The sequence below is a fragment of the Diceros bicornis genome, chromosome 16, assembly GCF_020826845.1.
Source record: "Diceros bicornis minor isolate mBicDic1 chromosome 16, mDicBic1.mat.cur, whole genome shotgun sequence".
Lineage (NCBI taxonomy): Eukaryota > Metazoa > Chordata > Mammalia > Perissodactyla > Rhinocerotidae > Diceros > Diceros bicornis.
In genome coordinates, this window is record NC_080755.1 from 26745326 (window position 1) to 27033683 (window position 288358).

Genomic DNA, 288358 nt, shown 5'->3' on the forward strand with positions numbered 1-288358 from the left:
CCTTTTCTTTCTTAGTTGGAAATGTAGAAAATGTTGTTGCTGGTGTCTCCAACGATGTTGTTGGTCCCCATCAAAACAATCATTAAATAGCCTTAATGAAGGTCAGAACTAAGCCTCAGTTCCAAGAAAGAGTGAGGCAATTTAAAAGAGTTGCTTAGATCCTCACTGTCAGTTTTAGGCTTCCAGATTCTTTCCCCTTGTGGCGTCCCTCATCAGCAGGAAGTAGCCAGAAGATGTCAACGGCCTTATTCCCAAGTACATCACATGATTATGAAATTACAACTGACAGTGGGGACATTGTAACAGCTAGATCTTAAGTTAGCATGAGGGAAGCCATCTTAGGGAAAGCAAGCAATATTGTAACTATGATCCTGACTCACTAGTCTCTGAGAATGCACTCTAGCCTGTGCGTAGCCTAGATGATTAAGCACCTTTCCCTTTTGCAAAATACATGATCTGCTAGTTCTATGACTCGTGCTTATGTATATCTCCCAGCTGTGATAAGACGATAACTTTGTTCTCTGAGTTCTTGAGGAAGATGATGACCTCCAGAAAGAAAAACTCTGCATTGGTACCCAACACGAATGACAGAAGAAAGAGATAATGTGGCGCCTTGAAGTTCATCACACTGGGTGCTAGCCATCCCTAAACCCCATCTTTCCCTGCCCATTTCCCCTATATAATTGCTTCAAGATTCTGTATAATTTTAATATGGTTCTTTAGGACACTAGTCTACCATCTTCTGATTATGCTGGCTAATCGTATAAATTTTCCTTTCTCAACCACTGGCTTCTTTGTGATTGATTGGTACCAGATTGTGGTGAGCAGAATGAGCCCCTTTTTGCTTGGTTACAAGCCCTTGCATGAATGACCTATGGCCTCCTAATTGTTCTCCTCGCGCCCAAGTTTGCTTCCTTTTAACCCATTTTACACCCTGCATTCCTAGTGATCCTATCTGCTCATATCACTCCCCTACTTCCAGTGATAAAGTTTATTGCTTTCAGGGTGAGGACCAGACTCCCTTGCCTGCCTTGCAATGACCTTCATGGAAAGGCCTCTTCCTACCACTTCATTTCTCATCAATGTTCTTTACTCACTACACTCCAGTGTAGTGAACAATTTATGTAAATGATGCTATGCTTTCTCACATCTCCAGGACTGCAAAAATACTCTTTTCTTTCCTCAAATATCCTTCACCTTCTCCTGCCTCCCCTTCATCTTCCTAATTCTTACTTATCCTCCAGGTTCCTGTTTAGATGCCACTTCCATCAGGAGGCCAACTCTGAGCTTCAAGACACAGTGATGTTCTGCCCTATGAGCTCCCAGAGCACCTTGTATGCAGCCCCTCATAAGAGCATGGACACTGGGTCAGAAAGACTTGAGTTTGAATCCAGGATTAGCCACTTACTTGCTATGTGATCTTGGATGAGTTACCCTTTTTATACTCAGTTTCCTCATCTATAAAAATGGGAATAACAGTAGTAGCTACCTCTTTTTACTTCCATGTAAATTAAATGAGATAATGCACATGATTTCCTATGTTCCAATGAATAGAACACAGTAAGTACTCAATAAACGATTTTATTATTGTGCTAACTGTCTATAAACCATCAGCTTGTAGACAGAGAATGTGTCTTATTCACTAGGGCAGCTTTAGCACCCAGGTCTGTGCTGAAAATTTGCTCAAAAAGCACTTGCTGAATGAATGGATGGATAGAAGGGATATGTAAGTTATTCCCACCACTACCTTCTCCATCATTTATCAAAGGGTTTAATTCTATTTCAAAACAGAACTAAGTCTTACTTTGAACTAAGTGGTATGTTAAGAGCTTCACATATACCAACTCATTTAATTTTCATAACCACTCTAAGAGGTGGTTGTCATTACTCCCATTTTATGGGTAAGAAAATAAGGCCATAGTCACACCGATAATAAGGAGCAGAGCTCTGATCCAAATTCAGGTCTAGCTGACTCCAAAGGTGTTAAATTATCACCACTAGAAAACTAAATTCTCCTTCAGGACATACCCTGACAAGGAAGATGGAAGCATGTGTGAGAGTCCAATCGTGGGTGGTATTTCAAAGCTTTCTCTGAGCATTTGTGTAGCTGGGGGTGCAGTTATGAAGAGGTCTGTGGTTCATTATTGGGCCCATTTCCTCACGAGTTAGACTGTGAGCCTCTGAGAGAACATTTGTCAGTAGCATATGTGTGGGTATATGTGTATGTGGGTGTATATGTATGTGTATGTGGGTCGATGTGTATGTGTACATACCTGCTGGACACCTGGGATTATAAAAAAGCACATCTGTAACTCACATTGATGGAGCAGCTGCACACAGAACCTTTACAGTGTGCCGGGGAGAGGAAGGGACAGAGGAGGACAGGAAATGCCTATATGCACACCTCAAGTGGCGCCTGTTTGCAGGAGCAGCTGTCTAGCCAGAGGCCATGTCCAGGAGCTCCAGGTGGTGATGAGTAGCAAGAAGTGACCCTCAGGCCATGGCAGGACTGGGTGCGGTGGCCACGGTTGAGAATCGGAGCATAACTGAGTGTTGGTCAACCTAGGAGCAAATGAGACACACTTTCCCCTAAACACACTGGGAGTGTCTCTTAGGGGCAGGCCAGAGAGTTAGGGGCTGGCTGATAAATATTTTATTGTCACTAAAAGTAATTTCAAATCTGTCTTTAGCATTCATGCATCTAGTATTGAAAGGCAAGTTTTTACTGTTTGGCAATGATGGTAGGCACTTCCCTCAAACTACTTCAATGAATGAACCCATACAACCGCACACAGCCGCCCTTCCTTCTTCCATCTGCCTGTGAGATCAATCCAGTCTCTCCAATGTCGTTTGCCTGCTGGGTCTCTTCGGCTGTGAGTAAGAACATGTTTATGAAAATCAGGTTAGAGAATGTTTAAAGCATCATAATGAGCTAACTGGAGATAGAATGAGAAAGCAAAATAGGAATTCAGGGAAATGTGAAATTTGGGCTGAGTCTGGGTAAAGATCTAAGAAGTTTCAGGGAAAGAGGTGTGAGAAGAAACCCGGAATGGAGCAAGACAGAGTAGATGGGGTCCTTTATTTCAGTAACAATAAGACCTGCAGGGGTCAGTGAAGAGATCAGCTGAGCTAGGTCAGGAGATAAACTTAAGATTCTGGTAGTGGGATAAATCTGCAGCCGGGAACATGGGTGCTGGAATTGCTGAGGGCATGCTGGGTATCAAATCCTCATCTATCAAATCCTCAACCACTGCTGACTTCTCCTTTATAATCCTCCCACACAAAAATAACACCCTGACACTAGGTGACAGTTAGGAGGGGACAAAGCCGATGGATGGAAGATGAATGCTCTAAAAATGGCCAATATTGGCAACATGGTAAGGCAAAAAAATAAACACGTCTCTCAAAGAAGCTGGCATGGGTTAAATAATAGCATTTTTCCCCTAGAGCATTAATTCTGGTGAGATATACTTAATAGTTAACTGAGTAAGAAGAACACGTACTTCATTTTCCCATTCCATATTTCAAACTGTTCTTTTACAGTTATCTATGCAAGATAAGTTAGTTATCTCAACCTTCCAAATAACCAACTATCAATGATTAACTGATTTGTGGATCCTGGTACTTTATAATTTACTGAAATACGGTATCTCCATAGGTCGCCTTTTCCTTCTGCCAGCACAAATAACTTCCACATCTTTCTATCATCCAGGATGATTAATATAGAGAAATTTCACTGCTCCAAAATGTGCCAGATAACTGGTATACACAGCACTGAACCCTTGGTGACAACTTAAGAGCTATTCTCATCATAGGAAAACTAGAAAGAAAATGACGAGTTTCTAGGCCTGAGAAAGAATATGATAGAACATGACCTGTTCACAATTTATCTCCATGGAAGAATAGGTGAACTTTTAAACAAATTGTGATATAACTTACATACCATAAAATTAGGTATGTATAAAATTAGGTATGTATAAAATTACAACTTAAGTTGTAAAATGAGGCAGAGAAGGAAGAACCGAGAACCGTTCAATGTAGGAATGGAATCTTCTACTCTGGGGATCTCTACACACAGGAACAGATCATCACAGTGTATGAGGGTCTTTAAAGTCCTGTCCAGGACTCAGCATTTGAGACCAAGTGGGTTCATGAGTAATCCTGGCTCAAGGGGAGATGAGTCAGACAACCTCTCAAGATTGCATTTGGTGCAATGGTAAAAAGATAATTTACATTGCTAGACTTTTTCAGCTTTAGATGGGGGCAAATAGGATGCATATGGAGAACTGGCATAATTCTACAGTCTTCATGTAGACAAGAAACCAAAAGCGAGGGCCTTCATGTGTAGGACAGAGGTAACATAAAAAGAAACACAAAGCCAGGATCACCAACTGTTTTACAATGTGAAGAGCAGTGTTTCTGTGACCTGTGGTCCCCTCTCAGAACAGTCTCATTTTTCCATGATCCTTATTCACCAATCACTGAAATGTGATAAAAGATGAGCAGGGTTTCATGAAAACTTTAATTGGCAATTATACTGTTTCAAGATGGCAACCTAAACTAAATTATTAACTGAAATTAGTGGCAGTTTATTAGATTTGTAAAATCAGGCATCTTCTTAAAACTTGAATTGAAAAATATACTTCCTTTACTTTGTTAATAACTGCACATCTGAGAGGAATAAGAAGCATAGAAAATGAAGCAAAAACATATTTATGCAAAAACTGAAGTTTGACATTCTCTTTGTTAGTTAGGGTTTATCTTTTCTTTGTTCTTCCTTCCAGGATCAATTTGGTAGGTTTGTGGTTTGTGTTAAGGTGAAGGAAGATTGAAGGAGATGTACTGTCTCAAGACTAACTTGAAGGCCAGCTTTAGTGTAATGATACTTGATAGATTTTGTTTCTGGTTGAGGGTTTTGTTGCTCAAAACCAAACAATGGAATAAAAAAAAAATGAAGTACACCATTTTTTATTCAAGAGCTTCTGATTTGCATTATTCACTTTCAAAATTCCAGAGACTCAGAACCAAGAAGGGGCAAGGCATCTGACAGGTCAATTTTGCACATTGAAACTCCCTCATCCGGCTTGAAAAACTGTGCCCCGCTTTCAAATTTCTTATCTTTTTTGAGCCACTTCTGTTTATTCATTTCCATAACTTTAGGAGTCTAATGCCTTTGGCTACCTAAGGAAGTGGAAAAGTGACTGATGGGAAGATCGAGACCCCTAATATGGCTGGACTTGAAATTTTACTCAGCCTTTACTCACCATTGTCCTCCATCAAAGAGTTGATTGGCCTAAGCCTTGGCAGTCATTAGCTGGTTGGAAAAGCCCGACACCCTGTGGCCGTGTTTAGTACTACAGCTCCTTCTCCACCTAGGTGACCCTGTTTGTACCCTGGATACAGTGGGATGAAAGGCGTGTGTGCTCTGTGAAGTTTTCAGTTTTTCATCTTACACCAGTCTGACTTAGTATCTCTACTGAGTGGGTCATCTCTTATGATCAAAAAGCAGGAGACATGCTCAGAGCTTCCATTTTATAGGCAGCAGAGATTTCTCTTGATTTCCAGCTAGCGCTGACTGGGGAGCATCCATTCAAGATTGTCTCCTATTCTTTAGCTTTAGAAGAAAGAGAAGTTGGAGAACCAGAGTAGGGAATTAAATGCGCTAAAAAACCATTGAATGGGGCCGGCCCCGTGGCTTAGCAGTTAAGAGCGCGCGCTCTGCTACTGGCAGCCCAGGTTCGGATCCCGGGTGTGCACCGACGCACCGCTTCTCCGGCCATGCTGAGGCCACGTCCCACATACAGCAACTAGAAGGATGTGCAACTATGACATGCAGCTATCTACTGGGGCGTTGGGGAAAAAAAAAGGAGGATTGGCAATAGATGTTAGCTCAGAGCCGGTCTTCCTCAGCAAAAAGAGGAGGATTGGCATGGATGTTAGCTCAGGGCTGATCTTCCTCACACACACAAAAAAGGAAAAAACAAAAACAAAAACCATTAAATGTTATTTTAGGAAGTTAAATGTCGAGGAAATTGGGAGACAATGTTGTAATGGAATAAGTATAAAATGGGGAACCAGGAGACTTTATTTCTAGCTCTGGTTGTGTCACAAACCGTATGTGGCCTGGGGGAAGTCATTTACCCTTCATGGTTTCATTCTCATAAAGTTAAGAGGTTGGGCCAGATCATTTCCAAGGTTTCCTCTGGCTCTAACCTTCTGTGATCTGCCCACCAATAGAATTTCCTATGCCCTTCGCAACATCTCTGGGCCATTGTGCTTGTGAGCACCCAGAAACTGTTTATCTATCTTCACCCATCACTGCCTCTGGTCCTGAGATCACTCCTAGCTGAGGTCATGCAACCACATCGACTACCCTTCAATTGCCTGTGTCTTTTAGAGCCAATATTTGAGTCAATCTATGGGAACACGCTGTTCTTTTTTACTTCGTTTTATATCCACTAAACAATTGAAGTCACTGGCTTAATTAAACTGTAAGAAGAAAAATTTATTCGTTGGCAGGTGATACAAACTCAATCTGGGATCTCTAAACAAGTTCCTATCTTGCTCTCTTTTAGTCTACTCAGAAATTTTATGATGTTCAAGTTTCATTTATGTCATTTGTTTGACTTTATTTCCTTTTGATGTTATGAGACTACAGTCTTGATCTTGATGACAAAAAGACTGGTCGCCATCTGGAATGTGAAGGCGTTCATTCTGTCACTCAATAGAAGCTCAACTAGCATCTACTTTTGAAGATATAACACTGAAGAGGTAAGTCCCAACATCTTACAAAGGGTCAGAGATATGCACAGGATGCTGTCAGCACAGATGAGTGAAACCTAATCAACTCGGGGGGATGAGACTTGGTGAATCCTGAAGGATGTGTATGAGTTAGCTAAGCAAGGAGAGGCTGAAGTAGAGAAGAGGGCATCTTAAGGAAAAATTGCTTCAGTGAAATAAGAATTTACCCAGCACTTACTCATTGTTTTCAATGATTTGGCTTTTTCTAACCTCAGATATGTAGGATTTGGAGGATTTTATTCTAATCCAACTTATTTCTAAACTCAAATTTCCTTTGCAATATCGAATTTGGGGGAGTCAAATGTCTTGATGTATTTCTGATGTAAGTACTCCTGGGACCTTGAGGTAGATCCTTGGACATTTTAGCCAACCCACATCAATCTTATAAGTTCTTCCAGTGCACATTCCTGAAATCCAGGTAAGTGGCCACCTATGGGTTTAGTCACAAGTTTTATCCCCGTGAAATAGGACAGAAGGGTTGAATGCTTAAGTACAAGAAGGAATGAACGATGTAGGGATGCTTTGTCTAGTAAAATAAGACAGGAAGACTTTTTGGGGACTGTGAATCTGGGGAGATCCTGGCTGGGATCTGGCCAAGTACATCTGATCTCATTGTGCTCCCAGCCCTTGATCCTCCCCCAAATTCCATCAATGAAATGGTTTGAGCAAAAAAAAAAAAAAAAAAAAAAGACAGGAAGATTTAGGTCACAAAATGTTGGGAAGCTATTTCATGCTATTTGGAGTACAATAAAAGCTCCCTTAACCAACATCCACTTTGCCAACTTCTCTGATGGATGCCACAGATGCTGGATGCTCATGACTTTCTCTAGTACCTCCAGCCATTTCTGCTGTTTATGCTAGTTGTTATTATATAAGTTAAACTGTATATAAGCCAAAGAGATATGAATTTGTATTATCTTTCTTTTCCTCATATGAACATAAACTTTTTTTTTTTTTTTAAAGATCACCACTTCATCTATATTTGTCTTTTGTTCTCACTCCTGTCCACACAGGTACTGGATTCTCTTCGAATGCCATCAGGTTACCTGGTTCCCGGCTTCTTCTATGTACAACAGCCAGTCCTCAAGCTCGTAATATGGAATGGGCTTGCAGCATTAAGAAGCCCTTCAGACAAGTTCCCTTCTCCTTAGTGAGGGCGGAGAAGAGAGGTTCTAGAAAACTATGCACTAGGTCCGACTCACCGAGGAACAACTGCAAGAAGGGAAACGTTTAAAATTTCTTTATTTATAGACATTTCAGAACCATATAAATCAACAACGAATTTTTTAAACGTCACATACCATGTTTATCTTGAGGTACACATTGGGCCCGTTAGATAATGCTCTGGACACTAATGTAATTGTCAACTGGTAGTTAACAATCCAGGTTTTCCAAGCAAAAAAACTGCAAAGATGGTTACAAAATTTTTTGAAAAGAATATACCATTTCCATGTAAGTCAAGGAAAACTTCCCAAATTTTTAACTGAGTTCAATTTTTAGGCTTAGCTTAAACAATATTTTAAATGGAATTTAACGTGAAAATGGGAGAAAAGGTTTACAGCTAAGAAATTATCTGAGCCCTACTACATGAGATTGTAAACAAAGGAAATTCATAATCTGATAAGCTCATTACAAAATTCATAGCCTAAAAATTAGAGCAGCAAAATTACAGAAGATATTTATATATAGTTTTAACTGAAATCATGTTTACCCCCGTTTCTGGCCTTCACAATGAGATAAATTTTAAAACACCAAGTTTTGAAGACTACACAATGTGATTTGACAAGAAGTGGCCATAAGAATTCCACAATATCATAACCCCACACTATAAAAGTCCTACTTTCCATCATTTGCACTCTGGGCATTTTAAGCTTCTTGTCCTAGCAGCCTGGTGCCTTTATATTACTAGAAAAATAGTGGGAATTGATATAATGGACATAGTTTCTGAAAGTCTTGTGTGTCCAACAGATTTAACTCTTCTGGTGGACTGAAGTTGGAATTTTCTTTGAACAGTTCACCAGGTTCTTTGGAGAACTGTTTTGTTTTCCAGTTTGTTATTCAAAGTGTTAATCTTATACTCTGTAGGCATGATGAGTAGTGACTTGTTATACAAAGTGTTTGGAAAATGAAGGACCCTCTCTATCCATCCACACCCATCCCCCGAACTTCTCGAGGAGCTGTATGGATGATGTGCAGGTGGTTCTGGAATGTGAGCAGAGGGTGTTTATGTACATGTCTGAAAACGGTTGGAATGGACTGTCACAACATTTTTCCATGAGACTGTTGTTTTATTTCTACATGAGACAAGAATAAACACTGCAATTTAGCCGAATGGGCAGCTCGCAGCTTGCTGTCTATGTGGGTTGAAAGAGTATAAACGTAAATTTCACAGTTCATAAAGTTGAGCAGCTCACCTTAAAAAGAGAATTTGCAGGCGTGTATAAGATTCTGAGAAGGAATTGATCTGTGAGCGTTTGAGTTCTCTCTCTCAACATGAGTCAGGTCCACATTTTACATTTCGCTGCTTGGTTTGGTTTATTGCTGATTTTCTTTTCTGATGGGGGCCATGATGATTTTAGCCATGAATTTAAGGACCCCCAAAAAGAGTCCTGTTTGGACAGACATCTTCCCCCAAGCACCATGGTCACTGGACAGACTGCAGGGAACCTGCCAGAAGATGTACTCAGTCTTGACCTGGTTGGTTAGTGAAAGTTCTGCTTGTGGGAATCTCCATACATCGCTTTTCACTGCAAAATCGCAGTTCTCAGATGAGAAGAGCTGTTTCCTTCCTACCCCTGCTCTGCGGTTCTTCTCATGATTCTCTCTGGCTATGCATGCCTTGTCTAGTCAGGGGGCCAAGGTCCTCTACAGACAAGTGTTCAGTTTAGGAACAGCAATTACATATATCTGTGGCTTTAGAGATGCCAGAAGATACTTATTACAATTAAAAAAAATTCCACATCTGTTAAAGAGACTAGCTAATGGGAGTCAGAGATACTTTCTGCCTCCAATGTATTCCAAGTTTTAATGGTCTTGTGGTGTTTATTTTATACCCCTTTAATAGAGGCTGCCATTTCTTCAATCTGCAGATTCTTCACAGACAGGGCACACTTAACTCTCTGTACATCTAACTGCCAGAGGATTTCATGTCTCTCTTACCCACACATAACGCAGTCTCAACAACTGTGATTTTAAATATAAATATTATGAGTTCCAAGAGGGTAGGAGCCATGTCATGTTTTTTCAGCTTTGTCGCTTCATACCAGCACAGTGCCCGGCTCACACAAGGAGTTCAATGAATCTGAATACAAGAATCAAAGGCCATAATCCCCGCCCTCAAGGAGTCTCCACACTGGCATCAATATAAACTCAGGACAAATATGCCAAGACAAAAACCAGAAACTATTTTGTGTAGAGATTTTGCAAAAGGAAAAACAAAAAGAAAAGGAAAAAGATAAAAGGAGTCAGTTGTTTATGTGGGGCAACCTTCATAGTAGACCCAAACCCACCCTGTTCCTCTCTCCTGAATTTGAGAACTGTGTCTAACGGCTAAGTGTTTTAAAACAGATTCTGCAAGGGTTTGCCAAGGAAAACCTGCAGCTTTTCAATTGCATCCTGTTTTTATTTTAAAGGAAAGTTCTGAGAGGTTAACTTTACTAAGGGAGTTGCCCCACACACAGAAGGATGTTTTCTAAACATGCAAGTAATTGAGGGGTCTCATGTCATGTGAGTGCAGTACTGGAAACTTCTACATAGATTTGTCAGTTACTTTGGAAGAGGTGCTCCAGTTTGACAAGTTTTACAGGGTACTCTCTTTATGGGGTACTTGTTACCTCGAGTATAGTATTTACATTTTGGGAGACGTGTTATGGGGAAAAACGCTGGTTTTTTTTTTTTTTAAAGGAGATTTAAGATGGAAAATGAGAAGAGGTATCAATTCACCTCAACTCTAAACCATGAGATAGATTAAAAATATCTTTTTAATGCCAAGAAATAAACCCACATTGGACAGGTCTGCAAAACTAGACTGGTGGGTCTTGTCTTTACATTTGTTTGTTTATTTTGGTGAGCAGGAAGAGCAGATAATAAAATATAAGCCAATCCTGCAAGTCATGCTGACATCTGGGTGGCTAACCTCTGTCACAGCCTGTCTGTACATCTAGAATCAGACTCCGGCGGGAGGCACGGCTACAGATACGATGGCTTGCTTAGAGAACTAAAACTTTTCTAAGATTTATATTCCTTCAATAATGATGATGAGGTCATTATATTTTGGATTATTTAATCACATTTGGCAAAAATTGTCAGAATAATGTCCCGGAATTCTTGGAATAAAAATATGGTAATAATCTTTCTTTGGAAGAGAGGAAAGAAGAGATTTATGAACTAAACAAGCACACTTATTGATACTTGTAAGAATTACTCAACAGATGTAGCACATATAATAACAGAGATGGTATGTCTGATTTCCAAGCTCTCCTAAAGCACAAAGCACGTTGAGAACACCGAACACACTCTCAGAAATGCCCTTCAGAGCGCTCACTGTCAGACGCCAGGAAAATAAGACCCTCAAACAAGAGAATTATCATTTGACAGAAATTGTCATTTCCCCAGACATCAGCACGGGAGTATTATATGCAAAATCCAGCCCCACAATGGGCTTAAAATCAAATTTAATTCTTCAATACAGACTCTCTATTGATTTGTTCCAAGTTTTCAGGGATGAAGCCTAATAAGACTGAGCCTTGAGTGACAGGGTTCTGAGAATCTTTGGAATCATTCTGTCCACTATTCCTAGGAGAGTCAGGCCCCAAACCTCAATGGATATTTGCTAGTGAACAGATGTTATCTAAAATATCAGACTCATAATGATGTTTAAAACATATACATTTATATTGTGTATACACATATATACACATATATGTATATATTGTTTTTTTTCTCTGCTTAATAAAATTAGCAGCAGTTATAGATAAATTATTGTGGTCGTGATTTGTATTATTTCTAAGGATGTCTTATATGCTCTATCTACACGACTTTTGGAAAACGCCTTTCGATGAAAAGATCCCCACCAAGCATATAACATTAAAGTGTCATTTCATATCACTAACATTTTCAGGCACAAGAGTAAAACAATTAGCATTAAGCAATCCAAACAACAGAGCACAGAAGAGAGTTAATTGTCTAAAGTCGATTCCCGCCAAAGGAGGGAACTGTTGTTCAAAGTATTTTTTTTGTTTTTTTTAAGATTCTTATGTCTTTCAGCTTTGGCTATTTTGTAATAAATATCATACCTTCTCACATACACCTACTTGGATAAGAAGTATTTCTCTGAACATGCCTTTTGTCTTTTAGCAGCTGTTGAGTGTTGAGGGACGTACAAGGCACACCTGTAAGTGTTCTGTACAGCATTTTTATTCATGTACAAAATAGCCTGTTCACCATTCAAAAACGTAATCTGCATAGTAAGAGTTTCTCTTATCCCTATTTACAGAGAAGGATTTTAGTGCAAAAAAAACATGAACTTGTGTCCCAGCCCACCCCTTCTAGCACACACATGTATCAGTTTTGTTCAATACTAGCTGGGGTCATTTGGTTATATTTTGGGCCTCCAGCCATTAATGAATTGCATGATTTTCTTCACCTGCAGTTTGCTCAATTTGAAATCCTCTGACAGGATTTCTTCTGTTAGTTGAACAAGCAAATTCCCATCAATCTTTTCAGTAACAAAGAACGATATGACATCTTCAGACAAACCAATAAACCGTAACGACTTGGACACTTCTTCTATAGAGAGTCCCGACAGGTCGGCAGGGGGCTGCCATGGGGAGCCATCGCCGCAGGACCTGGGGGCCAGCTGGAGGTGGAGCGGAGACGAGAAAGGGTAGGAGACGGAGAAGATGTCCTGCATGCCCTTTTTAACAAAGTACTGGTCCTCAGAGAGGTCTGGTGACCCAGCCTTGGGGTCTTCCTCAGCACCATCGATTTTCAGAGGCAAAGGAGAAGGTTCGGAGGTCGCTTTCTCTTCCACTAGTTTTGGGGCCCTGGGGGGTAAGGCAGGGCACGAGACACTCTGCTTTGTTGTGCCAGCTGCAAGAGTTTTCTCATCCGTGCTCTCCAGAGAGTAGCTGGCTGACTTGGGACAACCAGAGACGCTGCTACTGAATTCTGCAGTGACTGAGCCAGGCGGGCTGGCTGAGAGCTCACAGCCATCAACATCAAACGGTGCTGGGCAGTTTCTCTTTGGTGTGCCTGGCGTCTTTTGTCTGGGATAACTGAAACTCCTGCTTGGGTCCAGCAGGAAGTCACTCCTGGTCTGGCTCTCCGACACTCCCGAATAATGGTTAGGCCATGAGAGCCTGGAGGAGAGAGCTTCAGCAGAAGGACTTCCGAACGGGGACTTCAGGTCCACAGAATCAGTCTTCACTCGGTTACACGGATAGCAGGAAACAGGAGCACTTTCAGAAGGACTTGTGTCACTTTTAGTAACGCTGCTTAAAAGCAAACACAGGAAGGGAGATTAGTAAAACAATAAAAGCCAAACCCCAGGCCTTTCCTTATCCCATAGATGTTACTTCTGAGTAGAAAAATGTAGGAAAAATTGAGGAAAAAAAATATTTCTTATTATGGAGTCAATAAAGTACCTGCTAAGCTCGTTAGTTTTTTTTTTAAAAAAGAGTCTTTAAATGACTAAAATACATTGGTAATTACGGATATGAACATAATGATTTAAAATACTACAGTGGCGATGGCAAATATATAATTTTTTTTTTTTTAACTACGAAGAAAATCATTGTTAGTGCGTGCCTGGATCTTTATGATGAGAAAAATTCATAAGCCATGTTTGGGCTTATCATCAACAGGTGTTGTGATTGATTAGTGATGTCTGCAGCAGGCAGCGGAGGAGTGAGAGAGCAGTAAATGGGTGCCTCATGCTGCCATCCTTGTGCTACAGTGACGTGACCACCTCATCACCATCTGTGACTCTATTTCCATTCAACAGTCTGAGGTAGGAAGAAATGCTTCAAATAAAATGCTTACGCTTGCCTTGGTTTCTGTACAATTGAATAACATTACATAAGGATTTAAATGTCCAGAGGACAAAAAAATACCTACAAAGAAGAGCTATTTTCAACTATAAAGATGACACGTGGAGTAGCACTTCAGCTCTGGGGCCTTATTTTAAGAGTGACAGTGAAACCAGAGTGTGCTCAGGGGTGGGTGACCAGGCTGACGAGGGACCAGTGATGTCAGGGGAAACAGCTGATGGAACCGAGGCTGTCTCTTTTGGAGAAGAGACTTAGATCATAGCTGACTTCACATTTTTCACAGGCTGATAAAGAGAAGCAGGGTGGACCTAGATTGGTTTTTCTAGACATAAGAAATAGTTGAAAGTTACATGGAGATAGATTTCAACTTGATACAATGAAAGATTTCAAAAAAAAGTTACTGGCGTTTGCCAATGACAGAATGAGCCGCACTGCAAGAGAACGGCTCCCAGCACTGAAAGAATCCAGACAGAGGTGATGGCTACCTGACAGTGACGGTCAAGAGGGATTCCTGTCCTGGGTGGAAATGCAGATAGAGAGCCAATAGGACCCTTTCAATTCCAGGTCCTAGTTGAAGGTGCTGTCTGCTTGCGTTGAAGTCAAAGCGGAAAGAACTAGATGCTAGCCCTTATCACTGAATTTCTCACAGATTCTGTGTCTTCCCAGGTCACTGGCTCTTCCGTCCTAGCTCAACACCAACAGGGCCCCATCGTGCTCTTCCAGTAAATTTTTCTTTTTAATGTTGAAAAAGAACACTTCCTCTCCCACCACCTGCCTAGGTTACGGCTACTCTGAAACTGTCCTCAAGAAACCGTGACCTGGCTGATGAGAGGAATTGTGTTGAAGGGGGCCCTGGCGTTAAGACTTACATGTCGTGCAGCCCTGAAGAATAGTAGGACAAGGTGGGGCTGGGAGAGCGAGTCTGCTGCCGCGCTGGCTTGACTGTGCGAGGAGGGATGGAGGGACTTGTGGACAAAGGCTTTGCGCTTCGGGGCGGAACAGGTGGGGCGTTCAGGAGCCGGCATTCTTCCCTGACCTGGCGCAGAAAAGAACACTCTGGGTTAGCAACAGACTGACAATGCCACGGGGGGCCAGCTGGATTCTGTGGGGTCAAGTCGCTACTCTTAAAACGGTAACAGCAGGGATGTAAGGAAGGGAGAGAGAAGACTGGAGCAGACAAGAGTGATGGGAAACACAGAGGATGCCAGAGATAAAAACGACAAATGTTGCCTACTTGCTGGGATAGACTTATTTTGAAAGAAACTGCTTGGCAAATGCCAGTTGCTGCTGAAATACAGCAAGTAATGTGAAATACAGCAAGTTAAAGAGCTAGTGATATGTGAGGATGTATAAAACAGGAGTATTAAGAAAATAAGGGCGATCACATAAGAGGATTAAACTCTCCTATTGAGTTGTTTCTTTACTGCTCAAATTGAGTTCAATTTGATCCAAACCTTAAGGAAGGGTGGACCTTCTCCAGTGTTAAAGCTCCTTCTGAGTTATATTCAGGGCCTCTCACATGTAAATGTGCACATGAATCGCCTGGGGATCTTGTTGAAATGCAGATTCTGTCTCAGTATCACCTGAGACAAGCTCTCAAGTGATACTGATGCTTCTGGACCACGGACCATACCCTGAGAAAACAAGGCTGCAGATGGAGTAATGAGGCAGCAGCCCTAATCCAAAAAAAGAGTACTTTTTGTAAGAGTTGCCTCTACTTCTCTCATCCTCCCTTCACCTTCACATTGGAGAGGAGCTAGGTGACCTGTGACATTGCAGCTTCCTTGAGTCTGCCTGCCATCACCCCAGTTTGTTTTCCATTCACTGTGAGCATCAGAATACAATTGGTTTTAATGAAGCAGACATATTTTTATGTACTTCTCTGTGTCAGGCAGCAGGGGGCAGTTTCTCCTTGGTTCTGCTACATAGGTAAAAAAGAACCAATTCTGACTTTGTCAAATTTGCCCTCGCCTGATTTTAGGCCACGTCCCCACCAATTTTTCCACCTTTGCCTTCCACTCCTTCCTGTCCTAGCAGCTCTGGGGGAATAAAGACAATGAAACAGCAAGCATCCATTAGCTTTAGTATTGAGTTTGCTTAAGACCAAATGAAATGGGTTCATGTTACGTTGTGTCTTCTACCACCTACACTGAACTCCAGGCCTCTAACTGGCTTCCTAGCCCTGATTCACACGCCAGAGAAAGCTAGTCAGTAAGAAAAGTCACGTGACCAAGGGTGACCTAGCAAACCTCAATTCTAAGTGAAATGGAAGCAATTTAAAAAGTCTCACCCCTTGCGTTACTTCCTGGGGCTGGGGATCATTGCTCCCATGGGGAGGACCCACAGCCCTGGTTATTGGGACCCACTGGATGCAGTGTTTCACCTGGAGAAGCTCTTGAGGCTAAAACAAAATATTCAGAGCAGCCGATTTTCCTCTCCAACAGCTGCAGGCTTTCCTCTTTTGACTTCTTAAAAAGGTGGTGGATGACTGCAGAAAGAAAATCTGGGAGGAAATGAGGTTTGGACAAGGAAGAGAGAGGATCGTCCAGCTGGCCCAGGAGGACTCTTGACCACTTTGGGGTCTTTTTTTCTTAAAAAGCTGAGAACTAACTATAGACATTGAAGCTCTGGTAGGGTCACCCACTTCCTAGCCTTTGGGGGTATATACTGGTTACAGAATAAGTAACCAATATATTGTGTCATCTTCCTTCTATCTTAGTGAATTGTACAGTAGCCAATTGTGTTTCTTTCCTTTCTCAGGGAACGTCTAGAATCTAGGGTGGATGGATATAACTTTATTATACATGTGCTTGATTCTGTTTATGTTTATAGTAATAGGAATTCATGGAAAATGTGAGAAGATAAGGAGTCTGTCAGTTCACTTCTTAATTTTCAAAATAAACACTTAGTCACTTCTCAACATTGGGTTAGAAAGGAACAAGAGGAAAACATGGTTAATATTGAATTTGACTTAGAATTTTCTAAATTTTGATATTAGTCATTAAATATGACATTTTATTAGGGGCTGCTTACCTAGATGTCAATTATAACACGCATTTTAATTTCAAGTAATCAGCTGACCTGGGTCTTAGAACCCAGAAGAGAAGCCACTTGTAGTTGAATTTGACCTGTTGGAAGTCTTCTTTTCCTGTTTTTATAACCAACCCCAGGCACTCAAGGTCATTTAGAGGTGGTTCTGCCACTTCCTTCCATAACTGGGCCGTTCCAATGAGCTTTCCAATAGGTCTCCCACATGGCGGGGGGAGTAGTGAGAAGAAGCATTTGTAGGTCACAGGGCCTGTGAGGTGAGCCGTGGCTAACTGGGAGCATTTACAACTGAACTCCCCAGCATTTGAGATATAGAAAGCTTTCTGGGTGGCCACATGATTCCTGAAAAAAGTTAAAGAACCAATGCATGCACGAGAGAGTGTGTATGCATGTGTGCAAGTGTGTATGTGTGTGTGATCTTACTCTTGGGAGATGGGATGTGGTCAGCAAAGAGATATGAACATAGGGCCAAGAGAGATTTCCTTCCATTGTGATGAGAGGGTAGTTTGGGTATAATCATGTGAATTCAAAGGGAAAGAACTAGGCTTATTTGAAGCTTGTTTTGGAGAAAAAGTAGTTTAAAAACAAGACAAAAAATGACTTTAAAGGGACCCTGTCCATGACAAGAGTTCAGCTGTAATTTTTTCGAGGCACAAATGAGTGGCTTGTGCTACACCAGGCAGGTGCTCGAGGGCGGCCCTCAGTGGGCGGGCACAGCTGACCCTGCTACACATCTCCACGTGTTACTGTCAACTTGTGGCTGCAGATGTGGTTCCTCAAATGAAGTCATATTTCACTGCACTTTATGGGAAAATTATATGCTTTGGTGGAACGTATACATTTGGGGATTCGGAAGTAACAAATAGTGAGGGTTTACTGTGCCATCTGACTTCCTATCTCTTACACCCTTGTAACAGTCATCATTCCACTTTTCTTCGCCTCTTGATTTGATTCAACATGGGACATTTTTATCCAAGAAGAATGTAGCTGTGCTTGAAATGAATTTTATCTGACAATAAAAGGCAATTTACAAGACTGGATGGCCAATCACCCTATTTCCAGTTTCCCCTCATATTCAATTTCACTGTTAAGTGATACATTTTCAACACATTCCTTCTAAAAGTCTCAGCATGTGGCTTTCATCATGTTACTTCCCATCTCCCGTGGCCTCCTCTGATTACTGGCTAAAGTCCAGCCTCTCCTGCTTTCCACTGAGGCCCTCTGTAGTCTTTCTAGCTGGAAGAAACTATTCCATCTTTCTAGTTATTTCTCCCACGCCTCCTCTATATGAACACACAAGTTCACGCAGTGTGGTGGATTCAGTGTCACCTAAACACGCCTTGTGCTTTCCTGTCCTTCTCTCTGCTTCAGTTCTCACTGCTATCCCACCTAAATGCCAAGCCCTAAGGCCCAGCCCCCAACGTTACATGCTGCTCTGGGACCATCATAAACAGCCACCAGAACTGGTCACTGCTTCTGAACTGTACTAACATGCTGTTTATATTTACTTACTTTTCATGTACATTCAATTAGCCTGAAAGTAAAACTGGTAAGGACTGTCATCATTGTTATTACTGCCCTGTGGATGGCAGAGTGTGGGGATCTGTCACCTCTGGCACAAATATGTCACACAGAATGCCAGGTAGAAGTTAACAGATGTCACAAAAAATACAAGAAAAAGGCAGTTTCATTTTTAAGCCAATACCATCAGAATGCCTTTTATATTTTTATGTGGAAATTGTTATTGAAAGGTCATTTGGGCTGGATGTTAATTTTTTTGTGTCCTCCTATTAGTGCCAATCTAGGGAAAACAGGTGCCAGCAGATCTGGCACATAGGACCACCATCAACTCCACCATCGTCACATTTGACATAGTATCAGATTGAAAATGACAATGATGGTATTTCTAAATTGGGAAATGTCGTGGCTCTCATTATTAGCAACCAGGTAACTACTATTCTAAAATGAGGATAAAATAGAATACATTGTGCCTGGTGGACGAGAGCCCTTCTCTTCCTTTCCAAGGCAGCATTTAAGACTGAACTTCAACTGGCAGCATAAGGAGGGAAAGGGACCTGGATTACGAGGAATAAACCTCCAACACTGGCACTAAGTGAGGGGCGGGCATTCTGTTTTGAGGCAGGTGTTACCACCCATCACAGGTTATGGGTGACCTTTGCCTGCTGGTAAGTAATTTCCGGTTATGAGTAGCTTGGGTGTTCACAGAGAAGCACTTGGCATCTATGGTTTATGACAATGAGCACAACATGGACTCAGGTGGCAGCAGGGAGAGCTGACTCTATCCCTACCCAGAGCCTTGCTACACGAGCAGTTCTCTGGTCTACAGCTTTTCTTTCTAGCAGTTACACTTTCAACACAATTCTCTCATCCTTGCTCCTTCACAACAAAGTCTTTCCCTCTTCTAAATGCTCAGTGTTTCAATTCTTATCAAATATAAGATACTTAGGATTAAAACAACTATCTTCAGTATTCAGTAGATTGCTAATCCAGGGCCAAATATAAAGCTAATTTATTGAAAGGCGGAAGTGGCGAGTTCTGCTCTTTCTAGAATTGTCACTTTTTTTTAGTCTACGAGGCATATTCTTAGGGAGGCATATTCAAGCAACTGCCCTCTAACACACTGAAATAATCTAATAGTGGCGGTTTGAAGTAAGCTGTAAAGTGTCTGTCCTGGGGGCTAACAGCCAGCCAGGATCATAGGCACCATACTTCCACTGTCCTTAAAAGTCTGAAGAACATGGCTATCCCTTTCCCTTTCCCTACATACTACATGATAATTCCATTTTGCTATTTATTTGTTCAAATATATGCTAAGCACCTATCACAAGCTCACTGAGCTAGTGTTGAGTATACAAAGATGAGTAACTCATGGAATTAGTTGTGAGGGAGGGAGACAAACACATAATGGAGAATTGACAGTATAATAATAGAAGTACAAGCAAGGCTTAGCAAGGGCACCACAAATTCATTCAAGGTGGCAGGAGAAGAACAAATTCATAGGGAATTTTACTGAGAGTCTTGAGGAAGAAGGAATTATGAGTGCACAATAGGTACAGAGGCATGACAAAACCACCAGAGCGATCCTCTGGTTGGGGGCTTGGATGACGAGACCAATACTGGTGCCATTTATCAGACAGATACAGAAGGATGGACAGGGCTTGGGAGAAACCAAGGAGTTCAGTTTTGAAAATACTGATTTTGAGCTTGATGTTCTACTGATGGATAGAATCTGAAGTCATGGTGGCATTGAGACCTCAGATGAGAAACGAAGAAGGTTGAGCCTCTAAGGGATGGGCAGAAGAGGAGGCAAAGAAGGAGAGACACAAGTGGCAGCATCTTACCGCTCCCAGAGCAGAAGCATGTCCAAATGGTGTCAAAGAAGCCAAGGGTGGGGAGGATGGCAGGAGAACGACAGTGTAAAGATGGAAGGACGTCAGGAAGTTAGGAAAGGTCTGGAAGATATGTGATAGTTAGCAGATCACTGGGGATCTTAGCAAACGAAGCTTGAGTCAAGTGAGGGGAGCAGAAGCCAGATTCTAGTGAATCAAAGCCAGAACAGGAGATGAGGGGGGAGTTGTAGAGGGCAGATCACTCTTCTCAAGAATACTGGTTGGAAAGGAAGAGGGAGGCAGTTATTAGAAAGGGATACTAGGATGAAGGAAGCATGGCATTTTTTCCTCTAAGTTTGAAAGAAACTGGAAAAATGTGCTTAGGTATGTCCACGCACGATGTAACCTGGAGGGTGAGTGCACCCTGACTCCTGGGAGCTGTGCTCTCCTTTCATTTAAGAAGATGGAAAGGAGGACACACATTTTTCCATCGCTCTCTGCCTTCACCATCACTGGCCATGTGAAGCTAGAAAAGTAATCAATGGTAGCTTATAATCTAACAGCTAAAGCAAAGAAGGAACACACCCAATAGGATTAATGACTTTGGGAAGCTTCATGTTTCTAAGTGAAGGTGGTCAACAAAGTCAAAACCCAACTCCAATCTGTGGTCAAAATCATGTAATGGGGTTATTTTCTTTATTTTCAGAATACTGTCCAGAAAGTTGAACTTGATTTCCTGACTCCCGGAATAGGCACTTAAACGTCCTTTCCCTTCTCCACTCCCCACAGCTCTAACTCTGCTTAGCTAGGAGGGAACTGAGCACAGGATAAAGGACCAATAATCTGTGATAGATGGAAAACAAGGTCTTCTCCCTAAATAGCCACATGTTAAAAACAATGCATGAGAATCTGTTCAAAATATAAAGCTCTTCATTGCATGCTTAGAAAACAAGGTTACACGTAGATGTTTGGAGGACAAAAATTCAAACATTACATACAATTGGAGTATTTTATACACATTACACATGAACTACTTTCTTTCTCCTGTGACATTATCTTTCTCTGACACTTCCTAGGGATTAAAAGAATACAAGAAACAAAAGACACACTCAGTGTTTATGAAATAGCATAGTGTGGGAATAGGGGCTTTTTGGCATGATAATGTTTCTTGGAAAGTCTTTGTTTCTTGGAATTCCCTATGAGTCTTCTATGAAAGAAATGACACCTTCACACCCCTTCACTAACTGGACCAAAGAGACGGCTTAAGAAAAGTAAATGGAACATTTACTATGACATGTTCTTTGCTTAACTGTCTTTTTTTGGGGGGGGGGAATCAATTTCATAGCAGTGGTTACTCAGCTTTTGAATACAAGGCAGTAGGTCTGGAGACACCTCCTCAAGGCCACATGCTTCCTTGTCTACAGTCTAAAATCTATCATCACATGACTGTGGGTGAAAATCTCCTCTGTCTCAAAGATCATGCTGCTTGGAATTGTGGGCCGTCATTAAAGAGATTTTGGCACACTTAGGTGGGGTAAGGATCACTTGGTCAGTATGTTGACAATGATTCAGAAAATATATATGCTATAGGTGAGCTTGATCCAAAATTGGACTCACCTTTACTACGAGTTTTCTTCTCTAAAAAGCCGGCTTCAGGATAATGTGAGCAATCCAAAGAAAGGAGTTTTGTAACCATGCTTCCTTGAACTTTGTAACTTTGCCTTCGCCACATGCCCTCTGCTCTGTATTTTACATTTCTTCCCACACTCCCTCTCCCAGATAACAAAATCATTACAGCCTTAAGAAATCTTATTTATAAAGAGGCTTTTATACAAAGAGTTCACAACCCTGTCACATACTCATCAGGGATATTTTCAGCCAAACAGAAATTAAAGTTTTATAATGACAAAATGGCAACAAATGAAACTCTATTTGATTAATTACGCAAGGGCAGATGTGATTACAGTCAAAATGCTGATTCTCAGATGCATACGTTTCTTTTTCCAGTTTTACACACTGAGACAAGGAACTAAGACAGACCTGGGTCTGAAATGGCCTCCATCTCCAAGCCTTGGGCGAGGGAGGCAAGGCGGAGGGCGCAGGAGGCCGCTCACTGGGAGACAAGAAGGGCAAGTGGTTCTGAAAAGAATACTTGTTTAAATTCTAGGGTGCTTCCATGGACTCAGAAGAAAGAATACGCCATTGGGGCAGAGAATAAAGACCTTTTCTGAGCAAGGAGTATAATACATGATAGATATATTTAAATAGTATATAACCTTCCTCTTAACGTGGTTTTGTGCAAATGGTACGTAAGAGTGCAGATCTGAAACAAAATCTATCCAGCAGATTATAATTTCTTTATTTCATCATTCTAATCATTAAGACTTTCAAGGGACACAGGAGAAAAAAGTTTCCTGGCCTAGAAGATTTCATTTAAGAACAAATAACCTACATGAAATTGAAGGTGATTAGCTTCAAAATTACCAAAACGCAATAGTAATAATTTAGTCCTTATTTCAATTAACAAATAGGAATGTAGGTATGGCTTACTTACAGAGTAGTCCTCAAAAGTTGAAATTAAAATTAATTAAATGTCAAATGCCTTAGGAGGCCTCATTAATTAGTGGAATCCTGAGTGAATCTTTCTGTAATTATTTTGAAAAGTAAATAATCACTTGCAGATTAATGTTTTTAGTACCTCAACTTGAATATTAACACATCAGGTTTATTTAAGAAAGTCTGTCCTTTAATGCCTTTTCTAATATTAACATTTGATAGAAGGAAAAAGCCCAAAGATAAAATAAGATAAAAATTCAGAGTAGAATCAATTTTCATAGCTGTTCCTCTCAGCTTATATATGAACATATTTTTATAGCTTTTTCCTTAACTTTGGTAGTCCCATGAGGCCCCTTAGGGTGGACACAACCAGGGTTGTGACATCTGGTGGCACTATGACCACGCCTGAGGAATGGAATCAAACAAGGCAACCTTTTAGCTTTAAATTTCTATGTAGGGTTGCCTGGGAATTTCAGCTTCTTGACATGTGTTTGCAGCCTTAGAGCCACATGCAGCTTTTTCACAGGCATTATAGTTCTTCAAAACCCCCAATTCCCCCCTTAAAGGATTATATGTTATTGGGATCCACAGGACGCCGAGCATTTCTGTAGCTTTTTTTTGTGGTTTATGATGATTACAAATTTGGCTCCACAGCTGGGTAACTAGAACATAACACCTAGCTTATCAAGTAGACATTTTCCAAGTCAGATGAAAAGAATGTTTTGTTATTTTTAAACCCAATTAGGTTTTTCTAGTATCTTAGAGACCTAGCAAAATGAAACTATCACACACACTTTTGGAATGTGGAGACAACTGCCTCCTGCCTGGGTGCCAGGGCTCTCTGCTGGCCTGGCTGTGGAGGTAGATGCGCCATCCCCACCAGCCTCCATGACTCTTTGGAGAAGTCTATACCCTAGTTAAGGAAGGATGGAGGAAAAAAACCTCCCCAAAAATTCACTTTCTATCTGACCCTAACTTGAATCCTTCCATCCCATATTCAGTTACTGCTACTATTTATTGAATGCTTACTATGTACCAGGGAAAAGTGCCAAGTGCTCTGTACAACACAATAACGCGATGAAGAAGTTGTTATCATCTCCACAGGAACTGACTCTGGGAGGTTAAATATTTTGCCCACGGTACAAAGCTACTAAGCAGTGGAGTGAGGATTCAAACTCATGTGTGGCTCTTGGACGTGATAATACGTGCCTCTAATTATTTATCACTCAGTGTGGTAGATCACTGCTCTCCCTGCTTCCAGTTAAATTCCACCGAGAGGGGAAATGAAGACTCCCAGGATGTTTCAGATTTTCTTCCCTCTTCTCATCAGTTGTTCAGCCTGTCTAAGGCAGATTCAGACACTCCAACTCACTTCTATAGAGCTCGGTTAGTTTTTTCAAGCACCTATGGACTAGGTCCAGTCAATCTGGCATTAAACTCACGCTTTTGTGATGAGAAAACAGCTATTTTGAGTTGCTGCTTAGGCATTTTACAGTATGACAACACTACTGGACATTTCGATAAGGACCTGAACTTACGATTCCTGCACAAGCCCTTGCTTTGCTTTTTCTGGGGCATCCTTTTGCTCAGAGGTGAGCCCAGGAAAAGTTAGTGACATTGGCCCCAACCATCTGATAAGTAATAGATTCTTGCTACCCTGCTCTCTCTCTCTCACTTATGACCTGCGACAGAGGACGGCCCTTCTCCCGGCTCACTGCATGCCCCCCACCCCATTTCTGGGATCTGTAAGTAACAAATCTTGTGACTTTACTTTCATGGTGTGAGTGTATTGAAACTGCACCTTCAATGAAAATGACCCAGGGGTTTTCACTTCCCCAAAGTAGGAGCTCAGATGCTGAGGGAGCTACCTGCCAACCCCACATGGGTGGCTTGTGCCTCCTCATTCACCAGGTCATAATCTGCATATTCTTAATTTAATACACTAGCTACAGGTCCACAACACACCTTTAAGTCTTATTTTTCTCAAATACCAACAACATGGTGTGCTCTTTTACAGGAATTTTATTTACAATGACTTTCAGTCTTATAATAATGAATATAGTCTACCCATCCATCTTAGAACTCAATCCCTACAGCCTGTTTCTCACAGGCTGTGGGCCTCCCTGTCTATCACAAAGGTTAACACATTCTTCATCAATGTTGCAGTAAAACTTGGTTTAAACCAGTGGTTCACAACCTAGAGCTTCTTTTATGATTTTTCCCTTCATGAATCTCAATTGTTGTAATGTTAACAACTAACCAAGAGTGAATACACTTTTTTCTGTTACTAAAGAAGATGGAGGATATTAACCCCTGGATCCTGCGGTCCCCAAGTTGGATACTGCTGCATACATGGTTTTAGAAGAGTTGTGATCCTGTAGTTTTGATAGCGATTTGTAATTCACTGCACAGACCAGAGCAGTCTGGGAGTCAAACATCTTATTTATAGAATTTCATGCAATATAAAGTCTTCCCATCATTGCTCTCCAAAATGGCATCTTCTAAAGAGGAAAAAAAAAAAAAAAAAGACAGCTCTTGAAGACTGTCACTTGTAGAGTGTATCTGAGTAAATATCTTAGACATAGCAGGCAATACCCAGAAAATTAAAATAATGGATAGAGGCCCACAATGTTATGAAATAAGAGGACATGTTTAGAATAAACGTATGAACCAACAAAGATAATCCACTTAAAGAGAGACTGTCAGGTCATTCTGATTTGAGGGCACTTTGCACAGTTTTAAAAAGTGAAAATGTCACCATTCAGTGAGCTAGGCACGCGTGCTCCCTCAGCTTGAGCCCACGTGCAACAATTCTAAGGGATACAAGTAGGCGCATCCTTCAACACCTGGAACCAGGAACTGTTTATTTTTCCCTGGGACATTCCCATTAGGAAAGGAATAGCCTCTTATACTTGGGAGACATAAGTGGTTGGTTTTGTGTAAAAAAAACTGTATTAAACAATTTTTACAAAGATATATAAGGACTAGAACATAATTCTAAATAGCCTCATCAAGTACAAAATACATTAACAAGGCTAAACCGACTATTCCTCCACTGAGGATTTTCTGTTTGGCCCCACAACCTAGTTTTGCCCCTTAGCATATGGATAGGAAAGTGCTGACAAGCATAACTCAGATGACATCAGAACCGCGGCACAACGCAGGAAACACAGTCGGTATCAGCGTTGAAGGGGAAAGATTTATTCTCGCTTTTCCAGAAAGAAACAAAGACCATCAAAATTTGCTGGAGAGGGAGCACAACTATGTGTTACAACTTAGGACACTGAATCAGGAAGTCAAGAATAGAAGAACTAGAAGAAAATGAACAGGCCGACATACATAGCAATGGAGCCACTATACTCTAGATCTTAATGGGACTGGGTCATGGACTGTGGCAAAACAGAGTTCATTCGCCAATTACCAACTTTGTCTCCCTTACCATGCAAGACACGCTTTCTTTGACTCTGTTCCATTGCTCCAGCTCCTTTCATTCCCAAAGACCTTGTGGGAGCTGTCACCTTCTCAGATAAAGTTTCACTTGACAGTGGCCTCACTTGAAAGCTTATGGCCATCTTTAATTATCGGGTGGGACAGTTGTTAGCTATACGGCTTGTCTCTCTCCCAGGACTCACTCTACTGTAACTATCCAAAAAAAGTTTATTTAATTCTGTGGGAGCACTTGAATTTATGTCCCATTAAAGTTCCCTTTTGAAAATTACAAGCTGAAGCCACATCTAACAATTATGACGTCCTCTGGATCCCACGCACATCCTAAAAATGGAAAATTCATTTCATGGTTACAGAACCAATAAAAAATATGACCTTATTCAAAATGCCTAATTTTTTCCATTTTTTAGGTAAAATAAATGATTTCAGGTGTTTATAAAAAAAATCATTATGATTACAGCATTCTATAAATGTTGGACATGCTATGAAAAGATTCTCTTATGTCATAAGAAATTACAGCTTAGACTGGAGGCCAAAATCTTTTCTTCTCCTATGCGATTTGCTTTTACTTTCAAATTTAACTCTAGCATTTTTCTTCTAGTACTCAGGTCAAGATAAGGCTTCTTAGTATTTACGTTCTTACTCATCTTTCATTAGCCACAGAAAAAACAAGCAGCGCTAGTTTCCCACCTCTAGACTTGGTTTTGTAAATGACTCTGGGTGTGACCATGTTGGATGAGTCAATCAGTCAGCCAACAAACGTGAGTCCCCACTAGGTTGCCAGGTAGGATCAAAGTTCTATAGGAAAAGTTCATGTGGTCACATTCCTGTTGAAGATCAGGGCTTCCACCTTTAAGTAATATCAAATACACAGCTGAATTGAGACATCCCTAAAATTGCCTAGAGGACTTGCCAGGAGGAGTGTCATCTTACTTTTTACCTCGTTTTTGGGGAACACCCTCCGACATGAATAAAAGGACCAGGGACTCTGACTCCACCAAGACTTCCCTCAAATATTCCAAGACCCTAACTGGGTACAGGGATTTCTGGGCATGTGCCTTAAGGTCCCTGGAAGATCCTGTAAGGAGCAGGGCAAAGGCCAGACCTGCAGTTTCTGGGGAGTTCTTATGTCCTGGAACAAACAGCCAGAGGTGGGTCCTCTCTGGGGAAAGCTTTGCAGCAACAAGGGGTCTGCACAGACAGCTAAGCATGATGCCTGGCACAAAGTGCTGCCTGACGTTCAGGGCTGTCCACGACCTGGCTCCAGCCTTTCAGCCACCACTGCCCTTCATATACCCTATTCAACCCTATTCCACTGGCCCAACAAAACTTCTTCTTTCCCCTCACCCGTCCCAGCTTCCACACCTTTGCTCACACTATTTTGTCTGGAATGCCCTTCTTTCTCATCTCTCGGCTCTTCCAATTCCTATATATTCTCTCAGCTCATTAAAACTGTCATAACCTCCATGAAGGCTTCTCTCATTTATCATCCAACTAGAAGTTTCTTTCTCCTTTGAATTCCCACAAACATTATCTATGTATCTCTCTCTTCTATTGCTTATCACATTTTAACTTGTATGATAGTCATCTCTTTCATCTGTTACCTTCCCTATAAAACTGAAAGGTACTAGAGCCCAGAGTCCAGGTCTTATAGATGGTCATATTTCTAGCATCTCACCCAGTAATTCCATGGTTTTAATACTGGGTTCTGCACAGCCCGAGGGTTCCAGAGAGGCATCCTGAGACCACCCAGTGCAGGCAGAGAGGGGACAAGGGCACATAGAGACCCCCCCTCCCTCCAATCTGTGCTTTAGTCTGATGGGTTTCGATTTCAATTCTTCTATTTATTGTGATTCACATAAGTTTTGTTTTTTTTTTTTTAAGGATTCTGCTAGAGATAGAAAAAAAGAAAATAGATATTGCTGCAATAGATATTGTCAAATAAATGAACAGAATTACACTCAAGGCCTCTAGTGCTTTCTCCTCTCAGATATAATGAAATCCAATGATCAAAAATGAGTAGCAAATGTTCAGAGTGACTGTCAATCAAAGAACACGGTCAAAACAGAGGGCCCTTCCTCCTGTCCTGTATTCACCTTTTTGCATTAAAATTTGATAGAAGCCCTCTAAAGCTCTGAATGAGTTATGTCTAAGGTGCTAAATAAAACCACCCTGGCACCTGGTTCTGCTCTGAGGGGGGGGCGTGTGCATGTGGGTGTGTGTGTGTGGGTGTGTGCGTGCATGTGTACCCAAGCACATCCACTATTCTTTGATCTCAATGTAACTTCAGGGATATAGGAAAGAGTTACAAGGGACGCTGATGGCTCTCAACCGCCCACTCCCCCCAAATAAATCTACTCCCTCTTTTGTCTTCCCCATCACTGTAAATGGCATTAATATCCACTCTGTTGCTCAGGCTAAAAACCCAGGAGTTTTCCTTGATTTCTCTGTTTCCTTCACTACCCACATCCAATTTATCAGTAAATACTGTTGGGTCTACCTCTAAAACATGTTCCAAAGCAGATCATTTCTCCCTGCCATCCACCGCTACCAACTGCTGTGGTTCAGGGCATCATCATTTCATACCTCTGTTACTGAAATCGCCTCTTCTCTGGTCTCCTGGCTTCTGCTCTCTCCTCCCTATTATCCGTTCTCTAGGCGGCAGTGAAAGTCATGCTTAAACTTTTCCTATTAAAAACTCTCAAAGAGTTTCTCATCAAACATAGAGTAAAACTATACTTCCTAACTGGCAATAATCTAGCAACCATTTATATTTCACTCCAAATTAAGCAAATTTGCTTATTCTGATAATCTTTCACTGGGGAGTTTTCCTTGCTTTAGGAAAGAAAATAAATTAGTGGATGACTGAGCAGAGAGACAGAACGACTGGCACATCACTCAAAAATAGAAATGACTTACGGCTTCAGATTTGGGAGGCACTGGAGGTGGAGGTAGGGCAATTTCTGAAGACTTCATTGCTGCTCCCAGAGTTCCGGGGACAGGAAGAGGAGAAGTTGCACATTTGGACCGGACAGAACCTCTAAACTGATCACACCTGCTCTTCTCGCTCAGGGAACGAGTGAGAGGCTGATGGCTGGGCTTGCCTTCCTCCAGCCACAGCTCTTCATAAGGAAGTTCTGACTTCCCTGGGATGCCCGCTAGTTCTTCATTAGCTTCTGGGAACAGGTAGTCGCTCCCACTATCACCCGAGTCCTGATAGGGCAGGATGTCATGAGGAAAGGGAGCCCACTCTCCCCCCAGGTCCCTGCAGCCATGGAGGTTCACCTCGCTGTTGCCATGGAGATTGTTGCCATACACACAGACCGAGAGCCGGTGGAAGGACTGGGTGAGCTCATCACGAGCATAGCTAAGGGAATTGGGCACATGGTTGTGGCCAGAGCATCGGCCCTTCTTGGGGCTCTTGCAGTCCTCATTCCAGTCAGTTTTCACATCGCGGACAGCCCGTGAATACTCATCAATGTCGAACTGTTCTTGGCAGATACCCAGCCAGTGATGGACCAGGGTTTCCGGCCATACTTCCCCCTTCACCAGGTGTTCTGGGAGGCTAAACTTGGGGACAGTCAAGTGCAAAGGGAAGTGCATGGGGAGGATCTTGTTGTTCCGCAGCACACAGCAAACCACCACTGTCTTGGTCTGGATGTTCACAAACTTGTAGCGGTGACCCTCGCGGATGAAGTGGAGGTCGTATGGGTTCCTTGGTGGAGGGCTGGGCACAGTCACATTCACAGGAAGCCTGGTTTTCTCCACAATGTTGCGGATGGTGTGTTCGCCCTCCTGCATCTGAAGTTCCAGGGGACTTCGGGTGCTAAATCGGCCCTTGCACTGGAATGGAAGGCTAATGCTTTCATTGGTCCGGTGATTCATGCAAATGAGACACGGCATTTTGCCTTTTCCCAGCTTGCTGATGGAATTGAGTTTCCCAATCTTCTTGAAGATTGTGTTGAGTCGTGACTTTTCCTTGAAAGTCTTTGCGTAAAGGATTTCTGCCTGTCCCATTAGAGTGAGTTCATCCCCGGTACACAGGGTGATGTTGTAAACTTCCGTGTCTTCATTGCATTCACCTGAAGCAACCTACAACAGAATAAATCAAATTTTAGGTTAGTTTCCTTTAGTCTATTCACACAAATAAGTAGAGAACTTGCTATCACGACATGTATGTGCACACACAAAAGAAAACGCTGTTTTTTTTTTGTTTTTTTTTTTTTTTTTGTGAGGAAGATCAGCCCTGTGCTAACATCTGCCAATCCTCCTCTTTTTTTGCTGAGGAAGACTGGCTCTGGGCTAACATCCATGCCCATCTTCCTCCACTTTATATGGGACGCTGCCACAGCATGGCTTGACAAGTGGTGCCTCGGTGCACACCCGGGATCCAAACCAGGGAACCCCGGACCGCCGTGGCAGTTCACCGCATGCGCCACCAGGCCAGCCCCTGTGTTTTGCTTTAATACTAAATTTAGCCACTCCATTTCTTTTATAGTATTTATGTGGCTAAAAATAACAAGATGATATTGGTTTAGATTTTTAAAAACATGTTTTTTCCTGAAGAAAAAAGTAATCTGTTCATTAGTAAAAATTTGGGAAATACAGAGGGAAAATACACATGAAAAATAACACTCGGGAGCCTGATTCAGAGATAGCCATGGTTAACGTTTTGATAAATATCCTGCTGGTTTCTTTTCCTCTGTAGAGTAGCCTATCAAATGGATAATTATTTTGGGACATCAGTATTATTATCATTATATCTTTTTCAGTTATTAAAAAAATGCTTTTATGAACACCACTGTAGAAAATTCCTTACTTTTTTAACTAATAAAATTTTACTAAATTTTCTAAAATTGGAATTGAGATAAAGGATTTAGAAATGTTTTATTTCTCCCTATTCTTTTATTTTATTATACAAACTATTCATGTTCATTGGAAAAAAATTAGAAAATACAGATATGAAAATGAATAAATTCTACATAATCTTACCACTAAAGCTAATCTATGTTAACAATTTTATATATAAAGAAAAAAATGAAATGTATCAGTCTCAGAAATATATAAATACACACACAATTTTGTTGCTGAGTTTCTCACTATAAGGTATCCATTTTCCCACGTATGTGCTCCATCAGTTGTAACACTGACCTAATGTATTTCATTATATATGCATAAGCCTTAATTTATTTGACCAGTTTCTTACTGTTAGATGATAGGTTTTCCTAAGGTTTAACAAATATAAATAGTACTGCAACGAACTTTTTTACAGTTCAATTATTTCCTTAGGATAAAGGCCCAGAAGTAGAATTGCACGGATAAAGCTACATATATGTTTGAAAGATCTAACATGTACTGCCCATTGTGCTTCATCAGTATTATCCTTATTTATACTTCTTCCACTTTATGAAACTGTCTCCCCATACTCATGAAGAACTTTAATGTCTACCAATATTAAAGGCAAAGTATGCATCCTGCATTTATTTATTCATGTTTTATTTTGAATATTTTTGACTATTAGTTATAGTGAATATTTTTTGGTATTTATATATCTGTATATTTAGATATCTTCCTTTGTGAATCATCTGTGTCCTTCATCCATTTTTCTATTGGGATGGTCATCTTACTGATTACTTTTTATGTAATGTGAATGTCATTTATGCTATACATTTTTCATTTTCAAAATTTTCCTCTGTGATTTTAGTCTTGGGTGTTATGCTACTACTAGTTGAGACGATGTAGATCAGCGATTCTGAACTAGGGGTGACTTTATCCCCACCCCTCAACCCCTGGGGATATTTGACAATGTCTGGAGACATTTTTGATTGCCACAACCGGAAAGGAGCTACTTATATCTAGTAGGTAGAGGCCAGGGATGCTGCTAAACATGCTACAATGCACAGGACAGCCCCCACAGCAAAGAACTATCCAGTCCAAATTTCAGTAGTGCTGAGGTTGAGAAATGCTGATATAATTAACTAATATTTTCTTCTAGTCTTTTTTTTTTTTTTTTGGTGAGGAAGACCAGCCCTGAGCTAACATCCAATGCCAATCTTCCTCTGTTTTGCTGAGGAAGACTGGCCCTGGGCTAATATCCATGCCCATCTTCCTTTACTTTATATGGGATGGCACCACAGCATGGCTTAACAAGCGGTGCGTTGGTGCGTGCCTGGGATCCGAACTGGCGAACCCTGGGCCGCTGCAGCGGAGCGTGTGCACTTAACCTCTTGCGCCACTGGGCCGGCCCCTCTTCTAGTCTTCTGATAGTTTCATTTATTAACTACTTAACTTATTTAAAAATTTTTGGGTGGATTATTTAAGGTAGGGATCTAACTTTAGTTTTTAAACAGTTAACGAATTGCCCAGTACACTTCCTAAATAACAATCCCTTTCATCAGTGATTTGAAGGGTCACTTTTATCATACATTAAATTTATAAAACATATACACTCACATGTATACATATATTTGTATCTAAAAAGGCCATTTTATCCTAATGACCTTTCCGCCTATCTTACCATCATAACTATACTGTTTTAATTTCTGTATCTTTATCTTACATTTTCAGATCTGGTAGCAACAGCCTTCACTTGTAGTTATTCTGACTCAAAAACTTTTCAGATGGCAAGAAACAAAAGGAGCAAAGTCAAAAGTCAAGTAACAGACTGAGCAAATACTCCTAATAAAGAAGCAGCATTTAAAAAATGACCAAAAATCCTCCAGAAAAAGGGGCAAAAGTCATAAAAAAAAAATTCACTAAAAAGATGCACAAAGGCCTTCAAATCTATGGAAAGATGTTCACCTTCTCTTATAATAAGAGAGATGTAAATTAAAATATACTGGGATACCATTTCTTATCTAGAACACACTGACAAAAATTCAAAAGCTTGACTTCGCACTCAATTGGTGAGGCTATGGGGAAACAGGACTTCTTGTTCACAGCTGGTGGAAATGCAAAATGATACAAGCCCCGTGGCGGGAAATTTGGCAATATCTAATCAAACTACATGTGCATTTATCCCTCCACCTAGCAATTCTACTTCTAAGAATTTACCTTGAAGACTATCCTCCAACACTATGAAAATACACATGTACAAGGTTATTCATCATAGCATTATTTGTATTTGCAAAATACTGGAACCAATTTAATAAATGCACAAACATAGGAGACTGATTGACTAAACTACGGTACACACAAGAAATGGTATTATGCAAAAAAGAATCAGGATGATTGACTTCAATGAATTGATAAGAAATGACTTCCAGGATATATTGTTAAGTAAAAAAAAAGTGCATAAAATTTTATACAGTATACTAACTCTTTGTTAAGAAAGAAGGAAAAATTAGTATATATGTTTTCTGCTTATTTTTATTAAAAAAGAACACAAGAAAAATAAAACAGAAAACAATGAGATTGTTTACTTACAGGAGGTAGGGGAGGAAGGAATCTGGTGTTAGGGACATAGGAGGGAGTGATGCCTCTGTGAGCATACCTTGCTATAGTTTTGACTTTTAGGAAGTATGCTAATGTTCCACATATTCAAAAAATGAAATTAAGTCAACAAGAATTTAAAAAAAACCTTAAAGCTGAATGCAAGTGGAAACAGATGAATCCAACCATATTTCAAATGAATAAACTAATCACACAGGGGACAGAGACAGAGAAATAATCCAAGTAACTTTGGAATGCTGTCTTTGACTATATATTGCCAGTAGGGAAAAAAGACCAACAAATATTATGTTCTTTTTAGTGGATTTATTTTGCATATGTGTATGGGTACAGATTCTGAAACAACTTTATGTGTTTTGTAGGATTGAACAAATGAGTAAATGTATTGATATTTTGGAAGCCAGAGTTCTCACTATGAAAGGAGAGATAGAAATACGGAATTGGGAAAGGCAAGAAAGAACCCCATGGGGTTGGAATGGAATTAGAGGTATCAGTACCAACTCATAATTTTAAAAAACCATACACACACACACATACACACACATTTTCTTAGCTTTGTCCTTTCCAAGGGACTAGACGCAAATGCTTCCACTACTACCAAATATATCTAGTGCCTAAACCATTCCCCACTAAAAGGAACCAGGGCTCCTTGGAAAAAAGACCTATTCTAGGGCTTGGGCAGGAAAGGTACAAGATGAGCCTGAAACATTTTATTGCACCAGAAAGGAAAGAAATGCTCATATCTGGGGGCATGGAGAACGATAAAAACAAATGTAGCAAAGTGTTAAAAGTTCCTGAACCTGGCTAAAGTGTTTAGGAAGATCTTATATTATTCTTACAATAATTCTTTAAGACTAAAATTATTTCAAAATAAAAAGTTTAAAAAAACATGACATTAGGAAAATTTTAGATATTTTTGCCTACCTATTTTCTAGATGAACTTTAGAATGATTTTGTCCATGGTTTGTATCAGTAATTTTACTGGAAGTGCATCTACATGGCATTTGGCAAGAAATGACATCATTATAATGGTATTTCCAAATAGGCACATGATAATTCTTATCATTTATTCAGATCTTTTATTTCCCTTATTAACATTTAAATTTGCCTTCGTTATCAATCCCTGAACACTGCTGTTCATTTGTAGTTGAGTATGGTTTGTTGCTATTCTGGATGTCTTGTAATCTTACCGTAATAGTTTTTTTCCCAGTTGATTCTCTTGGGATTCCTAGGTAATGATATCTTAAGCAACTGATGAAAATTTTATCTCCATCTTTTTAGTTTTCATCCCTTCTCCCCTCAACAGAGGGATGATGATGAGTGTTGTTCCAGATTTTAATGTGAATATCATCTGTTTTAATATCAACTGCGAGAAATTTGTTGGTTTGAGACGGATTTTTTTTATCATATTAGTAATGTGTCTTTCCAATGCTAGTTTTCTAAAAGTTTCTAAAAAGAAATTTAAAAATTTTTTATTAAATGCTGTTTCTGTGTCCAATAAGATAGTCATATGTTTACTTTTAATTTTGATGTATTAATTTTATATGATAAAACAGTAGATTCTCAAATATTAAAACAACGCTATATGCCTGAAATAATCTCTACAGGATCAGAGTGCACTTAAAACTATATTGCATGATTCTCTTTGACAGTATTTGATCGATGATTTATGTATCTCAGTCACAGGTGAGAATAGTTTTCAGTAATATTATGTCATCTTTATCAGGTATTGTTATCGGGCTTACATTAAGCCTGAGATTGATTTTTTTCTTTTATGTTAATAAAAAGCATCTGAGTAAACTGACTGACAATGTTCATACCACTTACTAAGAGTAATCATCAGTACGTCTTTAGAAAACTAGGTAGTAACAATCTTTGTAAATAATTTCTTACCCACTATTCCGAGGCATCTCTATAATTTTACCCTTTGGAACAAGCAATATGTCAATCAACATTAACACTGTAAAAAACAAGTGGCTCTGTTGTCTCTAAAGTGAAGTGAATTTCTCTGTAGGAGGCATTATCAGTACATAAATGGCAGCACAAGATTGTTTTAAAGGCAGTTCAGGCTCCTAAGATGTAAAGTCCATTTTAGGTGGACTAATATAAGGTGGACTTTACATTTAGGTGGACTCAGATAAGAGTTATTATTATTTTTTTAACAAGACCTCAACTTAACTATGCTTACTTCCAGACTCAGTATTCACTTGGGCTTCTACATTGGAGTCAGTTTAGGAATTCAAATAAATAAATTAATAATAAATATATAAATAAATTTTAACTTTTTATTTGGAATAATTTCAGATTTGCAGAAAAGTTGCAATGGTGGTACAGAGAGTTCCTTTATCTCCTTCACTTAGCTTCTCCTGTTGACATTTTCCACAACCATGGCACATTACCAAAACTAAGACATTAACATTGATAGAATACAATTAACTAAATGATAAGCTTTGTTTGGATTTCACTAATTTTTTCCACTAATGTCCTTTTTCTGTTCCAGGATCAAACCAGGATACTATATTGCATCCAGTCCTATGATCTGCGAGTTTCTTGGTCTTTCCTCGGTTTTATGATCTTGACAGTTTTGAAGAATATAGATTAGGGTTTTTTTTTTTAAAGCTCGTAAGTCATTTGTAAATGACAGTATTTGGCACATATGAGGCTGACTTTCTTTTTCTACAGGACCTATAGCTTCAAGGTTCCGGTTATTTTATTCTCTTGACTTTGGTCACCAAGAGTCCTTATACAGATTCATTTGATATTAATTCTAACTTTTGGGTTATCCCTGTATATCAGAGGTCAGCAAACTATTGCCCACAGTCCGAATCTGGCCCACCACTTGACTTTGTAAATAAAGTTTTATTAGGACACTGCTGTGCTCATTCATTTATGCAGAGTCTCTGGCTGCTTTCACTCTACAATGGCAACGCTGAGTAGCTGCAACTGACTGTATGGTCTACAAACTCTAAAGTATTTACTCTGTCCCTTTATAGAAAAAGTTTGCTGACCCCTGGCATAAATGAATGAGAACCATGTCCTTTGGAAATTAATTGGTACAATACTATTAACTGAACTACAAGCTGAGCCTGAATCTTGCCTTTATTGTTAGATGACCTCACATGTAGTACTTTACTTCTTTGAGCCTCAGTTTCCTGATCTATAAAATGGGAACACTACCATCTACTTTGCAGGCTAAATCAATGTATACAAACAACTTCACACAGTGCTTGGCATATGGTAGGCTCTCAGTAAATAGAGATCATCATTATTATTCCTTTTATTAACAATAAAAACATTTTAATTCTATTTATTTATTTATTTATTTATTTATTTATTTATTTATTTATTTATTTAGAGTGTGTGTGTGTGTGTGTGTGTGTGTGTGTGTGAGGAAGATCAGCCCTGAGCTAACATCCATGCCAATCCTCCTCTTTTTGCTGAAGAAGACTGGCCCTGAGCTAACATCTGTGCCCAGCCTCCTCCACAACATGGTCTGACAAGCAGCGTATCGGTGCACACCCGGGATCTGAACCTGGGCCGCCAACAGCGGAGTGCGCACACGTAACCGCTATGCCACGGGGCCGGCCCCCATTTTAATTCTTATAATTCTATTTCACATTGTCTTTCATATCTCTGTATTTACACAGTTTGTTTCTATTTCTATCCAGTACTGTTCAAGCCCAAACCACTATTTCTAAGCATTATCCTTCCTTCTGTACTGAAGAATTGCTCAAGTTTTCATTGAATGTGTTATCCCAGAATAAAACTTAATGTCAGAATAGAGCCTGAAATATCAATACAGTTATATCCCAAAGGAAGTGAACATATTAAAATGATTCAAAATCTACCATTTTAGGATAGACTAGTCTCCAAAATGCTCAGCTGCATTGCTATACTTCCTTTTTACTGGAACTTTGTAAAAAACTTGGCAGTTCGTCCACTTGGATCAGGATGGAGACAGGGATGTTGAGAGAAAGAGTTCTCATGAGATTTGAGAAACACACACGTTCACTCATACAACAAACTATTTCCCGTTAACCTATAGGGAGCCAACAGTGCTTCTCAAATGTGAAGGAATAACAAAGCGTATGTTTCTTTCTAGCTCTTTAAATTGGTGTTTACTATATTTTTTTCCTAATTTACCTTTATAAACATACACGTTCCAGAATAAAGAAATATAGGTCTAGTGAGTACTGCATATCAAACAAAATGAAAGAGAATGTCCACGCAGCTTGCGAGACAAGAATCAGACAGCACACGTACAGATTAAACAGATCAGAATTATCCTTGCTAAATGTCACTCTCTGGGCACATTCAACAGTTTAGTCTACATTTTCACGTATGTGTTTACGTCTAAAAAAAGTTACTCCTACTCCCACACATAAAAATGCATAACATATGTGAGTACAATCTGTAATTACATGCTCCCAACTCTGATGTCATCATTAATGCTAGCAATTAGCTCGGCATCAATTATGAGACTAACGTATGGACCAATCTGTGGTCACTGTCAGGGAAAGATGAAGAATCTCATAAATAAATGCTCTTCCTTTGGCAGCTGAACCAAACAGTCTCCTCTGGTTTCTACAGATGTGATTTATTTGCATAATTTCTTTCCTTTTTTATTTTTTTAATAGCAAAAGAAACAATGCATTCTGTCTAAGTGCTTCGGTATGCGTGCCTGGTTAACATTTCCAGTTTCAATGTTTCCTGAGAGGAAGTAATTCAAAGTGTGTTATCTAAACAACTCTAATAGGTCTAATCCAGGAAACTATCAGGGTTTTATTGCTCATAATACCATTCAGAATTAATATCCCATGGTGAAGCAATATTTTAAAACACTGATGTAAAATTTTACACACACACATACTCGCTCTTTTTCTCTCTCTCTCTCTCTCACACACACACACACACACACACACACACACCCCGATGGCTCTTGCAACAGGCAATCTGTTCTCTAAGAACAGTTGTTCTAAAGATCAAATATGTAACGTTAAGGTTAAAACATCAACTCTTGAAAAACAATCAGGATTGATCTGATTGATATATAAATAGACAATATTTGATTAATATTGGATCATTCCCCCCAAAACTTCAAATTTTATAACACTTTCCTTTGGGAAAGTGGCAGAAAATGAGAAAGAAAGGCCATGAAGAATTAAGATAAAGGTCAATCCTAAGGGTCCTTTTTTTTAAACCAGGAACTAGGGGAAGGATGACAAGCACAATGGCAACGATTTAATTTGTGACAGTGCAGTAGAGGGCTTGCCAACTGGTAGTTTTTCAGAGGAGGTCTCAAAACTTCAGTTAACAAAGGACAACAACAACAGCAACAAACACTGGGCTGTCTTCAAACAACAACAATTAACCTTGCAATTGTATCCAATTTATCATTCTGAATGAGTCTTGAAAATAAATGACATCTGACTCATTGTAAGGAAAACATGCAATTTTTAAAAACTGGAAAGTAAAAATAAAAATTGGCTACCTCTAAATACATTCACTCTTCATTTTTAAAATTCATTCTTACACCTGACAAGATTCAGGTTGCATAGTAATGGATAATTTCTGATCTCTATGGAATATAGGCAAGAACAAGGCGGCGAGCTAAAGGCCTCTGAGCAGCCAAAAAGATGTGAATGTTGTTGATGCTGGGCTTCTAGAAAAGCCTTTAAGGACCTTACCTCAGCATACTTACTCCTATCTAATCAAAACTCTATTCAACTTGGTTACCAGTTTCTAGCCCGCAGAGGAATAGAAGTAGAAATTAAAACTAGAAATATAGACTGTTAAGGCAGGTATTCTAAGAAATACAAGAGGCAACAAGCAAACAAAAAATTTAAATGAGACCATAAAACACCAAATTCTCAGGGTTGTGGGACTCTCCATATAAAGGCAAAAAGTCATACACATCTCAGGAGATGAGGACAAGTTTAAGTTTTGTTTAAGCACTTCTCTTTAAGATGGCAGAAAAGTGCAATATATTTTAAGAAACTGAAAGGAAATGACAGTCATTTTGGACAGAATTTTTGTTAGAATTCACAGCTACCCCCAAAGCTGGCTACCTAGAATTACTCATGCTCTAAAGGCTCCAGAGGAGGTAGAAAATGCCAGAGCACATGATCCCTCTCCATTTTGAAAAAAGTCACAGGAAAAACCCGCCTCTCTGATATTATTATAAACTTACAACATGAGGAGGAGATTCTGAATTGTCAAGACAGAAATTAGGAACGGCATTTTAAACTAGGAATGCTGGTTATGACTGAACAACACTCCTTTTCTTTTTTTTAGTTTGTATTAGAGTTGACAACTGTAACTTTTTTTTTCTTTTTTTAATTTTTTGTTTATTGCAGTAACATTGGTTCACAACACTGTTCAAATCTCAGGTGCACATCACTACACTTCCACCCCTGCATAGACCACATCATGTCCACCACCCAAACACCAACTACAACCCATCACCACACACATGTGCTGAATTATCCCTTTCGCCCTCCCCCCTCCCCGCTTCCCCTCTGGTAACCACCAATCCAGTCTCTGTCTCTATGTGTTTGTTTATTGTTGAACAGCACTCTTAAAATAAAACAAAACAACAAGAAAACTCCCCAAAGAACACAAATGTTTCAGCACCACTGTTTTGTACTCCTTTGCAGGACCAACCATAGGATGGCCGACATATGCAGAACCAAGTCTACCAATAAGCTTTTTTCGTCTTTTAAAAGACAAATATGACCATAGAGTAAAATAATTACAAGAGTAGAATCATGGGCAGCCAAAAACCTCTCCATTAATGTGTTTTCAACCTTGTCTGTAGTTTGTTCTGTTAAAATGAGTAAAGCAAGTAACATGACATATGGTTTATTTGTTAACTATGTATGGAAATAAGATACAGTCTAACTAGTTCGCAGAAGGGGAAGATTATTTCTTCAGCAGTTTTTCAGATGGCAACTTTAAAAAGGGTAACTAACATGTTAAGATAAAAGGCACATGGATTGCTTCAAATCTATGACTTCAGGAAAAAACTGGCTGATTCTCAGCATCTTGGAAGCCTTGGAAAAAATCCAAAGTTCAGCCTCAAGTTGCACAAATCACATTAAACTTTAGAACTCTTGCTTATTTATTCAGCAATGCACTTTAGCCACTTCACTGTATCTTTAACACTGTTTCAAGCAACAACGCAAGAACTCAACTCTAGTTGTTTCTCTGTTAATACTTGAAAAATTCTGGGTTAATACTTTACAGTGGCACTTTTGAAGGGGTTCTTTTTGACACATGCTGTCTAATTAGACACTGTACTGATACTGACAGAGAGAAAATATCAACTTGTAGGATTTTATTTTTAAAATATTGGCATCATACTCTGGTATGAAATAAGATCTAAAAATCTGCATGTATCACATTCATAAAAGCTGCCAAATCCCTTGTGTCAGACCATAAGCATTTCAGAAATATGAGAGAGAGAAGGATCTGGCTAGGTAATAATTATTGAACACGTTTATTTAGATTTTTAAAAAAGAAAATGAATTAACTGTGCAAGCTATTGTGTCACTGTGAAATGATATTCTAATCACAATTGTGAGCCTTATCTCAAATCCACAAATAGAAGTGGAGGGAGCAGAAAGATGACTGGACTGCATTAGAAGACCTGCATTTGCTGCTAAGTTGTTTTGTGGCTTCGTATGAATCAATGAAGTCAGCTAACATGTTTCTTAGTTTTCCCATCTGTTAAAAGAAGTAGGGCTAGGCAATGTATAAGGGCCTTTACACATCTAAAATTTGATAATTATAAAAACTCCAAATCTGTAAACTTTCTAGTCCTGCTGGATTATTTATATTTTATGATTTTAATCTTGGTCATGTTTCTCAGTATTGAGAAGCTCAGCTATCGCTTAAGTTCTCTGAATCTTATATGACTTTTTTTACTATTAAAAAAAGACAACCCTGAAATCTTTGCCCCACCACTATGCCAACTCTGCCACTAGACACTGACACCCCTGCCAAAAACAGGTGCCAAACCCAGTAATCAGGAGCTGATATGCAGGTGACAGGACTGTCAGCTCAGCTCCTGCCCCAGACCACATGGTAATGTTCTTAGGAGGTCTGTGCAAGCTGAGGTGGTGACTATGCTCCACATCTGACTGAAATCTCACAGTTCCCAAGTGGGGCACTTTCCCCTGTTGAGACAATGCAAACTTGTTATTTTGCCTCTGGGGAAATCTAGGCTAGAACAGCTGAAAGCTTGAACCTCACTAGCTGGAATGAAAATAGCAACATTATAGCAACCATACTAGGGTATTTGGGCTCTCTCAGATTTGAGAGCAGTAATTTGACTGTAGAAAGCTTCTGGGCGACAGCAGTGAAGTGGGGATGCCTCTTACCCACTTAAAGAGAGCTGCACGCTACCCAATGTCAAATCGAAGGCTGCCCTTTCTTCCCTTTCTCTCCACAAATGTCACAGAACTTAAATTAAGACTAAACTTGTTAGTCATTATTTTGATGGCAGAAAATATATGTGTGGGAAAATTTCTCATCATTACTGGGCTATGTCTGAAAGACATTTGAAATAATTCACTAAGTACTGGTGTGATAAGTTTCCAAAAAAGTATTTGAAATGAAGGGGTGTTTTGAAACAACAAGAAACAGCTACTATGTACTGAGTTCTTCACATGAAGACACTGGGTATAAAGTACTAAATAAAAAGTAAGTGAAATAATCTGTGGTGGGAAATTTTTTAAAAATGTGAAACTTAATTTAGTGTAATGTTATGTTTTGAATCAGGGGTTGGTGAATGTTTTCTTTCAGGGCCAGATAGAAGTAATTTTAGGCTTTGTGGGCCATATGGTCTCTGTTGCAACTACTCAATTCTGCTGTCACATCATGGAAGTAGCCACAGACAACACTAAACATATGTGGGTGGCTGTGTTCCAATAAAACTTTATTTGCAAAAACAGGTGGCTTGCCCCAAGGCCATAGTTTGCCTACCCCTATACTTAGACACTTGCAAAGCACTGGGGCGCATTACTTCATTTAATTCTCATGACAAATCTATGTGGTGGGTAGTATCACCCGCATTTTACAGGTGAAGCCATCTGGGCTCAAGGGGTCATGTGACCTGCCCATGGTCACAGTCAAAGCTTGGAGCTGGGGTCTGAACTCAGCTCTGAATTCAGAACCTGAGCTACCCTACACAGTCCAATGTGCTCTTTAGATCACGGCTGCTTGTTCAAAGAGAGATGTAGCCTGAAAATGGTTGGTGTGGCTATTTTTCTTATTAAAGGTAGAAGAATGAGCCTCTAGTTGGGATGGCCAACTCAGAAATAGGACATCTTCTGACTTTGGAAGTAAACATGAGAATAGAGATGTGGTTGATGAAAAAATTGAAAGTGGTAATTAAGAAAATGCCTATTACAGTTAAGAACAAATATGTAGGAAAACAAAAACAAAATTCTCACCATGGAAACCAAAAACTGTACAGATAAAGAAACAAAATGTGAAAGAGGCGGTGACTGCTGTTCTAAAAATATGGCATGCCATCAGCTTTGGAGTGATCGGGGGAAATGTACACAAATAATCAGAGGCAGAGGTTACCTGCCATGTATTCTTTCATTTTCTTGACATTCTCATCTCCCATTTTCTGTTCCTGTCACCTCAGTTGCCCATTCAAATGGACTGACTTAGATTTGAAAAAACAGCTACTCCTGTCATTTCCTTTATTAATGCCTAAAGTTCAATTTCAAGCATTTCATACTCTACCACCACTCCTATTTTGCACCTCACTTTCTTCAACATAACCACTTTAGAAGTTCCTTAACTCCACCAGGGTCTCCAGTTCTCAACGGGGTTACACTTCTTGTATTCACACTTCCTTACTCAGTGAGGAGTCTGTGGTTCATCACTACCTGTCACTCTAGGGCATACTTCATCCAGACCTTTGCTTATCTCTGTCACGCTCATCTGGTAGAACCCCAACTCTGATTAAACCCAACTCTGTCTGCTCTGTACCTGTATCCAGGTGGCTGAAGATGGCTGGAAGAAAAAAAGGTTGGTGTTGAGTAATCTCCCTGGAAATTTACCTTGACAAAGCTCTGGGACCACCCTTCTGTACTTCCCTAGTAAACTTACTTTCCTGGTCTTTCAGCTGATTATTATTTCCTTCCTGTCAAGGCTACCACAGGCCGCCATTTTCCTAAGTCTAATGGTTAGTTCCCAGTCCTCATCTAATTCAATCACTAACTAGCATTTGACACAGTTGGCCATTCCTCTTTGAAACGCTTTTGTCATTTGGCTTCTGGGACACCGCATGCTCTGGCTGTCTCTCTATCTCACTGCTATTCCTTTCAATCTCCTCTTCTAGACTCCAATGCTCCATGTTCCAAGAAAGATCTCTTCTCTTCTTTATCCAGACTCTAGGTTAGGGTTTCTCAGCCTCAGCACTATTGACATTTTGGGCCACATCATTCTTTGATGTGGGGGCTGTCCTGTGCATTGCAGGATGTTTAGCAGCATCCCTGTCCTCTTCCCACTAGATGCCAGTAGCAACTGCCTGTCCACCAAACTGTGGCAATCAAAATTGTGCCCAGACATTGTCAAATGTCCCCCGAGGGGAAAAAAAACCCTACTTGAAAACCACTGATATAGGTAAACTCAACTACTCCTGTGGCTTCAAATGCCATCTAGGAGCTAATGAACCCCAATATACACCCCGAGCCCAGACCATGTCCCAAGCTCCAGACCTGTGTATCAACTGTCTCCTCATTATCTTGATTTAGAAGTAGTATCTGTACTTGTTTATTTTTCTGCAATAGACTGTAATCTCCAAGCAGGTAGAGATTTGCATATCACTATTTACCCCCAGTGCCCAGAAGCCTGCAGGACATAGAGGAGGTGCTCAAAATATATCTGCTGCTTGAAGAATTAAACACTTAACAGATGCTCTTATCATGCTTCATCTCAATTTGAACTTGTAAATATATATGTGAATATATACACAGACCTATATTTCTTTGTTTCAAATTATAATTATGCCTTTTGACTATCATAATTCCAGTTAGCTGCCAATTCTTAACTGCGAGTCATCAAATGTTTACTGTCTTGGTCTAATTTATGCTGTATCTGAAGTGGAGATTAGAGGATGAAGTTTTTCAAGGAGGCTTAAATTCTGCTATCTTTTAAAAAATTGCCTCCTGGATAATAGCCATATTTATAGTATATTTAATATTATATAGTATTTAATAACATTTATAATAGCTATATTTATGAACAAGTTGTATTGTTTTTCACTTTTTTCTCTCTCTCCAGGGGAACTAATAACCAAGCATACCATTTCTTTACACCATTTAGCTCTCACAGTAAGCACTGCATTTAAGTATATGCACACTATCATCAATTTTTAAAGAAAACCATGACTTTCAACATTGTTTTTTGGGTCCAGGTAGTTTCCAGACATCTTTTCCATAAATCTCCTCAGTTTATTTATTTACTTGCATGTTTACTCACTAAGCACACAGACTTTTGTGTACTTCTTTATGCAAATTTTCTGAGGTTCCTTTATCAATACTTCTTTGAATAGAATTGAACGGTATCTTAATGATTAGTGCAAGCTGAATGTGATGGCATCTTAAAATTTTATAGGTAATACACTAGAGCCAGCCCTGGTGGTCTAGTGGTTAAGATTTGGGGCTCTCACCACCAAGGTCCAGGTTCCTTGCTAGTCAGGGAACTACATTACCCATCCATTGGCTGTCATACTGTGGTGGCTGCATGTTGCTGTGATGCTGAAAGCTATGCCACCAGTATTTCAAATACTAGCAGGGTTACCCATGGTGGACAGGTTTCAGCGGAGCTTCCAGACTAGACAGACTAGGAAGAAGGACCTGGCACCCACTTCGGAAAAAATTGGCCATGAAAACCCTGTGAATAGCAGCAGAGCACTGTCTGATATAGTGCCACAAGGTGAGAGGATGGCACAAAAAGACTGGGCAGGGTTCCGCTCTGCTGTACACAGGGGCACCAGGAGTCAGAATCTACTTGACAGCACTAACGACAAAATAGACTAGAGATATTAAATATTTATGTAGGCATGGTACAGGAACTCAACTCAAATCCAGTCAGCTCTATGGCTGCTATAAGCTTGTACTCCATAGACTTATCTGTACTTTTGAACTCTTTTTTTTTAAAAAAACTGTGGTAAAATACACATAAAATTTGCCATCTTAACCAGTTTTAAGTGTACAGGTCAGCAGTGTTAAGTATCTTCACATTGTTGTGCTTAACTTTTAAATGATATCTCTAGTATATACATTTTAATCAATAGTCAATCATGATATTCTGTTTAAAAAAACTATCAAAATGTATTGTTTCAGACTTATTCTTTCAATTATTGATGATTTAATACAAATTCACAAAAATAGCTGCTAGAGGCATCTTTTACATGAACAATATGCCACAAAAGACTGAATGTTACATTTTAATACTTGAGGAAATCTTAAAAATCATAAAAAAATTTTTATGCTTGATTTCTCATCATTTATCAGTAAATAAAATGTTTTCAGAAAAGAGTTTCTGGTGAATGAATCTTGCTGAGTTCAAAAATGAACATGTTCTCTGGGGCCAGCCCAGCAGCGTAGTGGTTAAGTTCTTGTGCTCTGCTTCAGCAGCCCGGGGTGCGCAGGGTCGGATCCCGTGCGAGGACCGACACACTGCTTGTCAAGCCATGTGGTCGCAGGCGTCCCACATAAAATAGAGGAAGATGGGCACAGATGTTAGCTCAGGGCTAATTTTCCTCAGCAAAAAGAGGAGGATTGGCAATAGATGTTAGCTTAAGGCCAGTCTTCCTCATGAAAAAAAAAAAAAGAATATGTTCTCACAAACCTTCAACGTAAATGAATACAAGTTGTCTTGAAGACTCATAGACTGGACCACAGAGGAGTTACAATTATACATATTTTTGAATATAAGCATAATTTGGTTAAGAAAGAATTTTATAAAACACAAAATCTCACCCATTTTAATAACAAAACCAAAGAATGTAGATTATAGCAGCTGTATTTTAGAACTGGAAGAATGACTTAGCTTAGCCAATCAAATGGGCAGAACCACTGATCTAATCAGGAGGCTGTCGTGGGCCTTCTCCCCTTTCTTGAGGCGTGTGGGTGGAGTGACTCACCCACCAAGACACTGTTGCATTCTTGGGCTAAGATACCACATAGTCTGTTTTTCACATAGAGTGGATTTCTAAGAAACAGGCATCTTGCCCCCTAAATCTTGAAATGTTCAGAGAACATGACTTAGTTGGACTTTCTGCTGACATGAGGTGAAGCAGAAAATCCTTTCAGGGCCTGCTCTGGAAGTCACTCTTTCTTTAAATAAGTGTTTCGTATTGGATTCATTGTATGCCTTTTGCTTGCTCCTATAAGAGGAGCATCCAGCCTCACAGAAGATCTGGCCAAACAACTGTTACCTATTAGGGAATAAAGGCCAAATTAAAAAAAAAAAAAAACATCTTTTGAGCTGCCTTAACAGTTATGCTAGCAACAGATAATGCTAAATAAGTAAACTAACCTGCCGGGGAGTCAGGTCAGCCACAGCACATGCAGTTCTTAAAAGACCAGTTTTGGCCACTGACATTACTGACCCATTAGGAAGAAGGAACTCTCCTCTGAGGCACAGATGGGCACTTACTGTGCACACAGCGCCCTGAAAGTTAACTTATTTTAGTGAGGATAAATATTTGGTTCTTCCAGAGCTACCTTCACGTTGAATGTTATTTCCTCCATGACGTACACGCGTTCGGGAAATGCTTTAGCCACCTCCTCCACGCTGTTGAAATATTGCACTGGCTCCTTTATATCTCGGTCTTGTTCCAGCAGCTTGAATTGCCCTAAAATACATGATAAACGGAAGAGATGTGAGATGTTTACGCTGGACAGCTGTCACCGTGGCGACAGCATCCCCCTTCCTCACTGCCACTCTGTGTCAAAGGCTTCCGATCATTACCATTTTAAAAAAAGTTACCACGGCAGAAGGTTTCCTTAAACTAGAATATATATTTAAAAATCACTTAAAAATGAAAACAAACGTGTTTTTTTTTTCTTTTTCTTTTTTGCTTACATTTAGGGTTTATTTGTAGAGGACCAAAATGAAACTGAAGGGATGCTTGCTTGTAATTTGATCTCAAAGTGAAAACTTACTGTTATAAATGGTTGCTCATTTTGTCTTTAACAGTAAGTCACCTGGTCGTTTAGTTGTAATAACGCCCACACATATTACATTCTAAAACCAAGGCTGAGTGGCCTGGGCAACTAATTTTTTTTTTTTTTTTTTTGTGAGGAGATCAGCCCTGAGCTAACATCCGCCAATCCTCCTCTTTTTTTTTTTTTGCTGAGGAAGACGGCCCTGGGCTAACATCAGTGCCCATCTTCCTCCACTTTATATGGGACGCCGCCACAGCATGGCTTACCAAGCAGTGCGTCGGTGCGCGCCCGGGATCCGAACCAGCGAACCCTGGGCCGCCGCAGCGGAGCGCGCGCACTTAACCGCTTGCGCCACCGGGCCGGCCCCAAGGCAACTAATTTTTTAAAATTAGTATTTTAAAAATTTGCAAAGAGAATAAACTAATATAGTGGACCCTTGGCTTTCACAGATATCCTTGGTTTCAACAGTACGTGGGCGATGCTGAGGGCTCACGAGCTGCTATAATTTGTGATGTCCCTGTGGCACAAGAGTGCAGCCTGAGCACAGAGAGAGAGGCTGGGCTAGGGGCGGGCCGGGGTGGGGTTGATGAGCCTCCTTCCGATGAATGAGCCGCTGGGTATCTGGAGCAACATGTGGCTTCCTTCTCTCCTTACTGCTGTCTATGAAATGCACGAGAGTAGAATATACTATTACGGTATCCATAATTTGGGGAGTTTTTGAAGAACTTTGAACATATTCCTAAAAATGTCAAGGATCTATTATGTTGTTTATACATTTTCAATATTTATACCACTGCTACATTCTAAAGGAGTTGTCAGTTTAGAATAAAAGACTATATATAATCAAATCAATGATATAGTGTTTCTTAGTAGTCATTTTCTGAATGATGTTTACAATATAGCACTTGAGAAACTTGAAAAGGAATTAAAAGCTATTATGAGGCGGATTTCTCAGCATGTATCCATGAGGCATCAGGCAGAAACAGGAAACTTTCATTCATACTCTGAACATAATTTTTTTTTAGCATCTCTTAGGTGGAGGCATTATTCTAGATGCTGGAGATAAATCAATAAATAGACCAGATAAAAAATCTGTGTCCTCCTGAAGCTTACACTGTAGCGGGAGACAGATGGTAACACAATAAATGAGTCGGGTTTATGTTAGAAGGTGAGAAGTGTTATTAAAAACAGGGCAGGGTGAGGGGACGGAGAGTGCAGGGTGGCCAGAGTGGGTATGGCTGAGGAGGTGACCTTTGACATAGGGGAGGGAGTGACGTGTTTGGTACCTGGGAGTTGAGTTGTTAGAATTCTAAACGTAGGCAACAGCCTATGCAAAGACCCTCAGGTGTATGGGAGGGTGCCTGCCTGGCATGCTGCCAGTGTGGCTGGAGTGGGACGAGTAAAATGTTAAGAGGAAGAGAAAGAAAGGCAGAGAAATAACAGGTGGTCAGATTGTGTACAGCTTTGAAGAACTGTAGCTTTCCACCTGAATGGGATGGGGAGCCACTGGGGGTGTGAGTGGAGAAGAGGTGGTCTAACCAATGTTACAGAAGGATCCCTCTAGCTGCTGTGTTGAGAACAGACTATAAAGGTGCAAGGTGCAGAGGGACAGACACCAGTTAGAGGGTCCTGCAATAACCCAGGTATGAGATGGCAGCGGTTTGGAAGAGGTGAGAAGGTGTTAGGAGTCAGGCCTGAGCAGATGGAAAAACAAGAGCTGCCATTAACCGAGATGGGCAGGTTTGGGGGGGAAGGGGTCGAATCAGGAGTTCAGTCTGGTTATCATGGTTGAGTCTGAAATGTCTATTAGACATGCAAATAGAGATATCTCCAAACCTCTCAGATGGCCATATAAGTGTGGAGGTCAGGAGAAAGGTCTGACCGGAAATCATAAATCTGGGAGTCGTCAGCACACAGATGATATTTAAAGCCATGACACTTTAATGATGATGACCTCGGGCTTAAGTGTAGACTGAGAAGAGGTCGAAGGTTTGAGTCCTGGGAGACTGAGAAGGACTGGCCAGAGGAGTAAGAGAAAAATCCAGAAGGGGCGCATTCTAGAAGTCTGGTGATTCGAGTGCTTCAAGGAGAAGGAGTGACAGTGATGTCAAATGCTGCTGACGAGACTGTGAATCGAGGACTGAGAACTGTTGGATTTAGCAGCTTGTATTTAATTGGAGACTTTGATACGGGCAGTGACACAGTGACACTGTGCCAAAAGCCTGACCGAACTGGATTTAAGAGAGAATGAGACAGCAGCGCTGGGAATAACAAGAATGGATACCAGATGGTGTTTTGGGGAGTTCTGCTACAAAGGGGAACAAAGAGATGGAGTGGCAGGTGAAGGGTGGAATGGGATCTGGGAATGTTTTTGTTTTCCTTAATATGATGGGAGAAGTACCAGCATATTTGGATGCTGATGGAATGACCAACAGATGATGAGAGGAATATCGTTGAGCAGGCAGGGGGGACCTCGGAGTGGAGGAGCTGGCCTTCAACAGCAGTTCATCTGTGAGGAGTTCATCTGTGATGAGTTCAGTGGGAGCTGGTGGAAACTCCCTTTTATTGTTTCAATTTTTCCAGCAAAAGTCAGAAGAAAGGCATCAGTTGAGAACAAGGTTGAGAGAGGAGGTGTTGGAGAGTTAAGAAAAGATGAGAAGACTGTAAAAAGCCCAGTGAGAGTGAATGACATAAGATGACTGCTGGGCAGCCGTTAGTTCCCACTTGAGGCTCATGGTCATGAATTAAAAGGGAAACCAAACAGTACAGTTGTGTTTCTCTCCAGCCAATGTCTGACGCACAGGTGCAGGCACAAAGTGGGCAGAGATTTGGACTCAGCCAGAGTTGTGGAATTGCCCAGTGGGTATGAGACGTGAAAGAGGGGCAGAGGAGTCAGGATGCATGCAAGGGAATGAATATGACAACTGTCCATGGAACTTGAGGTGGACTCAACATCTTGGGAGGGAGAGAAGAGGATGGAAAAAGTAGAGATCAATGGATAGAAGGCTCGGATGGAGTTGATTTCTCAACCCTGGAGGGAGTGAGCTCAAGAGCCAGGCAGAGGAGTGTGGTCAGAGAGTGGCATAAATGCAATTGAGATAATGGAGGGATGCAGTTAATGATGATGACACCCTCTAGGGGGCAACAACGGGCGGTAAAGGCTGAGGTGGCCAGACGCTAAAGGAACTGAGAGGGCAGGGGTATTAGGAGGATTGTATATGTACGTATTGAAATCCCCAAGAATGAAGAGAGAGCATTGCTGGCGAGAATGGCAGTGAGCCAGGAGTGAGAATGATGGAGAAATGAGGGAGGAATCCTAGGCTTGTTACCCCACTGTAACAACAATGGGGTAGCAGGTGATACAGTCTGATAACAAGAGATTTAAAGCTGAGAGTTTTTAGGGAGGAGTGAAGTGGAAGGGTCAAGGTAGCAAGGAAGAGCATAGAGACTACTTAATCTCCTCAACTTTGGGGCACAAAATACAGAGCGGCCATCCGAGAGGGCCTCAGGGGAGTAGCGTTTTCAGGGCATATCCAGGTTTCCGTTAACAAGATAAAAAGTAATTTCAGAGAAGAGTTTAAGAATATAGGGATTTTGCTGGTGAGGTCTTTGATGCAAGAGTTTTCAGGAGTTAAGGGGTAGGTGATAAAGACAAAAAATGCACCTAGACATGATATAACAGCTCATATACGTTTTAGAAGTGCATAGGAGTATAAATAACACATTCGAAAATACGGTCTTGGGGCCGGCCCGGTGGCGCCAGTGGTTGAGTGCTCGAGCTCCGCTGCGGTGGCCCGGGGTTTGCCGGGTTCGGATCCCGGGCACGCACCGACGCACCACTTGGCAAGCCATGCTGTGGCGGCGTCCCATATAAAGTAGAGGAAGATGGCATAGATGTTAGCCCAGAGCCAATCTTCCTCAGCAAAAAAAGAGGGGGATTGGCAGATGTTAGCACAGAGCTGATCTTCCTCACCAAAAAAAAAAAAAAAAAACACGTTCAAAATATGTTAGATTATATCCTTTTCACAAAAAACAAAGAATTTTTAAAAAATCAAAAAGACCATGGCAATTTCAATACTACTTAAACAAATTCTGCCACCATAACAAATTAAAACTTCTCATGTCTTTATTCTACTTAGTCCAGGTATAAATTCTTAATAATTATAGTGAATCTATAGTTTGATGCTCTGTTCCTTCCTACATGTTCCCACATGACCACACTTGCAATGTTTGCATAGCATTTCATAACGGATTTAACTATTTTTCTATTCTTACACAATTGGTCTGAGTTAGGCAGATGCCTAATTTAAGTTCAAACTCTGCCCCTTGCAAGTTTTCTGATACCGGCAAATTACTAATCCGTCTGAGCCTTGTCTCCTTGCCTGTAAAGTGGGGACACTTCAAAAGGCTGCTGGGAGGATTAACTGAGACGATGAATTTAAAGTACTGAGCACAAGCAATCATTTAGAAACTCTCAGCTCCCTTTCCTCTTCTCGAGATGCACAGAGAAGTTCTTTCCTCTTTTTGGCTCACGTTTTTGGGATAAACTTTCTAGAGTGGGATTATTAAATCAAAGGGAATCACACAATTCTTTGTGTTTGACATGCATGGCTATATTGCTTTCCAAAATATGTAAACCAATTTGTATTTCTACCAATTTGTATTTCTACCAGTAGCCTATGTGCATCCTAGTTGGACCACAATCTTGCCAGCACTGAGTATTTTTTAAATTAGATCATTCAATGGGTATTAAAAAGCATCTCTTTCCTGTATTAATTTGCATTTCTTTGAAGATCCGTGAAGTTAGACATTTGAATTTTTCTTGGGCAAATAACTGTATAAATGTATAATAAATACATTTGATAAAGTCTAAATTTCTCTTAACTTCTAGAGAAATATATCTAAAAGTCTATTGGATATTTATACTTGCAAATCCCATTAGCACCAAATTCAGCATGTCTAAACTCAGGAACCACCATGCCTCATGTGCAATAGGTACTTAGTAAATGTTTACTGAATCAAAGACAGAAAATTACTTTAGTTCTGGGACTGGTAAACAATGAAGCGATGCATTACTAACTGCAGGGTTTCAAGGTTATAAATAAAAGGTGAACTACATTTCTATATACAAGGTTTGTTTCTGATGATTAGATGAATGTTTTTACTCATCAGAGAAAGAAAGGAATAGTGCATTATTGATCCACTTAAAAATTATCATCTGAATACTTCAAGAAATACTTTTCAGGACAAATCCAACCAAAGAATAGATCAGATAAGCAGCTAAAATTATCTTCCAGGATGAAGCAGATAATCTTTCAGAATTGGGATGTGATGTACAAGGGGATAAAAGGAGTCATCAGCGAGAGCTCACATTTATAGGTCTATTTGGTTGGAATATCCAGAACCATCTGACAGAGACAGCAGATATTTGCCAACATTTCCAATTATCTCTAATCGTGATTTATATTTTCTAATTTGTTAGAAGAGTAAGAAAAGAGAAACTGTAGATTTGGAACCTGAACACAATTCAAGCTATTGTTAAGCCAGATACAGTTCATGAAAACTTGCAAATGATGTCATCTTTCTATGATTATGAAATAGTTTAATTTATTTTAAATTTGTGATCAATGTTTTAGAGAAATTTTCCTAAGACAGGGGGATCTGTATGTATGCCATACACTCAATAAGTGGTCTGCAGATGTTCAATCTCTGAGCTAAGAGATTAGCTGAAAGCCACATGCCTAAATTCCATTCTGTCCCTTCAGAAATGCATTCAGAGGCCAAGGATGTGTCACTGCACCCTGACACTTCTGTATCAAATGAGACATTACCCCACAGAATAGTGCTGCCTAAGAGAAATACAATGCAAGCCACATATATAATTATATATTTTCTAGTGGCCATATTAAAAAAGGAATGAGGTGAAAATTAATTTTAATAATGTTTTATTTAAACAAATGTTTATTTAAATAATGTTTTATTTAAATAAATGTTTATTTAAACCATCTAAATTCAATATAAGAATCATTAATGAGATATTTTACATTCTTTTTTTCCACATTAAGCCTTTTAATTCCTGTGTATGTTTCACACTTGTGGCACACCTCAGCTCACACTAGCCACACTGCAGGCGCTCAATAGCCACACATAGCTAGTGGTTGCTGTATTAGACAGTGCAGGTCTAGAATCTGTGTTCCCTTAAAAGTGTGATTGCAGGTACCATTCAAGTCCTTAAATAACGATCACGGGATGGAGTCCTTTTAGGGAAAAAAATGTATCTTCTGGCAAAATAGGATGTTTCTTCTCATGAAAGAGCTTTAGAATGCTTATACTTGCTTTTTCTTGCCCTGCTTGTCAGGACGCTGATATTTTGCTTCATGTAATAGAGCCTGGGTTTCTTGATAGAACTACCTCATCCCTTTAACACCTTTTTTCTTCTCTCCCAATTTGGGGGCTTGTTTTTTACACATTCTTTAGTTATTTTCTACTGTATTTGTGCTCTTATACTGTTAGCCTCAAATATATTTTGGCTTATGGACCAAATGAATAATCATATTTGGTATGGCTGTGGCATCAATATTAAGCTGTATAAATTCTAAACTTCTAGCCTCACCTATGTTTGTCATTGACCAGGAAGACTTCAGAATCACTTACATATGGGAGCACTTAGAAGGAGCTATTCTGAGAACGAGTAACATACACAGATCCAAGTATACAAATAAAGAATAAAAATAAAGTTAACAGCTAAATACGACCAAATGTTACAAGTTGTAACATTTGAACATATTGTACATCAGAAAAATAGATTCCTTTCATTCATTCTTTTAACTGTTTATTGAATATCCAATACAGTTAACTTCTCTCTCGTGTTTTCCACAGTTTCTTCAGATTGTCCTGGAAAATTTTAGTTTATGTTTCTTTGTGTACATATATTATTATTTTAAACATTTTTCTGTCATATGTTTAATTATCTAAAACCAAATCATTACTTTACATTTCTTACACCCCCACAAATACCTTTAAAATCTAAATATATCAAATGTCTTAATGCAATGTTTTAAACACTGGGTCACAATACATATGCAACTTCCTATTGCAGGGGTTGGAAGACTTGTTCTGTAAATATTTTAGTCTTCATGGGCTAAACGGTCTCTGTAGCAACTATTCAACTCTGGCGATGGATCTTGAAAGCCGCCATCGACAATACGTAAACAAATTAGAGCAGCTGTGTTCCAATCAAATTTTATTTACAAAAACAGGCAGCAGGTCAGATTTGGCCCTCAGCCCACAGTTTGCTGACCTCGGTCCTGCTGGAAGAAATGGAAAGTACAGACTGGGGTAGTGGCAAGAACACAAGACATTATAAGTGAAACGATCAGTCCTTACATTCCAACACTCCCCAACAGTTAGACGGAGGTCTCCTGTAAGGTACTTGAAACAACGTCGTAAGCTGACCCATGTTCCTCTTAGAATGGCTGTTTTTCCTTTAAATAGGAGTCTAAAATCGAGATGTGTAAGCTGCAGAAGTGGATTGTATTAGGAGAATAATGCAAATAACTGGCAAACATGAATGCCCACATTCTCTCACTGTACTTTACGAGACCAAATTCCTATGAACTTTTACTTAGCTTCTATTCTATTCTTTTACAAAAGATTATGACACTTTCAGATGAGTCAACTTAAAATACTCTTCTACAGTGTATGCTGTAGCTTGAAGTTGGAACTTGTCCGAGTTAGACCTTGCAGACAATCTAAAGAGTTAAGAGTCAGTTCCCTGCCAAAATGTGAAATCAATTTACATAACACATATTCCCACAACCCCCACACGGAGGAACTAATTTTTTAACAGACCATTTCATGAATAACAGAGGCTTTGTGCCACCAAATAAAAACATTTGGAGATCGTCAAAACATCTGTTCTGAGATGTTACTGTCAAACTCTGTTCTCAGAGAGGGAGGAAACTGCATTGTCTTTCAACAGCTTTGATGGTTTCATAAAAAAAGTCTCCATTGTGAGAGCTGTTCCATCTGCAGGACCCTGAAACTCCCAGGAACTAATTCACCACCAATGACATGCTCATTGATTACAGTTTAAATAAATTTAAGGTAATATATAAAAAGCAAAGATTGGTACTATACTGTACCTCTTTCATGATGTGTTTCTGAAACTCTATTACCTAACTAGTATGTTGACAAGAAAAAACGTCATCCAGAAAACATCCATTTTTGTGCGTCTCAAAATAATTACAGTGATTTACCTCAAAATGGATGACACATTAAGCATAGCTAAGAGGCCTGCAGTCCTGCCTGAGGTGTCTGTTTCCAGCACCTGTACAATGCTGAAAGGGCTGCACCACACTCTCTCCTTCACTTAGAGGGAAAGAGTCACTTGTCAGAAGTGAAAAATGGAAACAAATTTTGCTAATTAGAAGAGAGAGCAGCAATGCTGAAATGCATAAAAATAACAGGGAGTGCTAGAGGTGGTCAAATTCAGGTCTGTCACGTCTGTTATCGGCAGGGAAGTTATGGTCCATGGTCAGTGGAAATAAGTTCCATGGTGAAGATGGGGCTCCCCGTGATTCGTGCTTCCCTGGTCCCCATCACTACGAGTAATGAGCACGGTCTGTGGTAAATCTTCTTTTACAGCTATGGTTTTACTATTTGCCATCCCCTTCAGCACAGTGGTCGACTTCATGTGTGTAAATAAAAAGAAATGGAATGAGAGCTGGGGCCTCTAGTATCCATCTGTGGGCCCATAACTCAAGTGAACAACAACATTCCATGGCATTTCCCTCATTGCTGGGAGCAGAAAAATGTTGCATAAACCAGAATAGAAAAGAAAGCAACAGCAACAAAAATGGCACCAGAACACCACAGCAACCCAAGAATGGCTAAAATGAGCAAAAATGGTTAAGAAAAAGGAACCCTGGAATGCTGAAAATGCCACGACCATGTCTGTGTTCTTCAGTGTGGTACTGCCAGCATTGTACCAAACATGGCATAAAGTAGCAGCTTATTAAATAGTGAATGAATGAATAAAATCTTCTCACACCTCTTTCAGAGACAGGCCACCAACATTAAGTTGGACAGTTTCTAGTCAGTTGTGTAAATGAAATACATTTTACATGGTTCAAATAACCAGACCTTAAAACCACTGGGCCATTTCCAAATGTGAAGAAATGAGCAATACTCAAGTGACAGAAGCAACAAACCAGTTGTCATTTTTCAAGAAGTAAATAAACCCGGGCAGGAATCTGCACTATACTCAAGATTTAACCTAAAACATACTCTTGTATTTTATCTTTATGCACGTAGGCAGGCTGGAGTTTCTATAGAGTTGAAATGTAAAAGTAGGATTGCCAAGTAAAAGACAGGCATCTTGTTATTTTGAACTGCACCAACCAATATATTGCCTTTTAAAGTTTATGTAGGGGCCAGCCTGATGGCGTAGTGGTTAAGTTCACACGCTCCACTTCGGCAGCCCAGGGTTCGCAGGTTCAGATCCCAGGCGTGGACCTACGCACCGCTTATCAAGCCATGCTGTGGCAGGCGTCCCACATATAAAATAGAGGTAGATGGGCACAGCTGTTAGCTCAGGGCCAAACTTCCTCAAAAAAAAAAAAAAAAAAGTTTATGTAAATATCCACCTCCACCAACAATATATGAAACTTCATTTACCTAAACCCTTTACCAGTACTGTTGGTGAATGACTTAAGATTCCCTCTTCTTGAGTAATGTGAAGAATTTTAAAGTTACTTAATATATGTAATTGCCAAAAAATTCAAATAGTACCAGGGGGTATAGGGTGAAAAGTAAGCCTCCCTCCTAATCTTATCCTCAGATCTCCTCGCAGAGGCAGTGCTATCAGTTTCTTGCACACCCATCCAGAGAAGCTGATACAGTTTATCTGCAGACGTAATGCCACTCTTTTCAAAACAAACGTAACATTCTGTACAGTTCTTTCATCATTCCATAAAAATCTGTCTCCTTCTTGTTAAGAGCTGCACGGTATTCCACCCCATGCAAACACCATAACTAATTTACCCAGTCCCCTACTGACGGGCATTCAGATTTATTCCAATCTTTCACAGCCACAGTGATGCTGAAGTTAATATCCTTGTACCAAGGGCTTTGCGTACTTAATGCAAGTACATTGGTAGAAAAATGCCTATATGTGGCATTGCTGGGCCAAAGGGTAAGTGCATTTTTATTTTTGATAGATATTGCCAAACTAACCTTCACAGAGTTTGTGCCCACTTATACTCCCACCACCAATATATTTCCTCATACCTTTCCTAAGTTTATTGCCAAACTTTATTATCATTGCCATTCTGATAAGTGAAAAATAGTATCTCACTGAGATCTTCACTGCATTTTTCTTACTATAAAGGTGGATTCAATTATTTTTATAATTCAGCAACTTATATTTCATATTTTGAATTTTATTATTACTAATTTTTGAAATTTCCACCATCTTAAGCATAATTTTAAAAATAAAACACAAACTTGAAATACTACAACAGCAATTCCTATTCGAAAATTTGACTCCCTACATCGCTTCTAGTTAATTACTCAAATTATGATTTGGGGGGGTGGGCAGGGGAGAGTGGAAGTGGAATTGGGGGGGAAAAAGGTAAAGAACGAATCTCTGCAGAAAGGCTCAAGACATATAAGCACAGAGATTAGGAATTAAAGCCAAAGAACAGAAAGAAATCATCAACCAAAAACTGATGAATTTCATCATAAATCATCTGTGGGCATTTCTATTTATTTCTCCATTTGAGATTACATAAAACAAGTAGTCAGACCATTACTTTCTTTTTTTTTTTTTTTAATTTTTTGTTTATTGCAGTAACATTGGTTTACAACATTGTAAAAATTTCAGGTGTACATCACTACACCTCCACTTCTGCACAGATTACATCATGTTCACCACCAAAACACCAACTACAACCCATCACCACACACATGTACCGAACCATCCCCTTCACCCCCCTCCCTCCCACCTCCCCCCCCAGCAACCACCAATCCAATCTCTGTCCCTATGTGTTTGTTTATTGTTGTTATTATCTACTACTTAATGAAGGAAATCATACGGTATTTGACCTTCTCCCTCTGACTTATTTCACTTTGCATCCATGTTGTCACAAATGGCTGGATTTCATCGTTTCTTACGGTTGAGTAGTATTCCATTGTGTATATATACCACAGCTTCTTTATCCATTCGTCTCTTGATGGGCACTTAGGTTGCTTCCAAGTCTTGGCTATTGTGAATAACGCTGTAATGAACACAGGGGTGCATGTACCTTTACAAATTGGTGTTTTCAAGTTCTTTGGATAAATACCCAACAGTGGAATAGCTGGGTCATATGGTAGTTCTAACCTTGATTTTTTGAGGAATCTCCATACAGTTTTCCATAGTGGCTGCACCAGTTTGCACTCCCACCAGCAGTGTATGAGAGTTCCCGTCTCTCCACATCCTCTCCAACACATGTTGTTTCCTGTCTTGTTAATTATAGCCATTCTGACGGGCGTGAGGTGATATCTCATTGTAGTTTTGATTTGCATTTCCCTGATAGTTAGTAATTTTGAACATCTTTTCATGTGTCTGTTGGCCATCTGTATATCTTCTTTGGAGAAATGTCTGTTCAGATCTTTTGCCCATTTTTTAATTGGGTTGGTAGTTTTTTTGTTGTTGAGATGCATGAGTTCTTTATATATTTTGGAGATTAAGCCCTTATCAGATGTATGGTTTGCAAATATCTTCTCCCAATTGTTAGGTTGTCTTTTCATTTTGTTGATGGTTTCCTTTGCTGTGCAGAAGCTTTTTAGTTTGATGTAGTCCCATTTGTTTATTTTTTCTATTGTTTCTCTTGCGCGGTCACCCGTGGTGTTTGAAAAGATGTTGCTAAGACCGATGTCGAAGAGCGTACTGCCTATGTTTTCTTCTAGAAGTTTCACAGTTTCAGGTCTTACATTCAAGTCTTTAATCCATTTGGAGTTAATTTTTGTGTATGGTGTAAGGTAAGGGTCTACTTTCATTTTTTTGCATGTGGCTATCCAGTTTTCCCAACACCATTTGTTGAAGAGACTTTCTTTTCCCCATTGTATATTCTTGGATCCTTTGTCGAAGATTAGCTGTCCGTAGATGTGTGGGTTTATTTCTGGGCTTTCGATTCTATTCCATTGATCTGGGTGTCTCTTTTTGTGCCAGTACCATGCTGTTTTGGTTACTATAGCTTTGTAGTATATTTTGAAATCAGGGAGTGTGATACCTCCAGCTTTGTTCTTTTTTCTTAGGATTCCTTTAGCTATTCGGGGTCTTTTGTTGCTCCATATAAATTTTAGGATTCTTTGTTCTATTTCTGTGAAAAATGTTGTTGGAACTTTGATAGGGATTGCATTGAATCTACAGATGGCTTTAGGAAGTATGGACATCTTAACTATGTTAATTCTTCCAATCCAAGAGCACGGAATATCTTTCCATTTCTTTGTGTCTTCTTCAATTTCTTTCAGCAATGTTTTATAGTTTTCGGTGTACAGATCTTTCACCTCTTTGGTTAAGTTTATTCCTAGGTATTTATTCTTTTTGTTGCAATTATAAATGGGATGGTATTCTTAATTTCTCTTTCTGCTACTTCGTTGTTAGTGCAGACCATTACTTTCAATTCTAAAACTCCCACCCTTGAATTTAACTTAAAGATCTGGATTCAAAACTGAATCATTCTGGGACACATTTTAACCAGCCAAGCTATTTCACACCATGCAAATGGTTTCCCTATGTTTTGAAAATGGGAACACTACATTTTTCATTGCATCTAATTGGTCAGTTCCTTCTTCAGAATTATCAGAAATTTTCTGCGGCACAATTATCGTAAACATGATGGAACCTAAAAAGGTCTGAGATTTGAAAATGGATGCTTATAGGTTATGGTGGGAATCTCAGGGTCATCTTCATCTTTCTTCTCCTGCATTCATTTTTCTCTCTCCTTGAAATCTCTTTGTCCTCAGCACTCACTGCTGTTATTCTGGTTTTGATCCTCATCACTTCATAACCATATTGCTGCTTCAGATTTTAAGCCCATCCCCATCTCTGCCCTCTATCATCACTTTACTCATCTTAAAACACAACCTGAGTGGATTTTATCTCACTCAAGAACCTAAGTGTTCAATACACACCTGTAGAATAAATGAATAAATAAATGAGCATATAATAGCTATTTAATTTCTAACCCAAGCCCAGGCTCCGCTGCCTTAGCTTTAACAAGTCCCTCCATGATCTGGCTCCACTCAGGTTCTGCAAACATTTCCCCGCCACCTGTGCAATCAATACTAATTCTCTCCCCTTTGCCTTTGCTCATGCTCTTTTCTCAGTCTGTGCAAAACTTGGGATCCTTTTAGGGCCATTCTAAGTTCTGTGCATGACCATCTTCCTTCTCCCACTCTCTCAGCTCTCCTGGGGGACCTCCTCTATCATTTTGGCTTCAAGGATCACTATAAGCTGACAACATACCAGCCTTCCCTCCAGCCAGATCTCTCCTGAATTCCACATGGTCTACCCAATACCTGGTGCGTATGTCCATTGGCTCTCCCACAAAGATCTCAAAATCAACACATGCAAAACTGAACTCATCTTTTTACTTTTTGAATCAAGCAACCACACAAATCAGAAACCTGGGTGGTCACCCTTGACTCCTCCCTTTCCCTAATCTCTCACATCCAACTGGTGTCAATTCAACTCCATCCCTTTCCCATAACAATCAATTCCTTTCTATCTCCACTACTACTGCATATTCCAACCACACCATCTCTCACTTTGGCCAGTTTTCCTAGTTGATTGCCTTGCCCCTTGACTTCCTTTCCAGGAAATCATCCTTTACACTACTGCTTAAAATTAAAATCTAATCATATTTTTAATGAAAATGATTTACAGAGGATTTATTTACAACAGGGGACTATTGATAATGATGTGGGTGGGCTGCAGGAGAAGTACAGAGAAGATGTCACCACCATATGCCTGAAGGGAAACGGGGAGGGACTAGTTACTGGAAGGAGACAGTCATGTAGATAAGGTCACCTTGAGAAGGGGCGTTACAGCTGTTCCCAGGTGATCTTTTAAGGGAGGAAGCCAGGAGAAAAAAGACCTTGACCTCACTCTCTTTCTGCCCATCTCCTGCTGGGGCTATTTACCCATTGGCTGAACCTTCCTGGAATTCAAAGGCCATGAGAGTCTGCTGGTGTAGCCCTACAGGTCAGCCTCTGGGGTGGAGAAGGGTGGAGGCAGTTGAGAATGGACTGGGGGATGGGGGGCAACACAGGAGACGTGTCGTCCTCTCGCCCCTCATCTTCTGATTAAAAGACTTTGGTGGCTCTCCACCTCCTATAAAATTTAACTTCTGAGTGAATACATAGGCCTTCCAAGATCTGACCCTCACCTTCCTCTCATAATGATAAAACCCACCTAGATCCATCCACAGTGAACCATGCCTGTTCTCATACTGAACTAGTGATCTGGAATGCCTTTCCTCTGTTCCCAGCTTTGGTCAATCTATTTATCCAAAACCAATTTACTCATCACTGACTCTATAAAAAAAACTTCTTATCTCAGGTACATAATTGACCACACTCTTTTGTGATCTCATTACCTATCTCTAGATATTTATCCAAGCATATAGAATATTTTATTTTCCTTATTTGTTTACATGTCTATCTTTGTAAACTAAATAGCAAACTCTCTAAAGAAAGCAGGAGAAGTATCAAGCATCTTTTTATCCCCAGTGCCCAATACTGTTCAAGGCACATAGTAGGTACTTAATAAGTGATGGTTGAATGAGGGAATGAATTTAAGCATCAGCTCAAGTCCAACGTCATCTGTGAAGCTTTCCCTGACAACCGCAGCCTGTGCTGATCTTCATTCATATTTATTACCAGAGTTTAATGTTTAATGATTCCCTACTTATTTCACCTGTTTTTGTATTGTTCTCTTAGATCACAGGCCTGTGACAGCAGTAATTGTGTCTTTTGCTTCTCTGATAGCACACTTTGAGTCCACACTAAAAACAAATGCTTGCTTTGAAGGGTAAGTGTTGAGAGCAGGAGAAATATGTATTTTTTGGAGTCTCAAAATCAAATACTTAAGTGACCAGAAAAGCCTTGTAAATTGGTAAAATTGACAAAAAGGTAGAGGTGGCAACCTCATAGCTCCAGCACCTGATTTCCAGAGGCAAGAAATCTAGGTTTTTATGTAACCGGTCCAATTGTTAATGGTTGGCTCAAATACAAAATCTCATCTAACCCAGGGACCACTCTGCATTTCTAAGAGAGACGAGGGCGTAGCTGTGGTTTGACCAAGGATTTATAACATCACTGATCTAGGTGATCCTATATGTAAGTGGTTGAATACTGGTCAGGAAATGTTCAAGAAATTTAGGCGGGAAGTCTAGGCTCTTGGAGTGCTTCATTCTCCCTTAAATTGAAACGATGACCTTAAGTAGGAGGCCTCTGTTTACAGACTTTAGCATAAGCCTTATGACCAAGCTCATTTAAGACCTAGACTGTTGACGACAGCTCTCTGTCTGGACGTATCCTGAGCTCCTTCTTCTTCTGGCCTACCAAATATATTCATCCTAAAATATGGTAATAAAGGATGGCAGGTCCTGCCTGATTCTGACTGTCCGAATATGTTAAATGCCAACATTGACAAAGAATTAGAAAAGAGAATCACATACCAACTAACCAACTTCTTAAGAAAGAGACTTGAGTGGATGTGTAAAGACAAAATAGAAAAAAAAGAGGACTCTGAGCCTCTGGACCAGAGCCATCTCAGGAAGATTCTTCACAGCCACCCTGCTCTCACTTGAACGGCGTTCACACACATTACCTCACTCAACAATCCACGGCAATGGGCAGGGATTATTACAGACTTTACCTATGAGGAAACTGAAGCCAGCAGAGATTAAGGAATGCACCTTTGGTCACAGAGAGTCGGTAGGAAATCCAGTATTGTAACCCACGTGTTCTGACCTCAAGTCCACCTTTATTAGGCTGCTTCCCCAAACCACAAGTACCTCCTTCCTTAGGATAAGGTCAACAGTGTGAGGAGCTGGCTATGCCTTGTCTGCTACTGAAAAAATATCCAAAAATTAGTAGGAAGAAGGGTCATTTACTCTATATATACACACGCAATGAGTTCTTCTTCGATAGAGTTTGAAGGGCTATTCAAATAGACTGTTTCGTTTAATCCCCCAAATGACCCTAGCAATTGGTTAAATGATAAAACATACCTTAATTAAGTGTAACTTAGGATGACTAAAGCATGGAAGGTACACGGTGTTACTGAGAATTACCCATTCTGTGGAATCAGAAACCAGCTACGTTTTTTTTTTTTTTGGTGAGGAAATTAGCCCTGAGCTACCATCTGTTGCCCATCCTCCTCTTTTTGCTGAGGAAAATTGGCCCTGAGCTAACATCTGTGCCCATCTTCCTCTATTTTATGTGGGATGCCTGCCACAGCATGGCTTGATAAGTGGTGCGTAGTTCCACGCCCGGGATCCAAACCTGCAAACCCCAGGCCACCGAAGTGGAGTGCGTGAACTTAACCACTATGCCACAGGGCCGGCCCACCAGCTACCCTTTTTAATGTCTGGCATGGTAGCTAGTCACCAGGATGAACAGCTGCTTCTATTAAGGATCAAAAACCTACATTAAAAAAAAAAAATCAAGGTCCTAATATGTACAAAGCAATTTTATTTGAGGTAGGATCCTTTTGGAGAAATATAAAATGATCTATTTATCTACATAAAAAATTAAGAACTGCAAAAATAAATTTTTACTTGTAGAATTTTAAATCATATATTTTGAAAAGTGAAGAGGAAAACAAAGGGAAACAGAACATGAGAAGCAGGAAGAGAAAATGAGGAGTAAGGGAAATATGGAAACAGATTAAAAAAGAAAATGAGACAGAAATCTGCAGGGGAAAAAACATTACGCACAGATAAACACAATTTCAACCCAGACAAAGGAAAGGAGGATGCCAACGCAGATGGACAAAATATGGATGTACACCACACAGACAGACTTGAAAGCTATGTTGTCATTATACAACTTCAGGCAAAAATGAAGGCATACTGTATAGAACCAACATTGAGGGCTAGGAGTTTTCAAACTATGGTTCTTATGATATATACTTCTCTCCTATGCCTTATGGAAGTATTTAAAAAGAAAAAAGAGAGCCAAACAGCATGTCCAAAGTGTGGGGAGGGTGAGGAAAACACTCAAGGATTTTAACATCCCACCATTATTTCTCTATTGAAACATGACCCCACTCTTGGCTTATCTGCTCCCTTTTCCACAGCCCAACAGTAAACTCCCACACACCAGAGGGACCACAGAGGAGAGACAATAATATAAGCAGCTGCTCAAGCTGTGGTTTTCATTAGGGAAAAAAAGTGCCTTGATTATAAGGGATTTAGTTTTTAACCTTTGAGCCAAGACTAAAGTGATTAAAACTCCATGTAGAGAAACACGAATGGTTTCTTAAACGTATGAGGTAGAACATACTAAGTATTATCAAAGAGGGATGAAGAACAGAGCCCAAATTTTAATGCCCACCTTGGCTTAGTGCAAGACGTGGATACGGGAAAGCTAGCAAAGACACAAAATAAAAACATACTGTATGGGTCCTAAACTGCATTTCTGTAAAGGTTAGGGATACATCTCACCAAATCCTTTAGCTACAAAAAGCAAGGCAATCAAGTCATAAAAGACATGGAGGACACGTGAATGCATATTACTGAGGGAAACAAGCCAATCTGAAAAGGCTACATACTGTATGGATTCCAACTATATGACATCCTGGAAAAGGCAGAACGATGGAGACAGAAAAAAAGATCAGTGGTTTCCAGGGATTAGTGGAAAGGGAGGGATGAATAGAGGATTTTTAGGGCAGCAAAAATACTCTGTATGGTATTATAATGGTAGATACATGTCATTATACATTTGTCCAAACCCACAGGATGCACAATACCCAGAGTGAACCCTAATGTAAACTATGGACTTTGGGTGATGATGATGTATCAATGTAGGCTCATTGATTGTAATAAATGGAACACTCTGGTGGGGGATGTTGAAAACGGGGAGGCATGTCTGGGGGCAGGGGTTCTCTGTACCTATGGGGGAAATCTCTGTACCTTCCCCTCAATTTAGCTGTGGACCTAAAACTGCTCTAAAAAATAAAGCAAGGCAACTCCTTAAAGGCTTGCATTTGATACAAGAGCAGAGCCAAGGTATGACACACCCAGAGCCAGGCACGTTCTGTTCTCATGGCTCAGCACAAGGGTTGTGACTCCCGATTCGACATGTACTCAGTGGTTATGATTTTGCTTCCACATCTTTGCACAGCAGTTAAGCACATGAACTTCTGGAGTTGAAATCCTGGCTCTCCCTCCTACTGTGCAACTGTGCAAATGGTTAAGTCATAACCTTCTACACCTCCATCTGTCTCCTAGTTCTATAATACAAGGGCAATAAAACCAACATCAGTTACTGGGACGATTAAATATATATAAAGGGCTTAACACAGTGAGCGGCACATAAGGGCTCAATGAGCATTCATATCAGAGAGAAGTCAAATGCAACAAAGGTGTATACTTGTCATGAATGAAAAGCAGTGTAATCACGAATTTATTCTGATTTTCTTACTGTTTATGAGAAGGACATTAGCTCCTTCTTACATTAATCCTGGAAAAAATCCTCCAGAAGATGAAACATCAAAAAGTACTCTAAATTTGACATAGATAAAGAAGTGGCACAACTAGTAGTTGAGTGGATGGGAAGAAGAGAGGAGGGAGAAATGCAGAAGACAGGAATTTGGGGAGGCAGACTGCCACCTGGTTGGAGACTCTGGTTCTGGAAAAGATAGGGAACGGGAGATAACAAATGTTATCTTTTCTATGACAAGCTACCTACTGAACCCTTTGCTTAATGAAGAGTAATTCCAATTAAAATGCCTCATTCTTAAAATATAATTAATATATCTGTGACCACAATGACTGTGGATGAGAGTCCTACGCTTATTAGGAATCAGTCAAAATTGCAGTAAAAACCGGAAACTCCAGTAAAATGAAAAGGCCCTACATGACAGACAGCCCCTCATTCTTGTCAAATCTTTTTTTTTTTTTAATTAAAAAATGGAGAAGCAATAGCCATGCTGTTGCTCTGAGACTTGGGGCTCCATTTTTGTGAAAGTGTCTAATGAATGAGCATGCTTTCAAACAGTAAACACGTACCTTTGTCCTACACTCCCGAACCAGGGAATGGTTTTCCCCTCCACCCCCTCATCAAAGAACTACTCTCTCTTCTTTTGTTTTCTTTAGTCTTTGCTGACAAAACGCCCCTGCTCTCGCTCCCTTCTTCCAATACTTTATTTTCATCTAAGTGCCTCCACTTTTCTTCACCACAGATCTAGCTTATTGAGCGTTCTCTACTGCCTTTCAGGTTTTGTCCCTAATCCATGTTAAACAGGCTGTGGTGCAAGTGTAGGACTGCTCTCAGGAAAATATTCCGTCCAACAAGGGCGGTTATGTAAACAGGGCTGCTTCTGGCAGGAATATCTGATGGGATAAACAAGGCTGGAGAGAGAACGTACTCAGAGCAGTGACTTTGTCAGGGCACACAGATACATTTCAAATAAAAATACTCTTGTTTCTAATGTAAGATCAGGCTTTTAATAAACGTAAGTTACTGGGGAAAATTTAGAAAGAATAATTAGGACTGAGTCAGCAACTATGATTTCTGCAACTGTACTCAGGGGACTTTTTCATTTTCTGGTTTTAGAATTTTATTTATTTAAAAATAAACATTTTTAAATGCCAAAAACATTTAAAGTGCCAGGGATAGTAGAAGGCTACTTGAAGAATTTATAACATTTAAGAACCTATATAGATGCTGGATGGAAATTATGGCTAATAATCTATCAATTAAATAAGACACCTAATCATCAGAGGATTGGTACATTGTACCCATGTTGATGTTTAGTGTGGACACAGAGGTTTAACACTGTCTTCATTAATATTTGGTCCAGGGCCAGCCCCGTGGCTTAGCGGTTAAGTGCTTGCACTCCGCTACTGGCGGCCCGGGTTCGGATCCACGACGTACCACTTCTCCCGCCATGCTGAGGCCGCGTCCCACATACAGCAACTAGAAGGATGTGCAACTATGACATACAACTATCTACTGGGGCTTTGGGGAGAAGAAAGGAGGATTGGCAATAGATGTTAGCTCAGAGCTGGTCTTCCTCAGCAAAAAGAGGAGGGTTAGCGTGGATGTTAGCTCAGAGCTGATCTTCCTCACAAAAACAAAAGGTCCATAGGAAGAGTGACGAAAATGCAGTATTTTGCCTTGCAAACAAGAGTCTAGATAGAAAATTCACTATAATAAAGTGATGATAGCTCATAATGAAGAAAACAGGGTTCATTAAATCAAACAGATATTGCAACACCTGAAACTGGATGTCAGCTAATATGTCTGACAAGGAAAGAATGACTAGAAAGTTAATGTTTTTTTAAAAAGTTTTACTGTAAAACATAGGAGCAGTGTGTACTCGACTAATAGTAAGATGATTAATATTTTTTTATCAGGATTCAATAAGAGAATTAAAAATAAAGGCCAAATTAATTTTTCCTCCCTATTCTAACTATTAGTTAAAATAATATAAAGATTCAAAGAAAATTTACTTATATACTTACTACTCTGTTCAAGGTAGTGTGCAAAGTGCCAAGGATATTTCTGGTACACAGACATTATTGAGCAGAAAAATACTTAGAAATCTGTGTTTCTCCTTTATTTACATACAAGTTTGAATTTTTTCAACGCCTATCCAATTTTTAAGACATGAAATGATTTAGGCTAGCATGTTTATTTTGCATGTCCTGTAAATAATTCATAAATCCAAAATAATTAGATACTTGATAAACTGAACCACTATAGGATATAATCGGATGGGAACTGAATTTATGCTGGCTATTATGGTTGACACCCTGTCGGCAGAACAGACAATGTCAACAAATAATAGTTTCTTTCAGCAATTACAGTTTCCACCTAGCATCTAGCTGAAATTTTCCGAGGCCAGCCAGGGTAAGGGTGTGTTGACGTTGTTTTCATGAGTGTGATTCGTACTAGTCATCGAGAGGCAGCTTATTCTTCTATCTTCTGAGTCATTTCAACTTATATACACATTTTTATGGAATGAATGAAGTTAGAGAGGATAAGGGAAATTAAAAAAATCTTTATATGATAAAGACAACTGGAAAAGACTATTTAGTCTTTGGTATTGGTAAAACTGGTTCACTATGTAGAGAAAAACTAAAAATGAATCCCTACCAGACACCACCTACAGGCAGCAAAGGCTTTCAGAAGGAGAAACTATAAGGCAAAACCACGATTACATTAAAATTAAGGATTTCTGTTCAATGAAGGATATTACGGGAAAAGTTGACAGGTGATAGAACAGATGAAGCTTGCAAAGCCTAAAACTGAAAAGAGATTGATATCTGAAATAGTCAATGAAATCCTACAAATCACCAAAAAAGACACCATTACCAATACAACGATGGGCAAACAACAGGAACAGACAATTTACTAAGGAAGCCATCCTTAAAGAGTAGCAAGCATGTGAAGAGAAGCTGACTAGTCAAATAAATGCAAATTAAGAGGTATTACTTCACAGCTATTAGACTGCAAAACTGTAAATTCCTGATGTGGCTAAGGAATCTCACTGGACTGTGGTGGGAGTGAGGCTAGGGCAGCCATTCTGAACAGCAATCTGGCACCATTTAGTCAAATTATCTTTACATATCTCTAAGACCCAGCAGTTCCACTCCTGTGTATATATCCCAAAGAAATGTTCACATAAGACCACAAGGGAAATGCATGAAGATGCTCACTACAGCATGATTTCTACTGCCCACCTTTGTTGTTGTTATTATTATTATTATTTTTGTGTGAGGAAGATCAGCCTTGAGCTAACATCCATGCTAATCCTCCTCTTTTTGCTGAGGAAGACCAGCTCTGAGGTAACATCTATTGCCAATCCTCCTCCTTTTTTTCCCTCAAAGCCCCAGTAGATAGTTGTATGTCATAGTTGCACACCCGTCTAGTTGCTGTATGTGGGATGCCGCCTCAGTATGGCCGGACAAGCGGTGCGTTGGTGTGCACCGGGGATCTGACCCCAGGCCGCCAGTAGCGGAGCGTGCACACTTAACCACTAAGCCATGGGGCCGGCCCCCCATCTGCTGCCCACCTTTGAAGACCATGTGAACACATAAAAACAAGAGTGGATTTTTAAAATTTATTTATTTATTCAATTAATTTAATTGTTTTTGAGGAAGATTGGCCTCGGGCTAACATCTGTTGTTGCTAATCTTTCTCTTTTTTTTTTTTCTTTTTTCTCCCCCAAACCCCAGTACATAGTTGCATATCATAGTTGTAGAGTTGTACCTCTTGTATGTGGGACGCTGCTTCAGCATGGCTTGATGAGCCATGAGTAGGTCTGTCCCCAGGACCTGAACTGGTGAAGCCCGGGCCACCAAAGTGGAATGCGCTAACTTAACCACTACGCCACTGGGCGGGCCCAAGAATGGATTTTAAAAACAGTGGATCTTTAAAATATGAGATTTAAAACACCTTACAACTTATGTAAATTTAAAATATTTGCACACAAACCATTGCACTTTTGTAAAAACACATCCAAACAAAAAAGGCACAAGAAATACATTTAAATGGTTGCATATGGAAGGGTGGGAAGGTAATGTACTATCAGGATGAAACAGAACAAAATAAAATCTTCCCCTATACTTTTATTTCTAGAGGAAACTCTATGACTAGTATTTTTAACACTTAAGCCTTCTCACACTCTCTTCAAAATTCCATACAGGCCTCGAGAGATATATTCTGACATAACCATACCTGAGCCTTTGAAGTGATTGGGAAATACCTCCCAACCTAACCAAATGCTTCAGCTCACAAAAAATCTGTTCCTCCTTTTATCATTTCCACCAAATTGATGTCATTCAGAAAACTAGGTTTTTTCCCCCTTCTTCAATCCTATTACCATTCATTTGTGGAGTAGCAAAAATCGAATTATTGCAAGAAAATTTCTCCCCTGCATTTATAAAACCCACAGAGAATGGCTCTGGAGTAATAACTGTTCCTGTGTTATAATGCACTCCATATCAATAAGAACTTCTCAACTGGTTTCAGAAGTTGTGAAGAATTTAACATTGTTCTACATATACCATGGATTCCTAAGCAGATCAAGATGAAATTACTAGTCATAAGAAAGTAGGCGAAAACTGATTGGAACAGCTTTCAGCGATGTATCCAAATGTACATTAAACCATTATATGTAACCGTGTAAAAACATGAATGGCAAAAAAAGTGGACTTATAATCTCCTTGTGGAAGCAAAGTGTTAATATACGAAATAAGAAAATAAGGCAACACAATTAAATTTTAAAGGAGTCACATAAACCAGTGGTTCTCAAACTGGCGTGCATTGACCTCACCTGGAGGGCTTGTTAAACCAGACTGCTGGGCCCCACACCAGCATCTGATTCAGTAGACTTCAGCAGGCATGAGGTGGGGACCAAGACTCTGCATTTCTAACAAGTTTCTAGGTAACAATGCTACATTTTGAGAACTCCGTAACAATTCATAACAGAACGGCCATAAACTATTAGGGGGGAGATAGTTCATTACAGCATTGTTGGGACAGAGGAGAAACCGGGGCACTAGAGAGACCGTAAAGGTGGGCTGGGCTTCGGGTAACGAGAGAATGTGGAGATAGAAGAGTGAAGAGAAAAAAATGGAGGTGGTGAGACTACCTGAGCACAGGTAGAGCTGTGGCTGGGAATGACAAGCAGCAGGGACAGCCTGATGGGCTTGGTGACAGATGGGAAGACGGGTGGGTGGACTCGATCTAAGGCAATGTTGTGAGCGGAGGACTGACATGAACAAACTGCTGCCCTGGACAGCTCTCCTGTCCACTGGGTATGCACCGTGTCCAGCTGCCACCCTGCACTTACGACTCCTCGCATATAAAGCTGGGAGACAGCACAGTTAAGAACTCCCACCATGGGCCGGCCCCGTGGCTTAGCGGTTAAGTGCGCGCGCTCTGCTACTGGCGGCCCGGGTTCGGATCCCGGGCGCACACCGACGCACCACTTCTCTGGCCATGCTGAGGCTGTGTCCCACATACAGCAACTAGAAGGATGTGCAGCTATGACATACAACTATCTACTAAGGCTTTGGGGGGAAAAAATAAAGAAATAAAATCTTTAAAAAAAAAAAAAAAAAGAACCCCCACGAATGAGGCTGTACTTTTGTAGCACTTATCACAATTCCAACGAAACAGTAACGACAAATGAGTTGTATAAAATGTATATCTTTACATATACGTGAGAGCTGGGGCTATATTTCTAGCATGTTGCCCAGCACTCCTCTGCATAACAAATACATACTGAATGAATGAGTGCCGGCGGGCAGGACTTCAGACCCAAGCTGGTCGGTAGGTCAGAGCACAACGAACTCCTGGCTCCCTCAATCGCTTTTTCAGAACCTAGTGCCAAAGTCTACGCTAAGCCGTGTATTTCTCACTCCTCCCCCGGGCAGAGCCAAAGGTGAATCGCGCAAGGAAGGCACACAGAACCAAGTCCACCACTCCAAAAACGGAGAAGAAAAACGGGAGGGAAGGCATTCGAGTCACCAGCCACAAAATCCCCAAGGGAGTTGCCCTCACGTGGCAACCTAGATTGAGAATCCATTCACTCTTCCTGTTCTCAAGTAGGCAGGCAGTCCTGCGATGTCCGGAGAGGAGGAGGGGAGAGAGTGATGATGCCTGTCCCATCTCTGGGTAGAACACGGTCCCTCGTATTCACCATCTGACAGGAAGCTGTGAGGACCAAACGGAATAAGCCTGGAAAAGAGTTTAGTGCAGTGCTTAGCACGTAGTACTTCATACACGGAAACTACTGCTTCTAAGCCCTTAATGCTGGCCCCTCATATGTGTGCCCTGGAACTCTGCTTGAGCCCTTCCTGGGAAGACAGACACAAAGGAGAAAGAGTATGAGTGATCAACATGGTGGTCTAGGACACAGACTGAAACAGACACAGCAGGAGGAAGATCCAGTGTAGACGGTGGAAAAATTTTTTTTTTCTTTAGATAAGTTGAGGCTGAGATGATGATAAAATAAGAAAGTAGAGGTGTATTCAATAGGCAGCTGAACTTTGGAATGAGAAAAGTCAAGGTCAAAGAGTCAAAACTATAGGAGGTGACAGTGGAAGCTGTGAGGGTTAGGTTTTCTGTGGAGATGGAGGGAGGGAGACATGAGGAGGGCAGAGAGAGAAAAAAACAGGTACCAAGTCCTAAGGTCAACATAGGCGGGATGAACCAAAGAAGGAATCGAGAAGATGGAGGGCAGCCAGGAGAGTGCACCATCAGGGAGAGAGGGAAGACAGGTTTCAAGGACAGTTCCCACTAGTGTCTGGTGTTACAGAGAGTGAAGGAGCAGAAATGGACAACCACGGCTCTGACTATCATAAGTCATTATGACTTCAAGAGCCAAGTTTCAAGGGAGGAGTGACAGCTGAGAAAACCAAGGCCTCTACAGGCATTGTTGGGATCCAGTTCTCCAAGTCAGAACTTCAAGAGTTCTTGAGTAACTTACATTCCTTCTCGAGAGCTAGGTATACAAACTCCAATAAAGTAGAAACCTATTTACTCTTGTTCATTCAAGAGAGACCCAAATACTGCCAGTCTGTGTGATTTCCTGTGAAGAGGCAGCTGGCTCATGGCAACAGATCTCATCCTCTGCACATTAGCTGTTCCAGATACTCTTCCTGAGCTGACAATGGTGCTTAACCTGGTGTTGATTTTTTTATTTTGAAAATTTTCTCTAGGTGTTCATCATTGGTGTAATAAAGGGGGTGGGGGAGCAGCTGTGACTAGTTTGGAGAAAAGACTCAGATCTCTATCTGGTGTGCGATCTGTAGAGAGAAGAGCCAAGTCTATTTCTGTTCCACCTAAGCATGAAAGCCATAACCACACAGGCCAACCCCTGCAGTGCTCGGCAGGATGATTCAGGGCAGGATTCATCAGGGATGCTAAGGACCATATTGCGCACTGAGCAGTTAAGAACATTCTGAAATTATAGTCAGAAAGAAGCAGGTGTCTGGAGAGAGGAAGAAAAGCAAAAACCCACACAAACTGTAACTGAGCCAAATACTTCAATTGCCAATCTAATTTAGCCACTTCCCCATCAGAAAAATCTATAAGAGAAGAGAGAGCTTTATAGAAGGCTTAGTCAGTCAGACCCTGAGGGGTGCAAATTTCCGAGGTGGCTCTGACGCGCGATCAGAAAGCCCAGTGGTATATTTAGACTCCGCTGGGAACAGCTTTGAGACGGATGACACCCCAAGATGTCAGAATTGTTATTTCTGTGGAAATAAAATCTGTAGCCAAGTTTTTATTTACCAAAACTTCTCACCGTAAAAGAAAAATAAATAGAAAAGTGCAAATACTCTAAAACAGTTACATATTGGGAAGAGGATGGAAAAGCGAAAGCAAGGATGCCCTCAATACTTTTCAAGCCCAGTTAACATACGCAGAAGAAAGCTCCAACTTTCTGTGGCAGAAGACAGTTTCCCGAGTTGGGTTCCAGTTGGGAAAAGGGAGACCAAGGAGGTAGGAGATGGTAAAAGATGGAGTGGTTTTCAAGGGCACAGGCTGTCCTGACATGGCATAACCTATCACTCATATATTTGCTGGTTTTTTGGTCTCTTTTCAATGTAACTTTGACAAAACTAAGGATATCCCAATCTTGTCTTCTTCCCTTATAAAATCTCTCTTGAGATAAACAGGGAAATACGACGCCCATTGGATTATCACTTCTCTGCCCCTTCTCAGTGAAAATCCTATAATTCTGTTTCACTCTTTTTGGTAGAAGTGGAAAACAGTTTTGGGTAGAAGATGTGTGGGAACGATCAGGAGAGCTGACAGAAATAATGGAGACCCCTGCAACAGAAGGGGGTAGCTGATATCAGTCTGTCTTTGCCAGCTAATGCCCACTCAGGCTGGGCGGCTTTTAGGAACACTCTTTCCGCCCACTCCTTCCTTCCTCCTCAAATATAGCCGCCTTCCCCCACTGCCAATTTTCAAATCAGCACAATGATTAATGACCCAGGCAAGAACTTAATTTCCTGTCCAGTAGTACACGGCTGATTTCCAATAAAAGAACTCACTCAGGACGACCATTTCCTCTCCACAGCTTCTAATCTTTTATTCAATTGTGGGCATTCTTCCCTCTCAGTGTGAAAGCAGAATCAATTTTTGAACTTCCATTTGTTGAATATTCCAAAGAATCACAGAATGCGAAGGCTGGAAGGGACCTTAAAGGCAATGTAATTCGACCTCCTCCTTTCTTGCAATTAAAGTAGGACTTAAGATGAAGGCTTTGCCTCACACGGTTCTCTGTGCACATGGTCAAGTGAAAAGCGAAGAGGGAATTACTGTCATTAAAGCCCACAGCTTGGGTCCTCATTGGTCTCATTATAGAGTTACCTTTAATGAAAGAGTCTATTTTAAATTGGGAACTAATCACCATGAGAGAATATTTCTGCAATTATGGGCTCAGGCAAAACACAAACAAAACAAGTGTCAGTGAAACCCCTCAGATACAGCAACACAATTATCATGTTCAGTTACCTCAGGACTCCTTAAATACTCATTGCGGATGTAACGAGTTGTCCTGGTTTGAACTACATGTATCCATCTCTTGTCTTCATTTCTCAGAAATGTTTGATAGATAACTCCATTGCTTTCTGTGAAATTAATTCTGAAAAGCAGAGGTTCCTAAACAAGATGCTAATGACTGCATAATATAGTACCTTCTTTAGATGCATGATTTCCCATAGACAATTCTAACTACAATTCAGGAAATGCTTTCTGGATTGATGCCCAAATTATTAGAAATTCACAAGTGAGGGTATGCAAATAGCAAGGAATGGGTTGGGCTGATGGTGAGCTGAGGGACAGCAGTGACCACAGTAGCAACAGAGCCCGCTGTAAGCAGTGAACATTGACATTGGAGAAAGAGTAACGGACATAAAATTAAAGACCCCAGTGCATATCCAGCTCTACTTATTAGCTGTGTGCCCTTCCCCACATATTTTATTCTTTCTGAGGCTCAGTTTCCTTACCTGTAAACAAGCAATAATTAAGGCCTGCTGGAATGGTGTAAAAATCCTATTAAATAGTATGTATGAAAGCACCAATCACAGCACCCAGCAAATACTGTTACTCTATAAATACTTGGTGAATTTAAATATCTTAATCCCCTCATTATGCTTCCTTCTTAGTTGAAACATCTTGATTGGCATAAAAAATGCAAATGTAGGGCTTTATCGCATTTCATTATTAAAGTTAGCACGTGGCAAAGATAGGATCCAACAAGTCAATTTGCATTGGCTCTGACCTATTCCCCACTCAAATGCTGATGAACTAAAAATCAAATATAGGTCATAAATGGCCACAGAACTTAACGATATCAATCTGAACACTGTAATGAGGCAAAACTTGAAGACCAGATAAGCTCTGCTGACCAGCAGCAAGACTTTGGATAGATTATTTAACTTCCCTGAAACTTACCTTCATCACCTATAAAGTGAGGCTGTTACAAGGATTAAATAATATTAGCAGATGTATGTAACACAGCCAGCTAGAATCAGTTCCCTGATTCAAAGTGGGTGACTGAAAATGGTAATTGCTAAAAATACGCAGTCCAGGGGTCTTTAGGTGAATGCTATTCCTCTGTTTCCACTTATTTTATAAAACAGTAATGACATCAGCGGTTCTATCTACTGCACAGATTTTCTACGAAAAGCCAATGAGATAATCTAGGGAGAAGTTCAAGACTATAAAGAATCAGATATCGTCTGTATATTTAAGGAAAAAGTATATTATATTTTAGTATTGTTTTTGGGAAATCAATCCCTGGAAAACATGTTTTGTTTTTAACAGTCTGCTTTTAGTGCCAAAAAGGTCAAAAAGATTCTAGAATTGGGACTAATGAAGCCATATGTAATTTTCTTGTGCAAGACCAAATGGAGCTCTGGCTATAAACTTAAACTTCATCCACAAAAACCAAGGCAGATGATGTACACGTGAAAACGTTTTGAGAAGTTACAATGTGTATGTAAGCATGGCCAATTAATATCCACTGTGCTCTACAATTCAGTGTACGGTACACAAGCTTGAAAGTGGTAACTCAGGAGAATCCTGCAGCTCTGTGTGCTGACACTCAGCTTATCCACTTCCACTTATGAGTGAGATTGTTGCCTGAGGCTCACTGCTTCCCATCCACATCAGTCATAGGAAAGAGGGACAACTTTTCGCTTTCATGACCTTTGAGAGCTAGACGGTCTAAGGTAGAAAGTCACATTTTCAAAAATGAAGTCTTTACCACACTTAATAGGATAATGAGTGGGGATCTGAACCTTCAAAATGGCAAAGAGCTACAGAGCCAGAAGATATTTCCAAGGGCTACCAAACGTCTTAGCGGGACCTTATTTTCTATTGAAAACTCAATTTGTGCTCCAAGCTTTCCCAGCCTAAAATTAGTGGGTGGTTTGCTCAATCATCACCCAGAGAATTCAGCCTGTCTGCCACTCGTAAGTTGGACAGCACTTCTACCCTAGCTGGCTCTCTCAGAGACAGTATTTTGAACTTCCTTGGTTGAATGCAAAACACATTAGCTAACTAACCAAACAAACTGGAAGGAGGCATAACGCAAGACCCAAACCTGGTGGACTCGATGACTGTGAAAACACTCTTAAATGCTATGGGCAGTGGGGAGGGTGACCCACAGAGGGAAGAAGGTGGTTTCTTTAAAGTTTCAATCCTTATTTGTCCACAAATATAGTCACCAAAAATGCAGAACTAGAAAGGAATGGATTGCAAAGCTAAATTCCTCCAACTTGAAATACCCACAATGCCAGAGGGATCAAGTAAGGTATATAATCTGGTAAAATTTTTTATTTCTCCTATCCTGAATTCAGGTAGGAGTTCTGTAAGTATTCATTCTCCTATTCATCCATATTCTCTCTCTCTCCCCCTTCCTCCTCCTTTAGAAATAAGGTGTTTTGGGGCAGGGGAGAGCGAAAGAGGGCAAAGTCTCAATTTAAGGTGTGAACACCTAGGTTCAACCCAGCCACTTAATGGCCATCAATTTGGCATGGAACCTGATGTTGCCAGCCTCAGTTTCCTCTTCCATAAAATGGAAAAGAACTGTGAAATGCTGATTTCTGCGTATGAATGCATGCATGTTGCTTTTCAAAGGCAATGTAAACTGCAAAACAAAACAAGGAAACCATGATGCTTAATTTAAATACCTCTAAAGCAAGAGCAAAGCTCCTGAACTAGAATAAGTAAGTAAGAAAGGCCTCTGGCTCATTACGGATCTCAAAATTTTGAATGTTTTGGGCACTTCACATTTAAGCTCTAGATGATCAGACTAAAACTTGAACCTCACACACAAGCCATCTTTTATAGACCTGCAGCATTCCAGAGCTTTTCTGGAGCCGGCCATGAGGCATAGGCAAGGGCAGCTTACTGGGTGTGATGGTTAATTTTCTGTCAATTTGACTCAGCTATCATTCCCAGATATTTGGTCAAACACTATTCTAGATATTTCTGTGAAGTTATTTTTTTTGTAATGGAATTAACATCTAAATCAGTAGACTTTGAGTAAAGCAGATTGCCCTCCATAATGTGGGTGGGGCTCATCCAATCAGTTGAGGGCCTTAAGAAAAAGACTGAGGTTCCCTGAGGAAGGGGGGATTCTGCCAACAGACTGCCTTTAGACTCAAACTGCAACTCTTCCCTGTATCTTCAGTGTGCTGGCGTATTCTGAGAGTTTTGAACTTGCCAGCCTCCAGAAATACATGAGCCAATTCCTTAAAATCAATCAACCAACCAACCAATCTCTCTCTCCCTCTCTCTCTATATATGTATGTATGTATGTATGTATACACACACACATCCTATTGCTGTTTCTCTGAAGAAGGCTAATACACTGAGTTTCACCCTTCTTAATTTTCTTTAGCACTAAACCATGAAAATTTATTTCACATTGTTCTTTGCTTCTACTCCAGTTGCTGATGTGAATGCTAGTCCTGTGGCCCATGATGAATGGCTGAAGAAGCATACCTACTATGATTCCTGCACATCTACTATGCGAAAACATTGTTCTAGTGTGCAGGTAGATCTCTGAGGGCAGAAACAACATTTCTATGTCATATTTTAAATGAAAAGAATTATATTTCATATAATAGCTTCTCTGCAGACCTCTAAGAAAAACTTCTAAAATAAAACAGTGCTCGAGGAGCTATCTTTTAGGACAAATAAAACTTACAACATATATCTATAGCCCAAGTTAGTATTTTCTAAGCTATACAACTGTGTAGCTTAGGCAAAACAGGCAGAAGAACTGGAATCCCCGTGGATTGAAATTTTCTTTACAGAAGACAGTGGGCTTCGGCTGGGCCTATGGGAAGGGTTGCTGCCTGGACCACCCTCCACAGCTTCAGCGTCCACCTCGTACAGACCGCATCTCCTAAATCTCTCTCTCGAGCCCAGTCCGCTGTAAGCCTCCATTGGACAATTCTTCCAGGGTGCCACACAGGCATTTAACATATACAAATCTCATCTCATAGTATTTCTCTCTAAATCTGATCTTTATCCTCTGTTTCTTAACTTCCTAAATGAAAGTTGCAATCCATAAAGTAACACAAACCAGAAACCTGGAAGTCATCTTCATCATCACAACATGGCTCCACATCCACTCCATCATACAGTATTATTAGTTGTTCCATCTGAATATTTCTTGAAGCTGTTCCCTTTGCTCCATCCCTGCTACCTAAGTCCTGGTCCTCGACAATTTTCATCTCTGCACTGACTGCAGTCTGTCTCCAAACTCCACCCATCCATCCACCACACTGGTGCTTGCGTGACCTCTCTAAAATGCAACCGAACCCTATAATCATGGCCCTGGCTAAAATCCTTCACCAGCCTCTCGAAGATATCTGGATACAACTCAAAATCCTTGGCAGAAATGACAATATCCTTCAAAATGTAGCAGATCCCCTCCTCTCCAGCGTCACTTCTGCCAGGTCCTCAAAGAGCCTGCGGTTTCTCCTCCACGCTGACCTGCACTCTTGATTCTGTGGAACACTCCCTTCCTTCTCAGTTTGGCAATCTGCTATGCTAGGCCCTAGGGAGAGAATCGTGAGTGACACAGACAGTCTTGGCCTCTTAGAAGTTCTAGTCCAGTGATGAGGGTGGACAGGGTGTCAGTTACTAAGCAATCACTAAAAGAAATATGTAATTACCACTGGGATAAATGCTGTAAAGAAAAAGAGCTATGAATCAGGGGGATCTGACCTTGCCTCAGGGACCCAGGAAAGGGCTTCCTGAGGAAGTCACTCTGACCTGAGACCTGAGACCTGAGACCTGAAAACTGAGCAGAGGTCAGGCTGCAGCAAATGCGAAGAGTGAGGTGACTGGGGTTCAGAAGAGCAAAGGGAAGAAAAGCAGCACAAGATGAAGTTACGAATAGGCAGGGGCTTATCAAAGGAGCCTTGTAGGCAGTGATAAGAATTTCCTTCAGGTATCCTTGAACCTCTTTGTTCTACTTTTCTTTTAAATTTTTAAATGTGTTGTAAAAGTAAAGCATATTTATTGTAACAACTCAACAATAGAGAGGAAAATAAATAACAGCAGTAAACACACAGTACTTACTAGGTGCTACGTTTTCATGCTCTTATTATCCCTACCAAGGCACAAACAGGTTAAGTCGAACCTGCCCAAGGCTACATACTTAGCAAGTGAGGGCTGGATGTGGACTCAAGCAGTCTAGTCTTAGAGTTGGACTCTTAGCCACCATGCTAAGGCCACCAATTGGCCAGCCTCCAGTCTCACCCCCTTAAGGACTGATATAAAGTGTTTCACATATTCTTGTATAGGTTTCTCTGTGCTCAATTACACAAAATTAACTAGATAAAAAAGACTCAGCATATATTGGACTTTTCCTACAAAAGGGAAATTTTGATATTTAACTTAAGAGCAATGGGAGCCACCTGAGTTTGTTTTTTTAACATGGTAGTAAGGCGATCAGATTTGTGTTTTAAGAAGATCTTCACACTGTGTTTTCCAAATGGAGAATCGGTTGAGATGGGGTGGGGCAGGGAGAAGTGGAGGCGAGAAGCAATGTGTTAGGAGCCTACCACAATCCTCTGGGCCTATTATTGCATAGTGCAGGGTTTCTTTCTTTTTAAAGGCTGAATAGTATTTCATTTATATACATATATCTCACATTTTCTTTATCCATTCATTTGTTGATGGACATTTAGGTTGTTTCCACCAGGGGCCTACTGCGAATAACGTTGCAATGAATACTGCAGTGCTATTATCTCTTCGAGATCCTGATTTCAATTCTTTTGGATAAATACCCAGAAATGAGATTCCTGGATCATATGGTAGTTCTTTTTTTTGTGCTGAGGAAGAGTCACCGTGAGCTAACATCTGTTGCCAATCTTCCTCTATTTTTTTTTTAATATGTGGGTCACCACCATAGCATGGCCGCTGACTGTAGGTCAACGCCCGAGAACCGAACCCAGGCCACCGAAGTGGAGCGTGCCAAACTTAACCACTAGGCCATGGGGCTGGCCTCTATTTTTAAATTTTTGAGGAACTTTTGTACTGTTTTCCACAGTGGCTGCACTATTTTGCATTCCCACCAACAGTGTACAAAGGTTCCAATTTCTCTACATCCTCTCCAACACTTGTTGTCTACTGTTTTTTAGATCATGCCACCCTGACAGGTCTGAGGTGATTTCTCATTACGGTTTTGATTTGCATTTCTCTGATGATGAGTGACATTGAGTATCTTTTCAGATAACTGTAGGATATTTGTATGTCTCCTTTGGAGAAATGCCTATTCAAGTCTTTAGCCCACTTTTTAATCAAGTCTTTTGCTATTGAGTTGTAAGAGTTCCTTATATATTTTGGAAATTAATCCCTTTTCTCATATATGGTTTGCAAATATTTTCTCCCATTCTGTAGGTTGCTTTCTCACTTTGTTGATGGTTTCCTTTGCTATGCACAAGCTTTTTAATTTGATGTAGTCCCAAACGTCTATTTTTGTCTTTGTTGTCTGTGCTTTTGGTGTCATACCCATGAAATCACTGCCAAGACCAATGTCAAGAGGCTTTTCTTCTATGTTTTTTTCTAGGAGTTTTACAGTTTCAGGTCTTATGTTTAAGTCTTTAACCCATTTCGAGTTGAGTTTTGTGTATGGTGTAATATAAGAGTTTTGTGTATGGTGTAATATAAGGGTCCAATTTCATTCTTCTGCATGGGGATATCTAGCTTTCCCAGCACAATTTATTGAACAGACTATCCTTTCCCCATTGTATATTCTTGGCACCCTGGTCAAAGATCAACTGATTGTATATTTGTGTGGGTTTATTTCCAGGCTTTCTATTCTGTCCCATTCGTCTATATGTCTGTCTTCATGCCAGTGCCATCCTCTTTTATTTACTGTAGTTTTGTAATATATTTTGAAATCAGGATGTGTGATGCCTCTAGCTTTGTTCTTCCTTGTCAAGACTGATTTGGCTTTTCACGGTCCTTTGTGGTTCCATAAAAATTTTAGAATTTTTCACAAGAGCACTTTAAACCAAGCTAGTTAAAACCAAACCAAACCAAACTTGTACTTCATACAATTAATCTCATGTATTTTAGATTATTACATATTTTAGCATGACATATTACTACTTGTCTAACATGCATTTACATCATCTTCATAGGAAACAGTGGTTGCCATCTTGAGCACTGTCTAGATCCATCTCAGCAGTTAGAATGCACATCCATATGTCAGAAAGTCACCCACCGCCCGGCAGCCTGCTGAAGGGAGCAGCCCAGGATATTCACAGGCACCTCCCACTCCCAGATCTTCTGCCCAATGCCTGAATACAGAAGGCTGCTGCCTGCTTCCCTTCCATCCCAAGCACTGAAACCGGGGGTGTTTCTCCAATCTCCTCCTGGGCACACTGGCAGTCTCTGGATCATTTCCTGCTCTGTTTCTGCCAAGCCTCAGATCTCCAGAGGCCTGTGTGCATCCTGCTCTGGTCTTCTCACATCCTACCCTGGAGGAAGTCTTGGAAATGCACAGCTTGGTAACTGGTTATTAATAGCACCTCTGCATTGTATTCACATAGCTGTGCTGCCTCTTCTGTCCACCTCCAGACCTCATCTGTCAGACTGTTTCTGTTGGATTTGATCTCTTTTTGGACCCAGATATCCAAGTGGACTTAGACTGAATAGGCTACATTCTTGTTGAAACCTGGTCTTGCCCTGCTGGCTTCTTCACAGAAATTATCAATAATTACATCTAATCATGCTAAATGGGAAAAAAAAGTAACTACTCTGCTAAGTAAACAGCAATTTACTATATCTAGAAATGCCTAATTAATTGAATAATTTTTTGGAAATTAAATTATATGGGTAAAAAATTAAACTTAAGCATTTCTGATACAAAAACCATTTTCAAAATAAAACACTACCAAATGATAAAACACATGCATACACTTACTTAAATTTATAATAATGAAGTGACAGGTCAGAGAGCTGGTGAATAGTCTATAATAAAGCAGTCTATGGTCTATAAGCAAACCAGGAAAGTAAAATGTACGAGCGAATCAAATATTTGCACAGAGTACAGTTAACTCTTGATTATCTACAGAGTAATTGCAAAGTCAGGGCCTTTGTGAAAAGGTTAAACTGACCACAAATCAGTGAAACGTCTGCGGACTAGAAGACCACTGTTAGGAATCCAATATTACTACCTAGCATGAAAAGCCTTTTCCAGCAGTCATAGTTCACTTAATTAAATTGTTGAAATCTAAACCAAACCTAAAATTTGACAAAAATTTTTAATTGATAATTACAAATGTCATTAAATAATAAATTAGTAGAACAAAAAAATTATATGAAAAAAGATAAAAGACTAATTCCATTTAATATATACTGAGTTCTTCAAGTATATTAAAAAATAGGACAACCTTTAGGAAGTCTTCTCACTACAAGCTTGATAAGGTAATGCTAATTTGGTTAAAGTGTCAATGAGCAAAGGAAATGGCAGTTTCTGGTTAAATTTGCTCAAACAAGCAAATACTTATTTGACTCTCAGGATGAAAAGTAACTGATGATTCACATTGCCAATTTGATGAAAATGACACTGGGGGCAACTTGACCTGGGTCTCAGAATCAGGCAATGATGGCACCAATGACATAGGTAGTCAGAGGAAGGGTCCAGCCAGCCAAAAGCAGATCATGTGTGGTGCAGCAGGTAATCATCTCAGTGGTCTAAATATTGGATGTGGCTTTCCCTAAGATTATATTAAGCCTACTTTATACTATACTCTGGGCTAGTTTTATTTTAACCCAGACTTCGGTTGAAGTCTGGGAGTCCCCACATAAATTGCCATGTTTGTTGAAAGTTGACAAGAATATCAACATCAACATATTGCTTAATTTAAACATAACTGAAAAAGAAGCAAAGTCAAGCAAGTATAGAATTTTAAATCTAACAATTAGATACAAACATTTAGGGGGTACCCTCACACAAAATAAAATTATTGACCTTAACGGGCTTAGATCTACCAATACAAACTCCCAATACAACTGGACCATCCTTTTATGAGAATTCCTTCAAGTATTCTGCAAACGTTTCATCAATAGAAAGCAAATTCTCTAATAAAGTGATAGATATTGTTAGAGGTAACTTGCTATACGAAAACTGTGTCCAAGCCCTGGCTGATGGTTCTTTTGTTTTACACCACATATAAAAATAAAATTCTAATACAACCAAAGGATTTGGGCTGTCCTTTGGTAACAAGAGAACAAATGGTTTATTGTTCTGCTTATATTTTTTAGTGTATTAATGTTATGAGAATCAGAAAATTGATCGACTTATTACTCCTAGTTGTGTTTCAGACACTGAAAAGTGAAAGGACGTGGAATCATTAGATTTTGGAGAACTTAACAGCATCTGACTCAAGAGCTCTTAATAAGGTTCCCAAGACACAACTTAACATTAGAACATTTATAAAGCAGAGTTGAACTGCAGGAGAGAAAAAGCCATGCAGAAGGCAGCAGATCTGAAAAGAACTTCTCACGAAAGAGAATGAGGTCGTCACCAGGGTTAAAGAGAAGGGAGGAGACACGGTGTCGGCACCATCTCAGTTCAATTCAATCTTCAGTCTTGGCTTTGTTCACACTCCATTTCTGTTTGGAAACAGAACTTGGAGAAGTTTGAATGTAAGCCCACCCTAAGAGAGCCAGGTTTGAGGCTTTTAATTTATGGAAATATGCATACATTGTATCCCCAACTACTAGCCCCCCAACTACTAGCCGTGTGCATACAACGATTAAAAAAAGGACTGATTTTAAGATAGGGATAATGAGAGAATAAAAGATTAAAGTTTAGTAACAAGAATATTAAAAACAAACAAACACAGTTACAACTCTGGTCTATGGAAAGCACTGCTCTGCAGCCAAGGGAATTAGCCTTTTGTCCCTGTTGAGCAAAGACCCTCTCAGTACTCTAGTTGGCTGCTTGTGAACCAAGGGAAAGAAAGGGAGCTCATACTGGGAATAAGGAGACAAGAGAAACACTAAATGGAACCAAATTTAGAAAAACAATCTTTTCAAAGGTAAACTGAGGGGGAACTGTACTAATCGGATAATAGAGAATCAGTGTGGTCAATTTGGAGACTTCCTGAGGAAGAAAGGGAATCTTCCTTCTTTAGGAAATGCCCATAGGATGCACAGAACAAACAACGACAACTACTTTAACTCAAAATCAGAGAAAGACCAAATCACTGTCAATTAAAAAAATATTTATGTATTTTGTACAATGTATAAAAGTGGAAAAAAGGAGTATAACGGTTTATAAGACAGTTTCTGTCCACAGAGAGACAAGTAATACGTAAAACAATACAAAAGATGTGTGGCTTAGCAGACACTTATCTCGGCTCTCCTTCCACGCCAGGTAACGGTCTCGTTTGCTTGAAGACCTCTATGGTATTCCATTATGTAAATATACCTTAAGCAATTCACTAATTTTGATCTGTCTGTCATGAATTAATTTCAGGAAGGGTAGGAACCAGATGTATGACATGGTTGGACTTCAGGGCCCTTTCTAGCTCTGCAAATTCACTCTTCAAATTCCAGAGAACGTGGTGAGGAGATCTAAGACAGGAATGAAACATTGGTTGAGGCCTCCTTGCTAATTTGAAAACTACTTTTGGAATCTGCAATTATTTCTTAAAATAGAGATTTAAAAATCTCTGTATTCAAACTAGATTTTAATTTGCCTAGTTTAAACTTGTTTTGAAACTTTTGCAAAAAGCCACAAAGAACACTCTAGAAATTATCAAAAGGATACATTATGCCACTCAATGAGAACAAAGGCCACTCAATGAGAAGGCGGCCAGGGTTCTGCCTATGATTAACAATACTCGTCTTAGCTTTGGCTAGTGTATCTGTCTCAAGAAGTTCCATTATTTTGAATGAATCAAAACTTGCTAATTAAAAGAAAACTATTTATACCTCACATTATCATAAGAAAAATGAAAAGTAGGCGATATCCAACATCAGCCTAGAAAGTCAAGCAGAGCTCAATTTAAACATTTATATTAAAGAAAATCCCACTTTCCCACATTGTAAATATGTAATTGACTAACTCAAATGAGAGGATATAAAACAAATCACATATATCTACAATATAAGTAACTATTAACTGGTATTTTATTTTTTAGGTTAATTAGGTCATTAATGTACATTAACTGAGAGAAATCCATGAAAAACAACTCACCTGTTTGATATTTACAAAGAATTTGTATTCTTTGTAAATATTTCACAGAATTTATCATATTTAGTCCAATTTACCTAACATGCAGTTAAGCTGTCCAGAATCGTTCAGTTATTTAGGTCTTACCTGTAAAATTTTAGTCAGACTATCTGTTCTTTAAAGATCACTTCAGAACTAAAACACACATTGCTTTGGATTACATGGGATAACTAGATCAAATGCAGCAGATATAAAATAGAACAGGTTTATTTTAAAAGTTTGTTCTCTGAAAGTCCATAAAATTGAACTTATACTCATTTGAAATGCTGGAAGGACTGAACTTTTCATGGTCCTCATAACTTCTCCATAAAGGATTAGTCCGTTAAGTTTACCAGGATAGGTATATACAAAATTAAACTACTCCCTTCAACTGTAGCCATTTCTCTAAATAATCTTTAAGAACTTTCAGGATTTTCTAATGTTTATGGCTTACAGGTTAAAATCACTTATTAAATAATTAGAAATAATTAAACTACAGAACAGTGGTTTCCAATTAGCTAGCCAAGAACTAAGAAATATCGCAAGATATCTGAGAATTCTGTACACCGAGTAACATCTCCTACATGTAAGTATTCTTTCCAAAAATATAGATGCCAGGGTGCCGGCCCGGTGGCACAAGCGGTTAAGTGCTCGCACTCCGCTGTGGCGGCCCAGAGTTTGCAGGTTCGGATCCCGTGCATGCACCGACGCACCGCTTGTCAAGCCATGCTGTGGCAGGCATCCCATATAAAGTAGAGGAAGATGGGCACAGATGTTAGCTCAGGGCCAATCTTCCTCAGCAAAAAAAAAAAAAAAGAAGAAGAAGAAGAAGAGGAGGAGGACTGGCATCGGATGTTAGCTCAGGGCTGATCTTCCTCACACACACAAAAAATATATATAGATGCCATTGTTATTTGTAAAAATTTTTAAATCAATAATACATTATAAATATAGATATAAAATAAAATAAATACTTACCAGATGAGGGAATACTAAATTAATAAAATTTCAATTTATTTGACTAGCAAATCTTACTGGTTTCACCACCTGATAAACTTTTGGTCAGTCTGTATTTCCTTTATCAACAAATATAAAATGTACCATGTGGGCTTGTAAACGGTCATGCTGTTAAAAATGGATCCTTGATTTTGAAAAGGTAGCACAAAGTACTGAAAACAAGGCTTGCTTTTTTAATCCAACTCAAAACTTCAATGAGCTCTGAAAGGATATTTGCTCGAGTCCAGGGAATGTGGAACACAGCATGAGAAATGTGAACATTCTTGGTAAACTGACATCATCATGACAACTACTGGCAGGGCTCCAAGCGTCTGAAGCAGAACGGAGTCTTGTTTATGAAGTGGGAGAAAGAAACTTGGGCTTTCTGATTTACACCTTGGCAACAAGCAGAGATAGCTAAAAGAAAGGAAACGCTTTTCATGTACAGTAACTGGCAAGTTTCAGTGAAGAAATGGGAAGACGAGAAAAGAAAGCTATTTGAAAAGTTAAAAACTGCCCCCCCTCTTCTCAGAATGAGTCATTCAGAGTCTCTCTCCTCTCTAAATATATATGCACATGAGACATAAAAAAGTCCATTTATAAAAGCAATATAACCACTTTACAGTTTGGAAAGTAAGACATAAAATAACCCATCACAGCTCAACTTCAGTAATTGATTAGGATTTACTGATACAAAATACTGATTAGGATTTTTGGCTAATATTAGTACATTCTTGCCCCAACTCCTTTAAAAATAGAGCCTGGGCCTTTTAAGATATTAAATACGGACCCAAAGACATTTAAATTAGATATAACGAAGGATAAACATTTCTACTCAAACTTGTGGATGTCAATATTTCCTACTATACGTGTGGTCTAGCTGATACTGCTTCAAACTAAGACAAGACCCCTTCTCTCTAGGAAATCTGAAAACAGCTTTTAAATGTAGTTTTAAAAATAGCTTTACATGTCATATCAACTTTTATAGGTTGTGAATCACTTTTTAAAGTTCTTATTTGGATGTCTGTCCTTCTCTACTTAGCAACTATAAATTGAAAAGTTTTCATTTCTACTGATAATGTGAGTTGTAAAAACATCCAAGTTCATACTGTAGAAACAAACCAAGTGATGGCCTTCTGGTTTCAAAATACACATGAAACCCAACTGGTCAAGCTTTTACATTTCTGTTCCACGTTAAGTTTTATGGCATATCAGGAATGCAAAGCATGATGTTTTAATAAAATTGCAATTTATTAGACAAGTTCCTACTTTTTGATAAATGTATTATGTTTTTGAATGGTACGTCTATTTTTAACCGGAAAGAGAGCAAACGTTAGCAAAATAGTTTGTGAGAAAAGTTGACCCAAACATTTATCTAGGAAACTGTATCTTAAATTAATTTCTTAGTCCTTTGGTTAAACTTCTGATACTTCTGTCTTCTCGACTGTTCACTTCTACGGTGCATTGTTGTATTTCCTTACATCATTAAAAAAAGTTTAAAGTAATCAATGATGCTACATTAACGTAACTAGGAAGCGATTTTCATTCCATTGGGTTAAACTGGAAAGAAGCACCCATGCACCATATGAAGGCATTGAGTGGCTTAGTCACGTATGCTTTTTTATCACAATTACACAGTCACTTCCTTGGCTCTCCAATGGTTTTAAAAGATTATCTTTAGATTTATTACTCATTAATCTGACTCAAATTTATTAGTAGAGAAGACATGTAAAACTATTGATGCAAGCAGATGTAATTGTTAACAAAAATTATAGTTCTTGGCCCGAATTTAACTCAGATATAAATAATACATTAATAAAGGTTCAGATGTTTTCCATGAAAAGCTTTACAGTGTGGATTAAAGGGCCTGCAAGACACAGGTTTCACACAATTCAACGAAGTTCATGAATATACACTCCATTTAGCAGAGTTTAACCAAGAGAAGTGTGGAGACAATTAGTTCAAGGATGATCTTAAACATTCAATGTCCTGGAAATCTGGTTAATACATATTCCAAGTAATACCTTGAAAAATGAAAATGTAAGTACTTCTAAAGCAATACTTTCACTTTTTTTCAGGCCTCTTACTCGAACAGAAAATATCACTAACACAAAAAATACCCAAATTTTGCTCGGCATGACTCGATATCACAGTTTAAATCTAACCAGCTATTCTACATTAAAATTCTCAGTACATTCTTTGAAAAGATGGATTAAAATATTAGTTTCCATGCCATGAAGAAATGTCTGTGAAAAGGAATCTTTTCTTCAGTGTAGGTACACAGCTGTTGATATGTCGATTTATGGAATTATATGTATCAGAAATACATGTTTTTCTGTGCAAATGCATTATGTCTAAAATGCCTAAATTGAAATGGAAAAATAATATAAATTAAAATGATTTAAAAGTGCTTTTAGAGCCAAAAATTCTCAACGTTAAAACAAAAACAACCCCCTTCTTCCCTGTCAACCCCCACCCCAAACAAAGCCCCTTTGAGCAGCTGCAGGATCCACTCTTATCAGAAAACAGGCAGCCACCAATTTACAAATGTATGGTATTCCAGAAGTTCATTTATTAGTCAGTTCTTCAAGACTTTAATATTTTCCCAGGGAAACAAGATTACGATTGGGGATTAAGTTGCTAGATCAGCACACAAAACCTGATTCAGAACATAGTAATACTAAACCAGGGCCAACAGTTCTACAGAGCACTGGGAAAATGCATTACAGGCCAACCCCACGTGGGGTGGCAGGAACCCATCTTCTTGCACTGCCAGGCTGGCCTGCGAGTGGGGAATCCTGTCCTTCTCACTGCAAACCCAGAACCCTTTCACTGCCACTCACTGCTGGAGGATTTGGGGATGTATGCACCATAAGGCAGGGCTGGGGAGGGGCCTCTTAGAGGGCCACAGCTTCAGGAGAGGAGGGGCAGAGCCAGGAGTTTTGAGATGACAACCTGAAGGCGAACACGGCGGGGGGGGGGGGGGGGTCGGTGAGATGGAGTAGAAAGTGCAATACAAGGAAGAGAGGAGGTGGGCTCTAGGGGTTGGTTAGTGAGAACTGGTGAGAGCGCAAGTTTACCTCCTTCCTGCTTTCTGTGGATCACCTTTCTTTCCTCAGGATCAGATTAAAAAGACCAGACCTGTGAACATCTGTGCCTATGAGGGAAAGCAAGAATTTCATGGAAGAAGGGTTGGGAAGGATGGAGGTGGAGGAGAGAGAATTGCAGGCTGACCTAGGGTCTTATAGACGAAGAAACTCCCCAGCTGTAGCCATGGGATAGGGAAGGTCCCACTACCTCCCTTCTGGAGCTGCTACTAATAAGTAAGTGGTATAAATTGAGAATACAAAGGGAATTAGAACATAAATAACAAAACAAAGGAATTCAATTAATTTTTTCTCTTTTTTTTGTGAGGAAGATCGGCCCTGAGCTAACATCTGCCAATGCTCCTCTTTTATTTTGCTGAGGAAGACTGGCCCTGGGCTAACATCCATGTCCATCCTCCTCCACTTTATATGGGATGCCGCCACAGCATGACTTGACAAGTGGTGCGTCGGTGCGCGCCCGGGATCCGAAATAACGAACCCCGGGCCACCACAGCAGAGCGCATGCACTTAACCGCTTGTGCCACCAGGCTGGCCCCTAATTTTTTTTCTTAATAAGAGACCAACTCACACTAAATCTTTCAATTATAATTTTCCATATGCCAACTAGATCATGGGTTGCTTTTATTTATTATTTTTTATGGGTTGCTTTTGATAAGAGTACTGAGGTTTTTAGAACAGTTAGATGTTAATATGAAAATAAAAGTTACAGTGATTTTCTATTTAGAATGAGAACCTATATCTTTTTTCACTGACTTTTATTCCCTTTTATGTTAAATTAATATTTTTAAATGTCCTCACATAAAGATATGTACAAAAAAGTTCTAATCAGATGCTAATGAAGTCAGAAGCACTATTTTTTTCAACAAATACCTTTTGAGGGCCTCTTGCATACCAGGTATTTTCTCTGTGTAGAGGATATAGCAGTGTTTGGTCACAGAAGTCCTAAATGCTACTTTTATTTCTTAATGACAATCCTGCCACATAAAGGAGGTATCTCTTCAACTTCTAGCTGGCCTTTGAGCACCACTATTTATTTATATAATAGCTATTTCATTAGTGTATGGCCAACTTTTTTGACCTTGTCCCAACTATAAGGGTTAAAAGAATTTGTTACACTTTGATAAGTTCTCAAGTAACTTCATAACTTATTGAATTTCTTGCTTTGATTATATCAAGATCTTCTTAAACTATAGGCTTTAACTTCTGAGTTACATTAGGTAAAAGCACATTAGAAATAACAAAGTTTAAACAGATTAAGGATAAGAAGACACAGATGAGTCGTGGAGGGAGGAAATGACTATTTATCAATTTGACTACACTGAAATCACATTACCTTTGGGAAGTGGATTCTAAGATGCCTTCTGATTGTGAAACGATTCTATGCTGTTCTATGAGTTTGTGAAAATACTGGCCAATGGAACCTAGACCTTCATCATTTAGAACCGTTAGGTGGCTTACCATCAACTGTTAGATGGTACGATATAATGTAAGATGGTAACTTACATTACTGTTAGAAGTTAACACAGGGAAGAAGGGGAAGTAGTGGAAATTGTGAATGGAAAAAGGAGAGGGGAAGAGAGGGGAATAAGGGAGAACTAATTCTTGAAAGTCAAGAAAACAAAGTTTTGTCCTTAGAGAGATTATAAAATCTTTTATTAATAAATCGACTAGGTTTGATTACTAATAAAACATGTCCGGTACGGGTCTATGTTATGAAATTGATGAATATTAGTGAAGTCAAAGGAACCACAGATAACATATGTGAGGTGTAAATCATATTGATAATCTAAACTGACAAATTAATTAGCATTATAAAGTTGCAGTAAAAATGCAAAAATAATTTAGTCCCAGAGGTTGTGCCTTTTCTGCTCCATGTTTATCTTTTGTGTCCTCTATATTGAATTCCTATTAGTGGTGAAAATATTATTTAACAATATAAGCAAAACAAAATTAGCAAATGATTATGTGAATGAGTTTCACAGATTTTGTGTGCACTCCTAAATATTAATAGCTTAGTTGGAAAGTATGAAAAAAGTCATTAAAATACATAGATTTGCCAAATTTAAGACAACTGTTATACAATACATTCTATTTCAGTGCCTAAAAGAGTGCCTGGTACCCGGCACATTAGGTCAATAAATATGAATGCTAAGACAAAGGAAGAGAGCTTTGGCTAGAAGAACTGCAGTTTTAATCTGGGAGAGTCCAAAATTAACTCTAATTGCCACCAGCACTATCTCTACATGAAACCTTGTTTCTTTTCTATCTACAATGAAAATTTAAAACTTTAATAACACATTGTAGCTACGAGAAAAACAAGCTGTAATTCTCTCTAAACCTCCACAAAAGCAGGATTGACAATTTGATCATCCCAGAATGGGTTAGAAGAGACCTCAGAGATAGCCAAGTCCAACTGCCTCAATTCACTGGTTAAACTTGGCCCAGAGAGGTTAAATGATTTGCTTGAGGTCACACAGCAGAGCAGCAATTAGAATTCTAGTCCTATGACCTCCCTCCAGTGTTTTATTCTTTATTGTGTTTAAATAAATGTTTTCTAAGAAACCACAAGTCACGGGCAAGATATGTGAAGCGGGAGTGACAGAAGAAGCTACTGTGTTTGCCTGATGATAAATTTACCACAGACATCATTGTGTCAATGGACTGTTCCAAAAAACTCCACAAACAAAATTGTCTTTATAGGCCAGTAAAAGAATGAAAATTTGGAGTCAGAGACGGAAGAAAAAACTTTTAAAGAGAAAATAGTCTCAGGATCATCATGGATATTGATGAGCTCATGTATAATTATGGTATTCTAAGTTTTTTTCCAAAACCATCTACAGTTGTATAATTGTACATATTTACATCTAATTCCTTTTAAAAAACACCTCTCGAAACAAGAAGCCTATGATGAAGAACAAAATAATGCCACCTAGAATTGTATCTTTGGATAAATAAATAAAAAATTTTATTTTGCATCTTTGGAATAGACAAATTTTATTTATTTTTATTTATTTATTTTTTTTGTGAGGAAGATCGGCCCGGAGCTAACATCTGCCAATCCTCCTCTTTTTGCTGAGGAAGACTGGCCCTGGGCTAACAGCCGTACCCATCTTCCTCCACTTTATATGGGACTCCGCCACAGCATGGCCCGACAAGCAGTGCGTCGGAGCGCACCCGGGATCCAAACAGCGAACCTGGGGCCGCCGCAGCGGAGCACGCGCACTTAACCACTTGCGCCACTGGGCCGGCCCTGGAATAGACAAATTTTAGATATGGCTGTTTTATATGGATTTCTGTTTATGATAATTATTCATAAATTTCACTTTAAGAAATCAAGAACAGAGAGGAAAGTGGTCAAAATTACTAGCTTTACATTCATGATTCAGTCACAAACAACAGTTAGGAGGAAAAAATTCAACAAACATACAAACATATTAGAAATTTCTTATTTCGTTTCTATCTTTTTAAAGAATGACAACTAAAAATTACCGGTTTTATCCTGATATTTATAAATATGGGGGAACTAAGGACTTCTTTCCTAGTATCTTGATACCCTTAAATTTGACTTAAATTTATAGAAAGAACAAAGAAGAATGTGTTAACAGGTAAAAAAAAATATTTTATAAAAGAAATGAAGGGTTTTTAAGCAAACAGAAGTAATCAAAAGGTTATAAGCCTCCCAAACTGAGTATGATTAATGTCCACACAATTGTTGAAAAAAAGAATACTCAGTAGAGTGAACAGGAAAATTCCACGCACACTTACTATTAGAGAAGGCCTATTTTAGAATATGAATATATGTCTAGGGCTCTTCGTTGCTATGAGCAACATTCTTACAACCACATTCTATTGCCTGAATCAGGTCACGATTACCCCTAAACAGACCTTGTCATTCCAGAGAAGCATTTTTTCTTTCATTCAGGATTTCTAAGGGCACGGCTTTCATCTTAGGCAACGTTTTAAACATCTGGCTTCTTGGTTTGTTTTAAGCAGCAAAATGGGAAATGAATGAATCACCAGCAAGCAGGTCAGGTTAGCAATTTTTTCCTATTTCAAAAAAAAAGTTATAGGTTCCAAAACCTTTTCCTTCAGAAAATGAGTAATTCAAAATGCACTGATAATTACCTATCAGGGATTTTCGTCATATGTCTAATGACCATTCACACTAATCTCCCATGTTTGCTTTCTAAACTCTTACATACAAGCTGTTTAACTATATAATTCCACAAAGTAAAAATGCCCAGGAGGAAAAGGAGTGAAACTATTCAAGTTCTACTGCTAGGCTTTCTGAGTCTTCCCATTACAAAGACAATTAAATAAATCTAATTTTTTGGGCTCCTCTCTTTGATTCTTGGAACAAACTCTTCTATTTATCCCTTTCCTATTTAATGACCAGATAGTTTAATTATTTATTACTCTCCTCCTCTGCCCACTTACACTTGTTTAAATTCCCCAAATACATAATAACAACAACAACAACAAAGATGACTACTACTATTCTCACCACCACCAGATATTGAGAGCTTTCTAGAGTGCCTTATTCATGTCCTTCATCTCCATTACGTGTACAGTATTATCATGCCAATTTTACAAGAAACAGGCTCATTGGATTAAGCCATTTGTCCCAGGCTAGCAAAGAGCAAAACCAGGATCTGAATCCAAGTTTATCTAAGCCAAAAATCTCCAATAAGATGTGAAATCTCCCTCCTCAGAGAACCATCAAGGGCCGGTCCCATGGCTTAGCGGTTAAGTGAGCGCGCTCCGCTGCTGGCGGCCCGGGTTCGGATCCCGGGCGCGCACCGATGCACTGCTTCTCCGGTCATGCTGAGGCCGCGTCCCACATACAGCAACTAGAAGGCTGTGCAACTATGACATACAACTATCTACTGGGGCTTTGGGGGAAAAAAAATAAATTAAAAAAAAAAAAAAAGAGAACCATCAATATGATGATATTTCAAGATCCAAGACTTCTAGTTTTGCTGTTTAAATTGTGTCATATCCCACCCCTCCCTGCCCCCAAATCAACGGCTTCCCATTATATATACCATTTTTAAATGAACACCTTGATGGAGTTCTCAGTCCTGGCTGTGGGGCCCCTGCCCGCCTTCACAGTTCAATCTTGTGCCACTCCACTCCTTCCTCTCTGGGCTCCAGAGACAGGGACCCTCTGTGGATTCCTTTCATACAAAGAGCTTGTACTTGCTTCACGTCCTTCACACACTCTGTTCCCTGCGCTGCCAATACTCTTTCTCCTAACTCATCATTCAGGTTTCAGCTTACTAGTCATTTCCTCAAAAAGGTTTTTCCTGAACCCAACCTAAATTAGCTCTTCCTTTTCAACTCTCAAGATATCTTGAACTTTTCATTTATAGCCTCTATCGCATGTGTAACTGATCAGCGTCTCTCCCTCCCTGGACTGTGAGCTCCCTGATGACAGAGACTGACTTGATCTTGTTCTACCTTCCACCTCCAATGTCAGGCACGTGACCTGAACGGATATCAAGAAGAGCCCCTAGAGCCCAGGAAAAAGGCAGGCCTCCACTTGTTTCATCAGCTTCCCCAGCACTCGAAGGAATGCCTGAATTAACGTCAGCTTCGTGGGAACTTTCACCCCCCCGCCCCTCCCCCCCCGCCCCCTTACAAAACTGTTTATCCAAAATGTAAAGAAAAAAAATTTCATCTAAGCCATGAATCACACATATTTCTTTATACTAAACACAGCTATCTCTGGAACATTGTAATTTTAAGTAATAAATAAGATATAGCTATAAATAACTTCTTTTACTAAATACAGCAGAACACAAGTATCCAAATTAGTTGAATCTTTTAAATGCATCATTCTGGGGGCTGTGCAATGATTACCGTGACACTATTATTGCTCTAGACATTTTTAAGGCTCCTTTCTGGTAACTGCCTTTAAAATCAATTTACTAACCAAACAAGAAAACCTGCCTCCTCACTTTATGGTGACAAGCCATTATCCCTTAGTTGTCATTGTGTGTCCCCTCCCTCTGTATACACGTGACACACTCAGCTTAGCCCCCGCCCTTAGCTTGAATGACACCTCAACCCCATGCATAGGCCTTTGTCTGGCTGGGAGCATAAAGATTTGCAGAAGAAAGGCTACAGGTTCAGTCAGCCCACAGAGGAAGGGGACAGAGGAAACCCTCCCAGAGAGCAAACCAAACTTGTGTGCTTCCCCAAACTGGTCTTCCCAGTCACACAGGTATGTGACTAGCCAGGAAATGAGAACTGTCTGCAGAGGGCGTTGCTCATTACAAGGAGCCAAGTGAGGCCTTCAAGTTGGCCACAAGGGGCCTGATTTTAGTCCTCTTTGTGTCTCCTTGCTTGAGGGAGGAGGGTCCTTTCACACCTCAGGGTCACCATAAACTTCCTCCTCTCAAAATGGGGCTGCAAGCTTAGCTTTCCACTTCTCTGTTGTGGAGCACTGATATTCTTTCCTACGAAAACCATTCAACTTAGTACGTAGTTCAGAATTAAAAATAACCAGGGGTGGGGCAGAGAGGGAAGGATAGGCAGAGCACAGAGGATTCTTAGGCTCTGAAGTGAAACTGCTAGTGGTGAAACTACTCTTTGTGATATTATAATGATGGATACACGTCATTATAAAGTTGCCCAAACCCAAAGAATGTACAACACTGCTATAGACTGAATGTGTGTGTCCCCCCCAAATTCATATGTTGGAACCTAATCTCCAATGTGATGGTATCTGGAGGTGGGGCCTCTGGGAGGTGATTAGGTCATAAGGGTGAAGCCCTCATGAATGGGATTAGTGCCCATTTGAAAGAAAGCCTAGAGAGCTCCCTCATCCCTTCAGACATGTGAGGACACAGGCCAGTGCCTTGATCTTGGACTTCTCAACCTCCAGAATTACGAGAAATAGATTTCTTCTGTACCATAGACCACCCAGTCTATGGTATTGTTACAGCAGCCAGAATGGACTAACATAAACACCTAAGAGTTAACCCTAACGTAAACTATGGACTCTGGGTGATAACGATGTGTTGATGTAGGTTCATCAACTGTAACAAATGTACCACTCCAGCGGGGGATGTTGATAATGGGGGAGGCCACGCATATATGCTGGGGCAGAGAGTATACGGGAAATCTCTGTACCTTCCCCTCAATTTTGCAGTGAATCTAAAACCGCTCTAAAAAACAAAGTTTATTAAAAAAAAAAAAAAAAACTAACATCTTTTTGTGTCAAATGTCTTCTTTAAAAGGACAGAGAGTCAATTAACAAATAAAAGATACCAGAAGAGTTTTCTGGGATGTCATATAATAAATGACTTCTGAATTCTCTTGTAAGGAACGTCAGTTTACTCCAACCCTTGTGGCCATAGGGATGTCTGGGTGGAGAAAACAACAGGCCACTAGAAGGTCAGGGTCAAAGGAAGTAGTAACAACCTCAGTCAGGCCAGGATCCAAACAATGTATCTTATTAGAAGCAGGTCTGGCTACATAATTTGCAGGGCCCAGTGCAAAAGGAAAATGTGGGGCCTTTTGTTCCCAAATTATTAAGAATTTCAAAAGAGCAACGGCAGAGCATTAAACCAAGAGTGGGGCCAGTGTGACTGCACAGGATGCAAGCCCGTGAAGCCAGATCTGAGGAAAAGAACCAGACAGCCATCCCCAAACTGCCCAGCTGTGCGTTCAGTTCACATCCCTCCCACTGTGTGATTCATATGCTGTTTCGAAACTGTATGTGGCAGGCTTTGGAAAAAAAACTTTGCCTCCTGCTTTAATTTTTTAACCAAAGTAAAACATGCCATAGTTTTAGTAGATAGTACTAAGTGTCTTATAATGAAAGAAAGAAAAACAGTAGCCCCTGCCCCACACCTCCCAACCCGATGCCTGCACCCCGGAGGTGTACATTTTTAACTCTCAGCAGTTGCTTCTGATATTTGTCTCCATGTTTCTAAATATATATGACTTGTATAAATCATCTATTGATTTCCTGTTATGTAGAAGGCTTCTTGCCCCACCTACATTCACTCTACACTCTCCTGCCTCACTCTTCCCCATTTGGTTGCATGACAATTTAATTTGGGGATTAAAATCAATATTCAACGTTTATAACATACAGTTCACAGTGGAACCAAAGGGATTACATATCCTCTCCTGTGCAACATTTAATATTTTTCCCCTGGGGTAAATAATTGCCTTACAGTTGCTTTGTTTTTTTAAGTAACTATCACTAATTCCTGTTAGTCCAAAGCATAAAAACCATCTTGATATGGTCAAACACACCAGGTAATCTACTTGTTCTCTTTAAAAAAAAAAAAAAAATTGTGCTGACCATCACCTCCATCCACTCCTAGAACATCTGTTATTCAAATGTTGAGCCTTTTGGAGACATTCTCTAATATGTTTCTTTTCTTTCCCATCTTAGGATATATCCTCTCCTTTAGAAAATTTTACTTTCTGGGAAAGTTCTTCATCTTTAGCTATCTAATCATTCCACTGAATTTTTTTATTTCTGCAATATTTTTAATTTCCAACAGAAGAGCTTGCTTATTCTCACTGCTTCTTAAAAAAAAAAAATCCTGTTTTTGTTTAATAAATATCCTCTGATCTCTTTCAGGCAATTAAGGAACTTTTCTTCTGATTCCTGGATGGCATTTCTAATAAGGTTCTTTCTTCTTGACAGTCATGTTGCAGACATTCCTCATAGTCTGAGGCTCCTTTTTGCCAGTTCTTATTTAAGAGGGAAGCACTGAGACTCAGATGGAAAGTTTTATGTGCATGAAAGGGCTGAAGTGGTTAATTTCACTGACAGGTTATCAACTGGGGAGCCTACTATTTCATTAGCGGACCCTCGAATGTTAATATCTATAGACCCTTTTTGGGCGGATCACTTTTCCAAAAAAGAATCCTCTCATGTGGAGGAGTTACACCTGGCCAGCAAACACCCCAAAGCCAAGTGGGGGAGGGTGCTGGGGGGTCATACTGGGTGTTTTGACTTCCACATAACTCCTGTTTTTAGTACTTGTATCTCATCCTCACTATGGCTCCATTCTGCTGAAAATTCGATACATTCTGGGTGAAATTTCCATAATTTATTCTAGAGATTTGTTAATATCTTTCATTCTGTCATCTCCTCTCTTCTGTTTGTTCTTTATGGGTCTATCCCTATTTGTTTCCTCACTTCATTTTCCCGGGTTTTGGGAGAGAGAAAATACTAAACACGCTGAATCTGCACCTTTGATCAAAGTTCCCCCTTTGCTTCAGACTTTAAATAGAAATATTGTTATAATGGCAGCATTTCCATTAGGTAGAAATATATTTCTACTTAATATTCTATTTAAAATACTAAAATTCTCACAGAATGACCGACTTCTGATTTTTTATGTAATTGTTAGATCATGCCATGTAACCCTAAGAAAACAAAGCACAGCCCCATCAGGGCTTCTTAGGCAGGTGTCACGACTCTGATATTACTACCACCACTTTCATAACCCCACACAGAAACACGTACATACTTAGATGATCTACTTCAGAGATCACCTACAGATAATCCTGAAATCTCAGACTGGCTCCTTACCTCCCACATCCCCACAACAACAGACACCTGACCTAGTTCCTCATTCTCTTTTTGTTGGCATGAGCCTAAGGACTCGGGCTATTTTTAATGTTAGAACCAGTCAAGCATAGTGAGAAAGACAAATCTATTGTAAAAACCAATCAAAAATATAATAATATCCCCAAATTAAATTACAATATTTTTTGATATTTGTTTCCCCTCAATGAATTTAAGAAAGAAGAATCAACTAAAATATTCCTTCTGAACAAGCGGATCTTATTAACTCTAATAATATGATTAACCACAGATTCATTTGGGTGCAAAGGCCAACTCTCTTTAAGTTTTGATTTTAGATAGGAAATTATTTTCAAACAAAAGTGTTTGAAAATTTGATGCCCCCATCGGCTGTAAAACTAACAGGAAATGGAATTAAGACATTCTATGAAAGATTTTACATCAGTATTTCATAATTTCCCAATATCCTGTTTAGCCAATTATTTTAGAAGAATTTGTAAACCGGTTGTATTTCCTAGTAGAGTTTATAAAATGTACTACCATTATCTCATATAAAATAAACATCAAGAATCAACAGGTAGAAACTGGTATGGAATCCATTCATTCAACTATCTTTTGAAGACATACGTGCCAGATTAATAATTAAAATGTTGAGTACAGTGCATATCTTTACATCAGTGTATGTCTCCATTTTAAGCATAATCATCTATATGTATCGCTTAACAATGACTACTTTCAAGCAATGATACAAAAACAAAAGTTTATAAACCATTTCTGCCACCTTCAATAGCTACTAGAAACTACCACAGTTGGTCTAGCAAGGAGAGTGGGAAGGCAGAAGAAAAGGTACAATTACTAGACATGCAAACCTCAATATTTGGACCAAGTAGCTATGATCTTCAGTATTTCCCATACCAGATGTTCTAGCTCCAAGAATTCCCATTCCAAGAATACAGTCTATTGTTCACTCATCTTTGCATCCATCTTCATTATTCACACTTTTTTTCCATTCTGGTACACTAACTCTTAGGGTACCCAAAGGATCTTTCTGGAACGTGTCATTTTCTAGGATAAGACCTTTTCATGTCCTTGGTAAAAACCTTTCTAAGAATTTTAGTGTGTCACTCATCTAACTCCTACTGTATTCCTAAATTAAATGGACTTTAAATTGCAAATAATATTTAAAATTATAATAGTACTTCGGTTGCTAAGTATATGTAGCTAATCAGTAATGGACAAATGGAATGTGTGATTTTCTCAGTTTCTCATATATCAGTTTTAAAGGCAAATTACAGAAAAGAGAGAGAATTTGTTGGGAAGCATGAAAACTTCAACCATAAAATGTCTGAAAGAGACAAATTTATATGGTTTAACCAAATGATGACTAAGCTAGAGTTTCCTGGGATAAAACTACTGATGCTGTGCAAGACATCAAAGAGAACCCTAACCATCTATTTATACTGCAATCTGCCCTTCCAGTTTGTTTCAAAAGAGCAAAATCTGAGCTATTTTAACTATCAAAACATAAGACCATAGATTAATAAGGAAGGAAGAGATGTTTATCAGCAGTTTGCATTTTTAAAACTGTAATATCCTACTAATTATATACTTAGCATTTGCACCATTATATACTTACTATTGCACCTCTTCACAAAACTGTAAATCTGCATCTATATTGAAACATTTTATATTGACTAGCTAAGATGGCTCTTCCAAGAAATCCTATGGCAAATATGTCAAGTATATAATCATTTAATTTACATGCCTTTATATCTGGATTCATATATCAAATTTGCTTAAATTGGGGTAAACTGGAACTGTAGCTTATAAGTATTCAGCTTTGTCAATAAAATATATAGGAGGCTTGGTTTTGAGTCCAAATTGATGGGCTTGTCTTAACAAAAACAGAAATATTCCTGAAAAACCGGATACACCACAATTTTCTTCATGATTATTACAAAAGTCTACCCACGTTTCTTTTTTTTTTTTTTTTTGTGAGGAAGATCAGCCCTGAGCTAACATCCATGCTAATCCTCCTCTTCTTGCTGAGGAAGACCGGCTCTGAGCTAACATCTATTGCCAATCCTCCTCCTTTTTTTCCCCCAAAGCCCCAGCAGACAGTTGTATGTCATAGCTGCACATCCTTCTAGTTGCTGTATGTGGGACGCGGCCTCAGCATGGCCAGAGAAGCGGTGCGTTGATGCGCTGCCGGGATCGAACCCGGCCGCCAGTAGCGGAGCGCGCCCACTTAACCCCTAAGCCACGGGGCCGCCCTCTTTTTTTTTTTTAACAGTTTATTATTTATTTATTTTTTTGTGAGGAAGATCAGCCCTGAGCTAACATCCGCGCCAATCCTCCTCTTTTTGCTGAGGAAGACCGGCCCTGAGCTACATCGTGCCGATCTTCCTCCACTTTATGTGGGACACTGGCACAGCATGGCCTGACAAGCGGTGCGCCGGTGCACGCCAGGGATCCGAACCCCGGCTGCCAGCAGCAGAGCACATGCACTTAACTGCTACGCGCCACGGGCCCGGCCCCTACCCGTATTTCGTAAAGGAAAAATATTTTCCTTCTCAGGGCAAAAAAATTTTTTTTACTTAAGAACACAGTAAACCTTTAAAACAACAATGATTTTAAAGAAATTAAAAACAACTGCCCAGTTAACCTTAATCCAGGGGTCCATCCCTTTCCAAGGTAAATGTTACTTTTTGGACATTACCTTGCCACTGTTTCTTTTTTGTGTGTGTGAGGAAGATTGTCCCTGAGCTAACATCTGTGCCAATATTCCTCTATTTTTTGTATGTGGGACGCCCCCATAGCATGGTTTGATGAGTGATGTGTAGGTCTGCACCTGGAATCTGAACCTGTGAACCCCGGGCCGCCAAAGCAGAGCTTGCAAACTTAACCACTACACCACTGGGCTGGCCCCTCCACTGTTTCTTTATAAAATGAATATGGTGTCATAATTATATCGTTAACCATCCTGGTTAGGATTATCGTTGATCATCATAGTAGGTAAAACTGAAATAAGTAAAACTTCTTTAGGATTTCCCCGATTCTATAACATTTCCAACTCTTGGTGGGAGATGCTTTTTGATCCAGGCACTGAAAACCTAGGTCTCAGTCTTTATTCTTAATAAATCGGGCTTCAATAAAGGATCTGAAAATTTTGCAAATTTTCAAATGCAAATGTTAGAAAAGGCTTAATGAGTTAACTTAATCCCTCCTACCCTACTCTAGGAACAACTGGAGCATTCTGAACTTTCAAAAGAGACAAAGCTTTACAGTCTGTGGATTTTCAGTCATCAACATGTAGAAGGCAGGGTCCTTTTGAAGAGGCTCAGGTGATCTTCCTGGAACTTTCTGAAATACCACAGAAGCCCTTGCCAAATCTGACAAGCCTTTCTGGTACCATGGAAAGAATAATTTCAATATCTCACTTCCATAAGTATTCACCCCTGCCCTGCCCTCCCCCACACAGAGCATGCAACACAGAAACACTAAGTGTGGTAGAAAAGCAGAATCCAAAGCACAAGAACTATATTTATTGATTTTATAAAAGTCTGGTGTGCTAGTGTTAACAAAACACTTTATATCTCATGAATACCTTTATGTTAGTAAAGTACATTTACAAAATTCTCTAACGTAGCTCATAGGACTGATATATAGAAAATTACTTTACAAACATAAGGCAAATGCTAACAGCAGTAGAAAAATGTGGAAAAAAATATGAGATGAAGATAATCAGATCAAAGTTTTTAAATATAAGAATATACCATGTGCCAGGCACAAAAAGAGCACAAGAAAACCTCAAACCCTTTACATATATTAATCTCTGACGACTTCTTGATATATTATTTTTGAAATAAATTGAGGAGGAAACTGATCGCCAGAGTGTTAACTTATCACAGAGTAGTGAGTGGCAAAGCAAGAACTCACACCCAAGACTGCTTAAAACCCATGCCCTTAGTCATGTGTAGGAATTTTAAAAAACAAGCTAAGGACAGTGAGATGGAACTGTTTTCACTCCTAGCCTTCAGGAAGAACAGTGGTTCAGAACAATAATTTAAAATATAATCAGAACCTTCATATACAGAATTAATTTTTATTTTTATTGGGAAACAGTAAACATCATGCCAATTGGCTTTAACTTTGATGTTTTACTATTCTGGCAATAATAGATATTTTAGCTTATTCAACAGAAAAAAAAAATACTTGCCATTCACATCCTCATGAAATACTGTCATTGCACACCCACAGCTTACACTAAAGCAACAGAAAACCACCTTGATTTCAAATATTCTGTTCACTATACAAACATAGCATGGAAATTTCCTGTAAATCCAATATTTAAGGGTCCAAATATTTCACAGGAAGAGGTATAAAAATCTTTTATGGGATCATGGTTTCAATTTTTGGTTCAAAAAATATGGACACTATAGGTAAACATCCTTTATATATTATGATGGGGGAATGGCAAGTGGAAATGATGAGGTAGGTTGACCAAAACTCTAAGGAGGGTGACAATGTACTTCCCAACTTTCCCACTCCCACTGGCCTGCCTCATCCCACCCCAGTCTCACTTCAGGATTCCCCCTGCTTCACACTCCAATTATTTTTTGGTTATCTACCATCTCGGCCACCAGCACCTCATCAAAAGGCCTTCCTCTGAGCACTAATCCTAACTCCCTCAGGCTCACCTCGGAAGGAAAGCAATATCATTAGAATAATGCAAAATAAGTGTGATTATTTTCAGTATGAGTTAAATCTCTGAAGGTAATACATTTGATAAGCAAATGTTAAATGAGGAGTTCCACTGTTAGGTAGGGGAGGATTTACAGAGGCGAAGGAAGATTTCCAGAACCCCTTTAAATAATACTCCTTAGATGTTGCTTCAATTCTTTAGTAATCATATACGGTCCTCCAGATCTGATCCCTGTTTACCAATTCAGCACAACTCTCCATTTTCCTTTCTTCAAGTTGTTGGCTCCAGTAGTTTCAAAGGTATAATTTATTTCATTGAAATATACTGCTATCTCTCCCTGCCTGTAACACTTCTCTCCTCCCCTCCATCCCACCTTACCCACCCCCATGACCCAGTAAGAGCACCACCTTGTAGTTCCGCCAACACTACTCTAGTCTAGTTAGGAGCCTTTTCTAGGCAGTCCTGTAGCACTTGTGTTTCCCTCTACAGTACTACTTATTACCTTATATTGTAACAGTAAGTAAGCCTCTTTCAGGCAGGCTTATGATTCCCTTGTGCTTCAGTGACTAGTACAGTGCTTGGCATAAAAGAGTCCTCAACGAACATCTGCTGCATGAATTTATAAATAAAGTTATGGCAAGGGCCACCCCAGGAGAAGGCGAGAAAGAAAAGTCTTTAAAGTGTAGTACATTTATATATATTTATAGGAAGAGACCTGCACATAATAGAGAAACATTCTTGTTCACTGAGATCCATCCATTCAAAAACCTAAAGGGTTAGTAGACTAGAATGCTGTGACAATGCAGTTTTTAATCATCTTCCTCATGCATTTTTACAAGACAAGCTAACTACTACGTTGTAATACGAGATAAACTGGTTAAAACCATTAACTAAAACTAAGTACCACAGTCAATCGGTCAACCAGCAGTTATGTAACAAAGAAGAATGATTTAAATTATATTTTGCTTCCGGCTAGCTGGGAGGTCTACATACCAAAACTGGGCTGGCAGCACTTAGTTGCTGAGAAACTCTTACAAATATTCTGGAAAAACCAGTGGGTGGAATTTAGGTCCTCAATAATAAGCTTCTACTGTCAACAGGTGAAATGCAGGGTTGAGAAACCAAGTATGTATCATCATATCAGGGTCATGCGCTTCACACTGTACACCCTACATATCAAAAAAAAAAAAAAACACTGAATGCTAATAGCTCTTTTTATTTAAAATTTTTTTAAAAGAGAGAGGAGTTATTGATGCTAGGCCATTGATGTAGCGACATGGGCAAGCTGGGAATCCATTTATACAACATCTTAATCCCCCTTAAGCCCTTCCCTGCTTCTATAGCCATCTAGCAGTGCTAATGTTCTTAACTTATAAACCTGAATTTCAGATTTTCAAATTGATTTATGTCAAACAAAACCAACAACAATAACAACAAAAGCCCACAGAAAATAAGAACAGTAAATATTTCATTTTCTTTTAATATATATCCCTGTAAATATCTTCACTTTCTACAAAATCCAAGAAAGTAGTCTCTATTTAAATAAAACTGATCAACTACTGTTTTCAAACAGTATTTTTTAAAAAAACAAAACATTTAATTAATAGCAATAATGCTTAGGGTTTACATCAGATACTGATTTCTGACTGGTAGAAGAACAGTGCTTAGTAGATATGGATATGCATGTAATAACAGCTGATTTGGGTAAGAGCCTGCTTTTCTTTACTATAAATTCAGAGGCAATAAACTGGTTGTCCAAGACTAAGATTACACTTTGAGTCTAAAACTCAGACTAAGCCTTTTTCTTCTCGGAAGATATTTAGTTTTATAACATCTAGGGATAACCCAAATTCCATCGATTTACAGAAAGTATACTCCTTTGAGAAATTTCTTACACTTCATCTAGTTTTGACATTACCTCCCTGATAAAAAACACAAGAAGAACAATCTCTCAATAAGTTACTCATTGCCAAAGTCCAAATTTTATTTTATTTTGTTTTATTTTATTACATTTCCAAGCTGGGTACTCTCCCAGGTTTTAGGGATACAAGGATGATGAACTGGGCCCAGTCACAATTCTGAGCAAGCCAGTGAGACACACATGAAATGTAATAACCTTATGAAGCAAAAGGCTACATGGAAGCAAGATGAGTGAGCTCCTTTACAGGAGGGATGACTAACTGCCTAGTGGAGCCACGTGAGGTTTCCCATGGGAGGTGACATTAATCTGGGGCTTGAGGGATGGACAGGGAGAAAGGCATTCCTGGCAGACAAGGCAGAGCCATAAAGACTACGACATGTTGGAGATGTTCACTCCTAGAATAATCTTCTACCCTAGGCAAATCCATCTACTTACTTTTTTAAAAGACTTTATTTTTTTAGAGCAGTTTTAAGGTTCACAGCAAACCTGAGAAGAAGGTACAGAGATTTCCCACATACAACCTGCCCCCACCCAAGCATAGCTTCCCCCATTATCAACATCCCCCACCAGAGTGGCACTTTTGTTACAGCTAATTGACACACTGACAATATCACCCAAAGTCCACAGTATACATTAGGGTTCACTCTTGGTATTGTACATTCTATGGGTTTAGACAAATGTATAATGACCTGTATCCACCATTATAGTGTCATACAGAGTAGTTTCACTGCCTGTCATCCTGTTCCTTGTATCACCAGTGCTTGGCTCTCCACAGGGAAAACTGCTTAATAAATGTCTGCTGCCAATGAGGACCAGTGATTACAAATGAGCTATTTATTATTTCAAAACTTGACCAAACTTCGGGGCCGGCCCGGTGGCGCAAGTGGTTAAGTGCGCGCGCTCCGCTGCGGCGGCCCGGGGTTCGCTGGTTCGGATCCCGGGCGCGCACCGACGCACTGCTTGGTAGGCCATGCTGTGGCGGCGTCCCATATAAAGTGGAGGAAGATAGGCACAGATGTTAGCCCAGGGCCGTCTTCCTCAGCAAAAAAAGAGGAGGATTGGCTGATGTTAGCTCAGGGCTGATCTCCTCACAAAAAAAAAAAAAAAAAAAACTTGACCAAACTTCTATGAACCTGTGGATCTTCACATCTGTTAGCAGTGTGTCACAGTTGGTGACAGTCAAGTAATTTTCATGGAATATCAGGCAAAAATGCTGCCTAGTAGAATCCAAAGAGAAGTCGCAGTATTTCTTCAGTTGGTAAAAACACCATTTCCTTTTTCTACTCTGAGTCATTGTTCCCACTGCCTTATTGATAATCCCTAGATTGCAGGAACTCTATCTTTTATATATTAGGGTCATAAAGTCTCCACAGACCCTGGTGCTAAGTACCAAGTAGTTGAATTATTAATTTTAATGAATGGAAATGGATTTGTGAAGACCCTTCACAACCTAGCCCTAGTTACTCTTCTAGTTCATTCGTGACCACCCTTTCTCCCTCTTTTACATACTTCTTTCCTCTTCCCCTTCTCCTTCTCTCTCCCCATCCCCTGCTCACATGCACACACAATATGAATGTGGCTTTTCAAAAGTAGGCGTTGCACTTTGATCAGAAATCTGAGAAACCTAGTTCCCTGGCAATAATAACAGTGAAATTAAACAAACAAAAGGCATTGCCTGGTACTTTCGTTTAAATATAGCCAACCAAGAAAAATCTGCTTTGGGAATTTAACAAAAAATGTAATAACTGTCCTTTTAGAAGGTGGACAATTAGTCTGCATTTGACCAGAATGGTACACCTATACCCTTGTTTCTAGGGAAGATAGATCAGAACAGCATGGCATACCAACGTTACTTTTATTGTACTGCCTTTCCCACAATAAGCTCTAAGGATGACTCTATTCTGGCACAATTGCATGTTATCAGACATTCAGAGAATGAGTGAGTGAAAGGCAAAACTAATTCCGAATGTCTTTTCACATTTCAGGGCCCATATGCTTCTTTAAAAGGTGTAGAAATGATTTTCACATCATGAATTTGGACAATGATCCAAATTACTTAAAGTCTGCATATGTTACATTTCTTTGTATGCTTTAGACAAGAGATAGAAATTAGCCATGTAGAGAGTTTCTTTTAAAGTCTACCAGTTTACCAATCTCAAACTCTTTCTTTCTACTTTTAGCATTAACAAAGACAGAGACACTTTGTTGATGACGTTATTTGTTGCAGGTTAAATATATACACATACACAAATATCTCAAGCCCCCCTAGAGCCCTTTTAAATGAGAAAGTGATAATTTTACGGTTGCTAATAAACAATACTTTTAGTTGAAAACATCAAGGATTTTTTTTTTTTTGGTAGAGGTTGGGTCACATATCATTGAAAGCAAAGACTTCTTATTTAATTTCTTCCTTATCATTTAAACCACAGCACCGGGCACCTTGTAAATAAAGAAGAAACCAAATATAACGTCAGTGAATTCTTCCAACATCACTCTGACACAATCATCATTTTGGCGGCTTTCTCCCTGAAAGAGAGAATGATGAGCAGAAGCCTGTGCAAACAGTGGCCTGCCTGCTAGTCCTGGGTCTACCACTAACTGCATATGTGTCTTTTGTTTCCTTCAACTGTGAAATTTGGGGGATGAACAAGATAACCCTTCCCTTTGAGCTTAAGAAAGTACTCAAGATAAAATTTTATTTATATAGGTTCTAGATGAAGAAAACTACAAAAGTTTCCACTGTCTGATAGTTTACACACTACTTCATGGCAAATTTAGAGTAAATGTGACCAAATAGATTATACCAACACGCTTATAAAAGTGTAAAATTAATTTTTACCATAGGTATAACTCCCAACATTTACAACCATGTTTTGTGAAATTACTTAAGCCAATGTTCCTAAATTCATATGCTACAATCTTTTGATTTTTAAATTTCTATTTCCTTTGTATTTAAAATTTCAAGATAAATTAACTACTGTATAGTTCATTAACAAGGGAAGTTTAAATATTGAGTGTGCCACTTCAAACTGCTTATGCTCAATTCTCCTTACTTTCACCACTTAGGTTGGCTATCCATGATAGAAGCCAAGGTAATACTAAGATTATGTTCCAACCACTTGCTGTTTACAATCTTTATATATTCTAATTCTTATCAGCAATTCAAACTACATAAACACATCATTAATCCAAAGACTTATTGGCTTATTAATGCCAGATCCCCTGACAGGCACTAGAGATACACAGGGAAATCTGTACTTGTCCTCAAAGAACTTGATCTACTAGGGAAAAAGACAATCATAAATGCGGACATGCAACAGCAGAGTGTTACAGGAACAGCAGGGAAGATTCAGAAGAGGCTTCCTAGATGATGGATGACCATTCTAGGGGGAGAGGAGAGCATGGGCAAAGGAAGGACACAGCTTGTGTAGGGAACTGCACCAAATGTGGCAGAGATGTACAGGCAGGACCTAGATCACAGAGTGTCTTGCTCTGTCATACTGACTTTCTCTTGTTGGCCTGGGGATCCATGAAAGGATTTAAAGCAAAGGTGTAAGGTGGATAAGTTAAAAATACTGGTGTTTTAAATACGGAGTACCTTTCTGACTACCATGTGGGTAGCAAATTCTAGGGGAACAAAGCTGGAGACAGTTCAAAGGCCATTGTAAGTGAAAAATGAAAAGGGTTTGAATGACGGCAGCAGAAATATGTTTTTTAAAAAGAACATATTTGATATGCAGTGAAGATAGAATCAGTGGGACTTTTAATCACAGGATGTGGGGGATGAAGTCGTAGGAAGACTCCCAGATTTCTGGCTTAGGTGGTGATGCCACCAAACAGGATACAGGAAGAAGAGCAGGTTTAAGGGTGGGTGGTAAGTTTAGAGTGAGCTATACTGAGTTTAGTGGGACACTCCTAATGACATATCTTAGGGAGGGAGAGGAGTGGGCCAAGGATGGCACTCTGGGCGACACCAAGTACCCAGGGGCAGGCAACACTGAGAATGAGAGAGCTTGGAGAGGAACCAGGAGCATGCGGCAATGTCCTGGCAGCCTAGAGGTTCAGAATGTCAAGGAGAAAAACACAAACAATAGTCTCAAATGTGGTAGAAAGGTCCAGCAAGGAAAGGACTGGAAAATGTCCACTATGTAGAAAGTAGGATGCACTAAGGACCTTAGTAAAAGCTGTTTCAGTAAAGTTATGAGAACAAAAGTCAGACTACAATGACTTATGAGGTAAATGAGAGGTAAGGAGCAAAGACGTTTGGTTGAAGAGCTGTTAGATGTAGAAATAGGGTTAAAGGTAGGGTTTGGGTGATTTGTTTTTTAAGTCAGTTGAAATCTCACCATCTAGAGATAGCCAACATTAATACTTTGGTGACCATCCTTTCATACATTCTTCTGTGCATATATACATATACACACACACATAATAATGCTCAGACACAAAGAACAACATTTATTGTTGACAAGATTATTATGTACTAGTAAAGCGAATTCTATCTTTACACCTAAACCACCCTTTATCAGAATCACAAACACACATAAAAGGAAGTATAGTCTCTCTTCTAAATCAAGACCCAAGCCCTCTATGTGACGTACACTACCCTCTGACAAAATAAATGTTTCTTCTGAGAAATATAACATAGAACAGTCAGCCTAGGAAACGGACACACCCAATTCTATTGATTTTTAGAAGGTAGAGAGCAATTACCCAGTTGGAATGTTTCCAGGGGTTTAAACACACAATCTTATGAGTAGAGCCCCAGGAGCTATAACTCTGAGGGCAAACAACCTCCCAGCAAGGGGGGTACTGACAATATACACCCAAAGAGTGGCACCCAGTGAGTCACCAGAGAGGGGCAAGTTCCACCCTGTGAAGCTTCCACACCTGCCTTCTGTCTCACCACCACAAAAAAGAACAGCACACAAAGCTCTCTGGTGTGGTGTTGCAATGTCAACAAAGCTGGGAATACTGGTTAAACTGGCCTAGTTAGCTGAATGGCCACTGATTTGGCTTGGGTTCACTCTATCAGGAAATGGGGCAAGAGGTCAGAATTTTAACATAGAAATGGTAGCCCCCAAGGACTTCCAGAGAAGAGAGCAGGACATGGTCATTATTGCAGAAAACTGGGTGTTGTGTCATTTTTGTAGTAGAAGGACAGTTTCCAAGCAGCTTCATTTGGGTTATAGCTCTCTCTCTTCTCACTCTCAATGCTCTTATGCCAATTTCCCTTCCATAGAAGAAGCTATCCCAGCAGTTATCAGAAGAAACCTGTTTGATAAAGCTTTTCTGTATTAATCACTCTCCCTAGACTGTATACAGTAGAAAGATTTAAAAGCATTAATGTTTATATCTCTATATATACTAGATAAATATCTGCATCTTTATTTTTAACTAGAGAATGAAAAACTAAACAAACAGCCTAGCTGGAGGGGACACACAAAATTGCTATATCAACTTGGAAGATAATCTTGTTTCTTGTTTATAATGTCAAAACTCAACTCTTTCTGGACATGTTTTAATAAAAGGAAACATTATCTACTTAGGTAAAAACTAAGTTCCATTTGGAGGGAGGGGATTTCTTTCTACCACTATGGAACAGACACATTATAAAGTCAATGGGACCCTGGGATACAGTAAACAAGACTGTGCGGAACTCAATGTTCAAGGCAACGTGTTCTTTAGGGGGATGACTCAAAGGGGATGATAACGGGTGCTTCCTGCTGCACGGATTGCTTCCTATTCTCCTTGGCTGGGTTCTCCAGGGAAGAACAGAACACAGAGGCGCCCATGGTCCCTCATCCGCTTCCACTCACAGAAACAAGTGGAAAATGGTGTAGAACATAAAAAGGGCTTTCTCTTTTTGGGTAACAACCTACTTAATATCATCTTCTGGTTTGGTCAAGTTATAAAAAGAAAAGAAAAAGACCTATATCTTTTCTTCCTTCACATTTTCCCAAGAAGACTCTGACAAGAAACAGCGAAAACAAGTAAATTTTTCAGGTTTTCAGGGTATAGCTTTATAAACAAAGCCACCTGAAAATAAGGCTTCTGGAAGATGATGCCAAAATGGGACAGCTGTCACACAATACACTCTTGCTGCCCACAAGGATTTCCATAAGAAGATCACCAGGTTGGTCACTATGTGCTGTCCTGATTGTTTTTCAACCTTCAGAGAAGCTAGTAATTTTCCATCATCTGCTTTGCAGTGCACCAGATTTACTGTCAGTAGTGTCCATTTACAGGAATCTCTCATAATTATTTTTGTAAATTTCAAGGCCTTATAAAACTACCGATAAGAATTTCTAGCAAAATGAACACATTGACATCCACCCTAAATGAACTATGAAAACATAGCGTTCATTATTGATGGAGAATATGCTTACAGATTTCATTTGCCAATACACTGATTTGGAGTTTTGATGCTTAAAACTTAGTATGTGATTTCAGTAGCTTTCATAAACAACAGTGATAAGACTGGGCTGAGTTCTCAGATGTGAAATGCTTTAGCTTCCACTGAAGAATATGAACCCAATGTTTACACCATGCATTTTCTATCAGATGTTTCATGCCTGGTCTTCAAAGACATGAGGAACATTCAAGTAGATGTTAGACAGGCAACACTCTGTTGAAGGGAAAATGAGGTCACATAGTCATAAATTCCTTTTCTAGGCAGTTAGCCAATTTTGTACATTGTGTTCAGTCATTACATACCACCCCACTTTTTGCTCTGTACAATAATTAAAGTGCTTCCTTCAATTTGCAGGTTGGTTTTCTAGATACTAGTTTATGTGTTCTTGGATCAACGACTTAATTCCCCACCCCCCTGCAAGTGACATTCTCCTTGTTGGCATGTGTTCATATGATAATGTTCTACCTCTAGCATAAACCAAACTGATACCAATAATCACTTACTCACCTTATGCTAGACCCTTTCTTACATTCAAGCAAAACAATATAGCTCCAACAAAAGTAAACTTTGCATTAGCTTTAAGCAGTACCTCTGGAGAAATATATATATAAATTGTATATCAAGATGATCAGGGAAGGTAGAAAAGTAGAAGATGAAAGCCGAGAGGAAAAATCCCTAGGCAGCCGGCCCTGAGGCATAGTGGTTGGGTTCCACGGGTTCGGATCCTGGGCACGGACCTACACCACTCATCAGCCACCTGTGGCAGCAACCCACGTATATAAAGTAGAGAAAGACTGGCACAGATGTTAGCTCAGGGCTAATCTTCCTCAAGCAGAAAAGGAGGAAGATTGGCAACGGATGTTAGCTCAGGGTGAGTCTTCCACAGCAAAAAAAAAAGAAAAAAAAAAAAAGCCTGAATGATTCTAAAATTAAAAACTGTTCTGTACAGAGCCAGCCCTGATGGCCTAGTAGTTAAAGTTCAGTGCTCTCACTGCTTTGGCAGCCCCGGTTCATTTCCCTGTCACGGAACCACACCACCTGTCTGTCAGCTGCCATACTGTGGTGGCAGCTCACACAGAAGAACTAGAAGGACTTACAACTAGGATATACAACTATGTACTGGGGCTTTGGGGAGAAAAAAAACAAAAGAGGAAGACTGGCAACAGATGTTAGCTCAGGATGAATCTTTCTCTGCAAAAAAAAAAAAAACCTGTTCTGTATAATATGTGCCTTTGAGAACAACTTTAAATGGTAAATAAGACGTGTAGTAATCTATTACTTGTTCACATATTCAGTTGTTCAACCACTGAAGCATCTACTATGTACCTGGCACACTGCAAGGTACTGTAAAGAATGCAAAGATAAATGAAATACTATATTCAAGAGCTTACAATAAAGTAGCAGATATAAGTAAAAGGCACTTTATATACTGAAGTGCCAGACATGGTTTCAATAAAGTGCTATGAAACTTACAAGAAGAAAAAGTCCTTCCAACAGCAGGATTTAAGGTGAGGACATTTAGAATGGCTTGAAGATCAGGTACCATTTATTCTAAGCACAAAAGACACCCACTTGTTCCTAAAGAAGGTGCTAAGTATATGAAGGACAAAGAAAATCTACATCTACTAAAAGTAATGCTTTGCAAAAGGATAGTTCATCATAGTCTACAAAGCTTCTATACTCAATATATTTAATAATCACTAATATTATTATCACTATTTAAAAATTGGGGAACTGAGAAAGGATAAATGTACTTTTTGAGGTTACAGAGCTGGTAATGTAAACTGCAGAGACAAGCACTAGAATATATGACTTCTGACCCCAAGTCTAAAATCCATTCCAACCCACACAGCCACCCGAGAGTCTGCACACGTGAAAGAGCAATTCTAAACACTGGTGGGACTGCCAATCCCAAGCTATGTGGGTTTTTTCACAGGTTCGGCTGAGTTTGGAGGACCTCTGCGTTTTACTCATTCAGACCAACTCAACGGAGTCAAGAATCACTTGAGAAACCCAATCCACTCAAAAGCTGCCAACTGGAGTGATCTTTTCCTTGAATTAGGTCTCATGTAGATACAGCATTGTCATGCTAGATATCTTGTTCACCCTACAGGCAGTCAAACTGGAAATCATTTGATTAAGGGCAACGGTTGGAAGCTAGATCCAGTGATTTGGAATTGATTCCAATATTGAATAGATTTTAAAAAGACAATGGTACACGCCTGGCTCTTCAATCCAATTTACATCTACTTTGTCTGGAAAGTGATCAAACAGATTTTGTCGAGATTCAGTAATGACTTCATATGGCCATCCCAGAGCACGAACTGCCACAATCAACGCTGTGCAGCCACACATGCATTGCCAGGTACCCTAATTTCTAACAGGGGATCTGCATGGAATTAGCTGAATTTGAAAAAAATCTGGACAGTGCTCTTGAGAAGACTGTCTCATCATACCTCCTGCCATGTTCAGACAAATAGCTGAATTAAAAGTATGGTACAAACTAATTAGGATATTTCAAAATAGATTTTTGGAGGCTATCTGTAAATAAGATCCTCCACGTAGAGACGGGAGGAACATTTTAAATATTAAAACAAATCTATATATAACATTTAACATGTTTTCACATGCCAACACAGAATCACTTGTCTCAGTGAATAATAGATATGTTGACATCTCAAGGCTTAACTGTCTTCCTTTAGATCAAGTGAAGGTCTTTGTAAGGGAAGCAAGAACATGTTCTGGATGCTGCTCTGTACTACTTTGTAAAAATTACATTTTCCACCTGGTTACTTCTAGTATTAGAAACATTATTGATTTTTATAATCTAATCTTACATCTGACCACTAAATTCTGATATTAATTATAATCTTTGGTTCAGTTGATTTACTTGGATTTTCTAATGAGACAATCATATAATATTTTTCTCTTCCTTTCTAATGTCTGAAACCTCATTTCCTTTTTTGTCTTACTACATCAATGACAAAATAACAGCAACAGCAGCAGAGAACACTTACATGGTACTCAGTATTTACCAGCTCTTCTAAGTATATTAGTTATAAGCTCATTTCAGCCTCAACGACAAGTATATGAGATAAGTATTATTATCGCCATTTTATCAATAGTGAAATTGAGGCACAGAAAGCTTAAGCAATATATATAAAAGATCACATAGTCCCTAAGGGGTTGAGACAGGTCAAGGAACTTCCTCTCTACATTGTCATTTTGGTATGGTAGGTATTCTATTTGGGAAGAAAAATTCAAGTTGCTAGGCCACTGCAATGGACTGAATGTCTCCCCCCCGCAAAATTCATATGTTGAAATCCTAAATCCCAATGTGATAGCATTAGGAGGGGGGGCCTTTGGGAGGTGCTTAGGTCAGGAGGGTAGAGCCCTCATGAATGGGATTAGTGCTCTTATAAGAGAGACCCCAGAGAGCTCCCTAGCCCCTTCCACCATGTGAGGACACAGTGAGAAATCAGCTCTTTGCCAACTGGAAGAGAGCCTTCACAGAATGCAACTATGCTGGCACCTTAATCTTGGACTTCCAGCTTCCAGATCTGTGAGAAATAAATTTCTGTTGTTTATATGCCACCCAGCGTGTGGTATTCTATTATAGCGGCCCAAATGGACTCAGACAGCCACAGAAGAGCAGAGGTGAAAGTGGGAACTCTCATCTTGTTCCTGACTCTATGTTGCTGTTGTTAGTTTTTGCCATAAGGAAGGAGGCAATGAACTTGAGGCTGCCAGGAATCACAGAGCTGACCCAAGGTGGTTCCTGCTACCTCAACATCATGCAGCCCGTATCATTCAAGGTCTAGCAATACTGCTGGGCCAGTGTGGCACTGTCTGGCTGGTCAAGCATGAAGACAGTGGTCCAGGGATGAGCGGATACCAGCAGCACTAGTGGACATCACCCCTCTACACAGCAACGTGCTCCATGGTTGCCACATGGAAACTCCCCAGAACCACAATATCACAGAGAAGATAATTTCTTAATGGCTCCTGCAACAGGTAAAATGTGTCATCTGAATTTCCTTCTACCATCTCACAAGAAAGACCCGTGTTTCGCTATATATAACAATGTGTGTGCGTGCACGTGTGTGGGTGTGTGTGTATATTCATAAGGAGAGCAGGGCTGAGGTGCAGTGAAGATATATACGCCAGGAATTCTGTAGTTCAGTTTAAATGTCTTTATTCTTTAAGTTTCCATAGTTTTCTGCCCTGTTAATCCAGACCTGAATTTTTTGCATAAATAAAAGGACTGCTCTGAGGCCAGCCTGGTGGCATAGTGGTTAAGCTCACACGCTCCGCTTCTGCGGCCTAGGGGTTCCCAGGTTCGGATCCCAGGCGCAGACCTACACACCGCTCCTCAAGCCATGCTGTGGCGCCATCTCATACACAAATAATAGAGGAAGATGGGCAGAGATGTTAGCTCAGGGCCAATCTTCCCCAGCAAAAAGAGGAAGCTTGGCAACAGATGTGAGCTCAGGGCCAGTCTTCCTCACCAAGTAAATAAAATAAAATTAAATTAAATTAAGTAAAAAAATAAAATTAAATTAATAAAATAAAATAAAATGACTGCCCATTTACACCTTGGGAACACATAGAAGACCTTTCTACATGGTGCTCCTGTGGGAGAGAAGAGGAACACAAAGCCCTCAAATTTATGAGCTTTTCCTGCTAAACGAGCAGGACGATGAGAGCTGGATGAGTAGAAGGACACTACGTAGGTCTATTGTCTGACAAGAAGGTTAAAAGAGGTAAAGGAAAGATGGAAGAACAAAAAGAACAATTATAGACGCAATCAAACTGCTTTCTCATACCTGAGATTACATCCTTCTCTTCATGATTCACCCAGCCTGCCCCTGAGAGACTTGGGAGCAGTCTCAAGGAACAATGGAACGTACTATTTGCCACTTCCACCATACTTGTGCAATTTGCTAGTCACAAGGGGCCACCTCCACCTGTTGCCAAAGAGTTATCTCTCTCTAAAACACAGAAAAAATATCATGGGAGTGAGCTCACTGACGACAGGATACAATGCAAACCCAGGAGGTTCATAAGAACTCTATGATCTGGCCACTGTGGCAAGCTGTAGGTCGAGTGCTCAGGCTTCACAGTTAGACAGCTCTGGGTTTGAATCTCGACTTCACCATCTACTGACAGACGTCCCAAAGCCTTGGTTTCCTCATCTAGAACAGGATAGTTTCTACTGTTAAGTGAGATCATGGCTCTGTGTGATGCACCTGAGTTCTCACTGTTGTGAGTCTTATGTGCTACCACGCCCTCCTCTCCAGTTGCTCCCCCACCTCTATCACTGCCCAGCGTCTAGTAGGTATTCAACCTTTCAATCAATATCTGAATATACCTGCAGACCCGCAGCAGCATTGCTTCAGTGCATTCTCTCCTTCTTAGCTTTAGACTCTCTATGCAGTTGCCCAAGGTTAAAAAAAAAAAAAATGCTGTTGTTAAAATGTTGGTAAGGAAGAAGAATTAGCAGTAGAAGAGAAATGGTGATACATTTTTATTTTGGGGAGAGAGGATGGGGAGGGGGATCTCAGATCTTAACCCCACACAGATACAACACGTTGAATTTTTAATTTCAATAGCATTTTAAGAACCACATGTTATGTAGATGTGTACTGCAATCTGAAGAAGGTAAGCCAGGTTTTACAATGTTTTTTTAATTCATTTAAAATCTGTTTATTCTAGGCATTTTCAGATACACCCTTTTTTAATATCAAGGGAGAAGAAAAGAGCCAGGATAGTTCTGGAAGATAAACAAAGTTTTGCAACTAAAGGGATTGGTTCTTTGCTGCCCTCTGAATTTTTCTGCCATGACACACACGGTTGCCGTCAGTCTCACACAGTATGTGCAGAAAGTAATATCTATTCACAAACCGTTTAACATTTTTTTTCTCAGCCTGGACAACGGCTTGTTATGTTTTAGAAATCAACTCTGACACAGGTTTTCTAGACAATGTCTGCCTGGCAGCCTCTGTCCAAAAAAGTGAGAATTTTTGATAAAGCAGCATAAGATAAAACTGATTACCAACAATAAAGATAACAATAATAATAATAAATATCTGGGTTTCTTTCTCTCAGCACCACTGATATTTTGGGGCAGATAACTCTTCACTGGGATGGTTGTCCTGTGCACTGTAGGATGTTCAGCAGCATCCTTAGTTTCTACCTACCAGATTGCAGTGGCTCCCCTCCTCTTGCTGTGACAACCAAAAATGTCTCTAGACATTGCCAAATGTCCCAGGGATGGGGAGGTGGGTGCAAACTCTCAACTTGGTTAACTAACTTGCTTGCTCAAACTTGGTTGAGAACCACTTGTCTATGTTAAAGAAAGAAAATAACCATTCTTTGTCTTAAGGAAGTAACAGAATCATAAAGAATTGTGGCGAATTCTGTAAAAGAAGTTTTGATCATAACAAGTCAACTTACAATACACATATTCTCCTTCACAGAGGGATCTCTTTATCATAGTACTGAAAATATATGACCAGACTATTTCATTCAATTTATCCAACTTTCCTAGACTTTGACATACAGAACAAAGAATCCCTATTTGATGTAGGAAATAAGTAATTGCCAAATACAGGCAAACCTATTAAATCTTTATGGTATCAATCTTTTAGAGCTTGAGATTTTTGTACATCTTTTTTCATTATCTGATCCCTTACTCCAAACACACTTTTCTGTGGAACTCCTATCTCTGACATACCTGGCAGGCCCAAGAACTGAAAGGATAAGAGCATTCTTGCCAATCTAAAAGTCTAGTACCTGAGACAACGGGAAACTTCTAGAAGGATCTGAGTGTCCCAAAAGATCACAAAGGGGTTTTAAAAGAAATCTGAATCTTTACTTTCTCACTCATTTTTTTAGGAAGAACTTGAAAGATTTTATCTTGTTGACAAAATTTATTTTAAGGTTAAAGAGTTTTAGCAAAAAAGAAAACAGTAAAAACAAATTAAAGCCATTAGGCAAAGTGTGCATGAGCAAACGCCTATGCCTGGGAGGTTAAAAAAAAAAAATCTGTTTCCATAGAAACTGGACCAAAAAAAAAAAAACACCTCAGAATTATCCTTCTCTCCTTGTTCCTTGTTCCCTGCATCTAGATATCAACTTTTATCTCATAAGCACTTCTCCCAGCCTAGTTCAGGTCTTTATTATCTTTCATCAGGTCTATTTTAACAACTTCCTTCCAGTTTCTCTCACCCTCTGCTCATCCTCCACTCCAGACCAGTGGGGGAGGTGATGAGGATTGGGGGGTGGGGTGGTGGCCTCATGTAATCTTTTTAAAACACAGATTATGCAAGGGACCCCCTCCAGCCCCCCGCCCCCGCCCAAGGCCCAGAGATTACAGTTCCCATTATTCATCCTGGAATTCAAATCCCTTCCCCATTCATTCCAGGGTAGCTTTCTAAATTTATTTCCTAAATACTCCTTCCCCCTCTACCCTACAAACCATTTCAATTATCATGACTATCACCCACAATCCAAATCGTTATGCCAGCTGGTCCTCTGTCTAGAATGCCCTTTCACCCCATTTTCATTTGAAGACCCTCACCTCCCACTTCTAGACAGAATGGCTCTCTTATTCAACTGTCCTCGGCGTTTGTTTATGCCTCTATTAGAGCACTCGTGTATCATCTTCTCCCACTATCCATGTAGGGGTTTACAGCTGTCTCTGCCTACTTCAAGGGAATAAGAGACCAGACTTGTTCTCCAGGCAGTTTTCAAGCATCTTTGTAAATATACTAAAAAAGTTTGTCCTTTAAAGGTGAATCCATTTTAGTTAGATCAAAAATATTTAGTGAGCCCTTCAAGTATTCAAGCCTGTGTTGTGAGAGAGAGGACTGCCCTCAATGAGCCTTTAAGAGAGAGAATAAGAGCAAGACATAAGCACTCTTGGGCACAAATTGTTATAGAGATTCCAAAGTGGAAGGAAGGAGAAGGACCTTATCTATATACATGGTGTGGAAAATGAAGACAAGCTTCTTGAGGAAGGTGATGTTTGAGGTAGGATTTCACAACTGGGTGGTGACTCTGATGTGTGAGCCCTCCAAGTACTAGAAACAGCAAGGAGTAGGGCATGGCGGGTGGGGCCCGAGGAACAACAAACAGCCCAGCGGAATTGGCACCCAGTGGGTTGTCTACTGGACGTCAGGCCTCAGAAGGGCCCTGCGTTAGACAAGAGTCTGTTCTATCTCGGGCGCCTCTGAAAAGTCCTGGCCAGTGGTCAAACAACAGAGGCGTAGTTGAGAAAAAAATAACCTGATAACAGCACAGAAGACTAACTGGAGGAGGAGAGGAGACACTTGGGTCTTTGGAGCAGGTGGGACCCAGTTAGAGTAGCTGGAGAAGGGGAACAGCTTTGAAAAAAACTGTGGAGATACCATCACCAAGACTCGGCACACAATTACTTTAGGGGCAAAGAGGAAAGGACACGAGGTAGACAGAGGACTAAAATTCCCATCCAAGGTGACTGGCTTCATTACTGGAAGCAAGAAAGCCAAGATGATGAAATGGTGTGAAGGGGTGTCAAGGAAAACACAATTGCCACTGAGTATGAAACTCAAGGACTGCAAAGACATGAGGGGAGAAATGGAATATTTCATGTGTCTATGTGCTCACTGCATTTCATTTACCTGCAATGATTTTTAATGTCTAGAAAATAAAAGCTCTGTTTATTTTGCATGTCTCAGGCTCACTCACTAGGGACAAACCCTATGACGTTCTTTAAACCAGTTCTAACAAGCTGGAGGCTCTGGGAATGTATATCTTACTAAAAATGCACATGGAAGTGTCTGAACCATCTCTCTTCCTGCCCTAAATGTCAGACAAGTTCGCATGGTCCACATGGTTCGTGGCTGTTCTGTGTACAGGGACACCTGACAACTACCCAGATGAGTAAGTGGTTTAACAGGAGGCCAGCATACGACTTCACTGGAAGGTGAGTCATAAAGGTGGGTGACTCCAATTCTAAGAAATGGAGTGGAGTGGCTTCAGGAAGTTTTACCAGCGTTGCAATCTGTTTTGGAATGCATTTTTAAGTCTGTTTTCCACAAAGAAAAAAAAAAGTAATTCCTAAAAGCTGAAAGGGAGCCTTTGAAAAGGTCACCCTATTTCTTAGAGGTACAAATCCAACATGGAAATCAAATTATGAAGTGAGACAAGCCCATCCTCACCCATGCTATAAACACCCCATTAACAGTGTGGTTACAGGCAGCTTGTTCAAACTTTCCACCTGATGTTCATCATATTATCTCATATGTTACATTATACTTGAACTGGAGTTATCCCTTTAGCACCCACAGACAAGTAGAAAAGAAATAGAAAACAGCACCTTAGGAGTTTTGAACCCCAAACGCCACCTCTGTTTTGTGCCAGAGTTTTTGCTGTATTTTTTTGATCCTAGATTTTCTGTTTGCAGATTAAGTTTAGGATTTGCAAGGATTCTGAGAGTAAACAGGCTGAAATGTGAAAACCGCAATCAAGGGATTCTCAAATTTTTATCAAAGTTATTTCACTAGCATTTATAGATCAAGAAAAGCCACATAGTGTGACACCAAATAACTTCTTATTTTAAAAAGAAACTAATAAAAAGAATTTCCTTTCTTCCCAAGTCTCACACACACACACACACCTCTTTTTCCCCTTATACTGAAATCGCTACCACCAACTGGGTCGGCCCCTGGAAACTAGCCTAAGCTGTGAGCAGGCAAGTCTCCAGAGGCAACCACTAGCTGGAACGGTCCCACCACACGGAAAACAGAACCACTTCTTCCTGAGTTCACCTTCCATTGGGTTGTTTCCACACACACACTTAACAGAGGAACCGAACAAGCCAGCGAAAGGTGAACTTTCACTCCTACAGAAATTACTTCAGACTATAAATAGGATTCAAGGATGGAGGCAGAGTGGTTTTCATAAGAATACCATTTAAGAGTTCTCACTTCGCCACCGGCTGCTCTGCCAGAGTCAATTTTTTCCTTTTTATTACAAAAATTTTCAAACGTATAGAAATTAGGGTAATGAACACTCATCTACCCTTCATCTAGATTTAACAACTTTAACAGCTTGTTATATATTCATCTATTTTTATCTGATTGTTTTTAGTGAAGTATTTGATAAATTAGAATCACATTTCTTCCCTAAAAAATTCAGTGTCTCTAAAAAACAAGGATATTTTCCTTTGTAACTATAATACTAGTATCACATCTAACAAAATCAAAATAATTCCCTAATATCATCTCATCATGAACATCATTGAAATTCAAATTTCACTGGGTAATTTTTCTCCCTTTCCTTCCCTTTTGTAATCTAATTTCCTCCCTTTTATTTGTTGAGGTTGACTTTTTGAAGATATTCAATTTTCTTAGTCAACTTAAAAGACCCTTTCCCCAGGCCTCCCTGCACCAACACACTGCCCTCTCCATCGTCCCATGGGGCTCTCCTGGAAGCTCTTCTGTTTTTGCTTCTTCCTGGTAAATTACTCAGAGATGGGAATGTCACCTACATGCAGATGACTTATAAATCTGGAAAAGGTCAAGAAAAATATATTTTACTTAATTTTCCCCTAAACTCAGAATATAAGTATGTGTGTGAAAGGAGAGAAAAGTGCAAGATTTATTCAACTTACTGGCTAATTCTAACCGATCTCTCTTCTCTAGGATGGTTAGAAAACCTTCCATGTGGAAAATGCCTTCTAGCACTTTCCAAGGGATAGTGTGAAGGAAGTTGGCTCTGGAACCACATATCCTGGGTTCAGATCATACTTATTAGCTGTGTAATATTACAAGATAATTAACATCTCTAAACCTCAGTTTGTACTTGTGAAAAATGCAGAAAATAACAGAACCCACCTCGTGGGTCTGTTGTGCAAGTTACGTAAAGAAATAAAAGTAAAACGCTGAGTTAACAAAGTGCCTAGAAAATAGCAAGCACTAAATAAATTTTAGTTATTGCTAATTGTGACCTAAAGATTCAATTATGAAAAATGGTTATTTCTTAGATATCTAATACTTATTACCGGCAGAACTGGCTAGGATAATGTTCCTTGGCATACTATAATTGTTCTTAGGACTTTTTAAAAGAAAGTTTGGTTCCTTTCCATTTTATCACATAAGCTTAATCCCATATAATACAGAAAGTACAAAAAGTGTTGTTCAACACTAGTAGTTACTTTTGTAAACGGATGATTCATGCTAATTAAAGTTGCAACCCAGGAGAATAAAATTAGCTTGTTTCCACATTTCCTTTCGTTTGGTAATTACAATTCAAGGTTATGTTAGATACCACGTTACTATAATTTTGCCGGAGAGACAGACACTGCACGTGCCACATTTTCAAAAACAGGCACTGCTGATATAAATCCAGGTGCTTGCTGAATAAAGGTCTTGAAGACTTCACAAGCAATACTTACCAACCTTGTGCTCAAGTGTCACTCATTTCTGTGCATTCTGTAGCTAGGAAGGAAGTACTGAGATCATGTTAGCTTGTCACAGATTCACTGGATTTGCAGGAGGATGAGAATTTAAAAATAGAAGCCAAACGTGGCTGCAGTTTATCTCAGATGCTTATGTTCAAGTAGTGATCTGTTCATCCATGATGACAGCAAGCATTCCATCGGATGATTTAAATTTTCATAAACTCAGTCAGAATTCCACTACTTCTCGGGGGCCGGCCAGGTGGCGCAAGCAGTTAGATGCTTGCGCTCTGCTGCGGCGGCCTGGGGTTCGCCGGTTCGGATCCCGGGCGCGCACCGACGCACCGCTTGTTAAGTCATGCTGTGGCAGGGTCCGATATAAAGTGGAGGAAGATGGGCATGGATGTTGGCCCAGGGCCAGTCTTCCTCAGCAAAAAAGAGGAGGATTGGCATTGGATGCTAGCTCAGGGCTGGTCTTCCTCACAAAAAAAAAAAAAAAAAAGAATTCCACTACTTGTCAACCTGGTGGACCACGGATATACAGACACCTCACATTCTGATCCGTTTGGTTTCAAAGTGATGTCTCTGTAGAGAGCTTTTTTTGGCTGTTGTTCATGAGAGGTGACAATGAGGAGGTAACATTTATTCAGTACTCATCATGTGCCCGGCACAGTGTTGAGTCATTTACACAAATTAGATCTCAGAGAATCTTCACATTTTTCTAAGGTTAATCTCCATTTTATAGCTTGGAAACTTGGAGCTTAGAAGGGCAAATAAAATTCCAGAGGCAATGGCATATCCAGGTTTTTGTGGAGCCTGAACTTTACATTAGTTTTAAAGGAAAGAATGTTAAATTGTGAATGCTAAATTAGGTTCAAGGCCCTAGAAGGGGTTAGAATAAATAAGGGGCCCTGAGACATGAGCTTCAGTGGTAACCAATTTGTGTCTGCTTGACTGACCACGCTGAGCTACAGAGACAAAGGAATTTGACGAATAGAAACGTGAACTGTAAGGTGAAAATCATTCATTTTTAGAAACTCTTGGCTATAATTAAGTTGCACTAGGGTTTTTTTTAATTTTTAAAAAGATTTTTTTTGTTTGTTTAATATGTCAGGATAAATGGGGGGGCGGTGAGTCATCAGTCTCTGATGAAGCACTAGGCAGTAATTTAGATGGTCTGAGTATGCAGAATGCAGAAAAATTCTGAGTTCTGTCTTGTACATACCTTAGAAAATCTTTGCCCTTTTGTGAGCAATGAGAAGTTAGAAAGTTTAGATAAAATTTATCTGTGATGCCTTTTGAATAAAACTTGTGTGAAAGTGGCAATCGCTTTTCTAAACACTGTGCCAATTTTTCTTGAATGGTTTCTCCACTGTTAGCAAAATATGTGATGCTGACTGAACACATTCTCTCCCTTGGAATCAATCGTTTGTTCTACCAAGAAAACTCCTTCTATCCAAAATGAAAAATTTATCTTGCCAGAATGAGGGAAGTCTTAATTTATTTCCCCAAAGCAAATCTAATAATTTCAGAATTCAGCAAAGGTAATTCTTATTACCACCATATCAGAATGTAGTTCTAGTAAGAACTTCAAATCATATTTATCTTTTCTCAAAGTTTTATGAAATTATTTCTTCTCACATGAGGAATTTCATGAAAATCTCTGACAAAGAATATGGGAAAGGTACTCTGAATTGTGATTTCCTGAAAATGTTGAGTTTTACTACTTCCCAGAATATATGTGAATAGAGCTACATATGGCTGCCCAGGCTGCCCAGTGCACAACTCCAAGGGACACCATTTAGAGAGACCACAGAGTAAGAAGCGTTGCCTGGAACAGGACAGTCCAGTAGCCCTGACAGAAACAGTATACTGGCTGAAAAGAATGGTTGCTATCTATCTCAGAAAATAAGGACGTGCCTGAAAAAATGAAGGGGGCATGTCATAGAGAAACATGGGCCAGCTTGTACCCAAATGGCTAAATTTGGGACAATCTGAGCATCAACATAAATATGGACAGGAATACATTTTAACCCACTGAAGGAAGTAAGAATCCATAATTCCATGCTGATAATAATAGGTAAGTAAATAAATAAATGAGAGAGAAGGAAAAGCTCTTCTTTACAGTAGAATGGCAACTAACAAATGTAGAAGGAACAATGGAGTTAAGTTAGAAATGCATGTTTTTGCCACTTTCATAGGAAAAACTGAATCAGACAGAAATCATCAATAGCTGCTCAATAAGGGAGGGAGGGACTTAGAGAAGAAACAGGACACTGACAGAATCTCAAAGTATCTCCTTTCAAATTTCCCAGTAATCACAAAGTAAATGGTAATTGTATAGCAGAGAAATCAGACAACACCTTAACCAAGTGATCAAAGTTAATGTCACCATAAGGGGCAAAGGGACATCTCGTGCCTCCAGACTGATTCCCTGAGAAGGACACAGCACATACATAGCAATCCAGCCAAAAATGCATAATCTGAATCTAAACACACAGAGACCATGAAACCCAAATTGAAGGCTATTCTAGAAACAACTTGCCTACAGTCTTCAGAAATGTCATGAAACATAAAGACGGCTAAGGAATTGTTTCAAATTAAAGGAGACTAAAGAGATAGGATAGTGAAATACAATAAGTGGTCCTGGACTCGACACTGTCCTGGAGGGAAAAAATGCAATAAAGGGCATTATTGGGACAAAACTGAAACATGGACTGTAGATTAGATAAAAGAATTAAACATCCTGAATTTGCTAACAGTACTGTGGTTACATAAGACAATATCTTTCTTCTTAGGAAATACATAAAGAAGTATTGGGGGTGTATGCTGTCTACTCTCAAATGATTCAGAATAAATAGATAATACATGCAGTATCTTTCTCTGTGTGTAGAGGGAAGGAGGGAAAGAATGATAAAACAAACACAGTAAAATGATGTTAGAAATGGGTAAAACTGGGTAAATGGCATAATACATTATACTATTGCAGTCTCAAATAAAGTCAAAAGCAAAAACAAAAAACAGCACAAAAAACAATTTTGAGGAGCAGCAGAGTTCAGCCTGCTTTAATGAGCAGAAAAGTAATTCAACTTGTAATTGGCAATGCAAAATAAGAGTTAAATCTTTAGAAACACTCTGTTGCCATCATTATCATAATCACCACCATTACCATTTTGGGCACACTTACTAAGTGGTAAGCACCCTGAGAGATGTTTCACTTGCATTACCGAAAATTTTTCAAGCCCCTAGATGTCTCCTAAACTCCTAGAACAGTGCTGGCACATAGGATACATTCTAAGAAATAATGCATTGTTACTTCGTTGCTGTGTGGACATCATAGAGTGTACACAAACCTAGATGGTATAGCCTACTACACACCTAGGCTATATGGTACTAATCTTATGGGACTACCATTGTATACACAGTCTGTTGTTGACCAAAACGTCGTTATGCAGCTCACGACTGTACTTTTAAACCAGACCACAATGCTCATTTTTCAAATGGCATCTTGTGAAATCATGACATCAAAGTCATTGACAAAAGCAACATTCAAGTTGTGCCCAGGGTTATTCAGAGACATGGGAGCTCAGAGGTTGCCTACACATATTGACTGTCATCCCAAGACTACAGAGACATTCTTTGTGTTTGCAAAATTTTCATTTATTATAAATATCTAATTAGAATCTGCATCCAACTACATGCATTAATTAGAAATAACTATGACAAAATGAATCTGAGCTTTCACTGATAGATAAAATAACCGCACACAAGTGTTTGATTCTTCTTTTTCTAAGTCATTATACTCTCTAGTTTATAGACAATTCCTATTTTCTCACTGTGGAGGAAAAAATATATTCAAGTCCCCTTCCTCTGCCTTTGTTTGCCCTTTGTGAGGGGTTTTACCTGCATAATGTACCGGAATCTCTATCTTTGGCCCAATGACGTAGTGCCCCTCCTCCAAGCTATGGGCAGTGATGGTGGTCCACTGACGGCACGAATGGATCAGAAGGTAGTCATTTTCCCGCAGCCCTTCTATGCATTCCCCTAGAAAATACAATTTTATATAAAAAACTTAGAATTACCATCTGCTTACTTCATACTCTGCAATAAAATTTCATTAGTTAAAACGTCACTAAAGCAGAATTGATAGCTGATCCCAAGAGGAGATAAAGCTCACTTCTGAATTAGCAATAAAAAAGGCAGTCCATACTAAGTTGACAAGTGTACACAGGATTCCATAAAAATGTTTCCCACTTATTTGCAAACAGATTTTCAAATACCTCATTTTCTCTAAATGATTATATTTCAATGATAATATTTAATAAATGCCAACAATACATTAGGCACTACTTATGTGTTTTGCATATATTATTTCATGTAATACAGTAACATTATGAGGTAAGTATTGTTCCTTCTTTACATGTGAGAAAAATCAAAGTTCAGAATGTTAAGTAACAAGGGTAAGCTCACAGATTTAACAAGCAGAAAAGTGGGGATTCAGGCTGAGGTCAGATTGATTTCAAAGCTGATGCTCTTAATCACTACAATATAACTACCAAAAATAAATACATAAACTTATCTCTCTGTTGAAACAGTACTTGAAATTAAATGCCTATATCTCCTTTTAAATTTTATGTTTTGCCAGTTCTCTCTGGCCTCCTATCAAACTTCCCAATCGATTAAAAATAGTGAAGCTTTATAGCATACAAATGAAACTATTTTTCATTTCAATATTTTCTGAAGTAGCTTTTCAGCATTTGAACAGATGATAAACTATTTCAAAAGAGAAATCCATTCCCTGAAACTTAAAAGATATTTTTTCAGATGTCGAAATAATCTACCCCATTAATCCTAGCTTAGTAATTTTAAATGATCAAAGGAAATACCTGAAAAGGCTAATTCCTTTAGAAAACAATTAGCCTTCCTTATTTTTGACATTTATTATATTGCAATAATTAAAAGAGTTATTAGTGATTTAACTGTGTGTTTTGAAATGGCATTTACAGATCCCTTAAAAATTCTTAAAAGTGTCTATACTTTTTCAAAAAAGTAGAAGATGTACTGATCATCCTCTACTGATCACCTTGGTCGTACAACCATAAATCATTTAATTTGTTTCCAAAGCAACATGCCAACAATCTTTAAAATAGTCTTAATGCAAGAATACTTCATCTGGGCCGGCCCCGTGGTTTAGCGGTTAGGTGAACGCACTCCGCTGCTGGCGGCCCTGGTGGCTCAGGTTCGGATCCTGGGCGCGCACCAAGGCACCGCTTCTCCGGCCATGCTGAGGCCGAGTCCCACATACAGCAACTAGAAGGATGTGCAGCTATGACATACAACTATCTACTGGGGCTTTGGGGGGAAAAAAATAAACAAATAAAATCTTTAAAAAAAAAAAAAAGAATACTTCATCTTCGTCACAGGAAATACAAGGAGTTAAGAGATTCTAGGGGGAGGGAGTAGGATGGGGGAGAAAGAAACAGGCCTGGAAGTGGAGGTACCATAGCAGGAGAGGAAGGTCTGACTCCCCAAGAGGGCTTTTTTTCAAACCAGACTCCCCTGCCCTTCATGCTTTGGGAGGACCAGGTTCATAAAGACACCTCTCTGGGGCCGGCCCCCTGGCTTAGTGGTTAAGTGCTCACGCTCCGCTACTGGCGCCCTGGGTTCGGATCCTGGGCGCGCACCAACGCACTGCTTCTCTGGCCATGCTGAGGTCGCGTCCCACATACAGCAACTAGAAGGATGTGCAACTATGACATACAACTATCTACTGGGGCTTTGGGGAAAAAAAAAAGGAGGAGGATTGGCAATGGATGTTAGCTCAGAGCTGGTCTTCCTCAGCAAAAAGAGGAGGATTAGCATGGATGTTATTAGCTCAGGGCTGATCTTCCTCACAAAAAAAAAAAAAAAAAGGACACCTCACTGGAAGGCCACTGGTACTCACGAGCCCTCTGCATCCCTCAAGCATGTTAGCGCAGGAACCACTGCCCCAAAGGAGAAATCACAGGCCCTACGGCCCCCCTCGGAGCTCCTACTGAGGAGGCAGGAGGGTGGGAAGGGGACATACACAGCAGATGGGATTACAAGCACCTGCTCTGAAGTCTAGCAGACCTGGTCTAGTCAAAGCTCTGCCCCCACCACTGTGTGGTCCTGGGCAGGAACCTTCTCCTTTTCACTTGTGAGATGAGGCACCAACAGTCCCTGCTTTACAGAGTGGTTGTGAAGATACACGGCGACAGCGATGGAAAGTGTGTAGCACCAAGTCTGTCATATTACATTGAGAGCGATCAGCTATTAATTCTATGTATTGTAAGCTTTTTCTCCCTAAAATTTAATCCTTATATAAACATTATAATTTAGGTCATATTATCCTTTTATCGGTGAGGAAGTCACCTTCAGAGCAGGCCAGCAACTTGCCCAAAGCTGCACAGCTAGTAAGTGGCAGAAACCGACTTAGGAGTCTCTCTCTGTCTCTTTCCTGCCCTTCCAACACCACACTGCCCGTCACCTTGAAAACTGCTGACAATGATCCAAAAACAGGCAGAAGCTGATCTTCAGCCTCAAGTCCCACTCATTTACTCAACCAATGTGACAAGCACTATTGCCAGCGCTTGAGATACATCACTGAACAAAACACAGATCCCTGCCCCAGGGTGGTACTACAACAGGAAGGAGACAGAAGGTACCCCTAATAAACCTGAATAATTAAGTTATGAATTCATCAGAAAGTGAAAGGTGCTATGGGTAAATGGTAAGCAGATCCGGGTATACCATGAGAAAGGAGAGCAGTTTGCAAGTTTGTCATGTTAAGATATTCCTCATTCATTTATCCAACAATATTTAGCCTTTTAAAAAAACAGCTTTATAGGGGCCGGCCCGGTGGTGTAGTGGTTAAGTTCTCGCACTCTGCTTCGGCGGCCTGGGGTTCGCAGGTTCGGATCCCAGGCACAGACCTACGCACCGCTTATCAAGCCATGCTGTGGCAGGCGTCCCACATACAAAGTAGAGGAAGATAGGCATGATGTTAGCCCTGGGCCAGTCTTCCTCAGCAAAAAGAGGAGGATTGGCAACAGAGGTTAACTCAGGGCTAATATTACTCACCAAGAAACAAAAAAAAAAAACAAAAAACCCCCCAAAAACCCCCACCTCTATTGATGTATAATTGATATACAAAGAAATGCACATATTTAATGTGTAAAATTTGAAGACCAACAAACACTTTGAGTATCTTTTATGCACAAAGCAATGGGGGAGTGGGCAAAAATAGAAAGACAACTTGATCCCTGCATTCAAGACGTGGACATTTTCATGGGTGAGACAGATTCATATGTAATTTTATGTAAGGTAGGACATGATGAGTGCTATGCAAGACGCAGAAGAAATCTAGAGTAGAGATGGAGACTTAGCAGAGAAGACCAAGAAAATGTTAACAGGAATATATATACCATTGGGGCTGGTCCTTCTTTGATGGATGAGTTGGGCTTCGAGGAGAGGAAGGCAATGGGAAGGGACAGAAGAGTTCTGGATAAGAGAATGGCCAGAACTCTGCTTTTGGAAAATTAATCTGGCAGTACTACAAAAGATGGATGGGAGAAAGGAGAAACCAGAGCCATGGGGTGTTTGCAGGCAACTCAGAGGGAAAACACAGTGCCATTCAGGGAAAAAAGAAAAATGTCATTTTCTGCAACTAAATTGTTATAACATAAAGACTGTTTTAATTTTATTCCACAGTGGGCTCTAAAGAGGCGGCTAAGAAACAATTGCAGTCAAGTTAATCAAAATAAAAATTTAATGTTGAATCCTACTGCTAGCTAATGTACTCTATCAAGAGGATTCAGGATAATTTTCGGAACCATAAAGTAGTAAGAGACCAATGCCTATTTTTGAGCTTATGTCTTTTTTATTTTTTTAAACAACTGAACCACGTGCCTGCTTTAGGCAAAATAAGTTTCGCAAAAATTGTCTAGAAATAAAACTTAACATAATCACTTAAAATATCGTAGGGTAGACAACCCATAGAGACATTACATGAATTCACAAAGTAAACAGTTTTTTTTGATATAATTATCCTGTTGTTTAACTACTATGTATAACATACTAAAACTTAAATTTAGCTCAATGATGTAGCAACAAGAAGTCTAAAATAACTGTGTGTTAAATTTCAAAATATTAGGTAATGCCATCCAGAAATTTCCCCACATCTAGCATGCTTCTGGGATATACTTTACTTGCCTGGTTTGAGACCTTGACCCCCTCAACATTAAGTCTTACATATGTGTTGAAATCGTTTTTAATGCTAGGAGAACTAGAATCCATCAATCCTTCAAAGTAAGTCTGCTTAAAAAAAGAATCAATCTCCAAACTTAAAACATATTTATAACCTGGACATGCACAAATTCTGCTCCTTTGGTTGCTGGGCCAATCTAATTTCCTGATTCACCTTTCTAATTTCTCCCTTTTTTTTTTTTTTTTTTTTTGTGAGGAGATCAGCCCTGAGCCAACATCCGCCAATCCTCCTCTTTTTTTGCTGAGGAAGACGGCCCTGGGCCAACATCGGCGCCCATCTTCCTCCACTCCACATGGGACGCCGCCACAGCATGGCCTACCAAGCAGTGCGTCGGTGCGCGCCCGGGATCCGAACCAGCGAACCCCGGGCCGCCGCAGCGGAGCGCGCGCACCCAACCGCTTGCGCCACCGGGCCGGCCCCTAATTTCTCCCTTTTACATTAGCTGTAACTGTAGGAGTTAATCAAGGCTCCACCCTTAGCCTGTTCACCTGTTCTCTCTCATTTACAATCTTATACACCTCTCAAGGGTTCAGTTAGTTATGGACAACTCTCAAACCCAGGCTACCAGTTACTAACTTCTATTCTGAGCTCATAGTCCAGACTTTATCTACTACACATTTCTATCTGTGTGACCCCTTGCCATTCATTCAAGCATCACACACTCATTCATTCAACAAACACTTATTGAGGACCAGCCATGTTCTAGGACCTAGCAATATGCTAGGGAACCAAGTACCTGCTCTCATGGATCTGACCTCTTGGCAGAGTTTTCAATCTCCTGTTCTTCACTCTTTCAATTTATTTAAATATTGCTGCAGATAAAACTTTTAAGAATGTAGCACTGCTCAGTTTATTCTTCTGCTCACATCTGCCTTAAGTGGTTCTCATTCATACAGAATGAGGCCTTAATTCCTTGGCCCAATACTCAAGAGCCCCACGATCTGGTTCCAAATCTGGTTTATGACCTTATGTCCCCCATACCATTCAGTAGAGCCCAAAGAACACACTCTCTGTTCCACATACATGCTGCACTCACACACATCTGTGCCCTCTCCTCACTTTTCCTCATTTGCCAGAACCTTTAGCTCCCAATCCCTAATTACCCAGTACTCATCCTATTCACTCTTGAAAGAACAGCTCAAAGGCCACCTTCATAAATGTCTTCCTCATACAAATCCTCACATTTTTCACTTAAACTGCATTTATTTTGCAGGTTTGCTTATATTTATATAAGAACTTATAAACTTCTCTCAGTGCTATGAGCACAAGGAAATCAGATTGACTTTTTAATGTTTATATATATTTAAATAACATTATAATAAAAATAATTTAATACTGTGGGAATTACAAGCATTTATTTTTTCCTTTTAAAACTGGTGTAGGGGGCCGGCCCGGTGGCTTGGTGGTTAAGTGCATGCGCTCCGCTACTGGCGGCCTGGGTTTCAGATCCCGGGCGCGCACCAATGCACCGCTTCTCCGGCCATGCTGAGGCTGCGTCCCACATACAGCAACTAGAAGGATGTGTAACTATGACATACAACTATCCATTGGGGCTTTGGGGAAAAAAAGGAGGATTGGCAATAGATGTTAGCTCAGAGCCGGTCTTCCTCAGCAAAAAGAGGATTAGCACGATGTTAGCTCAGGGCTGATCTCCCTCACATAAAAATAAATAAATAAGTAAGTAAGTAAGTAAGTAAGTAAGTAAGACTGGTCTAGGGGCAGCCCTGTGGCGCAGCGGTTAAATGTGTGCGCTCCGCTGCTGGCGACCCAAGTTTGGATCCCAGGTTCGCACTGACACACCGCTTGTCAAGCCATGCTGTGTTGGCGTCCCAAAGAAAGTGGAGGAAGACAGGCACGGATGTTAGCCCAGGGCCAGTCTTCCTCAGCAAAAAAAGAGGAGGATTGGCATGGATGTTAGCTCAGGGCTGATCTTTCTCACAAAACAAACAAACAAACAAAAAAAAACCTGGTCTATATATTCGGCAAGTTTGAGAAACATGGTTATAGAGGTTAAGGAACAAAGATATCCAGGACCATAAATGTTGCTGGATGAGATCCTCTTTAAGCCATCTCATCTTACCAGCAGCCACAGCGGTGCAAAGGAACACCCTGACTCACTGCCTCAGGGTTTTGCTTGTTCAATCTTCTAACATAACACATTTAGACTATTTTCCCTGGATATTGAATCTTATGTTTTTTATGCTGTTTGTACCTATTTTAGCTTTGTCTGAACTGTAATTAAATTCATTTCAGTTGACTGTATCTGAGTTAGTGCATAACTGTAGTGCCTTTATATATGAACTACTTAGGATGTGTCTGAATCAGTTCATGTAGTTATAAAAGTCTGTCGCAGCAAAATCCAAATCTCTATTAAATGTTTGTTTTTTTAATTTTTAAATGTGCAAAGTATGAACCTACAGATGACAATTTATAATGTCTTGATATTAAACCTGTTAACTTTCTGCTGATGAGTTTTCTATTAGGGTTGGGCCGAATCCAGAGAACAAAACAGACACATACACATTTTGGTTTGGGTTTTTTTTTTTTTTTTGCCATTCTCATGTCACACAGAACAAATGTGTGATTTTACACATTTTTCTAAGTTGTTTTGTGATTTTAGCACCTAGTAAATTAAAATGTTTTTGCTTTTCCACATTTGTGTCTCTTAGTTCCTGGTGTTGTATTTCACAGAGTGACAGGCTCAGTCAACAATTTAGGGCAGTGTCTCCACAGAAGGCATAGGCTTTTAATCCTTTCAACTGCTAGAATACCTGACTTGCCACTTCCCATATAGCAAATATATAATCTTATCATGCTGATTTATTTATTTTTTTTAAGTATGCTTTTACCCCCCGATTAGCTTGGTTTCTTCTTAGCACACGGGTAGAACCCTGTCTACGGTGGATACTTACATACTTGTTGACTGACTAATAAGGCCACATTGAAATCATTTGATTTGTTAATATACGTGCAACAAGAATCAGATTTACTGAACTCAGTATTATTTTTATCTGTTATGGACATAAACTGTTCCTCATGTCATAGCTAAATCTATTAACAATGGGTAAATTAATAGATTCTATGATATCTGTGTTGCTACTTACCACAAATCTAATTTAACAGTTGTGCATTGTTTTATTTTACCAATGTTAAAAGGAAAGCCGGTCAAGTGATAACATTGTACTCGTACTTCCTCATTGTTAATAAATAGCGTTGCTTAATTTTAATTATGTGTTTACTTGACCTTACAATCCTTTTCACGGAGACAGGAATCTTACTGAGTCAGTTAAATACTCAAATCACTGCATTTCTCTCACAACTTGAATGTTTTTTACAATATATTCAATGGCAGGGGCTGATCACTGGACAGGACTCCTCTTCCTCCGACTCCCCTGCAGTAATGGTGCCATGCCCCCAAGTTCTAGCCAATGGTGTACGAGCAGAGATAACACTTCCCACTTCCTGTCCTGGCCTTACACATGAAAACTGTCCACAAGCCATCCTCTATGCTCTTTCCTCAGCCAAGGGCTGAATATTGATTCCCAGGAAGACCTTGGAACAAGCTGAAGATAGCACAGCTGCCAGCAGTCTGGGTTCCTTAATTAATACATAGTGGAACAAACCACCAGCCGGTGCCCTGAGCACACACTGAGCTGTGACGTGAGAAATACACTTCAATTGTAATAGTGTGCCAGTAATGTGTTGCAGTTTTCCCTTTTTGTTTCAGTAGTTAGACTATCTTAACTAAAACATCTATACACATAACCTTCAACATCAGCCATCTCCTGATTATAACGATCACAAAGATTTTGTTACAGAGGTTATTCTTTCTAACTAGTCTGTATAAATAAAAACTTACCGTGAATTTGCAATGGGTTAAGTCTAAGTTTATCTTAGTCTAAAAATTCCTTCCTCATTCTTTTAGTTACATTTCATCCCATAAACTGAAGGATATAATTAAATGTTATTTAATTAGCATCCTCAAACATTTTCAATGTATGAGGTCCTAGTTGTTTTAATGTCTCCCAAACAAACAAGAAATATTTTCTGGGAGAACAGAACATGGCACTATGATAATATTTCTTTGTCCCAAAGGACTACAATCCAAATGACATGGTGAATAAAGAAAGGGTACGTTGAGAGGAGGAGATTAAGGAGGTAAAGAGACCAAGTCATAGCAAATTGCTCTAAGACAGTGAAAGAGCATCATGAAATTAAAACGTTATCTGCAATGAAAAGCAGTCAAGTGTTCCAAAAAATAAGTATTAGAAGGGGAGAAAAATCCTGAAAGAAATGACTAATTAGCAACTAACTAATTAAGAGGGAGAAATTATAAAGGGATCAGGCAGGATGTGGTTACAGGAAATCATTAACGCACAGGTAATAATTTTGAAATCAGTGGAAACCGGAAAACCAACATTTCTTCAGTGGAAAAATCTAGGAATAAGAAGAAATTGCTTTTAGCCTAATGGTTGAGGTATTATAAGAAAGTGTAGGACTGAAGAGGAAGGATTAGACACAAGTACCAATCAAACGAAGGTATCTGAAGCAACTGGATGACAAGAGCATCTCAAAAAGCATAGTAAGGGGTAAAAAAACATAAAGCCTCTGGCACAGACACCATGAATGCAAAGCGAAATGAGTGTCCTAAACCGGGGCACACACAATGAATAATTTTAGCATCCGAAAGTCACCTATAACACTCCTCTATTCCAAATGTCAAACGACAGAACAAGCCTCCAATGATGTGCGTGCACCTGCATTTCTACATTCATCTACTTCAAGAGGACAGTCCATTTCTAGGGGCTGTCCATTAATGAACACTAAGACATATATTATGGTATGGAGAAAGGGCTCTGGGGGAAAAAACAACTATGAACAACAGCGTTGAGGTAGCTGCTGCCCAGTTCTAAAAATGAAAACATACCGGCTCAGTCCCACTCTTCCTTCAAGGACTGATCATCCCTCACGTGTGAGGGGAGGAACCTGCAGCCCTAAGGAAAAACGGTTCTGACCCCAGGCTACACGGTCACTGTCATTGTCTGGGGACTTGTAAAAACTCCAACTGGTGGGGGGGGAGTAGGGTTAGGTCCCATGACAGACAAATGAAATCCGAATTTTCGGGAGTGGGGCCCAGGAACCTGCATGTTCTGAAATCTCCTCAGGCGTCCTAATGTGTAGCCAGGGTTCAGAGAACAACTGAAGCAGTTAGCACAGGCCCTGGAGAGACTTCACCCCACCGGGTGACCCAGTTCTTGCATGTGTTATGAGAAGGGAGCAAGATAATAATCAAGTGGGTACTTTGAAAGTATCAGCCACATATTAAGCTTTCCAAAAGTGTTATTACTATTACTGTCTTCAAATACTCAGGTCACAGGATTCTCTCAGGCAATTACACTTGCATAGCATTTTTTGTCCGCTTTTTCTCATTTTGTAGTAATTATAAATTACCCTGTTATTTAACATTTCATGCAAATAGATTATATTTCTCCAATTAGACTGCAATATTCTTGAGAGCCAGGGACTTTTCTTGTCCTCTTTCCAGACCAGAGTCAATCACCCAGCTGGTCTCAATAAACCATGGATGATAATTCAACATGGTCATTTTTTACTATTTAATTCTCACAAACAGATACATTTAAGTATCAGATGAAATGAAAGATATTTTCCTCCTTTTCTGTCTTCTATTTTGCTGTAAAAAATAACAGCAATTCTATTTTCTCAGACCTCTCTTTGTTTTTAAACCTTTTTTTTAAACAGGTTATTATTTCAGGTTAATAGGAAGATTTTCATCAAGAATGACTGTTGACTTAACCACAATAACTTGTAGCAGTTTTTTTATGATTCACTTTTAACTAGACGGTGGCAGAGGTTACTAGATGTCCACCAATATCTCACTCACTCCTTGTCCTCAGTAATCGTCCCCTTTATTAGCTGGGCACCTGGCTGCCCAGAATACAGAATACTGTTCCCAGCACCCATAGCAATCAGGTATAACAATGTAACTAAGTTATAGCCAACGGGATGTAGTGGAAGTAGTATGTGCAACTTGCAAGATTTTTTTTAAAAAAAATATCTTTAATATACCAGAAAATTCAGTGATTGAAGTTTACAATTCAACTGTTTTAGTATATTCGCAGAGTTATGCAATCATCACTATAATCTAATTATAGAACATTTCTATCACCCCAAAAGAAACCTTATACCCATTAACAATCATTCCCTGCTCCCCACTCCAGCCTTAGGCAACCACTAATCTACTTTCTGTATCTGTAAATTTGCCTATTCTGGACATTTATATAAATGGAATTATAAAATATGTGACCTTTTGTGTCTGGCTTCTTTCACTTAGCATGTTTTCACCATTCATCTATGTTGTAGCATATATCAGTACTTCATTCCTTTTTATCGCCAAATAACATTCAATTGTATGAATATACCACGTTTTATTTATCCATTCATCAGATGATGGACAGTTGGACTGTTTACAGTTTTGGCAGTTATTGAATACTGCTGATATGAACGTGTGTGTACAAGTTTTTGTGTTGACATATGTTTTCATTTCTCTTGGATATATACCTAGGAGTGGAACAGCTGGGTCACATGGTAATGCTCTATTTAATTTTTTGAGAACTCCCAGACTATCTTCCCAATTGGCTGCACCATTTTACATTCCCACCAGCAATGAAAGAAGGTTCCAATTTCTCCACATACTCTCCAATACTTGTTGTTATCCATCTTTTTAATTATAGCCATCTTAGCGGGTGTGAAGTGAGTCTCACTGTGGTTTTGATTTGTATTTACCTAATTAGTGATGCTGAGCATCTTTTCATGTGCTTATTGGCCATTCATATATCTTTTTCAAACAAATGTTTATTCAAATCCTTTACCCAATTTTAAATTTGGTTATTTGCTTTTATTGTTGATTTGTAAGAGGTATATATATATTCTAGATACAAGATCCTTATCAGATGTATGACTTGCAAATATTTTCTCTCACTACATGAACCATTCTTTCACTTTCTTGATAGATTCCTTTGTACCAGAAAAGTTTTTAATTTTGATGAAGTCAAATTTATTTTTTCTTTTGTTGTTCGTGCTTTTAGTGTCATATGTAAAAAACTGTTACCTAACCCAAGGTCATGAAGATTTATGCCTACATTTTGTAGTTTCTAGCTCTTACATTTAGGTTTGTGACCCATTTTGCATTAATTTTTGTGTATGTTGTTAATAGGGGTCCAACTTCATTCTTTTGCATGTGAATATCCAATTGTCTAAGTACCAGTTGAAAAGATTACCCTTTCTTCATTGAATTGTCTTGCCTCCCTGTCGAAAATAACTGACCATAAATGTAAGAGCTTATTTCCTGTCTCTTAATACTATTCCATTGTTCTATACATCTATCCTTATGCCAGTATCATACTGTCTTAATTACCATAGCTTTGTAATAAGTTTGGAAGTTGGGAAATGTGAGTCTTCCAACTTTGTTCTTTAAGATTGTCATGTAGGGCCGGCCCCATGGCTTAGTGGTTAAGTGCGCATGCTCCACTGCTGGCGGCCTGGGTTCGGATCCTGGGCGCACACCAACGCACCGTTTCTCCGACCATGCTGAGGCCACGTCCCACATACAGCAACTAGAAGGATGTGCAACTATGACATACAAATATCTACTGGGGCTTTGGGGGAAAAAATAAATAAATAAAATTATTAAAAAAAAAAAAAAAAAAAAGGATTGTCATGTATATTCTGGGTTCCTTGTATTTCCATATGTATTTTAGGATCAGCTTGTCAGTTTTTGCCCCAAAAAAAGCAAGGTGGGATTTTGATAGTGATTGTGTTCAATCTGTAGATCAACTTGGGGAGAAGTGTCATTTTAACAATATTAACTCTTCTGATCCATGAACGTGGGATGTCTTTCTGTTTATTTAGATCTTTATTTCAACGACATTTTGTAGTTTTTGGTGTGCAAGTCTTGAACTTCTTTTGCTAAATTTATTCCTAAGTATTTTATTCTTTTTGATGGACTTGCAAATAAAATTGTTTTTTAAATTTCATTTTGGGAGTTCTCACTCCTAGTGTAGAGAAACACAACTGATTTTTGTATACGCATCTTATATCCTGAAATCTTGCTGAACTTGTTTGTTAGTTCTAATAGGTTGTTTTTTTTTTGTAGATTCCTTAGGGTTTTCTATATACAAGTTCATGTCATCTGCATATAGAGATAGTTTTACTTCTTCCTTTCCAATCTGGATGCCATATTTTTTTATTTTTCTTGCCTAATAGCCCTGGCTAGTATCTCCAGTACAATGCTGAACATAAGTAGCAACCAAGACGTATCTTTGGAGAGGATGTGCCTTTCTTTTCCCTCTTTATTCTTCCTGATAGATGGAATGTAGACTTGATTATTGGACTGAAATGGTAGTGACCATCTCAAACCTTGAGGGGAACTTAGGACTAGAATTGAGTCCAGGACACAGCAACAACTGAGAAGAAACCTGGGTCCCTGTCACCTTGGGCAACACACTAAGCTGGACTTTTTGTCTTTGAGTCTCTGTGACTTACAGCCAAACTCCAGCCTAAATCAACAGAGCAGTATTGGAATAAAGTAAGAATTGTGGTGCCTGCATTATTCAATTGAAATATATGGACTAGTTTCAAAACAGAAAAGAATTTTTGCTTATTATTCTTTTAAAAAACAATTTTATTAAAGGTGCTCATCTAAGGAAGTACCATCTAAGCCTGCTCCTGATTGTAAAATCTGAACAATGTCTGATATCTAATTTTTTTTACTTAAAAATAATTCCACAGAGTTTACAGAAAAGAGCATACATCAATATTACACTTTTGATAATTTCTCTCAAGCTTCCTAACTAGTTTGTGATTGTAAGAGGCTGCATTACTTCTACTAACTCAAGTTTACTTCATAAAGACCAGAATATTACTCAAAAATCACTAAAAATATTCTGTCACACATTTAATAGGATGCTTTACTTCTATCTAATTACAGATAAGAGTTATATGCTAACTCACATTTGGGTGGTTAAATTCACATATATTATGATCTTTGGTTCTAGGTTATTTACGAAACCCAGTTAGGGGCAAGGCTCTAAACGGCGTGATATCAAGTATCCCTAATACAGAGAGAAAAATACGTGTTTTTATATTAATGGCAAAAAAATCATGAGGAATATAGATGAAACAACTTTCCCAGAATTTACTGTCAATTGAATTTAATGTCAGTGTTAAGTACCTCAGTGATATTACATGGTGAGTACCATAGAAAGGAAAAGTCACTCCGCAGCCCATGGGTTATGCATCCATTTGAATGCTAGTAAGAATAAAGACCCAGTAACTAAGTCTCAACTCCTCCCCTTGTATCTCACTTTAGTCATGAACCTGGAACACAGAAATTCTAGTGTAACCCATGAGGAGGAGCTTCTTGTTTTCTGAAAACGTGTAAGATTGTAAAAGAAAGCAAACCTAATTCTTTGCAGCAGAATTTATAATATCATGTCAACCTAATTAGGAAGGTTTTTCCTTTGTAGCCTCCAGGATATTTAAATTCTTGGAAAAGATTCTGATTAAGTTAAGTGAGATCGCTATCTGCTGTCATAGCATGTTGACTAATCTAAAAGTGATTTCCAGTCCTTTTTTTGACTAAAAGTATCAAAAGTTTAGAAAGATAAAATAAATGCAAAGCAAGTATTTAAATCCCCAGAGCACCTATCTTTACTTTCAGTGCATACACATGAAACAACTAGGAACCCTCATCTCCCCAACTAGATCATCAGCTCTTTAGGCCCAACGTCATCTTTCTTCTCTGTTTGCATTCCACAAGACTGCTGGGCATAGAATAGATACATAACAAACGCTGTCTGAATGAACAATCTTGGGTTGAAATTGGTGAGCATTCACATTAAATAAGTCTAAGAATAAATTAAGCACTCAGGTCTTATTTAACATTTAAGCCCCTCAAGGAAAGCAGACTATTTAGAAAAGGCTATTTTTTTCAAGTATCTTCTATTGATCTCTTCCTAACCTAAACAAACATCCACAAATCTACCTTGTCTAAGACCCCTTCTTTAGATGAATACTCTATTGAAAGGCCCAAAGACTGTAATCTTGGGTTCTAAGTAAGTGAAAGAGTTGTTGTGTTTTTACATTTTATGGTTTACTGTGAAATCCCAACAAGAAGAGAAGGAAATAGAGATTAATTTAGACAAAGCATTAAGCGCTAATGAAGTCAAAGAACTTCACGGTGAAATCTAAGCAAAAAGGAATGTATGAAAAAAAAGAAAGATGTTTAAAAGAGCAAGAGAGATTAGGGATATATTATTACCTCTTTTCAAATGAATTCTTGGACAAAGGACTCCTTTTTCAACAGTAGATTTACCAGGAATAATAGAGTCTTGCTATATGAAACAGAAGTATACCTACTTAAGTCAAATCTGAAATTTTATACTCTGAAATACTGAACTGTACCTAATATTGAAAAGATAAGAATTCTATGCCCAGTGATTTTTAGAAAAACAGCTGAGCAACTGTAGTGTCAGGATTTCTACAAATATTCAAAATATACTAAATCTCCTAGCACAGTGCCTGGCACATACCACGGAATCACATTTCTGGCAGGTGGGGGTGTGTGTATGTGTGTGTCAGATTTATATAGGAAAATTTCTTTTTGGAAACACAGTATACAGACATTCCTTTCTCAACTGTCTGATACATCCTGTGGGTCCTCCAGTGTTGGAGAGTGAACGTAAGATGATGCATTTGGTTGGTGTGATGTGTGTATTTATCACACCATGTGAAACGTTCACACCATTAAAGGCATGCAGAGACCGAGAGCAACTGAGAAGACCACAGAAACAGGCAGGCATCCTCTCAGGCTCCTCCAGACAGCAAGCTCTGAGAAAAGACAGCAGGCAAAGGCCAGGTCACCAGGCGCATTTCCAGGATCTTCCCCTCCCTGCCCCCAGCTCTCTGCCTCCACTAATTTAAATGACTATATGATGACTCCATATGTTAGGTGAGAAGCAGTGTGGGATCTCAGAAATAGTGTAGGAGTTGGGGTCAGATTTAGGTTTGAATTGAGATTCTAATATTTATTAACTATACGACTGCAGGCAAATTATTTAACTTCTCCGATCCTCAGTGTTCTCACGTTTAAAATGATAGCAGGGCTGGCCCGGTGGCTTAGCGGTTAAGTGCGCGCTCTGCTGCTGGCGGCCCGGGTTCGGATCCCGGGCGCGCACTGACGCACTGCTTCTCCGGCCATCCTGAGGCCGTGTCCCACATACAGCAACTAGAAGGATGTGCAGCTGTGACATGCAACTATCTACTGGGGCTTTGGGGGAAAAATAAATTTAAAAAAAAAAAGTGATTTAAAATGATAGCAATAATATTGTAAGGAAGTTGGCACCACTGATGAAAATAAATATAAAGGAGTCAGGAGTTGGGAGCGCACTCTGTAGATAGAAGGCTAGTAAAAAATGACTTTGGTTTTATTTTCTTCCTCAATTATTTCCCTTTCCTTCATTAGCCTGGCTCAGGTACACAATACAATTTGTTTATCTGATGAGAAAATGCTCTTCTAATGTGCAACGATTTGCACTTTATGCTTCAACTAATAAAATAAAGGGGGGGGGTGATTTTCAACAGGTATAAATGTTACGTTAAATCCAACAACTTTTTTTCAAGAGGATAAACTGAGCAACAATTCAAACTTATGGGATTTTCATTGTCATTTTTAGTTTCAAATTTGATTTAGATTCCCTTGAACTTTATTACGTGACAAATAAAACAAACATAAAATACTAAAGAATCAAACTAAAAAACATGATTCACTGCCATAGAAGTTACACCATAAGATATATTTTTAAGAAAAATATCTGAATTACATATTTGACAGTTTTTAGAATTTTCTCACATTAAGCAGATTTCCAAAAATCCTGCCTAATCTTAAAAATGAAACCAAACAAGATTTTGAAAAAAAGAAACAAAGACACATATATGCCAATGTTGAAAATCTAATGATGTTTCTAGTGGTAACACATAAATCACTGATTTTTAATATTCTCTGTACACACAAAAGAGGGTTAATAAGAAAAATGCAGATGCCAAATAATACCTGAAGTTTTAAATTTTCCAGGTAGGTTGCCCTGAAGGGAGAAGCTAGACAATGCTTTACCTCTATGACTTCAAAACAGATACAATAAAAAAGTTCAACATGAAAAAACACTATATTAAAATATTAAAAATAGTGAAAAACTTAAAAAAAATCAGATCACCAAATTTTATAGATAGGTCTATAAAGATATAGTAGGCCTAAAAGAAGCACAGAGTGTCTCCAATAAGTACAGTGTAACTTAAGAATTGGAAAACAAAATAAAAACCATCCGTTCCATCTAAAAATCTAAAAAAAACAAAACCCAAAACCCAGGAGTTTACAGATGTTGACTGAAAGACATAACCAATTAAATTGGTACTGTGGTTAGTTACATCCCCTAAGCAACTCATTGCTTACAGATAAATTATTAGTACAGTTTTCTGAGGCAAAATTTAACAAGAAAAAAAATCACTTTGACTTTTAATCCTCTGTACACAAGCCCATTTCCTAAATGTGGAATCTGAGAAATGGAATATTTAACTTGCCTCGAGGAGAGGCAAGACACAGTTGTGAGAGTTCTCAAGTATATTATGTGTACATATACTTTTTTAAATAAAAAAATCTACTTTAATGAATCAAAATTATGTTGGTAATTATAGATAAAAGGTCACTATTTGCAAAATTTAAATTATGTTAAATTTAAATAACATTTTAAAGGTCTTCATAGATATTGACAAATAAGGGCTAGTACAGCCTGACTCAGTATCTGGGGGCTCCCCCCCACCAAGATCCGTCAGTGAGTCACTATGTGAATGTGATCAAATGACTCAGGGTGTTCTAAGCTTGCCCAGATAGATAGACAGACAGACAGATAGTTGGAATCTAGTTAAGCATACATAAATATATTCGATTTTTTTCACACAAGGGCAAACCTAATTAAAGAAGTTTACCTCAATAACATGGATACGTTCAAAACGAATATGGAAAACTTTCCAACCCATCCCATCTCCCTTCCAGGTCTAAGAAATAAAGAAATCATTTTACAAGTTATCCAGTGGACCAGAGTTCAGAACCTAATAAAAGGAGAGAAAGAATATTTTCTTCCATTTCACCATTTTTTTTCCTAGATGCAAGAGAAACACTAGACAGAGGGTCCAAATCAAACCAAGGAGACTAAGATAGAACAATCACACTCATATAACAGAACTAACAACCCGCACTGTTTTCCCCCAACTGAGACAGTCACAACGAGATACTTTCTTCTTGGCATGCTTACAGATTTCACTGGTGGGACTCCCACCTCCATGTCAGGTCAACTGTTGCTTGTTGCTGTGTACTATAAACACTCGCCAGCCCATCCCACACATCTCTTCTGTTCTAGGTCCCAATCCCACCTCTGCTATGGGACAGCCACATACTGCTCTCTTGCTTGGTTTTTTGCATGTGAAATGGGATTAACAGACCACTCCAATGGATAACGTGAGAAATATCTTCTTTAGCATGATGTAACATTGCCAAGAATTAAGTCAGGAAAGTGAAAAGGAACAGAAACCTACATTTTCAAATCATTTTAAGCACGATGATACTTTAACAATACAAACATAGAGAGATTAAGGCCTTCCCTACCTGCCCCCAGAGGCTGGAACCTATACCAAGCATCACAATAAGATAGAACCAATAAGAGGGGGCTTAGGGTTTTAAAAGAGAAAACGGGAAAAGAAATGAGTCTCCTTAATTTAACGCAATGGGAAAAGAAATAAGAATCTCCTTAATTCAACGCAATAGTAGCTATTAAGGCAACAGATGGAAACATAACTGTAAGCTCAGGAGATGCTAACACTGCAATTCTGAAGACCAATAATCAGCACTGATAGAAATGGAGTGAGGGACAATGTATTAATTTTCTATTGCTGCATAACAAATGATCACAAATTTAGCAGCTTATATGTAGGTCAGAAATCTGGCAGGGCATGGCTGGGTTCTCTGCTCAGGCTGAAATCAAGATATTGGTTGGCTGGGTTCTCAATCTGGAGCTCAAAGTCCTCTTCTAAACTCATTCTTGTTGTTGGCAAAATTCAGTTGCAGTCGTAAAACTGAAGTCCTTGTTTCTTGCTGGCTATTGACTGGAGACTGCTCTCGACTCCTAAAGGCTGCTCACAGTCCTTGCCCTGTGGTCCCCGCTCTATCTCAGCAACCTGTCTCATGTAGAATCTCTCTCACACTTTGAATATCTCTGACTTCCTCTTCCATGACTGGCCAGAGAAAACTCTTGATTTTAAAGGGCTTGCCTGATTAGGTTGGGCCCAAGGATGATCTCCCTGTCTTAAAGCCAACTGATTAGGGACTTGAATTATATCTGCAAAACCCCCACCGCCATATAAGGTAACATAATCTAATATAACATCAGAGGATGGAGATCAAGGGGGCCATTTTAGAGTTCTGCCTACTATAGACAGTAATACAGGACGGGAGCCAGTTATTCCAACACAGAGCAGAGACAGAACTTAAGTCAAGAGTATTATGGGTAAACTTTGTGTTTATACAGAAACTTCCAAAGAGACTTTATAGGTAAAAGCAATCAAAATCAATTTATACTTTGAGATATTAGGAAATGAAAAATAGTTGTTACCTTGCCCAAGGTGAGTGGAAAAGCCAAATAAGAGTGCAACTTTGCTTTATTTTTAACATCTCAAGTAGGCCAAAAGAACATAGTTCACATAGACTGGAGAAAAACAGAATCTTACGATCAGATAAATTTAATTGGGAAATGAATACAGCCAAAACTTATTAGTCTATTTTAAGAATAAAGTTTTAAATAATTTCCAACATTTCACTTGGCTTTTTAAAGTTAATTAACTATAATTATCATAGCTTTAAATGGTTTCAAAATTATTACTCTATACACGATGCTTGGGTCTCAAAACTTCTTTGCTATGCTCCTTTGACTGTACTTTTCAACCCCAGATTGGAGCAGGAACAAAGAGAGGAAAGTCCTTTTCTCTGAAAAGAAAGTGCTATTCACTGACATGGGGGGAAACATGCACTACCATTTAAACTTCCACGCATCTCTACCTCCTGGGATGCATCCTACCACTGCTGGGCACTCGCTCCCGCTGACTCCTCTGCCCTTTGGATTCCACATTCCTGAACCGCCACCCTGGCTGGGATTAAACCCACCACCTCGCTCATCCATTCAAAGGACCACCAGGAAACCACACATCTTTTGGGAGGTTTATAAAGAACATTTCCATTTAAATTGTAAAGAATGGAATCCAAAGCTGGATGCAAGAGAGCTGCATAGTACTCAATCCCATCGGTTTCATAAACATGAACGTTACATGCTGCTGAGCTGTCTTCATTACAAAGAATCCAGCAATCTTGGGGTCCCCCAGACTATTCCCACTTATGCTGACACTGGTGTTCCCTTTATGCTGCATGTACCTATGTAGAGAAATATTTATAAATACTTCTGGGGAGATACAGAAAGGGTACAAAGTAAAGTTCCACCCAGAGTCCTTCGGATACAGGGGAATTACGAAAAGGTGACTAAAACCATATTCAGCTTTGTCAATTTGTTAGTTTGTCCCGGTATCAGTTGTACTTAGAGTGATACATGACTGTCAAGCACAGGCCCATCTGAGCTCCAGGTCTATATATCCAGGCCTTCTTGATTTCACCAGCTGAACACCCCACAAGAAACTGAAAAATTGATATATCCCAGAATTATTATCTTTCCCCCAAAAGCCCCTGCTCCTCCTCTCTCAATGAGTGACAGCTCCACCCTCCCAGTCAACCAAGCAGACATCGTCAACAGCTCTTCTTTCTTCATCATCTATACCCAACTCCTCCCCAAGTCTTACAGATACCTATTGATTCAGAGGCAAAAGAATGCAGTAAAATTAAGAATGTGGACTCTAGAAATAGATTTCCTCAGTTCACATCCCCAAACTGTCACTTACTGGCTGTGTAGCTCAGTAAGTTATTTAATGTCTCTGTGCCTCAGTTCTCTCATCTTTAAAATGTAGATAATAAAGATAGTAAATAAAGCACTTACAGCAGGCACCTGGTACTTAGTAAGCACTCAATAAATCTTAGCTAATATTATTGTTGTCATTATTCTAACTCAATATCTCTTTGCTCCATCCCCCTCTCTACATCTCTTCTGCTCTTGGCTTAATACAGGCTCCCAACACCTCTTAGTGAGAATATGTGAGGGTGTCCCTGTCTAGATTCTCACCCCTCTCTAACCTAGCTTCCATGTTGCTGCAATTAGAGTCTTCCAACAGCAAATCTGCTCTCATTATAACCCTGCTTGGAAACCTTCAATGGCTCTTCACCGCTAAGAGAAAAAAGTCCAAACTTCATGGAGTGCAGTATGAAACCGTTCCTGACCTGGCTACAGCAATTACACTGGGAAAGTCTGAGGGATGAGAGGGCCAAAGAAGAGCCTACAGATGGAGATAGCACAGCCCCATGTGCTATCTATCTCGGGTCTCCACGATTTTTTCTCAAGCTTATTCTGTTGCCTGGAATGCCCCTGTCCCTATAGTTGTTCAAGCTAGAAATTTCAGAGTCTAACACTGCCTCTTCTGTCATCTTTGCAAGAGATCTGTTCTTTACCTTCTTAAACTCTCGTTAATGCCTAGGATGGTCTCAAGTCCATATAAGACTTTCCCAAGCCAGAGGCAGGTTACCTTTCCAACATGTCATCCTTCAGGATATGATACAAACAGAGCTACCTGAGGTTCTCTGAAGTGGCCTCCTTAAGGCCTCTGCTCCTCTGTACCTGATTCTTTCTGCCTAGAATCCTTTCTTCATCTGGTAAAACCCCATTCTTGGTGAAGCCTTTTGCTGGTGCATCCCTTCTATTTTCCATCCCACAGATGGAACTGTTTCCTCTCTTGGCACTCTGTACACATCTCCCAGGATCCTTTGAATCATAGTGACACTTCATATTTGTGCGTTTGCCTTCCACGCCAGGCTGGGAGCTCAAGGTCTTGGCAGCCCAAGTACTTAATACTGATGCTCAATTTACGTTTGCTGAATGAACTTCTGTGTAAGTGGCATTCTGCTGTCATTTTCCACTCGTCAAATTCAGGATGAGTCTCACCATGTGATACTATTTCTTACAGAACAGAATTTGGTATAAGAAAAGTTTTCTCAGAATCACCACAAAGGGATTTTGTTACTACACTATCCAAAACCCAAACTTATCAATTCCTGGCACAGACTGTTAGGAGAAACTTAATGTAAAATTTGGGCTAGTCATATGAGGCAAACAATGTTTTTACAGCAACAATTCTGAATGGAACAGTAATAATTAAATTTGGAATCACAGAATTTTAGAATAAGAAGGAAGCTTGGAGAGCCAACTGACTTCATTTTATAATTGAGGAAATTTATACAAGGTCCCCAGTCAGCTAGTGGCAACAGAAGACTAGAATCCAACTTCTTGCTTCTTAGTCTTAAACCACTCTATCCAATTATGCCAGATGAAAAGGAAAACTAAATCACCTATTCTGTAAATGAGATACTCAGATTTCACACAAACACCTACACAGTTCACCTAAACTGTATATCTCAATGTAGTTTCAAAGCAAACCTAGTCCAGGAGAATACTGTGAAGAACAGACAGTCAGACAGCTGGTTTTGAAGTCTAAGTGCAGAGCGTGAATTCCGGCTTGACACTAGCTGTGCGATCCTAGTTAAGTCAGAATAATCTTGGCAGCAGTTTTCTTACTGAAATGTGAAGAACAGTACCTCTTTCATAAATTGTTGTGAGGATTAAATGAGAACGTCGATGAGCATATTCTGTGAATCATAAAGGCCACACAATTGACAGATGTGAATAAAATAAAAGGTAAGGTATTAGTTTACACTGTATTTTTTTTTTTAGTATTGAAAACTAGTCACTAGTTAATTGTTCTGTTTGTCCTTATCTCTCTCTCTTTTCTCACGATGGCACTTGTTCAGCTCTTCAGAATTGCACTAGCTCCCAAGTAAGGAAAAGAAAGTAAAGGTAGGTATAATTTACCTGAATAGGCAAAAATTTAGGTTTTCCTTAGGCTCCATCGCCAGTGACAAAATATAAATATCTCTTTAAAATAAGGCTATGAGTATATTATCAGCCTACAACTATATAACACATATTGCTACTTACCCACATATTCAGACAGACTACAGATCTTACACAAGCTCAATGCCAGAAGCACAGAATCTTCAAGTGCGACGGGCATTAGGGCTCATCTAAATCATATCATATTTAAGTGAGAAGCCTAGCTAGAAAAAAAACTCAAACTATACTATTTTATACTTCAACACACAAGTTGATTATTTCATAGGCTGTACCTGACTATGGATTATAGATGTCTATGAATAGAACTGTTTGAATGTCCCATGGAAGTACTTTCATATGCTAAAATCTATGATGAATTAAATTTGAGATAAATACTTAGCTTCTGATACTGAAATATAAATAGAAGTATTATAAAAATTTTTGAGTTATTTCTCCCTTTGGACATTAAATCTCACTAACCTTTATTATATACTATACATAAACATATGAAAACACAGTATAATTTCCACTTGGAATTCCATTTTTAGGAAAGAACCATAGTTACTTACGATTATAAACTAAGATACTAAGATAAAGTTGAGAAAAAGGAATTAATCGTGGATGTGTCCCACATTACAAATCAGTATTGCACAAATTTTGGTTAACATAAATCAATTTACCAGGGCCTGATACATTTCAAACCACCAAGGCAAAAAATTGGACCCTGAAATAGCATTAACTATACAATTATACAGTATATATTTGGAACCAGATAAAACCATTTTTTCTCAGCATACATATTCATATGTATTGAATAAAATTTTAAAAATAAAGGTTTAAGCATAGCTTTATACTGCTATCAACTTACACATAAATAGAAGTTATAAACATCAGATGTTTTACCCTCTTTTCTTTGTGAAACATCCTTATAACATTCTCTTAATTCAGCATGTTGTCAAATAGTACGTATTAAGCACTATTCTCAGTAAATGAAACAGAACAGTCCCTTGTTCTGTGTTGTGATTTGGCACAGACAACGTCCACACAGGCCAGCCTTCCAAAGAGTATATCAGAACTGTTCTAAAGAAAGATTGTAACAGTAAGGCCCAAGAAAAAGGCACTTAAAATTCTGTACCAGTCCCAATTTCGTGTTTGTGATTGAGTAAAGTGTCAACTGAATGATCACTCGGCTCCCTCCCACCACTATTTCTACCGCAAGGGGTTGGCATACATTAATTAGTTCCCACTCACTTATATATTCCACCATAAATGTGCTTAGGATTTTCTATATATTTTGCTTTTAAACTCTATTAACTCAGCAGCTCCCACTTAAAAAAAAAGAATCTTTTCCATATTTAGTGACAAGAAATATAGTTACTTAACCAATTAACTAAAATATCATTATGGGACAAAATTCTATTTTGGGAACTTTTCCCTTAACAACTGTGAAAATTTCCTTAGAAAAAGAGTTTCTATTTTTAAATGTAATTTACTACTCTTTGAGCTAAATAGTGATTCCAAGTATACTGATAAACATCATGCGGGTAAGTCTCCCCCCATAGTCTGCTAACTGATCAGGAGCAAGAACATCTCCTAGTGGCTGCAAGAATTCATTTTGTGCTCTGTACTAACTTGTAATTTGGAGCAGAGAAAGTGGGGAGTTGGAGAAGGAAAAGGGAGAGACTAACATGCATGAAAGAACTAAGAAGTACAAGATGGTACAAGATGAAGTGCTACTTTTGTGGCTGAAATTTTAAGTCAATAGATGTCTAGTGAAGGCATGTAGCTGACCTCTTAGGAACACAGCCAAACATTAAGGATGCAGGGCTGTCTAGTCCAGTCAAAGATACCTGGAACAGCAAGTGTGACTGTAGACTTCATGCCTTGCTCTCTTTTACAAGAAGTCTTTCTTTTTATCTAACCTAAGTCTCTCTCAACCATTTCCCTTTCTTCAGTTCTTAGTGAGAAAGGAAACAACTGCTCAGCATCTTTCTCATGACAACCTTTCACATATTCGAAGACAGTTATTAAGTGGCCTCTTGAACTTCTCTTCAAACGAAAGACTCACAACTCCTTTCCCCTTTCCCCATGGGCCTCATTTTTTATAATCCTTTTGGTCTCTTCTACTGCTCTTCTCTGGATCCTTTCCAGTTTTCTTTCTTTAATTCTAGAGTCCAAAAGAGAAAATAAAATATTCTACTAATGGCCTGGCCAACAATGGGCAAAGTAGGATTATTTTACTGTTCTTAAAAATTGTACTCTTTTGGGCCGCCCCGGTGGCTTAGCGGTTAAGTGCGCGCCCTCCGCTGCTGGCGGCCAGGGTTTGGATCCCGGGCGCGCAACAACGCACCGCTTCTCCGGCCTCATGGCCGCGTCCCACATACAGCAACTAGAAGGATATACAACTATCTACTGGGGCTTTGGGGGAAGAAAAAAAAAATTGTACTCTTTTATTGATATTAAAAGGTGAATTCCAGGATCTAAGGTAAAATATGCATATGATAGCAATTCTCACTTCAACCTGTACTTCACTTTACTGTACACAGGTTTGTTCTTTCAGTTTCCATCTTCTACTTCAGGTATGTGAGTATGAGTCTTTAAACGCATCACTACTACTTTTTTATTCTATAGAAATTCACCTTTTAATTTTACTTAGAGCTTCCACAATTTAATCAACTCAACCAATTTAATATTACCTGAACAGCTAATGACCTCGCCACTGATTTCATCAGTTCACTCCTAAGTTTGTATTACCCTCGTTGCCCCAACAACCCATGATAGCTTCTGGGAGCTCCAAGTTTTGGAGAGCCATATACAGTTGTGACTGCAAAACAACAAAAGAGATATCAAATTAATCAGGATAGGAGCTTTTCATTGGTGATGCTACATTTCACAAGAAACACATCATTTACTAAAAATTAATAGTTGCTACCATTTAGTGAACAGTGATTATTTTCCAGGAACTGTGTTAAGTATTGTTTCTTTTCCCCTCCCCAAAGCCCCAGTGTACATCCTAGTTGTAAGTCCTTCTAGTTCTTCTGTGTGAGCCGCTGCCACAGCATGGCCATTGACAGATGGGTGGTGTGGTTCCAGACCGGGAAACGAACCCCTGCCAAAGCAATGAAAGCACTGAACTTTAATGACTAGGCTATCAGGGCTGGCTTGAGTATTGTTTTTAACTGTCAATAGCTCCATAAAGCTCTTTCCCTCAAAGGTACAGATGAGAAAAACTGAAGGTCAAAGAGGTGAAATAATTAGCCCAAAGTCTCTCTGTTAATAAATAAAGAGTTGGAGAAAGAATCAGGAATATCTGCCTCCCTTTGGTGGATGCGGACATCGAGAGCTCAGTTCTCAAGTGGTGATATGAAGGTAGCTATGGTCTGAGTACAACACTATTGCCATCAGAGGCACGAACAGAAAAATTGATAGAAGCAACATGCTTACCACCCACAATGGCACATGAAAATTTCCACTCCAAAGGAGTGTATTATTATATTCTGTCATGTCACAAAAATTAAAATCAGGCAGATGGAGATAAGTGATACTCTGCGTTTAAATTAAGCATCTCACCTTGGAGAGAAAAACTGGCATTACACTCCCTCAGACAACCAAAATGACTCACAAATATTTCCGATTTTCCTTCCAACCATAAAAAATGTGACCTTTCAAAAATGCCACATCACTTACTGATATATTAAAGCTATATTTTTAAATTTGAAAGTTAAATTTCTTAGGTCTCAAAAAAGTTCCAACACATAACAGCATGAGGAAAGGGAAGGAAAGGGGTCCAGTGCAATTTAAGTAAAACTGCATAAAAGAGGATGACTATATATGGAGGAAAAGCGTATAATAGAGAGTTCTAAAAATGGTGATGGATTATGTAAAAGGAAAGAGAAGTCATCCCTTTTAAAAAATATAATACCATTAGAAATGCAGTGATTGGGCCGGCCCCGTCGCTTAGCGGTTAAGTGCACGCGCTCCGCTACTGGCGGCCCGGGTTTGGATCCCGGGCGCACACCGACGCAGCGCTTCTCCGGTCATGCTGAGGCTGCGTCCCACATACAGCAACTAGAAGGATGTGCAACTATGACATACAGTTATCTACTGAGGCTTTGCGGAAAAAAAAAAAGGAGCAGGACTGGCAATAGATGTTAGCTCAGAGCCGGTCTTCCTCAGCAAAAAGAGGAGGATTAGCATGGATGTTAGCTCAGGGCTGATCTTCCTCACAAAAAAAAAAAGAAATGCAGTGATCTTTGTGATATAGAGCAGCCACCTGGAGGAAAACTGTTAGAGAACAGTATGACAGCTTGTGAATGAAAACGGTTGAAAAACTTATTTTACTTGCAAGTTTGATAAATGTTGTAACCTTCCTAAAGACCACACACCATTAGAGTCTTTAATTATAATAAGCTGGCAAATTTAAACATGGTATTATAATAGATAACTTTTGGGGGTTCTGTCTAGTTTAACCCTTCACCATTAAATGTCACTCTTCCCCCACAGAGGAGGAACCCCAGATAGAACATTTGGACCACATGCTCAACTTCCCGGACACAGCTGATTGGCTCAAGGGTGGATACATGACCCTCGATGAGGCAATCAGACCATCCTCCATCTTTTCAGTTCCTTGTTTTAGCTCTTTGATGCATTCTTGCTTTTGGATTCCATGACACTCCTGTATTCTCCTTTTCTGATAAAGCAGCTCGAGTTTGTTTTTACCATTTGCAAAGCCCTAGCAAAAGATTACATTTTCAAAAGCATTTATAGAATGAATTTTACGTTTCTTTGTGTACTGTCCCTTCCCCTGAAAACAATAACTCTATAAAAACGAAGACTGCAATGATCACTTCTTTTTATTAGTGGGGGGGATAAAAGGACACGCTCAATTTTGGAGATCTCTGATCCACTGCCCATATTACCATTTACTATCTCCATCAAAGAATAAAGGGAAATGCCCCATTTCAAATTCGTCTTCACTGTTAGGGTTTTTGTATACCAGTAAACAATCAAGTTAATTAAAACTATATATCATTCTACATTAGTAATTAGAAACGTGTTCCTCTTAGTTGTCCCCAGTGATATTCCAAATAATTTATAGTGACTTTGGCGCCAATGAGCTACCACTTAGGATTATTTCTATCATGAGAATCAAATATAAATAGTTCATAAAACAACTTGAGCATTCTGGATAATAATACCCACCTCCCAGAATCACTGTCATCGGCACTCAATAATCAAGCCTAAACTTTTTCCCCCAACAAAACAAATCCTTTCTTCAAAGGTAGCCATAGTCACCTCAAAAGGAGAGGCTGCCTGCCATTCTGAATTCTGGTGCTGCCACGATATTTTTGAACCTCACAGCACAGCACTGTCAAATTCTAAAAGTGAATTCAAGCTGTGAAGATATGAGTTGAGAGAAGCCAGAGAGTGCTTCAGTTTGCTGGCTGTGTTTCCGGCCTGGGTTCTTGGAGATATTTTAATCTATGCTGATAAAGAATACTTCACTTCTTTAATGAAAAGCACTGATCCAACTACAGGTGAACTTTAATTCCAAACAAACAGCCTTCCCAGCTCACCCCTTCCTGGTGCAGGGAGGAATGACATTCTTTAATCTTTATTGCTGTTGGCCTACAGTATGCATGTAAAAAAGCAAAAGACAGATAAATACGTGGGCACTTTCTGCACTAGAAAGATTGGTTAACATGTTCAAAGAAGACCAGAAATTATAGTTTGTCATGAATAATCCAGTAACATGAAATGAAGCGACATGATACAGTAACAATTTGGTTTTAAACACCATGTCACAGTATTATATCTTCATTTGAATTCTAAAACACAACGGATGTCATATGAATTTTTAAAAAGCCTTGTCCTTTTCTGTTAGCAAACATATTATAGGTCAAACGTCATGGCAAAATCATCAATCAAGTCCTAGAATACTATTTACATACCAGTGTTATAGTACTGCGATGAGAATGGACAACAGTTGTTGCTGAGTGAAATCAAAGGGAGAGGAGGGTGGTAAATGGAAGAAACAATTAACATTGAAGTACAACTTCACATACTTTCAGATCCAGGAAACAGACCACAGACAGACAGTTACGTCAGAGCGTGCTAGCGGTTCAGGGTATCTTAAACATGTGAAATCCAACCTTTAAAATGCTGTCTTACCAAATGAATCTATATTACAAATGAATGGCATACATAAACACACTGAAAAAGATGGAAGGAGATGACCCTAGTAGCTTTGGAAACTGTTTTTGACTTGATATTTTAATGTTAAAGAAAAAAAGGCCTGTACACAAACACTGTACTCCAGTTGCTATATTTGTTTCTCACAGGGGTGTGGGTTGAGAATCAGAATCAGTATCTCTTTCTCTCCACACACACACACAAAGGTTGAACAAACAAGCAAATATATTGAAAGCAAAGGGTCCTCAGCCCACTAGGACTCTCAGGAGAGCACTGGTCTTTCTAGATTCTTTTGAGATTCCAGATAAGATAGAGTAAGAAATGCCACTTTTGTCTCTCCACTGAACGCAATTACAAACCCTGGACAGAATGCGTGGAGAACTGTGAGGACTTTGAAAAGTCAGCGGGAGTAGGTAGACTGAGGAAGTGAATAGGAATCTGGCATAGCAAAAAACACCTGAGTCTTCAAGTAGTCCAGTGGCAGTGGCGGCAGGAGCTGGGTCGGTCCCTAAAGCTCTGAGGAGAGGAATCCTCTCTGACCAGAGAAGTGGTGGTCTCAAGAGGATGGGCAAATCATTGTTGCTGTTCTGTCTCTCTGTCCTCTTGCCATGAGGTCCTGGACACAGATGCAACTGAGAGAAGTATAGAGCAGAGAGGAAAAACTAAAGTTTTGACTTTTTTTTTGGCCAGTGGACTGGGAAGGGTGCCCAAGGAGCCAGAAAATGCCAGAGAGTTTACAGAGAGGAGAGAGCTCAAGATAGCAATTCCACAAAGTCGTGTACGAACTCCTGGGCTCACTTCTGAGCTGCGCATGCATAGATCTGACCTTCAAAATCTACCAAACGCCTTGGGAACTGAACTACAGCGTAGACCACTGCCCTGACACAGACTGGCTACTGGGTGGGGCACTGGAAAGGCAGCGAAAATTAAATTGCGGTTGGAACCACAGCCTGCAAAAGCAGGTTGAAACTTGTAACCTCAACCTAACCTGTTGAATGCCTGCTAACAGAAAATAAAGCAAAACAAAAATCAATCTTCTGCTTAAAATTTAAACGAGACTGAGTTTCAGACCAAAACATTCAAAATGTCCAGATTAAAAGTCAAAATTATTCAACTTAAAAATAACCAGGAAAATCTCAACTTGAAAGGGAAAAGACAGTCAACAGACACCAACCCCAACATTGGAATTATGAGACAGACTTTACAGCAGCTGTTAAAACCATGGCTTAAGAAGTAACAGTGAATGCTCATGAAATAAATAGATAAAAAGTCTCTGCAAAGAAACTATAAAGAAGGAGCAAATGGAAACTTTAGAACCGAAAATAATGCAATAAGTGAAATGAAACATTAACTGATGGATTCTATAGCAGAGTGGAGATGATAAACAGAAAAGTCAATAAATGTGAAGATAAATCAATAGAAATTACACAACAGAAAGAAAAAGGACTGAAAAACAAATGAACTGGTCCTAAGGATCCTGTAGGACAATACCAACAAGTCTAATATTTGTGTCATTAGAGTCCCAGAAAGTGCGGTGCTAAAGAAATGTTTGAAGAAATAATGGCTGAAAACTTTTGAAATCTGGTAGATATAAACTTACAGATGCAAAAATGTCAGCAAACACCACACAGAATAAGCACAAAGAAATCCATGCCCTGACACACAATCAAACTCCTGATCATTGACGACAAAGACAAAAATCCTGAAAGCAGCCCAATTAGCATGACATACTACCTAGGAAAATAATGATTCAAATGACTGCTGACTTTTCATCAGAAATCATGGAGGCCAGAAAGAGTATAATAACATTTTTCAAGTCCTGAAAGAAAAGAACTGTCATCCAGTGAATTCCACATGCAGTGAAAATATCCTTGACAAATGAAGGTGAAATAAAGACATTCTCAAATGAAGAAAAACTAAGAGAAAAACTGTTACCAGCAGATCTACTCTAAAAAAATGCTAAAGAAAGTTCTTCATACAGAAGGGAAATGGTAACAGAAGGACACCTAGAACAGCAGAATGAAGAACAACAGAAATGGTAAATATCTGGGTAAATAGAATACACTATTTTTCTCTTAATTTCTATAAAATATGTAAGATGGTTAAAAACAAAAATTATAACAATGTCTTTTGGGATTTTCAATGTATGTAGGATGCAACTAAAGCAGTGATTAGAAAGATTTTATGACGTTAAATTAAATTAAATTGCTTGTATTGTAAAAGTAGAAAGGTCTCAAATAAATCTAAGCTTCCACCTTAAGAAACTAGAAAAAGCAGAGTGAGATAAAGCCAAAGCCATCAGAAGGAAGAAAATAAGAGCAGAAACAACAAAAAAAAATGTTACCAAGAGGAAAGAAATGAGAGCAGAAATCAATGAAATGAAAAAGAAAAAAACAATAGAGAAAAAAATCAATCAAACCTAAAGCTAGTTCTTTGACAAGATCAATAAAATTGATAAACTTCTAACCAGGCTGACAAGAACAAAAGAGAAAAGACAAAAATTATCAATATCAGAAAAGAGGGGATATCAATACAAATCCAGCAAGCACGAGGATAACAAAGTAATCATATGTAAGTTCAACAACAGAGATGAAATGGACCAATTCTCGAAAAGCACTAACTACCAAAACACAGTGAAGAAAAAATAGATAACCTAATTAGTCATCTATTAAAAAAACTAAATTTTTAGTTAGAAAATTTTCCCCAAAAAGAAATCACAAAGCCCTGTTGGTTTCATCGGCAAATTCTACCAAATATTTAAAGAAAAAATAACACCAACTCTACAATCTCTTTTAGAAAGTAGAAGAGAATACTTTCTAACTCATTCTATGGGGCCAGAATGACTGTGATACCAGAATGAGACAAAATCAGTACAGGAAAAGAAAATTACATCAATATCTCTCATAAAGCTAGAGGTAAAAATCCTCAACAAAATATTAACAATAATATACCACTTCCTACTGGAGTTTATCCTGGGAATTTATGGCCAGATCAAAATTTGAAGCCAATTAATGTAAGTTACATTAATAAACTAAAAAAAAAAAAAAAAACCTGCACATGATCATTTCAACTGATAGAAAAAGTATTTCACAAAATTCAATACTCATTCATGATAAAACTTTCAGCAAACTAGGAAGAGAAGAGAATCTTTCTAACCGGATAAAGGACACCTAAAAAAACCTCCATAGTTAACATCGTACTTTATGGTGAAAGAATGAATGTTTTCCCCCTAAGATTAAGAACAAGGTAAGGATATCCATTCTTACTACTTTTATTCAACATAATACTGGAAGTCAAGTCAATTAAGTCAAGAAAAGAAATGAAAAAGCATACAGATTGGAAATGCAGAAATAGAATTGTCCTTATGGGCAGAAAACCTGAATATCTACATAGAAAATCCTAAAGAATCTACAAAAGTTCTTAGAGCTAATAAGTAAGGTTAAAGAATAGCAAGTTAACTCACAAATGTCAATCACATTTCTGTATTGTAGCAATGAACAACTGGAAACAGAATTTTAAAACATAATACTACTTACAATAGTTCCCAAAAAAGAAATACTTCAGGATAAATCCAACAAAACATGTACAGGATCTGTATGCTAAAAACTACAAAGCCTTTGAAGGAAACCAAAAGAAGATGTAAACAAACAGAGAGAGACAGCATATTCCCAGATTGGAAGACTCATTATAGTTAAGAATATCAATTCCCTCCAAAATGATTTATAGATTTAATGCAATTACAATCAAAATCCCGGCAGGAGTTTTTTTTTTGTAAATATTGACAAGCTGATTCTAACATTTATAGGGAAAGGCAAAGGAACTAGAATAGTCAAAACTATTTTGAGTAAGAAGAATAAAATTGGAGGACTCACACTACCTGATTTTAAGCCTTACTATAATCAAGACTGTGTGGTGTTAGTGAACAAATAGACACAAAGATCAATGCAAGAGAATAGAGAATCCAAAAATAGATCCACACAAATATGGTCAATTGGTTTTTGATAACGAAAGCCAGGTTCTCACTGCTGGAAAAAGAAGTTACAAATAAGCAAAGGAGAAATGTTAAAATGATCCTTGTTACTAGGTATGAATCAGAGGTTACACAGTATGAACACCTGAGTTGATATACAGACAGATGGATATAGAAATATATATAGATATGTGTGTGTATACATTTGTTAGTTTACATACATATATTTTCTAACTCTGCCTGCTGGGAGGCCTAGAAGCAGTGACACTCCAGTAGCAATAAACATACCTTCATTAAAAGGAATCAGGGCTCCATAGAGAAGTGGTTGAGTCTTAGGCTGAGGAAGGGAAAAGAGGAAATGAGCCCGGAGCATCTTGTGTTGTCAGAAAGTAAGAAAGAGCTTTAAAAAAAAAGACAGAGGCATGCCAAAGGACACAGAAGCCAACATGAGCATTCCCTATGGCCAAAGCTAGAAAAATCTGAGCAACAAAGAAAATAGCGATAATATTGGATTATAACCCAAAGAATAAAATAAATATCCATGAGTCCATGCTGATATAAATTAATGATAATAAATAAATGTGAGAGAAGACAAATGATCCTTATAGAAGAATTCCAATCCATAAATGTAGAAGGGATGAGGGAAATAGAAAATCACCATTAGGGCCGGACCTGTGGCTTAGTGGTTAAGTACGCGTGCTCCGCTACTGGCGGCCAGGGTTCGGATCCCGGGCACGCACTGACGCACCGCTTGTCCGGCCATGCTGAGGCCGCATCCCACATACAGCAACTAGAAGGATGTGCAACTATGACATACAACTATCTACTGGGGCTTTGGGGGAAAAAAAAGGAGGAGGACTGGCAATAGATGTTAGCTCAGAGCCGGTCTTCCTCAGCAAAAAGAGGAGGATTAGCATGGATGTTAGCTCAGGGCTGATCTTCCTCACACACACAAAAAACAATAATAAAAAAATATATATTAAAAAAAAAATTAAAAAAAAAAAAAAAAGGAAATCACCATTAGAACAGCGTAACATTGCCGGGGGCAGGATCCACAGATGAATGCTAAAATGAGTGGGCAAAAGTTTAAGGAGAAACAGGAGATATGCCCAGTCTCAAAGTATCTCCCCCCAAATATTATTAATTACGAAGAGAACAGCAGTAACTTTATAATGAATGGAGAAACCTGGCTGCGACCACCTCACCCGAGAGATCAAGGTTAGTATCACCTGTAATAACCTATATTGACATCACACATTGAGAAGACAACGTGGTATCACCTTTGTGGTTTCCTTCCCAATAATGTACAACCTCAATCTAATCAAGAGAAAACATCAGACAAACCCAAATTGAGGAGCATTCTACAAAATAAATGAGCAATACTCTTAAAAAGTGTCAAGATCATGAAAGACAAGAAGAGACCAAGGAACTGTCACAAGCTGCAAAAGCCTAAGGGGACAACTGAATGCAATGTGGGATTCTGGATTAAATCTTGGAATAGAAGGACAGTAGTGGAAAAACTGGTGAAATCTAAATAAAGTCTATAGTTTTAACAGTACTAAACCAACATTAATTTCATAGTTTTGATAACTGTACTACAGTTACGAGGGGAAGACCTGTCAAGGGTGTATGGGAACTTGTACTGTTTTCATAATTCTTGTTAAGTCTAAAACTATTTCAAAATACAAAGTTAAAAAAGAAAGCACAAGTTTTCTTTCTTACATTTATTATTAAATTGGCTGTCTGAATAGTGGATCATTGTTGTCTGCAGAAACATTATACATGATGGTAAGGTTTACAGGATACCCCACAAAAGTCTATTTAACCAATAATGGGATTTTTTTTTATAATGGGAGAACTCAGTGTAGTTATAATGATAGTAATTAAAAATAATTATGCCATAGGATAAAAATTAGGTTTAAAAATCTTGTTATATAATGAAAAGCAGTACATTAGGGAGAAAGATGTTGCTATACATGTAAAATTTCATGATATTGCTGAAGAGTTACTATGCCTAATTTCACAACGGAACCTGCAAGGGGGTGAATGACTGGTGTGAGTAGTACTCGTGTTTCAATTTTTAGAGTGTGCCAGGCACAGGTTTAGGTGTTTTTCATGTACGATCTCAGCTAATCTTTCTGATTACCTTGTAAGGGAGGTATTACTAGCTCTGTTTTACAAGTAAAGAAAGTTCTCACGGCTAGATAAGTGGTAGAATTGAGTTTCAATCTCAGATCTGACTAATTTCAATATCTCTTCCTCTGTATTTATTGCAGAAAACTGAGAGTAATTTTCCTTAAAGGGCACAACTTCAGAGGCTGAGAGGAAGAGTGAAAGGCACCAAAGGAGCTGAGTATAATAAGAGAATAAAGAAGGTGGGGGCCAGTCCTGTGGCGTAGTGGTTAAGCTCGGCACGGTCCACTTTGGTGGCCCAGATTCGCGGGTTCGGATCCTGGGTGCGGACCTAGACCACGCATCAACCACGCTGTGGCAGTGAGCCACATAAAAGTAAAAGAAGACTGGCACAGATGTTAGCTCAGGGCGAATCTTCCCCAGCAAGAAAAAAAAAAGAAGGTAGAACTAATCAAATGATAAAGGAAAGATGCTGGTGGAAGAGGTTTTAGTGTTCTCCACACAAGAACTTCAGGGTTGGTAGGGATGGGAAGGGATGTAAGAGATGCGGCACAGAACCAGCCTATATAAGATCTGTTTTCTCGAGAACCTCTGAAGGTCAAGTTAAGTAGAACACCACAGAACGATAGAGCCATTACAGCTTTACACTCTTGCAATTACTGTGGCTCTGCTTTACTGCTCATTTAGATGTGTGTGTAAAACTTTCAATGTTTTAAATCTAATGATTTGCAAGTAAGAAAAATAACTATTACAATGAGAAGAGGACGTATATTTATCTATATCTTTCTAACCTAAAAGAAACACTTTAAATTAACAGCTGGAACATAAATTCTGAGTAAAAGGTTTACAAAATTAAAAACAAGGCCTCAGGCCGGCCCCGTGGCTTAGCAGTTAAGTGCTCGCACTCCACGGCTGGCTGCCCAGGTTCGGATCCCGGGCGTGCACCGATGCACCGCTTCTCCGGCCATGCTGAGGCGGCGTCCCACATACAGGAACTAGAAGGATGTGCAACTATAACATACAACTATCTCCTGGGGCTTTGGGGAAAAAAAGGAGGAGGACTGGCAACAGATGTTAGCTCAGAGCCGGTCTTCCTCAGCAAAAAGAGGAGGATTACCATGGATGTAAGCTCAGGGCTGATCTTCCTCACACACACAAAAAAAGCCCTATTTTTATAGCCAAATATCAATGTCCTTTCTTATCCAACTAATTAACCTGATGAAGCAGCTAAAGTCAGGTCATTTCTGTATCGTCATTATTTCTGTAACGTCAAACAGCTTCATTATTAGGATTATTTAAATGCATCCCCCCCATTCATTCCAACAGTTCCCCTTGAATTTTATTTCTAAATTAAAGTAAAGCAGGATAATAGTTTAAGAAAAAATGCTTTATTTTGATCAGACATTTTCTGATTTAAAATTGATAAAATCTCAAGTGTGAGAGGTTAATTTATTCTGAATATGTAACTGTGAGGTAGCGAGAGGGCAGAGCTTTGGAAGACAAAGAAACAGTTTCAAATCCTAGCTCCCTCACTTACTAGCTGTGGGCCCTTAAGCAAAACATCTTTTGAGCCACCGGATGTGAAAACCTACTTTAAAAGTTATAATGGAATTAACCGAGAAATGCTGTGTCTATCTCCCAACCCTGCATCTCCACACGGTGAGCCGGTTGAGAGAAAGTAACTGTATCACATCGTTCTTCATTTCACACATGGACTTTAAACCATTATAATGAATATAATCATTAAAATGACAAAAGTGACAGCTGGGCAACAAACAAGTTTAACCAACCAAAGCAACGTGTTACAGTTAAAATAGCTCTAGACAGAGGCAGGAGACAGGGGCTTTAGCTATATTTTGACTGTTACTCAGCTATGACCTCGAGGAGGGTACGTAACCTCTTCTTCTGCCTCTTCCAACACATGAAGGGGACAAGGTGGGACTGTCTTGGTGCGTCCTTCTAGCTCCAACGTTCTGACAGCCAGAATGGTGTACTGCACTGGGGGCTTGAGAAAAAGTGTAAAGGGATAGAAACTGACTGACACTCAGTTCTGTATGGAAAGGAAGAAGGAGAAGGCAACTTGCCCGTCTACAAGCGTTTGACAGGTTATCCCAAGCTCTTTGGTGTCCAAACACCACAATCAGAGATGCTGGTGGAAACAGACTTCCTAGAGTGATTAGAGGTAAGGAAGAAAGTGAGCAGTGGGGATGATGAACATCAAGGATGACGGTTATACCTCGACAAAGGCTGCCAAGCTGAACGTCCCTGAAAAGTCAAGGCCATCCCACTGTCGGATGTGGGGACAGATTTACCTACAGACACACAGCAAACTAGGGGGCTTTCAAACACAAGAAAATAGGAGAAAGGAGACTTTAGTCACTGTATCTACTTCCTTCTTAAACATCCAATACAAATAATTCAAACAGACGTTTTAAAGAATGTTTGTTTTAAAATATTTGGAAATGTGTTTTTATTCAGTTCCTGTGCTCTTCACATTCTTAAACGAGGCAAACTGAGCTTACCTTTATGCAGTTTATGTCCTTCACGATGTTTCATCTAAAAACAACTGGATGGGTCTCTCTAAAATAGTAAACTAGGGGCCGGCCCCGTGGCTTTGAGGTTAAGTGCACGCGCTCCGCTACTGGCGGCCCGGGTTCGGATCCCGGGCGCGAACCGACGCACTGCTTCTCCGGCCATGCTGAGGCGGCGTCCCACATACAGCAACTAGAAGGATGTGCAACCACGACATACAACTATCTACTGGGGCTTTGGGGAAAAAGAGGAGGAGGATTGGCAATAGATGTCAGCTCAGAGCCGGTCTTCCTCAGCAAAAAGAGGAGGATTAGCATGGATGTTAGCTCGGGGCTGATCTTCCTCACAAAAAAATAAAATAAAAAAAATAAAAAAATAGTAAACTAATGTCTGTTAGATCAAAATAGCCAAAATCCAGCACTATTAAAGCATAGGAAAAAAACAATTTACTGAACAAACTACTGCTCCCACCAAAAGTAGGAGGAACTAAACCTGTACAACAATCCCCCCATTTCTGTGTTCCTTCTGTCTTACTGGGAAAGGAATGAACTTCAGCTGCCATTTCAGCTCTCAGCAAAAAGTAAGGAAGGGAGACGGTCTCTAATACGCAACAAAATAAGAGACAAAAATAAACACACTTTATCTGGCAGAGAAAGTCTGTTTGCTGTGGTCTAAACGCAGGTTCACATGCAAGCTAGCAGTCTTGGGATGGCCACCAGCCCTGTGAATTTATGGCTTCAATCCACGAACTTCCTTCCACAAGGTCTTGCTAAGCCCTCACACTCTCCTCACCTTGGCCGACTGCCTGGCTCCCGTGATGACAGCCAGCGCTGCTCCTCTATGTGGGCCCTCTGCCCTAGAGGCAGCTGAACCCTTATCAAGCCGACTCTTCCCCTCAGGGAGCCGTGAATCACACAAACTGTACCGAGAAAGGGGGGTCAGAAACAATGACACCCTCCATTCTGTCCTGACCCTGAAACAAAAGACTGTCAAGAACAAAAGCGTGTCAAATCCTCACCCTGACAAATTATACTGAAACTTGAAAACAAGGAACTGACTTTGGCTGATTTATAAGTTTCTAATGGAACTTATCTTTTACTTTTATCTTTGGGCAATTACCTAACTGCTGAATCTCAGTTTTCTTATCTCTAAAACGAAAACTATAACAATACTACCTTCCAAGTTTGCCTTCAAGAAATATGTGGCTACCAATAAAGATTTTAAAGTAATTATCACTGAAATAAGTGTTAAGCTTCTCAAGATGACTAATTTGGAAGTATGGTGTCCCCCAAGCAAGAGCTTCAGGGTTGGAGGATGGAAAGGGAAGCAGCACAGCTTTGACTGATGTCCCCCCACCCCCCACATACTCCCAAGAGTAACAGTGGCTCATTTCAGTAAAGACTCTTGGTGGGGTGGGTGGGGGGGAGTATATATTGTTTGGAAAAGGCTCCCAACTGATCTCCAGTCCCCCCCTCACCCCTGCTTTAGACAAAGGTGGGATGTCTAATTGTGACCAAGTTTTACTGACTATTCAGCTGGCACTATTATTTGCAAAACCAAGAGCTTAAGGTACGAGATTGCAGAGGATTCTCACAATAGCTCTCTGGAGTAAACACCAGTATCCCTATTTGAGACAACAAAACTGCAGCTTGAAGCCTTGCCAGATACTGGAAGGCAGGTCTACAGAATTCTAACGACCATTTTCTTCGCCCTATAGTTACAATTTCTGTTATTTAACATGAGGAGCTGTGGAAAAGTGAAAGTTGAGTTCTTCTCCCAAAAGAACAAGGAGGAAGAAGGTAGAATTATGTGAGAATAGAGCCTTGGTTTGGCCCTAGGCTGACTGTTAGATAAGCATGGAATTGGCTCAAAGATCCAGAACCCAAAGCAGGAAAACTGTAAAAGGAGAAACTCCGTAATTGCTTAGGTAAACTGACTTCTGATAAGGTGATGCTTCAGCAGGTTTCTCCAGTCCTATAAAACCTCTCCCACCCAAGAGGGCCCAGTAGATTTACAACCCTGTGGGTTGGGCTTTATCCTATAGGGGTCATTTCTGGACCAAATGATATTCAGGAAGCAGTTAAAATGCTTTGGTTGCAAAGTCACAGAATGACCAAGCTATCTTTAATTTGAAAAAAAAGAAAAACTTTAAAATGTAGGGTTACTTTTGGTAGAATACTCCAGGTCAGTGGTGGAGACAGTTGACGCAGGGTGGAGAACTTGAGCACCGATTCGCCCCCCTATTGTCCATCAGCCACCAACTTCCATTCTGACACACACACACAAAAGACCTTTATTTACAATCAGGGAAAGTGCTGTGTCAACTAAGGTGTAAGACCTGCCTCCCACTCCCCAGCCCACAGCCCCCAGCCCCACCATGGGATTCTCATTGTTGGGCTCCTCCAGTAGGGAAGGAGGCCCTCACCTCCAGCACCGGCTCTCTCCTGCAGCTTCTGCACATCTGCTCCATTCTCCTCTCTCTGTTGGCTGGCCTCTGCTTACACCTCGTTCCCTTCTTCCTGAACACAATAGCACTTACTAGTATATATGGCAGTGTTTTAAAGGCGCTACAGAAATTAACTTATTAAATCAAAAAACTCTGAGCTGGAAACTATCATCTTTATTTTTTTTTTAGATGAACAAAAAAAATGGGCCACAGAGAAGTTGAGTAATTTGCTTAAGACCACACAGCTTCCACAAGGCTATAATGGGCTTCTGGTACCTCTCTACATCATATTTTAGTTTCAGATCCCAGGACTGTTGATATTTCCTACTTCAAATTCTCAAGAGTGAATTAATACTGTAAATAGTACATTGCCTGTATTCTTGTTATCATTACTAATAATTCGCGCAAGCACATTCAAGAGATGAAATGATAAGCCCCACTGAAAGTGACAAAGGTAAGAAATCTGGGCTTTTGATTTTGTTTCTTCCTCTAGTATTACAATACTGTATTTTGATTCTACGATGAATCTCCAAAATTGGGTTGCATCTCACAATCACTGCTGGCCAGGTGGTGGTTGTGATGTATCCTCATTTCCTGTGCATACTATGAAAATTAATAAAGGGAAACCTCATTTAAAATGGAGTCAGGAGGTTGGAAGGGGGAGCCCCCACGAAGTACCACTTGAGGGAAGACAGTCTATTACAGACCCCAACAGAAGTTATCAACAGGAATCATCAATTACAGGAAGAAATGTACACTGCATCCCAGAGAGAAATGACAGCCACTCAGCCAGTGAGAAGCCATGACCATCCCGAACTCTTGCTTTTCTCCATGGACTTTTGATCAAAACAGCCCCTCTCAATTTCCTCCTTTTTCTCTATAAAATAACGTTCCTCTCCCTTGTTTGTTGGATTTGCATATGGTCTGCCATAGCACGCACATCCCAAATTGCAATTCTTTGGCTATTCCCAAATAAACTTGTTTTGTTGGTAAAATAACTCGCTGTTTTATTTTTAAGGTTGATAATACCCATTAGAACTTGCAGTTTGGAAGAAAATCCTGAAGACAACAGTAGAGTATTCCTAAGAAATACTCTTATGTCTCAACAATGCTCTTGATGGCACAGAGGACCATACTGTGTGGAAAAAAATGGACGTCTACAGTTGAGTGGAAAAATAATACAGAAGACTTCCACTTGGAATGTAAAGAAGACTTAGAAATACCTTAATTTATTTCACATATATTTTCTTGTTTATATGGCCCAAGAGTGAAAATTTTTGTCTAAGTCAGTCTCAAAGAGTTCATTTAACAAGTATAAAATAAAATTTAGGTGATAAAAAGCACTGTTATAGCTTATTTGGCATGTTTTCTTTGTCTTAGCTATATATAAAATAATAGTGCCTCTTAGGACTGATGCTTTTCTAAGATTTAATAAAATACAGAACTCTAATCATAAGCAGCAGACGCTGTCTCAGAGACGTAAGGGACATCAGGACCTCAGTTCCTATATTTTCTTTGAAAGGGAAAAAGATTCTCTGAGGAAGCCTAGAGGTGCAGAAACAAGTTCTCAGATAATATGCATTTAAATACATGGAAAGCAATATCTATTGTAACTAAGAATACTTAAAATTTTTCCCAAAGTTCACGGAAAGACTTTGGGCTGTGGCAGCCCAACTCCAGGGACAACTTTTATTCCCCATTCCCCTCTGTAAGATGAGGATAACAGCAGTGCTTAACTCCGTGCTGCTACTGCGAGGATCAAATAATCTCTCTAAAGACAGCACACCACTTGGTCCAGAGTAAACACTCCATAATGTTAGCCACTCCTAGTAGCCACCAATCGAGAAAATACAGCTTTTCAAAAACATGGAAGAAGCAAAGAGGGAAAGCTGCTACCTGCTGTATTTATGCACATGACTTAGACTTCTTCCGTGATCATGTTCTCTAGTTAATCACTGCTCATCCAGACACAAGCAATTTTTAAACAGACAGAAGCCTTCCCTTACACCCAGAAACAAAAGCAGCCCCCACTGCAGTTTTATTTTTCCGTATCTGTAATCAGATCCGAATCTGAAAGGGTTCCTTCTTCGGACACAAGCCAACCCACACGGCAAATCTCTCCATACACAGCCCACCCTCCCGACCCCGGACAGAAAGAAAAGTGCTCTTCAAGTCATCTGGAGAGACAATGTGCCAATATTTTTGCTTGCATTCCAAAATACAGCAAACTTCCTGTCCCTGGTGCAGCCTACCAAGTTCCTTGGAAAGGTCACTGTGACAGCACTTGAAGCAATTCACAACAAGCCCCAGAATGCAACCCCATGCGACTGAAGGCTGCTTCTATCCATATTCAAGTCAGGTGCAAACTGTAATTTCTTTTTGCAGGACAAAGCCCTCTGAAGTAGTTAGAAGCAGCTTTGCCAAATACCAAACTAAATTACTGAACCACTACAAAAAAATCATTATTGATCTATCATTTAAAGATAAAAATCAGTATTGAAAATTTGTTGTTGTATTTAATACTGCTCAGTAAACTATTTTATGGGTTTATATAATGCCCATTGCCCTTTATATGACAACTATGACAGTATTTATCAGATTAATTCTCAATGTTTATATCCACTACCATAAAGTGTGAAACTAAGCTATTTATAACAAAATATTTTTTTAACAACCCAAAAAGCTAAGTGTGCCAAAATAATAACTAAGAATAGAAACTAATTTATATGAATTCAGTGCAAAAATCCCATTTCAGCTTTTAATTCAATGTGTGATATTTCAGGGTAGCTGAAGCTCTTTGAAATATAAAGTACTTTTTCAGAGACAGTGACATTTTAAATTTAAAACATGCTATTTACAAAAAGAGCAATATCACTGAATGTTGAATTAAGTATATTAAAGAACTAAAAAAAAAATCCTGTTTTAATGAAGAATAAAAATAATAGATGACTTATAAGAAAACTTTGCAGCATATTATTTGAGGAGTAGAACAGACTGTGAAGTTTCCCAAACTCAACTTTGGTACGGACGTAAACTTTCAGCACTTACAGCATACGGGATGGCGCAGTTTCCAAGTCACCTGCATGTCTTCAGCTTTTGCCCTCTACTCAGTAGCTTTTGTTCATTGTGCAGATAAGAGGCTGATGGGAAGAGAGATGCTTTCATTGAAAGATCCCAAACAAATGTTCTCAGAAAATGAAGATATTGTTCTAGAACAGAGACCAACTGTTCAGGTTAACAGAGCAAGAGTCTTCAGTACTACACTGACTTGTATTTGCTACTGTAAAAGAGAACATGTGTATTCTTCAGCTCACAATAGCATTAGGTTAAAAAAAAGGAAATTAATCACTGTATGTCAGTAAGTAGATCCCCCCAAATGACCAAACATAAGATACAGAAGAGTGAAAAATGGAGTTTTTCTTAAAACTTTTCATGTAATTTCATGTGGATTCAAAGACCAGAAATACATTAAAGATAAAACAGCTGGAAAACACAGATAAGCCATCATTAAAAAGCAATCTATACAAAACCAACTCAAAATGTATAAAAGACCTGAAGAACCTTAGAAGAACACATAGGAGTAAATCTTTGTGACCTTCGATTAAGCAATGGTTTCTTATATATGACACCAAAAGCACCAATGACAAAATAAAAGACAAACTGGAAATCATGAAAATTTAAAACTTTTGTGCTTCAAAGGACACCATCAAGAAAGTGAAAAGACAACCTACAGAAGGGGAGAAAATATGTGCAAAACATATATCTGATAAAGGGCATGTATCCAGAATACACAAGGAACTCGTGTGTGTGTGTGTGTGTGTGTGTGTGTGTGTGTGTGTGTATGTGTGTGACGAAGATCGGCCCCGAGCTAACATCTGCCAATCCTCCTCTTTTTGCTGAGGCAGACTGGCCCTGGGCTAACATCCATGCCTATCTTCCTCCACTTTATATGGAAGGTCGCCACAGCATGGCTTGACAAGTGGCGCGGCGGTGTGTGCCCGGGATCCCAACCGGCGAACCCCGGGCCGCCGCAGCGGAGCGCACGCACTTAACTGCTTGCGCCACCAGGCCGGTCCCCACAAGGAACTCTTACAATTCAACAATAAAAAGACAAATAACCCAATTAAAAAATGGGCAAAAAATCTGACTAAACATTTCTCTAAAGATATACAAATAGCCAAAAAGCACATGAAAAGATGCTCAACATCATTATAGTCATTAGGGAAATGCAAATCAAAACCACAATGAGATAGCACTTCACATTCCTTAGAATGGCTACAATCAAAAAGACAGACAATAAAGAAATGCAGAAATTAGAACCTTCATACGTTGTTGATGGGAATGTAAAATGGTGCAGACATTTTGGAAAAGAGTCTGGTAGCTCCTCAAACAATTAAATAGAGTTACCATATGACCCTGCAATTCTACTCCTAGGCATATATCCAAGAGAAATGAAAACATATGTCCACACAAAAAGATGTACATGAATGTTCACATCAGCAATATTCATAAGAGCCAAAGTGGAAAAAACCCAAATATCCATCAACTGATGAATGGATAAACAAAATGTGATAGATCCATACAGTGGACTATTAGCCATACAAAGGAATGAAGTACTGATATATGCTACAACATGGACGAACCTTGAAAGCATGATGCTATGTGAAAGAAGCCAGTCACAAAGGCCACATATGGTATGATTCCATTCATACAAAATGTCTAGGATAGGCAAATCCATATAGACAGAAAGTAGACTGCTAGTTCCCAGGGGCTAGGGAGAGGGAGGAGTGAGAATTGACTGTTAATGGGTACGAAGTTTCTTTGGGTAGTGATAAAAATGTTCTGGAATTAGATAGTGGCGATGGTTGTACAACTCCACGAATATACTAAAAACCATTGAATTGTACACCCTAAAAGAGTGAATTACATGGTTTGTGAATTATTCCTCAATAAAGCTATTAGTAAATTTTTAAAAAGTTATCTACTCTGTGCAAATAGCATGGGGCTCAGAGGTAGGGGTCTCATTTTGTTCTGCTTATGTCCCCAGGCTTGGTAAATGTTAGTGGCTCTTTGAGTCTTAGTTTCCACGTGTGTCAACTGCTTGGCCTGGGCTCTAGGATAGAAGGCCCTCTCTGGCTTCAACGAGGTGATTCTACGCTCACGGCAGAATTCAGAACATAGCAACAATCCCATCGCATACTTGGGAGTCACTAGAAATTTCATATTCTACCTCGGTTAGGGTGCAGTCATCACATGAGGGACAATAATTCCAAAAACAAAAAGGATCACAGTAAAACCAGCTGAACCAAGCCATCCCTGCAAACCCCAACCACTCAACAGTGCCAGACTGCACCACAGTTCTTTCCAACCTGCCCTGATGGATTAAGCCAGCACTGCCAAGGGAAAAACTCTATATATCCCTTTTCCTAGATGGACTGGTTCAGAAAATTCTATATTGAATGCATACGTTCTTATGGCACAAACATTTAAAAGGGTATAACTTTCAAAGATTAATAGAAGGCTAACTAACATCCACGTAAGAGGTGTTTGAGAGAGAGAGGAAAACAGAGAAGCCCTCTTCAGGTGGCTAATTCTTATCTGTCCTTCAAGACTCAGCACAGGCAAAAATTCTTCCTGGAAGCTTATCCCGCCTCCCTTCCCAACCATCAATCTGGATTCATTGCTTGTACGAGATCCCAGAACACCCGTACTGATGGAGCAAGCAACTGGCTGGGGAACATTTCCACCTGGACATCCCACCAACAACTCAAGCTCAGCACGTGTAAACCCTGACCTCATCATCTGAGCTCCCCACTCCCACCCCACACCTGCTCTTTTATTCCTCATTTTGGAGAAGGGCATCACTATCCATACAGACTAATAAATGCAGGTGGAAAAAGCCACACACATTAGTAAAAAGAGTGAATTAAAGAATTTTTAAAAAACACATATAGCTTTCATTCAGGATCACACACACAAAAAGGTCAAAGAACTATTATATATATATCTTTCTGAGCATCTTTAGAAGAATTTATTCAAAACTAGCATACTTAGGATCTATGTGTAAAGTAGTTTATCGGAAGTGCTGCTGCTGTCTGCTCCTCAAATGGAGGTATATATTCCTCCAGAGCACCACTCACGTTGCTATTCGAAAAAAAAAAAAAAAAGAAAGGAAAAATAAATGATATAAATAAAAAGTCTTGTCAAAATTATTGCTTACAGTAATATTTAGAATTCATGAATTAATAATTTCTTGCCTCTGAATATAAACCAGAAATCTTCTGATGAAAGATGACTAAGTCAAGCTGAATGGCTGAAGCTAAGATTCCTAGTTTAAATAGCCAAAGTTCTACGTATAAATATAGTTTAGTTCGTTTTGTAGGATTCTAATGCATAATTAATTATCTTACCTAGCATAACAAATTATTTCCACCTCCTAAAAATAGTTTAAAAGCCCTACAGTAAATCTCAAATATTTAATTAGCATATATAACAATCCCAGAATCAAATTATATATTAAACTAGATTCATTTTTCTAGCAAAAAATATAAGTTAAGATCATAGCAGCATGACAGAAATTACTCTCACAAATTATCATTTCAGTAGCAAAACCATGTTATCCCAGGAAATGTAACGTTGAGGTAAATTGCATGTTGCTCATCAAAAGAATTGCTCTAAATTTTAAATGATGCTCTGCCACAAGGGTACCACAGCCTTCAAATTAATTCAAATAACAGATGGGAACATTAAAACAATGATACACAGGGCTGTGCAGTAGAATCTCTAATGATATAAATACAGTAGTAATTATTCCTTTCAAAATAGACAGTGTTGATTACCAATACACAGTAAGTAAATGGTCACCAAAATATTCTCTCCAGTACTCAGACTTCATAGTATGTACATATGTACATATATACATGCACATATACAATAAAATTGTTCACCCTCTTATAGAATTTAAGGTCATCTACTGTAACAAAATTTTTATTTTTCTAAACCAAAAGAATCACACTGTTCATTTTCACATGATTTCATTTAATCATCACAGATCACAAGTATAGGAGGGAGGTATTATCTCCACTTCACCTACAAACAGGATGTTCATATAATGTACTGTCCAAACCAGGACACTCCCGAGAGTGGAGGAGGGCACTATGAATAATTACACTAGGACAAGAAGTGCAAAGTGGGACTATCCTGGGCAAACCAGGATCCTCCAGGTAAGAAAACAAATTCAGAAAAGTTCCTTAATTTCCCAAATTCACATATAGGGTCAAGAGGGAACTGGGGTTGAAATCCATGTCTACTGGGGTCCAAAAGAATAACAATTTAAAAAAAATCAGCAGGAAGAAGTCAACAAATATAGTACCAGTGCTTCTCTTTTTTTATTGCGAGCTCATCAACATAACTTGTACGAGGCTTCTCGAGCTGATTATTGCTTCCACCAACGCCTTCTCAAATCCCTTTGCAATTCCTATAATTATGCTAGATAAACACACGTGAGAATTAAATTTTTAAGACACTGGGAAGATCAAACTCTACAAAGCGCAGAACGAAAACAGAAAAATCTAGCCCTGGTGCTACCAAGCACAATCTCCCAACAGTAACTGGGCAGTAGTGTCTTATTAAGGGACATTTACTGTATACATCATCCCAACAGGTTCAACTGCCACAAGCCATCAATGGCCCTCATTGTACTGTATACACAGCACTAAGCCCATGCAACTTTGCTGCTTTTAAAACTATATACGCTGCCCCTATTATAAGCATGCACAAACAGCAGCCACAACTATTGCACACAGATTAACAGCATCCATCACCGTCTCACTCACATTCAGTAGGAAGCTGTGAGTGGGTTTCTGATAATTCATTTACATTTACTACACAAATTATTCCTCTACTTTTTTTTTTTTTTTTTTTTTGCTGAGGAAGACCAGCTCTGAGCTAACCTCTATTGCCAATTCTCCTCCCTTTTTTCCCCAAAGCCCCAGTAGATAGTTGTATGTCATAGTTGCACATCCTTCTAGTTGCTGTATGTGGGACGCAGCCTCAGCATGGCCGGAGAAGCAGCGCGTCGGTGCGCGCCCGGATCCGAACCCAGGCCACCAGTAGCGAAAGGCACGCACTTAACAGCTAAGCCACAGGGCCAGCCCTATTCCTCCACATTTTAAGCCAAAGAATCTCTGATATGTATTACCAAATTTAAGACAAGTTCTATTTTTCTGGTTGGAATTTAAAATGTATAGCTATCATAAAAATCAGTTAACTTAGCTGTATATCAAAAGATTCAACTAAATTCTCTATTTTCAAATTTCATTTTTGCATATTTAAAAGCTTATTAAATAAAACCATTCACCAAATAAATTTCTAAGTCAGAGTCCTACTGGTATTATGATATACACTCCTCTCCATATTATAAAAACTTTCTTTGGCTTTAGAGAAAAGTAAACTTTAAAAGATGAAACATAGACACATTAATGCAACTTTTTCTTATATTATGGGAGTGGTGAAGTCTAGAAAACTACATTTGTTTTACAGGAAAGCAATAAATGATTAATAATTACCTCTCAGGACTGGTATAGATTCAGTTCTCTTTCCTAACTCTTTCAAATCTACTGGAATAGTTGTAAAAATGATATAACCCTAGTACTAAAAGATAAAGTCCTAACTCTTAACTTTCTTGATGGCCTCAAGGGCCTTCTACTTGTTTTTCTTTCCATTTGCTTTACATATCACAGGCATGTTCCTAAAAGTGCTATTTTTATTTCTATAGACAGTTCTTACTGACATTAATGAAAGCAGGTACTACGGATAATCCAAGAGACCACATAATCTAGAAGTTATGTTGTTGCAATTACTGTGTGTAATTACTGAGGTGGCTTTGCCTTCCTGATTCTATGCTATGTAGTGTTACACTAAACAATTTAGTTTGTACTGACTAAGTATACTCTGAGAGGGCAGTGGACAACCTGGTCTAGGGTGAAAATTAAGCCATTTGACAAAAAGATAAGGACACAAATAATAAAGAATCACTATATTGTATTTCTAAAGGGGTTTATTTTGGGATCTCTCTTGCCCCATTTTCAAAGAGATATCTGCCATTTATTAAACGACTGTTAAATGAGTGTACAGGAGACTGGCCCACGTCCACATTATAGTTAGTGTTCCAGAATCTACAGACCTCTCTACTTTTGTTTATGTAAACAAACACTGATCTCAAAGAAAACTGGGTAAGAATAGATGGCTCAGGACAAGGGTTGGTGCACTTGTTCTGTCAAGTGCCCGAGAGTAAAAATTTTAGGCTTTGTGGGCTATATCATCTGCGCCACAACTATTCAACTCTGCTGCTGAAGTGCAGAAGCAGTCCAAGACAGTACGCGAACACATGGGTGTGACAGCCTTCTAATAAAGCTGCATTTACTCAAATAGGCAGCAGGCCATATCTGGCCCACAGGCCGCACTTTGCCAATCCCTGATGAGGTAAACTCATCAGATTTGCGTGAAGAGCACGTATTTCCATTTTTGAGGCACTTTCTCTACCACTTCCCACTCCAGGGCACTGCCACCTCCCCCACTCCAACACTGATAAAATCCTGACCTGGTGAAAGCTATCTAGTGAACTGAAGATTTTAAGATAAAATAATCAAATACTATGATGGGGTGTGCCTTTCCACTCCTAATGACACCAGTGATTGTACTCTGCTGCGTGGCTATTTGCCCCACAGCGAGGCGGTGTCCTCGTATTATGTAGTGACACAACGCACTAGCTGAGGGTTCTGAATCCTTGGCTTTAGGCGAGGGGTGGGGTAGGCAATAAACACTTCAAAATTATGTGAAAAACTTTGTGTTTAGGCATTTGACTATTTGCAGCTTTCATCAGATCTCCAAAAAGTTAACAGAGAATCATTGCTAAAGTTGTTCTAATCAATACACAGTGTAAAAATATTGCCCAGTACAGATGTGCCCTGAGGAGAAGGGGACTGTCTGCTGCTGTCAGAGCCTAAGTGTGGTCATACGCCCTGATGGTGTCTCTTGTGTTCTTTCTGATCACTTTGGATGGCACCAGCCTATCTTGGCTTCCATAGTGTTTGCCTGGAGTCCACGGCGTTTGCTATTTCACTTAGTAATCGTAAAATACACTACTCCTCAGCTAAGGGAAAGGATATGACTACACATGTGGGCTTTGTGACTGATGTAGGACAGAGCCTCTCTGGAAAGAAGACTGGAGTCTTGCCAAGTCTCACCCCGAGGTAAGTGAAGGATAATATGAGTTTATGTACAGAAATATTATATATATGTCTGTACCACTGAAGGCAATTAGGGAATAAGCATTTTAAATGCCAAGAAGGGAAAATGAAGACAGTTCTTATTTTGCTTTTACATGTCACCTTTCTTACATGTCAAGACTTTCTTGTTGGGGAGGATAGGGTAGGAAGAAAACAAATACTTAAAATAGAAAACCTACCTCAGTTAGAAACTCCCAGTGTCCAGTTTAGTTCCCATCCTCTATTAACAGTTCTGTGAGGCCCTTGTGGTTTTCTTCACTTGAATTAGTGCAATCAGGCCTGTCCCTGGTACCTTGCCTATTAGTGGTTCAATTTTTAATAAAGATGATTGACAAAAGATTCTCTCATTCTGTAATATGCAATACGAATGGGAAAAAATTCTTTATTGGTCTGAGAATTGGGAGAGGCATGAGAGAGGAGTGGTTTAAGGCAGGGCTCTAGAACTGGCTGGCTGCTGGCTTCTCCACTTTCCAGCTGTACAACCTTGAGCAAATTATTCCCTTTCTTTCAGACTCTGCTCCTTGTAGATAGCCTTATGTCAGAGTTATTGTGAGAATTAAATGAGATAATGTATATAAAGTGTTTTACAATAACCAGCACCATAATTAGTCCTCAATAAATGTTAATTATAATTATCACCCAGGAGTAAACACCAATGGCTTTGTTTATTTGGGGAATAGAGAACAGTTACTTTTAACAGCTTTACGTGTCTGTGTCCGAAGCTATAGCTTCCTTCTTTTTTACTTTTTAATCATTCAAGTATAGTGCTACCAAAAAGTAGAAGTTCAAAGAATACTTGTTCACTTTGACTATGAAGACCAGAATTATCATTTTTACCATCACTACTATTGTAATTCTGCAAAATTTCCTTCAAAGAAATAATGGCGACATGCATTAAACCAGGTTTGTTTTTTCACTTCCTTGATAAGTGCATAATCTTGAAGGGAGGAGAGTTTATTTTGGGTAATCACATATGTCTACATGAAAAGTTTAAAAAACAGTGAGTACAGTCATGCACAGCGCAACAACAGGGACACATTCTGAGAAATGCGTCATTAGGCGATTTCATCATTGTGCGAACATCACAGAGTATACTTACACAAACCTAGATGGTATAGCCTAGCACACACCTAAGCTATATGGTACTAATCTTATGGGACCACCATCATATATGCAGGCCATTATTGACCAAACTGCCATTTCGTGGTGTAGGACTGTAATTTAGGTGCAGACCCCTACAGAGGTCAGGCAGGCAAAAGCACAAGAACCTTTTAAGAGAGTGGAGAATAGAAAAAGCATGTCTCCTTACTTACGTACACTGGCCAACGGGGAAAAGTGCTATTAACTATCTCCCTTTGCCAGTAATTGGAGCTATAAAAAGGATATCATTACAGCAAGGTTAAACTCATATCTTTCTGTCTGAGGCACAACCAGTCAGAAAATTTTATAAGGTATTCTAATTTTCTGAATACTCGGCAATCTTAGCATCAATCAACTTATAACTGATTTTCAGTTCAAACTATAATGGCTATCCTTTGCAATACTTTTTCTTCCCTGCTGGGTCAGAAAACTGGCTGGAATCCTACTGCAAAATCTAAAAGCACCTTTTAAATTACTAAATGCAAGCCTGCGATTTTGGAGTCCAGAAAACCTAAATTCCGTTTAAGTGATTAATTCAACCCTTATGCCAAAAGTTACTTAAAATTATTTAAAAGTTATAACAAGCTGCTAAAAAAAAATACAGCTTAGGGGTTGCAATATTTGTAACCACAAACTTACTAACCTTGATCTTTTATCATCATTAGCACAGGTTCTATTCCCTCCTGATCGATGTCCTTCACTCCTGTGGCTTGTTTTATGACCACTGCATTGAAATCTTCCAACACTATTTCTCTAGCCCTGATGCAAGACGCAAGCCCAAATTTCCAATTCTCTTCTGAACTGAATTTCCCTTAAATACCTCAAGCTCAAGATACCCACAAATTGGCATGCTGCCTTCCCACACCTCGCACAATAGTCATTGGAGTCAAATTCCCGGCACAGGAAAAAGGGCATGTCTCCACTCTCTTAAAAGTGAGGTATGGCCATGGGATTTGCCACTAACAATGAAATGTGAGAGAGACAAGAGGTGCATCATTTCTGGGCAGAAGCTTTAAGCGGCCAGTGTGTGATCTGCTATATTCTCTCTCCTGCCTCAACAAGGCCGGAGTGTTGCAGTGCGGATGATGACATAGAGCAGAGCCTCCAGCCAACTCGTGATAAACACCTGGCACAAGGGAGAAACAAACCTCTGCTGTTTTAATCTACTGACATTTTGGAGTTGCTGTTACCACAGCCTAACCTCGCCTGCCCTAACTAATGCACCCACCTGTTTCTCCATCTGTGTTCTTATCTCTGAGAAGGGCATTAGCACCCACACCAGTAATCTCAGGACTACTGAATGCTCTCTTCCTCATATCCCAGATCCTATCATTGGCTCTGGTAACCTTACCTTCAAAACATTTCCAGGGTATTCACCCCCTGCCTCCTCTATAGTCCCACTCAACTAGTTTTGGCTTTGAGGCCATCTTTCTCCTTGATTATAGCCCTATAGCTTTCAAATATTGTCATTCTCTAATTCCAGATTTTTCCTGCTCTCAATGATCTTCTAAAATGACACCAGAACAATCCTTCTAAAAACTAAATCTGACTGGACCTTTCCCATACTTACAGCCCTTCAACATTTCCCCACTGCTCATATTAACAAGCATCCGAGGAGCACTTTTGTAAGCAGGCGTTGTGCTAGGTGCCACAGGAACAAAGATGAGTCATTCGTCTACACACTAATCTTCAGCCGTGATGTGGTGACACAGCTGGATGCAGAATGTGTTGCTCAATACTAGTATGTAAAAAAATATAAAGTTTGTGAGATAATTTATTCTTAAAATAAAAACTGGCATGGATTCAAATTTCTCTATGGAAACTTGACTCACACTCAAAGTCTAATATGTTTACTTGAGAGAGACAGAAAGGGATGGAGTTTATCATTAGCAGGGCAAGGAAGAGCACATGGCCCAAGATTTTACAGTGAGCCTCTCTGGAAACTGTAGATAGTAGTAGCTTACATGTTATTAGAACACCTATCATTGTAGTTCATTATTTACTAACTTTTATATTGGAGTTCATCAAAATTTGAGACCCTTTTTTTTTTTTTGGGTGAGGAAGATTGGCCCTGAGCTAATATCTGTTGCCAATTTTCCTCTTTCTGCTTGAGGAAGAATGTCACTGAGCTAACATCTGTGCCAATCTTCCTCTATTTTGTATGTGAGACGCCTCCACAGCATGGCTTGATGAGCAGTGTGTAGGTCTGAGCCCAGGATCCAAATCCGTGAACCCTGGACCACCAGAGCGGAGCATGTGAACTTAACCACTACACCACCAGGCCAGCTCCAATGAACTTCATTTTGAAAATCCAGAAAAGAGGGTTATATATTTATAGCCTCTGATTAAAAAAGTTATCTGGCATTTTCTTTAACTGCAGACAAGTATAACATGTGTGTGTGTTTACATGTGTGTGCTTCCATCCATGTGTGTCTATATGTATGTGTAGTAGTTTCCTATGGCTGCCACAACAAATTTCCACAAACTGAGTGGCTTAAAACAACAGAAATTTATTCTCTCACAGTTGTGGAGGCCAAAAGTCCAAAATCAAGCTGTGGGATCAGGTAAACCTTTGGCTTGTGGCTGTATCACTCCAATCTCTGCTTCCTCCTCTTCTATCTCAAATCTCCCTCCTCCTTTCTCCTCTTGGAACAACACTTGTCATTGGATTTAGAGCCCACTCAGGTAATCCAGGATGATCTTATCTCAAAACTGTTAACTTAATTACATCTGCAAAGACCTGTTTTTCAGATATGGTAACAAACAGGTTCCAGTGATTTGGACATAGACTTATCTTTTTGGGAGTCACCATTCAACCCACTACAATGCGGATGTGTGTGTGGGGATGTGTTTGTGCGTTGTATATTATGTCAAAGCAGAGTCCTTAAATAAGATTCTACTGAACACCTATATGTTGCCAAGGCAACACAGTTTGGAAACTGTTGGGTGCTGGGAACACAATGATGAACATGAAAGACTGGGTCCCTGCTCTCATGGAAGTCAGAGTCTATTGGCAGATAGAGAAATCAAATTATTCGCTAAAGCTGGAAAATGTAGTATGAGGGAAAATTATACCACAGTTGTTTACAACAGGGAAATGCACCTTATCTGTTGTTAAATGTTAAATGTAGCCCTGATATTTTTTCAATTAGTGATGGATAGTTCAGATTACCTCCCACCCTGTGTTGCAACATCCACTAAAAGTCCTTGCTTCCCACGTGTGCTTTGCACTTTAAATTATCTGACTCAAAGATACTCCACGGAACTACCATGGTTCATGTAATTTAGGATGCCATCACTTGTAATCCAATCATTATTTTACAATAACCAAGAAAGAATAAATGCAGTCAATTAAACTATGACATGCCATTAATTATAAGATGCATCCCAATTTCAGAGATATTAAAATGTGCACCTTAGAATCAGTGAAACATGTTCATTTCCCTTTTGAAAAATATTCTCACAACATATCAAGACAAATTAAACAGCTTTTGATTAAACAGTACAGCTAAAACTCAATACTCTACCAGCAAAATTTTAATGTTGAGTTGGCTTCACTTAGCCTCAATATTTTTCACCTTCTTTCCATGAGGTTAATATATGTAAATATAGTTCAGTAAGTCCTAAAATAAGACATATACTCATATATTGGGTCTCTTCTAGGTTTGAGATAATTTGAGAAGTCAGAGATTGGGAAAGAACTCTAAAACCCTTGAGCTGAAGCAGAAAGGAGTGGCTGCAGGAATTATCACTTCTTTCCTTGCCCAGAACTTGCTAAAAGGTCAGAAGGTGAAGAATGGAGTGTGTGCACCTGTGTGTGTACGGGGGCAGAGGTTGGAGAGTCCGAGAACCCTGGAGTGTTCCAAGAACCCTGTAGCACAGTCATTCAGACAAGATTTCTGATACACCGGGTGGACACTGGTGGACATCCAGTGGTCCTACTAGACCCTGTGAAATGCACAAAGAAAAGAGAAGACAGAATGCTGTTCCTGGATGGCTTAGAAAGACATGTCTAAAGAGAGAAGTGATAAAACTTTTACATATATGCAACTCCAATCTAATAACGTTCCTCATGGAATGCAGGATTGAAATTTTGTTGTAGTTTTACACAAAGGTCATGTAGTAGAAAAAGTCTCAGAGAACAATCTGTTTTAAGTTCTCTTCTCATACTTATTTCTTCTTTATTTATACAGACAGTCTGGGTTTTGACATTGAGATATAAGGTCCAAATTGCCCTACGTTTTTCCTAAAAAGATTTAATTTTGGTCCTTGCATGTGAAATTAAGAGGAATCAGGAAGGCAATGCCACCAGAGATTTTGGGGGAGGTAAGGAAAACATAAGAGAAATTTACTTTAAGTCTTTAAAAATGAACAGACGTGAGTCATTATGGAATTTTCAAGCAACAGGCACATATACACAGTAAGAATAGCGTGTGAAAGTGTGTCCCTCATCCAAAAAATAATAGGGGAAATAAACTTTAATTAAGTAGTCTAAAGTGGAACGCAACTTGCAAATGCGTCTTAAATTCTGAATGGCATATACTCTCTCTTACACATACACAGATGAACAGCAGCTTAGTAAAGTATCATTTTAAAACAAATTCTTCCCTGGAGAAAACTTATTGCCAAAGCATCTGGACTATGCTTCTAGAAAGCACTTAACAAGTTACTATCATTTCCCAGACTCACCAGGGTAGCACTGGCTTTAAAATGAATTAAAATTTTCTTTAGAAAAACAAATCTCAGGCCTCCCACAGCCACTGGAAAAGAAGAGTAAGTCAAGATTAGGTACAGCTCTAGCCACAGTTTCTCTTCTTTGGGGAATAAAGGATTGTTTTCAGATTTCATTAACCGTCTGTGTTCTTAGATCACAGCCCAAGGCATTCCCTGACAGACAAGTGCGGCTGAAGTGTGTTTTTTCTATTGCTAAAGAGCACAATAAATTTGACAAAGACAGTTCAATTCAGTAAGCATACTTCTGAATAAATGGGCTGGCACAACAACAATCTGGAAGAAAATAAAAACCTTACGTCATATGCAAAAATTAATTCCAGATGGACTAAAGACTTAAACAAAAAAATTTTTTTAAATCTTCCTAGAATATCTAAGAGACTACATGCAGAGGGATCAGGGAGCTCTTTCTTAGCCAAGTGCGAAAACACAGGAAAAAGAGACTTATCTGTCCATGCAAAAATTAAAAGCTCTTAAATGGATAAATATAAACAAAATCAATAGACAAATGTAAATAAGGAAAACTATCTCTATAATATATAATTAGCATCTAGAAATTGGCAAGAATAAGCCAACAATAAACAGCAAGAAGAGCAAGTCTAAGTGATAAAAAGATATACAAAAACGGCACAAAATCACTAATGGTCAGAGAAATGCAAATTAACATAGCAATAAGATCTCATTTTGTACCCATCAGGCTGGCAGATATTTTTTTACAACTTTATAATACCTAATGTCACAGATTCGGAGAAATGGTATTCTCATACATCAATGATGGAAATAAGAATTGTTACGGACTTTTTGCATAGCATTTTGCCAACATTTACTAAATCAATTCCACTTCTGTGAATTGGGTTTTGAAACTCGGAGAAGACCCACTTTCCCTACATTTTTTTAAAAAAAGATTTAATTTCGGTCTTTGCATGTGAGATTAAGAGAATCAGGAAGACAATGCTATCAAATGTTTTGGGCGAGAAGGGCAAGATATGAGACAGAAACCATAGACTTCTATAGAAACAATGAACAAATTAATGACATTAAGTACATGAAGGTTTAATGAAGTATAATTCAGAGAGGCCCCAATGACTAGAACCTGAACACCAATCAACAGAAGATGAGTACTTTCACACCATGCAATATTGTGCAGCTGTTAAAAAAGAATGAATTTGTTTTATACCAGGTGATTCAGAAAGATTCCCATGAGTGATATTAAGAGGTCAAAAAGTATGCACAATATAAAAGTATGTATAATATAATCCCATTTTTATAAAGCAGTGACAGAACTCTGTTTCAGTATATGTCTTTGTATGTATATCTAATGTCGATGTAGAAAGATTACATGAGTATGGGGAAAATATGAAGGATATGCACTGGATTATTTAAGTGGATTTTATGGATGGGCAGGGTTGGGTTGGAATAATGGGGGTTGATGTCAAGGGAGAAGGTTAAAAAAAAGGCAGCTAAAATATCTCATTTATGTAAAATTGTAAGAGTGCGTGCGTGCGTGTGTGAGTGAACAGAGTACGCACAAAAGTACAGTCACCAAAATGTTGATGGTGCTTATGTGCTGGGACTTCAGGTTACCTTTAGTTTTTAAATATTTTTATTTATTCAAATTCTTCATCATGAATACATTATGTTTATATCAGGGGAAATGAAGTTTTGTCTCATTGTAACAATTTAAAAAACTAGACAGACTATAAATGGTATTAATACTTAGTTCATATATTTCCCTTCTTCCTTCCGCTTCTAGTCGCCACTTATGAATGAAACTTCTCTGATATCTACCGTACAGTACTCAATTGTATACAACCTACTCAGATCAATATCTTCCCAACTGAGTCAAGAAAAAAAAGAGACTGAGGGGAGGGGTAAGTACAATTCATCAACTATCTGATCTACTGTAAAGTTAATTTGAGACTTCTTTGGCACTAAAAGATTCTCTTCAAGTCATCTTGTACTTCACTTTCAGCAACTGTCACCTCAACCCTCTGATAAATGCGACTATTTACAGAGTCCTCAGGTGCCAAGTTGGCAACGGGATATGTATTTTACTCCCCCATCCATCACTGCCTGTTCGCAGAGAGAGAACTAAACCGGGCTTTCCTTCTCCTATCTCCGGTTCCCTTCTTTAGCCACTACATTGAAGTCGACATTTGCACAGATATTCAACAGAAGAATAAAATGACATTCAAACTATCATATTTACTTCTCTCCCTGTATCAAAGTTATCTGTGAATCTCTATTTATTCTCTTGCATCAGCACTCAAATTCTAAGCTTCAACGGGCTCTCAGTGGCCAGTCAGAGCTCTTACAAGAGGGAGACTTGGGACGGGCACAGAAAACTCTAACTGCCTGAAATGTAGCACTTCAGGGTTCGTTAGGGATAACATGGGAAAGAATGAAATATTTTTATAAACTTGTCAATTTATTCTTAGTCTTTAAACCCAAATAGTGACAAGCCTAGTTTGTCATGTTAGTTTCACGCAATGCACAGGAATTCATCAACAATGAAGTATCTGTGGGGAACTCTTCCTGACTTGAACTCAAACATAATTATAGCTGTAAATACATAACATGGTTTTAGCAAGATTTTCACAAGATTATTTTATTTTATACAGTGGAAGAGGATTCTTTCTTTCAGAGGACTGGCCACAATGCAACAATGAACAAAACATTTAAATCCAATATCCAGGTTGATAAAGAAAAGTAAATTAATCAATTATTCTGTTTCAGAAACAGAAGTAATATCTACTTATGAACATTAACTGAAGAAAAATAGAAAGGAAGTTTAAACAGTGATTAAACGCACATGAAACCTGGAAATTACTTATAAACATCCTGCAGAAAACCAAGAATAAAAGACACTAGAATTTTATTTTACTACAAGAGCTTTGCAAAAAAAAACTCTACCAAAAAATTGAACTAAGGACTCAGAAAATTCACACAAAAAAGATAAAATTATTGAACTAATTCTACTAGTAGTCAAAGCAATACAAATTAGAAGTTCCAATTTTTTAATTATTTAAATTAGCAAAGACTGAAAAACACCTATGATATTCAATGATATATAATGATATTACTCATTCATTGCTAATGGTTCAAACTTCCCTGGATACAATTTAGCAACACACATCAACAGTCTAAAAATAATAAATTTTGAATAACAATCTCATTTCCAAGAACCCAAAATAATGACATGATGTAAAACTGATAAATTTAAGTACAAAGATAGCCTCAAACACATGACACTCAAAACAACTAAATGTCTCACAACTGGAAAATGGTCAAAAAAACAATGGTTTATTGGTAATAACAGATCACATTCAGTCATGACAATTTTATTTTCAAAGAATATTAATAATGAAGGAAAATGCTCATGATCTAATGTAAAATTTAAAAAGCAGGGGTTTTTTTTGGTCTGACTTTTAGATATAGTCTCCATTTACATGCCATGCCTGCACAATAGGAAAATGTTAATAATGATTATATAACAAGTTATATAACCTCTGGAATTAAAACTGATACTCATTTTTATCATTTTTTGTCTATATGTTCCAAATTCTCTATACTAATGATATCTGAGGGAAAACAGTAAATACTTTTTTAAAATACACAACCACCAAGGGGCCAGCCCGGTGGCACAAGCAGTTAAGCGCACGTGCTCCGCTGCAGCGGCCCGGGGTTCACCAGTTTGGATCCCAGGCGCGCACCGACGCACTCCTTGTAGAGCCATGCTGTGGCGGCGTCCCATATGAAGTAGAGGAAGATAGACACAGATGTTAGCTCAGGGCCAGTCTTCCTCAGCAAAAAGAGGAGTATTGGCATCAGATGTTAGCTCAGTGCTGATCTTCCTCACCAAAACAAAACAAAACAAAAAAAATACACAACCACCAAGCCTCTCCAGTAAAAGGAGGAGAGCAGGAAAAAAAGCACCTTAAAAAAATTGGACAACTATCCCCATTGTGTGTAGCAGATCAGAGACAAAATCTGAAAAGTTTGCAAGCCAAAAAAGAATGTGAGAGTGCCTTATAACAACAATTTCTTACAAGTACACGACTTCTCATGGCTTACTTATAAAGTACTTTCACCTGTAATAAAGAGCCTCTTAAATAGAACTATTTTAAGGTTTTAGCTCATGCTCAAGGATGAAGCAAGAAAAGGAAGTCAGGGCAACAAGTTTATACTATCTTAGCTGAGTGAGAATCTGAACAAGGAGATATCAAGGAAATCAGGACCCAACGCATGGCTATTTTAGTAAGTTTTGAGTAGGAGAAAACAAGTGAAGAAAAGGCATCAATGCAAAAATCTGAGTGGCAGAGGCTTCTAGGTGGCTCCCAATATCCAATGCTCCCCTCTCTTGCAGTAAGAACCCCTGGGCATTGTGCCCAGTTAAGACTACAGTTCCTTGCCTTCCTGCCCATATAGGAGTGTGTAAGTCCTGTCCAATGAGATGTAAGTACAGTGCAGTGTAGGCCTGGTGGTAAGGCATACCCTTTTGCCCCTCCTGCTATCTGGGATACAGATCTGATGGCTAGGGCTCCAGCAGCCACTAAGGACTATGAAGTGAAAACTACCTGCTGAGGACGACAGAGCAAAAAGACATGACGCACCTGGGTCCTTGACACCGTGGATCTGCCATATCAGTCCTGGACTATGTACCTTCAGACTTCTTTTATATGAAAAAGAAAGAAATCTCCATATTGCATAAGCCACTATTTTTGTCATTGTTGGTCTGTTATGCACAACTGAAATTAACCTTAACTGATGTACCTGACCACGATGAGCTTGTGAAAATTTCTTCAGATCCTGTCTACTCTCAGTGGATCCCTCCCTCTTAACTGACCAAAATATGGGACCAAAATAAACAGGAAAAAAATAACAGCAGAATAATTGTATAAAGCTTTATGTTACTTATTTTTAAGTAGATAATCTGAACCTTCTAGAGCCCTCTCTCTTTAGACATAACTAATTAAATTGTTTTTAACTTGGGTCTGGTGCTTGATTGTTTTTGTGTGTCAGTGATCCAAGGGAAAAAGGGTTTCAACAGACTAAAATTGAAGATCTCAGAGACTAAGCTACTCAGGACCAGGAATGACAATGGAATAGATGTTAGTTCTTTGATTCTAATCATTGCTTGCTTGCCCATTTCTACTAAAGGAAGAGAGAGGAAATTCAAAGTGAATATCACGGAATACAGCGTCTACACAGAAGGATGTCTTGGAGTTATTCAAGTGGGCTTCTTCAGGCATTTCTCTAACCTTTCTTTGAATGAGTGACAGAATGTGTTATAACCAGTGCTTCCTAATTACCTACAATGTAACAGATATATTTAAAAATAGAGGGGCCAGCCCGGGTGGCATAGTGGTTAAGTTCGCATGCTCTGCTTCAGCCGTCTAGGGTTCGCTAGTTCGGATCCCAGACGCGGACCTGCACACTGCACATCAAGCCATACTGTGGCAGTGTCCCACATACAAAATAGAGGAAGACTGGCACAGATGTTAGCTCAGGGACAATCTTCCTCACCAAAAAAAAAACAGAAAGAATGGGGCCGGCCTGGTGGCGTAGTGGTTGAGTTCACCTGCTCCACTTCAGTGGCCTGGGGTTCATGAGTTCAGATCCAGGGCGCGGACCTACGCACCACTTATCAAGCCATGCTGCGGCAGGTGTCCCACACATAAAGTAGAGAAAGATGGACACGTATGTGTTAGCCCATGGCCAACCTTCCTCAGCAAAAAGAGGAGGACTGGCAACACATGTTAGCTTAGGACTAATCTTCCTCACCAAAATAAAAAAAAAAGAAAAGTAAACATTTACCCTTTTCTGGTTACTTTTAGATATTTGAATCTAGTTCCCTGCTAGGAGAAAAGTATTGTCAACGTGAACTAATTACCAAGAGCAAATTTTCATTTCTAACATCTTAAAGTCTGGTATTGAGAAAACTGTCATCTTTAAAAAAAAAAATGATCATAGAAATTTTTCTCTACTGAGTGGAGAAAAAGAACAGAACATAACTTATTTTACACCTTCACAGGGGTACATACATGGGCAGTGCTCACACACAATAACATTCCCTTCTAAGCTGTAACCAGGCCTAATCAAAATAACTTACTGTAGATGTTAAATATTAACCTGAATAACAAATACCTTCATAACTATAAGACTTCATATTGCATTTGAAATTCAATAACTTGGTATTTATTAGACAACCAGTAAGCCATCAAAACTCAAGTGGTATTTAAATACTTCAAACTAGGCTTAAGAATTAGCAGAATCAATTAAAATGACTTGCCCCATAATTATAAAGAAATTCATCCACAGAACTGGAAAGGGGCTCAGAACATTGTTTTTTCCTTCTTTTACCACGATGTAATACTCCTGCAGTGGCATAAAAAGAAACTCATTGTCTGGGATTAAGACACTATGGTTTCAAGTCAATCTTGGGGCTATTCTAGGAAGACGACAACTGTACCAAATTAGCAGTGGTAGTCTTGTAATAACACTATTTAAACAAAGTGGCTTGCTTTGCTTAGAAGTAAAATCCCTGGTGTCCTGAGAAGATGAGACAATGGATAGTTAAATGGTTACATGACTATCCAATCAGGCCTTTTCTTTATTGTAGTAAGAGTTGACTAGTTCCAAAGCTTTATGGCATTCTAGTCCATATAAGATTAAAAATTCAATGACATAGCTACATATAATATATAAAGGAGGTATCTTAATTTCAGAATGAAAGAAGTAGCAAGAAAGCAAAAAATCTAAAAATGAGCTGCAATTTCTAGAAATAATTTATTCAAAATATTGATAAATAATGATCCTAAGAATCATTATTTCATCATGATGATCCACTAGTTTCTATATTACCTACTGCTAATTTTAGGACCTATCATCTTAGTTTCAATTTGTATATTTAAGAATACAATGTCTACCTGAATTGAAACAAAAAATGAACTTCTATTTCAGACTTCAGAGGTCTCAGATAGCTTTAGTAATATGGATATTTTGGACCCTCAAATTTATTTTAATTTTATTTTTTTTCCCTCAAAGCCCCAGTAGATAGTTGTATGTCATAGCTGCACATCCTTCTAGTTGCTGTACGTGGGACACGGCCTCAGCATGGCCAGAGAAGCGGTGTGTCGGTGCGCACCCAGGATCCGAACCCAGGCCGCCAGCAGCGGAGCACGTGCACTTAACTGCTAAGCCACGGGGCTGGTCCTGGACCCTCAAATTTTTAATACTGAGATTTGCTCATTCATTTATTAAATACTTATCCAGTTCTTCCTACTTGCACTGTGCTAGGATCTGGGAAATAGTAAAAATAATTTTAGACATCTTTAACCTGAAATTTAAGTCAACATTCTCGTGAAACTGGGAGTAGGAGTGGGAGTTGAGACGTAGGGGAGCATCTTCATGTGGAAATGTCTTCTAAAAGAAGAATTAATCCCATGTGATTTAAAATATTTTAACAGGTTTTATATTTTGTCAAGTATGACAAAATAATACATAAACCAACATTAAAAGTTATTTTTCAAGTTGCATATAATAGCTGGTATTCTTAAGACTGATAATCCTGCTGAAGACCAGAGGGAGTCTGAGTCTTCCTAGAACTGCTGCTCAGTAAGTGAAAAGACAGATACTTCAGGAATCTCAAACAAAAATAAACGAGTTTACAAGCTGGTCTACCAGAACTTGCTATTTCAATAAGGCAGCCAAAAGAGCAAAAGAGACTAAAATACTCTCTTTAAACTATGATGTAGTCAATCACAATGGTCAAACCAGTTTTCCTTTTACAGATGAACGGAGTGTCTTAAGACTGGCCATGGGGATACTCATTTAAGACTTTCAAAACAACCATCTTACTTGAAAAGCAAGAGCACTGAAGGAGCTATGTCCAAATCTTGTCTTGTGGGTCTAAATGTTTCTCACCATCTGCTGTCCCCTACAAGGTCCTCTCCTATTCTTTCTTCATAATTTTCAGGCGTGGCCAATTAAAACAGGTGATAACTAGGGCGGCCTAGTGGTTAAGTTCAGCACGCTCCGCTTCAGGGGCCTCGGTTCAGTTCTGGGGCGTGGACCTACACCACTTCTCCAGCCATGCTGAGGCGGGACCCACATACAAAATAGAGGAAAACTGGCACAGATGTTAGCTCAGGGAGAATCTTCCTCAGCAAAAACTAAATAAAAAATAAAATAAAAAAATAAAACAGGAGATAACTAGAGGAAAGTAAAAGTATACAGTGTATAAAAGAACACCTTTTAAGACTTTCTTCATCATCCACTTCGTGTATAACGTTATACCAGGCACTTCTTTCCTGCTAACAATTACATAACTACAGGTGCTCAGAAAGTCACCATCCACCCAGTAAAAGTAGCGATGGATACATGCTAAAAAAAAAAGATTCAAGTGTCTTGGTAGCATCTGGTCAGACTCACACGTGAATCTGGATTAAGTCAAAAGTTCCTTTCCTAACTTCCTACTCTGGTCTCTCCCAAGCCCAATCTTGGGTTAAATTAGTTCATAACACTTTCTCTCTGACAAAGACCTTACACCACCTTTTTATAACCTGTGGATTACTTGATCAATAACCTGGAATAGCCAGAAGGAAATAGGCTAAAGTGTCACTCAGCATTTCCCTCAGTTTCTTTACCTGTGCAAGGATAATAAAATCTACTTATTATTCAGTGGACTTCTGTTGCCTAAATGATACACTCTGAAGCCTCCCCACTCAACTGGTCTGCACCTCCACTATACCAATCTTATATATGTATATTGTTTTGCAATACATGTGTATTTCACATGTTTTTTTTTTTAAAGATTTTATTTATTTATTTTTCCCCCAAAGCCCCAGTACATAGTTGTCTGTCATAGCTGCACATCCTTCTAGTTGCTGTATGTGGGACGCGGCCTCAGCATGGCTGGAGGAGTGGTGCCTCGGTGCGCACCCGGGGCCGCTGGCAGCGGAGCGCACGCACTTAACCGCTAAGCCACGGGGCCGGCCCTCACATATATTATTGTATTTAATTATCACAGTAAGTAGCTACACAAGAATGCAGGCTGCATGAGGACAGAGATTTTTGTCTGATTTGTTCAGTGCTATTGTCCCAATACCTATAACAGGGCTTGACATATAGCAGGGGATTAATAAATATTAGCTGATTGAACAAATTAATGGATAACCGTGAGACAGATGGGCAAGTATAATGTTCATTTTTTCTGCACTAGAAAACTACAAATCAAAGGGTTCAAGGGACCTGATCAGGATCACGTGGCTATGAAATGGCAACACCTATATCCGAACGGAGGTTTCCAGGCTCCAAATCCAGATCCTTTCAACTACTGTCTCTCTCACCCTGGGCATATGTACCCTCTTCTGATACAGAATGAGAGGGGAAATGAAGCCACAGAGAAGCATAACACATCTTCCTAGAATAAGACTTACATTAAGTTTCTTTAGAAAAAAAATTTTTTAAATAAATATATTAAAGTAATATCAACCATGGAGATTTTGAGAACTTACATTAATTTCAAGGATAAAAAAGAGATCTAGAAACACCTTTGACATTTGCAAGCAGCCACTTGGAGCCTCTCTTTGATCTGAGGCTCCATGTTTCTGCTCCTTCGGCCCTCCAGACACTTAAATGGTAAAATTAGAGAAGCGCCTCAGCACAAAGCAAGGACCAAAGTTCCCACAGTCCCAACACATCTGGGGCTTAGAATCAGCTCCGACTCCTCCACCCAGCTAGGAAGGAGATCTATCTGCTGATCTATCTGCACAGCTGCCTCCAACTCCTACCACCTTTTTTTCTCTCAATCCATGCAGCCTTGGTCTTCCTCTTCCTTTCAACAAACACCATCAATTCCTCTTTCACTGCTCTAGACCAGCATTCTTCGAACTGGGGTACATGTCTGAAGCAAAGCCAACACTTCCCGATGGGTTCACCATCACAGCTGTCAAGGAATCAATTCCCAGACCCCCAACTTCCAAATATTCTCTTGTCTAAAAATGGATCTGCCTGGGACCAAGACTGTGATGGAGGGACATCCACCCAGTGATGAATGGAAGCTGTTCTTCACCCACTTTACAAAAGTAATGTATTTGCATTACCTTCCCCAGATCTTTCTAAACGGCATTACCCCAGGGTGTAAAGACCTCAGCTCGACTAACAAAAGAACAAATAAAAACGCTAATGCAGGTTGAGGAGTGAAAGGCTCCAGCATTTGGGTAACACCCTCCTTTTCTAAGTCAGGTAATTTCCAATTCTTTGTTTAAACAACCTGAAATATTTAAATACAAAGATCCTTATGGCCAAAAGAATTACAAAATACTGGGTTTCAATTTATATACTTTTTTGTTACAGAAAGGAAGACAGAGTGATCAATAAGACACTTTCAAGCATAAAAATATATTACTTCGGGATAGAATTTTATAGGAGAAGGGAAACGGAAATATGAATTTAAGGACAAAAAGACAAGGTTTAAAAATTTTAACGGTTTAAGAACTTATTTATGCATTTTTAAAAATGAATGATACTCGGAAGAAAATACAGATCCTACCAGTGCTTTTTAAATGATGTAACAATTTAAAACACCAATATTTACAATATGCTGAAAAATGAAATCTTTTGCAACTACTTAAACTTAGGATGAAAAGTTTTAGCAATTAGCTTAAAAATGTGTGCAGGGTACAGAGTTTTACAGAATCTTTTAGGAGCTACAGGAGCAGAAAAGTTAGAAGCACACTGCTATAGACCAACCTGTCGGAGCCCTTCCAAGACAAAATACTGGAGACAGAGAATGAACAATGTCCCACCTACCTAGTTTTGAGTGAAGATGGGCTGGAGAAGGGGAGGGTATCAGCATTTTCCCCACCCTCCTCTTAGTCATAAACACACTTGTTGAACCTGGTTCTACAGCCAACAGTTTCTAAGATTGATGATCAAGTTTAATATCCAATCTTAACTGCATTGCTGACTTAGCCCTTGGCTGAGGAGATGTATCTCACTAAGGAGAATCACTACAGTACTCTTCTTTGAGTTCTCCAGAAAGACTCATGAGGCAATACCATAAAGGCTCACTAATTTTGTATCTATCTTATTATACGATGACCAATTTCACCACCAGGGATGTAATATGGAATGCGTCTATCTGACTGGCATTTCAAGACTGACACGCATAATGCAAAGAACTGGAGAGTTCTTTACTTATTGTGTAGTTAATATTTTAAGTAAGGCAAGTGTACTGAGCAGTAACCTCAGATACATCTCCATACCCTAAGCCCTCACACTCCACCTTCTTCCTTCTTTCTCTGATTCCGTACTCTTCTTCCCCACTGCCCCTCCCTCTTTCAGCCACTCCTTTGGGAAGGAGAAAGTCATCTAAATATGATGGATGAGACCAGCACTTAATTCGGTGTCTACACTGTTTTAAAAATACTGACTTTCTGGTCCTCGAGCTCTTGGAGAGACAGTGAGGCTATTTAGAGCAGACATTAGACCTACTCTAAACCTACTCCCATTTAGTATGAGGAGGCAGTACAGTTTGAGATAAAAGGTCTGTCTTGAGAGTCAGAAACTCGGCTGGAGATCCCACTCCCCCATTTACTAGGTATGTCATTCAAATTCTCTGAATCTCAGGTTCCCAAAGACCTTAAAACGGGGTGCTGGGGATTTGAGACAACACACATCAAGCACCTAGAAATGTACCAGCACATAATAGGTATTTGGTAATCATCAGTTATGAAATTAGATGTTAATATAATATTCTTTAACGATTGCTTAAAATCAGCCATTAGTTTTCTCCTGGCATAATATCAACCAGTGGCATGTTTTTCAATTTCTTTCTAGTCTCTTTGAAAACAAGTGATTTGGAAAATGACTACCTTTTATGTCTAAGTACAGGGTGTCCGTGTGTAAAATGTACCTGCAGTACTAAAACCACCAAAAAACAGACACAGGATGAGGACCACACGAAACCTGAGATTTCACATAGAGCACTGGCATGGCCTTAACATGTTCTAAGCACTGCTGTGAAACATGTTGAAAAATAAGCATGGAGGGGCCGGCCCGGCGGCGTAGTGGTTAAGTTCATCCGCTCCACTTAGGCAGCCCCCGGGGTTCGCAGGTTCGGATCCCGGGTGGCAAGCATCCCACATAAAATAGAGAAAGATGGGCACAGATGTTAGCTCAGTGCCCATCTTCCTCACAAAAAAATAAATAAATTTCAAAAAAGCATGGAAATCTATGATCGACTCTTTTAAAGTCTCTCCAAATTTAACTGGTAAGCTAACACTTTCCCCCCATCAAATTAGCAAAGGTTTTTTTTGGAAGATATTCAATATTGTAAGGCTGAGGGGAGAGTGCTACTTCCACACTTCTGATAGTGTAAACGAGTATCACCGTTAGTCTCTAAAGCAATCTGACAACATATATCCAGGACTAAAAAAGGATTAACATGCTTATTCAGCAAATGCAGGAATATAGCCTAACTCAAACAAACAGACTTATGTACAAGAATGTTCCTTATACCACAACTTATAATCGTAAAAAATAAAGTAGCTTGATGTCCACCATACAGGACTAGATCATATAGCCATCCCATGGAATGTTATGCAGCTATTTAAAAATACATATTTAAATAAGATACCATTGTTAACTGAAAGTAGCAAGGTATAAAGCAGTATTTGGCTATGATTCCAAATTCGTGTGTGCCACTGTGATTCTCAAGTGGGAACAAGAGAAAATTTACAATAAAGAATTGGAATTACACACAGTGATCAAAATCCATTCCACAGCTTGAAAGGACACAGTGTTAAGACTTGCTACCCACATCCCAGTTTTAAAAAGAAGTGTGGGAGGACTACACTGCTGATTCAGATCCTTTTTATGAATGGCAAGGATATAGAAAGTGGCTAATAAAGCTAAAAGTTATGTCTGCAACTGATATTTAGCCTCTTTAAACTTTCAGTTTAATGAAGCTTTTGGGTGACTTTTACACCACATGTACCAGTGTTCTCCGCTTAGCTAAGTTTTGGCGGAGTGTGCCGAGATAAGAGAAGGTCAGAAAAGGTCAGGACTCATAACCTTCCAATATATACAATTTTGCACAGTGGAAGAGGAAATGAAACACTGTAAACACACATTCTCTCCTTCTTTCTCTCTGATTCAGATCTGCAGATATATTTAAAGCATAAAACACTTCCCTGCCCCCTACTCTAAGCAGAAATGCCTCAACACACCACTTGTCCCTCCTTGGATTCATATGCACTTCATTACTAGTTTTAAAACTCCTAATTTATTCCCAATGCTCACCACTACCACCACCAACCAAACAAGGCTAGCAAGCATGCCAAGATTGTTTTCCAGCTTTCACGAACTTTCCTGCATTTTTCACATCAGTACTTCAAATGTCTAACCCCACAGATAAGAAACGGAATAAAATGCCTTTGGACATTTATACATCTCACATTACCCGCTCTTGTACTCCAGAAGAGGAGGAGTAACTCAACTCCTTGTGACTTGAAAAGACATCTTTCTGTTCAGGGCTCTTCTGACGTGGCCTGTGTGACCCCAGGTCTATCTGTTTGCCTGCCAACCTGGGCCCAGGTGCTTCCAGCAGCCCCACAGCAGAGCAAGCTGGTTTCTGCAAACAGTCTGAAATCGCCTGAAGCCAAAAATCAACTGAAGTTATTGTGAAAACACAAGAGAAGACAAAACACACCTAAATTGCCACCTTACATGTCAAACTCTCCAACTGAAAGGTGTCTACTTGCTTGCCAGTATGCACATCTACTTGTTTGCAGATGTCACAGTGCAGAACAAACAGCTGGGGGATGTTTGGTTGGTTTCTGGCGGTGAGTTTCAGGAAATCCAAGCATTTCTTAGTTCTGAGCTCAGGTTGCAAGTCAATATAGGTTTTGACGACTTAAATTTTTTCCAGGCTGGAAATGCGCTAAGCTAATAATTAACCTTAAGCATACCATCACTTCTGCTAAAAACATTTTCTACACACAGCCCTAAATTACTTTCAGTTCGGTTAAACAAAACAGACAAGCTGTAATAAAAGGTCTCCGAGAAACGTGATCCCTTTCATTGGTCACCCAGGAGCTTTTGCTCTGAAATCGGCTGCTTCTTGTGGGGGAAGGCGGAGGACAGCATCCAAAGTAAAGATGCCACTCCAAGCACAATTATTTTGTGAGAAAGTTGCCTAAGATAACTCTTCAGGGTTTCCTAGGTTGAATAATTCTTGCAGGCGGGTGGGGAGAGACAGCTCGCCTCCAAGATTACTATCTGCAGAGGCTTCCCCAAGGTTGATTTTTTTTTTTTAGGCGTCCTTTTAAATTATACTGCAAGGGCTCTGATTTTCACATCTCTAACTGCTGCTGGGGGGAGTTGAGAGCAACGCGCCAGAGCTGCGGCAGCCGCTCCGGCCAACTCCGGGGGTTGGGGGGAGCCCACTCCCACCCTCCCGAGCCCCCGCGCGCGCACACCCGCGCGGAGACTGCGGTCCGCGCCCGTCTGCCCTGCGCCGGCGGCCCGGCCGGGACTCACCGCTGTCCAGCCGCGCGATCTGGGGCAGCCGGTAAGTGCTGACCAGCAGGTCGAGCGGAACGGCCACCGAGCTCCACTTCACATCCTTGAGGCTGCAGCCCAGAGAGGGCGCCGGGTCCATCTTCCCCGCCTCCTGCTGCCCCGCGCTCCCGCCGCCGCCGGCACCACCCGCGCCTCGGCGGCCGCCGCTGCTCGCGCTCGCGGTCTGGGACGCGCGGGAGGCGCCGGGCACTCCGGGGGCGCGGCGGCTGGGAGGGAGGGAGGGAGGGGGCCCGCGCCCGGCTCAGCTGCCGCTGCGGGGCATGGCTGGGGCGCCCAGCGCCCTCAAGCCCCGAGAGGACTCGCAGCAGCCCTGTGGCTGCGGGCGGCCCGGGTGGCTGCGGCGGCTCCCGCTCCGCCTCCTCCTCTGGCCCCGGGTCTGCAGCTGCGGCGGCCGCCCGCTCGCCTCCTCCTCCTCTTACCCCTCCTTCCCTCCGCCTCGAGCGTGTGAGGAGGAGCCGCGGGTCTGAGAAACGCCATAGCAGCGCTCCCAGCACTGACTAATCAACAAGGTGCGAGCAACGCCTGCGCAGCTCGCGGAGACACCGCCTCCGCCCCCGCCTCCCCGGCGCCGCCCGCTCCGCCTCCCGCGCGGCCTCCTCCTCCCGCGGCCCGGCGGGCTCGGCGCGGCGTCGGCGTCCCGGCTGCGGCGGCCGGCGCCAGCAGCACGGCGCGCTCCGCAAGCTTTAGCTCTCGCTCCCCCGTCCGACCGCTCGGGCGCCCTGCAGCCTCGGTGGGCGCCGCTGCGCGCCCAGCCTCCTTCCCTGCCCGAGGCCGTTCCCGGAGCCCGGAGGAGCAGAGCGTGCTCAGGAATCTTTCTCTTAGTCGCAGTGTTGGGCACCCTCCCCTCATCCTTCCCGCCTTGGCTCTGGAGTTGCTAAGACGGGGCACAAAGGAGACCTATTTGGTACTCATCTCTTGCGAGTGCCACAGGCATTTCTCCCCAACCCTACAGTTCTACAAACCGAGCTGGAAGTTAATGCCACCAGTCTAGACTTTGGCTGCTAGGCAGAATGAAAAAGGCCCAAGCACCGAGAAGGAGAAAGATGATGAATGATCGGTACCTACATAAGGGAAGGTGACGGTGGGGTTTAGTACTTTCATTGTATGACCAAGCTGCTGGGAACCGCGAAGGATGAGGCCACCAACCGCCCTAGACATGCCAAGGGACAGGGCACCAAGGGACAGGGCAAACTAGATTACTGGGAGCCTACTGGCGCCAGCGGTCCCCCCCCCCCCCCCCCCCCCCCCCCCCCCCCGCAAAGCCCCAGTAGATAGTTGTATGTCATAGTTGCACATCCTTCTAGTTGTATGTGGGACATGGCCTCAGCATGGCGCGAGAAGCGGTGCACCGGGTTCACCAGCAGCAGAGCGCGAGCACTTAACCTCTAAGCCATGGGGCTGGCCCTGGGGCAGCTGTTTTCACATGCTTTCCCCAATTCTCTTTCAATCTTAAAGGCTGGGATAGTCCCTGTTTTCTAGATTAGGTAATTAGGCAAGGTTACACAACTTGTAGATGGTGGTGCTAGTATTCAAGCCCACAGTTCGCTTTCCCTGATAAATCATTTTTCCCCCCAATATTGAGCATGGCCTGCTCACTGCGGACAGAGCTCAGAATGTAAAGGTGGCTGTGAGATACGTTTCTGTAGGCATATCCTGACTTTTGTGTGCTAATCTTTTTTTAGCATTATTTTATACTAGCAGAGGTGAGTGGTTGCCAGGTGAAAGGGTTGCATATCAACTCTTTCTGTTTTTCAACACGTATTCAGTGTTCAGTGCATGACAAGGCAGAACAAGCACCGGCTTCACCCGCGCAAGGGGACTTAAAAACATCCTGCTTGTCTTTCAGTGGGCTGACTTAGGTCTGTGCCAATGAATAAACACCTCCATTAGCAATTGAAGAAAAACAGATCCTTCTACACCCACCTTCCTTATCCTATCGCTTTGAAGCATTGGTGATAATTTTCACAAAATTCTTTTGCTGAAAGTTTTGACCTTTGTGTCATTCACGTTAATATTTCAAAAAATTCTTGGAAAAAAACGGGAAACATTTTAGTATATATTTTACTCAGAATCACAGGTCTATGGAGTTCTAAGATTTGCTAATATAAAGAAGAATTTTAAAAGAACCATGAGGAGCTAAGTGCCAGCTATGTCTTTTCTATTTAAATAATTAATCATTTCTGGAACTAAAGCTCAGACTCTAAAAACGATATAGGAAACATTTAAGAATGGGCAGGGTCAGGGGTCCTTCAACCAGTAGGTAGATCCTAAAACCTTATTGTAGATTGATTTTTAAAAAATAACTTTCTGCTGCTATTACATCCTCTTTAAAAGCTTCAGGGAATAGAAGTAGTTCCCTCTCATGGAAGGGTTGGTGACTTATGACCTAAAGACAAGATAAAAAGTACAAAGATTAATGCGGTCACCTTGTTTTTTAATCAATAAAGGACTTGCATTAGATTTGCTCTTATTGCTGACCTTGAAGACAAGGTTTCTTTTTAATTTTGAGTATTAAAGGGAAGACATTTCAATGAGCTACAAATTCTTATGTAAGTCTCCTGTCCTGGTGGAACTCTTAGAAAAGATCTTATTTATAAGACACAGAGTTTTGGTTAAACTGTAAGAAACATCACCTAAGACGGGTAATCTGGGCCGTGCCTCGTGGCTTAGCTGTTAAGTGCGCACACTCCGCTGCTGGCAGCCTGAGTTTGGATCCTGGGCGCGCACCGTTGCACTGCTTCCCAGGGCATGCTGAGGCCGCGTCCCACATACAGCAACTAGAAGGATGTGCAACTATGACATACAACTATCTACTGGGGCTATGGGGAGAAAAAGGGAAAAAAAAAAGGAGGAGGATTGGCAATAGATGTTAGCTCAGGGCCAGTCTTCCTCAGCAAAAAGAGGAGGATTGGCATGGATGTTAGCTCAGGGCTGATCTTCCTCACAAAAAAAAAAAAAAAAAAAAAAGAAGAGTAATCTTTCAATCTGGCTGAACTGCACTTCCAAACATGGTATGAGGGGGTGTGTTTCTGAAGATTGTTGGACCAATGCAAACCATGTATATAAAAGAATACCAACTGGATGTGGGGGCAAAACTTATAGGATTTTGTAGTTTATTAAAAGAGAATATCCAAGAAAAGTTGTCTATAAAGCAAAATTGCATGTACCAGTCCCTTGTTCCTACTGGGTACCTTTTTAAATTGAGATTTGTGGGAGGCAGCACATTATGGTGATTAAAAATATCAACTCCGGAGCCAGATGGCCTGGGTTTGATTAGTGCCTCTGCTACTATTTAGGGTCTTGGGCAACGTGCTATTTCCTCCTCTGAAAAATGAGGATAATTGCTATAGACTGAATGTTTGTGTCCCCCGAAAATTCTTATGTTGAAACTGTCAACCTTAAAAGTAAAACATCTAGTTGTTTTACCAACAAAAGAAGTTTATTTAGGAATAGCCAAAGAATTGCAATTCACAATGCACATGCTATGGCAGAACATAGGCAGAGCCAACAAACGGGGGAGAGAAACATTATTTTATAGAGAAAAAGGAGGAAATTGGGAGGGATTGTTTGGAACAAAAGTCCATTGAAGAAAAGCAAGAGTTCGGGGTGGGTGATGGTTCTCATTGGCTGAGTTGCTGGGGTAGTCATTCCTGTTTGTGATGCAGTGTATATTTCTTCCTGTAATAAATGATTCTCGTTGATGACTTCTGTTAGGGTCTGTAATTGACTATCTTTCCTGTAATTGACCTGGAATGATACTGAGTGGGAGCTCCTCCTTCTGGCCTCCTGACTCCATTTTAAATGAAATTTCCCTTTATTAGTTTTCACAAAACCTAATCCCCAAAGTGATGGTATTTGGAGGTGGGATCTTTGGGAGATGATTAGGTCTATGAACCAGGAAGTTGCTCTCACTAGACACAGAGTCTACCAGCACCATGATCTTGGACTTCCCAGCCTCCAGAACAGTGAGAAATAAATTTCTGTTGCTAATAAGCCACCCAGTCTATGGTATTCTGTTATAGCAGTGGGAATAGACCAGGATAATAATAATAGTTCTCACTTCATAGGGTTGATATAAGAATTTAATCATTTAATATATGTCGAGCATTTAAAATAGCCCCTGACACATAGAAAGTGCTATGGAACTATTTACTAGTATTATTAAAAGGAGTATTGGCTTTGAAGGGGCAAAATTTAGAGAAAAGATGAAGAGACAAATGGAGCTGTGAGGAAATGATTAGATTTTAGAGGAATACTTATATCAGGCAAGGAGTAGAGGAATATTCCTCAAATGGGAAACCCAGGTGTCTGCTCCCTGCTGTGAGATCTCATGCCCCAAATCTAGAGTCTGCAGGGTTAAATTATTCCACAGTGAGCCAGCCCTGCTACCCAGCAGATCTGGGCAGTGAACATGGTGACTCTTCATATGCTGATCTAATGATGTTGATAAGTCCAAGGTGAATCAGGCGTATGATACCATAGGACTCCTATGAGGGCTGCTTCACAGGTTCCTAACTGTGAAACTACTGTTTATATATACATAACTTGTTGATTCTTTGCATTATCAGCTTTGTGAGATAAAAATATTACATGTTGGTTTTCTTCATATCAGAGTGTCCTGAGCCACATAATATGCTAGTGGTCAAGTGTGATAGCCAAGTTCACAGCCCCGGTGGTTTTCTAAGTCTCTAAGCTCTTTTCCTTTTCAATTAATTTCCACGCTGTCGCCAGAGTTACTTAAAAGTCACTCCCTGGCTAAAACCTTGTACAGCATCTGTATCCTCATTGTCTGTGGAATAAAGTGTAAAGCCCTCTGCGTGATATAAAAAGTTCTTCCCTTATGTGGCTCGGTCTGCCTCGCCAGCCTCATTTCGGTTGACTACCCTCTGACACCCCAGAATCTCGTAGTAGTACCTTCTTGTAGTTGCTCAAATGTGCCATTGCTAATAATGCGTGCTCTTGAGGTGGTTCCCTCACCTTGGAATGACTTTCTGCCTTTCTCTTCCTGGGAAACTCTTATTCCAGCTCCTGCTGGTCCCTGTATTCTGTGAAGTGCTGTGTCTCCTCTAAGGCGCTGACCACTCCTTTTCCTGTGTCACCATTGTACCTGGCATACCCCCTTTTAATTGTGTTAATTGCACTATGACTTATTATCTGTTTTTATGTTAGCTTTCCCTACTAGACAGCAATTGTGTGGCCGCTGAAAGTGTATTTTATTCCCTTTGTTTCTCTGGCTCCTGTTACCATGCCTGGCACATGGAAAGTGCTCCATCAATGTTTGTTGAATTAAGTAGTCAATGGGCTGAGTCATCTTCACACTCTATATTATTTCGTAGGTCACTGCATCTCTTGATGATAAACAATTAATATTCGTCATGTCTAGAAATTTTCAAGATTTTTGAGGTTCCGATCCCATACAACAGTGCTTGCTATTAGATTGGCTACCAATTCTTTTCATTCATCTGAAAATTTGAATTTCGTTGAAATCCAGTCCTGCACTTCTGTCACTGAACTGGAGATATACCTCTAGACTATCAGCTACAACACTTATTAAAACTGTTAGCATATTGTTAGTTTATTGTTTGTTAGCTTATTTGTAGTCTCCCTTAAAGTTCTAACTTTACCCTCAGAGGGGCTTGTTTTATTCTTTGTATGCCCAGCACCTAGAAGGTTCTATCTCAATTTCTATTTATCTACCTCTATACAGATAGATAAAGAGAGAGAACAGATAAATGAAGTGCCATAAAGAAGCATATACCGTAGGGCTACTTTCAGGAAGGCTTTAAAAACATGTTCAGAAATTTACTTTGTTGTCTCTTGCTTTCTCGTTTTTGATATAGGAAGTGCCTTTCTTAAGCAGATCATCAGATAATACAAAAACTACAGTGCCAATATAGGAATATTAAGGAAAAATATTCCAGGTTGCAAATTAGATTTCATGGGGCATGTTTGCTTTTCAAAACAGTACACAACATATCCCCACTGAAAAATACGTATCACATTGCGACCCAGTACACACACACGTGTGTAACTGAAACAAAAGTTTTACAAAATAGTACTTATTTGTGTACTTCTAACGTATACTGCATCCTGATCTTTTAATCTATTCTTTTATGTTTAATTTTTTTAACGTTAGTCATGACCCACTAATTTTATTTCACAGTCTATAATACAACCTGCAGTGTTAAAACCACTATTTTAAATAATAGTTCCTTTTGTGCATCAAGTATTTACAATTCAGCAGAACAGGGAATATTATGGCTGAAGTTGTAGGATCTTCTAAAATTTAAGAATAATCAGAAATAAAAAAGCAAATGATAACCATTGAATTTACCAAAATCATGATCATATATATATGTGTGTGTATGTGTATGCATAACTATACAGGTTTTAGATTTGGGTTTATAAAGAAGCTAGCTCTTTGTAGATGGTGTTTTTCCTCCCAACCAAGTGCAAATTCTCAGTTTGAGAAGCTATTGGTAATGAGTAGTGGTCCTGGGTCTGGTGTGGTTTCATAAATCATGTGCAAGGCTTTCCAAACGAGTAATTAAATGAATCATAGGTTAGCTACACAATTCTGCAATTTCAAGAAATCCTTTACTAAAATAAAGCACAATTACTAACTAATCACTAATTATTCATTTTGCATAAATTAGTAAATTGTTTTAATAATACATTTGAAGTACTGGTTAAAGAAATAGATAGCTTAATTGGCTATATCACTTATGATAAGTAGATAAGCTAAGGTTCTTTCCACCTAGACGAGTCTATGGTTCATGTCAGAATTTAGATTTTTCTTAATAAATTTATTTAATGTGATAAAGCACAGGTAGAAAACCTTTTATTTTGTTTTTATTAGTGCCAAAATAATAATTAATATTATTAAATATTTATTAGTGCCAAAAATCTTCACAGGATGTATCCAAGTTTGTTGTTGTCATTCTGATGATTTGAAGCTTCAAAGGAGTTTTAGTGTCAGAGGTAGTTATAGATAGCTTCCATTTTTAAGCCTCTCCCTAGAAAGATAATGAGATTTTAGCTCCCTGCTGACAAATCCTCTAAAGAAAGGCCATCATATATGTGTCCACCCCTTTTTTGTAGTAAGCAGTGAAAAGAGAAAGACAGGGAGATTGTGGTTATGCTGGGCACCTCTCCTGGACGCCTGACTACCCTGGGCCAGACTGGATGTGTTTTTTCTCCCTGACCATTCTCATTATTCAGGTTCCTGGTCTATGAAGGCTAGAGTGGGTCATGTTAATATACTTAGAATGCTTAAGATTATACTTAACTTCTCTAGTAGCTTTGCTATTCTACTATCTACTTCTTAAAGAGTTTATGCCTTTCTCCCACCTCAGAAACAAATTAAAAAATTTCCCAAAATGGCGTCTAAAAATGTCTGTTTTAGGGCTGGCCCCCTGGCTTAGCGGTTAAGTGCACGTGCTCTGCTACTGGCGGCCCAGGTTCCGATCCCGGGCACGCACCAACACACCACTTCTCCGGCCATGCTGAGACCGCGTCCCACATACAGCAACTAGAAGGATGTGCAACTATGACATACAACTATCTACTGGGGCTTTGGGGAAAAAAAAAAAAAAAAGGAGGAGGATTGGCAATAGATGTTAGCTCAGAGCCGATCTTCCTCAGCAAAAAGAGGAGGATTAGCATGGATGTTAGCTCAGGGCTGATCTTACCCCCCCACACACACACACAAAAATATATATATGTCTATTTTATAAAATTGTTAAAATATAGAAAAATCCAATAAAGAAAAAATATGACCTGTAATTCTATCACCCTGAGTTAACTATTTATCACTCTTCATATTTGGAGTATATTCTACTGATAGTGTATGTGTATGTGTGTGTGTCTATTTAATTTGGATCAACCTATATCATCTCGCCACCTCACTATACCATCATGTCTACCTTTCTCACTTAACGATATATTGTGACATTTTCCCATGTCGATATGTATTCCAAAATGTGATTTTTAAATGACTGTATAGTATTCCATCAGATGAACATAACATAATTTATCCAACTCTTTATGATTTGACATTTTTATTGTTTATATTTTTTCTATTATTAATAATGCTTTCATGACTATCCTTGTAGGTAAATTTTAGGGCATATCCATGATTTTCCCCCTTAATATAAATTCCCATATGGGAAATTGCTGAGTTAGAAAGTGAACTTTTTTTAAGGCTTTTGATGCATACTGCCAATTTACTTTTCAGAAATGCATGAATTTTCACTTTCATTGCTTGAAAACTAAAGAGTCTACATTATCTTTCCTTTTTACATATTTAGGCAAAGATTTTAAAAATGTTTGAACAGGTATTAAGAAGTAACAAAAATTGAATGTAGTTAGCAATGGGTCCATGTGATTCTATGAATGGGCAAGAATGTTTAATAATAAATGCATGAACCTGGATAAAACATTCTTCCTAAATTTAGCAAGAACATCTATAAGTAGAAGAATAAGAAAAAATTTGAAGATATTTGAGGAGACTGAATTAACAAGAAAATTGCCAGATGAAATACTGAAGTACAGTAAGAGACCATTGAATGTCAAGATAAGTGCACGCGCTCCCCTACTGGAGCCAGCCTGGGTTCGGATCCTGGGCGTGCACCGACACACCGCTTCTCCAGTAGGAGAATATTTATGTGTATAATAAATTTATGTGTACATTAAAATTTTAAATGTACTTTGATTAAAATGCTATATAAAGGCTACGCTTCTGTTCCAGATCTACATTTGTATTTCCTCCACAAAATAATCTTGAACTTGTAATGTTTTCCATTTCTTGACTTTATTACAGATAAATAAATGCCTTTAATTTTTTTTCATCCTCACCATTAAATCTATAGAGAGATAAACACAACTAACTTAAACTGATCTAACCTCAAAATCACACTACACTTAAATAGGTGCTAGGGAGTCGTAGAGGGGAAAGACCTTTGAGTTCCACTTTGTTCTAAACTATTCAAGCTAATGTAGTGGAAGTTGGTACCATTAGTATGATTATGCAAACTCTCCATAGGTCTCATCAGAGGTTCTGACTCCGTACTTGTGAAAAACATCTCTGCTCTTCTTCCCAAACTCCCATCCAAATTCTGAAATATATTTATCTGGCATTATTTTTATATCTCAGATAATTGAAATATATTTATTTCTTTCACTACTTCATTTGTAACAACATTTTATAGTCCTACTTATTATTTTCCAAATATTTTATCATTATATATCATCTATTCTCTGTACTTTCTTTTTCCTTCCCTGCCAAGTACTTCAGAGGCACACCTAAACTTGGTATCATCCGTCTTTTTTAAGGACTCAAGTTATTTGTCACATTTTTAAAAATTGATATACATAGGAATGAACTCACAGAGGAGAAGAAGAGGAGGAAGAAGAAGAGGGGGAGGAGGAAGACAGAGAGGAAGAAGAAGAAAGCAAGCAAAGATAAGTAATATTCATATAAACTTTGCTCTTTACTCTATATACCCTAGTGTTATAAATGCTTTGCATTTGCCATTTAAAAAGAGGCTAAATATACCAATTTGAAAATATTGACTATGTTCCAATTTATCTATTACATGTCTAACTTATCAGGAGTTTAGTGGGAGGAAAAGAAAATATTTATAATAATTATTAGATCAACAGCCAAAAATATATCCTATTGTTGATATGTTTATCAACTAATGCCATTTCAGAAGAGCACCAGACTCTTCACCATAGTCTGTCCATTTTTACATTCATTAAAATTTTAAATGTACTTTGATTAAATTACTATATAAATGTTCATAGCTCATCTCCCACTCTTCATTCATTCATTTATCCATCCATCTATCCACTCATTCAGTAAATATTTATTAAATACTTATGTGCCAGGCACCATTCATGCCAATAGGGATGGAAAGATGAGTTCCTGCTCTCAAGTGTGTTAGTTTAGTGGGAGAGCCAGAAACTCAGTTAGTAAACGTAATTAGAATCCAGTGTGGTAAGAGTTAGAGATATGTAGTGATATTTTGAAACTACAAAGGGAGCCTCTTATGTGGCAAGGAATTGGATGGGAACATCATCGATTTCTTTGAGGAGATGACCAACTAGAGAAGCACGGGATAAAACTAATTTGCCAAGTCAAGAACAGGATGTGGGGAGAGGACTAGGAAGTGAACACCAGGGAAAAGCAACAGTGTGAGAAATAGCATGGAGGCAAGAAGCAGCATATTGTATGGGAGGAACTATAATCACTTTGGTTTTGCTATATCTTGACATTTGAGGTAGGGAGTGGCTGAGATGAGGCTGAAAAGTTAGACAGGATTCAGATCGTGGAGAAATTTGTCTGTCCTATGAAGGAGGCTGAACTTTATCTTAAAGGACTTATAATAAGTGACATGTGGTGTTAGTGAGGGGAACTACCGGGGGGTCTTAAGCAGGGAATTTGTTAGTCAGGTTTGAATTTTAAAAAGAATGTTTTGGAAGGAGTGTATAAGATAGATTCAAAGAGGTGCAGACTGAAGAGACAGAGGACAAGTAGGAGTAGAAGAAGCTGATAGATGATCAAGAGTTGAATTAGGACAGTGTATTCCCAGAGGTGGAAATAAGGGGACAGAAAGAAGATATTTATCAAGGAGGCAAAATCCTCAGAACTGGTTTATTAATTCACTTCCTGGGGTGAAGCCACTCTCCAAAAATGATGATAAATCCACTGGACACCAAGCAGATCTAACCAGGTAGAATCCAGTTTGGGTAGGCATAGAGTTAGTACACAGGGACAATTATGAGGAGCCAACAAGAACTTCGAAGTAAGAATATAATATTGAACTATCAAGTCAGCTGATGCTAGATCAGAGTAGAGATAAAGCAAATTCACTTTGAAGGGACAGGACAGCTCCCAGGTCAAAGTGAGTCTTTATTGACAGTATCAACACTTAACAGACTCCAGCAGCATAGTTTATATCAGGCTGATATATTAAATTGGCTTTCTTTGCTCTGATGACATGCCTGCTTACTAATGAGAATTCCTCATGGATTTCTTGCTTGAGATCAAGGGAATGATTATTCTTTAACATTTAGGGGGAGGGAGAGACTAGTGAGTATGTCAGGGGAAGAGAGACAACGGGTTCGATTTTGGCCATGTTAAATTTGAGTTGCCTGTTACTTATCCAGATGTGAAGTAGATGATTGGAAAGGGTTCTGGAGCTTGGAAAGAAATTAGGGACAGAGATGCATATTTGGTAGCTGAGGTCATATGAATGGATAAAATTTCCCAAGAAAGGACATAGGTTGCAAAGAGAAGTGGGACAATGACAGAATCTTGGCGGATTCCAACAACAGAGGAGGACCCAGCAGAAGACACTGAGCAAGAGTGGTGAGAGAAATAGGAATAGGATTATAATTTTTTATGCTTTCCTTTTCCCATATGAGTTTCTTCCCTTTACTTCTCACATGAAACTGTCTCTTGGTCAGAATTAATTTTGTCCTTGTCTATAGTTTTTTGGGTAACTATTACCACAGTTATAAGATCGTCATTATCTGTGTGCTTTTCTTTCTTTCTTTTTTTTTTTTGAGAAAGATTGGCCCAGAGCTGACAGCTGTTGCCAATCTTCCTCTTTTTTCTTTTTTCTCCCCAAAGCCCCAGTACATAGTTGTGTATCATAGTTGTAGAGTTGTAGCTCTTCTATATGGGACGCTGCCTCAGCATGGCTCAATGAGTGGTGAGTAGGTCTGCGCCCAAGATCTGAACCGATGAACCCCAGGCCACCGAAGCAGAACACGCAAACTTAACCACTACGCCACCAGGCCGGCCCCCCGTGTGCTTTTCTTAAACTTCTTATTAAATAGTAAATTTCTTGATGGCACTATCAAGAACTGTCAAGGTCTAAGATTTTCCTTACTTGCAAGCTTACAAGTTAGCCTGCCACAGTTTCATGGATGCTGGCAGAAGCCAGGAGACTTCTGGATCAGAGATGAAGGATTTATTACTCTTGGTAGCATAAATTTCATGTTCACATCAGTTCTCCTTGTCCCCCAAGTCCCGTGGGGTGACTCAGAGTGGCCCAGATGGATGCTGCACACACAATAGGTTTGTGTTACAGCTAAGAAACCCTGAAATTAGGGAACTAAATCTTTAACAAGCAAACCTGACCTACCTTTTCCCCAGAGGGAGACATTTTTATTATACTAGACCTTACTGAAACTGCACTCTGATCCAAAGGGAGACGTTATTTCTACTTTCTAAGGTTCACCGTATAAACATCCTTAAAAAGATGATCCAGAACAAAAGCTATCAATCCTCTGCCCACAAGATGTGCAGAAACACTAGGGATCCCTGGAGATTTGTCTCCCCATCGCCCACTTAATGTCTTTTATACTTTTATGAACCCCTTGCATCTCCCAGGCTGGTGCCTTGCATATGACAGGTACTAATAAATATTTGTTGAAATAATGATTTAAAAATAACACCAACGAGAGAGAGTTTAGAAGACTTTTCCGTAGAATTATTTATAATAGGCCAGTATAAAGATTGCTTTTAACTTCTGCTATATGCTATTTAGATAAACAGTTCACTTATAACTATAACCTCCTTGAGAACAAGAATTTATGTTAATCATTTTTTGCTTCCTAGAGTCCAAAGCAGAGCCTAGAACATAATAACAGAAAAACAAAGATTTGTTAAATAAACTGAAACGTGGAGGATCACGCAGATCCAATGACACAGAATTATGAAGTAGGCTGTTTGCCCTTGTTCAGCTCTTCTGCTGCTCCTTGGTAACAACACTAGTGGTTTTATACTCTCTAAACCACCTGAAGCAAGGAAGATGAAAACACCAATTCCTGCTAAATGCTAGTGACTTTGTGGATTATTCCTACCCAAAGCATGTTTTTTTGAGTAGTCTGGATGTCAAGGATATGAGGAAATAGGCTTTCTCATATCTTGTTGGTGGAAATGTAAATTGGTATAATCTGTATTTATGCATTTGGCTTTTTTTTTTTTGGCTCAGTAAGATTCACCCTGAGCTAACATCTCTGCCAGTCTTCCTCTATTTTGTATGTGGGTCGCTGCCACAGCATGGTTACCGATGAGTGGTGTAGGTCTGCGCCCGGGAACTGAACCCAGGCTGCCGAAGTGGAGCACATATGCATTTGGCTATTTTTAATGAGGCTTTAAATGCCTACCCAGCAATTCAATTTTCAGAAACTGCCCTAAATAAATTAAATTAACTGCAGAATGGAAGTTATATGCACAAATGTATTAAACCCAGAAATGTATTTGTAATAGCATAAAATCAGAAGATTTCTTTTGAACTTAAGAAGGAATTCTACCATGAAGTGATGAATCTCTGTATAGTCCCAGGAAAGACATTGCCAAGTTTTCCTCTTTGGAGATCTTTTTGTGTGTGTGTGTGAGGAAGATTAGCTCTGAACTAACATGTGTTGCCAATCCTCTTCTTTCTGCTGAGGAAGATTGGCCTTGGTCTAGCATCTGTGCCCATCTTCCTCTACTTTATATGTGGGATGCCTGCGACAGCATGGCTTGATGAGCAGTGCATAGGTCCATGCCCAGGATTCGAACCTGCGAACCCTGGGCTGCCGAAGCAGAGCGCACAAACTCAACCACTACACAACCAGGATGGACCCTACTGTGAGTCTCTTTTTAACTGATGACTTATTGGGAATGTATTTAAAACTTTCTAAACATCTGGAATTATTTTTCCGTTATTGATTTCTTACTTTGTTGCTTTGTAGTGAGAAAATGTGTTCAGTAGATAATTCTTCAAAATTTATTGGACTTCGTGACTCGTTTGTGATCAATTTATGTAAATGTTTCACGTATACTTGAAAATAGACTTGAAAATGTGTATATTCTATTTTTCAGTGCAGGGTGTTATACTCATTCATTTGTGCAAGCTTATTAATTTTATTGTTGAAATATTTTCTATCCTACTCACTTTTGTTTGTTTGATATGTCTTTCTGATAGAGAGATTTGTTTAAATTGCCTACTGTGATTGCGGATTTGTCGATTTCTACTTGCAACTGTATTGGTCTCTGTTTTATTTTGTTAAGCTCATAAAAGTTTATGATTGTCATATCTTTTTGGTGGCTTGTTCCTTTCACTGTTACGTTGCCCATCTTTATATGTCTTGCTATCTATTTTCTCTGATATTTATATCCTATACCAGCTTTCTTTTGGGTGATATTTGGCTAATATATCTTTTCCATTATTTTTTCTTTATATATTTCTGTGCCATTATGTTTTAGGTGTGTCTCTTAAAAACAATATATAGCTGGATTTTCAAAAAATACAATCTGGTCTGAGAAACAGGAGAGCTGTCTTATTGTGGAAGAGTGCCAGGTTTACTTAAGCCATTCCAATTTGTTTATTGCCTAAATCTCCTTTGTCTCTTTGGTATAAAGTTTCTTAGTGAGAAATACAAGATACCTCTGTCCAACAGTTCCAAAGAAACAGTGACTTAACTTTATACAGTAACATGTCAAGATGCCCAAAGCAGGCAATAAATCCAACACTTAATTTGGTTTTCTTGTGTGCCTGTGGAAATTAGTATAGAAATGATTCTGCAGGCATGCTAAAAGAACAATTTAATAAATTTTACTTTGCTTTCTACTATTTTCCCCTTAAGTGTTCGTAGACAATAAATCTTGGGAAAGAATTTTGCCATAATCTATGCAGATAGATGATTTCATACCCTCACTAAATTGAGAACTCTTCAAAGGCAGACATATCTTTTACACATTTGTATATCTAGAACATGCAATTGAAGCTCAAAAGTTGACCTGGACTGAAATCTTAATTTTGTGGAAGGAGGAAGGGGGGGAAAAAAAAACCCAACAAAAAAAAACCCCAACAATGGAAATTTACAAGATAGATATTTTTATTTGTGACATAAATTGTTGTGAAAGAATGGCAATGGTGCTAGAATGTCTATTGTACTTTTATTACTGATCTGAGTTATGGCCTCAATGACCAATTTTACAAATATGCCCAAGTATTATAAGGTATTATTAATACTTTTCAAAAAATAAGTGATAGATAATTTCAGAATAAAAATGCAAAGTGTCCCCCTGTATCAATCACTACACTGTACGCTCTTTGAAGGAAACACCATGTCTTCTCATTTTTGTGTCCCTAGTATGGTGCAATAGTGTCGGGCCCACAGTAGGCTTTCAATGAATGTTTGAAGGAATAGATGGATGGATGGCATGCAGACCAATCTTACATAATTTTACCTGCACTGAAAACTTTGCAAATTCATATCATTTCTTTCTTTTCCTTCAAATATAGGTTGAAATTCTACCATTTCTGCAAAAGATTTCTGACATCCCAAAGAAAGAATTAGCCATGTCTTTCTTTGTGTTCCGACTTTGTCCGTTCTGTTACGAGAGCACTTCTTATACCACATTGCAGGTAGCTATTTACACATCCAGCTTATGGAGGATTGTTTCTTAATCACTTTTTAAATCTGTTTTGCAGTTGCTGCATGATATAATAGAAGGCTCAGCAAATCTTTCTTAAATTGCATTTTAAAAGAGTAAAAATGAAGTGCCAAGACTTGTTGAACATCCACTATGTTGTAGACTATGTTAAAGGAGTTTTCTCTTTGGTTCTCATAATAATCCTATGAAGTATGTATTATTAATCCCTTTTAAGTATGAGAAGACTAAGGGCAGAGAGGTTAAGCCAGTCATCCTAGGCCAGGCATTCAGTAAGTGAAGAAGGTGGGACTAACCCATGTGCTCCTTTCACCTAACCACCCTACTTCAGCTTACTCCTAGAACCAAACTGAGCTCATAGTGAAGTTTCTACATGTTTTACTTCATCCCCAACAGCCTCTGAAAGCACATCATGTTGAAAATAGGATATTACTTCTTTGTTACTGGAGTCTTTTTAGAATCCTGCTGTTTACCTCAAAATGTACACCATCGTTTTAACTTGAGACATGTTCACCTCCAGGAATGAGTATTCCTCCTAGGAGCCAAATACCTAGAAAGCAGGGATTATGCCTCATTATACTAACTGACACCCCCATCAGTGTCCAGAGCATTCCTTGATGTGATCCTTGGGCTACAGATCTGCCCTCCAGATGCTTATAATCTATGAGAGAATTGAAGGCAAATTCAAGGCTGATAGTGAACATTGATGTACATGATGATGATGATCAAGAATATTCTTCACGTATTTTGGCTTTGTGGCCAGACGTGCCTGCACTTCAATCTTTGTTCTAAGTCCTTACCAGCTGAATGATCTTGGGGATATTTCATCTCCCCAGGCCACAGTTTCCTCAGCTGTAAAACAAGGATGAAGATACTTGCCTTAGGGGTTAAAGAAGATAATGCCCTTATAAATAGGCATCTTATAAATTGTAGCCATTGTTGTTATTATCACCCCCAGAAAAAGCATGTTATCCAAAAACAATGAGTAAATTAGATTTGTCTATATAGGTTAAATGTCTCTAGCTAATACCTATTTATTTAATACCACCTATTGGTCTTGGGGCTACTCCCAAACCAATACGGAGACAAATGGGTGGAGAAGTACCAGGCAGAGCTTAATGCCCCAGAAAGAGAGTAAAGAGAATACAAGTGTCATTTCCTTCTATTCCTGTACAGCAGTTTATAGGGGCATTAGACTAGGAGGTGACATAAATTTTATAAAGATATTGTACATTAAATATACATACTATTACATCCCATCTAGAATTACAGCAACATCAATTATGAGCTTTACCTGTCAGTCACTATTACTGATGTTCTCTCTATAAACAAGCTCAAAAGTCCTGTGGTGATCTATTAGAGGTTTTCTGTATCCTTCCCCCGCCTCCTTCTGATCCTGTTAGGCTCTTATGAGCAAACTGTTGATCATGACTGAAAGCAGCTAAGTGCTTTCTTTCTTGGTTCTGAGCAGTTTCTCTGGAAGTCAGCAGACAATAATGTAGCCCTTAATACAGACTCAGACCAAATTTAGTGAGTGGGGGAAAGAGCATGATATCAAGTTAAGTAAACATGACCTTTCAAGAAGACGAATGAAGACAAATATTTTCAAGGTAACCTTTAAGTCACATGGCTGGGTATGTTTTCCTTTACAAATTTCCTTTATAAATTACTTCTGAGCCTTTAGTCCTGTAGGAAAAAAGTACTGAAAGAAATGGAATGAGCTAGTTGCTTAAATGACAGAAATAGAAATTTGTAAGTTACACGTACCAGATATCAGCTTATAAGATGATAGGAAAATTCCTCTAAATCCTAGGATAAAAATGAGAGTACTTTCTGAATTAGCCCCCTCACCGTTCGTTGTAGAAGAAAAATCCCTTCAGTAGAGAAGAACCCTGTCTTTTGTGGGTACCCTGTCAATCAGGGACTGCTAGGGCTGTGTTGTTGCCTTTTCTCCTGATGCTCATCCATTTTGACATCACAGTCACCACTGAAGTTTGGGTAAATGCTAAAGAGACACGTTAGTTTGTTCCCTGGATCACAGTCAACTGTTTTTCCCCCTGCCACCTAGTGAAACGGTATTGCTCATTCTACCAATAATTTAACTTTGAGTGTAGAATTATACAATTAGGAACACAAAGGATATATCATAACAATGTTAATATTTTTGAAGTAAACATTATATAGCTGATTTGTTTTATCAGTAATATATATTTGGAAAAGAAAAATTACACTAAGTCCTCAATTGATAAATTTGTTTTACTCTTAAAAAAATATTTTAAAATTGCTTGTTTAGAACTTGCATCTTCCCATAGCAACAAGATGTGGTTAAGGCCCTTGGCCCATAATATAACTAATGGATATATAACCTGTCTATCCTGGGGCTCACCACATTTGGGTACAAATTATGGCAACTCCTGTATCATGTTCTTGCCCTCACTTGCTCAGACAGGATATTCACTTTCCTAAAGACACTTTCCCAAAAATTATTTCTGAAAATCCTCAAGGTAGCTTTTAAATGTGCCCACGAGATGTTGATATTGCTATTCTTATTATGTTCATGCATTTTATGGGAAAAATCAAATAAGTATGCTGGCTTATTTTAATTACTTGTATTTTGGGTATGAATGAAAGGAAATTCAGAAGTAAGATCAAAGAGGTTAAATAGAACACTATAGTCGTGATTTTAATGGGAAGTATCCATATGAACTTAAAAAATGCTTATTTTCTAATTCTGTCCTTTGAAAAGACTGAGAAACAATGACAATCACAGTAGCAACCAACGTCCTTAGCACTCAGATTGCGGTCACAAAACACCATTTCCCACAAGAAGGAGCCATATTTCCTTGAAGAAATGAGTGACTACAGGTCTAGGACAGGAATTTTACAGTGTGAGCCTGGAACATCTTATGACATCAGAAAGCAAGGAAGCGATCCAAGACTAATAGGAATGTGTCAGAAGGACTCAGGACCCAACCTGGTAGGCTCTTACTGGCCAGTTTGAGCATCAATATCTGAATTGTATTGAAATACATCAAATAAGTTCATGAACAAACTCATTGGTCACCATTAGAAGATACCAGAGAGCCTATTTAATTTTTTTTTTTAAAGATTCTTTTCCACTATTTTTTTTTTGGTGAGGAAGACTGGCCCTGAGCTGACATCGATTTCCAATCTGCCTCTTTTTGCTTGAGGAAGATTGTCACTGAGCTAACATCCATGCCAATCTTCCTCTATTTTGTATGTGGGACACCGCCATAGCACGGCTTGATGAGTGGTGTGTAGGTCCACGCCCAGGATCTGAACCTGCCAACCCCGGGCCGCCGAAGTGGAGTGCATGAACTTAACCACTATGCCACCAGGCCCGCCCCCTATTGAATATTTTTTAAATTGGTAAATAAAGAGAAAAAGTCAAACGTTATACTGCCTATTTTTTATATGAACTGTATCTTAGCGTAACCAAATAGTTGATGAAGTAAAGTATCCCTTAAAAGAAATATTCCAATTAGCCAAAGAACAAGGACTTATAATATCGCTACTCCTCTTCAGGCAGCTCTCTCTGTGACTCTTTCCCGGCCCCAGGAACAACTCCCTCCTCTCTTCCTTTTGGGCCCAGAGCTCATATTAGTTTTGTTGCATAGTTCTACTATCCCTTGTAGTTTTCCTCCGTCTCACTCACATCTTTGTGAAGAGTTCCTTCTTAAACTCTCCTAGAATTATCCTAAGTTGTGTGTGCCATCTGTTTCCTGCTTGGACTTTGACTGACACTGTAATTCATTTCGTAACTGACCCAAGAAACTAGACCCTCAAAATACGATTCTGGGATTGGTTTCTCATCTAGTTGAGGAGTGCAGGAATAAACACTTTTCTGGGGAGAAATGGGGTATAGGTAATCAATAGTATGTGGTGCTTTGATGATTTTCAAATTATTACTGGTGGTAGCAGCGGATGGAGAGCAGTGGAAGACAAGAGTTATAGGACAACAAATGACTGTGGCATGTCGTTACTATAGCAACAATAGTGGTTATAAAGATTGTGGAGTCACTTGGCTTCTTCCAGCTCTAGAGAGCATACGTAGGGAAAAAGACAAGTTAGAAGCTTTGAAAATTCAATGAAGAATGTATATGGAGACCCATAAATTCACCATGGCATCTTTAGAGCAGTCTCTTTCTTATAGTTGAATGGCAGATATTGTTGAGGCCCAACCCTGGGGTACAGTTGTAATAAGGGCACTGTTGGGTAAGAAATGAGACCTTGAAATAAAGAATATGGACATCATTAGCATCATGGCTGAGTCTGAGAACTTTGATCCTCAAAATTTCCCTGAAACTCCCGAATTGATGCCAATTCTTCTCAGCATTCTCTCATTGCTTCTGAGCCCATAATGAGAGTTAGATTCCAACATGACATAGAAGGAGAGGTAAAATGCCTGTTCAAAGAGGATACACTGAGAGAGTCACAAGAACTTTCTAATCAGCAGAAGCTTGGGGAACATATACAGAAATGCTAGATCAAAAGAGACGGATTCATTTTCCCAGGATTTTGGACTTAATATGTCTTGAACACCTGAAAGTGGCATAATCATTGTCCGGGTTGGTTAATTAAAGTCTGGACTCAACCATACTCTCTAGATAATGAGGTCAAAATGTCAGAACTTCCCTGGCGTACTAGTGAGGAAGGAGTGAGTCTAAAGGCTTATGAAACTGGGAATGTTGGCATAGAGCTCATCAACCACTTGCTAACCATATCTCCTGGGTGGACCCAGAAAACATTCCCTACATCAGGGCATTATGAAATGTATTGTTGAGGAGGATCACCATCTTTGAAGAGCTCTGTAGAGGCAGTTCGCTTAGGCCAGAGAAGATAGTAGGGGGTTACACAAACTGAGTTCTCCGATATCACTGGGAATAATGGGATTCTGGGTTAGTAGAGGCCAGATGGTCAGGCTTAACTGTCAGAGATGAAGTAGGTACAATTATCACAATAAATGAAGGGACAGAATAGTATTTAGAGTGTTTTGAATTTCAGGGATTTGTTACAATGGCTAATTGATCAGGGAGTGTCCCTAGAAGTGAAATGAATAGACAGATGCTGCTTAAAATATTTAGGCAGAAAATTCTAAGATTGCTAGTCAGAAATCTATCTTGAGTCACTGTTATAGTTCATTACAGACACCTACCAATTCCCTATACCTAAGGTAGTTCATACACCCAGAACTAAATTCTCAATTTCCTTTAAAAGAAGAACCCTGCTATGTGGCCACAGGTTTATATCATGAATCTTCTCCAAATACTTACCCAGAGGGACTTGTAGTCATGGTGATAGAATTTGAACTCAAATTTTGTGGTAGGGAAGAAATTAAACCTTCAGACAAGAAATGGGAATATTTGGGCTGACATAGATGAGCCTGAGAAATTTGAACTTAATCACTAACCCTTGGAGGCCCAAAATGCAAACATGATCAACCAATGAGATGGAAACTAATGGAATTTAAATGATAGATAGAGTTTTGACTCAAATTTGTTTAACAGAGTGTCCAGTGGGACTGTAGACCCATCTTGTGGTTTCCCCCCACAATCTGAGAATATATAGTGGCAATAGAAATACTAAATAAATGGCAGAAGCCCCACATTGATTCCCTGACCCACGAAATGAGGGCTTTTATGTTAGGAACAGAGGAAGCTCCTGGAACAGACCTCTCAAGATAGAAAACCTAAAGCAATATTGCATCCTGAGAAAACTCCAGATGTTAGTGCCATCATAAGAGATGAAAGATGCAGAGGCTGTGATTCCTACTGCATATCGTATATCTCACCTGTTAGCTGGGGCAAAAGCATGGTAGGCCATGGAGAATGACAGTAAATTGTTGTAAATTCAGTCACTTAGTGGTACCTAGCATAACCGTGGTTCTAGGTATGGTATCTTTACTGAAGCAAATCAATAGATCCTCTGGCACCCAGTAAGAAAATACCTTCTTTCCTATTTTCTTCAGTAAGTAAAATCAGAAACAGCTTGCGTTTACATAGCGAGCGCAACAGTATGCCATTACAATCCTGCTCCAGGGGGGTCACAAGTTGAGTTCTCCAGGAAGCACACTCTGAGAAGTTGTCTGGTATTCAGAATGTTTATTAGGGATCAACATCTATGGAAAGAATAAGACACACGCTTGCCAAAGGGTGAGAGAGAAACTCTGTGAAAATTCAAGAGCCTATAACGTCAGTAGAGTTTATAGGGGATCAGTGGTGTGAAGCATATTGGGACATTCCTTCTGAAGTGAGAGAGAACTTTTTGTACCTTTTATCATTCATGTTTTGTGATCTTCTTTGGGTTTTTGAGACAACATACACCACAATTAGGCATGCTGTACCATCCCATTTACTGAGTAACTCCTTTAGCTGATAGTTTTTAGTGGGACCTGAAATAGGAAAGAGCTTTGAAACAGTTCAGGCTGCAGTTCAGTCAGTCTTGCCATGTGGACCCTGTGACCAAACAAAACCAATGGTCTGCTCTATCTGTAGGTGGCAGATAAAGATGCTATACAGCATCTGGCAAGCCCCAATAGGAGAATCACAACAGATACCCTAGAGTTTTGGAATCAGGCTATGTCCTATTCTGCCAACAACTATTCATTAGAAAAGAAGATTCTGACTGGCTGCTGCTCTTGGAACAGATTGAATTCTTGACCATAGGATATCCAAATTGCCAAACTTGTGCTTTCTGATTCACTGAACCATAAAATTGAATGTGCACAGTGCATTCCGTTATAAAATGGAACTAGTGTATATCAGGGGTCAGCAAATTTTATCTATATAGGGCCAGATAGTAAATACTCTACGTTTTGCGGGCCATATGGTTTCTATCGCAAGTTTTGAACTGAGCTACTTTGGCTCAAAAGTGGCCATAAGAAATATGTAAATGCATGACTGTGGCTGCTTTCCAATAAAACTTTATTTATTGACACTGAAATTTGAATTTCATATCATTTTATGTGTTATGATATATTATTCTTATTTTGATTTTTTCCAACCATTTAAAATGTAAAATCGTTCTTAGTTTGCAAAGAATGTAAGCTACATCACAGCTGGTGGGCTGGATTGGCCCATGGGCTGTGGTTTGCCAACCCCTGGTTTATGTGAAACCAGACCCAAGTAGGTCCAGAAGGCACAACAAACTGCCCTAGCAGAGCCAGTGGCTCAAGCTCCCATGGTGCCCGCTCCTCCTGCTTTTCCTTCTCTCCTTCAATCAACTCTATGATGTGTTAACAAAAGAGAAAAAGATGTGGGCTCAGTTTGTGGATGGATCTGCCTGGTATGCTGGCAACAGAAAGACATGATGGCTGCTGCATCACTATCCCACTGCCAGTGAGCTCAACTTTGAGCAGTACACATGGTTGCCTACTTTGTGTGGGAAGAGAAATGGCCTGAGAAGTAGTTCTACCTTCACTCAAGAGCAGCTGATAATAGATTATTACACTCAGGAACTTGGAAAGAACCCTGTTGGAATATTGATCACAATGGGAAAGTGGGGAGAGCTATGTGATGGACTTCTTGGAATAGACAGAGTATGAAGATATTTGTGTCCCATGTAAATGCCTATCACAGGCCATTCATAGTGAAAGAGGCTCTCAATAATCAGGAGGACAAAATGACTCATTCTGTCCATGTCAGTTAGTCTTTCTCCAGACACCCCAGTGCATGCTTCCTAGGCTGCAGGGGCAGGGATAGTGGCTGTACACAGGCTCACCAACTTTGTCTAACACTTGCCAAAGTTGATCTACTACCATTTGCAGAGTGGTGCAGTTTATCAGATTGTGGTTTACTATACTTGTCCGTTAATAGTTAAAAATAGACAAGAGCCTAGCAAGAAATACCACAGTGTATCACTTGAGTGACAAACATATTTTTCTATGCCAAAATTATATAGTAGCAACCCTATGTCCTCAGAATGATTAAAGTCAATTATCACTCCCAGTATGTTAACTCCTTTTGTGCCTACTGGTCTACTGACACAAAGTTCCCAAAGTGACCAGGTGCCAGTGGTAGCTTTAAATTTAATGGGACTCTTAACTTGTACCCTAGTGAAAGCATACCCACTTTGAGAACCAGAACCTCAACACACAGAGCCTATCTTAGTCTGTTCGTGCTGCTATAACAAAATATCACAGACTGAGTGGCTTCTAAACAACAGAAATTTAAGTCCTACAGTTCTGGAGACTGGAAGTCCAAGATCATGGTGCCAGCATGGTCGAATGAGGGCTCTTTTCCAGATTGCAAACTTCTTGTTGTAGCCTCACAAGACAGAAAATAGGCAAGAGGAGTCTTGGAGTCTCTTGGAGTCTCTTTTATAAGGGCATTAATCTCATTCATGAGACTCCCTCATGACCTAATCACCTCCCAAAGGCCCCACCATCACATTGGGCATTAGGATTTGAGCATCTGAATTTGGAGGGACACAAACGTTCAGACCATAGCAGAGCCTAATGTTGCAGAGATGGGAAGCACACATTCTCCAAGTGAGTTATTAGGAGTAATGGTGGACAGGGCCACTCTAGTTTTTACTCTCTGATTCCCTGACCTATATATCCTATTGGGGAGACAGCATAATATAATGGCATTGGTTTAAGGTACATACTGCATCCTGAAGAACATTGCCTCATCCTGAAAAAATGTCATCTCTAAACTGGTGCCTTAGCCTCACCTTTAAGAGGCCACACTAATGTTTTATCAGACTGGCAGGCTCTGGATAATGAGGTATGTGGTAAGAACAATGGAGTCCATGGTCATGTGCTCACTGACCTATCTCCTTTGCTGAAAAGCATCCCTTGATACAAAGTGATGTAAAACAGGACAGGACAGGAGAAGATGGATGTCTCAGCTCAAGCAAAGAAAGCAAATTTGCCCTTCCTCTGCCTTTTTGTTCTTTTTGCCCTCAATAGATTGTATGATGCCAACCAACATTGGGAAGAGCCATCTGCTTTACTCAGTTCACCGATTTAAATGGCTAATCTCTTACAGAAACAACCTCACAGACACACCCAGAAATAATGTTTTACTAGCTACCTGGCATCCTTTAGTCCAGTCAAGTTGATGCATAAAATTAACTATCACACCAGGCCATCCAGAATACTAATAGCTTCTTGCTCATCAGGTCTGATTAACATGATATAGACAATATAGTGGACCAATGGAACATTCTCTGGAATGTCCAGGTCACTTGGATTGTATCATGATAAAGGGCAGGAGAGCTGTAGGACAAGACCATGAATATAATCTGTTGTTCATCCCAGTTAAATAGGAACTGCTTTTGCTTTCTTATGGATATTAAAAGAAACAAGCTCACTGGTGTTATTCAATATGAGAAGCTGAGACCGGAGTTCCCCCTTAGCTAAGTGTGCGGTAGGCCACTATTATCTGCTGTGATCTATTCATTTTTTCCAAGGGCCAAACTGGTAAAGTAAATGGGGGTATAACCGTTCAACTAATCTCTCCCATTCTCCCCAGGTCGTGTCATGATTTTTAGGTTACACCCTTGGCAAAGAGGCTAGGGGATAAATTGGAAGCAGAGACTGTCCCCTGATCTTTATAGCCTCCTCATTCCACTGGATTGATAGGGGAGGAGGGACAGCTCCTCGATGTTCCATTTTTTCCATAGAATGGCACCTGGCAAGGGTCAGGTGTATCAGTGCAGACAGGGGGACTGTGTCATTGCTGAGGGAGCTGGAACAAAAGGTTCCTCTAACAAAAGCCTCCTAGGGCTGTGGGGAAGGAGGGGGCAGGGGCCAAGAGTGAAAAAGTACTGAATACTGGTCAGAGTGGAGAAGAGTGTTCAGTGCCCCCTAATAAGGCGGTCTCGGCAGAGGCATCCGAATGTTACCGAACCAGGTTCGTTTTGCCCGCCGCCCAGAAAGCCAACCACCAAGACGACGAGATTGCAGAGAGAGAGGGTTTAATCACAAGGCAGCCAAGTGTGGAAATGGGAGAATGAGTCTCAAATCCTCTTCCCCGAAAATAGGGACTCGGGGATATTTATGGGGTAGGCGGCAAGGTGGTCTGAAATGTGGAGATAGATGATTTGAGGGAGAAGAGTTGACGTAATTGATGATCTGCGCAAGCACAGTCAGATTTCATGCCTCCTTATAGGACACATGTTCACAAAATGGCAGCGTTGGCATGACCCGAAGGTGGAGTTTTTAGCCTCTTGACGTCAAAAGGTCGCTTATTGGACGTCTGCGCGGGTGCAGTTGATGGGTTGGTGGTCTCAACCGGCCTGAAGTGGACAAGCGGCTCTAATTCCTGAAAAACAGCTCAAACATCCATTACTATGGTGACCCAGGCTTCAAGGATGTTTTCTAGTGGGAGTCAGATAGCGTATTGCCTAAACAGCACAGTTGACAATGGACGGGGAAACAACTAAAAGCTACAATCAGTAATTGCAAAAAGGGAAAAAAAAAACTTTAGTTCCTAGCTACTTAATCATCAATGGCTAACTATTTGCCGGTTTCATGAACAGTGTCTTAGGTCTTGGCTAAGACCTATAAGGAGGCTTCGGAATGGAGGCTCCTAGGCTAGGAGTACAGATATGCCTAAGAGCATGGCCAGCCCATGAGGGCCTGAGTCCTTGACTGTAACTCCCTTCAGAGACTGCAATGCCCTGCTGTGCACCAAGTCCAGTGTGGGGACAGTAGTTCCTCCACCTATAGGCCTGCCAGATAAAGTCTTTGTAATTGCCTATGGTCGGCCAGAAAGATCACATATAGGGTTTTGACCTGGAGCCAAACTCGTCTGTTATTGTACTGCCTGGGTAATTGATTACTGGGGAAAATTGGGTTGCTACTACACCATGCAACAGGAGGACCACATCTGGAACCCAGGGGATTTACTTTTATTTATTTATTTTTTTTGGTAAAGAACATTGGCTCTGAGCTAACATCTGTTGCCAATCCTCCTCTTTTTGCTGAAGAAGATTAGCCCTGAGCTAACATCTGTGACTATCTTCCTCTGTTTTGTATATGGGATGCCGCCATACATAGCTTAATGAGTGATGCGTAAGTCCCCGCCAGGGATTGGAACCTGTGAACCCCGGGCTGCCAAAGTGAAGCACGCGAGCTTAACCACTATGCCACTGGGCCGGCCCTAGAGGATTTACTTTTAGGAGTTGGGCACTCCTTTTTGCTTTGTATTCCTTTTTCTAATAGCCTTCTCAATGGAAAACTGAGACAACTTAATAAAGACAAGACCACCAAAGGCTCACATCCTACAGAAACAAAGGTTTGGGTCATTCTACCATGTTAAGAAGCCCGTCTGACGGAGGTGCTTGCAGAGAGTGAGGGAAACACAAAATGGGTAGTAGAAGAGGGCTGTTACTATGACCAGCTTAGACCATATAAACATGCACACACACACACGCTCACGCACAAACAAAATAGCAGCCGTTATGCTTATGCTATGTAATTGTTTTCCTCCCATTTCTCCCTGAAAAACACTGGTAGAGGTTAACATTTTCAGTTCAGATGGCAGTATGAAAGAATGGACTACATCCTGCTATGATTTAGTAGCTGATGAAACTCCGTGTGTACTGTGGCTTGAGGACATAAATTTTTCAAATGGATGAAGAAGAGGAGCTGCTGAGGGGCAAAAAAGGTATATTGTGCTGGATATCTTCCATTTATTCCTCCAGATCCGCTTTCCACACCTTTCCACTCTACTCTTTGCTCCTGAAGGCAGTTCTGTATGGACTACATCAAAATCCCTCTTGCCTTCTGGTTCCTGATTGGGTTTGGCTAATGAGGAGACCAGGCAGGAGATTGAGGGTAGGGGGAGGGAGGAGAATGTGTTCTTTCAGGTTTTTCCTGCATATTTGCCTTAGGTTGGCTGTGATGACCCAAAGTCACTGCTGCTCTCAAGGTCACAGCTCCTCTCTTTTCCACAATACTCCCCTTTGGGTTTCCAGGAGCTGCTCTCTCCCCTCACCTTTCAGGCCCAGGGATGATAACAACTACACTGTTACCAGCCCCTGGTTACTGAGCTACCCATTATATTTTCCTCTATCCTGCCCATGACTTTGTAAGTAGTCCTTTTGCTAAACCTTCCTTGAATTATCCTAATTAGTGTGTGCCTTCTGTTTCATGTTGCAACTCTAATTTATGAAATCCTCCCTTTTCAAAAATTATTCTGAGCCTGGTGTTCTCAAGTCTAAAAACTTTGGAATTATTCCCTAATAATGATAAGTTCATAGTGAATATTCCAAGTTGATAACATTTATGACTATTTTGTATCCTTTACTAAGAGGCTTCCTGGCTCGCCCCCTTTAATCAAGCCACCATATTACTCCAGGTGATATTTCTCAAGGGCAAATTGTAGCAAGTCCTTCTCTCTCTAAAATCCCTAATGGCCCGCTGTCACTTACACAATGACATTTACATTTCTTGCCATGCTCCATAAGGGCAACTCTCCAGCCTATCCTGACACGTCTTTCCCCACCCACTCTACCTTCTAGCCACACTGGACTTAAGTTCCCCCATCGGAGATTCTCCACACGAAGAGGTGACTCTTCTTTCTGCTTTGCAAACTATTTCTCCTCTTTCAAGACTCAGCTCGAGTGTCATCTCCTCTCTGCCAGCTTCCTTCCAGCACTCCCAGCACACTCTGTTCCCACAGTATTAGTTAAATTTTATTTAAAATTTTTTGTGTGTGTGTGAGGAAGATCAGCCCTGAGCTTATATCCGTGCCAATCCTCCTCTTTTTTTTTGCTGAGGAAGATTGACCCTGAGCTAACATCCATGCCCATCTTCCTCCACTTTATGTGGGACGCCACCACAGCATGGCCTGACGAGCGGTGCATGGGTGCGCGCCCTGGATCTGAACCCAGGCTGCCAGCAGCGGAGCGCATGCACTTATCCCCTACGCCACAGGGACGGCCCCTTATTTTAAAATTTAACACATGGTTTTAAAACTGTTTATTTGACTCTTCTCAATAGATTTAATAGTATTTAAGGGATAGAAATATCCCTTTTGTCTAAAACATAAGTGTTTTGTAACTGTGGGTTTAAATACTTTAATATTTAAAAAATGAGCTATGAGTTCTGTGGTCTGCTTCTTCCTTGAGCTTCAGAGCATCTGGTCTTTATCTAAATTATCCTCCTTTTGAAGTAAAATCTTCCCTTCACCCCTCTGATGCAGTCACTTCCTCTGAGTTTTAATTCCTGTCTTTTCCCTACAGAAAATCTCCCTCATAAGAGGGAGCAAATCTTCTTCTGAATTTCCAAATTATCATTATACACTAGAGACCTGTAGTAACTTAATTATTCCTCTGATTCCTGCCAAACCCTCAAGAAATCTCTGAGTAAATAAATTACCAGGTTGGCGTTTTAAGCCACATGCTTATTTTAATATGCAACAAATTAATTAAAATTAATTTTATCCAATTCTAGAATATATATAAGCTAAACAAATAGAATTTTGCATACCATTGCATATTTCCTATGAATTAAGCTAGTCGGCTGCTTTTAAGACCTTAAAACTGCATAGAGAATAATAACTGACTTAGGCCAAAATAAAGTTAGGCAATCAGTTTAATTTGGTGATCTCTTAAGTTATAACACATCACATACAGAAACATGCACAAATTGGTTTAATTTTTAGCTCAGGTTTTAGTAGCCTATGGATCTACTAAATTTAAGGATTAAATGCTGCTCTGTGGCTCCAGACTGTGCCCTGACTCTAAACAGAAATTTCAAAAATTATGAGATGTGTGTTTGGATGCAAAGAGAATTAGTGTATTTTCTCTATCTCTTTTTCACACTGAAGACGTAAACAAGATCAAAAAAAGCAATAGGTACAGTGTATAAGAGCTCTTTCGAAAAATTATTTTTCAATTTTCTCTTCAAACAAGTTTCTGAGTACCTTCCTTGTACTTCCATGGACAAGATGAGGAAAGAAGCAAAACGAATGATTCATTACGTGTGACTTGGAGTTTGTAGGCTTCACCATAAGATTAATTTGGCTTTTAGTCTAAGTACCTAACGCAAGGCAAATCTAAATAAGGAAATGTACTTACATTAGCATCTTTTCTCTTGTTTCCACATGATTTGGAAAAAGTGAAGGAGACAATTACTTGCTGGAATTCAGGGGGAAAAATGACAATTTAACTCAGTACAATCATTCAACACGAATTCCATACTGAGAGAACAACACATCCTTCTCTACCATTCTATTCCAAGTAATATTCAATTGCTTTCTGAACCTCTTCCAAGTTCAATTAGTGTTAATTTAGTGTGTAACTAAATGCATTACCCTAAAATAATTAGGAATGGTACAGTGTCCTCCATAACATATGGGATTTGTATTAGCAGCCTTGGTTCACAAGGGTCTTCAACAGGGAAATAGACACAAGACCTATTTTCTCAATATGACCTGTTCTCAGTTACACACACACACACACACACACACACACACACACACACAAGCACTTGAGAACTTAATTAGCAATACATTCCTCTTGTCATTTGGGGGGCACAGGCTGTTATTGGTTGTGGTTGTGTAGAACACGGTCCAAATGCTTTGGCATAATGTACTAGGCCCTCCGAGATCTGACTTCTACTTCCTCTTTGGCCTTGCATCCCACACTCTAATTCCACTAATGTGACACGTTTTTTTTTTTTCACCTCTGTGTTTTTGTTTTTGTCATGCTCTCTGCTAAAGTGCCCTCTTACCTAAGCCACACCTACTCACATTTCTAGGCTCATATCAAGAGTTAGTGTGCTGGATACTCTCCATTTGCTTCTCTAGTTCTCCTCACTCTTTCCCTCTCAGCTCTGTGCCCCATGGGCTGATGTTGGAGGTCTCCTTCATTACTATGCTCCCCTGAGCTCTGGCTTGCAGTTGAGGTTGGTCAACGGGAGGCACCAACTGAAGATTGGAGGGCAGGAGGAGAGGGAGATGTGGGCATTCCTTTCCTCCGCTTCTGCATGCTTTCATCCCTACTGGACTGTGGTTTGGCAGTGGCTTTGCTCCAACCACCAACGCTGTAGCTCCCATAGCTACAGCTTTCACTTGATACTGGAAACATATCTTCCCATCCCTTCCGGCCTGTGGGTGTTAACTTCTTCCCACATTGTTTGTCCTTGGAGGCTTCATCATCCCTGTTGTTTCCCTTAACCCTGCCCACACCTCTGTAAATAGTCCTTCCAGTAAACTCTTGTTATTTATGCCTTTGACTCTCTCTCTTGCTGGGACACTGACTAATACAGTTAGCCTCTTTATGTCATGGCCTCCTGAAATAGGATTGAAGTTTTGTGCTCTTACTGAACCCATTGCAGACTTATATCATACAACCTGGCATACTTGATTGCATCACTTACTTAAAAGTTTATTTCCTTCTAGAGTCAGAGGGATCCCTTTCAGTATCACTGGGGTAGAGCAGAGTTCCTGGCACATATTTGGTCCTCGGTAAATATTTTTTGAATAAATTGATGAATATCATGAGTGGTTGGGGTTGTTATTAATAACATGTTTTTTGAACATTTTTTATGCAGTAGTTTTCTTAAGTACATTATTTCATTTAACCCTCACAATAATTCCACAAGGTGGGATTAACATCTTCCATTTACGGATGAGTAGACTGAAACAGCATAAATAGACAGCATAAATAATTGGTCCAAGTCACAGTAAATGAAAGAGTTAATCTGGGTCTTTTTTTTTTATTCTAAAGCCTGTACTTTTAACCATTCTGCTATAATGCCTGAATAGTGATGGGTTTCTACAGAAACCCATAGGGTTTAGCCAACGCATTAGAGACATTTTTGAGTAGTTTCCTGATATTTTCTGGGATACCCCAATCCCCATCTTGACCCTTGTTCAGGGACAAACATCAGAGTGTTAACTACATTAACATGATTGTTCAGACAACTGTGAAATGTTAATTTTGTGGTATTACATGTGAATTTTGAAAGATTCAATAGAAGAAGCTCCATCTAAATTATACATTTGACTTCAGATCTGTCAAACTAGTTATTTAATTTTTACATGGAAATGCATAATTCCTGTGCCATGGTGGGTGGGGTGAAGTGGGATCCATCAAGGACTGGGAGGAATCAGGGGAACAGTCATAATCCAGTTGGAACAGATTTCAATCATGGAATCACAGTAGAAAATCACACATCTTAGATTTCAGCCAGCATCTACCAAGACATCAATGCACTTAAAAGGATTACTCCTTCACCATTTGATAGTTGACACGTGGTTCGTAGGGTTCAGATTATATACTAATCTGTTACTATTTAAATAAAATTTCATGAAACTTCTTACTATGGGCCAGCTCTGCACCTGGTTTGTGTCCCATAATGTTTGCACTCCTTACCAAATGAATCATCCTAATGTTTAAAGTGACAAGAATAGAAAAGTGTCATGGATGCCTTATTAAGGGATCCTTTCCAGTGCAGATTTATAAACAAACAAAACAAAGAAAAATTAAACGTTTCCTGCATTTGAGGACTTTTTTTGAATGTCCTGGTTATGACAAAGAAGGCCTTCATTTAGGACTGAATGGAATTGTCATGATATAATCATTCTAAATACAACTGTTTGTTCTTCAAAATATGAGGCAATTGGACATTTTCATTCATTTATTCAATACGTATTTATTGAGCATCTACTATAGGTTGGCTGTTCCTAGTGCTTGGGAATCATCAGTGAACAAATCAAAGATCCCTACCCTTGTGTATCTTGTGCATTTTCATGAAAATGTGTTCTGCACACATGGACAATTGAAGGAAGAAGTTTTCAGAATCATAGCTTACTCTAAATTTTATTCTCTATTTCCAAAGAATTTAAAAAAGTGCAGAAGAAATCCATACAAAATAGCTTAATATTTATAGCTAACACATAATGCATGCAAGTTGTCAGGCATACTTTACATATATCAACTAATTTAATCTTCACAAAAACCCTATGACACTGTTTTCCTTCCCATTTTATAGATGAAGAAACTGAGGCAGAGAGAGGGTAAAAAAGCTCAACTAACATCGTACAACTTTGCCTTTAGCAGAGTCGTGACTTGAACCCAGGTCTTTCATCCTCATTGTCTCTGTTCTAACTCACCACACGATTCTGTTTTGCTGTAATCGGCCTTCAGCCAAAGGCTCACAAAAGTTTTGATATGGATACAGATTTATAAACTCATTTGGTAAAATATCTTGTTAATTTCAGGAATACCCTGTTGGGGATCAGAGTTTGCCATCCCAAAATGTGTCTCTCTGGCATGATTATTTTTGGCAACAAAAGACTCGAGAAGAAACTTTGACCTTTAAGATAGAAGGCCTGTCCCAGGAAGGACCTATCACCGTGGATAACTCTAGGCGTGGTAGACAGGAAGGCACTAGCAAGCCCATTTCTATCAAAGTTCTCTCTATGGTCTCATTGTCAATAGATGGCCCAGCAAACATTTGTTTATCAAACATTTGCTTTTCCATCTCCGTGTGAATTGCCTTTCTCCCCTTTGAAGTCCCAAACCACCACCAACATCCTCCTTTGTCCTTAGCTGAAGATGGTATTTAAGGTAGTGGTTTCTGCCATTTTGGCGAGTTACTCAGTTTTCCTGTGTTTCTCCCATGTATACATGTTATTAAACTTTGTTTGATTTTCTCCTGTTATTCTGTCTCATGTCAATTTAATTCTTAGACCAGCCAGAAGAACCTATAGGGTAAAGGACTAATTCTTCCTCCCTTAAAACCCCAACTAAAGTACTTCCAGGAGGAAGGAACTCACTGCTTCTAAAACAGCCTGAGTAGAAATGTTTCTGTATAACTTATTCTATCAGGTCCTGGTTCTATCTTGAAAACTGTATAGAAAAATGTTATTCCTCCTTCATATGACAAACCCCTTTAACTATTGGTGGACAGCCATCGTTGCCCACCCTCTTCCCCCTACTCCAACACTTTTAACGATTTCCTCGTTTTTTAGGTTAAACAACTTCTTATTCCACAATTATCTAGGAGTAAAAAATAAACTGAATGATGAAAACTTTAGGTCATTCCTTTCAAAGTCATTTCCAGCACTGCATTAAAAAAAAGAAAAAAGCAATCCACAACCACAACAATAAATGAGGTATGCGATTTAATTCTGGATATTACAGGGAGGCTTAATGAAGCAGAGAAGTGGATTTCCAGAGAAGAAGAGATTAAAGTCTGGAAAAGAAGTATACCTGTCTGGGGGTTCAAAAACAAACAATTTTAAAAGGTCAAGGAACCTAGAAACCAAGCTCATAAAGCTAACATTTGGACTCCTAAAGTAACTTAAAGTGAGAAAATTAGCTGAGAATGGAATTATTGAAATAAAATGTTTCTGTAAGAAATCATTTGCATTGAAAAAATAATTTTCATACTGAGGAGCCAAGGACTAATTATTAGGGAAGCTGTAACAGAACTAGATCTGGTTTGTGTTTCTGACCCTCTAGAGAGCAGTTACTTCAATAAAATAATAGGTGTGAAAACACATTAAAAAGTTAAAAATAACTATATAACAATTTTATTTTTGTTTCATGTAAAATTTTAATTTAGGTGGAATAAAAACTATCTTTTGCAGTACATAAGAAGACTAATGAAATATTAAAGCCTTTTGTTTCAAACCCACTTGAATTAGGGTTTGAAAGTTACTTGGATAAACCAGAAATTATGGGTGAAAATGGGACCTATCTGTGCATTTAAATATTTTTCAAATATTAAAAAAAAACCCTCAATAGCACAGGAAAACCCCAGGAGAAGATAAGATGATCCAATGGCCATCTTGTTCTTCCAAACCTAATCTTAAAACATATGTTGTTGCTGAAATGAACTACGGCTCCATATAATAAGGTTTTAATCTTTGATTAGACATTTTAAAAATGATTAAAATTTAATAAATAATTACTATACTGGATCACTTATTCACTAGTCTAGAGATAAGTAGGGGAATGAAGATAATCTCTCCAGGTTCAATTTGTTTGGCTACAATGTGTGTTTCTGAAATTAGAATTAGCAAAATGAGCTCACAGGGGATGGGTAAATAGGTGAATGGTGTCAGTAAAATGTTGAGGTCTCCATGGTTTCTGGATTTTCCGAGCGCATTAATGCTTTGTACTCCCAATCAACAGCAGCTAAACGTAAAGTAACAGGCTTGAAAGTAGCAAGTCACGGGAACCAAATTTTGCGATTTTACACCAAGTTTTCCTCTTGCTTGTTTGGCTATGCGCTCTGTCTTGGAAGTGCTTTTTGAGGGTGATTCTTGCCGATCTTTGTGCAACTTACCCTTGTCCCTACAACTTATAGAAGCCTCAACCCTTCCTTATACCCATGTCTATTAAGCTATTATCTCTTTTTCTTAAGGTAATGTCTTATATATTCTGCAGCATTATTTTCTTTATTAAAAATTTAGCATGTCTTTTCAACTGTGTAATGTTTTTAAACGATCGTTATTGATCTCACTAGTTTTTTGACTACCAAGTTTTGAGTTTTTGCTCCTAAATGTATTTTTCCCAGATACCTTGTTATATTTAGTGCACAGTTTTGAGGATGTGAGGTTTTTCAAGAAATGCCTGTTCCTTCTAATATTATGATATGTCCATGAATCTACAACCCTATTCAGATTATGTTTGCTATCTATACGGTAAATCTTGTTGAGAAGTCTCAAGTACAAGTAAAAAAGACAAATTTGGCGATAAAAATAGAATTTCAGAGCAAATATAAACCAAATTATCAGAGTGTAAACATATCATTGCTTTGACACAGAGAGAATCATTGTTTTGATATCCATATTCATGGTATAAATACTATTTGATGATAAGTGTATTGAAGATATAATTAAGTGACTATTTCAGGTTTGCATAACTCCATAACCTAAATGGAAAGAGCGTGTTTGTTTGTTTCAAATTAATCATGGCTTTGTACAAACAGGAATTTTTTTTTGATACATACACATACTTATTAAAGCTTTAAATGATGGCAATGTATTTAATAGGACAACTGAATTTATAGTTCTTGGCTAACTTTTACTTTTTAATGGAAAAATACTAATTTTTTCAAGGAAGAGTAGTAGTAATTTAAGAAAACATATGTATTTAGTAAAAAACAGATAATTTAAGACATTTTGAGTTCTTAGAAAAGAACATAAAGGTTATAGTCAAAACAAACTTGTAGGCTTTATGATGCCATGAAAGAATGCATTGATAAAATGCAATTAACTAATTATTTCACAATTAACTTCCTTAAGCCTGCTTCCGCGTCTGTAAAATGAGGATAATGATAATAGCCACCTTAAGCATTACTGGGGTTATTAAATGAGATAATACTGTGCATGCAAAGCACTTAACACAGGGGCGGGTCCATAGTAAGTCTTCATTAACTGTTGACAATTATTCTAACTGGCAATTAAAAATCCCATTGCGTAGAACAGAGGTGCGTTACCTGGCCCCAGCATTTTAATGTTTGAGTCATATACTACACATTTTTTGTTATTGCAGGGATCACTCTTGAATCTTCTCCCTGAAAATGATGATTATTATAAAAGGCAAAATCAACGACAATGCATCAAGTACTCTGTCTAGGTAAGGCGATGGGCTAAGTGTTAAGGTGGACACAATGTAAGACATTAGCCCTACAGTCAAAAATTTACGATCTAATCTGACAAAGAAGACATAGGAAAGTAACGGTTTAGGTTTTCTGCAATGTAATAGTTACTTCTATGATACTTTAACTCACAGAAGTTTTTGCCCTTTCCCCACATAAAAATTAACCCTCTTTTAAGAAAGGGCTCTTTATCAAGTTTAGTTTAAGTTTTATTGTATATAAATAATTTATGTACTACATAGGCTCTCAAATCTTAACAATTTGGCAAGTCTTAGACGAGAAGATAGAAGAAAGTTTAGAAAATATGGTCTGTCATTACAACCTATGAAATGACAAAAGGCTAAATGGCTTTAAGCAACCAAAATTTTATAGGTGTTCCGATTATCTTTCACCTGCATTATTGCAAAATTCTATGAGTTAGTCTTACTAATTTTAATCTCTTTTGACTGCAATTCATCTTACACACAGCTTCTTAGAATAGGTAGTTTTCTCCTTTAAGCAACGTTAAACAACTTCCTGTTTAGAATCATATCATATTTAAGGTCTTTAGGTTTATAATCATGGCATTTTATTAAATGCTAAACTATTCCTACATCTCACCTATCTTTCCCTGTATTTGCCAGTGCCACCTTTGTGATTGGTTGGAAGGGTAAAGTGTGTTGATGGAAAATGGAGAATATGACAAACTCTTCACTTTGGTGGGTTGGGAGGGGAAAATGGTTGATGGGGAATGTAGGCTCTGACGCTGCCACCACATGGAGGTTTGGTGTACAATGGAGATTATGATGCTTTCCCCTTGGGTGGGTGGAAGGGTAAGGGGGAGTTGAAGAAAATGGGGAAAAATGGAGATTATGACCATGCCTCTCCCTACATAGCCAGGGAGTGGCAGTAGTGGAGAGAATGTGGTGACTTGACCCTGAAAGGCCCTGAGTGGGGTCTACACAGGACCATACTGACATGCTTGGAATGTACAGGATTGGGAGAGCAAAGAGGGGGGCTGTCTGCCCTGAGTCTTGAAAGATCAGCAGTTTTTACCAGGCCAGACATGGAAAGCCCTGTAATACCAAGGAGAGCCCCGGCTACGCCCTGGCATGATTGGCCCTCCAGGCTGCCCATCTTCCACCTTTTGGCCAGAACCCCAGGGCCCTCACCTCAACCCCTCCAGTGCTGCCCAGTGACCCCAGTCTCTCTCCTAGGATCTACCCACACTAGCAGCATCTAGAGACAAACTACCAATCCCTGACGTCTCCCCACCCACTGCCCAGCTGTGGTTGAGCCAACTGGGGCAGAGCTCAGAGCCTTCATGGTTCTCCTGGGTCTGCATCTCCTCAGACTGTGTCTACAGTCTGTCCCACTTGGGAACTTCTTCCTTGCTACGCCATTTTCCCCAGTCGCCCTCAGTCATCTCTGCCCACCTCAAGCTCTCAGCACCTACGCTAATTACCCCACATGCAGCCTCCCCTAATAACCTCACTCATCCAGGGTCCAGCCCCACAGGATCTCCAGTCTATGTCTTCACGAGGAGGGGAAGGGTGTCTCCAGCCAGCAGACAGGAAGGTGGGGTGCCATTGCTGTGTGTCTCCCAAGCCCCTGCAGGACACTGGACAGGCTGGTGGACTGCCCTGCCACCTCTTTCATGAACCACCTCCAGGAACGGAAGGTGGAAGAATATCCTCAAGCTAGCAAGGACCTGGGCAAAGAGAATCCAAAGTTACCTGCACATCCACTTTGGGGCTGTGATGGGCAAGGAGGTGGCCCGTGGAAGGCAGAAAGCCGAGCATTTTCATTTGGTCTTCATGGGGTTCTCCCCACAACCCTGGGAGCTGGGTCTCTCACTGTGCCCACTTCCAGGGTTACAGTGGTCACCTGCCTGAAATTATACAGTGAGAAAGACGTTGGGCAGAAAATCCATGCTGGGCCCTCCGACTGAGGCCAACGCCCTTGCTCGGCACTGCCTCTGCTGACAAGGAGCATCTTGACCTCACAGAAGCAGAAACACAAATGCTCATGAGGCCACAACTTGGCATGTGTTAGCACCTTCCATGTGTGGGGACCGTGCTCAGGACTGGGGATACAGAGGGGAATACAATGGGGCTGCTTACTTTCAGGTTGCTCAGTGTCATGGGGAAGGGAGACTTTAATCAAATAGACCCACAAACATATATATGATTACAATTGTGATAGGACAGTGGAGAAGTCAGGGGGGTCTGAGCTAGTGGGGTCCAGGAGGGCACGCTGGAGGAAATGACCGAGAGTGGGATGATGGGCAGAACTAGCCAGGTGGCTGACACTCCAGGGTGAGGGAGGAGCACACGCAGAGGCCCAGTGGCACAAACGAGATGGGCCAGTTCAGGGAACTGGAAAAAGTCACTGCAGCTGAAGAGGAGGGGCCTTTGGAAGTTGTGAGCATGGGCAGGTGAGGAGCCCAATTCCTGGGACCACAGCAGCTGATGGGAGACACAGGCCTGGTAGACCCCTCCCCTGGGGAGCTGTGGAGTAGGGAAGGAGCCTTGGATAGTTAGGGATTAGTGTACCTGCGTATAACAAAATGCCAACATAACAATGACTGGGAAAAAAGAAAATGAAGTTCTTCTCTCTCGTGTAAAGAAGTCTGTACTCTCCCTGCCAAGATTAGGACCCTCTCTCCATCTTTCTGCTCCATCACTTTCCAGTGGCTTTCATCCTCGAGCTGCCACCTGAGGGGGTCCAGCCATCACACGCGCACTCCACATCTGCAGGAGGAAGAAAGATGGCAGCGAAGGGGCTGCTGCCTCACTGCCAGATCCTCCTCAGAAATCCCACACAGCCCTTCTACTCAAAACAGTCACATGACCACACCAGGGCTCAAGGGAGCCAAGAGACTAATCTTCTTAGGTCCACGGCTCTATAAGGGAGAGTGTGTGTGCATTAAGATTGTACTTGCTGCCTGAACAACTGTCAACACCTTACAGGCTTATCCCATGACAAGCTCATCTGATAGGTTTGTAGATGAATTCCTGGTCTGTAGGCAGATTCCCTCCTTTCACAGCAGTGACCACAAGTACACTGAGTCATTCGGGTTCTCCATCTCTCTGTCTCTGTTTTTTTGTTTTTGCTTGTTTTGTTTTATTTTACACTATAAAGATATTGGTCTGGGTGAAGGGCTGTGCTCTGTTGATGGCTCAGACTATAAACCATTCATTACACACTTTTATTCATTACACATGTTTAGCACTGTGACTATGAGGTAAGCAAGATGCTAGGACACTGGAGGATACAAAGGGAATGAGATATGACTTTGACCTACAATGGCCTATGTCGCATCAGGATAAATACAAATCTTGGTAGCTAGAAAGTGGAATCTGCACAAGAAATATTTAGATTACACTGGGGATGAAATGGATCAGCTAGGGTGCCTTCGGCTTCATGTAACAGAATTTCTGGCCCAAAGTGGCTTCAGCGCAGGTGGTTATGACCAACAAGGAGTCCAGAGTCAGGAGGCTCCAGGGTTGATGAATTCATCTGGTCAGCAGGGGCAGGCCTTTGCATCAGCTCCTCGGGGATCCTCTTTCCTCATGGTCTCACTTTGGCTGCTCCAGCAGCGAATATCACATATTCACCCTACCGGGTCAAAAGAGAGTGATGACTCCTACCATCTGCCTTTCCCTAGTTAGAGAGCTAAAGCCTTCCCAGACACCACCTGCCTCCTGTAGAGGCATCCGCTCAGGCCCTATTGGCCACAACTGGGTCAAATGCCCTCCTCACCCCGAACCAACCCCAGCAAAGGGGAAGGGAGGACCATGATTGATTTCCTCCAGTCATGATCCATCCCTGGGAATGGGTTTCCTTTCTCCCAGCCATTGCATCAGGAGACGAGAACAATTTACATTTGTTAGTATTACCATTGTTCAGTGTAGAAGACAGAAATGACTGCTGGGGACATACCGACAACATTTGCAACGGGAGGTAGGGAGGTCAAGGACCAAAATAGAATGGATTGTCCTTGTGGATGTAGAAGCCACCGAAAACGATGACAGGGTGTCGTGGTGCCAGCAGTGAGCAGGGCAAATCTTCAATGATGGCCACAGTGATGGGGAAGGGGCAGGCGACTGCATAGGAGGGGTGATGGGGTGCTGTCCAGGAACGGTACTTCCACGTTCTCAGATGGGTAGCCTACTCCCTCTGTTGCCCTGGACCCTCTGCATGAGAGTCTTACTGGTCTTCTTCTTCCTGGAGTCTCTCCCGCCTTCTCTCTTCTTGCCCCAGGCTGCCTGCAGGCCTCCCACCCTGCAGGAGGTCCCCGAGGTCTGGTTCAGATGGAGAAGCTGCGGCAGCAAAGGGAGCCGTTGCAGCCTCAGGATCCAGGAATGCTTTTGGTCACCATGGAAACCCAGGGCGGAGCTTTGGCAGAGGGCGGGGCCCCCGGGAGGACCCACACTACTAGAGGAACAGCCGGAGCCCTGGGAGCACTGGTCAGGCTGCCCCGGAGGCGGGTCACTGCCGCCACCCCTAGTTGCTCCACCTGTGAAATGAAGGCTCTGCGATGGGCGAGAGGGAGCCGGGCGCTGCAAGGGGCAAGGGCCGGCGTGGGCCCTGGTCGGCCCTGTGGGGGATGGGAAATGGTATCAGGGCAGTGACGTCAGGAGGGCCACAGTGAGAGGCACCTGCCGATTGGCCAGGGGTGCAGTTGTGACGTCAGGAGGAGGCATTGTGACGCACTAGGCAGTTATAAAAGCCAGGGTGCAGGCCAGAGGCCTCGCTGAGGAGAGAGATGGTTTTAGATGGAGCTTCTGCTTCAGCTCCTCCTGCTCTTGGCAGTGTTCTCCACAGCGTTTTCCACCCCAGAGGACGGTGAGCCCCCCACCACTGCTCATCCTGCCCCCTGGCCGCACGCCCACATCCTGCAATCCACCTTCCTGTTCCCATGCACCTTCACGTGGTCCAGTGAGGCCCTGCGCCCGCATCTGGTGCCTCATGGATCCACAGCCCCACTGCTCTCTTCAACTACCTGTTACCATGCAGCAGGGGTAAGTCTGGCGCAGGGAATCAAGAGTACAAGTGCCCTCGCCCAGCTGGGGAGGACCCCGCACAGACCTCCAGCATTGAAACCCAGCTCAACACAGGATGGGCAAGTCCCACAGACACCCAGCCAACTGTGAGCCCCCTGAGTCAGCTCTGCTGAGGGGGACCAGTTCCCAGGACACCTGGCCAACTGCCAGCCCCCTGACCCAGCACAGCAAAGGGCAGCCACTGACCCCTGCTCCTGTCCTCGGGGATCACACCCAGTTGCACACTGGGTGTCTAGTCCCAAGTTTCCCCTGGATGTTCCCCAAGCCCTCGTCTGCCTGTGGCAGTCAGCACCTCTGCCAGGCACACGTGAGCTGGCTGGAAGAGACTGCTCCCTGGTAGGAAAAAAATACCTTCTACCAGTCATGTGCACCCTACCACCACAAGAAAATCAAAAGCTGAAAATCTGAACCCAGAAGTTGCAGAGAGTGAGAAGAGCAGCTTCAGAAACTTCCCATCACCTCCTGGCAGCCTTGGCCCTGGCCATGTCCCTGGCTCCCAGGAGCGGCCCCAATGGCCAGAAAAGGAAGAACCAGTCCTGGTGGCCTCTCCTGCCCCACTACAATTCAGTCAATCTGTAAAACAAATGGAAGGCCAGGAAACAAAGCAGGAAGAACAATCTGCACACAAAGCAGGGCATCTTGACGGAGACATGAGAAATCTGAGGCCACCGTCCAGGTGGAAATCCATCTTCCAGTGGAGGAGCCAGGTCAGGGGCTGTCTGCGAAGGCAGAGGTTGCTGCCTCTGTCGGGGGTAGGCTCGGAAACCTTAGTGGTTCGTGGCCGGGTGTTGAGGCCTGGCTGGTGCTTAGAGCCATTCAGAGCACAGTCCCCCTGATGAGTCACTGTGCTGAGATGCTGGTGGGCTTGTTGCCTGAAGACCTTTGGCCTGGGACCAACTTCAGCCTGATGTCCTGGTGGCATATCACTTGAGGAGCCTTTTTCTTCTGGGGAGTTCTCTTGTTCAGGGAGAGCAAAGGCTGCCTGAAAAATCTGCTCATCAACTTGGCGTCACAGGAAGGACATGTCTTAAAGAACCTGCCAGAGGACCAGACGTCCCTGGCTATGGTACAAGATGGGGAGGGGGACTGCGAGCAAGTTCCGGAGGACACCCAGGCCCTGAGTGCAGAGGAGTCCTGGGCTGAGCTCTCCAGGCTAAGGGCAGGTACCCCCGATTGGAGTGGGGGGGTGTGTTACAAGAACAGGCTGAGCAGTGGTGTCAGCTACGGGCTGAGGACCTTGAGCTGGAGAGCTGCTGTGGGGAAATGAGGGGATTCCTGGAAGCTTTTGCCTTCCAGGCAACATTTTCACTGGGTGAAAAGGGTGATGTCCCTGCACACGCCCATCCCAGGAGGGCATAGAAGGGGAGCGGGGACTCTTGAGTGGAGGCGGCGTCAGCTTCATTATTTATGTGTTTTAAATAAATGTATTGGAATACAAATGAAGTGTCCCCAGTGATTGTGATGGACAGCCCAGGGGCACAGTCCCTGCACCATGCCACGAGTTGTCGCATTCTCCAGCTGGGTGGATCTCAACAGGGCAAGTGTCTAATTTGACCCTCAAAACAGAGCCGTGAGGTGCGCAGTGGTCTCCATGGCTCTGAGACAGTGTCAGTGAACTACAGAGAGCTGTCTTTTCACACATGTTGACTCCTCTAAAACTCAAAGCCAGCCGCTGAGGGGACCGCCATTCTGATAGAAAGGAAAGCAGAAGCGGAGTGTCCACACACAGGTATTTCTGCAAAGTCCGTTTCTGGCCCGAGACCTCACAGGCAGTTTGTGGCAAAACTTGGGTTTGGACCCTGAATTATGGCTCCAAACTCCAGCCATGGCAGCAGGTGCTTCTCAACTGCAGGTTCCTCACTGATGCAGGCCTTTGATGAGCAAATGTGAGGGAAAGACCAGGGTGGGGAGAGGCCAGAGATATGGGATGCATTCCCTAACTCTGAATGAGGTGATGTGGGGTGAGGGCAGCAGGTGAGGGACTGGAGAGAGGGGGCCAGGATGGTGGGCCATGTCCTGGGCTCTGTGCACTCCTTCAACACGAGCAGAACAAGAGCACGGGAGGAAGACGGGTGGAATGGCAGTTTAAGGGATTTCTCACCTTTTGTAACAGACAGCTATTTTAACTTGTGTCTTTCATTTAAATAAGCTAAATTTCCCCCACTTGTCACCATTTCTAGTCCCACATTTCTTCAACCGCGTGATCATTTAGGAACCCTTTTGGATGACTTGCGATTAGTCAAGCCCTCAGCCGGCCTCAGGTCCGTCCCTGTGCTGGCTCTGGCAGGAGAGTGGCCTCTCGCCGTGGTGGGGGTGCAGCGGCCGCCTCTGAGCCCCTGCACGCCCAGCTTCTGAAAGAATGGGATCTTGGCAGCTCTGGGAGCCAAAGTCGGAGGCTCACACTATGAGCCAGAGTGGCTCCCCATCCCTCATCACCCCTCCACCTTCCCATCCCCAAACAGAGCCAGCAGGGATCCTGCAGGAGCTCCAGAACCATCAGCATCAACACAACCAGGATGCAGGCAGCCCAGGACCAGGATGTCCCACCCTCAGAGTGGTCAGGTGTGGGGAAGGAGGAAATCACAGGGCATAGGATTTGGAGATGGAGTGTGGTGACAGCTGCTGACCTGTCCACCAGGCAAGACCTTCCACCAGCAAAAAGATTATGACTCTCTAAAGGCTCAGATGACGGTTAGCATTTTTTAGCAATAAAGTATTTTTAAATTAAGGTATGTACATTGTGTTTTAGACATAATGCTATTACACACTTAATGGACTACGGTATGGTGTAAACATAACTTTTATATGCACTGGGAAACCAAAAAATTCGTGTGACTCGCTTTATTGTGACATTCTCTTTATTGCAGTGGTCTGGAACTGAAAGCACCGTATCTCCGAGGTATGCCTGTACTCGAATAAATCTAAGCTCAGTGCCATTTCTGGCTAAAGTTTTTAAAAAAGCTATAAAAGAAAGAGAGGAAAGAAAGAATGCAAAGGAAGGAGGGGGGGAGAAGGAGGAAGGAAGGCAGGAATGAAAAAGAAAGAATCTCAGCAGCCACGCAGCGAAGCCCCGTGAAGAACTGGCGTGACACTCCCTGCTTTTAGGAAACGACAATGGGTCCAGTGGCCAACAGTAGCTCTGAAGATCCAGCAGCCACTCCAACAGTTCGCTGCGTGTGTCTTGGCTCGTCCACCCCTGCTGCTGCTTCATTCTCTGGTGTGAGCCGATATCTGTCCCCTCTCCTCCCTACCTGATGGCTTCTGCTTCCTTTCTCTGTTTTTGTTTTGTGTGTATCTTCACTACGGGACTATTCAAATCTCTGAATCTCTCTGTAGTTTCATATTCAAACACCCAAGAAAGAACGTCAGCCAAAATCAGTAAATCACCATTGAGTAGAGTACAAGCATACAGATCAAGAAAATGCCAACTAGTGTAAATCAGAGGGATCTGTATGTAAGGAACTTCATTTTTTAAAAAATAAACTTAATTTTAGAACAGTTTTAAATTTACAGAAAAATTGCAAAGATGGTACAGAGAGTTCCCATATACCCCTCATCCAGTTTCCTATTAGCACCTTACATTAGTATGGTACATTTGTTGCTGTTGATGAACCAATACTGATACATTATTATTAACTACAGTCCGTGCCTTATTCATATTTCCTTAGTTTTTGCCTAATGTTCTTTTCCTGTTCCAGCATCCCATCCAGGGTACCACATACACTTATTTGTCATGTCTCCTTGATCTCTGAGGCCGTAACAGTTTCTCAGACTTTTCTTGTATTTAGTGACCTCAACAGTTTTGAGGAGCACAGGATGGTATTTTGAAGATGGTTGTCGATTGGGATTTGTATGATGTTTTTCTGATGATTGAGTTGGGGTTATGTGTTTTTGAGAGGAAGACCACAAATGTGAAGTGTCATTTTCACCATATCATATCAACGGTACAAACTATCAACATGAACTATCACTGTTGATGTTGACCTTGAACGTCTGGCTGAGGTGATGTTTGTCAGGTTTCTCCATGGTAAAGTAACTTTTTTTTCACCCCATTTCTATACTGTACTCTTTGGAAGGAAGTCAGTATGCATTGCCAACGCTTAAGGAGTGGGGAATTATACTCCACCTCTTTGAGGGTGGAGAATCTTATTTGGGATTCTTCTGCACGGGAGATTTTTGTCTTCTCTCGAATTTCTATTAGACAGGGTTACCCAGAGAAACAGAATCAATACTATACATATATACATGTATTCTATGATATATACATTCTAGGAATTGGCTCATACACCAGAAAGAAGCTATTTTTCATCAAATAATAGATTAAAGATTTTTGCTGTGGTTTTCGGGGGTAGAATAACAACAAATGTATGGAAGATAGAACCTCTCTTTTCTTCTCAAGATATTTTTTTAATATGAAGATGAAAACCATGATTCTTATCATAAATAGATTCACAGTTTAATACTGATTTAATTTTTGAATCCCAAATAGAAGCTTTAAGCTCCTTCATATCCTCTGGTTCTATCCTCAAAGGAAGGTGTTTATCCTGGGATGCTTGCTTGTTTCCTAATCTGACTGAAAAGCAGGCTCCAGTCCTCTCGTCCACCAGAAAACCTCACTGGTAAATAACAAAATGGCAGAGCAATTCTGAATAAGAGCATTTGGACAAGCCTATCCTGGGTGCTGAGATCGTATTTAGACCAACCAAAGATACATGTAGTGCTAAGACATTTGTGGTCTTGGTCTATTTGAGAGCTACAATTTGACAAAGGATTCTGCTTTCCATTATTTAAAAGGATATTTTTTCTTTATAAAGTAAAGAGAAAAAGATATTTATATGTGGTTTATAAAATGCTACACTTCCAATCTTGTAACTAGGGGCCCAAGTGGAAAAACTAGTTTGACAATCTTCATTTGACCTCTATAATATAGAATGTCTCCTCTTTATTGTACGACTTAGTTCTTTATATTTCTTTGCAATCCATGTATGGCCCATCTCCTTTCTCCTGTTACAGTTCTTGCTTTTTAATTAGGCTAGTGCATGCTAATGCACAGCTGATTGTAGGGGAATATTTTAAGTTTTATTTTAACTGCAGTAAAATAGTCTTGTGCTAAATATTTGCAAAGGTCAAAATTTTTACACGTAAAAGGCACTTCTATGGTGAACGAAAGGATATATTGTGTAACTTTTCATATACCTAGCACTTGGTAGGTACTTGATAAACGTGTGTCAAGTGACTAAAACAGTGAAAATATGTTGAAGTTCTCTTACAATAATGTTATCAATTCAGTTAAACATTTATTGTGTGCATTCTTTGTGCCAGGGTCAGTGTAAGGGATAAAAAATTAATAGGATGTGTTTGCCCTTAAACACCTGAGAGTCTCCAAGAGGATACTTACTTCTTCTAAGCAGATATTTTCACTATAATATAATGGTAAGAATGATAGTGGCATATTTAAATACTCTGAGAACAAAAATTGGGAGTTACCTAACCCAGATTCGGGGGGGGTGGTCAGGGATGGCTTCAAAAATGTATTAATCCCTGCCTGATAAACAAAGGAATTCATGTCAATTCATGAAGAGAAAGGGGAGGGGAAGGGCAGTGTAGGCACAGAGAAAGCGAGAGTAAAGGCTCAGAGAGGTAAGCAGAAGAAGAAGCATCCATGAGAAGGGAGGACTGGGAAGGGAAAATCTAGATGTAGGAGGGCAGTGAGGATCCTTGAGGGACTAAAATCCATTTCATTGGTCCAGGGTGGAAATGTAGGGGTAATGGCAAGAAAGGGACAGACAGGAATTACTTTCTTCTCTGCTCTTCTCCCTTGAGAGGGACCTCAACACATGCAGTTGACCTTAGGGCTGGCTGTTAAGTCCACTGGGTCGTGGAAGAAGGAACAATGTTCAAAGGAAGTGTTAGTGATCCACTTGAAGCCTTGGGGCCATGGACCTTAGCTCCCCATGTAGAAGCCATAGTTACATCAAGAGCAAAGATCCCACTGGAATGCTTCTCTTCCGTGGGGAGAGCTCCCTCTCCGGATTGCTTTCCTTTTGGATTGTCTTCCTCTGGTGACAAGGGTTGTCTTCCTTGTGCTGTTGCCTGCCATCAGTCTGGTAATTCTCTCATGCTTCTGGTACGGCAAGGAGCACTTGGGCAGAAACATCTCCCCAAAATGTAGCAATCTGGGTGGAGTCCAGGGAAAACGGAGTGGAATAATCTGTTTAAACTTGCTTTTAATCTAGGCCTAGATATAGATGGACAAACTGGTTCGCCAATGTGATTTGGGCAAGATCACTACGTAAGAGAGTCAATGGGTATTTGGGACCTAGCTAGTAATATAGGTATAACAGAGCCTTATTTTTCTCCCCTATGTTCCTGATACTCTTGAAAGAATCAAAACAAAATTTCCCTCCCTTCTCCATAGGAGGATTATCCAGGTCTTTGTTCATTAGGGGAGCCAGAAAGAGGGTAGGAGAGGTCATGCAGTTTGCCTGGTGACAAGATCTTAGGAATGACTATGTGATTATGTGACTGAAGAGAAGGGGAAGTAAAGGTCATTGGAGCTGAGGAGGTCAAGAAGCTATATCAGGGCTGGACCCGTGGCTTAGCGGTTAAGTGCACGCGCTCTGCTATTGGTGGCCCGGGTTTGGATCCCGGGCGCGCACCGACGCACCACTTCTCCATCCAGGCTGAGGCCGCGTGCCACATACAGCAACTAGAAGGATGTGCAACTATGCCATGCAACTATCTCCTGGGGCTTTGGGGAACAAAAAAAGGAGGAGGATTGGCAATAGATGTTAGCTCAGAGGTGGTCTTCCTCAGCAAAAAGAGGAGGATTAGCATGGATGTTAGCTCAGGGCTGATCTTCCTCACAAAATAAATAAATAAATAAATAAAACTGTTAAAAAAAAAAAAAGAAGCTATATCAAATTAGGATGTTGGATGGGTTTCCCATGTATTGGAGCTGGGGTAGAGATGAAATCTAAATTCCAATCTGAGAACAAGAGTTCTCAATAAATTTGTTAGAATAACCTGGGGAGAGTGCTGAGAAAAGTTCAAGGGTAGTGAAACTGAAAGTGTGAACTTCTTTTTTAAAAGAAGTTTTTCTTGTTGTTGAATGTGAAGAATAATATTTGGAAGTAGCTAGTATACATTTGTTTGCTTACTTACTATGTCTAATGAGAATATACTGTTTCCTACGTGTATTAGTTTGCTAGGGCTATTGTAACAAAGTACCACAAACTGAGTTGCTTAAACAAAGAAATTTACTGTCTCACGATTATGGAGCCCTGAAGTCCAAGATCAAGGTGTCAGCAGGGTTGATTCCTTCTGAGGGCTATGAGGACGAATCTGTACCATGCCTCTCCTTTAGCTTCTAGGGGTTTGCTGGCAATCTTGGGCATTCCTTGGCTTGTAGAAGCATTGATCTTCACGTGGCGTTCTCCCTGTGTGTGTGCACATATGTGTGTCCAAATTTCCTCTTTTTATAAGGACACCAGTCATATTGGATTACCCTGATGACTTCATCTTAGCTAATCACATCTGCAATGACTTTACTTCCGAATAAGGTCATATTTTGAGGTACTTGGGGGTTAGGACTCCAATATATCTTTGTGGGGTGACATAGTTCAACCATAAAACTATCTTGATTTTTAAAGTCTTGATTTTATTTTATATATTTAAAAACTTAACTATGAGAGCAAAAATATTGTCATTGGCAATTGTTAGAACTAACGACATTTTTTTTTCAGAGACATGACCAGTAAACTCAGATTATTTAAAAACCTACTTTCAGGCTTAACTAGCATCATCCATCCAAATTCCATCCACCCACCCACCCACCTACTCTTTCAGCACATGTATTTGCCCACACTTACTTTGTAAGCTTGGGATAAATAAGATATGGTTCATGTTCTTAAGAAATTCACAATCACAAGGAGGAAACAGATAAGTAAATAGTCATGGCATACCTCGTGATAAGTGTTGTGATAGGCTTTATTTCATCATCAATACTTTAAGAAACTAGTAAAATCTGCAGCGTGAAACTTACAGATGGAAGTTGCAGCACAATTACAGCAGAGGCCGTGGAGGCATTTATATAAGGCTGTTCAAATTCTGTTTTTTTTTGTGTGTGAGGAAGATCAGCCCTGAGCTAACATCTGATACCAATCCTCCTCTTTTGCTGAGGAAGACTGGCCATAGGCTAACATCTGTGCCCATCTTCCTCTACTTTATATGGGACGCCGCCACAGCATGTCTTGACCAGCGGTGCGTTGGTGCACGCAGGGGATCCGAACCCCGGGCCAACGTGGCGGAGCTCGCACACTTAACCGCTACGCCCCCGGGCAGGCCCAGGCTGTTCAAATTCTGTATAAATTTTCCTCTGCGTTATTTTAAAACTGGAGAATCTGTTAAAAGAGAATATTCATTGTGCCTGAATGTGTGGCTATTTTGTTGAGCCAAGATAATTTGGATTTAGATATGATGATTATAAGCTGTCAAGAATTGTATGGATACCCAGGGTTTCTCAACCTTGGCACTATTGACACTTTGGGCTGGAAACTTTTTTTTTTGAATTGTAGGATATTGTCCTGTGCATCTGTAGGACATTTAAGCAGCATTCCTGGCACTAGATGCCACTAGTATCCCCGTCCTCCCCATTTGCGAAAACTGGACAATATTGCTGCAGTTGAGAACCACTAATATACACTTGAATGTCATGGGCCCATTACATCTTATCTAATTTAATGTGTGCAATCTTGATCTGATTTCCTAGTCAATCTCATCTTTCACTTAAATTGAAGCAAGTAAATCTACTTTAGTTGTTTGTTAGTTTTTTGGAGAGGGGGATGTGGGCAGTTAACGTCTGTACTCTAAGAGCTTAAGAAATTGTACTAACACCTAGCAACTTGGGCTAGTAACTTTAACTAAGCTCTCTAAATATCTACATGATGGACTAACATTTTAGTACAGGGAATGGAAGCAATGAAGGAAATCAAGAAAGGAAGGAGACAAATTAGACCAGAATGGTTTCAGTGCTTGTCATCTTAACTTGAGGGACAAATGTTGGAGCTTGTAGGGGACGAATGAATTGGGGAAGAAGAGCTCAGTCCTTTGGCCAGCGCATCCTCAGGGGCCATTTTCCTTCTCCCTGCACCACTGCCACTATTCTATCAGCTTAATCTTGAGTTCTCCAAAGGATGCCCTGGTACTCCCCAGGCCTCAGGTCATTCCTGCTTCTCACCATGTTTTACTGTGGTCAGGGATACAAACATTAGACTACAGACCCACCCCAATCCCACTTCTGCATTCCTATAAGGACGCTAGGCACTTCTACAATTTGTAACTGTAGCTTGACTATGAGAACTTGACTGATTTGCTGACAACAGCCCTGGCACAAATAGTTTTCAACAGCAGTTATTTTACTGAGCTGAACTTTCTTAACATATCAGATCATTACTCTTAAGTACAAATACATAGTCTTAGTGAAGTAACGGGGCATAGCCTGTATTGGATTTTGATAGTTCTGGCATTTGGTTCAGCAGTAGCTTGACCCTGAGTTAATTAGTCTGACAATTCCTGCTGGCTGTTTAATCAAAATACTGCAACTTTCAACTTCATCAGTAATTTAGTTCATTTGTCTTTATTATGATTCCATGATTATTTCTGGTTGGAAGACTAGTATTTTTGATAATTGTAATATTAGTGATGAATGGCAATAATAATGTCTGTGTAAAGAATATGCGTTAGTATATCTACAATAATATCACAGGCTTTAAAAATAAATTTCTTTGGAGAAAAGAAGATAGCAAATGTTTCTCTAACACTCAAACTATCATTCCTGTGTCTTAATAACTTAAATTACCATCAACGAGAAAAAAACAGTCATCCAAGAGAAGAAAACACAATTTCTTCCCCCAAAATAATTTTAATATTTTTGAAAATTGTACAAACAACTTTATAAGAAGTATAGAATTTTTTTAAGACACTACTCCAATATATTTCCTTAACAAATCAGTCACTTATATTTTCCATGTTTTTTCCCCAATCTTGTTTGCATGCATAACCAATTTTATATAGTTGCAATTACAGTGTAGATTCAATTTCGTATTCTGCTTTTTTCATTTAGCATTATTCTTCCATAATAATTTAAAGAGAGTTTTATTTATGGTTATTTCAAATGTAGAGAATATAATTTTCTAAACTATACTTAAGTGCTCAATTTAAATATTTTAATGGCCAACCCAAATCATCAAATGTGTTGTAGATAAGGGTGTGTTACAGTTAATGCTTAACATTGCAAGAAGCAACTTGCATATACATTAGATTAAAGTCAAATGTTATATGCAAGTGGAAATGAGGACATTAAAGGCTGGTCGTCTTTATGTATTTGGGAATTTTTCTGCAGTCAGATGTACTTCTAGAATTGGTTAGTCTGGCTGCTAAATTTTCATGCCCTGAACTAATTCAGCCAGTTGTAAAATTGTACCTTTCTGCAGATGACTTAACATGTGCACCTCATTTATACTTGAACTTGCTATGATTCGGATAGCATTATCCTAAATGATGTTAAGAAATTGTTCATTTTCTGTGTCAGCAAAAAATGAGGAAAGGCCAACTACATTTCGCCTGAAGAGAGTCATGTCAGAACTGACATCTTGGCAGACACAAAAATGCAAGTAAGATATTTTCACAGGGCATACTAAAACTAATGAACTGAGGACCTATATACACTTCTACATTGTATTAAAGTGGCATCTACTGAATTTACAAATGTTAAAAGACATGCTTTATTGGTTGCTGTAGGAGTCCTGTTTCATTTTAGCTTATCAGTTAAAAAATAAATTTCCTTTCCTTTTGTGCAATTTTTAACCCTTATTTTAAAATGTGGCTTGAGAAGATGGATTTTAAAAATTAATTGTTCTAATATAAAATATTAAAAAGATAATTGACTACTTACCTGTCTACATATTTACTAAATGAATTTAAATTTTTTTTTAATTAAAGAATTTTTTGCTTAACAAAGTAAGCAGCCTAGTGAGGTCTTTCATAGGCAATATTGTGCTTTGATTTAAAGCTAATATGATATTTGGATACTTTTAAATTATTGGGTTATTTACAGGAGCTGGGAAGACTATTTCCACTTAATTCACTATTAGGCCCTTATTAAGATATGGTGTCCAGGTCTGGAGTCAAGATGGCGGCGTAAGCAGACGCTGAACTCACTCCTCCCACGGACACAGCCAATTTACAACTACTCATGGAAAAATTACCCCCGAGACAGAACTGAAAACTGGATAAGAGGAACTCCTGCAACAACGGACAATCCTAATTGAGGTGGAAGAGGCAGAAACTCCCTTCGGGAGAGAAAAAACGCTGCCTTCACAAGCCGCCAGCTTCACGGCCGCCCGGGAGCAGCGCACAGGTATGCAGCCTCCCTGGAGGAGCGGGGCCCTGAGCCGGGATCGCCCCCCCGTGGGCATTTTGTGGACCCAGAACAATCAAGATGAGTGGCAGAATAACTGACTTTGCCTGCTACTAAAACATTGGGGAGTACCCCCAGAAAAGCTGGTTCACAAAGAAATTAAAACCGGCTCTTAAAGGGCCCACACACAAACTCACCCATTTCAGAAAGGAACTGAAAATCACCAGAAAGAAAGGTGCATAGTGCTTTGGTGAAAAGAGACTCACCTGATAGGCCCTGAGTGCATCTCGGTGAGAGGTGAGACCTCTCCAGGGACTGGGACATTGGCGGCGGCCATTGTTGTGGCCTGGTGTGGGCGTGCTGACACAGACGCCATTGGAGTTCTCCCTGAGGCCTGCTAGCCCAGGGTCTGCCCCACCCGCTAGAACACCGATTTAATCCAGCTCAGCCAGGGCAGGCAGCCCACCCTAGAGACTGGCCCCACCCAACAACAAGCCCTCAGGCAACTTGTGGGCCTGCATAGATTGGTGACTGGATTCTCTGCAGCCTGGCAACTGAGCCCACTTTAGTGGGGTAGGGCATATACAAGGAGCGGGTGGAGAGTGTGGGGCAGTGGTGGAGTGTGTGGGGCTCCCGCCGTGGAGAGACTGGGTCCACTTCAAGATGTCTGGGCGCGCACACGGGGCAGGACTGTGTTGACTGTGTGTGTGGGCCTGTGGGCGGCAGGGCTTGTCAGCTGCAGAAGACTTGTGCTTCTCAAAGACCCACATGGGGGTTTGCCCCACCTTCCAAAGCCTGAAACAATTGGGTGCTCCCGTGTTTCCCCACCCAGCTGCAATCCTCAGAGAGCTGACAAGAGACCTAAAGGCAGGAGGCTTATAGCAATTGTAAGCCCCTGAGTCTAACAACCTGCCACACTGGGGGCCTACTCACTTAAAAGAAATACTGCAACACAAATGTGGTATTAGAACTTGCAGCCAACTGTACTGGGGCTCCCCACACCTGATAAAGAGACTGAAGGGCCCACAACACCTACAAACAGCTGAGCATTACAACAGCTGTCCAGGAGCATAACTTGGCCTACCTGAGAGCATACAGGGAGAGCAAACAGGCGACTACAGAAGGACACATATAGCCCACATAGGGGTCACCCCTGGAACATTGAGAACTGAGGGAAGCACACTGCAGGACTCCTAAGGCATCACTTGTATAAGGTCACCTACCCAAGAGCAGGAGACGTAGCTGACCTACCTAATATGTGGGCACACGCACAGGGAAAGAGGCAAAATGGGGAGGCAAAGGAATACATTCCAAATAAGGGAACAGGACAAAACTCCAGAAAAGGAAATAAGTGAAACAGAAATGAGCAACCTACCCAACAGAGAGTTCAAACTAAGAGTGTTAAGGATGCTCACTGATCTGGGGAGAAGAATAGATGATCTCAGTGAGAATGTCAACAAAGAAATGGAAGATATAAAAAAGAACCAATCAGAAATGAAGAATACGATACTGGAAATGAAAAATTCACTAGAGGGACTCAAAAGCAGAGTAGAGGATACAGAAGAACGGATCTGCGAGCTGGATGAAAGACTAGAAGAAATTAACCAAGCTGAACAGGTAAAAGAGAAAAGAATTAAAAAGAGTGAGGACAGTCTAAGGGACCTCTGGGACAACATCAAGTGCACTAACATCTGTGTTATAGGTGTCCTGGAAGGAGAACAGCGAGACAAAGGGGCAGAGAATCTATTTCAAGAAATAATAGATGAAAACTTCCCTAACCTAAGGAAGGAAACAGACATCCAGGTATAGGAATCACAGAGAGCCCCAAACAAGATAAACCCAAAGAGGCCCACACCAAGACACATCATAATCAAAATGTCCAGAATTAAAGATAAAGAGAGAATCCTAAAAGTCACAAGAGAAAGACAAGTTACATATAAAGGAAGCCCCATAAGGCTATCAGCTGACTTCTCAGCAGAAACCTTACAGGCTAGAAGGGAGTGGCATGATATATTTAAAGTGCTAAAAGGAAAAAACTTACAGCAAAGAATACTCTACCCAGCAAGGTTATCATTCAAAATGGAAGGAGAGATTAAAAATTTCCCAGACAAGCAAAAATTAAAGGAGTTTGTCACCAAGAAACCAGTGCTACAAGAAATGTTAAAGGGACTGATTTAAGGGGAAAGAGAAGACCACAAATAGGAAAAATTATCTATTTCCATGATAAGAGGGTAATGGATACAAATGCACAAAAAAGAGGTTAGATATGTATCAAAAACATAAAATGAGGGAGGAGGGGAGTTAAAGAGTAGAGCTTTCAGACAGAGGTCAAACTAAAGAGACCATCAATTCTGTATAGAAGGAGAAAGGAACAGAGAAGGACTACTAAAACACTAAGAATAAATAAAAAGTTAAAAAATGGCAGTAAGTACATACTTATCAATAGCTACTTTAAACGTCAATGGACTAAATGCTCCAATTAAAAGGCATAGGGTGGCTGATTGGATAAAACAACAAGACCCATATATATGCTGCATACAAGAGACACACTTCAGACCTAAAGACACTCACAAACTGAAAGTGAAAGGATGGAAAAAGATACTCCATGCAAATGGCAATGAAAAGAAAGCTGGGGTAGCAGTACTCATATCAGACAAAATAGACTTTAAAACAAAAACTGTAAAAAGAGACAAAGAAGGGCATTACATAATGATTAAGGGAACAATCCAACAAGAGGATATAACACTTGTAAATATCTACGCACCCAATGTAGGTGCACCTAAATATATAAAGCAATTATTAACAGACATAAAAACAGAAATAGACAGTAACACAATAATGGTAGGGGACTTTAACACTCCACTTACACCAACAGATAGACCATCGAAACAGAAGATCAATAAGGAAACATTGGCCTTAAATGATACACTAGAACAGATGGATGCAGTAGATATATACAGAGCATTCCATCCAAAAACCGAAGAATACACGTTCTTTTCAAATGCACATGGGACATTCTCCAGGATTGATCACATATTAGGCCAGAAAACAAGTCTCCATAAATTTAAGAAGATTGAAATAATACCAAGCATCTTTTCTGACCACAACGGTGTGAAACTGGAAATCAACTATAGGGAGAAAATCAGAAAAGCCACAAATACATGGAGATTAAACAAAATGCTACTGAACAACGACTGGGTTAATGAAGAAATCAAAGAAGAAATCATAAAATACCTGGAGACAAATGAAAATGAAAATACGACATGTCAGAATTTATGGGATACAGCAAAAGCGGTTCTTGGAGGGAAGTTTATAGCAATACAGGCCTATCTCAACAAACAAGAAAAATCTCAAATAAACAATCTAACAATGCACCTAAAGGAACTGGAAAAAGAAGAACAAACAAAGCCCAAAATCAGTAGAAGAAGGGAAATAATAAAAGAGCAGAAATAAATGAAATAGAGACTAAAAAAATAATAGAAAAAATTGATAAAACCAAGAGCTGGTTCTTTGAAAAGATAAACAAAATTGACAAAGCTTTAACTAGACTCACCACGAAAAAAAGAGAGAAGGCACAAATAAGTAAAATCAGAAATGAAAGAGGAGAAGTTACAACAGACACTTCAGAAATACAAAAGATTATAAGAGAATACTATGAAAAGCTATATGCCAACCAATTCGACAATCTGGAAGAAATGGATAAATTCTTAGAATCATACAACCTTCCAAAACTGGATCAAGAAGAAGTAGAGAATTTGAATAGACCAATCACCAGTAAGGAGATCGAAACAGTAATCAAAAACCTCCCCGAAAATAAAAGTCCAGGACCAGATGGCTTCCCTGGTGAATTCTACCAAACATTCAAAGAAGACTTAATACCTATCCTTCTCAAACTCTTCCAAAAAATTGAGGAGGGGGGAGGCTCCCTAACTCATTCTACGAAGCCAACATTACCCTGATACCAAAACCAGACAAGGACAACACAAAAAAAGAAAATTACAGGCCAATATCACTGATGAAAATAGATGCAAAAATCCTCAACAAAATACTAGCAAATCGCATACAACAATACGTTAAAAAGATTATACACCATGATCAAGTGGGATTTATTCCAGGTATGCAGGGATGGTTCAACATTCGCAAATCAATCAACGTAATACACCACATTAATAAAATGAAGAATAAAAATCACATGATCATCTCAATAGATGCAGAGAAAGCATTTGACAAGATACAGCATCCATTTATGATAAAAACTCTGAATAAAATGGGTATAGAAGGAAAGTACCTCAACATAATGAAGGCTGTATATGACAAACCCACAGCTAATACCATCCTCAATGGTGAAAAACTGAAAGCTATCCCTCTAAGAACAGGAACCAGACAAGGATGCCCACTCTCACCACTTCTTTTTAACATAGTACTGGAAGTCCTAGCCAGAGCAATCAGGCAAGAGGAAGAAATAAAAGGGATCCAAATCGGAAAGGAAGAAGTGAAACTCTCACCATTTGCAGATGACATGATTTTGTATATAGAAAACCCTAAAGAATCATCCAAAAAACTTTTAGAAGTAATAAACGAATATGGTAAAGTTGCAGGATACAAAATCAACATACAAATATCAGTTGCCTTTCTATACACTAACAACGAAGTAGCAGAAAGAGAAATTAAGAATACAACCACATTTACAATTGCAACAAAAAGAATAAAATACCTAGGAATAAACTTAACCAAAGAGGTGAAAGATCTGTACACCGAAAACTATAAAACATTGCTGAAAGAAATTGACGAAGACAGAAAGAAATGGAAAGATATTCCATGCTCTTGGATTGGAAGAATTAACATAGTTAAGATGTCCATACTTCCTAAAGCAATCTATAGATTCAATGCAATCCCTATCAAAGTTCCAACAACATTTTTCACAGAAATAGAACAAAGAATCCTAAAATTTATATGGAAGAACAAAAGACCCCAAATAGGGAAAGGAATCCTGAGAAAAAAGAACAAAGCTGGAGGTATCACACTCCCTGATTTCAAAATATACTACAAAGCTATAGTAACCAAAACAGCATGGTACTGGCACAAAAACAGATACACAGATCAATGGAATAGAATCGAAAGCCCAGAAATAAACCCACACATCTATGGACAGCTAATCTTTGACAAAGGAGCCAAGAACATACAATGGAGAAAAGAAAGTCTCTTCAACAAATCGTGTTGGGAAAACTGGGTAGCCACATGCAAAAAAATGAAAGTAGACCCTTACCTGACACCATACACAAAAATTAACTCAAAATGGGTTAAAGACTTGAATGTAAGACCTGAAACTATGAAACTTCTAGAAGAAAACATAGGCAGTATGCTCTTCGACATCGGTCTTAGCAACATATTTTCAAGCACCATGTCTGACTGGGCAAGAGAAACAATAGAAAAAATAAACAAATGGGACTACATCAAACTAAAAATCTTCTGCACAGCAAAGAAAACCATCAACAAGACGAAAAGACAACCGAACAATTGGGAGAAGATATTTGCAAACCATACATCTGATAAGGGCTTAATCTCCAAAATATATAAAGAACTCATGCATCTCAACAACAAAAAAACTAACAACCCAATTAAAAAATGGGCAAAAGACCTGAACAGACATTTCTCCAAAGAAGATAGACAGATGGCCAAGAGACACATGAAAAGATGTTCAAAATCATTAACTATCAGAGAAATACAAATCAAAACTACAATGAGGTATCACTTCATGCCCGTCAGAATGGCCATAATTAATAAGACAGGAAACAACATGTGTTGGAGAGGATGTGGAGAGAAGGGAACTCTCATACACTCCTGGTGGGAGTGCAAACTGGTGCAGCCACTGTGGAAACAGTATGGAGATTCCTCAAAAAATCAAGGATAGAACTACCATATGATCCAGCTATTCCACGGCTGGGTATTTATCCAAAGAACTTGAAAACACCAATGCGTAAAGATACATGCACCCCTGTGCTCATTGCAGCCTTATTCACAATAGCCAAGACTTGGAAGCAACCTAAGTGCCCATCAAGGGACAAATGGATAAAGAAGATGTGGTATATATACACAACGGAATACTACTCAGCCATAAGAAACGATGAAATCCAGCCATTTGTGACAACATGGATGGACATTGAGGGTACTATGCAAAGTGAAATAAGTCGGAGGGAGAAGGTCAAATACCGTATGATTTCCTTCTTTAAGTAGTAGATAATAACAACAATAAACAGACACATGGAGACAGAGATTGGACTGGTGGTTATCAGAGGGGACGGGGTGGGAGGAGGGTTAAAGGGATAATTCGGCACATGTGTGTGGTGATGGGTTGTAATTGGTATTTGAGTGGTGAACATGATGTAATCTATGTAGAAATAGAAGTATAACGATGTACACCTGAAATTTATACAATGTTATAAACCAATGTTACTACAAGAAACAAAAATTTTAAAAAAATGGTATCCAATTTTAATTTCTATATTTTCAGGGTGATGTTTCTCTTTTTACCCAAAGAATTTAGGGAAGAGAAATAGAATTGATGAAAGAGATGTCAACTGGAAGATTAAATCTGATTGGGTTGTTTTTCCTGGAGGAGAAACTAAGATGTTTATGTATTACGTTACTTATTACGTATTGTGTATTACTCTCTTCAGGTGTTTTGGTTGTTATAATGGTCAACAAGAGCAATTTCAGTTAGTCACCTCAATTTTAGTTAGAACAGGAATTATCAAAATGTGGTCCCCAAACTAGCAGAGCAGCATCAGCAGCACCTGGGTATCTGTGAGAAATGCAAATTCTCAGGGCCCACTCCCAACCTACTACATCAGAAGCTACAGATGGAGCCTAGCAATTGGTTTTAACCAAACTTCGAAGTGATTCAGTTGATGCACACCAAAGTTTGAGAACTAATGTTTTAGAAGTAATTTACGGAAAAGAATAAATATTAAAAATAGGGATAAATTAAAAATAAAAGTAAAGGATGAATGAGTTTGCTTTGACCTCAGAACAACCTTTCTAAGTATTGTGGTTGTATTGTACCGGTATATTAAAGGAAGTTTCAGTATTTCTAATCGTGTAGATACTTGGAAGAGAAATCAAGAATTGCTTTATTGAGCCAGATTCACTGTGTAGTAAACCAAGACTGCTGTGTGCTCTGTGTTTAGTCATGTGTGCAGACAGACAAATTCGTTCTTGAGGCTGACTCAAGTGGAAGGGGCGCATCTCCCAAACAGCTTAATTAGCTTCATCATTACTTTATTGGAACATTAAAAAATTTGCATACCACTTTGTATATTCTTCTTAACTCCCTCCCCCAAGATGCCCCCAAGGATCTGTATAGTTTCCATCCACTTGTTTTGGAAGAATAAGCAGTATTCAGTCTGGAGTTGTAAAGTGTCGCAGTTCTTTAAATTCCTCCCCCTTTTTTGATCCTGTAAGATATCATATAGAAGAGCTTTAAAAATGAAAAGAACACTCATTCAAATGTAAAGTGAAAATGTAAGAAACATTATTAACCTCTTTCTCTCAATTTTTTTTAAAGCTTGGGACGGTACTGGCCCAAAGATGAGAAAGGAGATGACTTTTCCTCCACCAGCTTCCTCAGGGCGCCTGGGTTTACTCTTGGAGAGCGGTTTAAGTGTTATCTGCAGCTACGTCTAGGTTCTTGGTAATTGGATGATGGGCACAGTGGGGCAAGCATTAGGCATCTCCATCCTTTATATTGGGTCTACTGGTTGTAAACTCCTGGAGGACAAGAACCACAGGTTTCCTCTCTCTATTTGCAATATCTTGGCGTTCAGCCTGAAGCGCTGCAACCAGGAACTAAGCAAATCTATTCTCTGCAAACATGTTTAATAGGGCTTGAGGGGAGTCAGGAAAGGTCTACTCTGTCCACACTATTTAAATTTATAGCCTGCTCCCCAGCCCTGATTCTCCTCCCTGCTTTATTTTTTCCCCACTGTGATAATCACTTTCTAACATTTCTTATCATTTACTTATTTAGTTTATTTTTATTTCCCTCAGTCCACCATGAGCAGACAGATTTTGTTTGGTTGGTTTACTGCTACGTCTTCCCCAAAGACCACATAAAACAGTGTGGACAAGGGAACAAAGGAGGCAGTTAATGAATAGTAATTGAATGAATGAATGAAGAATTGTCACAACATTCATTCCAGAACTACTCATTATGTCATACACCTAAAATGAATATAATGTTATTATGTCAATTATCTCTCAATAATAGTGAAAAAAACCCCAACTATTCATTGAGCACTGTTTTCTGTGCCCAGTGCTAAGGTAAATATCGAATAAGAGGCTTCACCCCATTCTCAGAGTTAGCAGTTTAGTGTCATTCCTACCCATTCTAGGTCCTATTGCATTTTACTCACCTGTAGGGTCAATGTGTTTATTACAGTTGTAGTTCTCTTCTGTAACAAAGCATTCCCCAGCAAAGATGAGAACTGTGCTTCTCAAAGTGTGGTCCCCAGAGCAGCAGCATGAGTATCACCTGGGAAGTTGTTAGAACTACATCTCAGGTCCCATCCTAGAACAGCAAAATCAGAAATTTAGGGGTGGGACCCAACAATCTGTATTTTAAAAAGCCCTCCAGGTGATTCTGATACACTCTCGAGTTTGAGAACAGCTATGATAGAGGACTGAATTCTAAAGCTATCAGGTGAGTACTTTTGACAAAGAAATTGTGGGCTACAGATATACTAGTAATTCAATGGTTCAATTGGCACATAGCATTTCCAATAACAAGATATCAAGAACAAGAAAAGAATAAAAGGTATTTGAGTTAGTTTCCTATTGCTGTTGTATCAAATTACCAAAAATTTGGTAAAACAACACAACTTTATCTTACATTTCTGGAGGTCTGGATGTCAAAGTTCCAAAATACGCTTCACTGGGCTAAAATCTAGATGTTGGCTGGGTTGGTTCCTTTGGGAGGCTCGAGGGAGCCTTGACTTTTCCAGGTTATAGAGGCTATCTGCATTCTTTGACTTGTGGCCCTTTCCTCGACTTTCAAAGCCAGCAGTTCTCTGATTCCTCTCCTTTTGCTTTCCGATTTCACTTGTGAAGACCCTTGTGACTACACTGGGCCCACCCTGCTAATCTAAAATAATCTCCTCATCTCAATATCACTAATGTAATCCCAGCTGCAAAGTCTCTTTTGCTATGCATGTTACCATATTCTTAGGTTGCAGGATTAGGATGTGGACATCTTTGGATGATCATTATTCTGCCTACTACAGTGTTCATTAGGTAGAATAAAATACCAAGCAGATCATGTCTTAAGAATAGATGACTTCAGAATGTCAAAGCACTTGCTTGAAGAGTAACAAAAAGCAGCAATTGCTGAGAGCTAGGCAGAAGGAAGGTCTTTAACATCCATTAAAAATCCATTTAGAAATGAAACATTTTATGTGGTCAGTAATAAAAAAGGTGGATACTCTCATCTATTATATTTATGGTGACTGAAACTACGGAGTAAGGGTCAGTTCTATGGGCAGGTGGGATGGGCAGTTCCACTTCTGGGTGGCCATAGCTGGGATTATTTCAGGGGTGCTGGGAATACCCCTCTAATCGAAAATACCTCTATTGACAACATTAGTGAGCTCTTCGTCTGAACATGTTTATCTTTAAAGTGGAGAAACATCCAGAGAGGGCCATTTCTAATTAAGGCCTGAGCCAGTTCTTTGCTTCAACCTAATTTATATGTGAAATTTGGTTAAAATGGACTTGATTGATTGCCTGGAAGAAGTATAACCACAAACAGGAAAGTCTGAGGCAATATTTACTAACAGCATGAGGCTTAGTTTTCTTTTCTGTAAAATCCAGTTAATTATTCTTACATCATAGAATTATTGTGTGAATAAAAAGATATAATGCATCTAAAACACTTATCACAAAGCTTGGAGCACAGTTAATTGTTCAATAAGTGCTAGCTGCACTTATTAATGTGTTATGTTCATTATCAGTATTTTTTATAAGTCTAATCCTCTTTGAGGAAGATAAATGGAAATGCTGTTGCCTTCTTTTGCTTTGTTGTTGGTGATAGAATTCAGAGGCTGGACATATGCAAAAGTTTTTATTTAGCAGTACCTTGGGCAACTGTATGTTTTTTGCCCAACCTACCTGCTGAATCTCAGTGGGCATTGAGGAGGTGAGGAAGAAGAGCTCTATGAATAGGAAATGGAGGTAGGGATAGACACACTTGAGTTATCATTTTCCTCCACAGTTTTGCTGAGGGTCAAAGTAGAGTGTCCACTAGCCTGTGAGTGAGTCCATGTCAGGCATTGTCTTGGCACAGTGCCTGCCATACATTAAGTGCTCAATAAATGTTTATTGAATGAATGAATTCTGTCTCTTCCTGGTGAGCCATCACTGTATTCTCAGGTCATAGACTCCTTATGGCTAAACTGAAATCTGAAGTGACCCCAATTTTTGGCTTCAAGTCCTTGAGACTAAATATCATAGTTTATGCCACTTCCTTGGTGAAGTCTTTCCTAAGATCTCCAAGATAGAATTTGCCACTCTACTACTCTACCCTTGGTTTACACACTTCCTTTATATCATCTGTATCACTTTTTACCACAACTCTGTCTTTGTACGCTAGACTGTAAGCTCATCCAAAACAAGTACCATATTTTATTCATCTTCATATTTCTGAAACTTAGCACAAAGCCAGGAGCAGAGTAGGTGTTTAATAAATATTTGTTTACTTAATGAGAATTAATGATGAACAGTTTCAGTAGGGGTTTTAGTTGTAGACATTTAGATTACAGTGTTGAAAGGATCATTACTATGGATGATAAAGCCCAGAGAACTAGACAAAGTGGATGACTGTGAACCAGGACTGAAGTCTCAGAAGGTAAAGCGTTATCTGTGTGTTGGTTGGCAGTGGTGACAAAGACGATAAGTAGAGATAATGGGCTTTAAAAGAAGAGAGTCAGAGAAAAAAATATAGAAGCCAAAATGAGAACATGGAATATAGTGAATCGTCATTCCTTCCCTAAGGAATGTCAAAGAACATACACTGGAAGGAGGGTCATGGAGGAGTCATGAGGGAGACTGTTCAATGTCATCCATCTTCTCAAAATCAAAATTTCTGTATTTTTATTCATCTTCATCTCCTTCCTTCTTGTTTCAACAGAAGACGTGCCGTTCTTTCTTTTCAAGGGCGATTTCTCCACATGTGGTGTTATCTATTCTCTCCTGTCTTCTTGTTCCATTGATTACATACCTTTTTTCTTCCACTTCAATCTTCTTTTCTATTCTTATTCCTTCTGCTTCCAATAAATATGCCCAAGTCGTCCTTACTCTAAAATTAGCCCTTCCCTTGACCTTGCTACTTCCTGTGAACTTTGCTCTTAATTTTTGTTTCTCCTTCATTGTTAATCATGCTGTCTACATTCCTGCCTCCATTTCTTCACCACTTAACTTATCCAGTTGGTGGTATTGCCGTGTTGAAACTGCTTAGCTGCCATCAATGATCTCCTAATCACAAAATACAGAATAATTTCTTAGCCTTCAATCAAAACTAAACCTCTCTGGAGCATTTCACACTTTTTGTCAAAATATGATCATCAGCATTTCTGTTTAGAAATACTTTCTATATTAATTAGTTAATTAATTAAACAAATATTTTAGTGGCTGCTATGGATCAGTACTATCCTAATAGAAAAAAGTGGTGAGCAAAAACAGCTAGGTCGTTGGCCCTGGTGGAGGTTAAAGTTTAACTGAGGAGCGAGAAGTTAGTTGGTCACATAGGTGACATAACATTGCAGTTGTGAAAAGAGCTACCAAGGAATTTTCCAGTGGGGAGATGTGACATCATCGGGGGGTCAGGCAGGGCTGCTCCTCCAGAAGGTCATTTAAGTTGAGATCTGAGAGCTGTGCAGGAATTAACCAGGGTAATGGAGGAGTGTTTAAGCAAAAGGAGCAACATGTTAAGCTGCCTATTGTAGGAGGAAGTGTGAAGAGTATGAGAGACTGAAAAAAGGCCTGTTGGTTGGAGTGGAGAGCACTGGGGGGGTACCTAAGTGGGGCCAGGAGGGAGATACAACAGGAGCTGGGTCACCAGGGCTTTATAAACCATGTTACGGAGTGAAGCAATGGGAAGCTATTAAAAAATTTTAAGCAGGTGGATGGCAAAATCAGATTCATGTTTTGAAAAGGTTGTCCTGGCTGTAGCACAGTACTTCGTGGGGGGGTATTGATGGGGCTTAACAGCCAGTTGGGAGGCTGCCACATAGTCCAGGCAAGAGATGATGGTGGCTTGTATCAAAGAAGTGGCAGTGAAGGATTAAATAAAATCATTGATTTAACAGTACACAAAAGCAATCAAGAAAAATTAATGTTCCTTCTATTTGTTAGTAAATATCTTCAGTAGTCAGACTACGCTGTGGCACATTTGTACACTATTTGTCATACAACTGCACAACTGGATTCCCTTTCTCCCCTCTTGACACTTCCCCCCCTTATCGGCTTTGCTTACCTCAGCATGCCCTGCTGTCCTATCTCTCTCACAGCATTTATCACACTGCACTACATTTACTGGTTTACTTGTTTGTCCCCTTCAATAAAATGTAGGTTCCTTAAATATGGACAATGTGTTACACTGGGGGTTCTCAAACTTAATGTGCTTAGCAGTCGCCTGGGGATTTTGTTAAAATGCATATTCTGACTCATTAAGTGTGAAGTGGGGTCTGAAATGATTAATTTTTAATAAGACTCAGGTGATGCCAATGCTGCTGGCCTAGGGGTATCCCCTTGGGTAGACAAGTCTTTATACAACTTTTTAGTGTCAGTACTTAGTAAAGTGTCTAGTACATAACAGATTCTTGACAGGTGTCTATTGAATGAATAGTCTACTCTACTTTTTCCAGTTCATCTGCTAGTATTTTCCTTCATGTACCTAAATCTCAAAGCACTGTCTTTTTTTTTTTTAAAGAAATGGTTCTTTTTTTTTTTTTCAGTTTTATTTATTTATTTTTTTTCCCCCAAAGCCCCAGTAGATAGCTGTATGTCATAGCTGCACATCCTTCCAGTTGCTGCATGTGGGACGCGGCCTCAGCATGGCCGGAGAAGCGGTGCGTTGGTGCACACCCGGGATACGAACCCGGGCCGCCAGCAGCGGAGCGCGCGCACCTAACCGCTAAGCCACGGGGCCGGCCCTCAAAGCGCTGTCTTAACATCACTCCAAAGTTCCAGTTTCCCATGTTCATTTCGTTGCGCACTATGTTAGTCTCGCCTAGAGAGCTCATCTTTGTCTCAAGTTGAAAATAATTTTGCAAATCCATCTCAATGACCATATCCTCTAACAGCTTTCTCAATTATCCCCAAAGAGGAGTAATTTTTCTCCCTCCTTACCTGATTTCGCTTCCCTATAAAAGAGATAGAAAATAGGCATATCTGTTTTTCTAGGTTTCTTACATACCGTCTTATGTTATGTTTGCTTCTGTTTGAATCTTGCTCCAATTGCCATCCCCAAACTCAGAACCTCCAGAGTATACATATCTTAGGGCGAAGGGAGTCTAAATCTTTTATTCTCTAATTACTGTGTGTGTGATAGGACCCAGGGAGTATTCACAGAATAAATGAATCAGTGAATGTGGGTGAATGAGCAAAACTTTGTGGAAAGAGATAGGGCCACAGCTTCCCTTCTTGAATTCTCATATATGAGATAGCCCAGGGGAACTCTTAACTATCACATATTTTCCAGAATCTAGATAGGTCAGTGGGTGACTGGGCAATTTAGATAGAGAAGGGCGAGTGACAAGTTTTCTCAATGGTGTGAAGGATTGTGCTGTTTGGATATTGAAAGTGTGAAGAAGGAGCAAAGTATGTCATGGCGTCACATTTCTGTCCTCTTGGTTGTTCCTCTTCCTACTCAGGAGATATAATCACCGTGAATCATCTTGACACCTGTTTTTGTGAAAATACTCCATGTGAATGTAAAAGCTAGTGTTCCAGAGCATGATTAAGTCTTTTAATCTGCAGTCATCTAACTGAAGGTCAGGGAATTTGGAAGTCTCCTGAGTAACTGGATATAGTGTCCCAGGTTCCAGAATGAGGTAACTACAAGATAAATACAAACTTCATTTCAGAACACAGCAACATATGTATTATACAGAAATCGAGAATATGTTTTTAAATTAACGAAGAATTCTATCTAAGCTGATTTTTGTTTTGCTTTATAAATAAAATATTGATGGTCCAAATTTTAAAAAAGAAAAATAGTCTACCACTGGCTTATTTCATGACTAGGTTCATGAAAAATAGGCTGCAATTTGCTCATTTGCAACTTAGACATGTATAGTTGTTGATATCTGAGCAAGGTGAAGCATTGTTTGCTTCGGTAGATCAAACAGTGTTTTCTTTGGCTCTTTTTTTACATTATTAATTTACCTGCAATTTAAAAAAAATAAATGAAAGGTAAATTTTCTCAAGGTTAGATTTATCACAATTTCTGAATTAGTGGGATCTAACTTAAAGGGCTTTCCACATTCATCCACCATCTACCTTTTCCAGTTTGGTTTTCCACGCTTGTATCACTAACCAGGTGAACTAGATGAGATCAGATCTGTACGCAAATAACATAATTTATAAACACCTAATATGGCTCCTTTGCCTTTGTCTCCAGAGACAGATTTCAAGGGAAAATTGAGAGTGGGTAAATAATTAGATCATTTAATTTTTCTTTGAAATAGAAAAGAGTATTTACTTCATCCTCTTCATTAGGACCAAAAAAAAAAAAAGTTGAGTCATAGCAATCAAGACTCGCCAATGTTTTGAGAAATAACATCTATCAAAACATTAAAACCGAGCAGGGTTCAGAGCACTGAGAAATGCTGAAGAGGCAGGCAGGCAGAAGGCTGGCTGGATGACAAGGGGATGGAGATTTATGGTGTGTTAAACCAAAAAGGGTACTTTGGGCAGAGTTTCTTCTGAAGGGGTTATTTTAGGATTCCAGGTAAGTCAATCTTTGCTGCTCCTTTCTCCCCAGCTCACCGAGCCCTCCTCCCCAATTGTCTTTAATTTTTACGAGGTGCTATTTCATAAATTGTTGTGATGAGGATCATCGCCGTCTGTTGGCACGCACACTCTCTCCTGTACCACTCCCTCTTGCTTCTCCACCCACCACTTCCTGCCCTGGCTTCTCTCTCTGCCAGTAATCTCAGTCCTTCCAGATCTCTTTCACACTCACTTTTCATCTCCCGCAGCCTGGCTCCGCTCTTCGCTAGTGCCACATGAACAGGTGGAACCTTTAGCAATCATAGAAGCGACAGGTGCTGCTGTGTACATGACATCGGACCTCATGTGTTCTTTCTCAATGTGGTAACCTCCTCCCGTCACCTAAAGGAACTGTTTTTTCAGTGTTTGGGCATTTTTAAACATATCAACAAAATGTTGACATCACCAGTAAGGGAAAATTGCCATCTTAATTCTGATAGAATTTTAGGAGTATGTTTATCATAGAGGAAGACAAGCCTTTTTTCATCTCTTTATTGGTTGATCTCTTCCTTACTCTTCTCACCCCTGACATCTATGCTCACCTTTACCCACTTCCTTCAAACTTTGTGATTTGACTTTCAAAGTCTAGTTTTCAATGAAGGAAATACATAAATAAAAAGCTTGTTTATTATTCTGTCATTATTGCTTTATCATCATGGCATGAAATACTGAATAATGAAGATGCAAACACCCATTTTATGGGCCTATTGCAATCTTCCCTGTATAATTAATATCTATCATTAGATGAAAGTCATATCATTTGCAATTTGATGCAGCTTTCTTTAGAATTTCTTGATGACTCCGAGGTAGTTTATGTGCTAGTGCACCTGTTGCTTGTCATCAGGTTTTATTAGATAAATAGGCATCTAGCCTTTTTGCATGCTCTCCTTCACTACTCATCTTCTCAAAGAGCCACTTGCAGTGGTGAAAAGCAGACTTTATTATAGCTCCTTTGCATAATAAGGTTGTCTCTCCCTTCTTCTGCCTCCTCACCTCCTACCAGAAGGAAATATTGCATCTGTCTCATTATAAGGGCATTCACGCTGATGGCCTTGTTACAAAGCACAGAAGTTGGAGGCATATAAATCTAACACATATCCATTAAAAGAACTTGTCTCAGACTAGGCTCAGGGCATTCTGATTGAGCTCTCTGTTTTATCCTATTCTTGGAAACAAGAGCTGTTGCTAACATTAAAAAAACACAGCTTCTTATAATAGTTTCTTATCTCTTCCCTTAATTGCACAGACAAGCCAGAGAGAAATTGGGTCACACATTCAGGGTTTAAGTTTACATGGGAACCTGCTCTTTTTCTTTGTCTTAGGCTCCGAGGTAGCTAAGGTTGTTGCTGTTCTCATAGGTCATGACAACGCCGCCCTTTGAATCCCAGTGCCCTCAGAGGTATTTGTCATTGCTCACAGTGGGCCATAGGAACCCCTGAGCGCACACAGAAATGAATGCCAATCCATCACCACTATTGAACTGGCAATTCCAAAGTCATGCCCCCCTGATGGCGGGTCAATGGCTCTGCCCTCAAGTATGAAGGATGGCTCATTCCTTCATTTGGCAGAGCTCTCCGCTGACCTGGAACACTGAGGATGAGTAAGCTCATCGCAAGACTCAGAAGGCCTGGATACCAAAAGCCTTACCACCACCCACACAGTTCATTGCACAATTTCCTTATTTATACAACTCCAGAACCCTCCCTCTTTTCCTCCGAAGCTGCAAGGTTTCACTAGTGCAAGAGTTAAGAGGAATGAGACAGCATGCTAATGGGCACTTCCGAGAATATCAATTCATCCTTTGTATGATGTGGGTGTGGAAGAGCCAGAAATTCCAGTGACCAGTCCTAGTTCAGCAGGTAGCTTCTTTTTCTTTTCTCTCTCTCTCGAAAAATTACACTCTGTACCTGAAACTTCTCCCTCGTTTTTGTTAGAACAGAGATTCTTTAAAAGTATTTTCTGGGGAGATAGACCCTTAAGTGGTTAAGAGTGCTGAAGTCAGGCTGCCTGGGTCTTAATCTCTTCTTTTTCAAGCTTAGACTTGTGGAAAAGTTACTTAACTTCCCTGAACTGGATTTTTCTCGTCTATAAAATGGGAATGATCATGGTACCCGCCTCATACAGTTGTTCTTGTGAGTGACTCCATGTAAAACACTGCATATGATGCTACAGAAAGCAAGAGCTTTAGAGACAGACAAATCTGCCTTCAGCAAACCATGTGACATTAGGCAAATATTTAACTTCTCTGCTCAGTTTTTTCATATACATGGGGATAACTATTCCTACTGGAGTAGGTTTTGGTAAGGATTATATGAGCTAATATCTATAACACATCTGGCATATCATAGGTGTTAAATAAATAGTAGTTTTCTTGTGTTAAATTGTTAGAAACAACATGGTAGAACAGAAAAGCATGAACTTTGGATAGAAATAGATTTGAAACTTGACTCTACAATTTAACAGCAATGTGTCTTCAACTTGGACAAATTACATCTTTTTTTTTTTTTTGGTGTGGAAGATTGGCCCTGAGCTAACATCTGTTGCCAATCTTCCCTTTGTGCTGAGGAACATTAGCCCTGAGCTAATATCTGTGCCCATGTTCCTCTGTTTTGCATATGGGATGCTGCCACAGCGTGGCTTGATGAGCGGTGTGCAGGTCTGTGCCCAGGATTTGAACCCGCAAACCCTGGGCACACAAACCTAACCACTATGCCACCGGGCAGGCCCCCAAATTACATCTATTTTTGAGCTTTGGTTTCCTTATCTATAAAACGATCAGATTGCTGTGAAAATTAAACGAAAAACAAAACACACTATATTTATATGAAGCTCTTGGCTCATGGTCAACATAAGTTCTCCCCTTCTCTTTCGTTCCGGTTAGTGGAAGTCAGACATATGAAAAATAAAGCAAAGCAAGCTCTCCTGTGTTCATCACAGCATTATTTACAATAGCCAAGATATGGAAGCAACCTAAGTATCCATCAAAAGATGAACGGATAAAGAAGATGTGGTACAAATATACAATGGAATATTGGGCGTAAAAAAGAATGAAATTCTGCCATTTGTGGCAACATGGATGGACATAGAGGGTATTATGCTAAATGAAATAAGACAGAGAAAGACAAATACCATATGATTTCACTTATATATGGAATCTAAAAAATAAAGTGAATGAACAAACAAAACAAAACAGAAACAGGTTCATAGATACAGGAAACAAACTGGTGGTTACTGGAGTGAGGAGGGGGGTGGGTGAAAAAGGTGAAGGGGATTAAGAGGTACAAACCTCCAGTTGTAAAGTGAATGACACATGGGAATGTAATGTACAGCATAGAGAATATAATTAATATTGTAATAACTTTGTATGGTGACAGATGGTACCTGGACTTATCATGGTGACCATTTCATAATGTACCTGTATATCAAATCACTATGATGTACACCTGAAGCTAATATGATATTGTATGTCAATTACACTTCAATAAAAAAAAGCAAAGCAAAGCAAACAGCAATAACAACAACATTTTGAACTCTGATAATAGGAGAAAGTTAGATAAAAAAGACTAGCATTTCTTATCTCAGATGAAGGAACATCAAACCATATACCCACAGATCTTCAGGTCTACTGTATATAGAGAGGATTATTTATAAAATGCAATGGATGAGCATTAAAGGATATGATTAGGAGTTGAAAGTCCTTTTTTGATAAGCTTTCAAGAGGAAGAATCTAGGGACAGCGGCTGGTTTGACTCGTGTAGATTTCAAAGTTAGAAAACAACCAGCGTCTCTTCTCTTGGGTGAGTGACAGTTTCAGAGAAACCTGACTTACAGGGACAGAAGGACATCTTTCTAGGCTTATAAATGGTCAAAGGGAGTCAAGCAGCCCCACCCCTCCTCGGCATGCCTTGGTACCGAAAAATTTCCACTTTACATGGAACTTGAGACCTTATCGTGAAACCTTGCATTTGAGGCCCTATTCTTTTAAGAAAATGTTACAAGAAATTATAGAGGGAGCTTGCACAGCTGGTGACTGTTAGCAAACAAACCAAACCAAGAAAAGCAGGCCCACATAAATTCCCACCAGAAAACAGAGGGTGTGAGTGCCTTCTGGTCATAAGAAATCCAGTAAATCTAAAGCAAGGGATTTGACGGACTGAGATTAGTTCTGTTAAACTCTTATGGTTTCTCACTTCAACTTTATGAATAAAATTTAAGCAACAAAGACCCTCTATGTCATGTCCTGGGTCCTCACCGTGAGGTTCTGAATACTTTTAAGAACATTATATGATATTTGCCAGAGTCACAGACCAAACAACCCATTGATATTTACTTCCCTATTCTGTATTCCTTATGAAAAAAATGGAATCTTCAAGTTGTCCTGTTGCAGAGAGAAGAGAAAGCTCCAAACTTGATGCGCTTCTCAGAATCAAGATGCACAGGCTTTGAAAATGAGTTTAGAACTAGACACATCTATACTTTGTGCTATGATCTGTACTTGTCATGGTATTTTCAGAGGGTAAAAATGTTGGGAAGTGATAGATATATCTTAAATAAAAGTGTGATTGTTTACATGATAAAAGTAATCAGCTCATTTTCGAAAATGTAGAATGTGAGGAAGTGAAAAATCTCCCAGTGTCTCCCCATCTAGTCCGTCATTGTTAACATTTTGGTTCTCTTTCCTCCAGGATCATTTTTGGAGGCTGAGGGAAGCCATTTATTTCTTTTTTCTAGTTATGATCATACTAATTATACATCTTTGAATTCTGTATTTTTTATCATATATATTTCACTGTATATACACGATAAACAATAATTCCTCATCCCACTCTCCCCTGAGCCCCGGACAATCACCGTTATTCTTTCTGTCTCTATGAATTTGACTACTCTAGGTATCTCATTAAATGGAATCATATGGTATTTGTCTTTGTGACTGGCTTACTTCACTTAGAATAATGTCCTCAAGATTCATCCATGCTGTAGCATATGTCAGAATTTTTTTTTAAAGGCTGAATAATAATTCCGTTGTATGTATATACCACATTTCGCTTATCCTTTCATCCATTGATGGACACTTGGGTTGCTTCCATCTTTTAGCCATTGTGAGTAATACTGCTATTAACATGGGTGTATAACTATCTCTTTGAGACCCATTTTCAAATCTTTTACCCAGAAGTGGAATTGCTGGATCATATGGTAAATCTATTTTTATTTTTTTGAGGAACTGCTATTCCTGTTTTCCTCAGAGGCTGTACCGTTTTGCATCCCCACCAACAGTACACAAGGGTTCCGATTTCTCCACATCCTTGCTAACACTTGTAATTTTCTATTTTTTTGATAGTAGCCATCCTAATGGGTGCGGGTGGTTCTGGACGCTTTTTGAACTGCAGCACTGCTTCTTTGGAGAGGCCCAGCTAAGGTCTGCACAAGAGGCACCTCAGAGATGCTCGCAGTAGTAAAACGAGCTCTCTGGGTCTGAAAGGCCTGGCTTTAACATGACTGGAGAGTGGGTGGAGGAAGGGGTGAGGGACTGATACCACTTTGGTAACTCAACTACTCAGCAGCACTAACTACTAACTACTCAGCACACCGATGTTGAAGAAGCAACGTGAACAAATGCCAAGGAAAGAGAAACAGCACTTTCCAACTGCCTCCTGGGAAGCACTCTTGTAGCACCTTCTTTGCATTTACCACGGTGAAATTAAGTACTTAGTTGGGTGACTTAATTTATTTGTTTTTCCTTTCCTTTCAACTTTGGGATTCCCAGAAGCAGGAGCCGGGTCTGTCTGGCTCACTGATGTTCCTCTAGCGCAGTCACCAGCACAAAGTAGGTGCTTAATAACGGTCTGATAAACATATGCACAAAAGCGCGCTTCCTGTTTCCCTCCTCAGGGTAGAAACTGTCATAACAATAACGTTTTAAAAAAGTAGACTTTAGGGGCCGATCCAGCGGCATAGTGATTAAGTTCGGGCGCTCTGCTTCAGTGGCCTGGGGTTCACAGGTTCGGATCTGGGATGTGCACCAACACATGGCTTGTCAAGCCATGCTGTGGTGGTGTCCCATATAAAGTAGAGGAAGATGGGCACAGACGTTAACCCAGGGCCAATATTCCTCAGCAAAAAAAAAAAAAAAAAAGCAGAGGATTGGCATCGGATGTTAGCTCAGGGCTAATCTTCTTCACCAAAAATAAAAAAGTAGATTTTATTTTTTAGAGCAGTTTTAGGTTCACCACAAAATTGAGCAGAAAGTACAGAAAGTTTCCATATACCGCCTGTCCCCACGCACATACAACCGCCTCTACTACCATCACCCCCCACCAGACTGGTACATTTGTTACAATCGATGAACCTACATTGACACATCATCATGATCCAAAGTCCATAGTTTACTTTAGGGTGCACTCTTGGTGTTGTACATTCTATGGGCTGGACAAATATGTAATGACATGTACGCACCATTACAGTATCATACAGAGTAGTCTCACTGCCCTAAAAACAATGCTATTAAAAAAATTTTTTTAAACATTCTTTGTTTTTAGCATTCAAAATTGTTTAAAAGTTTGAGAAGAAGAAAGGAACATGTTTGACGTCTATAAGCAGAGGGCTTAAATGGGCACAGGATGCCAGGAACCATGGAACACAAAGCACCCCAAACCTGGCCCTGTGCAAGCTTTGGCGAGGAAGCAGAGCCATCTCGGGGAGCGGCACCGGTAGCCAGCACCGAGACCCAGGCTGCCTGTGCAGGAGCCACGGTAACTCTGGTAACCGGGTTTTGATTAGAAGGCGAGGGTCGCGGGGCTTGGGGAATCCAGTGAGTATTTTCTATTTCAGTGTGGACAAAGACAGGCAGCAGGAAGAGGGCCAAACTCTGAAACAGCATGTAGAGGCCAAGATTTTCTTGTAAGTAGTGGATGAAGTGGCTTGCCTAAGCCTTTTAATTAGGGGATTTAATCCCTCAGCAGGTGAAAAGGACCGAGGGCTTTTTCCGTGGAGCACTTGGCCAAATTCTAAGGTTAAGCACAGTCCAGAGGCTATTAACCTTCTGCCAACGTATGAATGAATTGAAATTAATGTGAGGGAATTAAAACCAAGGTTAGATTAAGTTAAGAAATAATTAAAAACAGTTTAAGGGAATCAGGAAGTTAGGTGATGTATACCTAAGAAGCTCTTTTTCATTGTCTTGTTTCAAATAATATATAGATTTTTATTATTGTTGCTATGCACATGTGGAGTGGTTCATGTTATTTTAGTAAGATTATAATGTTATGGAAAGAAGCATACTGGAAACAGAACTCCGTTCTTAGCACTGAGAAGTTAATTATCTACCCTGATGTGAAGAACCCCTGACCTAGGGTCCCCTAAGAGGCACTATCACCACCTGGTGGCCCTTGATGATGTTGCAAGTCCAGAGGCTCAGAGGAAGCCGCCTTCTTGCAAACGCAAATTCTTGTAATGAAAAGGATTGTCGCAGTTGCAATACTGTCAAAAATCGAATATTTACTGAGCGTTTACTTTACGACAGCAATTACTGCAGGGGCTCTGTGTATCTCATCCTCCCAGTAGCCCTGTACCGTACATAATATCATAATCACCATTTTGCAGATGAAGAAACTGAGGCATAGCAAGGTTAAGTAACTTGCCCAAGGTCGGAGAGCTAGGCCTGCTGGATCTGCGGGTTGAAATCAGATTTACCTGACCCCAGGGAATATGCTCTTTCCAACATCCACTGTCTGAATTTTGCATAACAAAGGGTAGTGAGATGCTTTATGATTTTTTAGGGTGTGATCTAGAATTTAGACCCACAGTTAATGTGTTGATCTGGGGAGCATTTAAAAATAAATATTTTAACATTCCAGATCAAGATACTGTTGGTCTTCCATTTTGGAAAACTGGACGAGATCTTTTGCCAAGGTGCCCTGTATACACAAGAGAAGTAAGAGAAAGTTAAGTCTATTAGAACATCAAAGTCTACAAATTAAGATTTATTTACCAAGTATTTACTGAGGGACTGTTTTATTCCAGGCGTGGTGATATACAAATGAATTGGATATGATTCCTGCCTGCAAAGAACTTACAAGGCTAGTAATAGACATGTAATGTCACACTTTTATACCTGTATTCTAGCACAAAGCTCTAAATAATTTGTTGGAAACAAAGGAAAATCTTAAATAATTAGCAAATGATACCCCTCTTACTTGGCCTTCCTCCTACCTTAGAGCCCACCTCATCCTCGATGTTTTCTGCTTCTTGTTCAACATTCAGGTTCTGATTTTAGCTCTTTTCCCTTTCTGCCCATTGCTTCCTGAAGACCCTACTTATTCCCATTGCTTCAACCACCATCTACTTTAATAATTCCCAAATCGATATCCTGACTTTCCTCCCAAGTTATTTCCACTGGCTTATTACATTTCTTACTCACTATTTTCAAAATTCTTCTATTTTCATTTCAGTTAAAATTACTACCATTCCTCCAGTTCTCCAAGCCAGAAATCCGGGCATTGTTTTAGATTTCTCTTGCTCTTTTACTTTCACATTTAACTGGTCACTGGGCCTGGAAAGGACACTTGCTAAACATCTCTTAAGTCTCTCCCTTTTCAAAATTCCCACTGTCTGGTCTGAGCATATGTCATCTTTTACTTGTAATACAGCAGCTGCTCTCCCTCCTCCAACGTCACCCCGTCCAGTTCAGCCTTTTCACCTCTATCAAGGGACCTGTCTAAAAATGCAAATTTGATGTCCTTATTCCTGGTTGAAAATCCTTTAATTGGCTCACCCCTCCTACAGCACAAGGCACGGTTAAGAGCAAAAACTTGGGAGCCAGAGCGCCTCCATGGGAACCCCAGCTCCATCCTTGACAGGCTTACACTTACACAACAGCTAGTTAGTTACTTAATCTCCATGTCAGTTTCCTCGATGTAAAATGGGGGGTGATAGTAGCATTTATTGCATAAGATTTTTGCAAGGATTAAATGAGTTAATATTCACAATGCACTTAAAACAGCACCTGGTACATAGCAATCTCTAAGGAAATGTTTGTTAACTAAACAACGTTTGAACACATTGCTATAACGTATAAGATCTGTAGTGGCTTCTCTGATCTGTGTTCACTTTTCCAGTTGCATTACTTCTCTCCATGTACTTATGTTCTAGCCATACTGAAGTGAAAACTCAGGGCTCTCCTATACCTCTAGACTTTTGCACATTCTGCAACTTCTGCATAAGATTCTTTTCACCACAATCTCTCGGAGACTCCTACTTATGCTGTAAAGTTCATTCAGGAGTCACCTCCATCATGAAGACTGGAAAACAGTTAGCTTCTTCTCTGTGCTTCCACAGCAGTGTGTAAATCCACTATAGTGCTTGCCATATTGCTATGACTAGTAGTTTACAAGTATGTCTAACCTGCTAGAATGTCAGGCCCCCAAGTACAGGGACTGATTGGTTATTCCTTTTTTTGTACCTCCAGCACCTACCCAAGTATCAGGCCCAGATATGTGCTGTATACATGTTTGTTACTGTTATTTTTTCATTTTAATATTACAGTTGGAAGGGATTTAAAATACCTAGCCCAGCTTCCTTATATTGAATAAGTAGAAAATGAGGACAGGGAGACAAAGATTTGCCTAAGGTCTTCTTGCTAGAGAGTCATAAAGGTGGGACTAGAACCCCTTTTCCTTTCTTCTCTAGCAATTCTTTTTTCTTTACATAATACCGTGGAACTCCTGTTCCTCCACTGTCTACACATCTGCAAAGAGTTGTGAACCACATGACCTACATACAGCTAATCTGTGTTTGCTAGTTTAATACATTTGCAGGAATTTCAAATTCTGAGACGAGACCACACTCCACCTGGTGGCAATTTACCTAAACTGTAAATACCTCTTTCCTTGGCGTTGGTGATCATTCTTGGTTTCTCTGTTTTTATTGGTTCCTCTTTCTTCATTTCTTTTGTGGGTTTCTCTTCTTTTGCCTTTTCAATAAAGATCAGGGTTTCCTTGAGTTCTTGACCCTCTTATTCTACACACTTTTTTTTGGTGTTGGGGGGATTTATCTACTCTTGAGCTTCAAATACTATCTACATGCTGATGACCCTCAAGGCTTTATCTCCACTGAGAGTCTCTCTCCTGAGCCCCACCCAGGGCCACCATATACATTTGGACAGTTTGGGCACTGTGCTTCCATGGGAGGTCATTCTCATTGTAGTCCACGTGATTGGCACCCCCTAGTTTTGGGGAATACATGAGCAGTATGCAGTAGCCTTTCTTTAGGAATCTCAAACAGAACATGACCCAAACTGAACTCATTATGCCCCTCCAAAAACTATTTATTCTCCTGGATTCTCATATCAAGAGGAGATACATCCTTCATTCCTTTGTAATTGTTGGCTCTTCTCTTTCTGATCACCACCTCATCTGATCGATTACCAAGTCCTATGGATCCTACTACCTAGTAATGCTTGCACCCATTCACTCATCTCCACCCCAGCTTTCTTTCCTTAGCTCAGGCCTTAGGTACCCTGACCTGCATTACTGCTGCAGCCTTCAAACTGGCCTCCCTGACTCCAGTTTTTCCCATCTTTAATCTAATCTCCACACTGCTGCCAGAATGGACTTTCTGACATTTTTCTGTTGAAAACCCTACAATTGTTTCCCATTGCCTCAGGGTTGAGTTTAAATTCCTTAAAGTGGCTTACAAAGTCCTCCAAGATCTGGGCCTTGATTTCTCTCCCAGTTCCCTTCTCCTTTTGCTCCCAGTTCACTCTCTGTTTTGGAACTAGTTTTCCAAGAGAAACACAATCACTTTTAACCTTACAGGCTTGCTCACCACTCTTCTCAGTATATTTTCCTTCTTCTTTTTAGCCTGGCTAACGCTGACTAGTCTTTTGGGGCTCAGCTAAGCTGTTACCTCCTTTGGGAAGCCCTCCTTGATCTCTCAAAGCTAGGTTAGGCATTCTTCTGTGCTTCTAGAGGATATTACTGTCCCCTCTACAAAGTCTTTATCTTAGTGTATTGTAATTTAGCTGCTCATTTTCTCAACTTTCACATTAGATTTATCTTCTTGAAGGCCCAGGACTACTTCTTGTTCACAGTTGTATTCATAGCACCGAGTATCCATCAGGCACACAGTAGGTGGTCAGTAAATTTTTTTGGAGTAAACAAATAAATGACAAGAAGGAAAAGAAAACCTCATGAGTAGTTCCTTTGTGATTCCAAATTCAAGTGATGGCAAATGCCAGCAGTTTTACCAGAAGCACAAGGTAAGCAGGCTGGGCTCTTCTTCCAGAGAAGATCCCTGCAGGATCCTATGCAGGGTGGACTAGCCCGCACCACGGCTAATGGGATAGAAAGTTTAGGTTCCCTTTGAGGATGGGGAAGTCCTCTACAGTGAAATATCTTTTTCCACATGCACACCTGAAATTCTTATGTAGAAAATTCAATCTTTTAGCTTAATCTTTAACTTTCAGTTCAACTGCAACAGCCCCTGCCCTGATGCCCATGCCTCCAGGCCTATGACCTTGAAAACAATCAATTACACTCTAATGTAAATTAGTCTCAAATATTCTTCTAAGAGGCAGCTATCACAGGGAGTGAGCACGAAGTTAGTGGGCATTTGACAAGGGAAAGAGGTATCATTTTAAAGTCAGAAGAAATGTTCAAAACTAAGAGGGTAATGCAATAGAGATAAAGTTTGAATATTTCATAATTTTGCCTAGATTGGACTTTATGCGTGCATCATTGAAAATCCATCGGCTCTACTGAATGTCCTTGGCTTCCAGACAAATCAATTCTCCTGATCCCCAAAGAGAAACAAATAGAATGAGTTAGCAGAGTGTTTAAGATAGTATGATTCTTGGTCTAAAAAAAAGTATGGAAATAGAGAATAAATTTAATCCTCTCAAAAACTGTCACTGTTAAAATGATATTAGAATGACATATTAAAAAGCAAATGTAAAATTCTATAATTAAAATTAATTTTAAAGATATTAGGAATGTAATGTAAATTAAAAGGCCAAAGATTTTTCTTTGTCAACAGCTAAATTCAGATTATCATTTTCAATAATTTCTGTGGAAGTTGCTTTTGAAGTCATGGTTTTTAAAAACGATATTTAAGTCAGCTGTGTATATAAACAATGGAGTTTCACATATTGCAGCTTGATTGCTTCCACATTCCTAAATTAATTCTGAAAACTCAAGAAAAGATTTTGTAACATTGGCAAGGCCATGCAAAGTTTTATTCTTTATGTATAGGACTTTAGCCTACTCTAGACCCTGTGGAAGATGGACTTGCTTAAGGTAAAAGTAATAATTTTTAATATCACCTTTCTATTAGTTCTAGTCTAATGCACAGAAAGGCATAATTTACTTCTGTAACAATAAGAAAGCGAGGAATATGTGTATGGATGGATGTCATCAGTAAAGGCCTTTGGCTAAATAAGGCACAATTGATTTGAAGGACATACATCTGAATGGGCCTTTGAGTGGCCCAAGGATGGAGAGGAATGCATAACTGTCAAAGTTCATTGTAGATGGTCTCCCTCCTCTCCTTTCCCCTTCTCCCTCTCCCCCTCCTCCTCCCCCTCTCCCTCACCTTCTCTCTTTGAGGGAGATAAATGATAGATGAAAATATATGTGGTAATTGGAGAGGAATGAAGTTACACACTACATGTTAGAAGAAATATAGGTGGAGGTACAATTAACTAAATTAATTAAACGGACTAAAGATGCCAAAGCAAAGCATGATCAGAGAGAATGTGAAAGAAAAAGAAAACATTTGAGACGATGATAACAAAGGAGGGAAACATTGATATTCCTTTTGAATTTGAAATAAAAAGGAAGCAAATGATTTTTCTTTCTACTTGCCATATGCTTAAAGAATTGTAAGATTTGGAGTTTGGTAGAGGCAGAGGTTAGCACAATTTCGTTGGTCAAGATTAAGTGATTTATGCAACAAAGCCAGTAAAAAATTATGGCTAGAACATTAACCCACATCAAGCAGACAGATTTATGAAGTACAACTTGCAATGTGGAAAAGTCGACTATTAAAGGCAGATGAAAATATGGACTAGTACATGTGCCATGAGATGTAGTTTTCTTAAAAACAACAAGAGCAACAACGTGAAACTAGAGCAGCTGAAGTGTCAAAGTTGGAACAGCCCATCTTAGTATTTTCATTTTAATTTATCTTTTCAAAGTGAAATCAAAATGCTGTTGTGTTACTTAAAATAAATGTTTGACCATAAAACAATGTTTGGAAGTTGGTTATAAGCAGACGTCACTGGAGAGAAGAAAAAAAATACATCACAAACTTGAATCATGTGGTATATTATTAACTAGAGACATGTACACATCTATAAAAAAACACATTTTGAAAAGCATTAAATTTTGTAAAAAGTGTCAACTCCTCAGGGCTGGAGTTGAGGAATGAGTCACATCTAAAAGCAGGAAAGTGCTTGTGACTTAGCATTTTAACTCTTGGAGAGGGGCTTTACTCAAAATAGCCATGCAAATTTAGCAAAATTGGCACCTTCTCCTTAGAACAGTGAAGTTGTAGGATTCCTGAGAAAACTGGGCACAGTTGACGCTGAAGCTTTTAGTCAATGAGTGTGTGAAAGCCAAGAATAAAATCATAATGGCCTTTCAAATTAAAATGACGTCAAAGGCCATTAATAATCCAAACGTAGAGCTGATTATTATGTGTAGATGGAGCCTAGCTGCTAGCCTGGTTCAAGATTGCTTAAGTGTTTGGAGAAAGAACGGAAAACCCTGCTGGGTGATATGAATCTCATCCACGCCCTGCCTTAACTCTCTGCCTGCCAGGTCCCTCCTGTCCCATCTCCCACATCTTTAAGACTGTGTGAAACACCCTCTAGTCTTGACCTTCCTTGCAAGATTAGCCTCATAAAAGCAATGGCCTAATCAGAATCATGTCATCAAAATCGCTATTCTCCCAGGCACCAGACTCCCATTTCTGGTCACCCATGATACCTTCTTCGATCATATCTCTCATATCTTGAAGTTGTTGTGCTTTCAGTTTCTTTCTGGAAATGTCTGAGCTTTGTCCCTTCTTTTCTAAGTCTAAAGCCACGCCAGTGTAAGGTCTAATTTTCTCATGCCTGGAATTCTAAAGTCGCTTCCTGGAGGCACTCTACTATGACAATGAAAGTATGCCCATAAACTTAAAATGTTTTCATTACCCTTGGTGATAAGTCTGTAAATGCTAACAATTTTTTATGTATTAAATTATCTATAAAATTATTAGTTGGATTAAATTGATCAAAAGTATATAAATGTATTATAAAATTTGACAATTATTAAATATAAAATGTAAAGACTGTTGACAATGCATCTGTTATTGAGATGGATGAAACTAGCTTTTTTCCCAATCAGTTTATGAATCTACAGATGAATATTATTTATCACTAGAATGTGACAGTTCAACTTCAAGTATCTCTCTCTTGCATCCTCCCCCCCTCTACTCATCTCCCCCTGCCTTCCTTTCTTTCTTAATCTAGGTGTAATTACTGAGAAAACTTGCTGACAAAAGTTGGTGGGAACGGAAGAAGTTTTGATATGCGAACATCACTTAGTTATCTGAAGTTCTTCTAAGTTGCATGCGAAAAGAATATAGTAATCTATAATAAAAATTTTTAAAAATTATTTAGCAGCTGATGACTTCATAGTGACCATTTGTAAAAGGCAAAAATTGGAAACCATCTGGTTTGAAAACAGATTTCTTATCCACTCATTAAAATCATTTAATTTCTCAATATCTGAAAGTGTTTTAAAAAGACTTTAATACATCAGCTATTATTTCTATTAATCGTTAACTTAGAGGTCCCTTGTTTCTAGAGCTAAAATTACGTGAAACTGGGGTAAAAAAATAACCCCATAAAATTGGACTTTTGTACTTTAGGAATTTACTCATCATTTCTGAACACAGATCTATATTTTAATGCCAAATTTAAATTATCTAGGAAGTTCAACTCAAATTCTTTAAAGTTATGGTACTTGAGAATTATTATATATAAATAAATTCTATTTTTATTTCATGATGAAGAATGATTTTTTTTAACTATATATGTGACAGAATTGGAACAGATTTGAATCTGCAAAAGAGGAACCAATTCTAATTAAATGAAGCTGGTTTTCTAAAATTTAAGATATTGTATCCTAAAACATGCTTTAGAAACATTTTGTTTCACATCTGCATATAAGGGGATGGTCTGATTTTAAGACTGCAGGTTTATATTTTTGTAAAAATTAACATAAAAAACTATATGTCCACTGTTAATTGTAGGGCATATAAATGATGTATTAAATTAAAAGATACTTCAAATCAAGAGATGAATTAAATATTATTGCTAAGTGCATGATTTATGGTAGAAATCTATAACATAATCTCTTTATTTTAATCTTCAGCCCAAAAGTACATGGAATAAATGGACATAGGCAAATGCAGGCAAGTGGGAGCTTTGAGCCCAAGTTAAAAATGAATATGTTTTTATAATATTAAATGTTTTGGAAAAGATTAGTGAAAATATTTCTTCTACCTGGGTGAATAATATAAGAAAATATAAGACATTAGCTTACCTATTGCCCATATATCCCTTTTACTCAAAGATATACTGTCATTTTATAGAAATAATCATAGAAATTTATACCTCTTCTGGAATCATGCAAAAAAGCAGCTGAAACACTCTGGCCTAGGTTCCCTTCAGCAGCTGAGACTGAGACAGGGGCTTGCATGCAGATGGCCCATTTTGAGAAGTGATCCCAAGGAACAGAAATGGGAGATAGGAAGAGTTGAAAGAAGGAAGGAGGAAAAGTCAATCCAAGGGTGTGTTGTGGAGCTGGGTCACCACTATGGGCAACTGCAGCTCAATCCTGCTAAGGACCCTTTGACGAGTCATGTGAGATATGCCTCAAAATTGTCCACCCAAGGGATATATTAGAGGAGAGTTTGTCTTCTGGCTCTTGTTCCTATTGGTCAAGGGTCACCTCATGGGGTATTAATTATCTCCCCTCCAGGTTTGTGCCTGTGTGAAAGGTGAGTGTCCCACATGGGAGCAGCAGAGAGGCCCTGGGATAGAAAGTGAGGATGTGAGGTGCCACTGAGGTTACACCAGTGTGTGCAGCTGGTTGACTAGAGTGCTCGGGTTGGCCTAGAGGATGGGAGATGGGACACAAGAAGCGTCTCATTGACGTCTTGACACCGAATGCTGTTATAACTAAGAATGGTGAAAATACAGAGAGGCTGGATTTGGAGCAAATTGGTATTTCCCAGCATATCTGCTGTTTTGTTTTGTTTTACAAATACTTACTGATCTAGGAAAAATAGGTAAGGCCTGGGAATCTTGCCATGTGTTGTCACCTAGGTGGAAAAAGGTGACACTTAATTTTTGCCACATTCTTTGCTTTGCTTTCCCATGACACTCCCTCAGAAGTGCTGTATCCTTTAACACTAATTAGGGGGCAGAAGAGGTGAGATTTAAAAGAAAATTGTCTTCACTTCTGCCACCCCATTCTACCATATAAGGAATGTGATGATCAAAGGAAGCCTCGCCTACACCAATGTTTGGAATTTTCCTGTTCTTTGGCATCCTGGAAGTTTTTGCACCATAGTTCAATTCACGATGGGTTAGAGGTACAACTTTTGTTCCTGAAGTGGGACCCCTGCAGTGCAGGGTGTGAAAATTGAAAGGAGAGGCCAGGAAAGGAAAACCAGGATAACCTTCCCCAAGTTCTCAGGCAGGTCAGCTTTAGGAAAAAACACAGACGGAAGTTGAGGATATAGAAATTGAAATCCTGACAACTATCCATATCTGTGTACACCTCAGTAACTCTGTCTTTTCCAAGGATTCTCTCACCTTAGTTGGATATCTGAGGTGTATGACATTATTGCCTGCTTTGCTGTTGCTTCCTGTAACCTGGATAAAACCCTATGGCCAGCGCCTAGAGGGATTTAGTCCATTGCCAGCAGTGAGCTCTCTTGGGGAGTTGGGCTGGGGAGAAGATTTCTGAAGCGTGGAGGTTATTTTCTTTATAAATCTCAGTGTTCTGGAATTAGTGAGTGAATAAAAGCAGATATCCTTGTCTTCATGCTCAACAGTATGGCATTTGAATGCTTGTTCAGATTCTTTCTTGGAACTTGTTTCTCGAACAATCACAGGAGGTTATTCACCAAAGTCAATGAAACTGAAATGTTCTTTGTCAGCAGAAGAATATGACTAGATGTGCTCGCATTATATCCATTGGAAGCGTTTCTCCTGATCCTCAAAATATATTATTACATTTCGGATGACATTAAGAGACGAGTCTTTAGTCACGGAATTCTAGGAGGAGGGGAAAAAAGTAGTTTTGGTTATTTTCTTTATTATTGTTGTTAAAATGTGAATCATGCCCTTCAGTTGATGAATTCTCATTGAAGCTTCAATGGAAGGGGAAGATGAAATAACATAAATGATAGCTATAATTAATTTTATACTAAGCTTCCTTGATGAAATTAATATTGTCAGATAGAAATGTAATTTAAGCAAAATATGCTTATATGCTCATGTAAGCTGAGTTACACATTTGGACTTTAAGAAAAAAATCACTCTTGCATTTCATAGAACCGCTTACAAAATGTTTTAGCTTAATTGTTTGTACAGCTTTCTAGACATTATAGCTCTTTAAAGGAAATAAGGGCACGTGAGATGAAGGGGCGAAAGACAAAGGGTCATTTTAAATATGCTTCTATTATTTTGAAAAAAAAAACCCATAATAATGCAGGATACTTCTAATTCCCAAAGAAATTAGCTTTTAACATATATATTAATATACTCTGGCAGTAGTTTTGCATTCATAAAAAAGGAAAAATTCTTGCAATTTAAAACAATTTAAATCTAAACTGAAATAAATTATATTGATTTGTTAAGTAAACTTCAAAACATATTGACCTAAAAGATCAGCAAATGTTAGTGGAAAATATACAAGTCAATATCCGTTGCATGCCTGAGTTCTTTGTCTTTATATGACATTTCAAGCAATTTTCATAACTGGTCAGGAAAAAGTAAAAAATAAGAAACACCAAGGCAGCTCACTGATTTCAGATAAAATCTTCCATGTTCTCAAAAAAAAAAAACCAACCTATAAGCATCATAAACTGGCATTGATTACTATTCTGGAAAAAGCAGCATCTGCAACTTATTTCTTAACATGAAACCAAACATTATGTAACACATAATGAAAATTCAAAATGTCAGTCAATTGTTAATATTTATCCCCTGAAGAATCTACTCCCGGTAGTCAGTCAATACAATACGTCTTACATTAGTTAATTACAAGAGTTAAGGGCACATACATGGGAATATAGAAACTCCAATTGATGTGTCAGAAGAGAGGGTGGTATACTGGTAAAGTCAGCATTCTTCTCTACACTTACATATAATACATGATCATGATCCACTTTTCTTCCCCCAGAATAAATTGAATCTATATAGCTGTGTCAATGATATGTGATATGAAGTTGCTCTAGTCTTTGTGATTAAATGTCTGGGCTCTAGGTCTTTCTCTTGGACACTACACTTTACTTCCCAGATACAGCATAGTGTAGATGTGTCAAGCAATACTTGGTCCTTATCCTCCTCCTGTGGCCATATATGTTGGTTGTAAAATCTCAGGCAGCAAGAGCGAGTAGGAGGAAGGAAAGAAGCTAGCATTTATTTAGGGTTTACCCCTATGTGGCAAGCGCTGTGTAGCTCCTTTCCCTGTGGGGCCTCATATTGTTCTTTCAACCATCCTGAGAAGTGGGTGTTATTTCTATTTTACACGTGAGGAAAATAAAGCTCAGATCACACAATTAAAACATAGTGGAATTAAGATTTTTAACTCAGGTTTTATGTTATCTCAGTAATTATTTCTTGTACCTGTGATTGTAATGATTTCATCTGCTTTTTTTTTTTTTTTTCTGAGGAGGACTAGCCCTGAGCTAACATCCGATGCCAATCCTCCTCTTTTGTCTTGAGGAAGATTGGCCCTGAGCTAACAACCATGCCCATCTTCCTCTACTTTATATGGGATGCCACCACAGCATGGCTTGCCAAGCGGTGCGTTGGTGCTCGCCGGGGATCCGAACCTGCGAACCGCGGGCCACCGAAGCAGAGTGCGAGCACTTAACTGCTTGCGCCACCAGGCCGGCCCCCTCATCTGCTTTTTTGTTACTGATCTTTGTCTCCTAGTCTTGCTGGGTCTCTAACACCTCCAATTCACGATTTCCCAAGTCACATTTATTACTTTTCTTTTCAAATCTGCTCCTCTCCTGAACCCGACCTTCCAAGATAGAAATCTTAACTACACCCCTCCCTCCATCCTTCTTGTCCACTTGTGTAAACATTCTATAAGTTTATCAGTCTCTTGCTAAATACATCTTGAATCCAGTCCCTTTACATCTTGGATGAAGCATCTAGGTGACAGGTTACTGTAATCTTTTCAACAAAGTAGTTTAAGTCATTCTGGGTTGACATCTGCCACCTAAACTCAAGGAACTCTAGTGTAGCTAACTAGAGGCCTTGTTACCCAGTAGGGACATCTTGTTGCCAAACCTCTAGGTAGCACCCAAGTCTTGAGGCATTTAGGAAAAGACAACCCAACTTTATTACAGATACCATTTGGGTGACCTGAAGCAAGTACTCACTTCCTAAAGCATTGCTTCTCAAAATGGAATTTGGCTGAAACACATATCTGGGAATCTCCTGGTGTGCAGATTCCTGGGCTGCTGCCCCAATCCCACTATTCTCACCTACTAAGCGCAGGACATAGAAACCTTTCTAGGTATCTAAAACATGAAGAAATTTAATATAAGGATTTAAGTGCTTACAAAATCATTAAAAGAGGTATAGGAATAGGCTATAGACTGGGACCCCAGAATGATAGAGAACTGACCCATAAGAGAGCTACTGCCTTCGAGGCTGCCGCAGGAGGTATAGTTCAACTCATCCCTGTAGGTGTGACCCAAGTTCAAGAAGTTACTGCTGTCACCATGGTCACTGCTGTAATGGCTCTTGACACCCAGGAAGCTGGGAAGTAGACACCTGTAGCTGTGAGTCATGGAACAGAAACCAGAGTTAAGAATCCACTGCTGTGCCAGCTGCCGCCACGACTGCGTGTCAACACCAGGAAACTGGAATGTTTCTACAGAAAAACTGTTTCTACAATGCTTGCCAAAAGCAACAGCCAAGACGGGCAGGGAAATTGCCTCTGCTTCATTTGCACTCCCAAATCTTACAGGCCACGCCTTATTCACATCCCGAAACTTAGTAGCTTTTAGCTCTCCAACCTCTCCAGCTAGAAGGAGGCTGGAACGGCAGTTGAGAAGGCCAGTCTACAGTACCCTCCACACTGTGATTACCAGTTTCCGAGGTATCTTTATACAGCATTCCCTACATTATATGTGTAGAATATAATTTATATATAATAGTGTTACTGCCCAACGTGGGGCCTTCTGCTCGCCGCAAGACACGACAAAAGTCAAGAGGCAAGGTGGTAGGAGAAAAAGGACTCTTTTATTACAGCTTGCTAGCAAGAGGGAAGATGGCCGACTCATGTCCAAAAGAACCATCTTAAAGGGGGCATGAAATCTTACAGCAGTTATATAGGCCATTGTGTTATTGTTACAGATGGGAGTGCTACACCAGATCTTTCAGTTTTCACTGATGATGGCTATCAGCGTAGCTTCTCTGTTCGGGAGGTCATCACATTCCTAAGGAACTCAAAAACACAAAGCTACTTATCACAGCTGGGGGGTACATGCACAAGCAGGGGTCGTAAAATCTACAGAGCAGTTAGATCTCCTGGAGGGTGTATATCCAGCTGGGTTAGTTTGTCAGAGGTCATTCAAAGTTACAACAGAGATTTTCTTTTCTACAATATGGCTTCCCTTATGTCAACCTTGTCTTGAGCTGGTATCAATAGGATGTTTAAGCAAATTGTATTGTGACTTGTCTTTTTAATTTTTTTCAAAATATATCTTAGAGATCTTTCTTCATCATTATGTGTGGATGTAACCCATTATTTTTTTAAATAGTGCCTGGTCTGTGCATATAGATTATTTCTACTTTTTGCTGGAACTAAAACTATTGCAGTAACATGCTTGGTCCTACATCTTGGTGCACATGGGTGAGTGATTTTATAGCACAGATTCCTAGAATTCAAAAGCTATCTATATTTAAAATTTTGTTTGATGTTGTCAAATTGCAAGAGCTAAAATACTGTATCTTCTTATGCATAGTTTAGGAGGTTCTTGCTTTG

At 39.7% G+C, this 288358-nt stretch overlaps 1 protein-coding gene across 3 annotated transcripts; it reads right to left on the reverse strand.

Moving 5' to 3' along the window:
- Positions 1-8026: 8026 nt before the first annotated feature.
- GAREM1 (GRB2 associated regulator of MAPK1 subtype 1) lies at positions 8027-199984 on the reverse strand. Of its 3 annotated transcripts, none has more exons than XM_058556956.1 (6): positions 199474-199983; positions 128946-129086; positions 47452-47582; positions 29171-30343; positions 14720-14886; positions 8027-13292 (listed from the first exon to the last, which is right to left on the reverse strand). In XM_058556956.1, the coding sequence occupies exons 1-6, from the start codon at positions 199592-199594 to the stop codon at positions 12398-12400; spliced, it is 2628 nt and encodes an 875-aa protein (XP_058412939.1). In that variant the 5' UTR covers positions 199595-199983; the 3' UTR covers positions 8027-12397. The 3 variants fall into 3 exon arrangements, with proteins under 3 accessions (XP_058412939.1, XP_058412938.1, XP_058412940.1); XM_058556955.1 differs by having other exon boundaries at positions 8027-13295; XM_058556957.1 differs by lacking the exon at positions 128946-129086 and having other exon boundaries at positions 8027-13295; positions 199474-199984.
- Positions 199985-288358: the final 88374 nt, after the last annotated feature.

What these genes read in the sequence shown, in the direction of transcription:
- GAREM1 (XM_058556955.1), bottom strand. Translation starts at nt 199,594, where the DNA reads ATGGACCCGGCGCCCTCTCTGGGCTGCAGCCTCAAGGATGTGAAGTGG. An exon ending in GATTCCGGTACATTATGCAG is followed by an intron (nt 47,583 to 128,945) that starts GTAAAACCCCTC and finishes CATGTATTTTAG; the next exon opens with GGCAATTCAAGCTGCTGGAA. An exon ending in TGCCTCCCAAATCTGAAGCC is followed by an intron (nt 14,887 to 29,170) that starts GTAAGTCATTTC and finishes TTTCTGCGCCAG; the next exon opens with GTCAGGGAAGAATGCCGGCT.